Source organism: Gopherus flavomarginatus, chromosome 2, assembly GCF_025201925.1.
Source record: "Gopherus flavomarginatus isolate rGopFla2 chromosome 2, rGopFla2.mat.asm, whole genome shotgun sequence".
Lineage (NCBI taxonomy): Eukaryota > Metazoa > Chordata > Testudines > Testudinidae > Gopherus > Gopherus flavomarginatus.
Window position 1 is genome coordinate 238,320,092 of NC_066618.1, and position 276,043 is coordinate 238,596,134.

The 276,043-nt window shown below is 43.1% G+C and overlaps 5 protein-coding genes, 3 long non-coding RNA genes and 9 other non-coding genes across 41 annotated transcripts; 11 read left to right on the top strand and 6 right to left on the bottom strand.

The window, feature by feature from the left end:
• The first annotated feature begins 13,286 nt into the window (after positions 1 to 13,286).
• On the top strand, positions 13,287 to 99,095 carry SGK3 (serum/glucocorticoid regulated kinase family member 3). 9 transcript variants are annotated; one of them, XM_050941006.1, is made up of 19 exons: positions 13,287 to 13,481; positions 13,700 to 13,857; positions 51,486 to 51,586; positions 57,260 to 57,468; positions 62,029 to 62,112; positions 64,411 to 64,483; positions 65,124 to 65,199; positions 73,102 to 73,189; positions 78,478 to 78,527; positions 80,657 to 80,714; positions 81,600 to 81,683; positions 81,765 to 81,896; positions 90,682 to 90,794; positions 91,087 to 91,123; positions 91,265 to 91,351; positions 92,862 to 92,957; positions 93,917 to 94,072; positions 95,585 to 95,674; positions 96,916 to 99,095. In XM_050941006.1, exons 4-19 carry the CDS (start codon positions 57,391 to 57,393, stop codon positions 97,084 to 97,086), a joined length of 1,473 nt encoding a protein of 490 aa, XP_050796963.1. In that variant the 5' UTR covers positions 13,287 to 13,481; positions 13,700 to 13,857; positions 51,486 to 51,586; positions 57,260 to 57,390; the 3' UTR covers positions 97,087 to 99,095. The 9 variants fall into 9 exon arrangements, with proteins under 9 accessions (XP_050796963.1, XP_050796962.1, XP_050796969.1 ...); XM_050941005.1 differs by lacking the exon at positions 13,700 to 13,857; XM_050941009.1 differs by lacking the exons at positions 13,287 to 13,481; positions 13,700 to 13,857 and adding an exon at positions 45,680 to 45,721.
• A 3,555-nt stretch (positions 99,096 to 102,650) lies between these two features.
• Positions 102,651 to 131,976, bottom strand: LOC127045416 (uncharacterized). Of its 11 annotated transcripts, none has more exons than XR_007772672.1 (8): positions 131,777 to 131,965; positions 127,686 to 127,813; positions 127,023 to 127,133; positions 125,119 to 125,151; positions 124,357 to 124,445; positions 122,690 to 122,772; positions 121,267 to 121,327; positions 102,651 to 104,153 (listed from the first exon to the last, which is right to left on the bottom strand). It is a non-coding gene; the product is annotated as an uncharacterized LOC127045416 (long non-coding RNA). The 11 variants fall into 11 exon arrangements; XR_007772674.1 differs by lacking the exon at positions 102,651 to 104,153 and adding an exon at positions 110,329 to 110,486; XR_007772675.1 differs by lacking the exon at positions 102,651 to 104,153 and adding an exon at positions 110,509 to 110,864.
• MCMDC2 (minichromosome maintenance domain containing 2) lies at positions 104,166 to 122,027 on the top strand. The gene is made up of 14 exons (XM_050941498.1): positions 104,166 to 105,100; positions 105,229 to 105,359; positions 105,453 to 105,512; positions 105,861 to 106,056; positions 107,661 to 107,783; positions 107,923 to 108,030; positions 110,170 to 110,298; positions 111,710 to 111,947; positions 115,348 to 115,553; positions 116,575 to 116,741; positions 117,187 to 117,363; positions 119,114 to 119,256; positions 120,590 to 120,699; positions 121,666 to 122,027. The coding sequence occupies exons 1-14, from the start codon at positions 105,001 to 105,003 to the stop codon at positions 121,830 to 121,832; spliced, it is 2,055 nt and encodes a 684-aa protein (XP_050797455.1). The 5' UTR covers positions 104,166 to 105,000; the 3' UTR covers positions 121,833 to 122,027.
• On the bottom strand, positions 124,520 to 124,599 carry LOC127046078 (small nucleolar RNA SNORD87). The gene has a single exon (XR_007772941.1). It is a non-coding gene; the product is annotated as a small nucleolar RNA SNORD87 (small nucleolar RNA).
• Positions 125,316 to 125,396, bottom strand: LOC127046076 (small nucleolar RNA SNORD87). Its single transcript, XR_007772938.1, has one exon. It is a non-coding gene; the product is annotated as a small nucleolar RNA SNORD87 (small nucleolar RNA).
• Positions 127,222 to 127,306, bottom strand: LOC127046075 (small nucleolar RNA SNORD87). The gene has a single exon (XR_007772937.1). It is a non-coding gene; the product is annotated as a small nucleolar RNA SNORD87 (small nucleolar RNA).
• A 321-nt stretch (positions 131,977 to 132,297) lies between the features above and the next one.
• On the top strand, positions 132,298 to 166,220 carry LOC127045464 (uncharacterized). The gene is made up of 3 exons (XR_007772738.1): positions 132,298 to 132,517; positions 165,473 to 165,531; positions 165,798 to 166,220. It is a non-coding gene; the product is annotated as an uncharacterized LOC127045464 (long non-coding RNA).
• On the bottom strand, positions 148,641 to 157,719 carry TCF24 (transcription factor 24). Its single transcript, XM_050941347.1, has 2 exons — positions 157,115 to 157,719; positions 148,641 to 150,465 (listed from the first exon to the last, which is right to left on the bottom strand). Exons 1-2 carry the CDS (start codon positions 157,691 to 157,693, stop codon positions 150,352 to 150,354), a joined length of 693 nt encoding a protein of 230 aa, XP_050797304.1. The 5' UTR covers positions 157,694 to 157,719; the 3' UTR covers positions 148,641 to 150,351.
• PPP1R42 (protein phosphatase 1 regulatory subunit 42) lies at positions 158,908 to 234,004 on the bottom strand. 7 transcript variants are annotated; one of them, XM_050941166.1, is made up of 9 exons: positions 233,845 to 234,004; positions 231,039 to 231,255; positions 228,211 to 228,377; positions 226,532 to 226,670; positions 223,269 to 223,385; positions 215,097 to 215,214; positions 213,768 to 213,899; positions 209,892 to 210,060; positions 158,908 to 158,985 (listed from the first exon to the last, which is right to left on the bottom strand). In XM_050941166.1, exons 2-9 carry the CDS (start codon positions 231,165 to 231,167, stop codon positions 158,928 to 158,930), a joined length of 1,029 nt encoding a protein of 342 aa, XP_050797123.1. In that variant the 5' UTR covers positions 231,168 to 231,255; positions 233,845 to 234,004; the 3' UTR covers positions 158,908 to 158,927. The 7 variants fall into 7 exon arrangements, 6 of the variants coding, with proteins under 6 accessions (XP_050797123.1, XP_050797119.1, XP_050797122.1 ...); XM_050941162.1 differs by lacking the exon at positions 158,908 to 158,985 and adding an exon at positions 172,953 to 173,317 and having other exon boundaries at positions 233,845 to 234,002; XM_050941165.1 differs by lacking the exons at positions 158,908 to 158,985; positions 233,845 to 234,004 and adding exons at positions 172,953 to 173,317; positions 233,089 to 233,111.
• LOC127045345 (uncharacterized) lies at positions 177,932 to 179,491 on the top strand. The gene is made up of 2 exons (XM_050941381.1): positions 177,932 to 177,949; positions 178,718 to 179,491. The coding sequence occupies exons 1-2, from the start codon at positions 177,934 to 177,936 to the stop codon at positions 179,317 to 179,319; spliced, it is 618 nt and encodes a 205-aa protein (XP_050797338.1). The 5' UTR covers positions 177,932 to 177,933; the 3' UTR covers positions 179,320 to 179,491.
• Positions 234,005 to 236,719: 2,715 nt separating the features above from the next.
• Positions 236,720 to 239,339, top strand: LOC127045439 (uncharacterized). Its single transcript, XR_007772712.1, has 3 exons — positions 236,720 to 237,749; positions 238,223 to 238,400; positions 239,151 to 239,339. It is a non-coding gene; the product is annotated as an uncharacterized LOC127045439 (long non-coding RNA).
• Positions 239,340 to 259,006: 19,667 nt separating this feature from the next.
• On the top strand, positions 259,007 to 259,096 carry TRNAY-GUA (transfer RNA tyrosine (anticodon GUA)). Its single transcript is given in 2 exon segments — positions 259,007 to 259,043; positions 259,061 to 259,096. It is a non-coding gene; the product is annotated as a tRNA-Tyr (tRNA).
• Positions 259,097 to 261,054: 1,958 nt separating this feature from the next.
• Positions 261,055 to 261,144, top strand: TRNAY-GUA (transfer RNA tyrosine (anticodon GUA)). Its single transcript is given in 2 exon segments — positions 261,055 to 261,091; positions 261,109 to 261,144. It is a non-coding gene; the product is annotated as a tRNA-Tyr (tRNA).
• Positions 261,145 to 262,267: 1,123 nt separating this feature from the next.
• TRNAA-CGC (transfer RNA alanine (anticodon CGC)) lies at positions 262,268 to 262,340 on the top strand. The gene has a single exon. It is a non-coding gene; the product is annotated as a tRNA-Ala (tRNA).
• Positions 262,341 to 263,106: 766 nt separating this feature from the next.
• Positions 263,107 to 263,196, top strand: TRNAY-GUA (transfer RNA tyrosine (anticodon GUA)). The gene is given in 2 exon segments: positions 263,107 to 263,143; positions 263,161 to 263,196. It is a non-coding gene; the product is annotated as a tRNA-Tyr (tRNA).
• A 1,961-nt stretch (positions 263,197 to 265,157) lies between these two features.
• On the top strand, positions 265,158 to 265,247 carry TRNAY-GUA (transfer RNA tyrosine (anticodon GUA)). The gene is given in 2 exon segments: positions 265,158 to 265,194; positions 265,212 to 265,247. It is a non-coding gene; the product is annotated as a tRNA-Tyr (tRNA).
• Positions 265,248 to 268,944: 3,697 nt separating this feature from the next.
• On the top strand, positions 268,945 to 269,034 carry TRNAY-GUA (transfer RNA tyrosine (anticodon GUA)). The gene is given in 2 exon segments: positions 268,945 to 268,981; positions 268,999 to 269,034. It is a non-coding gene; the product is annotated as a tRNA-Tyr (tRNA).
• Positions 269,035 to 276,043: the final 7,009 nt, after the last annotated feature.

Genomic DNA, 276,043 nt, shown 5'->3' on the forward strand with positions numbered 1-276,043 from the left:
TTTTCTATTATTTCATTTAGATTAAACTCACTGAGGGCCAGATTGCACTGAGTGGTCTCTTAGTCCATAAGCATTCTTACTGAATAGTATCTCAGACTATGAATAGTCAGTCTTGAGTATGGGTATCATAATCTGAGTGGAAAATCAGTTTTGTTTTTAAATGTAAATACCGAATGGGCTTGTGATGGGACTGGATGAAACATATAGAGCACCTGGCAAGGAAGGAATTAAAGTTAGGGGTGATTAAGCCCTGTTGCCTAACTTTAAACCCATTCTGATATTCCAGATTTAAAAGTTCAACAATAATGTCATAATTGTTAAATTCTATATGAGAAAGAGAATGTGGAAAAGGAGCAATGAGCATACAAAGATGTTTGGCTAGGGATGAAAACAGTATATATACACTGCATAAAGATTACCCAGTCATATCAGCATAGCTTTGGGGTTGCTGTGGCCTATTTCTAATACATGATACAAAACGAAAGCAAGGGGAAGGTCCCTCCAAATCTGAAGTCCTTTAGAAAAAATACAAGTTTAAATCCTGCAGGTAACTATGGATAAGAAAGGGTTGTCAAATCAATAGTTTTGCAACCCTGTATGTATATAGGAGGCTCATCTATCACCAGTTAAAATCCTGCCACTTGTAACTGGAAGGTTTTGCAGCCACAGCTGATGTTAAAGAGAAACAATCACCTGAGGCCACATTGGCTGACAACAATTTAGCAAGTAAGCTAAATGAGAATAGAGGAGGACTTTTAATGCCTAACTGACAGCAGAGAGACAAGATGGGTGAGGTAATATCTTTTATTAGACTAACCTCTGTTGGTGAAAGAGACATGATTTTGTGCTTATATAGAGCTCTTCTTCAGCAGGCACTTGATTCTCCAGCGGTTGGGGGTGTGCAATAGATTGGTAGCAGAAGGTCTAATGTGCATATATCCTATCCTTTAGTCTTTTGAACCATTGTCTAAACTTTTACAGGTTTCTTTTACCTAGGGCAAATAGCCACTACACTAACTACCTCATTATAGGGTTGCTACAGCCTGTAATTTAGTAGCAACAGAGATTGCTCAAATCCATTTGTCTCTACTTATACCAGTGTGGTTAGACACCTGGGCTAGCTCTGCCTGTTTCATGTATTTCAGGCCTGTATGGCATATTCACATTCTGTAAATCCAATCTAGCTGGGTCTCTTTTTGTAAATGAAAGTCTCTGGCCATCATGGTTGTGAAAATACACATCCAAATGTGAAGTGAGTGTAACTCATGTGGAGGTGTTTTCCTGGGTGTGCAGGCAGCCACTGTTTCAGGCTATATGAGGTGTGTGAACTTCCTCTTCTTCCTTAATTGTATTGGGTGGTTAAAGTTAAATTGTAGTGATGAAAATATAGGAAGGAACTGGGCACCTAACTATCCTTTATGTCTTTGAAAATTCCCACCATAAATATCAGCCCCTGAACTATTTCATTGCTATTAATTTAATTGCATGGGAAGAGGAAGAGTGATGTTTTCAAGCAGATGAGAATTGCTGCAGGGAAGGAGATACAAAGGGAAAAAATGTGGAGTCAGAGGGTATGTCTACACTACAGGATTATTCCGATTTTACGTAAACCGGTTTTGTAAAACAGATTGTATAAAGTCGAGTGCACGCGGCCACACAAAGCACAATAATTCGGTGGTGTGCGTCCATGTACCGAGGCTAGCGTCGATTTCTGGAGTGTTGCACTGTGGGTAGCTATCCCGTAGCTATCCCATAGTTCCCGCAGTCGCCCCCGCCCATTGGAGTTCTAGGTTGAGATCCCAATGCATGATGGTGCAAAAACAGTGTCGCAGGTGATTCTGGGTAAATGTCATCAGTCATTCCTTCCTCCGTGAAAGCAACGGCAGACAATCATTTCTTGCCCTTTTTCCCTGGATCGCCTGGCAGACGCCATAGCATGGCGACTATGGAGCCTGTTTTGCCTTTTATCATTGTTACCGTATGTGTACTGGATGCTGCTGACAGAGGCGGTACTGCAGCGCTACACAGCAGCATTCATTTGTCTTTGCAAGGTAGCAGAGATGGTTACCAGTCGTTCTGTACCGTCTGCTGTGCTATTGTAAATTGGTGATGAGATGATGGTTATTAGTCATTCTGTACCGTCTGCTGCTGTCATGGGTGCTCCTGGCTGACCTTCGCTGAGATCGGCCGGGGGCGCAAAGACAAAAGGCCGAGGGGTCATTCCCTCCTTTATGTTGTATCTAAAAATAGAGTCAATCCTGCCTAGAACATGGGGCAAGTGTACTAGAGAACCCGTGTATCAGAGAACCAGAGAGCACAGCCGCTCCGTGTCAGATCCCGCAGAAATGATCAGCTGCATGCCATTCTAGAGGGTGCCCCTGCAACAACACTACCCATTGCTTCCCTCCTCCCCCAACCCTTCTGGGCTACCATTGTAGGGTCCACCCATTTGTATGATGAAGTAATAAAGAATGCAGGAATAAGAAACACTGACTTTTTAGTGAGATAAAATGAGGGGGAGGCAGCCTCCAGCTGCTATGATAGTCCAGGAAGTACAGAATCTTTTCTTTAGACATGAAAGTGGGGGGGGCTGATGGAGTTCAGCCCCCAGTTGCTATGATGAGGAAGGTTACCAGCCGTTCTATACCATCTGCCGGGAATAACTGGGAGTCATTCCTATTTTTACCCAGGCGCCCCCAGTCAACCTCACTTGAGGCCAGCCAGGAGCACTCACGAGCTGATGACAAGGATGGCTACCAGTCCTACTGCACTGTACCGTCTGCCACCAGGGAAGGGAGGGGAGACGATGCTGCTGTTCAGTGCCCCAGCACCGTGTCTACCAGCAGCATGCAGTAGACATACGGTGACATTGAAAAAAGTCAAGAAACAATTTTTTTCCCTTTTCTTTCACGGGGGGAAGGGGGAGTAAATTGACAAGATATACCCTGAACCACCCCAGACAATGTGTTTGACCCTACAGGCATTGGGAGCTCAGCCAAGAATGCAAATGCTTTTCGGAGACTGCGGGGACTGTGGGATAGCTGGAGTCCTCAGTCCCCGCTCCCTTCCTCCATGAGCGTCCATTTGATTCTTTGGCTTTCTGTTACGCTTGTCACACAGCACTGTGCTGTGGACTCTGTATCATAGCCCGGAGATTTTTTTCAAATGCTTTGTCATTTCGTCTTCTGTAACGGAGCTGTGATAGAACAGATTTGTCTCCCCATACAGCGATCAGATCCAGTATCTCCCGTACGGTCCATGCTGGAGCTCTTTTTGGATTTGGGACTGCATCGCCACCCATGCTGATCAGAGCTCCACACTGGGCAAACAGGAAATGAAATACAAAAGTTTGTGGGGCTTTTCCTGCCTACCTGGCTAGTGCATCTGAGTTCGTATTGCTTTCCAGAGCGGTCACAGTGGTGCACTGTGGGATAGGTCCTGGAGGCCAATACTGTCGATTTGCGGCCACACTAACCCTAATCCGATATGGTAATAGCGATTTCAGCGCTACTCCTCTCGTCGGGGAGGAGTAGAGAAACTGGTTTAAAGAGCCCTTTATATCGATATAAAGGCCTCGTTGTGTGGACAGGTGCAGCGTTAAATCGGTTTAACGCTGCTAAAATCGGTATAAACGCGTAGTGTAGACCAAGCCAGAGATACAAAAGGAAGAAGTAGAGAAAGGAGGAGAGAGAGACAGAGCAGAAATAATGGTGATCCTAAATGTGAGCTTATTTTGCTTCTGAGTGATTGTTCATGCAACAATAAGGTAGTGAGTAAATAACTAAAAGTTTAGTTACTACATAAAAGCTTTATCCTCCCCCTCAGTCTTTGTGTAACCTGGGAGTTTGGCTGTGATTTGAGGGTAGTAAGAGGCCCTAGATGTATACCCATCCATATGGACCATAATAAAAATGGAACTTGGCCCTCTCAACAGATTGTTTGACATGCCTGACCTATGCAGTCACATTGCTGGCAGGTGCAGGTGCAGTGTTCAGTCATTGACCTACTTATATTTAAATAGCAATAATGAAATGTGTCTGCAAGTATAAAGGAAGACTGATGAAATCAGGCAGTTTTATTTGCTTTGTTTGTTCAGCCTCAAGATTATAAAAACATTACTGAAGGACTCAAAGTTGTAGAGCTTATTATAGATGAGGTAGACCTAGAAACCTTGCATGTACTTGGGCCCCTCACCAGGGAATTTTAGAATAACAAGAAAACTTGTTCTTTATGTGCTTTCTGGGCAAGAAAAGATAATACTGACTGTACTGGCAATTGATAAATAAATGGCTTTTACCTTGGGTGAAAATCACCCATGCTATAAAGGACTAGCTGAGGTTCTCCATACTACTTAAGCCCTGTACTGGGGCTAAACAGGAGAACTATGGGCAGAGTGGCTATATAAGGGTCTCTATGTAAGTGCATATCGGCTGGTGCAGGCTGGTCCCATGCAACTGGGAACAAACATGGATCCAGTGGCCCCAACACTCTGCAGAAGAGGTACAGAGGTGCTGTGGCAGTTACTTCAGCCCCAGGCTGGAACAGTGGCTGCAGGCAGGGCATTCCTTCTACCAATCTATAGTTTGGCCTATAGATTGTCCATCTCCTTCAAATGGTCTGTTCTTTTTTCACATAAAGCCTGACAAGGTGATTTCATGTCACATGAAGAAGGGATTTGTAACGTCTTGACAAATGGATAAAAGCAGTTTCTTGGTGTCCTCTTATTTCCTCAATCTGTCTTGTCACTCCTTTGGTCTTACTCCTTCGGCCTATATATGTCTTTAAAGTGGGAGGAAAGTTCTGGCAATAACATACCTCTTTACAGGCAGCTGAATCAGTTCAGTTCGCCAACTCTATCCCTAATACTCTGTAAATTTAAGAAATGGAGTGAATTTACGGCTGGTAAATTAAACTGGAGCTTTGTTGTCTGAAATTCTTCATTCATCCACAGAACAGGCACAGAAGAAGCAGTAGCAATGCAAGATACTGCCTTACTGATGTGCTATAGCCCTGACCTGAAAGTACTATGACTATGGACAAGAGAGCACTTTATTCTCTATACCCAGGAATTCTTGGCCTCTCTAAGAATACCAAGAAGGGCGCCAAACATGGTATGACATATGTTCCTTTGGAACTGACTAAAAGAACTGATTCGTTTCACATAGGGTACTAAAGAGTCATAAAACAGTAATGACTTTTAGTCATTATCAGGCTGACTCAGTATAGAACTGGTGAAAGACCAAATCCCTGAAACTCCCATCCCTTCAGAAGGATTCTAATAGTATAAATCAAACATTTCCCCACAAGTTCACAATTCTGTATGTATATAATTTTATAAAAGAGAAATATAGTGTAACTATTAACATTTCCATGGAAAAAACATAGATGGATTCCCTTGAATAGATCAAGCTGTATAAGCTCTTTTGGATTATTGATAACTTGCCCTTTTGAAGGAAATATTTAGACAAAAATAACTACATGTAAGAACCAAAGGTCAATAATTACAGCAAAGATTAAACAAGGACACAGTCATTAGCATTTTAATTAACTGTATGCAGACTTCATCAGAAATGGAAGCTTTTGAAGAGGTATAAAAGTACTACAACTACAACCATCTCTAATAAATGCTCCGCAACACTGTAGTGCAGTGCTTTGGATCATGACAATAGAACATATATAAGAGAAAAGAGGACAGGCTGTCACAGAGTTGTAAGAAAGCTGTCAATTGAGAAGAGAAATGTTCAGTCCAACAACAAATATAAGTTACAGCTCAAGTTGAAAATTCTAGAAATTAGCAGTAGACTAGATAAGGAAAAATGGTGACACAACGCAAGAGTGCTATGACTTTCAATTGTAAGAAATTTGTTAAAGAAATCCTTACATCAAGATAAGACAGTTTACAGGCAGTGCTTAATTTGTAATGAAAGAGATGCCAGAGCTCAAGCAAATTTTTTACATTCATGACTGATGTAACAAACCCATAGGTGCTGGGGCTATGAACTGCTGAGCCGAGAGGTGCCGGGCCTCAGCCCTAGCACAAATTAAGCATTGTTTACAGGAAATAGTAAAGCATCAACTAGTGCCATAGTGTAGATGCTTCCTACATCTATGGAAGGCTTTTCCCCCCCCTTAGATGTAGTTAATCCACCTCATAGAGAGATGGTATCTAGGCAAACAAAATAGTTCTTCTATCAACCTAGCTGCATCCACGTAGGCAGGGGGAGGGGGAGGTTAGGTTGACTGACTACAGCACTCAGGACACAAAACTTCTTTCATCCCTTGACTGAGCTACATCATTCATCTGATTTTTTGAGTGTAGACCAGGCATCAGTCATCTCTAACTGCTCCCTTCACTTTTCTGAGACTCGTCTTGGTGCCTTCTCTTGTGCTGGCCCTCTGCTCAGAGCAACTTCCTACATCTTGTGTGCCAAGTGCCTTCTCCCACCTCTTGAAAACCTAATTATTTTGTGAAGTCTCAAAACGTTTATCTCCTCCCCAATGTATTTTCTTAGCTTGTGTGTGTGTGATTTGTTGTTCTCAGTATGGTTCTTTGAATTAGATAGCATGCTCCTCAAGGTAGGGACTTTGGAGAGAGAGAGTATATGACGTTGTATGCTGAGATAACAAAAGAGGGAAATTGCAGAGTGTGCTGTAGTACAAATGATCAACAGAAAATATGAACAGCAACATTGCTTTGAGACAAATTTATCATTCTGCCATCCTCCTGCCAAAAGAACACAGAAAATGGCTATCAGAGAACAAAAGATAAAGCAATGCCTGGAAAACATAATCTTTCTTGGATTTCCCACTGAAGGAATATGTGGACAGAGTTGGCATCAGGCTTTGTGGCAAGGATGGGTTTCTGGGTTAGTGTTTTTAAGTGACACCATCATAGGACCTAATCACATCAGCCACGCCATCAGGGGCTCATTCACTTGCACATCTACCAATGTGATATATGCCATCATGTTTTGGTGAGTAGTGAGGACCTCATAGAAGAAATGGTTGTAGGGGACAACCTTGGTTTGAGTGATCATGAGCTAATTCAGTTCAAACTAGATGGAAAGATAAACAATAATAGATCTGGGACTAGGGTTTTTGACTTCAAAAGGGCTAACTTTAAAGAATTAAGGAAATTAGTTAGGGAAGTGGATTGGACTGAAGAACTTGTGGATCTAAAGGTGGAGGAGGCCTAGAATTACTTTAAGTCGAAGCTGCAGAAACTATCAGAAGCCTGCATCCCAAGAAAGGGGAAAAAAACCATAGGCAGGAGTTGCAGACCAAGCTGGATGAGCAAGCATCTCAGAGAGGTGATTAAGAAAAAGCAGAAAGCCTACAAGGAGTGGAAGATGGGCGGGATTAGCAAGGAAAGCTACCTTAGTGAGATCAGAACATGTAGGGATAAAGTGAGAAAGGCTAAAAGCCATGTAGAGTTGGACCTTGCAAAGGGAATTAAAACCAATAGTAAAAGGTTCTATAGCCATATAAATAAGAAGAAAACAAAGAAAGAAGAAGTGGGACCGCTAAACACTGAGGACGGAATGGAGGTTAAGGATAACTTAGGCATGGCGCCATATCTAAATAAATACTTTGCCTCAGTCTTTAATGAGGCTAATGAGGAGCTTAGGGATAATGGAAGGATGACAAATGGGAATGAGGATATGGAGGTAGATATTACCACATCTGAGGTAGAAGTCAAACTTGAACAGCTTAATGGGACAAAATCAGAGGGCCCAGATAATCTTCACCCAAGAATATTAAAAGAACTGGCACATGAAATTGCAAGCCCATTAGCAAGAATTTTTAATAAATCAGTAAACTCAGGGGTTGTACCGTACGATTGGAGAATTGTTAACATAGTTCCTGTTTTTAAGAAAGGGGGAAAAAAGTGATCCGAGTAACTATAGGCCTGTTAGTTTGACATCTGTAGTATGCAAGGTCTTGGAAAAAATTTTGAAGGAGAAAGTAGTTAAGGACATTGAGGTCAATGGTAATTGGGACAAATTACAACATGGTTTTACAAAAGGTAGATCATGCCAAACCAACCTGATCTCCTTCTTTGAGAAGGTAACAGATTATTTAGACAAAGGAAATGCAGTAGATCTAATTTACCTTGATTTCAGTAAGGCATTTGACATGGTTCCACATGGGGAATTATTAGTTAAATTGGAAAAGATGGGGATCAATATGAAAATTGAAAGGTGGATAAGCAACTGGTTAAAGGGGAGACTACAACGGGTCGTACTGAAGGGTGACCTGTCAGGCTGGAAGGAGGTTACTAGTGGAGTTCCTCAGGGATCAGTTTTGGGACCAATCTTATTTAACCTGTTTATTACTGACCTTGGCACAAAAAGCAGGAATATGCTAATAAAGCTAATAAAGATGACACATAGCTGGGAGGTATTGCTAACACAAAGAAGGACCGGGATATCCTACAGGAAGATCTGGATGACCTTGTATACTGGAGTAATAGTAAGAAGATGAAATTTAATAGTGAAAAGTGCAAGGTCATGCATTTAGGGATTAATCATAAGAATTTTAGTTATAAATTGGGGACATATCAGATGGAAGTAACAGAGGAGGAGAAGGACCTTAGAGTATTGGTTGATCACAGGATGACTATGAGCCGCCAATGTGATATGGCCATTAAAAAAGTGAATGCAGTTTTAGGAAGCATCAGGCAAGGTATTTCCAGCAAAGATAAGGAAGTGTTAGTACCGTTATATAAGGCACTGGTGAGACCTCATCTGGAATACTGTGTGCTGTTCTGGTCTCCCATGTTTAAGAAGGATGAATTCAAACTGGAACAGGTTCAGAGATGGGCTACTAGGATGATCCGAGGAATGGAAAACCTGTCCTATGAAAGGAGACTCAAAGAGCTTGGCTTGTTTAGCCTAACCAAAAGAAGGCTGAGGGGGGATATGCTTGCTCTTTATAAATATATCAGAGGGATTAATATTAGGGAGGGAGAGGAATTATTTAAGCTTAGTACCAATGTGTACACAAGAACAAATGGGTATAAACTGGACACTAGGAAGTTTAGACTCGAAATTAGACTAAGGTTTCTAATCATTAGAGGAGAGAAGTTCTGGAACAGCCTTCCAAGGGGAGTAGTGGGAGCAAAAGACATATCTGGCTTTAAGACTAAGCTTGATAAGTTTATGGAAGGGATGGTATGATGGGATAGCTTAATTTTGGCAATTAATTTTGGCAATTGATCTTTGATTATCAGCAGGTAAGTATGCCCAGTGGTCTGTGATGGGATGGGATCTGAGTTACTGCAGAGAATTCTTTCCTGGGTGCTGGCTGGTGAGTCTTGCCCACATGCTCAGGGTTTAGCTGATCACCATATTTGGGGTCGGGAGGGAATTTTCCTCTGGGGCAGATTGGCAGAGGCCCTGGAGGTTTTTCACTTTCCTCTGCAGCATGGGGCATGGGTCACTTGCTGGAGGATTCTCTGCAGCTTGAGGTCTTCAAACCACAATTTGAAGACTTCAATAACTCAGACATAGGTTAGGGGTTCGTTATAGAAGTGGATGGGTAGGATTCTGTGGCCTGCTTCGTGCAGGAAGTCAGACTAGTTGATCATAATGGTCCCTTCTGACCTTAAAGTCTATGAATGCCCCTCTGCCATGTACATTGGCCAAACCGGACAGTCTCTACGCAAAAGAATAAATGGACACAAATCTGACATCAGGAATCATAACATTGAAAAACCAGTAGGAGACTACTTCAACCTCTCTGGTTATTGAGTAACAGATTTAAAGGTGGGAATTTTGCAACAGAAAAGCTTCAAAAACAGACTCCAGCGAGAAACTGCTGAACTTGAATTGATTTACAAACTAGATACAATCAATTTAGGCTTAAATAGACTGGGAATGGCTGAGCCATTACATACATTGAATCCATTTCCCCACCTTAAATATCCTCACAGCTTCTTGTCAAACTGTCTTAAATGGGCTATCTTGATTATCACTACAAAAGATTTTTTTCCTCCTGCTGACAACAGTTCATCGTAATTAATTAGCCTCTTAGAGTTGGTTGGGCAACTCCCACCTTTTCATATTCTCTGTATGTGTATATATATAATCTCTATCTCCTCACTATATGTTCCATTCTATGCATCCGATGAAGTGGGCTGTAGCCCACGAAAGCTTATGCTCAGATAAATTTGTTAGTCTCTAAGGTGCCACAAATACTCCTGTTCTTTTTAGGGCTAGATTGATTCACATAGAAACTTAAGCCTGGCAACATTGAACATCATCACCCTTAACTTCAGGTGTCTAGAAAATCACTGGGATTCACGAAGCCTGAGTTAGGCACCCTATACAATGAATGGGGATCTCCAGAATGGGATTTTCCAAAGCCAGAATGCTAGGTGGCTCCTTAATGGAAGATGCCATGGCAAGGGTGTTTGCTAAGTCCTGCCCTTCTCAGGGAGTTTGACACCTGGCTGCAGGGAGGTGCCTTACTCTGCTTGGGATTCTCAGCTGTAAACCCCCTCTTGGGGTTAGGCACATATGCTGTTTTTTAGAGGATGTAGTCTTCCCTCATAACTTGTAGCCTAGTGATTAGGGTACTCAAATGGGAGACCCCTGTTTAAATCCCTCCTGTGCCTGAGGAAGAGAAGGGATTTGAATAGGGATGTGCCACCTCTCAAGTGAGTGCCCTAGCCACTGTGCTTCTTGCTTGCATATATATACCTGCCCCTGGAAATTTCCACAACATGCATCCGATGAAGTGGGTATTCACTCACGAAAGCTCATGCTCCAATACGTCTGTTAGTCTATACGGTGCCACAGGACTCTTTGCTGCTTTTACAGATCCAGACTGACACAGCTACCCCCCTGATACTGTGTTATGGGATAGTCTGATGTGGGGAATCCCTCAGTCTCTCCTGTTGAAACCATTTCTTCCCCCTCCTCCCTCTGTTTTGTGTAAACTTGCCTATAGAGGCCTGATCTGGTAGCTGGGCTCTGAGCATGCTTGCTAGATTGGGCACCACAGGTGAGTTAGGCTGAGAAACACCTGTCTTCCCCTGGTTCATGCATACACTGGGGCATAGGTGTCCAAATGCCTGATGTGAGGCTGCAGTCCACAGACACAAGTGAAACACTATGAGCATTCTGAATTATTTATTTGTATTGTGGTAGTGTCCCAGAAGCTCCAGTTTAGACTGGGGCCCCACTGTACTAGATGTAGTACAAACATACAGAATAGTTCCTGTCCTGAAGAGTTTACAATCCAGCTTTGAAGACAGGAACTAAACAAGTGAGTTTAATAAACAATAGAAAGGAGGAAGAAAAGGGTGATAGTGAACATAAGAGGGCTAGATGGACCTTTGGTCTTCTGTTACTAGTATCCTATCTTCCGACAGTGGCTAATACCAGGTGCCCCAGAGGGAATGAACAGAACAGGTAATCATCAAGTGATCCATCCCTTGTCCCCAATTCCCAGCTTCTGGCAAACAAAGGATAGGGACACCCATCCTGGCTAATAGTCATTGATTGACCTATCCTCAATGAACTTATCTAGTTCTTTTTTGAACCCTGTTATAGTTTTGGCCTTCACAACATCCTCTGACAAAGAGTTCCACAGACTAACTGCACATTGTGTGAAAAAATACTTCCTTTTGTTTGTTTTAAACCTGCTGCCTACTAATTTCATTTGGTGACCACTAGTTCTTGTGTTATGAAGAGTAAATAACACTTCCTTATTTACTTTCTCCACATCAGTCATGATTTTATAGACTCAATCATATCGCCTCTTAGTTTTCTCTTTTCCAAGCTAAAAAGTCCCAGACTTATTAATCTCTCTTCATATGGAAGCCATTCCACATATGGTTGCATAGGCTGGCAAGTGCAAAACTGATGAGTCACATTCAGTTATATTTTACTTATTTTTAAATATATTGAAAAGAGATAGCGTAGGAGGAGTTCAGATATCAGGAGTTGAAGATACATGGTACTCAAAAGGTAATTTCTAATATATTTGCAATTGGGTCTCAGACTTTGCCTGTGTAATCGCTCCATATTGGCCAACATATAAAGGTTTGTCAGAATTGTATTAATTTACAAATAATCTCTCTATAGAAGCTTCTTATTCACACTTCTTGGACTGTCTGCTACACTAGTATCTAGACCATTTACCCAGTACAATTCAGATAGCCTGACTTTTTTTTTTCCTGTTAAAGGATGGTAGTTCTAAAGCTTTGTAGGAAGATACATAAATGTAGTATATCTTAAGTGGCTGCAATTTTCAGAAGATAAAAACCTTAATGTTCTTAAGCATAGAAGTACAACAAGCCATAGAACATACACGAATTTTAATAAGCTTAAAAATGGCACAAAACACGTGGCTTCTCTCATCTTTTCTTTAATAAAAGCCTATTTCTCATCTGTTGCTGGATTGTTTCCCACCCTCAAACTTGTGCAAAGCTGCAAATGTTTCATGTTAAACACATATATTCTAATGACTTAAATTTTCTCTCTCTATGTGTGTATATATAACACCCAGTACCCGAAGATTTAGGTAGAGAACGAGATGTCAATGTGATCCATTCGTACCTGCTGGTTTGGCCCACGTGCTATGGGGTTGGAGCTCTCCCTGCACACACTTTAAGTAGGAAGGACTTTTCATTTCAGTTGCGGTTTGCAGTATTCTTAGAAGACTGTTGGTCTCAGGATATTAGAGAGACGAGGTGGGTGAGGGAATGTCCTTTAATGGACCAGCTTCTAGTGAGAGAGAGAGAAGCTTTCCAGCTGAAAAGAGATCGGTATGGCTGAAAGCTTCTCTCTCTCTCACTAGAAGCTGGCCCAGTAAAAGACATCCCCCCACCCAGCTGCCCTTCCAATTTCAAAGCAGCCAACTGTTAAGAAAGCACCAGCAGGACCGACCCCAAGTGAGTTCATCTGACTTTACCACGGAGGCATAACTCACTGGGGGAGAGGAACGTTCTGCGACCCGCTTTCACTGGCTCTCCTGGGCGCAGCAGCCTGCAGTTGCCTCCAGGCCCGCGAGAGGCCGCGGCGCCCCGCTATCTTGCACGCTCCCTGTGTCACATGAAACTCACATTTATTTCAGCGTCCTCAAATGACCCTCCCCGGCGGTGGGCGAGCGGGCGGTGGGTGAAGCCGCTCCAGGAGCCGGGGTTAGCAGTGGGCGTGGGCTGAGGCAGGGCTCAGTGGTGGCCCAAGTGCCCGCCTTCGGCTCGGGGCGACCAGTTCGGAGCCCGCGGCGGTGGGCGGGTGCCGCCTGGGAGCGCTCCCTGGGGCATGTAAGCGCTCCGCGGCACGAGCCCCGGGCGGGGCCGGGAGGGCAGCCCTGGCCTGCTGCGTGCGTGTCTGGCCGGCGGGGGCCCCGGGAGGAGCTCCGCTGACACGTCAGGGAAGAAGCATTTAACCCCGGCAGCGGGCTCCGGGAAAAAGGAAGAGAAAGTGTAAAGTGGCGGAGGCTCGCTCAGCCCGGCGCCGGGCTCTGGGGTAGGTGCGGCCGCGGAGGAGCCGGGCTGGGGGTGGGGGCAGCCAGGGCACTTGCGATCCAGCCGCACGTGGCCGCAGATCTGAAGCTGCGGGGACTTTAGGCTGCTGGGGCTCTGCTCGGTGCGGCGCTAACCTGGGGGAACGCGGGCCTTGCACCCTGCTCGCTTGTACTTAGAAATAAGTAGGCTTTAAAAAAACCCTGCCTCCCTCTTCCGCAGGAAGCCCGAGCTGCTGGGGTGCATATAACGCTCGCGTCGGGGGGACTAGGGACTTGCTCAGAGTTCCGGAAGGAAAAAACGCTGTCTGGATTATTTAATCCTCGAAAGGGAATATTGCGAGGAAATTACCCGGTAGAAACGCCTTGTACAGGCGCGCGGTAAGTATCACCGGCATTAGAAAGCGTGCGGCGGTACCCTGTGCTCAGCTGCACATTTGTTTCTGGCTTTGAATTCTTTAGAGGAGTTGTAGTGACTGGTCAGATCAGCTTGTTTTCAGGTTCCTCGCGTGTCTGCCCATGTTGATTATAAAAGAAATAACTTGATGGGTGAGGGGAGAGAATAAGGAGGAGAAAATCTCAGGGCAAGATAATTTTCTTCCAGAGTGTAAGCATAAGGCTCTACCTTTCCGTTCTTACTCTTCAGTGTCATGTCTCTTTGGAACAATTTAATCTGTTTGTCTTTTCCTTTAGGAAAGGTAGGCTTTGTTTTGTTACCTGCACTTCTGTTTATTATTTTGCAGTCTGTGCATGCAGTTTTGTAACATTCTCCTGCAAGTCTTTGCAATCTAAAGGCTACAGCACGTTGCATGAGAGAAAGCTGATTAAAAGTGAAAGAGGAATGCAAAAAGTAAACTATACACTGAAAAATAAAAGTGTGCTTCTAAAATTCATTCAATTTTAATAATTTTTTAGTAAACCTGACAGTCTCTTCGGGGCCTGATCCTATTCTTATAGCCAGTGAGTGTTCTGCCATTGTCTTAAATATACTATAAGGGAATTGGTTCCCAGATGAAAATCTGCTATCTGTGATGTGGGGTCTGTTGGATCTTCCTATACTAGGTTGGAATGAAATCTTTCTAAAAGTTTATCAGGCTCAGTTTTACCTAACCCTTGTGTCTTAGAATAGTGAACTGAATTGCAATCTGTAAAATGATTCATATAGTATGCTTAAAAAAGAGACTCATTTTAAAAGGATTGTCAACTTTAACAAAACTCACTAACAGGAAAAAAAATCTGTTTTCTTTTAAACAGTTTGTCCTGAATTGTTAAATCCCTCAACAATCTCTAAATAGTACGACGGTGGACAAGAAACTTAATGGGAGCAAGGGACGCTGTCAGCTTGCAACAGGGGTAGGAAGGGCCTACTCTCTCTGAAATGTACCTGCTATTTTTACAAAAAAACCCTAAAATTACACTAACCAAAAGAAGTTAATGAGCAGAAAAATTCTCTATTTTCCTCTTTTCTTACTGTGTGCATTTGACAGCACTTTGGCCCCAATCTTGTAATCAGATCCGTCTAGGCAGTCTTGCACTCACATGGATTCAATGGCAGGATCAAGGTTTGTGTATGGTAATTTCAGTTCCTCTTTCTTCTCTGTGTAGTCTATTAGCGAGGGAGAAACTGAAAATATCTTTATAAAAGGATCTGATTACAAGATTGGGGCCCAAGTGCTGTCAAATACACAGAGTAAACAAGCAAAAAAAAATGGAGAAATTTTCTGCTCATTAACTTCTTTCAGTTAGTGTAATTTTAGGTGGTTTTTGTAATAATGATAGGTACATTTCAGGGAGAGTAAACTTTCCTTCCCTCCCCCCAACCAAGCTGACAGTTTCCCTTGCTCCCTTTAAGTTGTTTGACCTACTATTTGTGTACTTCACTGGATCTTCTCTCATATGTCCAATGTTTAGGTTGGCTGGTTGGAAGGTTTTTGGGGTATGACTTGCAACTGTAGATAACCCCAGTGTTATGATTCCACTACATGATCCTGAATATATATTAGTGCCTGGTGAAAGCAACAGACATTTGGGAGGTAGGGAGTGACTAAGCTCAGGGCAATTGAGAGAGACTGAGTAAAGCTTTCCTCAAAGCCTTAAGTGAATAGGGGCCCTTACCTTGCTTTCATTACCTTCCCTCTGAAAGACACTAAGCAAGTTAAAACAATATGGGGCTGTATTACCTTTCTAACCCTTCTGCCCCTCTGAGTTTGCAGCAACAAGGGCCGGGTTCAGTATCCAGGGGTTCCATTTCAATAATGCAATGCAAAACCGGCTTGAGCCCCCACCCAGTGACCTGGGACAATTACATATCACCCCCCGGGTGCCTCTAAAAGACAATACTTCCCTGCTCACAAGCACAGAGTCTAAGTGTAGCAAAAGTCTTTCAATAAAGGAGGGAAACAATGCGGCATTATGTTGGGGAAACACCACAAACATGAGCAAAAGACCCACCTCCAAGTAAGTTTTGGCAGTGTCTTTTTCCCCTCAGGGTCTTATGTCCAACAACCCAAAAGTCTCTGTCCCTGGTCAGTGCCGCCCCAGAGGTCAAAAGTTTATTTGTGGAGTTTTACCCCCCCAGCCTGGGTGGAAAGGGGGGGGGCACACAAGGTGTTAAGGGGCACCTTGTGTGGTCCGATCCTGACTGCCCTGCCTTTCCATGGAGTTCTGCTGCAGCCTTCACCACGAACAGCTCCACTCTACCAGCCACTCCGCTCCTCCAGCCATCCCATGAGTTGCTCCACTCCACTCCCTGCAAACTGCTCCACTCCGCTCACTGTTCCATGGGCTGCTCCAACCATCCCACAAACTGTTCCACTCTGCCAGCCCCTCCACTCCACTCCTCCAGCTGTCCCATGAACCGCTCCAGCCATCCCTGCAAACTTCTCAACTCTGCTCCCCTCCCTGTTCCAACTGTCCAGCAAACTGGTCTGCTCTACCAGCTATCTTTAGGCTCCCCTGCTAGTTAACACAGCACTCACTGATCTCAGGTCAGTAATTTTAGCTCTTTTAGTGATTTCAGCTTCTAGTAGGGAGCCTCAGTGCTGGTATACTATTGGCCCAAAGTGAATTCAGCTCAGCAGCCTCTAGCTAGACTCATAATGGAACAAAACTAGCTCTGTTATTTAATAGTGCAGAGGGGAGAAGGTGCAACTGGTTTGTCGGGCCCCATACTATCAGGTACATATACCTTTCCCTAGTCTCTCTCAATTCATTGGGTTTTGGAACCCATGTCCCTTGTCTATCTAGTGCTACTTAGGTGATGGTGAGACCCTCTGTCATAAAACAATTCCATTGTCCTTGATTCACATAATCAGGGTAACAATACTTTATTCCTCCTGCCCCAATAACAGAGAAACTGGGGATCCCACAGCTGCCAAAGTGAGCATTTAGGGTTGCTGTGGGCTCATGCTAGGCAGGGTGGGTGTGCCTATGCAAACAAGATCAGCCTCTGAAGTTCTTTTCCACACTCGCCATAATTCACCACCAGATGTCAGGGTAGAGCTCATCCTGACTCTACTTACACCTTTTTTAGGTAACCGCAGGGTTAGAGGGAGAAGGATTTGTATCCCTCTGACTCTCTACATCTCCTTTTTCTCCCTCATGGAGACCTCTTCTGCACCAGGTTGAGGAGGAGTGGAGACAAGACAGTACTACAGCGGTGGCTAAGCCTGCCTTCCACACAGAAGGGGAAATCCACATGCAGGGGGTTCCTTTCTGTGCAGATGTGGTGGGGAACAATCTAAGCCTCTGAGATGAATATTTTTTAGGAGTCAGATGTGGGGAGTGGTGGTACTCTTCCAAGCTCCACCTACAAAACAAGCCTTACTCACTGCTCCTACCAGATATGGCAGCTATTCAGAATAAGAGGATCCCAGAATGCACATAAGGTTCAGCTACCCCTCAGTGGGGTCCAAATACATTCATGGGCCCTGCTGAGCTTCTCACACTTGGCTTCTCTTTGATGGGCCTTGACTGGACTCTGCAAGACTGCTTGGGTTTGACTCCTTGATTTTGGAGTGTGTGTGGAAAAGTGTGGGGGTACTCCCCCAAGCCCATTAACTTGTGGGACCAACATGACCTGTCACTCAGTAGACTGTGCAGATCCTTGTAGTAAAATTCTCACTCTCCTTTCTTACATGCTTTGATGAGCAGTGGAATAGCTAATCCTTTAAATGTCAACACTGTTATCGTTGGGTATCTGAGTTAGCCCCTAATGAGATGAATGAGGCCATTCACCCATTTTCAAATTTTGCGAACAAAGGCGGACATCACTGCATCGATTACACTTAGTTTGTCTTTGAGGCTGTCTCAGCCACTATAACAGCTGGAGATTAACTTTTTTAAAATGAATCTTAGATTCTAGAGAATAACAGGGCAACATGAAAGAGATGTACCGATGCATACTGGCTGAATCTGAGCCCTGATTTTTTTCCTCAGAATATTGAAGAATCCCATTAGTAATCAAAAGAAGTCTATTTCATACCTTAGGTTTTTCCTAAACCATCTGTCGTTCTGGTATGTAAATGATGTACAAAAATTAAAGGTAGAAACTAATGTTATCTTAATAGTAACAGTCTCACTTCCTAACCCTTGTTCTCAGAAGATGCAGTTTTCAAAGGAGCCTAAAGAAGTTAGGTGCCCAAATACTATTGTACTGCTTTAGGTCCTGTGATAATCCGAGTCTTTGTATGTATTTGGGTAAATCAGTTAGACTATCTGCTGGCAAAATCTGCTGCAAGTTATTTACTAGCCTTATTTTCTGCTACTCGTTTTTAACATAGACTAGGGGTTCTCCAACTGGGGGTTGCAAGGTTATTACGTGGGGGGGTCGTGAGCTGTCACCCTCCACTTTACTACCAGAATTTATAATAGTATTACATATAAAAAAAGTGTATTTAATTTATAAGAGGGGGTCTCACTCATAGGTTTGCAATGTGAGAGGGATCACCAGTACAAAAGTTTGAGAACCACTGACCTAGACCATGATCCTGCAATCAGATTCACATACACCTCTACCTCGATATAATGGGAGCCAAAAAATCTTATTGTGTTACAGATGAAACTACGTTATATCAAACTTGCTTTGATCCACCGGAGTGCGCAGACCCCCTCGTGCTCACCCCCTACCCTGCAAAGCGCTGCTTTACTGTATTATATCTGAATTTGTGTTATATTGGGTCACATTATATCGGGCTAGAGATGTAGTTGGCCCTTTTTAGTGTGTCTTGTCTAAATAAGCAGTTAATGCATGTCAAGCTGGGGTGTAAATCTAGAGCGCTGTAGTGTCCTGTGCATGTACTGTCCATGTAGCTCTTGCTACCACCCAGTGAAAGTTCCCTAATGTACATTGACATGCTAACTGCAGTACGTCAATGCACACTAGAGAACTTTTAGTGTGCAGCAAGCTGGAGCGCTAACTGTCCTTTGCTTCTGTACACTAATTGCTCAATTAGACATGCCAGTGTGTGAGTGCATGAGTCTACCCACATGGATCAAATTGCAGGCCTGGTACTGTAGTTTACATTTCCTAGTGGTGTACTGCACCCTCGATTTCTCCATGAAACTCTGACATCAACAGGAGCTCTGTATGTAAAATGAGAAAAAGCTAAGGCTCAGGGAGGGCAGAGTTCTAGTTATGAGTTACTGGCCAAGATTTTCGAAAGTGAATGATTCTGAGATTTCTTTTTTTTTTTTTTTTTTTTTTTTTTTGGGGGGTACCCAATTGAGATACCATTACAGGAATCTGGCTTTTCAGAGGGTAGAAGCTCAGCACCTTCTGAAAACCCAGGCCCTCTTAAGGTGTCTCAAGATGAACAGCCAAAAACTGAAGCACCCAAAATGATGAATAACTCTGAAAATCTTGACCACTGTGAATTTTGTTTATAGGCTAGTACAGGGGTTCTCAAACTGGCGGTTGGGACCCCCTCAGGGGGTTATGAGGTTATTACATGGGGGGTCATGAGCTGTCAGCCTCCAGCATTTATTATGGTGTTAAATATATAAAAATTTGTTTTTAATTTATAAGGGAGGGTCGCACTCAGAGGCTTGCTATGTGAAATGGGTCACCAGTAAAAAAAGTTTGAGAACCACTAGTAGAACTGGCACAGATGGTCTAAACAAACTGAATGTTTTGTGTATATGTAAGGTTACCTATCCTTAAATATTAAAGTTATAGAGCATAATAATTTTTTCAGTTAAAATAAAATTATGTGTGCCTGCTTATCTTGGTGTGTGAAGTGACCTGCAAGGCAAAAACTCTTGCTTCATCGTAAAGAAGTAGTGAAGGGTTAAATAATATCCTAAAGCTTAATTTATTTTATATTAGCTCCCATCAGCTTCTCACTTTACCTAAAATCTTTCTTTGGAGAGGTCACATGAGATTGTAACCTGCATAGTACCTCTCCCCATCTTAGACTAACTGATCATCTACTTCTTACCACTCCTGGAGAGCATGAAAAGCTGCCACCCAGGTTACAGTCTGATAATATCCATGTCCTCCATGGTGAAAAGATCCTCTAACAATAGGGCACCTGATAGTCCTGATATTTTAAATGTTTTTTTAAAAAGCAGAATTTTTTTTTTCCTTTTGGAGTGGTGACAGGGAAGGTGAGAAAGGAATTGGAGTTTGTGTGCATTTGAATAAAGGAACATTAAAGCATAAAATTGTGTGCAGGGCCGGCTTTAGGCCAATTCCACCAATTCCTCCGAATCGGGCCCCGTGCCTAACAGGGCCCCGCGCCCAGTGAGAATCTCTTCCGTGGCTAGAGGTGCCTTTTTAATTTTTACTCACTTGGCGGTACTCCAGGTCTTCGGCTGCACTTGGCAGTGGGTCCTTAGCTTGTTCTGGGTCTTCGGCGGCACTTCGGCGGTGGGTCCTTCAGTGCCGCCGAAGATCTGGAGCGAGTGAAGGACCCGCCACCGAAGTGCTGCCGAAGACTCGGAGCACCGCCGGGTGAGTACAAGCCCCAGCTGTTTTCTTTACGTATTTTTTGTTTGTTTGTTTTTTTGTCTTCCCTGCCAGGGCCCCGTTGAAACTGTTTGAACTGGGCCCCGCACTTCCTAAAGCCAGCCCTGATTGTGTGCCCCAACCTCCCCACGCGCACACACTTTGGAGTTCCCCTTTTCAGTTTCAAACAATCCAACAGAACTATATGCCTTGCCAAATTGTACTGAAAAACTTTGCTGTTTCAACAGTTGCATAATTTCTTGGAACATTGCATTCCTTTTGGAAAAGTGAAAGAGATATCAGAATCTGGTTCTCTGATGGGCCACCTAGGCTGATCAAGCTAAGAAATAGGATTGACACATCTCACTGTCCATGAAGCATACTGCGTGCCACAGGGTTGCAATCTTCTCTTCCACTGTGTGTAATCAATTTCCATTTTGTTGTGTTTTTCCTCTCTCACCTATTGTTCTGAAACAGTTGAATAATGGTATTTAACTTATCAAATTGTTAGCTGAAGAACGTTGGGTGTAACGAAGATGAGACAGCTTCATGTAGATTGGAATAATCATGACGTTACCAAGAGTGTGAAACCCAATTGTTGGATTTTGGTTTTGCATATCAGATTTTACATCTGTAAATGGCTTCCTATAAATTAAGTTAAAAATTTTCAGAAGTATTCACTAATTTTTGTGTTCTCTTGTGATGCAGTGTACAAATCCAGCATGAGCCAGGAAAGGCTAATGGTATGCTGGAGGGCCCAGTCAGCCCTGTCCTGTGACACCTGAAGCAAGCTTCATGCTTTGAGGGAGGAGCTAACAAGGGAGACCCAGTTCAGGGGCTATTTGGTTGGGAGGGAAAAAAGACCTGGAGCTTGCCTTGTGGGGTAGAAGGCTGGCTGGGGCATGAACCAGGGAAGATCAGTGCCTGTTGAGACTTCCCTGAATGGAGGGAAGAGTATGTTTCTTTATGTTCATTTTTAGTTTGGGTTTTGGGTATCCTGTAGGAGTGGAACTTCTAACCAGAGGGCTGAGTCACCTCAGCCCAGAGGGTGTTGGAGGCTGGGTGGATCAGGTGAAAGGCCCAGAGGGAAACAGAAGAGCTACTGATTCACTGAGTCATACTCTATTTTTGGGTGACCAGCTGGTGCTCTGCCTCATCCCCCTCACCCTGATCTGCTGTCAGTGGATTCTTTGGTCCTTAGTATCTCTGAAAATTAGGCACTGGCGTCAGGTAGGCAAACAAAACTAGTGAATGCTTCTGAAAAACTTGGCAATAAACAACCAAAGAGCCTCATAAGTACTGTTTATACCCCATGCCTTTGTAATAATATTGCACTGAAATGTGCTTCTGGATTCAGAGAGGTGAACATACTAATGAATAACAGGTATTTAGGCTTAAGACCTCATCCTTTTGATCTCTCATGGCTTGTTTTCATTCTCTTCAAGCACAGGCATGTTGGACATACATATCTGTCCTAATTCACTCTTGGTCTGCAATATCCAGACAGAGCTAGAGTTGTATTCAGAGACTGTTGTTACTGTTTCAGATATAGTCTGTTTAGCTTCTTGGTATTACACATGTAGGGATCTGGGATCATAATCAAGCCATTAATTATTTTACTCTCTTTAGTAAATTAGGGACTGAACTTCCAAAAAATGAATGCTTCTGAAGCTTCCATTTCATGGTCTGTTTTGTCTTAGATTTTTTTCCTCTAACATTAGCTGCTTAACAAATCTGTATAACTACTGTACTGTTTGCAGATGGGATTTAAAATTACATTGCTTTCTCAGGGGAAGATTAAAGCATAGAAGTTTGGATCACTACCAAAACTACTTTACAGGACAAAATGAGTGGTTTAGAAGAAAAAGCTAAATGACAAAAAATATACCAGGGCATCTGTCTGCCTGAAGACTGGTAATTCAAACATGTAAGGGGCTTGTTTTTCTGCCACCTTGGTTGCAAACTAGGGAAGGAACTGAAGTTAAACGAAGGGGTAGCTAAAGAAAGAGAGAGGTAGTTGAGATAAATATTTATATATGAGGTGTTCAAATAGAAACAACATGAGTTTGTCTCTAAAGGTGAGTTTTCTATAATAAATAACTGGATGGTTCCATTTTTATGACAGGTGGGGTAAAGGTGCTTTAAGAAATAAGGCACAGTGAGGTTAAGTGACTTATGCAGGGCCGCATGGTGAGATACTGGCAATCTAGAATCAAACTTGGGTCTCTTGACTCCCTTCCTTAATGCTAACTACTAAAATAATGCAGACTCACTAAAATACCATCAATATTTAAAAAAATTGCTTTCACTGGTTAGATTTTTGCATTTTACTCCCATGTGAGCAATTAAATTAGAACCACAAAGTGAAACTCACCAGACTAATTCAATAGTACCATGTGACTTGGGTTCTTAGGACACCAGAGAAATGTTTGAACATTTAATATTAAAAGTTTAAATGTAGAAAAACAATTCATGAAAACACTTCTCAACATATGGGATTTTACAGAACCTAGACTTGGCCCTAAATGACTTCCTCCTGCATTTCTTCTGTGTTCAGAGTTCCCATTGAAAACTGATGGGAGTTCTATGCACAAGGGACTGCAAAATCAGACCATGATGGTGTCCCTTTAAGGTATGTTTTGCTATAATAATACTTGTAATAACAATGAAGAAAATGGTAAATTACATAGACTCGTAGGAATAATTAACATAGCATTGGCTAATTAACTAATCAGTTTGCAAATGTCTTATATAAAAGCTTTATGTGTAGAAAGCAAACTGTATTCTAGCTATAATGTTATCCTACATCTCACAAATGTTTATAGCAGATATATGCAGAAGAAAAATGAAGGTAGATCAAAATGTTCAGAGAAGTTGGTAGAGGTGGTGGTAGTTCTCATGTTAACTGGTGTGCTGGATGAATAGGATTCTTTATAGAATTATCTAAAGCCAGGCATTGATTTATTTGAAAACAAAGAGTTCTTTAGAGCAAAGTTTAGGCTGGCATTGCCATGAATCCTAGAATTATTCTACATTTAAATGAGAGAACAGTGATGTACTTGTACTTACATTTAGTACTGCAGAGAACTGTTCACTAGAGAGAGATTCAAACTTTGAGCAAGTCTTTATAAATTCAGATGCAAAAATTTCTAAGTCTACTCTTCTCACAATATGTAGGTAATGGAAAAACAAGCCTGAAAATTGCTAGAAATTGTACTATCCTATGCTAGAAATTGTGTCAAGCTGTTAGGGACATGTAATTTTGTGATTAAGCAAAGAAGCCAAGTAAACACTTTCTCAGCTAAAAACCATAACTACAATATTCAGAGTATGAGCTTATATTCAGTGTTACTTTGGGGTGTCTAAGGCGCTGTATGGAGGGGGTAAGCAATTTCTTAGATGTGTTTTCTGAATGTTCTGTTTCACATAGTGTGTGAGTATCTATTTTATATCTTTGGTAATTTAAAAGCCCCACAATAACGTTTATTTCTGACTAAAATCTGAGGCTAGATAAAAAAGGGGTGAATTTGAGATCCCCTAAATCAACTAAAACTGACTCTCTGTGCAACCACTATTTGAATGCTAGGTTACATGTGAAACTTTAGACACACAACTACTGGCTGAATATGAACTATAAAAGCCAGATAGAATCCCTACCCTTAAATTCAAAAGCACCCTTTGTTCTTGGCTATAGCCATTTAGATATTTCAGCTCCTATTATGTAATATAGTTTGAGGCCTCCAGACAGGAGACCCCAGGAGCTACACTACATAGGTGGAGCTCAAGTTAGGAACTGCCTTATCTGAATTTTTGGCATGTGTCAGAATAGGGGTAAGGTTTGTAGGGTGAGGGTCTTTTTGTTGTTGTTTTACTATGCACATACAGCTCTGTTAATCTGGAACTTTAAAAAGTCAGAAAGATTAACCAAAATATGTAACAATGTTTTAAAACCACTTTATTTAAAACAAATGTAGCTGTTGTATGATGGTTTTGTTGTGGAAGCATATACTAAGGACCTCTTTAAACTGATCTTCCAGATCAGTTCTAGGCCTAGTACAGTAGTGAGATTCACATGGGGAGGGAGGGAGGACCTAGAGCAGGGTGGGCCAATTCCAGTGTTACTGGGAGAAACACTGCTAGCTTGTCAGTATATCTGTGTTTCTCCCCATAACGTTGTAGGTGACTTCTTTATAAACCTATACATTATCTAATGGACCCAAGTAATGGCAGCCTTTTGTGTAAACTAACTGGAAATATCAAAATGTAGACTAATACGATCAATGTCTAGTACACAATACATTTCAGAGGTTGGTTCTAGTTGCTAGTCCACATACCACTTTCCTTCCATGCCACCACCTCTGTCCTCTCTTGCCTACTTCTTGTCTGCCACCACCATCTTCATTCTAAATGGAAAATAAAATTGCCATCAACTGTAACTCTACCTATAAACATTTAATTTAAAAAAGCCTTCTACGGCTTTCAGGTGTGTGTGAGAGACAGTGTGTCCAAATAAAGCTTCTCCGTGGGTTCCCCTTGTCCTGTCTCTTTAATATACTACTTGTCGTTTTGTCTAATTTTTGGATCATAAGCTCTTCACAGCAGGGCCAACATCTCTGTGAGGCACTGGGCATGTTTCTTGGCACCAGGCAAATTATAATACATCATTCCTCAAAATGCTGTGCTAGGCCTGATATGCCAACTTAGGCAGCTTGTTAGCACTTGCAGTCACTCCCACTGTTGCTAGTACTGGTGGATCTGCCCCAGTAGGAGGGTCATCCAAAAAAATGTGTAAACACTTACTTATTACTGTAGGCATATTCTCAGCAGTAATTGTGAAACATCTTACTACAAGTTGCTGTAATCCTTAACAACTGTAGAGGAACATGAGTTACAACGTTTGGATACAGCCTCCAATTTTTTCCAAAGCCAAGGTGTAGTCAGCCCTGGGGTTTTGGCTCAGACCTCTCTCCAATACTTGTTCATGTATAAAAAGGCAAAAGATTTACAGAAGCACCTTATTAGAATAAACTGTTCTGTGATTTTAGGTGACCTTAACAATTAACTTAAGTACTTCACACTACTCCTGTTCAAAAGAGAACACTCTGCTGCATTCCAATATCAAAAGCAAACTAACCTCTTGTAAGTTCAGCCTGAGTGAAGGTGATGACACTGAAACTGTTGTTGGAATCTAGAATAATACAAGCATACAGTATGAGGATTTTTTTAATTCTCAGACTCTAGGTTGATGGAAGAATTCTTCTATCTGGAGTGTATGTTGACTTAACTACATCTCTTGGGGTGAATTTTTCACAGTCCTGAGTGATGTAGCTAGGTCAATCTTAATTTTAGGTGTAGGCTTAGCTGGGGTCGGGGTGGGGGTGGACAGGACACTTCTGAGAAGGAGAGAAAATTTGTAATGGTTGTAAGTTAACTTGGTCATGCTCATCCCATCCTAATTCTGAACTCCAGCTGTTGGATTATGAATCCTTTGGCTGCATCCAATTTGACACCCACCCCAACTTTCCTATGGGAGTTAGCAAAGATGGGAACATTAGTGCGCAAAGAGACATCCTACATTATAATCTCTATGTTGTGTAGACATGAAATAGTGCGAAATTTTAAGAAAAAGTAGTCTAATGTAGGCCTCGGGGAAACTTACTGGTGAAATTAAACAAGACTAATTTTTTGTTCTGACATGGCTATTTCATAGGGATCTTGTAGTGTGTTGTGGTTTTTGTTTTTGTTTTTTTAAATTTATGCATGAAATGTCTTGGCTTGCCAGTTAGTTGCTTTAGAAATCTGGTGGTAATTAAACCCATTGCTGGAGGAAAAAATAGACACTTTAATAGTGCTACTTTAATAGGCTTTGAACCCTCAGCATTTTAAATGTGAAGCAGATATACTTTCTAGTAGGTTACACAGTCTTTGGTTAATGACCTGTATTTCTCTGGACATTCCACAGGCCACTGGAGAGCTCCTGTATTGTCCAATTAATCCAATAAGGATATATTAGTAAAATACAGACAATGGCTAGTTCAGTTTTTCAGTTCATAAGAACTAAAATACAATATGCAAAATTAATGTAAATCAGACGTACTGTTTTGCTTTTTGAAAAAAGTTTAAACGTTTGTATTATAAATTTTGAAAACTAAGTGATCAATTTTACACTGACTAAGATTGCTTTGAAGTTATGAAGTACTGAAATTCTGTTTTTGGGGGGGTGGGGACCAAAAAAACGCACAAAAACAATTTCTCTATCACATACAAAAATTGCTTTTAATCTTCATTTATTTGTTGAAGAAAATTCTAGCTGAAATATAGAAAAATTCTTGTTCTCACTACTTATTGAAGGAAAACTGACTAGCTTGTCAGACTTACATGCAGCAAGATCTTGAGATAAATCAGGGATTTGACAAATTGACTTGAATACTGACTGTAGGAAGGTATAATAACCTTAAATGATTTTGCTAAAAAAAATCCATTCATCTTAAGTCTCTCTCTTTTTTTAAAATTATTTGTATGCATTTACATCAAAACTAAAAGTAGATGAGAGAGAAGTTTTATGATACAATATTTGGAAACAGGACAAGTGGTGTTGACTGGAGCAACCTGCAATATATTCCTATCCCTCCAACAACAAAAAGTATGTGAGCCCTACTTTGCTTCCTGGAATTGCATGTCAATTATGAAACACAAACTTATCTGTCAAAACAAGGGCTATTAACACACATCCACATATACTGTGTTTCTTTGTGTCCCACTTGCTGAAAATTCCATAATAAAGCATTGAACAACAAAATTTTAGCTATTGAATTCGTAGTGGTTTTTATCTATTGAGTTATCACTTCGTAGACTATGGAATATATACTGTACGAGCAATAATGTCAGTGGAAATATTCTAATTTTTTTATATTAAAAAATAAAAGTATAGCTATGTAACAAAAGGAAAATAGCAATACGTTAAAACCAAGGTCAATTTTCTTGTTTATATGATCACCAAGACCTTTGATAAGGCTGTATTTTAATCTTAGTATATGCTCTTAATACATTGGGGATTACCTGTCATCTCCATATCAGATCACCTCATTTCTTTCACTTATCCCCTCCTGGTCTCAAAGGTTCTGTATCATATCTGTCTCTCTTTTTTTGGTTTAGGAGGACTGTATGGGGATATCTTTATAAGCCTGTCTCTGAAATTCCTTAAAAAGTAATTTATGATGGTCACCATGTCAGCCAGCGCCAGTGATGGACCCAGGACCTTCAAGAGCTAAATGCATGAGACTCTACAACTTGAGTTAAAAAGCCAGGCTCTCATGCCAAGAGGTAGTACACTTACATCCTGCAAGGACTGGACACAGAGGATAATATGCATTGATCATTAGATTATATAATTATGGTCGGTAAGGTGCTTACAGTATAAAACCTAAAAATGGTGCCTTGCTACTCAGAAGATCAGCTCCCCATGTCATCAGACATATAGTTGCTTGTGTTAGTGGTGGATTTTTTTTTTTTTTTAATCATTACTGTTTACTCTCATTAGGTGCATGGACTCTACTGAGCTATGGGAGAATGAGCTAGATTCTCTTCTGGCTTGGATAGTTCAGCTAAATTGCTAATGGAGTTACAATTACACATGTTTTTGGTGCTGGTAATACCAGAACACAGTGTGACTATCTCAGATTCCAGGCTGAATTTGCAGATGTGATAGCTTGGGGCAGGGGTGGAGCTTTTGTAACGGAGCAAATTTCATATTAAGATCATTGATACACTTGGGACTCCACAGTTCCTTTCTTTGCTAGAGCTATGCTTTAGCTGGCAACCACGAAACAATTCCTTCTCTCCAGAGGCTAAGTACGCTGGTGCAACACTTCAAGACCCTAGTAGCCCAGGGAAGAAACCTGGACTGATAAGCACATCCAGATCTTTCACTCTGTAGTGAGTGTACTATAGATACCAATGCACCACAAGTTTGTTGATAGGTACAGTATCTATGCAAATGTTGCACAATAAATCTGTTCATTTACTTCAAAAATATACACAGTGGGTGGTTGTGTTTTTTTGTTTTAAGGGAAGGGAGAACCACACATTCCTCTGCACATAAAACAGCAACAAAAGTGTGTGTGTTTATCCAATCCAGATTTGCAGTTCTGTTAAAATGACAATACAGCTGAGATCTTGGAAGCAAAGTTCATAACATTCTGAACAGAAGTTTGGAGTATTTTAACAGCGAAGTCTAATTGAACAAGCTCTTTCATACATATGTTCAACCTGAGAGACCTGTGTTCAGCCCTGTTCAGATCTTCTTCATACTGAGTTAAAGTGTGTTTATAAACTGAATACCAAGAAGAGAGAATCTCTCAGTTAAGAGAATGAGTTGCAGATCATATTCCAAGGTCAAGATAATACATTGGCATAGCCACACGTTTCTGTTTATAATGGCTTTCAGCTTCAAATTTCATGGTAATAATTACTACAGTATGTATGTGTTTACTGACCTAGTATAAATGAGGGGGCCACAGCTCCACTGAGATATCAGCTCACTTGCATCAGTAGTGGCTTTTTATGCCCAGAGGTCTAGATGTAAATTAGCACTGCCTTGTACCTGTGTAGTGAATCAGGCTCAGTGCGTTGTACAAAACGTTTTGTATAGCTTATTCAAGCATTTTTCTTTATAGCTAAAATAAAATCTGATTTTGTTTTGCTATGTGTGTATATATAACACTTGCCCATCTATGTAGAGCCTATAAAAGGTGTTATAAAATGTACTGGGCCTGATTATCCTCTGCCTGGAACCCTATGTAGTACTTGAGCAAAGAAAGTATAAGATGCTACGAACAATTCTAGGGTGACCCTAATTCCTAAAGCAAAAACGGGACAGTGCCAGGGCTCAGCAGAACCGCCAACCCCCCTGGGGCTGGGGCTGACACACACACACACACACACACACACCTCGAGCCCCATGCCAGCATGGCTGGGGCTGACACCTCTACCCCCGAGCTCCATGCCACCCAGAGCTGGGGCTGACCCTCCCCAACTCCATGACGCCCACAGCTAGAACTGAGCCCTGTGAAGCTGGGGACTGAGGCTGACCCCCCCCAACCTCACTGTCTGGCACCTGGCATTGTCCCCCTCCCCTGATTTTCCTCTGTGCACCCACCAGAGGGGGCAGACCTGACACTTTTGGTAAATTGGGCATTTGTTCATTTGCTCTTGATCAACTGATCAGTTGGCAAGAGCAAACAGGACAAAGGCCCGGTTTTTGTCAAAAAAGTTGGGATGGCTGGGACAGCTTGTCCAGGGGACTGCCCTGGACAAAACAGGATGTATGGTCACCCTAAAAACTTTGACATTCAGATTACTTGGGTGTAAATGAATATGTAACGTGCAAGGCGGGGAAGAACTGGGATCATTGTTTCCAATGCCCAAAGAGAGTGGAGTTGCATCATAGGCACATTTAACTTACGCGATTTTAACTAGACGCGCTCGGCAAAATAAAAAAAAAAGAGAAAAATAGCAATTTAAATACTGTACCTGTAGTGCTGGCGATTCCGCCCGCCATTCCACTCAATGAGTATTTGACTATACGCAATTTTCGCCTTATGCGGTGACTTCAGAACCTAACCCTCGTGTAAGATGCGACTCCCCTGTATAACCAAGTGCCCCTGTATCATTGCAATGATGATGAGAATGAAAGGATGCACTGAAAGACTGGCTATTGACCAGCAATGAGCTTTGTGAAACACTGCTTCTGTTCTCTCGTGTCAATATCCACTGTAAACACCTTGTTTTAACAGGTCACATCAGAACCTAATCTTAACACTTTTTTTTATTCATGGAAAGTAGACTGCTGATCTGTCTCTCTCACACACTATAAACAACTTGTGTGTGTTTTAAAAAAAACCCACTGACAATTATATTTAAACAGTATTATAAAAATGTTTGATTATTGCAGTAAATCAGGTGTTTAAGTGAGAAAATACATTCAGGTACATATGTTTAAATGCAAAATATGACTAACCAATATCTCACTGTTGACAATTTGGGATATTTTTGTCTTGTAGTCACATCATACTTACATGCAATTAGTGCCAAAACCTCATATCCATATCAAACTACTGGAAAGTTCCTCAGTTATAACATGTGCGGTATGAAAAAGCTATAACAGCTTCCCTAAATAAGTGTACAAAAATGTACCAGGGTTATGCATAACGTTGCAAAATCAAGGAACTAGAATAATTACATAATGAGAAATGGAAGCCACATAAGCTATTGTTATTGTTTTAACTTTTTAATGTACGAAAATCAAGATCTAGTTAATGCTTTTGATAGAAAATTTTCTTCTCTGTCTAGTTTATTTTTCAAATGTTAATTTGACTAAAATAGTAAACTGTCTGTTATCCCATTTGTAAGAACTGTAACTTTTTAGGAAACTGTCTTAGCTTTCTCTAGTCCAATATTAAGCAAATAAGATACATCCGCTGTATTTTGTGCATGTAATCACAATCTTACATTTTACTTTTGCAAGGAAGGAATAAGTTTTCAAGGGTTTTCTCATGCCCAGTCCATTGCTTTCAATGAGCCTGTCTCTCTGCATAGTATGACTCTCAGTATGCACCGATATATAAACAGATGGTTGTAGATTTTATAATCTCTTTTTTTCCTGAAAAGATCATTGCCTGTACCCATTATGGGGAAAAGTTACCTCTGTAAAAGTCCAGGTGAAAAGAAGTAGAATATGAAGCACAATCACTTGGCCTTATAAGAGAATGGTTTGGAATATAGTGATCTCTCCTCTCCTTTTCACAATATGGAAGTTCTGTGGGGAGACATAAGGTTTGGTGTGTGGAGGTGGTATTAGTAAGAGAGAGACTGAGATCTCAGCCAGCACCTCTGTTTTCAGGTGGTGAGTGAGGGCTCTGGAGGATGGATTAGGGTGCGATTGGCTGACAAGGCGTAAATTTACCTATTATTGGGGAGGAGAGGATTAAAGATCTCCAAGAGACTGGAGTGAAAGGAGAGAGTGAGCCATGGGGTTATACAGGGTGTATTGGAGTGATCAGAGTGGTGTTGTCTTGGTTTTCATGCAAGGTGACTTGGATCAAGCGTGGATGGGTTGGTGGGCAACTTGTCCCGAACCCTCTTGTTAGGGCAGGGGTTCTCACACTGGGGGTCAGGACCCCTCAGGGGGTTGTGAGGTTCTTACATGGAGGAGTTGTGAGCTGTCAGCCTCCACCCCAAACCCCACTTTGCATCCAGCATTTATAATGATGTTAAATATATAAAAAAGTGTTTTTATATATAAGGGGGGGGTCACACTCAGAGGCTTGTTGTGTGAAAGGGGTCACCAGTACAAAAGTCTGAGAACCACTGTGTTAGGGTATCCATTTGTGACACTTAAATGGACATTTGCAGATAGCCAAGACTGTGGAACATTGCTGCTCTGAGCTGAAGAAAGTGTTGATTCGGGGAAAGGTTTTGGGGGACTGGGCCCCTTGGCCTCGGTGGTGGATATGAGAATGGAGGGGAGGGAAGGAGGATGACTAGAGAGGAGACATAAGCAAAGAGTGCAGCATTTTTATATGCCGCTCAGAGGCCATATCTAGGAACTCATCTCAGGAGTTTGGGATGTTGGCAAATTATGACTCTGCTCTTTGATTCATGTTGTTAAATACAAGGTCAGAAGCTAGTAAAGTATCTACCATCTAGTATTTGGTTTCGAACAAGACCCTTGACTTGCCATGTTTGACATAGACCTTTCTGGATGAAACTGCTAGCCCATTATTGACTCAATGCTCCAGCCAAAAACAGATTTGCTACCATATTGATTTTATAGGTGAGTGTGGGAATGTGAAAAGTGAGTACAGACCATTCTTCTTCGAGTGATTGCTCACATCCATTCCAGTTAGGTGTGCGCGCCGCGCGTGCACGTTTGTCGGAAACTTTTTACCCTAGCAACTCCAGTGGGCCGGCAGGTCGCCCCCTGGAGTGGCGCCGCCATGGCGCTCAATATATATCCCTGCCGGCCCACCCGCTCCTCAGTTCCTTCTTACCGCCGTGTCGGTCGTTGGAACTGTGGAGCGCGGCATAGCTGTCCTCCACGTCCCTAGCTCTCCTTGTTATCTCTCGTTATTGTTATAGTTGTTAGTTCGATTGTTTAGTATAGATAGTAGTAATTAAGTGTAAATAGTGTAGTAAATAGTTTTTCGCCGGGGGCTCTAGCCCTTCCCGGCACCGGGCTCATGCCTGGTTCGCCGGGCTTCAAGCAGTGTGCGGCCTGCAAGAAGCCTATGCCTACCAGCGACCCCCACGACGCGTGCCTGAAGTGCCTGGGGGAATCGCACAGATCGGACAAGTGCCGCATCTGCAAGGCTTTTAAGCCAAGGACAAAAAAGGAGAGAGATCAAAGACTCCGGACTCTCCTTATGGAGGCGGCACTTGACCCGGCGGCTTCGCAGGCCGTGATCTCAGCGCCGGCACCGGATCGTCCCGGCACCGGAAAGACTCCCCGGCACCGACCTTCTCCGGCACCGGGTGCAGAACCAAGACCGTCAGCGTCTGCTGCTCCGACCAGGCAGACCCGACTGGAGCGCCCGGCCTCAACATCGGCCGCGGCGCCGCCGGCACCATCGACTCCGGGCCCGGCGGGTCCGTCGAGTCCGGTGCCGCCAAGCTCCCCCATAAGGTCTGGGGTTGAGATATTGGTCCCATCCACGCCGGAGACCTTCACCTCGGCACGGGACCTCATTGCCTTGACAGAGCCTACTCAGCTGCCACGCCCGGTACCTCCGGTGCGGGTCGCATCCAGAGGCAAGCCCATGATGTCGGCACCGTCTCGGGACTCGCGCTCGCGGTCCAGGTCCCGACGTCACGGCAGGTCGAGATCTCATCGCCGCTCGCAGTCCCGGCACCGCTCTCCTCGGCGGTACCGGTCGCACTCGCGGCACCGGTCGACCTCAAGGCGATCGCGGTCTGACTCCAGCCGCCGATACCGGCACCGTGACTCCAGGAGCCAGTCCCGCCGTCACTCGCCGCACCGGTCGACCTCCCGGCACCGAGCTGGTGGCAGGTCCCGGTCCCGGTCGACCTCCCGGCACCGAGCTGGTGGCAGGTCCCGGTCCCGATCCCGGCACCGAAGCGGCGGCCGGTACCGGTCCAGATCCCGGCACCGAGACAGAACCCGGTCCCGGTCCCGATCCCGGCACCGATATGACTCCCGGTACCGATCCCCGGCACCGAGAAGATCGTCGCTGCCGACCCGCGCAGACCCTTACCAGCCAGGGTTGGCCCCGCCGTGGCCTTCTAGACAGCCGTCGGTCTCCTCACAAACGGACAGTGGGTATGCGCTGGGCACCGACCGGCAGGCGGCGCTCTTTCAGGACCCGCCACAACACGACCAAGGCCCGCAGCAGTGGGGGTTTTGGACCCCATGGGCATACCATCAAGCCCAGGGCCCCCAACAGCTTCCTGCTAGGCCTGCGACGGCGGAGCACAGGGTGCCGGAAGCCTCGTTGTCTCGCCCCCCTCCCTCCCCGGATGGAGAGGAAGGGTCCAAGCAGCAAGACTCCGCTCTGGCTCCTGAGACAGAGGCGAGGGCCGAGGGGGACCCCCCATTAGACACTCTCTTGCCGGGGGTCTCCTCATCCTCCTCCCCTGATGAAGCGGTTGCTGGCACCTCCTCCAGTAGTCCCCCCCCCCCCCCCCGCTGGATCTCAGGGCGCACCAAGACCTCCTCAGGCGAGTAGCTCAGAATCTGAGCCTACAAGCCGAGGAGGTCTCGGAAATCGAGGATCCGATTGTTACCATCCTCTCATCGGATGCTCCCACCAGGGTCGCCCTACCCTTCATAAGGACCATCCAGGCCAACGCCAATACTATCTGGCAGTCACCGGCCTCCATCCCCCCTACGGCGAGGGGCGTCGAGAGGAAGTACATGGCCCCCTCTAAAGGCTATGAGTACCTCCATATACACCCGACACCGTGTTCCCTGGTGGTACAATCGGTAAATGACAGAGAGCGTCATGGGCAGGAAGCTCCAGCCCCCAAATCCAGGGAGGCCAGGCGAATGGACCTCCTTGGACGCAAAGTATACTCGGCTGGGGCGCTGCAGCTCAGGGTTTCGAACCAACAAGCCCTGCTCAGCAGGTACGCTTTCAACTCATGGGTGGCAGCGGACAAATTTAAGGAGCTGCTGCCGCAAGACGCCCGCCAGGAATTTGCAGCCATCTTAGATGAGGGCAAGAAGGTTGCACGTACATCTTTGCAAGCTTCTTTGGACGCTGCAGACTCGGCTGCCCGCACCCTCGCGTTGGGGGTAACGATGCGCCGTATCTCCTGGCTGCAGGTCTCTGGCCTTCCTCCGGAGCTCCAACATACCATCCAGGACCTCCCGTTCGAAGGCCAGGGCCTGTTTTCCGAAAAGACAGACCCCAGACTTAAGAGTCTAAAGGACAATCGGGTCATTATGCGCTCCCTCGGGATGCACACACCGGGAACGCAACGCAGACCCTTCCGGCCACAGCAGCAACAGCAACGCAGGCCATATTCCCAGTTCCGCCAACGGCAGGACCTTAATAGGCGCCGTGGCAGGAATGGAAGGCGCAGGCATTCGGGGAACCACGGGGGGCAGAACCAAGGCTCCTCTAAGCCCCCGCCTGGACCCAAGCCTTCATTTTGAAGGTGCGCCCGAGGGCGCAGTAACAGTTTCCCCCACGGATCCTTCCCCCCCCGTTTTCCAACCGCCTTTCGTTTTTCCTCCCGGCGTGGACCCAAATAACATCGGACCGCTGGGTCTTACGCACGGTGCAGACGGGATACCGCCTGCAGTTTGTATCATTTCCTCCTTCCCGCCCCCCTTCCTCGTCCCTCTTCAGGGACCCCTCTCACGAGCAATTCCTTTGGCAGGAGGTGCAGACGCTCCTCAGCAAAGGAGCTATAGAGGCGGTTCCGGAAAACGAGAAAGGCAAGGGGTTTTATTCCCGTTACTTTCTGATCCCCAAGGCCAAGGGAGGCCTCAGGCCTATCCTCGACTTGCGAGAGCTCAACAAGTACCTGGTGAAGTTGAAGTTCCGCATGGTATCCCTGGGGACCATTATCCCATCCCTGGATCCGGGAGACTGGTACGCCGCCCTCGACATGCAGGACGCTTACTTTCACATTGCCATTTGGCCACACCACAGACGTTTCCTTCGTTTCGTGGTGGGCCCCCTTCACTACCAATTTGCAGTCCTCCCATTTGGCCTTTCTACGGCCCCGAGGGTATTTACAAAATGCATGGCAGTTGTTGTGGCACGCAGTCGTATCCACGTGTTCCCTTACCTAGACGATTGGTTAATTCGGGGCACGTCGGAACGGCAGCCATGTCCACGTGATCACCGGCCTGTTTGCTACTTTGGGCCTCTTGATAAACATGGACAAGTCCACCCTGATCCCCACGCAGAGGGTGGAGTTCATCGGGGCCGTCCTGGACGCCACCGTGGCCAGGGCTCTTCTGCCGTTGCAGAGGTTCCAGGCATTGTCAGCGATCGTTCAACGACTGCGGGCAGCCCCCTTGACATCAGTGCGGACATGTCTAGCCCTGTTAGGCCACATGGCAGCTTGCACCTTTGTGACCGGTTATGCTCGGCTCCGCATGAGGCCCCTCCAGTTGTGGCTCATCAATCATTACCGGCCGGCAAGACAACCGCTAGACATGCTGATCACGATCCCCCAAGGGGTGTTAGATTCTCTCGACTGGTGGCTAGACCAGTCCGTGCTGTGTGCGGGGCTCCCTTTCCACCCACCTCAGCCCTCGGTGTCCCTGACAACGGATGCCTCAGATCTAGGCTGGGGGGCCCACCTGGGAACCCTGAGAACGCAGGGCCTGTGGTCCCCGAAGGAGGTGAGGTTGCACATCAACATGCGGGAGTTGAGAGCGGTCCGCCTTGCTTGTCAAACGTTCTGCCATCAGCTTCAAGGTCGTTGTGTCGCGGTGTTTACCGACAACACGACGACCATGTACTATATCAACAAGCAAGGCGGCACCAGATCCTCTCCCCTGTGTCACGAGGCGATGCGACTCTGGGACTTTTGTGTAGCCCACTCCATTCACCTCACGGCTTCCTTCCTCCCCGGAGTACGGAACACGCTGGCGGATCGCTTGAGCAGATCCTTCCTATCGCACGAGTGGTCCCTTCGCCCGGACGTCGCCCTCTCCATCTTCCAGAGGTGGGGTTATCCCCGTGTGGACCTCTTCGTGTCCGGGGGGAACAAGAAGTGCCAGGCGTTCTGCTCCTTTCAGGGCAGGGAGCCCGGGTCGATAGCGGATGCCTTCCTTATTCCGTGGTCGACCCACTTGTACTACGCGTTTCCCCCGTTTCCTCTGGTTTACAAGGTCCTTCTGAAGGTGCGCAGGGACAGGGCTCGCGTGATCATGGTAGCCCCAGCGTGGCCCAGGCAGCATTGGTACCCCATGCTGCTGGACCTGGCCATAGCCGACCCAGTTCCCCTGCCCCTTCACCCGGACCTGATTTACCCAGGAGCACGGGACCCTCTGTCACCCGGACCTGCAGTCGCTGCACCTAGCGGCGTGGTTCCTGCATGGCTGACCGGCTCTGAGCTGCGCTGCTCCTCACCGGTGAGGGAGGTGCTTTTGGGCAGCAGGAAGCCTTCCACGAGAGCGACATATTCGGCCAAGTGGAAGCGTTTCTCCTGTTGGTGCGGGGAGAGAAATCTCCTCCCTATGGAAGTTTCGGTGGCCAATATCTTAGACTACGTTTGGTCCCTCAAACAGCAGGGTCTGGCGATATCGTCATTGCGAGTCCACCTGGCAGCTATCTCCACCTTTCACCCGGGTGCGGATGGTCGCTCTGTTTTTTCTCACCCGACGGTGTCTAGATTCCTTAAGGGACTGGAACGTTTATACCCTAACGTCCGACTCCCTGCTCCAACCTGGGATCTTAACTTGGTGTTGTCTCGGCTCATGGGACCCCCTTTTGAGCCGTTAGCTACTTGCTCCCTGCTTTACCTCTCTTGGAAGACTGCCTTTTTAGTAGCTATCACCTCAGCTAGGCGGGTGTCGGAACTCCGGGCCCTTGTGGTAGACCCCCCGTATACAGTCTTCCACAAAGATAAGGTGCAGCTGAGGCCACACCCTGCCTTTCTCCCCAAGGTAGTCTTGTCCTTCCACATCAGCCAAGAGATATTCCTTCCGGTTTTTTTCCCGAAACCTCACTCCTCAGGCAGGGAGCAGCAGCTCCACTCGCTTGATGTCCGTAGGGCTCTCGCATTCTATGTGGAGAGGACTAAGCCCTTCCGCAAATCCCCCCAGCTTTTCGTGGCGGTAGCGGACCGCATGAAGGGGCTTCCTAGCTCCTCCCAGAGGTTATCCTCATGGGTAACGTCCTGTATCAGGACCTGCTATGACTTGGCCCACGTCCCTACGGGCCGGGTGACTGCGCATTCTACCAGGGCGCAGGCATCGTCGCTGGCTTTCCTCGCCCGTGTGCCCATCCAGGAAATCTGTCGGGCGGCGACCTGGTCATCGGTCCACACCTTTGCTTCCCACTACGCCCTGGTCCAGCAGTCTAGAGAGGATGCGGCCTTCGGATCTGCAGTGCTCCATGCCGCAACTTCTCACTCCGACCCCACCGCCTAGGTATGGCTTGGGATTCACCTAACTGGAATGGATGTGAGCAATCACTCGAAGAAGAAAAGACGGTTACTCACCTTTGTAACTGTTGTTCTTCGAGATGTGTTGCTCACATCTATTCCACACCCGCCCTCCTTCCCCACTGTCGGAGTAGCCGGCAAGAAGGAACTGAGGAGCGGGTGGGCCGGCAGGGATATATATTGAGCGCCATGGTGGCGCCACTCCAGGGGGCGACCTGCCGGCCCACTGGAGTTGCTAGGGTAAAAAGTTTCCGACGAACGTGCACGCGCGGCGCGCACACCTAACTGGAATGGATGTGAGCAACACATCTCGAAGAACAACAGTTACAAAGGTGAGTAACCGTCTTTTTCATTGCACTTTTAAAGTAGCTGCTTAAGATCATTGAGCAGTGGTATTGGGACAATCTAGCTTAATTTTGGAGGTCTTAATTCCTACATGTATGACCCCTCCTGTGGGCCTGCTCAAGACCTTGTGGCCATCATGACATCCATGGGACTGACAGGTGACTTATCACCTTTTACATAGCTGGTCACATTTTGGACATTGTTTTAGATGAGACTGGAGGTAACAGGAGGGGAAATTGTCTTTGTCATGGACTGACCATTACTTTCTCCACTTGCCCTTTTCCTGTAAGGGCAAACAATCTGTTCTGATTATCTGCTCTTGGAAGATAGGGAAAACAAATGTTTGTTTGCTTGAGTCAGAGCACCAATGAAGTCCCAATCAGTGAGACGATTCCAAGTGACTGATGGAATCTGAATGTTTGTATCTGGTGACAGAACCATTCTTGTATTGATGAATTTTTAAATTATGTGCAGTGATACCATTTTCATTCACATTGAGTTCTATACCGAGTCACTTCTTAGGGGGATGAAAACAGAGCTTCTGTGCTTTGATTGCAGTATGTGTTTCTTACTGAGGTGCTGGGGTGCGGGAGGGAGGATATAAGTCCTCAAGGCTCTTTGGTATCAGTGAACTTAAGCATAGATCTGTTTAGTACAGAAACTGCACTGGTGGTGATGGTGTGCTTCCTGTGGAAAATGGATGGAGAACAGGTTTTTATGTAGATTAGTTTATACCTATCAATAGCTTCTGACATGCAACTCTGTAGGATGATATTGTTGTACTTGCAGACCCTATGTGAGGGCCATGGGTCTTGAACCACGGTCCACGGAGCTCTTCAGAGCTAGTCTCTTCTGACCCACCATCAAGTGACCTGTTAATAGTTGCCAAAACTAGAAGCTCAACTCTGGCAAAGGACTCCAGTCCTGGGATCTGATTGGCAAAACTATGGAAATTCTGATTGATTCCCAGCTTTTATTTAAACCAAGCAGAGGAACAGGAAGTAGTCAGTACAACTGAGTTTTCCCCTGCTTAGGACTCTACTCTCTGTGCTGCCTGTTCCTGCTGCCTGACTCTGACTTCATGGTAAACTGCTTCTGTCTGCCTCTTGTCACTTGACTCTATCTGCCTTCTGACCTCTGGGTATCCAGACCCGGCCTGTTCCCTGGCTCCCAACTCCCACTCCGAGCACTAGGCCAGACACCCACGTCCTGGTCCTAACACCTTAACAATATTATTCTGAGTGCCCTGATCTGTTATTTTTGGGGGGGGTCCCAAAGGGGGTAATATTGGGCAACTGCTTGAGAGAAATCTCAAAGTAGATAATCAGAGTTCTAACTGCTTCACTGTGTACGCAGTTTGGGATACCTTCAGCATGTGAAACACAAAGCTTTTGTTTTTTCCAACTTTTCTGATCCTACTAGTATTTGGAGTGGCTCATGCATAGACTGGGCACAGATTTGGGCTAGCCAGTTGAAGCCCAACCCAGACAAGACTATGGGGACTTATAGGAGGCACTCAGAAGAAATGTTGGTGACCTATTTGGGGCATTCCTTTGTGGGATTTGTTTGTTCCTGTACTATCTGGGGGTTTGTTGGATTCCCCACTTGTTCTTAGATGTCCATGTATCAGTGGTTGCCAAGTGGTGGGATTTTTTTTAATCTGTGATTTGGGAATAGGGTTATGCTCTTTCTCTTCAGATGCAGTCTTCACCTTGCTTACCCATGCCTTTGTCACCAGGAGGATAGATTACGCAACATTTATACTCTACCTGGGAATGTGCTTCAAACAAGTCAGAAATTGCAGCTAGCATGGGATGCACAACCTTGTTTGTTTAGTGGTGTTACCAAGATGATCTATTGCAATGCTGAATAAACTATAATGGCTACTGGCTGCTTTCCAAGTAAAGTTTTTAAGATATCAGCCTTAAATAATATAGCTCTCACTGCTTGATAGTTCATATTCCAGTGTGATACTGCAACAGTTGTGATATTTGGAGGTTCTCAAAGGTAACTGTCTCTGGCTTAATCAGAAAGAAGCTGGTAAGTAAGGTATTCCGAGAGGGCCAGAATATTCACTTCTCATCTTGGTTAATCAGGGCCCCAATTGGTAAGGCAAGACTCCCCTATCTTCCTAGGTTTTTCCGGGGAAGAGCTGGGGTTGGAGACTGAGTCAGTGTGGGAAAGGATAGGATAATATGCTGTTTAAGGGGCTGGAGTGATCTTTGAAAGTCTGTTCTTTTAAGGTGCAACTTGATTTTTTTGAGGGGTGGAGTAAATTAATAATGTGAAACATACTTATAACATACGATAGGTACATCTGCAAAATTCAATAAACTTAGAAGGCTTTTGTATCCCATATGTGATGTATCTATAAAACATACTTACACTGAAGATGAGGGTTAACAGGAAAACTATTGTGCCAAGCATTGAAAGTAACTAACAGTTGGGATAATGATTTTGAGACTTCTGGTCATTCAGCCCAAAAAGCAGTGTGCATCCATATAAACTAAAAATTTCAGTTTACACCTGTGGGTTTTTTTTGGTTATTCTTGTGGTGGTAGTTTTTTGTCAATACCATAAAATATTAGAAAACGTATAGGAAACAATTCTTCATTGAGATAGGGGTGGATTATGTCCTAAATCTTCTGCATCCCTAATTTCTGTTTCTACGATACTTTTAAAAATATATTGCTGCCTTTTAGTTCCTCATTGCTGCTCATTTTGATTTTAGCTCCGCCAATAGCAGCAGCCATGTGGGACATATTTAAGAACATTGTCAATAAAAAATTTCTCCTTCACATTTACTTTTAACAATTACTTCTCACTCTTGCTGGGGTTGGAGATATATCCTGGAATTTTTTTTTTCTTGTGTACTGATTTTCATTAGCAAAGTGTAAAATAAGGCAAAAACTTGAAAATGGGAGGTATCCCATAATAGTGAGTAAGAATATTTTTAATATATTGTAGAGGGTTCATGGGGGGTGGAGAGTGATAGCTCAGTGGTTTGAGCATTGGCCTGCTAAACCCAGGGTTGTGAGCTCAATCCTTGAGGGGGCCATTTAAGGAACTGGAGTAAAAATCTGTCTGGGGATTGGTCTTGCTTTGAGCCAGGGTTTGGACTAGATGACCTCCTGAGGTCCCTTCCAACCCTAATCTTCTATGATAATATACTCCAGTCATTGCTGGTGTATATTATAGTATCTATCTATCTATCCAGCACACACAGACTTTGAGGGAGTCACTGTGGACAAAAGACAAATGTGAATGCTGAAATGTGTAATCCACATTTAAAAGGCAAGTTCAATTTTACATATGTCTTGATCTGTTACACAATCTACAATAAAATATCCTGAATAGACTAAAGTCATAGTACTCCCTCTTAGAGCTTGTTGAATAATGTCCATAATTATTTTGTTTTACACTTAACTGTACAATTCCCAGGAGTGTTGCTACACAGCATCCTACGATAGATAGCTAAATATTCTGTGTAATTCACTTTGGACAAATTTAAATGCATGCAAAATGCCAACACTAAACTGTCTAGCAAATAAGCATAGTTTCAGCATAATGAGAAAGGGTCTACTTAAAATAAGATTGATCCTACCCTATATGAGTAGTGAGTAGTTGTGCTGTAAGCTGCGCTAATTCAGAGTGTGGTTCACCATGCCAGTGTGAGCCTTTGGTCCAAAAGGGCCCCCACTTAGGTAACAAGTGAAGACCAACAATGGACCCAGTGGATGAGGGCCAAGTTCTCCAACAGTAGTGAAGGTGGATGAGCCACAACTGTCCATGTGTGGAATGCATTGGGCAGAAGAACAACTACATCTTCATAATGGTCATCCATGCCTTCAGGAACCAACAGCATCTGGCAGAAGAGCTCCTGGTAAAGGGGATGGTGTCTCCCAAAATAAGACCCCTCTACATCTCTCCCTCCTCTCACAGTTCCAAGGAGGGAGAGTAAAATGAAGTGGCAAGCCACCATAATAGACCATGACAATAGCATCAGGGCTAATGCCCCTGCTATTACCAACTCCAGGAGGAGTGGCATGCTGAGCACTCATAGGACAGGCACAACCCAAACTCCACTTAGGGAAGATTCAGCCTTGGTGACCCCAACTTTCTGGAAGTCCAAAGCAGAACTTAGATGCGTGTTCTGCATCATCGCATGGAATGTGTTAACACTGAATGGCACTGGGTACAGGATCGCTTTTGTCAAAGAACTCACCCAAGATCATCATCACTGGTGTCAGTAGGCCCATCTGCCACAAAACAATCAAGTTACCATGGAAGGAGTAACCTTTCTCCATTCCGGTGGTCCACTGTGATACTGACAGATTGGTCAACTTGGATATACATTCAAAAGTGGTGTTGCATTCTCTTCAGCCATGTTGCCAGGATGGGGGACACACTCCAGCACACTGTTCTCAAATTCTCCATTGACATGTAAAGGGGTGCATGTGCCCTGATTCAGTGTGGCACTTCCTATGGGACTGCCCTGCAGATTTGTGGCTTTTCAGGATTAAGCCAGATGTGGGAACTTCACTTTCCAATGCCTGGTGTTATGCCATCAACCATGGTCACTCAGGCTGGCACAACAATCCTCTGTAGACTATGTATTTTTGATTATATATCTTGAAAGAGATGTTAGAGCCCATTTTTTCATCCCTGCAGTTGGGGGAGCAAGTAGTTTCCAGTCCTGTTCAACCCAGTGTCTTCTCTTCTGCCCCTCCCCAGACCAATTGTGTTGTAGTACCAGCCTTCCCTGAGATGAGGCCCTTGTACTGTAGGTCAGTCCCATGACCCTGTTTTTTGCTACCCAGTAATAATAAACTCCAAAAACAACTGGCTAGCTAGAAGAGCAGTGCTACTGAACTATTTTATGTCACAAACCTCTGTCTAACCCAGCTGAATTAGTTGGCAATCTCAAAGGTATAACAAGTTATTTTAACTGACTTAAATTCAGAAGTCCTTTCTGGCAAAGGTACTTCTGTGCTTTTAGTGCTATCATTCTAATTCTGGAGTATGCATGGCACCTTAGAGACTAACAAATTTGTTAAATAAATACATACATTTGTTAGTCTCTAAGGTGCCACAAGTACTCTGTTCTTTTTGCAGATACAGACTAACACAGCTGCTACTCTGAAACCAGTGATCGCACAGTTTGTGTAAGTATATTCTTTATGAACATGTGACATGGAACAAAAACCTTGCCAGTTCAGAATAAATGAAAAGCAAACTGATTCTAAAGAATAGTGTCAGGATACACAGTAATATCCACTTTAAAATAAACACTGAGAACAGGAAGAAAAAAAGTTGTTACATGACTGTGTACCACGCTATTTCTAACAAAGGGCAGAGAAAGCAGAGAAACTATGATCTAGTGAGTTGATTTGTAGCTTTTGTGTGCATGCATTTTACTTTGGTGTTTTGATTAACATTTTGTATTTCAACAATGCCAGACTGTGTCTATGTTTTGGATGATTTTTGGATGACTGTCAATGAATGACAGCTTAGTGAAATACTCTCAGCAGGCAGATTCAAAAACAGGATCTCACAAATTGATGTATTTGCTATATACTCAATGATAAGGCTTTGTTGACTCCAGTTAAAGAAATATGTCTAGTCAGGTTAAATCAAGTTGGGTTAAACAAGGGATTTAAAAAAGACAAACCCAAAATAGGTCAATAGAAACATTTCTAAGACTTTATAAGTTCTGATGGAAATGGTTTTGACTGGCATTTAAATATTTCCCTGAAGTGTTTCTGGAACTCAGATATTGCATCATTCTGTCACATACATTAAACAGAAAGTGAAACCGACTAGATCATTTTCACATCCAAGCCAGGTTTAATGTAAAGAGTATACTCTTTTTTTTTTTTAATAATGATAACATCTAATTTATTTAACAATCTAGGGTTAGTTTTCTCATCAGAATCCCTTTAGAGGGACAAGATAGGTGAGAGAAATCTTTTATTGGATCAATGTTTTTTGGTGAGACACATTAGAGCTACACAAAGCTCAGTTAGGTCTGGGTCCCCGGTGTCCCTTCAATCATTCATATTAATATTTACTGTTGGAAAGAGTATTTGCTTCTTAAGCTCTGACAATACAACTGTATCTACTTAACTAAATTGGCTTAGAGACTATATTTAGACACAGGTAGACTCTCATTTCAGTTTGTGGCTTAAGTCAATAATGAATGTAGTTAAATTGGTAACAATTCCCTAGAACTTTCTCATGGAGACAAGGCCTTGTTCACTTACAGTTGACTACATACATGGCTCAGTCCCTTCCTAATTCTTATTCCCGTTATAGATTTTTTTTTTTCTGGTTTTAGCCTGCTCTCTAATAATGTCATGTTCACCTGCATGTCTAGATCTAGCAAACAGAATAAATCAGAATAATAGCATTGCTAAAGTAAAGGTCTGCATTGAATCTGATTTCAAAGCAGACCTACCTTTTGGCCCAGATTCTGCATTCTAATATCCTTATTTATGAGTGACACCTTGAGTTCAGTGGGACAGTTTATGAAGTAAAGTGCAACTAAGTTTGAGTAGAATATTGGAACCTGACCCTTAATTTGGGTGGTATAAAAATAGTGTCTTGAGCACATTGTCTACAGTCACACAGCTGTTTGTTTGGCAAGAAAGTTGTAAAGAACCAGAAGGACAGGAAACATCTTGCCCTAAAGTGGTGCCAGATTTCCACAAAACTCTCTGATCTTCCTGTATTAGTTCTTTATTTCTACTGTTACAGAAGACTTTCATTTAAAGTAATTGATAGGATGGATGATGCTGCTGCCTGCTGTCCTAGAGGGCAAGTCACACACTTGTGTAGTTTAAATGTGGGTGCATATACAAAAGCCTGCAAAGGGTTAAACTGAAAAAAGTAGTTTTCCATCCCTATTTTTTACCTAGTTGTTTTGGCATTATAAATCATAATTTTTTTGCCTAACATCTGCTTTATGAGGATTATCACTTAGTAAAATGAGTGTCCGTTTTGTTTGTAGGCTCTTTCCCATCTATTTCCCCATAGCTACAGGACATACGTTTATTGTTTCCTGCTTTTGTGCGTGAATGCAACAGTAGCCTGTACTAGTGTTCCTATTTAGCCAAGCTATCCTAACGAGTACAGCTTCCTAGCAGAGCTCTTCTCCATTTGCTCCACAAAGTTGTGGGAGCGCCCTGCTCGTGCTCCTCCTAAGCCACCTGCTCTGGAGCTCGAACAACTTGCAGCGTAGCGTCCAGAGAGCTGCGCTGCTCCTGGCCTGGCTGGCGCAGGCAGGCCGGGAGCAGTGTGCGCTGCGAGGTAAAAGCAGGAAGATGCCTGCGCGGAGAGCCTTTCGCTACCGCTGGCACTACAAGGGAAAGTATTGCCCGAGGGGAAACGAGTCACGCGGATGGAGTAAGCCCGGGCCCCATGGCTCGAGGCGGCGGCGATGTGCTACGCTGGCGGAGAGGGTGCCTGCTGGGGAAGCAGACGGGAAGGGCTCCAAGGGGCAGGCTGTGGGTGGCTTAGGTCTGCCCCGCACAACAGAGAGCGGGCAGCTCCCAACCGAGCCAGGCCTGCGCTCTGTGCCCTGCAGAGGGCGGCTGGGCGTCCCCTCTCTTCCCCCGAGCTCTGCCGGCGCCCCCCGCCCTCCACCTGGCGGGGCCACCTGGCGCCGCGGGCCCGGATTGGCGGGATCGCGGCATGTGGGCCGGGAAAGCAGCGGGCTGCTGGGTGCTGCGCTGCCTCCCCGAGGGCCGGGCCCCACGAGGGAGCCAGGTGCGTGGCGAAGCGCTGGCCTGGCCCCGCGGCTGTTGTGCCCGCCCGCCTGCCTGGTGGTGGTCCGGGGCTGGGACTGCGCCCGGTCTCCCATCATGCCGCCGCCCAGGAGCGGAGAGGGCGTCAAGTCCATCCCCGCCCAGCGCTGTAGTGGCCCGACAGGCTGGCTGGCAGCTTGCACCTGTCCCAGCAGATGCCGTACAGGATGGGGTTCAGCCGGGAGTGGGGGCAGCGGCGGGCATCTGTGGGGGAGGATTGATGGCTGGCGGGCGCGGGGCCGGTGGGGTTTAGGAGTTGTGCCCAGATCATCTTCCCGTTAAAACACCACTAATGCGCGGCCGTCTCCGCCCGAGGAGCGCCTTCCTCTCCGCTCCCTCCGCGGGCGCACAGGCTGGCGATGCATGGCTCGCCGTCCGAGTCCGTGTGTCTCGCAGGTGTGTTGGGTTCCGTAGTGCCGGCCGGGGCGCTCCTCCCGCGCTGGATTTGCACTGGCTTCACGCTCTCGTTTGCGGGTGCGGTGGTGCGCGTTCAGCGCCACTCAGCTGTCTGGGTGGCTGTGGTCACAGACAGATCTGCTGCTGCGGAGGCTCTTAGCTGTGGTTTCTGATCTGCTGTCCTCAGTGGGCGGTGTCTTGTCTCGTTAGGGTTTGGTCCAGGTCTTGAAAGGTCTGGCTCTGGATGGAGGCTTTTTGCACCTTGAGGTTAGTATTGTTGAGTCTTGGGCCGGATTCTATGTCGGAGTGAGTGGTGCGTTTCATTGGGCTCTCGTTCTGGTCCTCTAGTGTGTGATATAGGGAGTGTGTGAGCTGCTCTGGCTGAAAGAGCACTAACAGCTCGGGACTCTTTGTTTTGTGTGATGGTCAGAAAGGGGACATGCCCTGCAGTCGTTGTTGGAAGAATTTCAGTGTATGTACACAACTTGCTTGCAGAGCTCTCCAGATGGGCATGCCTAGGGAGAGGAAGCTGAGCACTTTGTCTTGCAAGCTGTCAGGTGTCTGTGTCTCTTATATAGCTTTGGGTGTGGGGTGCAAGAAAGGGTTTTGAAGCCATGTACTCTGTTTAGATGCTGCTTTGGGGCTCCCAGGGTTAAGGGGGATGGAGATAGAAGAGGACTCCCTTCTTAAAGTGAAGGAGACATTATTCAGAAAATACTTAACGTTTATCTAGATTTTTTTTTCCTATTAAGGTGAGCAGGTCAATGTCATTTCTTCACCTTGTAACAAGATGCAATGAATTTCCCAATCCCTGCTGCAAGGTGTTGAGGGTGGGAATAGGACCTGTCATTGAATAGGTATGCCTCTCTTCTGTCAGAGTCCCTGGGATGGGCAAAAGGAGTAGTCACCTCCTGTGTAATGATATAAAACTCCATCTTCAGGAGATTTCTTTGTGTCTTGTACAAAATTGCTTATGGCTGTAAACTGCTCATTTTGTGGAGAAGTTACAACTATGGGGGAAAACTAACAGTTGTACTGTAGTTGATGTGTTTGAACTCCATTAAGGCTCCTTCTAAAACAACAAATACTTTGCATCCTCCCCCGCATCCCTTTATTGCATGATATGAATTTGGGTCTCCTGGAGGAATGTAATATATGTCCATTAATACAAAATTGTAAGGTATTAGTATTTGAAGATTTGCTACAGTAACATGTTTTTTTAAATTTATTTTCATACAAATGTTAGGGGAAGCTGGTCAATTCTCTTCCCTACACCATTCAAAAGATACCCTTCTGTTCTGTTCTCTGGCTCTGAACATGCCATAACTCAACATGGAATGTGGTTTGTCACTCATTTCTCTATTTTTCAGATTTGTGTTATCGCTTGCTAAACTTATTACAGCAGACTATTTACCTCTGTCTGCAGTTTCAAGACCTTTGTGCTTTTCCCAACAACCACCACACTCCTAGGAATTTCACAGATAAATCACTAGCTGCATGCAGTCAGGTGCTTCATAGCTTTCAGTGAAGATATACTTAACATGATTATACACTGAGATACCTAAGTTTGGATTTAGAGGGGCTGTTGTGTTATGCTGACTTGATACGTTTCATGTTTAAACTGAAAATGCCATTTATCTGATAGACTAGAATAACTCCAATGAAACTGTTCTGGTCTCATGAGTACCTAAACATAGATTTTATTTTTTTTTGGTGGTGGTTTTGTTTTTTAAATAGTGCTCACCAGAACATTAATCTGATCTTTCAGGTGACTGCTATTTACTACTCCTAAATGAGAGAATTTAATAAAATACATCTTAAAAGCTTGTAACAGGAGTTAATAAAAACAAGAATATTCAAATTTAGAGGAGATCACATAATTCTCTGTAACTATTTTCTTGAAGATCCTTTTGGAATTAAAGAAGGAATGCCATTAACTCTTTAACTGGAACTTTCCTTATAGGCTTATTACAATATTAATATTTTTAGTATTTTTATATTAACTCTTTGTGTCTGCACTGTTTGTAATGATTTTCAAAATTGGCTTTTGTATTAATTTTTAAAAAAAGCAATATGGAAGACTTATTAGATTCAAGTTTTTTTTTCCAAGTTTCATTTGTATGCAGCAGTAAAGGATTGCTATTTTTATTTCTTTGATACTCTGTTTAAAGCTGTATAAATTATCTCAGCTATATCCTGCTTGATGGTAGCCTTAATGTGTGGTGTCTATTTGATGCCTAGCTTCCATAAGCACCTTTCATTTTAAATCACAACCGTGCCACATTAGAAATTGTGACACCAACTTGTATTGTAAGCATAACATAGATGCATTCTGTATCCTTAGATTTTTTTTTTAAGCCATCTATTCTGACCTTATTCTCTGAGGAAAGACTGTTGATTCACCGTTTCCCTATAGACATTTGGATCAGTGCAGAGTGAGTGTAAAACACTATCATTCTGAGTTTGGTAATACTTTGCACTGGTGTAAGTGACTACCCAGAGGGTTGGGTATGGGTGAATTGGGCTCACAGTACTGTGTTGCTATAAGTTTTTTGTTTTTGTTTTTTAATGCTCTTCTTGGTTTGCCTTCAAATCTGTTCTACTTAATTATGTTACATTCTTGGAATTTTGTTATAGCTATATCGGTCCCGGGAGATTAGAGTTACAAGGTGGGTGAGGTAATATCTTTTGGACCTTCTTCTATTGGATAGAGAGACAAGCTTTCTCGAAAATATTACCTCACCCCTTGTCACTGTTGGAATTTGGCAGTATTAACTGTTCCATTGAATTCTGCAGAATTAGGGATACTTAAATTTGAAGAGTATGCTTAGATTTGATGCTTCATATCCCACCAGCTTTTTATTCTGGAGACGTTCCATTTTCTAGATCTCTTATCCTGTTGGTTATGAAATTTTGGTGTATACTTTTATAGAGGTCTTTGCAAATATTGCAACACCCTCCTTAAATATGTCAGTATTCTCAGTGGTCTAGGGGGTATACCTGGTCCAGCCTCAGCACTGAACTAGATGATCTAACTTCTCTTCCAGCCCTACATTTCTATGATTTTACAGATGGGAACTGGAGATAAAGTAGTAAAGTGACTTGTCCAAATACACACACAGCCAGTAACCCAGCCAGAGTTGGAGTTTACGATGATCTGACTCCCAAACCCATAATATTCATAATTTGGAGAGGCAGGATAGTCTAGAATAATGTGACTGAATGTATGTTAATGGAGTCAAAAAGGGGATAACAACCCTCTCTTCTATGTTTACAGAAGCCTGACTGCCTGCTGAAGCAGAACTGGATTCCCTACAAATGGTTGGAGCAAAGGAAATGGGATAGACTTTATTGTAAGATCTGTCAGAAGCAGCTCAAGGCACTGTGGCCAAAACTTTAAATCCATATTTATGAGCTTGCCCTTAGGCACCCAAATTTTGAAAAATGTTGCCTAAATTAATTGGAGCTGCTACATAGGAAGGTTGAGGAAGCAATCCAGAAAACATAAGTGTTGGCATGTGACCAGCGCGAACGGACTTTGCTGCCCGTAGTTCATCACTGAGACTAATTTAATGCATTTGCAGTTGTTGTTGTTGTATCCCTTTGTCCAGATTCTCTGGATATGGCTAGAGATTAATCATTAAGGACTAGATGTGGGTAAATAAGAAGTCTTCACTAACAATTCTGGAGGGCTGCTCTTAAGGCAGATCTAGGAGCTTGCTGAATGCATGCTCAGTTGCTAATAATGATCCACATTACAGTCATTCAACAGTGGTGGAGCCTGCAGTTCTCTGCATTCTGTCTTGCAATAAACAAGAATCCTGGCAGATCCAACCTGAGATACAAATGTTGAAATTTCACATAAGTTAGTGGTTGTCCCAGGACAGATAAAATATGTGGTGTTGTCCTAGGGGAGGCATACTCTTCAGTGGGATTGTAAGTAGAAAATGTCTCCCTTATTCTTTCTCCCCAGTGAGACTGAGGTAGGGGATGCAAAGTAGGCAATTATCCCCTATTCCTGTTCCTCTTCATTCTTCTTTAACCTTTCTCACTCACCTCTATCCTCTTCCTTTCCTGTAGGGAGAATAACAAAAGAGTTACATTTCACCTTGACCAAATGATTGCAGAGTGATGGTTTCCCCTGGGGTGGGGTTGGGGGATGTTTTGTTTTTACAGCACTCTTATAGATTAAGGGGTGGGGGGGAGGAGGAACACAACTCACACTCTTCGTTTTTTCCAGTTTGACAGCAGTTTGTCTTCATTCAGTTTTACCATTTTGCAGAAGGCCAATGTTGCACTTCCTGTCTTATGAACTAGCATTGCTTTCATCATTTCTTACCTGAAGGAGCTCCAAGTGCAAGCTGTTCCCTAGGGTATTTACCACAAATGGAGGCAGAAGTGAAATGGCAACCAGCAGGAATGCGTGAAGAACTGAGGAGGGCTGGGCCTGGGCATGTAGGGAAGTGCTCTGCACTCTCCATTGCTAGACAGATTTTTGTAAACATCAGCAGGAAAGTTGAAAACCCTCTTTAAAACTCACAAAAAGGTCCATCAAACGAAAATGTACATGGTATTAAAGGGTGGTCTATTTGAAACCTGAATTATTTTGAAGTTAGTCATTCAACAAGTCCCCTTTGAAATTTAAGTAGCTTTGTTAGGGTTTAGAATAGTGATGGACAAATTTAATATACTTTTTAAGCCTCATGATCCTCTGACAGTCCCTGGCTCTCTTCTTTCTGTGATTATCTTGTCTTGATGTACCGAAACATACTATGGCCTAATTTAAAGAGAGAATGTGAAACCTATATTTAACTCTTAACCATGACAAATAATTGAAATAGCTCCTACTTATCCAGTGTTATTTCTTGCAGGTCCCTCCTGCACTGGAATCCATCTCAGCTGGAGCTTGCGAGATCTTAATTTCACTTGTGACCCAGCCCTGGATTTGGACCTAGTTTTCCAGAGGTGAAAGGTTAGTGTAGCCACCAAATGTCTTTCTCCTTCTGGTCATTTCTTTATATTAACAATATAGACTCATAGACTCTAGGACTGGAAGGGACCTCGAGAGGTCATCGAGTCCAGTCCCCTGCCCTCATGGCAGGACCAAATATATTTGTTTATATTATCTCTTAAAAGGTACATGCCAGATTCTTTTCCTGCTGACTCTCTTTTCCAAATACATTTGGGAAAGTCCTCTTATTTTCACCTGCCCTCCCACTCCTCTTGCCCACTCCACTTCCCTGTCTGCTTCCTCCTGTTGCTCAAAGTGCTGAAAGGAAGATGGTATCCTTCCTTTACTGTGCGGGAACACTAGCAGCATTGTTGTCAGTGGAGCTTCAGGCATGCTGTGTGGTTATTAATTTCAGTGCTACAGCCAGCATGGGAAGTACACATAAGATGTCTAATCTAGCTTTAGCTTTTGAGGGACAGGGACTTTTTTTCTTGCAGTGTATCTGTACAGCATCCTGCACAATGGGACTGTGATCCTGACTGGGCCCTCTGGGTGCTGTCGTAAGATAACTTGTTAAAATAGTTCGAGTAAAATGTTTCTCTTTTATTAGATACAAAACTTGAGAGGCCTTTTGTAGTACAGTTTGGGCCAAGTTTTCAATCACCATGGAAAACTATTAGAATAAGGGGGCTGGCTTTCACCCACCTTTTGTTTACAGGGCTTTTTGGGGGTGCTTAGAATATCACCCAGCTACTCTTCAAAGAGGTGTTGTCCATGGTGAAGGATTAAAGTCAGCAGGAGGGTCGTTGGGAAGGGGGCATTGGTGAAGCTTTTAATTCCTCTCTCCAAAAGTGCAAGCAGCTAACCATGGTTGACGAGTGGTTAGGACCTTGCTTATGGAACCATATTTGGACATTAGTAACTAGTGAAGTTTTATCCTCTCACAAATCTTCCAATTTTAAGGCAGTTTGTCAAGAAGGTTGAGATGAGCCAACTTCAGTGGAAGGTTGAAAAGATTTCTTGGATTCCTGTCGGTCAGGATTCAGATCCTAATATGGAATTGAGATTGTGTGGATATACTGATAGTGATCCATCTTGCTCAGTTTTTATAATAGGTCACTTGAGCTTTTCAAATATATTGTACGGCAATGTTGTATATGTATGGAGATAGTCAGCTGTGTGTCTGCTTTTTGTAACATCCATGTTCCGTTCTGGCATTCACAGTTCCTGAGAGAGACAGGGATCTGGATAAAATTGAAATGGCTATATAATTCAACCCAGAAAAGAATGAAAGGCATGCTTTTTGGCAAAAGACAATGGTAGTGGACAAATGGGTGTCTCACGATCTAACAAGTGTGTATTCTTGCGTTTTATCAGAATGATTCATGGATCCGTTGCTGCTCTTGTGACAGATACAGGTATTTGCTTTTGATGATTTTTCATTTAAAACTGCCAAGGAGATTGTGCCCCATTCTTTTCTAATGCAAACCTCACAACAAAGAGCTGTGCAAATAACTGATTATTTTAATTTCACTGGCAGTTCCTTATTTTATTTATTTATTTATTTAAAGTTCAGGTTGTTCATTCAAACTTTTTGGGGATTTTCAGCAGGGAAAAAGCAGAGTAATTTTCATTCAGGTCCTTGTTTTGTTTTAACAAAGAAAATTGTGGGGTGTTGCCACCACCTATAACTTTTATCCTGGAGCACTTACCTGAGATATTGAAGGCCTCTGTTTGAATCCTTGTTCTGACCATCAGGCTATAAGCATTTATCCATGAATTGTTCTCAGTCTCTCTTTTTGAAGCTGTTCCTCTATGTATAAATGTATTAAATTGTCACTGGAGCAGGGACTGTAACCTAGATGTTCCCCCTCCCAAAGGGAAGGCCTAAACAGAGGGCTGTAAGTCATATTCTCACTCTCTGGTCCAATGACTATTTCGTTATTTTATACAAAGTGAAACAGCTTCAACAGAAGAAACTCTGAGATTTTCCTCCACATTGGAATACACCATGGCCTGGTAGTTAGGGTAGTCACCTACAAAATGAGAACCTGGTTTCAAGGCCCTGCACCAGAAGGGATTTAAACCTAGGTCTCCCAGTAACCACTGGGCTAAAGTTTTATCAGGGGGAACCGCCATCTCCTCTAAACTGTTTTTCTTTTTTTATTTAAACCAAACCAGTTTGCTGAAATCAACACTAATTCACAAAACGTTAGGTCAACTCAAATCTGTGTTTTTCGGTGAAAAAAGTTCTTTGGAAAAGCTTTGCCCATCTGTGTGCAGATGTCTTCTGCACCTTTCCCCCTTCCAGCCCGTGGGAGCTTCAGTTGATGCTGAATGTCTCTCGACTGCTGTGAGTTGCAAGGTGTGGAGACGTATCTGCAGTGGATTCCTGTGTACACTTGGGTGCAATTCAAGGTGTATGGTCTGGTTGTCAGACTTTCGTCTTTCCCTCTACTTGTCATGGGAGTTGAGACCAGCAGGAAGGCACTTGTTTCTAATAGGGGAGCACTCTATTAGCAGTGGTAGAGCTTTCTCAGCTGATCACTCCTATTTAAAATTCACTCCTCTCTGGTGGTCTGCCAGAGTCTACAAAAGCCTTTGAGGCACACTGCAATGCTTGCTTTGCCTGGTGTGATTGTGTTTGTGTTTCTCTTTTTTTAATGAGTGATACATCTAACCTCTGTTCCTTATTGTATCACCTAGCTGTCCTAGTGCTAGACACTGTTGAAATTAGCAAATAAGCCTGCTAATCTGCAGTGTTGTAGGGGTGGAGGAGTCAAGAAAAATTGGAAAAACCTTTTTTAAGTGAAATTCTTCTGTATGTTACAGTTGAGGAGTTACCATGATAGTTGAGTGCTGCTGGAGAATAGAAGCTGTATGAAGGCTTTCACCTTCTGGAGTTTCATAGGCAAGCTGCAATTGCTCTTTCCAATTTTACCACCTAATTTTAATGTTTTGCAACGCTATCGTAAGTGTAGTTTCCTCAGGGAAACAAATGCAAACTGCATCATGCAAAGCTTCAGTAAACTTGCAGTATGAATATTTTTATTGTTTACTGTTCTTTGAAATCTTCAATAGCTACTCATTCTTTTCCACCAGATCAGGATGAGTAAATTCGTCCTGTATCAAACTTGGTGACTCTTCTTTTGGACTTTCTACATTTGAGAATGAGCTATATATCAAATCTGTGCAGTACTGCTCTCTGGACTATGACTTTTTATAATCCATGCCTTTTTTTCAGTAGTACTGCAACTCTTAGTGTCTGTCATTCTGCTGTGGCTCTGAAATCTAAATAATGTGAGAGGGATGGCCTGTATCTTTACACTACATGCCCTAAGTGGAATTGACATGAGGATGAATCCAAAAATTCCAGGAACACTGTAGGATTAGACACAGTGTCCATTTGTGAGAGGTTGACAGTGCTCAGAGGATGGTGTTAGTGAGGAAAGGAAAGACAGAAAAAGTTTGCTGTTCTAATGTGCGATGTGATGGCCAGGAAAATTAGTAAGTAAACAATATGAGAAAAATGCAGTATATGTGTAACTAATAGCTCCATAAATGTTTTGTAAATCATAGAAGTGGTATAATATTTTCAATTGACTTTATGGGGCCTTCTGTACCAAATAATACATGTTTGGGGTAATGGAGAAGGACTGCGGTGTAATATTTAATGGCAACATTTTTAGTTTATTTTTTAAACTAGTTGTGGGGAATAAGGGAGCACACTTCTTACAGGTTATGCACCCAAATATAATTTTATAAAAGAGTAGTTATGGTTTACTGTATAACACAGCTTTTTAATAGTGGCTCATCAAAGGTACACGTTCCTGGCTCATTTGGTGTGTAGAAGATAATGTAATTTGTATGTAGAAGAATATGTAACTTATTAACATATCTGAATTAAACTTGGAAACTGTCGCTCTGATGCGAGTAACCAGTATGTAGGGGAAAGTCAAACATTAAGGCAAATGGGAGTCAAATTTTTAAAACAAAATTTGGCTGAATATATAGCTGTCCAGTGAATGACCTTGATTTCCCCTGTGATTATAGATGTTTCTGCATTTTTAATAATTTTACCATATTAATATTTATCTTTTATTTAATTGTAAATTATAATTAATGATCAAGTTCCTCAAATCTGAGGAGAAACTAGAGGAGGTTTGGAAGAGATCAAGGTGATTAGATTTTGAGCGGAAGAAGTAAACCAGAACCATCTCAGATTTATTAGTTGGATATTAAAAAAAACCAAATCTCTTCAATTGGATACCAAGGACTTTGTCACTTCTGCAAACACAAACATGGGTGTCTCTGTAACAGCAGAATTGCATCAGCTTAATTGGTGTTTTTGTTTGTTTTTAAATTCTTGCCCTGAAATATGCAGTTCATATTCAACTTCCCTATTTTGAGAAAATCACAGTTAAATATTGAGCTTTTCACTCCTGAAAGCTTTCTCCCTGTAGAGTTAGATTTGAAACAAGCTAGATATTTAATATTTTAGTGTTACCTTTTTTTTGTTTGTGTCTTAGGGTTGAACTGTATTTGATTTAAAAACAAAACAAAAAACCTAAAAACTGAAATATCCATACATTCCTGAACAAGAGTTCTTTTGTTAAATTTGAGCATCAATTTATGGTCCTCTTGTGTGTTACTTAAAAGTTCATATTTGTATTATGGCAACATTTTAGAGGCCCCTGTTGGGGATTAGTTTCCTCTGTGTGTGTCTAGCACAAAGGAAACTAATCCCCAACAACAAAATTGTCCCTGTCCCAGCAATAGTGAGTGAAAGAGGACACTGTTAACTTGAAATCTAAACTTCAGAAAACCAGTTAAATAGTAACCTGGCCCAGGCCTATTTGGTAGGTATATTTTTTCATTTTCTTATCTTTTAAAATGTCCCCCTTACCTATTGCTGTATTGAAAGGTCTGAATGAAGAGAGGTTGACTAACAGTCTGTACAGGGGAAATGATGAAACTCTCTAGACAATGTGCTGTCAACAGCACAAAAGGAAGCAAAACTGGGGAAAGTCTCCCTAATCTGTCAGTTACTGTTGTCATATGCTTCACTTGTAACAACAGCAGGTAAATGTTCAGACAGAAGTGACTTTTTAAAATTAACTGTCCCTTTAAACTTGATTTGGAAGATTTTCCTCATATGATCTTTCCTTAAACATACTCTGTGTTCTGACAGGTGTGCAGTGCCCTGAGGTACAGACTTGCACATCTGAAGATATTTAGAAATAATGTTGAATAAATTATTTCTCCCTTAATACAACTCTTATGGCTGAGTAAAACTAACTTGACTCTGATGTTAAATATCTGTCTCTTGCCTTGTTGTCCCAAATCGTGCATTACATTCTGTGGCCCAGATCCTGCAAGATCGTTTTTGCAGTGGGGCCTTGAACCCTTGCAGAGCCCCCTTTGAAGTCAACGGGGCTCTGTAAGGGGGCAAAAGCCCACCAGCATGGAACATCTTGTAGGATCAGGGGTTGAGTGTATGTTGCAGAGATGAGCAGTGTCTGTTGTCCCCACTGTCCAAAGGCCCCAATCAGGATCAGGCACTTTTGCACTATGTTCTGTATACCTGCATAGGAAGCTATAATCCCTGCCCAGAGAAGGAGCTCACAAACTAATTCTAACCATGCAAATGAGCAATGTTTCTGTATTAATCTTACCTTTTAATTACATTTTAAGGTTGCATGATGGAATTTAAGTTTTCCCAAGAAAAGCTTCACATTTTGGATCAGTATCGCTGAGATTGTCTTCTGTTTGCTATACATTGAGTGGAGTCTCTTGACACAAACTTGCCCAAAGAGTACATAAAAATGGATCTCAAAGAAAGCTGCCCAAGTGTTAGCATTCCCAGCTCTGATGAACATAGAGAGAAGAAAAAGAGGTTTACTGTAAGTATGTTAGCATTTCTCTAGACAGACTACTTAAGTTACTTATGTGCTTTGTTTTGTACATTAGCACACATCTTAAATATTTGACTATTATTGTGCTCTCCACATACTGATGACAGAAATTAGTGTTTGCTTAAATGCAAATGATATGTACTGGACATAATGAACAAAATGCTCTACACAATGAATCTTCAAGCAGAATAGGATTTTTATTCTAGTTTGTCACTTTTTGTAGATATAGTTCTGGTTTACAAATTCTTGATACCCCTTTAAACAAAACGGCAGTGGTTTGTTTTGTTTTTCATACTTGGCATTTAATGTATAAATGTGAGGGGGAATTTTTTTTGCCCTAGCATATCAGATCCAAATGTTGTTGTATCTTTCTTTTCTGTGAAAAACAAAATCCCAAGGAGTGAGTTATGCTTTAAAAAAAAAAAAAAGAGAGAGAGAGAAGAAAAAGGTGAGCTCTTGAGTATACACACTCCATATGTTAGATCTTTACAGTTGTTTCCTTTAATGTCCTTTTTTACGTTTTAAAAGGAAACTCATCACTTATTCTCTCGCGCTCTCCCTCTCTTTCTCTCACTTTCTCTGACTCTTATGGTCTTGGAAGTGTGTCGTGTCTCCCCCCACAATTTTGTTTTCTTTTGGTCTCCTGTTAGACACATTTTGTACATCATGCAGGCTTTTTTTTTAAATCTGGTGGTAGGCAGTACTTATTTGTTTTGTTTAATGGTGCAAAGAATCTTACTTAATATAGGAAGTAAAGTGGTTTTGGGTGGTTTTGTCTTTGCTTCAATGTCTGTTAGGGTATAAAGAATGCATCCTAATTCTTTCTTTCAAAAATGTGATCCGATTCAGTACCCTGTTGTGCAATTTCCTCCTGAAACTGAGAGCTGCTGACTAGCTTGTTCTGTTTTTCTAGATAATTAGTAAATCCAAGGGTATTTCACTGATGAAAACTAGTGCAAGGTTTGTCTGTTTTCAGGTTACAGCGGAGTTATTCTCTTTATCTTCAGAAGGGAAAGAGTATTACTTTATGTAGTCAATGTAAATATTCAAGTATATCATGAAGTAACTATTTTGGGGGGAGTGGGGAAAAGAAAAACGGCGTTTGGTTAACTTGCAGTTTAAGAGCTAAAGTTTGAGAATGCCTGGGGGTCGGTATGTGTTGGAAGCAGGAGCGCGCCAGGGTTTCTGACGCCCTAGGCCGACGGCCATTTTGCCACCCCCTGCAGCCCCGGTGGACCTACCAGGTCCGCCGGAGCCTTGAGACCAGCGTACCGTCCGCCGAAATGACTGTGGCAGCTCCAGCGGAGCGTTTCCAGCAGCGGACCGTCCGCCGGCATGACCGCGGTAAGTCTACCAGACCAGTGTGCAGCCCCTCCCCACCCCGCAAAATAGTGCCCCCCAAAGATTCTGGTGCCCTAGGCCATTGCCTAGGTCGCCTAAATGGTAGCACTGGCCCTGGTTGGAAGTGTATTTCAAACGATTTTGTAGTTTGAAAGAAGTAGCTGTCTCGAAAGTCTGATCTTCCTCCAACAAAATTAGCACATTCTACTGCCTAAATGTTAATGTTAATTCTTTACAGACTTGTCTGTGGTTAGACATTTGTCCTGAAATTTCTTGCTGGAGTAAGCTCACCAGTGACAGCACTAGAGTGCACAAGACAATGATAGTTCCCAGCGTTTTAAGCACCAGGTCACGTAGAACTTTTTAGGCAGAAAATTAGCTGTAGCCTAGAGACCTGTCTCCCCAGGCACTTCTACTTGGGGAGCTGCACCAACATTAGCAACGGTGGGGAAATTTTAGAGAGAAGAGGTGACAGTAGGCACAGTCTAACCAAGTGAATGTTCCCTGTGGAAGCATATTGCTCAATTTTGGCCTCTTCCACTTTATATCAAGGATTAATTAGCAGCCTGACAAATTATACTTTTCACAGCAAAGCTTGTGGATTTGTCATGTATATTTTAGGATTTAATAACACTATCAGCCAAGAAGTGATGGGTGCAGTAAATTTCAATAGTAGACCTGCATCCTCCACAGCATTTTTATGGCTATTATACTGCATTTATTTTCTCTCCTCTTGCAAACCCATATTGCAGTGACTCTCTGGAGCCTCTGGGCATTGCTCCTTGAGCCTGCAGGAGGGGATTACTAAAGGAGAGACAGACACACATGAGGAAAGCATTACTGTAAAAACCATAAGGAAGATGTGGAGGATTCTTGCATTTAGATGTCAATTTTCTTGAACTGCCTGAACATCCAGCAGGTGAGAGGATAATGTCTCAAAGGCCTAAGCTTTAGGGATGCCACTCCATTCTATTCCCAGTCACCCCACAGGATTAGAACAGTGTCGTTGCCAGTAATGTGGATAAAAGTGCATGTCTGCAGAATATGGTGGGGGTGTCCTCCTCAGGTAAAAAGATGGTACCAGTTGGTAATGCTTAACCCTATGCTAAACTACCACATAGTTGTAGTTTGAGTATTTTGGCTTTTGTGGTAAGATACAGGAGTTGTATCCTTAGTAGGGAAGGCAGGAGATGTCTTTTTAGAAGAAAAGAAACAGCCCGCCCTTAAACTGGCTGATCTTGTGACTGCCAGAGGCCTCCACTGCAGGTCTGATGTCAGGGAGTAATCTAAAACAGGGTCCTTTATAGGTGAGGGTGTGTTCCTTCTACTATGATTAATAGTTCTTGCTAAGAGGTTTGACTTTTCATTTTAAAAGGGATGAAGTCAGAAGCTGACTTGAACATTACAATGGGAACAGAGATCTGCATGTGCTCCATTTAAAAAAAAAAAAAAAAAAAAAAAAAAGGATTTATGGGAAGAGACCTGCACAATCCATTTGCCCAGCCATCATTTTTGTGCTTAGCCATAGGACCTGTCTAGTGGCAGACACCAGCAAACAAAGGAAAAAGAATACCGTCCCTTTAAAACACCAGCCTCTTTGCTTTGGCCCTTTTATAGATGTGTAAATTAAGACTTGTCTCATCTTGGTTCCTCAGGTGGCTGAGCCCGATCAGGCTCACTTCAGCTGCAGGTAATCAAAGGAAAAGAGTAGTTCTAGCTGACATGGTTAAATCTGTCTGTTTCCCAGGTTCATGCCACCATGCTAGTTTAATGCAGAAATTGCTGACTCTGCTCTCTCTGTCCCTAATCTGGGGGAGGGAGGGAATAATCATTCACTTAAATTTCATTGGATCTCCTGGTTACATCTTGGTCTGAGAGTCTCCTGACCTTGATTACCTTCCTGGGGATGGCAGGCGCAAAGAGCAGTCATGAATTTCAGTAAAGCAGCCACTTTCTAGAATCTTTCAGGCTACAACAGCACCACCACATCTGGGAGGAGTGAGACTGGGTGTGTCCCCCTCCTCTCTCAGAACTGTCTTGCAATTTTTCCTTCCTGTTTTTTCTGTGCCTTGGTGAGCCTAGATGGGGATCCTCCCTTTTCCAGCTGGCAGGCTAGCCAACTTCTCTGAGCTGGAGAAGGTGCTTTGCCTGGCTCCTTTGGAAAATAACTAACTCCTCCCTGGCCTGACTTCCAGGGGAGTGTTTATAGCCCATTACAGTAACTCATATGCTTTCATTAGTCATGGCAGTGTAAGCGCGAATCCATAGATAATACTTCAGAAGAATAATCACTTAACTATAAATAGTAACTGTGGGTGCATCCTCTCTCTTCTCCTCTTTGGGAGGTGTCTAATTCTGCTGTTGTAGTTTGAGCATAGTTGAAGCAGAATGGATGGTTATGTAAACAGGTTTAGAGTTTATACCTTTCTGGAAACATGAGTGGCAAACACTACTCTTTTTAAATAAATTCTTTGCTAGACTTGATTGTCAACTTTGTCCAATAATGATGCATCCTAAACATTTTTAGGCAGTCTAACTCCACAGATGCTATCTGCATAGGAGTTGCTCTTACAGATAAGTGATTGTTTATATGTTGAATGTACAGCTTTCTCCCTATTTTTGTCAAGACATACTACTCAACAAAAGCTTGGGTCAGGATGATCTTCAGTGATAACCATGTGCTTTTCTGGGGGGAGGAGGCTAACAGTACTATGAAGGCTTGCTTCCTTAGTATTTGCTTTTAAAACAAATTGTATAGATTCAGCTTGCTTATATATTCTTAATTTATAAAGACCTGACTAACATTCTGTAGAATGAGGACACTTTCATTCCTGCATCATTACATTGGACTTGAGGCTTTTCTCATTCCCCACCCTCCCCCACAAAGTGGACCTGTATCAGTGTTTTAGTATCTAGTAGCAAGATGCTTCTACTGAATGTGTATTATTCTTATGGAGTTTATATAGTAGTCTTACTGATGTTTAAGGCTCCAGTTTAAGCTGCAAAATGCTCATTTTGTTTTATAGAAAACAAGATTTGTTAATCTTGTATTGATGCTTATATGAAGATGTAATAAACAAGTAGCTTAATGAGAAATATGTTTTTGTGTGTGTGTACATACATGCACATATAAGCCCCCTGAAAACAAAACAGGTGGCTTTTCTGAAACTGATTTTTGGCATTTACTCTGCCTTTATGTTCCCACAGGTTTACAAAGTATTGGTCTCCGTTGGTAGAAATGAGTGGTTTGTCTTCAGGCGATATGCTGAGTTTGATAAACTGTACAACACAGTGAGTAAGACGCATTATGAAGAGTCACACTAAAATAGCACAGAGGAATGCTTGTTTGCTGTATTGTGGTTTGAATTCATTTCTTCATGATGTGTAGTCATGTTCCACGTTAAACCGTCAGAGACCGTTTTTCACTAGTTTCAACTTTAATAGGATTTAGAGGTGTGGGGCTTTGGGCTTTTTTGGGTATGTGGATATTATTGAATAAGTGTGTGTGGTGGGTATTTGATATCCGTCTTTGTTTAAAGAAAAACAAAGTAATCACTTTAGAATTTATTTTCCAAAGAAATAAAGGAAACTAGTGTATAAATAGTTGTGCTGCTTTGAAAAACTTGTTTCTTAAAATACTTGGAAGTCAGTTAGAAGTTGTCATGATTTCCTGGAGTGAAAGACTTGATCCAGCTAAAATAAGCCTTTGCAGCTGAAGATTTGTGGAAATTCAGTGGATCTCTTGGGTTCGTTGCTGGCAGAGGCTGCTACTACTGTACATGCTTAGAGGAGAGCAGGCAGGGCCAGTCCTAGGCATGTGCCAATTTTGTTGTTATCCAGGGCCATGCACTTCTGGAGACCCTACTGTCTGCACTCTGTCCTAGTATGTAGTCTCCTAAAGTCACTGCCTCCAGATCTTGCAAAGGAACTAACCCCCCACAACCCCTCAGATGCATGTGTTGTGAGCCAAATCTCCTATCAGCTGCTGAAATCACCCTCCTTGGTACCCTCGGTGACGTGCACTGTTCTCTGTTCTGTCCACATACCTTGTTTTACCTAGGTGACTGAAGTCTGCCTGGGATATCACATGTCATACTTGGCACACTTCTTAGACTACCCATGGGGTGAAGGGAGAAAGGAAGTATCCTCTCTTCAGTGGTTGAAGAATGCTAATATAGCCCACCCATCCGGATTGTCAGATAATGTCACTACTGTCGTGAAGCGTAGTCGGCCCCGGCCTTTCTAATGCAAGTGTAGGTTCTTAGAGAAATTAGCCAAGGTGAAAAAGGAACATCTTGCCCCCATTCCTCCTGAGAAGAAGGGAGGGAGCTAGACATTCCAAAGGACTGCATACTGAATAGCATGTCAGGGAGGAACTTGAAATGCCAAATGGAGTTGATATTGAAAATTGCCTATGGGATAACTAGAGAAAGGGACCACCAGTTCTTAAATCAGAGGAGAAGAAATAGTCTCCAAAACAGAGAGAGATGTATCTGCTGATCCTTTCACACTTTTTAGATGGTGGCTTTTAAACACATAGGCTTTGTGGAGATCAAGGAGAATGAATTGGAAGGTATTAGTGTCCTTTATCTCTACTAAAATTTCTACCATATTATAAACTCCTTAGTTTTCTTTCCTATTCCCTCTATTGTTTGGCCTCCTACATAGTATGAATAAATTCTGTACCTGCAATCCCTCTGGATGCACTTTTTTCAAATAAGTTCACGCACTGCCTCTCACAGGCATGTTACCATTATGCATCCTTTATTGGTGGATTAGTTTGCTCCTCAATAGCTAGGGCAGAGTGTCTGAATTTCAGCCATCATGCCTAGGGGCTCCTTGCTCCTAGAGATTGCTTTGCTGTGGTGTAAACCTGGATCCTGACTTTCAGGCTATACATATACGTGGAGGAGTGACTAAGAAAAATCTGAGTGTGAACATGGATTTTTCTTCTACCAGGTTATTCTGCAACACTGAGTGCATGGAATTTTTGTTTTGTTTTTAGGTCATTGTAGTTGGATTTGGATTTGGGCAAAGATTCACTCTCACAAGCCAGTCTCTTCTTTGATTAAGTCTGTCTGCTGCAGTGACAGCATCCAATCCCTGGAAGCTTGTAGGTGTTTGGAAATGCCCCGGGGTCCAAGGGCTTCTATCATCAGAGACTTACCCACTGAGTTTGTCGATACCTGTCTTCCCAGCCAGAAGACAGCTACTTTGTGAGGGAGGAGAGGAGAGAAAAAAAGCAAACTGGACCAGAGGAGGCAGTGTAATGAAGAACATTTCTAATAACAATAGATGCCAAAAGCCCTGCTTACAACAGGGTTGAACTTGTTTCTTAATCAGGTTACAAATAGTAACACACTGGTAAATGGGGCCTGGACAGTTTGTTTCTATGCAGATCAGCCTTCTGTCTTCACACTCCCCTGTGTACTAATCCCAAAAAAGACAATATTGGGGTCAGAAAAAGTGATGCTAGTAGTCTGAAACTTTCTGCAAATTGAGAGTAAAATATGCCTACATCAAGCAATTATTTATAGGATTTGCCTTGGAGTCCAAATATCTAAGTATGCATATGGTGTTTTGTTTTAGCTGAAAGAAACAATTTCCCACCATGACCTGAAGATTCCAGCTAAAAGAATATTTGGTGACAATTTTGATCCAGGTAAACTATGACTTGGTGGTTATTCCTTTTATTTTGTTCTTTATTTGGGATTTAATCTCTCTTGCTTGCTTAAATTGATCTAATAAGGACTGCAGTCCTGTAGTAGGGGGGCCTTTCCTTACTACTGAACCAAAGTAAACATTTGTTTAGTTTCAGATTAGGTTAGCTCTTTCATACAAGACAAACTACATTCAAAAGTGGAGAGAGAAATAAAGATTTTAAATATCTTTTTGGTAATGGTTATATGTTGATAGAGTAGCTCTGTAGCTGTTGGATTTTGTCGCTGACTTCAGTGCTAGCAGGATCAGGGCCAGTGTGCTCTCCAATACAAAATTTAGGCCATTGTGACTGCACAGTCTGAGGTCTTGTCGCATGCAAGATCTGTTGGGCTGAGTACATTTTTGCTTTTTAAAATATATAATAAAATGAACAAGTTATATAGAGACTGGAGCTCCTATTCTTTGCCATTTCATATTTTTTTCTATACAAAATCCTCATATATAAGCCCAATTATATTCAGATTTTTTTTCTGTTGATTAACTTCCATTAAAGTAATATAAGAAATGCAAGATTAAAAACTTGTTTTGCCATGAATTCATTAAATGATTCTTTCTAATTACACTTTTCCTCTCGTTCCCAGATTTTATTAAACAGAGAAGAGCAGGACTGAATGAATTCATTCAAAATTTAGTCAGACAGCCAGAGCTATGCAACCAGTAAGTAGTTTCTCTGTTTTGTTATGGCTATTTAAATGACACAGGCTACATTCCAAAATATGATTGATTTTGACGTTAAATACTCTTTAGTTGGGTACAAATTGTGTTATCTCTGGTAAATGTAAAATGTTGTTATAATAGAGACAAGCGGGTGAAGTAATAGCTTTTAATGAACCACCTTCTGTTGGGGGAAAGACAAGCTTTCGAGCTGCACAGAAGTGTTCTTCAGGTGACCTCTGTGCAGCTCGAAAGCTCTTTTCCCCAACAGAAGTGGTCCATTAAAAGCTATTACATCTCTACCCCAATATAACGAGGTCCTCGGGAGACAAAAAATCTCAGCGTGTTATAGGTGAGACCACATTATATCAAACTTGCTTTGCTCCCCCCATTCCTTGTTCCCTGACCGCCCCCTCCAGAGACTCCCATCCCTAATCACCCCCAAAACCCCACCCAACCTCCCTGTACCCTGACTGTTCCGACCCTTATCCACCCCAGGCACTCGCCGGCAGCGGCAGGAAGCGGAGCAGCCCAGCCCCAGCCCACTCCTAGCCATGGCGCTCCACTTCCTGCCACTGGTGAGTGTGGGGAGGTTGGGGAAAGGATGCCCGCTTGCATTCACCTGTGGCGGGAAGCAGAGTGACACGGCCCCAGCCTACTCTGCTTTCCTTGCCCTGGCCCCAGCTTTGTTGCTGGGGGGCAGCTGGGGAAAGGTCCTGCATTCACCTGCAGCAGGAAGCAGAGCGCCACGGCTGGGAGCTTGCGGAGTGGAGCGGGCTGGGGCTGGGCTGCTCTGCTTCCTGCTGCTGGTGAGTGTGGGGAGGTTGGAGAAAGGACAACTCCCGTACTCACCTGTGGTGGGAAGCGGAGTGCTGCGGCTGGGAGTTGACAGAGTGGAGCAGTCTGGGGCCGGGCTGCTCTGCTTCACTGCTGCTGGTGAGTGCAGGGGGATCCCTTTCCCCAAGCCCCCTCCCCCGAGCGACACAGCCGGGGCTCGGGCAAGGGAAACAGACTGGGCTGCTCCCGGACCCCTCGCTAATCCCCTGGGCTACTTTGGGACTGTGGGGCCCCCAAAAGTGCCCTTCCACAGCTCCTGGCCCCCAGACCTGGGAGGGGGGAGCCCCTGACTGCCCCCGAGACCCTCTGCCCCTTACCGAACCCCTCTGCCCCAGCCTGGCCAGGCACTTTTAACACGCTGCTCAGAGCAGTGTATCAGAGCTTTACCACCTTGTATGCAAACCCATGTTATATAGGGTCGCGTTATATCGGGGTACCGGTGTACTTCACCCACGTTGTTTGTCTCATTTCCTGGGACTAACACAACTACAACAGCACAGCAAACAGCTACTATAATACTAAGTTATCTCTAAGATGACAATTTTGTTTTTTAAGATAAATCCAAAATGATGCAATTGTAATGTAAACACTTGGCTTGTTTTCTTAAGCATTTTCTGCATACAGTTTTGCCCCCTCTTCAATTAAACACTGATTTAGCTAAACCAGTACAAGTCCCATGAGAACACTTACCTGAAATGCTACTCTTAAACCAAAGGTAGTTTAAACATACTCCCTAATCATTTAAGTTAAACCAAAAATAAATGTCCCCCCCAGTCTCCAGCGTTGCTTTAATTGTCTGTGTGAAATTATACCTCTACTTAAAATGAGGCAAATCTGAATATAAACAAACCCTTAGTATTTTGTATATTTAGATTTCTGCTTTCATTCACTTACTCTATTTAATTTGCCAATCTGCAATATCAGTGGAATTGTTCTGCTTTTAGCTAGGAAACAACCATTCTTAAACAGGGAACATTGCCACAATTTGTAGCATGCATCAGATACTCTTTCTGCTTCATGAACTGCTTTGAGGCCTCATAAACCTGAAACATGTACTTCCTTTTATCAAAAGCATTCTGCGTGCTCTTCCTAGTGACAAGTTGAAAAAACTTATAGACATAACAGAAAATCTTCATCATGGAACAATTTTCCAGAAAAGGGAAAAAGTGTTGGATCGTAGTGAATCGTACCACTGTCCTCAGCTGCGAAACAGTGAAGAGCAGTTCTCAAATAACTAATTGTTGAAACATAATCTTTCTTTCTAATGTATTAAACAGGAAAACTTCCCTACTCCTGGTTCTTTAAGCATTCAGCTGTGAAACATTTCAGTTAACAGCTTTTTATATGTACATTTTTCCAAAGCCGAACACTGGACTGATTTAACATGAGGATCATAAACTTTTCTTTGAGCATAGGAACAGACTTTTTTCCTTACATCTGATCTGAAAAGCTCAAGAAGATTTAGCAGTACATAAATTAGATTTTAATCTATTTTAAGTACTTCAGTCTAGCACTGACTATTCCAGTACAGTGAAGACGAGTATAAAATCTTCAATTTCTAATAGTGGTTTAAGGTTTGCTATTCCTCCCCTGCCCCAGCAGCTAGTTGTCTAATTAGAAATGTATTTAATGAACAAAACAAAGAATAAAGGCTTGTTCCTGTGCTCATTAAAGTAAACAACTACTTCTGTGGAAGAAGGATCAAGCTGTTGTCTTTGTAGTGCAGTAAAGAATGGGATTGAAATGCATTTATTCCAGGTATTTTGTTTTGTTCTTGCAGTGCAGGGATTATTAAAATATTAGATTTAAAATATTTCACTATATCACTATTTGCTGTTGTCTTTAAAATACTTAAGCCTTTTTTTTCGTGAATGACCACAATGAATCATACTCATTTATATAAAAATCCACAGCCCTATTTTGTCTACCAGTCAATATTAGTAACAGACAAAAATCAAGCCTTTGGTGAAGTTCTTGTAAAATCCATTCCTATTGGAAGCTAACTATTAAAGGGGGGGAAATGACCACTGTCTCCTTAAAAATGGCCTACTAAACAAACTTATTTACGAGACACTATTTCCTTAACCTGCTACGTGTACACTAAACTAAGTAGATTAGTAACATGAAATGAATTAGTATGGGGGAGGGGGGTAATCTAGTAAAATGTTGAGTACTGTGTGTGCACTCCAGTAAACTTTCTGTAGCTCTTATCTGCTACACCACATAATGCATTAAGACAAGTGCTAGGCAGTTGTACTACCAGTCCTGCTTTGGCAAACCATACTGGTGTTGCTGGGAAATATGGAGAATTTTTTCTGTTTCAGTGAGTCCTTATCTTGGGTCTGCAATTTGTCCTTTGATTCTTGTACCAAAAGCAAATCTTCATGCTACAGCATATGAGCCAACCAATTACTGTAAAGTGGGTTAGAAAGATACTTGCAAGAAATTCTGTAGTGGTCAATTGTGGATCTTCCTGTGAAGTGTCAGGTACTAGCCAAAGATGGGATTCCAAGCTAGATGGACCATTGGTTTGAGCTGTATGGTAGTTCCTATGTGGATTAGCTTTAGACTCCACATTTTTACTGTTTGCTTTATTTTAGAGAGAGTTTTCTCTCATTCACAAACTATAGGCACCTTGCAGAAAAGCTTCAGAAAAGATGGAGAATATGAACTAACATTTCTGTCTTGCTGATTCCTAATCTAGAATAGGAGGCTAGGAATTCTCTTGTTAATACAGTTAAGCTCTAATCCATTGAGCAGCTCTTTAAGTCAGGCTGTCCTCCCCCTCAGCTGTAGGCCTTTACTGAAAAGATAATACGTGCAATTGTCTATCATAACACTCTTTTTTAAGAAGCAGCTTAAAACCATGTGCATAAAATAGAATGCATTAAAAGCTTAGCATAGTTTAAAAATAATTCTAGTAGCTCCTTAACGAAAACTAGAACATAAAAGACACCTAGCAGAGTTATACTATGATGGCAGTGTCCTCTGTATTAAATAAACTGCCAGTTTCTGCAGTGCGACATGAACAATTGTCATTCTAGAAAAGAAATCGAATCATTGGGACCTCATGGTTCCAACATCAAGTGAGAAAAACAAATTTAACACCACTAGATTACAGGATCCCAGTCTTTGGGTTTTTCCTGCTTTCACCTAGTTGTGATCTTTCATTATCTTCTACACCACTAAGTCTTACTGCTTCAGGCCTGTGTTTTCTAAAACACCACAAATTGGCATACCACTTTTTCACTGTGCCTTGTATTCAAATAGATTTTATTTCAAGCTGTGGGGGTATCATCATTGGCAGTAAAAGTAATATTTTTTTCTGCAAAACACTTCTTCGTAGGTATTGGGCTTGACGTGTAAGTAGCAGAAGGCCAGTGTCTAGACATAATGTATTTAGGCAGAGTATTGATGCAAAACAACCATTGGAGAAAGTTAGTGCATGGGACCTCTCCCTCTGAAGATGGCTCCCTTATGCTAATGAGTCTGAAGTTATTTTGCCTTAACCCTCTTTTAAAATCCAGAGGGAAATTATGCTAGTGTATTGTATGTTAAATATATTCAGTGTCCCCTTTTTAAATCAAGTGTTTATTTTTTATTTTGTTAATCAAGGTGTCTGAGCATATGACAGGAGTAGTTTGTGTGTTTATTTTGAACAGTCTATGAATTCATGTATTGTCAAAGTGTTACTGTATATTTGTACAGTAGCTAGCACAATGGGCCCCAATCTTGTTTTGGGATGGGAGGTGCTACTGCAGTACCAGTTCTGGAGTTGTTACAATATCTCATGACTGTATAACATGGGTCCATTAAACTTCTGGTCATCAACACAAAAACTAGTGCTTTGGAGCAATTGTGAAATACCATGGAAGTATAGAAGTGTATAACATGGATTCACTGTGACGTAAGAGAGTGTAGTATTTGCTATGCATTCATACATAGCTAATGTTAATATAAATTACTTACGATGCATTGTAGCAGGCTTTGTTGTCAAAACAGTAAAGGGTAATTGGGGTATTGGCACATTAAGATAAATTCTTTCAAGTGGGGACTTGGTCATTCCATGTCTGGTATGAAGTGCCAAGCACACCTTTGGGTGACATAAAATCAGTAATGAGTGTTCTAAAACTTCATATTAAAACAAGCTCACATCAAATAGATAGTATGTGTAGTAACTTATTGAAACTTCTAAAAATGGAAATGATGCCCCACATAGACATATATATGCACAAATTTCTCCTGAACAGATCACAGGTACATAAAATGCACCCTAAAACAGATGACGTAGAATTTGAGTTCTTTAAAAGAGGGCTGAGGGAACTAAATGGAAGTGCTGATGGGATCTTGCTGCAGATATAATGCATTGAATGCTGTGTATATGTGACTATCTGCATTCAATACAGAAGGTTGAGAGGAGCATGGGATCTTCCTTGATAGTCTATGAAGACAGCATCCCCAGTCTATTACTGAACGCAGGGATTTCCTTACATTGAGACTTGACAGCACAAAACAAGTGCCGTTAAAATACACGATTCTACCAATATGCATGGGGGAAAAAGAAATTACATAATACCACTTATCACCCAAGATGTGCTTTAGAATACAAATAATGTCAGTTCATTCTATATACGGTAATAAGTTCTCATTAATTTTAGAAAACTGAAAATGACACACTGATACTGAAGGTGTTAGAAAGGAAATTGGTTTTCCTGTGGCATTTCACAAGATAACAACCAATTACAAACATTGGTGGAGGAAATGGAAAGCTTAGTTCCGATTAGCATAGTTGAAATAGTCTCACTGAACACCTCTTGCAATTTTTTCATGTTCATCTATATTTTAATATGGCATGTCATTGCAAGTGGAAAAATTGTATATACTGCATATGTTGGTGTGCATGCTCAGTTAAACAGAGGCTACATCTACACTGTGAGCTAGGAGTGTTTCTCCCTGTTTGCATGGAGAAAGTAAATAAGAAAGTGTTGTTTACTCCTCATACCACAAGAACTAGGGGGCCACCAAATGAAATTAATAGGCAGCAGGTTTAAAACAAACAAAAGGAAGTATTTCTTCATACAACACAGAGTCAACCTGTGGAACTCTTTGCCAGAGGATGTTGTGAAGGCCAAGATTATAACAGGGTGTGACGGGCTGGACCCGTGCTCTGGGATGCAACCTGTTGTACTGGAGTTTCACTGAGCCCCTCTTGCTCCACCAGCCTGGATTCCCTCTCCCTGTTTTGCTGAATTAGGCTCTCCAGCGTCTTGTAGCGCGCACACGCTGTATTGGGGACTTGTAAATTGTGGACTTGTAATGTAGGTGGTTCACTCTCTACGTCTACACTACAAGTTACGGGTACAGTTTCCAGCTCATATTTGTGCTAGCTCCCATCTGCGCTAGCACACTAAAAATAGCATAGCTGGGGGTAGCATGGGCAGTGGCAGCATGGGTTAGCTGTGCTGAATACATACCCACAGGATTCAGGTGGGTTTGTTCTCTGCACAGGTAGCCCCATACTACTGCTACCCGTGCCACTATTGCTATGCTACTATGTTTAGTGCACTAGCTCAGATGATAGGCAGCACAGGTATGTCTAAGAACAAAAGAACAGTCTTACTGGGTCAGATCATTGGTCCATCTAGCCCAGTATTTCCTCCTGTTCTGACCGTGACCAATGCCAGATGCTTCAGGGGGAATGAACAGAACAGGTAATCATCAAGTGATCCATCCCATGTCACCCATTCCCAGCTTCTGGCAAACAGAGGCTCGGGACACTTCAGAGCATGGTTTTGCATCCCTGCCTATCCTGGCTAATAGCTATTGATGGACCTATCTTCCATGAAGTTATCTAGTTCTTTTTTGAACCCTGTGTGACGTTACCTGTATTCTTCATAGAAATATGGTTATGATATGAATATGGCATAACTAAGATATACTTTATGCAAGTTGGCTCATGTAAGATTTCATTAGGAAGGTTATGATTTACTGAATGTGATTATCCTATTTGTATGGATGTATTATTTTTGTATCTAAAGTTAGCGATATGGACTGTGTAACAATTATAACTGTATGTATATTTGGGAGACATCTACCAGACACCTGGCCATCACAGCCTTGATGGGCCATTAGGAAGAAACAATGATGCTGGGAAATACTAATCTTTCTCCTTCCTGAGAGGTGTCCTTGGACATAGCTGCGACACTACAAAGTCAGGTGATAATGTCACCTGATGGAAAATACCGCCTTGGACACTGCTGGTACTTTTCCTCTGTAGGGGAATGAGGATCAAACAAAGGTTTCCTGCCTTAGATAAATCCTTTTTAAGGCTGGGGAGGGAGTTGATCTGGACTCTCTTCTGTTGCCTACCCAAGAAGGAATGCCGAAAGAACCTGAAGGCATGGGTGAGTCCAGACTGAGACAGGGTTCCAGTCTGTAAGAAGGAATAACTGGAACTCGGAGCTACAGAAACGCGGCAACTTACCTAAAATAACATTTAGTATGAGAAATTACTTCTTGAAACCAGTCTCTAAGATCTTAAGCTTAGTATGTGTTTTGTTTGCTCAGTAATCTGCTTTGTTCTGTTTGCTATCCCTTATAATCACTTAAAATCTGCCTTTTATAGTTAATAAATTTTTGTTTATTATTAAACCCAGTTTGTGCAATTTCTAACTTGGGGAGCGGGGGAGGGCAAGAAGTTATGCATCTCTTTCTTCACGTTGAGGGAGAGGGTGAACTTTGGTGAGTTTGTACTGTGCAGATCTTTCTATACAGCGCAAGACAGCATTATTTTGGGTATATTCCCCAAAAGGGGTGTGCATGTGAGTGCTGGGAGAATTTTCTCACACACAACTGACTTCAGTCTGTGTCTGCAGCTGGGTGTGGCCCTACCTGTGCGTGTGTGTGCGTGCTACAAGAGGCTGGAGTCAACCAATTTGTTGGAAGGGTTTTTGTTATTTACCAGATGCGTAATATGATGGTGAATCTGAAAAAATTCTACTTCTGTAGTAATTAGTAACCTAAATGATTTTGCAACTCATGTCCTAATAGGTTTAATTATATTTCTAGCCCAGATGTCAGAGCATTTCTTCAGATGGACAATCCAAAGCATCAGTCAGATCCATCTGAAGATGAGGATGAAAGGAGCAATCAGAAGGTAACAAAGTCAGCTAGAATGCAGTAGAAGAACAGTAATCCTGCACTTTTGAACAAACTGTAACTACATGAGGGCAATTTCATATGTATTGTAACTTTCAACAAAATAAGTTGTTCCCCAACAGGTTCCTCCCTGTTTCTTTCCAATAAGGTTACTCAGTTTTTCCCTAAAATATATACTGCAAAGACAAGTGTTAACAAAGGGAGAAAACTGAGATTGCTAGGAGCTGGAAGAGCTGTGGCTCAGGTTACAGTTCATGTGACATCACTGTTTAGGTCCTCCAAAGACCTTGCCAGAGACATCCAGAAAAGAAGGCTAAGAGGATCAGCAGGAGTGCCGCAGCTTTTTGGCACCCTAGGCGGCGGAAGGGTCCTGCCCCCGAAATACCGATGACAACCGGGATGGCCGAAGAGCCGGCTGCCGCGGTTGCTGCCCTTCCAAATGTTGGTGCCCTAGGCACTAATGGGTTGTGCCAGGCCCTGAGGATCAGATATTTAAACGCTTAATAACTAAAAAAGGAAAATAATACCTTGAAAACTATTTGAAGCCATTTTTTTATGGTAGTGCAAAGAAAAATTAACTTTGGTTCACAGCTCACCTTTTACACTGTGAGGTTTCAAATCTCAGTCTCTTACTAAAGCCACTATATTGGATTTAGAATTGTATTAAGTCTCTCAAAGTCCATTTAGGAGCCTGTGTCTTAAGAACTTCTAGTTACAATGTCCTGCTATAAAAATTGGTAGAAAAAAAATTATCTTGCTGGGTGGAATAACAGAATAATTAAATTATTTTTAATCTGTTCTGTGGGTCTCATGTCCCAGTAGTCAAGGATTCTTCGCATACAAAAGTTATTTAACACTGTTGTGGCCTGCTCCAACACCCACAAAGTCATTTTTTTCCAATACACTTCTCGGGGCACTGAATCTACTATTGTGCATTAATTAATAAGCTTCCTGGGTCCTAATTGATAAGATCAATGTCCTGATGTAGTTTTCAGTGCTGCACATTTAAAGTTACTGAGTCCTCCTAAATCTGCAAATCTTGTATAATATTTTCTTTCTACACTGTTCCTTAGTTTTAGACTCTGTACCTTTCACCTCTTTGGAGGTAGAAGAATTAATTAAATTTACAATGGCACTTCATTACATTTTTTTATAGAAATGAGGGCTTCTATTTTTTAATTTCTTAGATTTTAATAGAAATCTTAGGATCAATAAATGTTGTAGTGACAAATGTAACTTTAAAATCCTCAATAATGGATGTATGTTTTCAACTTGTTTTCCATCCATCATAAATACAGTAATGGGAACTAATCGTAAATAGAATATCTTGTAATTTCTCCTTAAATGTTCATCATATTCCTAGTTATCATTCTTCTGCTCTGTCATGGTTCAGATATCTTATACATTTTAAAAAATAAAATAAAATTGGGAAAATTGATCAGAATATATCTGTAGTGAAAATGTGACTTCCTGCAACACTCATTTAATCTTTTAGGGAAGTATCCTCCAGCATTTTCTCATTATATGTATGTATTTAATCATAGAATCATAGGACTAGAAGGGACCTCGAGAGGTCTTCTAGTCCAGTCCCCTATACGCATGGCAGGACTATGTATTATCTACACAGGTGTTTGTCTAAACTGCTCTTAAAAATCTCCAATGATGGAGATTCCACAACCTCCCTAGGCAATTTATTCCAGCATTTTACCAGCTTTACCTAACAAGCTTTTCCTAACGTCTAATCTAAACTGCTCTGGCTTCAGTTTAAGCTTTATTGCTGCTTGTTCTATCCACAGAGGTTAAAGAGAATTATTTTTCTCCCCCATCCTTGTAACAGCCTTTTACGTACTTGTAAACTGTTATCATGTCCCCTCTCAGTCTTCTCATCTCCAGACTAAACAAACCAAATGTTTTCAATCTTTCCTCATAAATTGTTTTCTAGACCTTGAACCATTTCTGTTTCTCTTCTCTGGATTTTGTCCAATTTGTCCACATCATTTTCTGAAACATGGCACCCAGAACTGAACACAATACCTCAGTTGAGGCGTAATCAGTGCTGTGTAGAGCAGAAGAATTACTTCTTGTCTTGTTTACAACATTCCTGCTAATACATCCCAGAATGATATTTGCTTTTTTTGGAACAGTGTTATACTGTTGACTCATGTTTAACTTTGTGATCCACTATGACCACCAAATCCCTTTCTGCAATTCTCCTTCCTAGGCAGTCATTTCCCATTTTGTATGCGTGCAACTGATTGTTCCTTCCTAAGTAGGGTACTTTGCCCCTGTCCTTATTGAATTTCATCCTATTTACTTCAGACTATTTTCCAGTTTGTCCAGATGATTTTGAATTTTAATCCTATTCTCCAAAGCACTTGCAACCCCTCCCAGCTTGGTATCATCCACAAACTTTAAGTGTACTCTCTGTGCCATTATCTAAATCATTGATGAAGATATTGACCAGAACTGTCCCTGTGGGATCCCACGTGATATGCCCTGCGAGCTTGACTGTGAACCCACAAATGATTACTCTCTGGGAACAGGTTTCTAACCCGTTATGCACCCACCTTATAATAGCTAGATCTACGTTATATTTCCCTAGTTTGTTTCTGAGAAGGTCATGCAAGACTGTATCAAAAGCCTTACTAAAGGCAAGATATACCACAGGGGTCGGCAGCCTTTCAGAATTGGTGTGCCAAGTCTTCATTTATTCAGTCTAAGGTTTTGCGTGCCAGTAATACGTTTTAACATTTTTAGAGGGTCTCTTTCTATAAGTCTGTAATATATAACTAAACCATTGTTGTATGTAAAGCAAATAAGGTGTTTTAAAATGTTTAAGAAGCTTCATTTCAAATGCAAAGCCCCCTGGCCCAGTGGCCAGGATTCTGGCAGTGTGCGTGCCACTGAAAATCAGCTCGCGTGCCGCCTTTGGCATGCGTGCCATAGGTTGCCTACCCTGATATACCACATCTACTTCTTCCCCCGCCCCCCATCCACAAGGCTTGTTACCCTGACAAAAAAAGTGATTAGGTTGATATGACATGGTTTGTTCTTGACAAATCAATGCTGACTCTTACTTATCACCTTACTGTCTTCTAGGTGTTTGCAAATTGATTATTTAATTATTTGCTCCATTATCTTTCCAAGTACTGAAGTTAAGCTGACTGGTCTGTAATTCCCTGGGTTGCCCTTATTCCCCTTTGGCACTATATTTACCCTTTCCCATTCCTCTGGGATCTCACCCATCTTTCATAACTTTTTGAGGATAATAGCTAATGACTCAGCTCCTCAGTCAGCTTCTTGAGTATTCTAGGATGTATTTCATCAGCCCCTGGTGACTTGAAGACCTCTGACTTGTCAAAGTAATTCTTAACAGGTTATTTCCCTATTTTAGACTCCTACCTCATTTTCACTGGCATTCATTACGGTAGATATCCAATTGCAACTAAACTTTTGGTGAAAACTGAAACAAAAATGTCAGTTAGCACTTCTGCATTTTCCATGTTTTCTGTTATTGTTTTTCCCTCTTCATTTAGTAATGGTCCTACCCTATCCTTGGTCTTCCTCTTGCTTCTAATGTATTTGTAGAAAGTTTTCTTAATCATGTGACAGGCTGAAAGGATTGGGTTTGTTTAGTTTGGAAAAGAGAAGACTGAGAGGGGACATGATACCCTTTTAGATACCTGAAAACTGCTGTCATAAGGAGGAAGGAGAAAACTTGTTCACCTTAGCCTCTAAGGATAGAACAAGAAGCAATGGGCTTAAACTGCAGCAAGGGGGGTTTAGGTTGGACATTAAGAAAAAGTTCCTAATTGTCAAGGGGTTAAACACTGGAATAAATTGCTAGGGAGGTTGTGGAATCTCCATCTCTGGAAATATTTAAGAGTAGGTTAGATAAATGTCTATCAGGGATGGTCTAGATGGTATTTGGTCCTGCCATGAGGGCAAGGGACTAGACTTGATGACGTCTCGAGGTCCCTTCCAGCCCTAGAATCTGAATTCCTGTGTACTATAATTCAGTGTAGCATTTTCCCTTTGCTTCCTTGAAGTAAGTTTCAAGCATCATAATTTAGTTTAAAGTCATTTGTTGTTGAAAGCCCTGAAATTGCTGTGTGACCATACTAACCAGTCATGCTTGCAACAAAAAACAAATTTTAAAGGTATTTAGTTGAGAGCAATTTTGGCCAGGCCTGTGGTAGAAATAAAAGCTCTCCAGTGAGTAGTCTGCTTACTAGAGGAACCTGACCAATAACTAAGGGGAAAAAAAAAAAAAACTCTCAAAAACAAATTTAAAGTATGTAGCAGCTTTTTGAAAAATGTTAACTCATAAAAATGGCACTAGTTTGCATACAAAAATTGTTCAGTACAATGTATAATTAACTCTCTTATTTGTATTATTCATTGCTGGATTGTAATTATTTCCAGAGTCCTCCTCTGGATTTCTCCATTCCTACAGTATGTCTGATTTTTTTGTGACTCTCCTGTTAGCTTCCTCTCCTCTCCCCTCCCCCCTAAAAAAAAAAAAAAAAAAACAACATTGTCTCAATCTAAGTAGGATTTTCCCCTGGTCAGTACCTAAACTTTTCTTCATCTTTTTTTTTTTTTTAATAAAGATGACGGCAAACAAATTTGAGGGAAGAGATTGGAAATTGGAAGAGCTGTTCCCCTCTCCCTGTAATTTCTATGCTGTGGGGGGCGGGGAGTGTACCAGCATTGGCAACATCCCTTCAGTTACTGGAATTGGAATAATTAACTTTGTGTGTCGGATTATCAAAGGTTGGCAACAGCCTTTTAATACAGTGTCTTTAACTGGTCCTGCATAAGCAGTGTTTATTTTGATAATATATTGGCAAGAGTATAGTGGATTTACAAATTTAAATAAATATCCATAGAATATTCCTGGAATAAAACAATTTCAAAATGGGTTAAATTTTGGACATTAAGATACTTTTTAAAAGGGCTGAGACTTAAAATTCTGTTCATAACCTTGCCATCTGTATTTGAATATAAGATTGTATTACCTTTATACTTTACAACCTTTCCTGTTAACTCTTCTGATATTTTTAACTTAGCAGCTAGATTGAGTGCTTTATAAATATATTTTAAAATACTACATAGAAAATAATGAGAGATATAAATGTAGAAATGGTTTGAGCTAATTGAAGATTTTGCAATGAGTATTAGCTGAAGGATAAGAGATGGGATTTCCTTCTAATGGGTAAACAAATCTAAACTGAACTGAGGCTTGCTTTTTTTTTTTTTTTTTTTTTTCTTCCCTTCCTACAGCTAAACTCTACCTCACAGAATATCAACCTGGGACCATCTGGAAATCCTCAGTAGGTTTTAGTTAAATATAAACCAAAAGTTAGACTGTAATTGCTAATTATATGAAATGTCCTCCAGATACATGCCTTTATTTGCTACTTTGTGCAACTTGAGAGGAAGCAAAAGTTCTAACTCTGCATTAAGTAAATATTATCATCATGCACATTAGTTGTATGCTGTGTGATTTTAGCATAATCAGCAGGTTCTTTACTACTAGTATATCCCAAACAAATCTGAGATGTGTAGTGATGTCTATGTAAATAGTTTCCATTTAAACAATAGAAGGAATATATAAATGTTCTTAGGGTGGGAGAGAGTATCTTTGAAATATGCAAACGGCCTGCCTTCCCTTTTCACCTCAGAGCGCTACTAGCAGGGTTGCTGCAATCCTGCAGAGGCAGAGACCTCCTTAGAGATTTTTCTTCCAATTCCTCTCTGCTCCACCCCCCCTTCTCTTATCTAACAGATTTTGTAATCTTCTAAGTTTCAAACACGAATGGGACAGATGATAATGTTATCCAGGCAAGATAACTGCTCCTCCTTGGAACGCCATGACACCAGTTTTAAAATATACCCCAACAAAGTTCAAACCCCAAAGCTTGTACAGAATTGCAGTTTGTTCTAGCCCCCTGTTATATGACTGAGGGAAGAGTTGTGGGGATAGAATTTGTCCATAGCAACCTTTGCACAGCCCGAGGAGCCCCATTGTCTCCCTTTCCATTTTTTTAGGTCCTGATTTGCAATTGTTACTTTTCCCATTCTTCCTTCACTAGAAGAATTTGGTTTGGAGTCTGTCTATGGCTTGTCTTAATTGCCCAGAAGAATTGGTGCCTTGACTCCTGAGGCTGGAAAAATACCCACTCAGCAGTTTCCAGTCTCTCTTAGCCTAGAGAGCAAAATGTCTGTTTCTTCATTACTCAAGAAGAACAGATTTTGGTCTGAAGATACGTGTAGAACCACTATATAGATCAAAACAAGTCAACTTGTGTTAATGTAAACTTGTGTTAATGTCAAACTTATGCAGTATAGTATAAGGAACTATATTATGTTGATATGAAAAACTGGCTCATGTGATCAGTATGTCTTTCCCCTCCTTCTGACCCATTCTATGTAGCTCCTGTTCTCATCACTGTGTCTCCTAACTCCCTCATCCTTTTTGCCTTTCCTCTAATTTCCTGCTTAGGGCATCTGCTCCCCATGTTTGCTACTCTCCTCATTGATTGTACTGCACCAGTGGGAGAGAGTGCCCCAAATCCTCTTTGGTAGTGCAGTCAATAAAAGGGCAACAAACAGAGGGTGGCTGGTGGTCCTTGTAAGGTAATTGTCAAATTGGAGGGCAAGAGCCATGTGAAGAAGGAAGGTTGGATGGCCAAGAGATAGAATGGCACCTGAATGCCAGATGCATCTGAATACATGTGCCTCCCAGAGAAAAAGGCAGTCATAGGAAGAAAGTAGGGTGGGCAGTGAGGGGAAGAATTGCAGAGGCCAGAGAATAGGAGGACAAATCTAAATCTAACAGCAAGGAAAGCTAGATGGACAGCGAGGCAGACTATAAAACAAGACAAAAGAGGAAGAGATGCCAAAAATGGGATGCAAAGAACAGAATGCTGGAGGGGTCGGAGAAGGGGGAGACAGACTTGAGAATGCGGGGGGAGGACAAGGAACAAACTATTTTAAGAGTCTATATGGCCTTTTTCAAGCAGGGAGTGTCCCAGGAGTAAAGAGGGAGGTATGAGGGGAAAACCTAGACTTAGAGAAAAAGGGACTAGAATGAACATGAGAGAGATGGAGAGGAGGAGATAACAACAAAGAGCAGAGAAGCGTGGAGCTGAGTCTGTTTTGTCAATTTTATTTTTATTTAAATTCTAACACTTTTATATTGTATTTCCCTGGCAGAAAATAGGAAGTGAAAAGAAGGAAGGGTTTGATTGCGGGCCATAAAAGAGGAGCTGGTATGGAGAACCTCCAAGCTACTAATAGGCCTTAAGTGGGACGTGGTATGCAGGGAAACAGTGGCTCAGATTAGCACTTCTTTTGTAGTTCAAGCACTTGTTTAAATATAATTCTGAGCACTGTGTAAAATTGTGAAGTTGATATTTTTCTCCCCAAGTAACCTTCCTCCTTTCTGAATCACTTTCAGCGCTAAGCCAACAGACTTCCACTTCTTGAAAGTTATTGGGAAAGGCAGCTTTGGCAAGGTGAGCTTTCTTACCATTTCTCATCCTGACTGAACTGCACACTGGCACTGGATTTGGTGAACACTGGAAAGTGGTACTCTCAAATTCAGGGCTGGATTAAGGCAATTTGGGGCCCATGGCACACAATGCCCCCTGTGGCTCCACCCTTACAGCCCCACTTTCATACCATGGCACTGTCCCTTCTACCTGGAGTAGCAGTGGCATGGGACCCCCTCAACTCCTGACCAAGAGCAGCAGTAAGGTTTTCCCTATCATTGGAGCAGTAGGGGTCCCCTCTTCCCCACAGAGAGGCAAAGGTGGCAGCAGGGAGGCACCTCAGTACATGCACTCCTGCTGCTGCATTATCTGCTGGGTGGGCATGCTGGGCTTACTCAGCTACTGCCACACACCCAGTTCTCTGTTTGGGTTGGTGTTGGCTAGTTCCCCAAAGCAGTGGGTCTTTGTAGCAACACCCTCTTAAGGTGGATGGAGCAGTTCACCCATCTTGGCGCTAGTGTTTGAGGCTCTTTAGTCATATTTCCGAGCATTTCACCGCAACCATGAAGACTAGAAATGTATATTTTAAAAAGAGCCAAGATTCCACCCTCCTCCACTCTAGGAACTGAGCTTCTGGGCATGGACCTGTAGTGCCTATGCCATAATTTGGCCTTGCATGGGCTCTCCATTGTGACATTACAGTTCAGCAGAAACTGTGCAAGGTCTTGGATCCATATTCTGGTAACATTCTCCTTTTGCTGGTGGCACTGGTAATAACTGTGAACTATTTTAAGGGCCTAGAAATTGTACAGTGAAGTAATTGTATTACTCATGTTTCTCCAGATACTCTTTAATATCAAACTGAGAACTTTGCTGATCATGTCTCCTTGCTCATCTTAAATTTCACAGGTTCTTCTTGCAAAACGAAAACTGGATGGGAAATTTTATGCTGTCAAAGTACTGCAGAAAAAAGTTGTTCTCAACAGGAAAGAGGTGAGGGGAAATACATTTTTCTTTTCCCCTTCAATTACAAAATTGTTCCTGTTTACTTATTGACCTTTCACTTCCTTGCAGCAAAAACATATTATGGCTGAACGTAATGTACTGTTGAAAAATGTGAAACATCCATTTTTGGTTGGATTACATTACTCATTCCAAACAACAGAAAAGCTTTACTTTGTTCTGGATTTTGTTAATGGAGGGGAGGTAAGTAGTTTTTGTTTTTGTCTCTTCTTAGGTTAATTTACAGGAAAAATTAAAATGTGCTCATTTTAATATTACTATAAGTAAATTAAAATCCTATTGATTTTTACCTACTAGTTACAGTTTTCAAGATGTTGTTGTAGACCTGCATTCAAAAACTTATTTGCAGCTACTGAAGAATGTCTTCCTTCTCATGAAGCTCATTTTTATTAAATTCTCAATATAAACCTTAATACACAATTTTGATGCAGAAATTCTCACCAGCCTTATATATACTATTTTACTGGATATGGCTATAAATAAAACATACCTTCAATATGAATTCACTGTATACTGATATTTCCTTCAGCACTTAAAGGAATTCCTCCCTTTTCTGTGACGTAAACATGAGCCTAGATGCCAAGTTCTAGAAGCAGCAGAAAGAGGGTGTTTTTTTGGCGGACTTAAACAATTGAATTGTCTTCTTCGGGGTTACTGTGCTTCTGGTTGTACACCATTGCCTCAAATGCCATAGTTAGTTCTTGCTAAAATAGCCTTGTTATCTGCAGCATTGTTTACACTGAGCACCAACATTGAAGCAGAGGAGACCATATGTAATTTGAAGAAGAACTTGTGAAAGAGATGGATGAAATCTGTAAATTTTAGTAAGACGTGCTGGAGTAAATTGATGATTTAACACGCAGTAAGTCACTAGGCCCAGATAACATACACCCAAGAGTTCTGGAGGAGCTCAAGTATGAATAGGCTGAGCTGATAAGGAAATATTGCTTACTTTTATAAACAGCCACTGCTCCAGAGGATTGGAGGGTAGCAAATAGCACATCTAGTTTAAAACAGCTCTAGGAGTAATATGAGGGAATTATAGACCATTGAGCATTACATCTTTACCTGGAAATTTTGGTTGAAATTACTATTTTAAAACAGAATTACAAAACACCTGGAAAATCATTATAGCATAGCATCTGACCAGTGCAGTTCCTGCAAAGAAAAAATCATGTCTCACTAATCTCTTAGAATACTTTGAACATATCAATAAAGTACTAGATAAAAGAGAACCAAAAAGCCTTGACAAAGTTCTACATAACAGGCTACTAAAGAAGATAAGTAGTCATGGGGTCAGAGGCAAAATATTATGGATCAAGAAATCTGGCTTGGGGTAGGAGGGGAGAGGATTAGGAGAGGAGTATAAATGGTTTGGTTTTCATCATGGCAAAAAGCTAGCAGTGGAGTGCCTCAGGATTCTGTTCTAGGTCCTGTATAGGTCAAGATATTAATTTGGAAAGTGGAGGGGAGTGAGGTTGCAAAACTTGCAGATGAGACAAAGTTATTTAGGTTAGTCATGACCAGAGAGACCCATACAAACTCAGTGAATGGGCAGCATGATGGCAAACTGAATTTCATGTTGACTAATGCCCATTTGAGGAAAAAAAATTAAGCTACTCATGTGCCTTACGTACAGTAGAACCTCAGACTTATGAACAAGAATGGAGGTTGTTCGTAATTCTGAAATGTTCGTAACAGTGAACAAAACATTGATCTTTCAAAAGTTTGACTGATCTGACTTAATACAGCTTTGAAACTTTGCTATGCAGAAGAAAAATGCTGATTTTTAGCCATCTCAGTTTTAAATGAAACAAGCACAGGAACAGTTTCCTTACCTTGTCAATTTTTAAAATTTCCCTTTATTTTAGTAGTTACTGTACTGTATTAAACGTTGTTTGCTTTTTTTGTGTGTGTCTGCTGCTGTCTGATTTGTGTACTCCCCATTCCAAATGAGGTGTATGGTTGACCGGTCAGTTTGCAACTCTGGTGTTCATAACTCTGAGGTTCTGTTGGAGTTCTAAATTGACTGTCAACTCAGGAAAGGGACCTGGGTATTGCTGTAAACAGCTCAGTGAAAACCTCTGCTCAATGTGCAGCTTCAGTCAGTAAAGCAAACAACAAGATGTTACATTTAAAAAAGAATGTGATGGCGAATAAAATGGAAATATAACAATACATTTTATATAGCTCAGAGGTGCAGCCTCATCTGAAATACTATGTACAATACTAAAAGGACACTGCAGAAATAAAGAGGACGACAATGAGAATGACCAAAGGCATGAAATCTCTCATTTGAAGAGAGGCTGAAAGGACTGGGATTGTTTCCTGTAGAAAGGAAATTAATAAGAGGGGACATGATACAAATATATGTAAAATTAAAGAATGGTATAGAGTAGGTAGATGAGGAACTTATGTTCTGCCTGTCCCAACACACAAACAAGGGGACATGTAGTTAAATTAAAAGGTGGGAAATTGACAAAAGGAAATACTGTTTCACAGAACATGTAAACTCTGGAACTCCAGTGCTGTCGGAAGTCATTGAGGCCAAAAACTAAAATCCAAAAAGGGCTGGACATCTTATACATACAGCAGTATCGAGAGTTGTTGTAATTAATGAGAACAAAAAATGAATGGGATGTACATTATGCTTTTGGGCTAAGCCAGTCTCTAACTGTTAGAGATCAGCATGAGACCCAATGTCAGGGGAAGATTATCCTGCATCTGCCTGTTCCTGGGTTCTTACACCGTCCTCTGAAGTACCTGGTGCTGGCCATGGTTGGAGGTGGGATATTTGACTAGATAGATCTCTGTCTGGTCCAGGGTGGTAATTCCCATGTCCTGTGTTCTTCTATTTTTGTTTAGTGTTTGTCTCCTTCCCATACAGTGTGCCCAGCAGAACTTTTGTGTGGGGGGCGGGCGGGGGAGGGGGGGAGGTGAGTTGTGAGTCTGTCTGGCTAGGTGGAAGAAAAAAGATGCTCCTTTTCGTATAAGAAATAGAAGAGGCTAGAGATCTGTAAGGGCTCTGTTATAACAGGTGGGAAGAGTGGAGGAAAGCTGACAAGGATGGACAGGAAAGGCAGGAAGCAGGGCAGGAGAAGGTCACTGCACTGCCCTTCCTGCTTGACTGGAGCAGTGTGGGAGGGATTTTTATACCCTATGCATCCCCAGAGAGGCTCTCTTTTTACCAGGACTGGGCTGGCAGCACCCACCCACCCATGAACTGGGTTCCTCTTGACTTGCAGTGGACATTATACTAGTTGCCTTTTTCCTTACGGAGCTTGGGAGGAATTTTTCCCTCACCACCAGATTGGCCAAAGTAGGGTGAATTTTTTTCACATTTCCCCACAGTGGTCCTGCGACTAGGTGGGGTAGGGGTTGGGGAGGGTTAGGTTATAATGTCATAACTTGTGGCAGGTGTCCAATGCCACTACTCAGTGTGGAGGGGGTGTAGTTATCAGATCAAATGGATTGGAAGAGGATTTAAAGGAAATAATCCTTTAATGGAACTGAGTAAAGGGGGGGCTTTGGATTCCCACATCCTGTACAGTGACCCCTCTCCTTTTCTAGCCTCCTTTGCCCTCCATGTTAGGGGAGGGTGGCAGGGTCCCAGCAGGAGGATAGGTGGGACCTAGTTGAGAATTATTGGGAAATTATTAAGGAAAGAATGGTGACCTGCACTGTACAACTTGTTGCTGGGTATTCCCAGATATTTCAACTGAATAAAGTTGTGGCCTAATTAAACCACATCCCTTGCCTCCTATTCCCCTGATTTTCTGACCTCTGTACACAACTTATACACATTAAGAAGTATGCAAATCTAACACCAACAGTGATGTAAATTAAATAAAATAGAAATGTTTTCCTTCTTGCAGTCAAGTTGGAATGCTTTGAAGCTTGCTTGCTTATTTAAATATTTCCAATAGTGGTGTGACTGGGGTCCTGGTGGGGAGCCAGCTGTAATCACTCAGTTAGGGTGAACTGCAAAGAATGGGGCAGACAATCCCCAAAAAGCTGGTAGATATTCCAATACTTAGATTCACCAAGCCAGCATAGAACAGCTTCTTTATTACCTCCCTGGTTATGCAGAAATCCAAACAACACAGTTCCCTTAAAGTGATCCAGCCATAGGCCTCCATCCAGGTACCCATGTCAAATATGATGAAAATTTCTGTAAATCTTATTTCATCATAAAAGAAAAGATCCTACCAATCCCAAAGGATTGGACATATTCCCTCCCAGGTTAATGACTGTTTCAGATCTTACCCAAATACACACTACAGCCAATTCTTATTAAATAAGCTAAAATTTATTAAAAAAACGAGAGAGAAAGTATGGCTAAAAGATCAATATACATACAGACATGATTTGAATTCATTGAGGTTCAGATTGATCGCAGAGATGATGAGATTTGTAGTTGCGAAGAGCTATTTCAGAAATAATTAATAATTTATAGTCCAATGCCCAAATCTCATATTCAGGGCGTACCAGCGTAACTGGGACCTAAGTCTCGCGACTCAAACTTCCCCTGATGAAGCCTAAGCAGATCTGAGATGGCAGAATCAGGTCTCAAGGATCTTTTATACTATTTCATGTCGTCTTTGACAAGTTGGGAGTTCCTCAGGGAAAAAAACGGTAATTAGGATGACTTTGAAGGAGGTCCATCACCAGTATTTAGCTGTATGAATTAACATAAGGCCATTTGCTTGTTCCTCCATCATTCTCAGTACATTTCAAAGAGAGATGAATACAGAGATCCCGTGTTTACAATTCATTTAAATGATAGGATTTTTTTTTGACCTCTGAATTATCAGAATACAGCATAGATAGAGACTGTTGATTACATTGTGGACCCTACTCATACATATGTAAATACACAAAACCACAAACATTATCTCCCCACTTGTCTTTTGAGGGTTATTTATTTTGCAGGATGTGTAACCCTCTCTAGCTGTGTGTCACAAGATGATTTTAGAAAGAAAATATTCTTCAAATGCTTGCTCATGTCCATTCTATATTAGGTGTGGGTGCTTGCCACATGCACAAGGGCTGGAAGTTTTTACCTCAGCAGTGTCCGTAGGGGACTGGCTCTGGTACCCTCTGGAGTGGTGCCCTCATGGTGCGGTATAAGAGGTGCTGTCAGCTCCCCTCACCCTCACTTCCTTCTTGCCACCAGTGATGGTGCTGGAATGTCTGCTGCTTCAGCTTGAATTGATTCTTTCTCTGTTCCTGCAAACTCTAAAATTCTATAAAATAGTTGTACATAGTTAGTAGGAAGCCCTCGGCTAGACTGACTTACCTGGCCAAGTGGATGAGGTTTTCCTGCTGGGCGTCTGAGCATGGTATCTCTCCCTCATGTTCTTTCATATAGGCTGTCCTGGACTACCTGCTCCATTAAGGAACCAGGGCCTGGCACACTCTTCCATTAGAGTGCATCTAGTAGCCATCTCCACTTTTTTCCTGTGGATCCAAGGACAGATGGTGTTTTCCCATGGCATAATGGTCAGATTCTTGAGAGGGCTCAAGAGACTATTCGCCCAGGTATGGACTCCTGTACTGCAGTGGGATCTTAACTTGGTCTTCTCTAGGCTCACTGGCCTGCCCTTTGAGCCACTGGGTTCCTGCGCCCTTTCCCACCTGTCATGGAAAGTTGCGTTCCTGGTGGCAGTGATGTTGGCAAGATGGATCTCTGAAATTAAAGCCTTGACCTCAGAACCTCCATACACAGTCTTCTACAAAGATAAGGTAAAGTTGGGTCTCCACCTAGCCTTCCTGCCAAAGGTGGTCTCCACCTTCCATATGAACCAGGACTTCCTCCCAGTCTTTTGTTCCCAAATGCACAAAACCAGTGAGGAGAGGTGTCTTCACGCCCTGGACATTTGGAGGCCCTTGGCTTTCTATTTAGACCATGCCAAGCCTTTCCGAAAATTGACTCAACTCTTCATCGCTACAGCGGATAGGATGAAGGGTCACCTGGTGTCCTCACAGAGTATTTCTAATTGAATTACCTTGTGCCTAGGACCTGTTACGGCCTGGTGGGGGTTCCGCCGCTGCCAGTTGTCAGAGCCCACTTGAGAGCGCAGGCATCTTTGGCAACCTTCCTGGCACACATCCCTATCCAGGACATCTGTAGAGCAGCAACGTGCTCCCCTGTTCACGTGTTTACCACTCATTATGCCATCACTCAGCAGTCCACAGATGATGTGGTTCGGCAGAGCTGTGTTGCAAACTACACATCCGTGAACTCCTACCCACCTCCAGGGGTACTGCCTTGGAATCACCTGATATGGAATGGATGTGAGCAAGCACTCAAAGAAGAAAAGACAGTTACCATTTCCATAACTGATGTTCTTCGAGATATGTTGCTCATGTCCATTCCACAACCCGTCGTCCTCCCCCACTGTCTGAGTTTCTGGCAAGAAGGAACTGAGGGTGGGGTGAGCCTGTGGTGCCCCTTATACTGTGCCATGTGGGCGCCACTCCAGAGGGCATCAGAGCTGGTCCCCTATGGATACTGCTGAGAGAAAAACTCCTGGCACCAATGCATGTGGCGAGCGCACACACCTAATATGGAATGGACATGAGAAACACATCTCGAAGAACACCAGTTACAGAAAAGGTAACTGTCTTTTTCTGTAGCAAACTTTTCAGTTCTGTGCATGGCAAGGTAGTCCTCCAACCCTACCAGTAACGCCATGTCAGTAGACTCTTGCACCCATCTGGACATCAACTGAAGCCTGTGAGCCCAGGGGGCCCACCTGTGCCAAGTAACTTGTAGGATTGAAGAATGTATCCTCATAATATAAAACTCCTCCAGGTGCTCTCAGAATAGAGTGTAATATCATTAGACTGTTATGCAAGTACTTATATTGAAGTGCTCCGCACATAGACAGTTGTCAAGTTAGTATTATGCTATTTGGTATCTTCTGAAATAGAAAAGGCTAGAGATCTGACTATAAGATACTCCCCAGCCTGTCTTTGTCATCAGTGTAATAATTTGTACTGCTGGGGGAATGCTGTGCCACTGTGCACGCGCAGCATTTATGTTCCCCGCAGATTTCTTTGCTTCCCTGCAGAAAAATGACTTTTTTGATGGGGAAGCAAAGGGAAGCCACGAGTGATCATGCATCCCTCCCCAGTAGTAAGATTTTTTTGGGGTACCTAGGACAGCCAGCAGAGAGGTAAATCAGTTGTGGAGAAGTGTGGGGACTGGTGAAGACCCAGTTGGTGGCTCCTACCCTGTGCCGGGCTCAGCTGCTAGTCCAGGCTGGGCTGGGGAGGACAGGACTTCCTCTTCCCCTGCACAGCATCTGAGGCTGTGTCAGACCCACCCCAAGATATCTCCTCTGGCTTTAGGAAGTTCTGCAAACTCCTCTCACTCTTATTTCCTGCACCCATCACTTCTCAGCTGCAGGGGGAGGGATCACTATACAAGGAGCTTCTCCTCCATCCACCCAACCCCCGTGCATCCAGACATGCTCATACCCAGATTGGCAGGCCGAGGCTCACTCCCCCTGCACCTAGAACCCTCCTGACAAGCCCTGCTCCCCCAGTGCCTGGACCACCTCAACAAACCACCCGCACTCAGATTCCCACCCTATCGAGCCCCAACCAGCTGCACCTGCATCCCCGCCCCACTCCCCCAGCATCTGGACTCCCCCACTGAGCTCCCCACACCCAGACCCCCTGACAAGCTCTGTACCCCCACATAAACCCTTTTTGAGCCCCAACCACTTTCACCTGGACCCCCCTGCAGAATCCCATTACCATTGCACCCAGAACCCCCCAACAAGCCCCTGTGCATCCAGATGCCCCACCACACCTGGATCCCGCACTGAGCCACCCGCACCCAGATTGTCCCACACAGAACCTTCAACAGGACTCCCCTCCCACTCCCCGCTAAGCCCCTCCACGCTTGTTGAGCCTGCCTGTGGGCACCTGGCCTGGTCCTTACGCTGTGTCAGGGTTGGGTGCAGCCTCACCGCTGAGTCCATGTTCTGGAGGAGGGGGAGGAGGGAGCTGCGGGAGCTGCACAGTGATCTTCCATTTCTGTGCAGCCAGTGGCCTGTGCTCCTAGGATGACCAGACGTCCCGATTTTATCGGGACTGTCCCGATATTTGCTTGTTTGTCCCGCGTCTTGATCGATGTTCGGTCGGAACACTGGACAAACAAGCAATTTTGCCCTCTAATCCGGCACAGGCGGAGCCTGGAGGGGCTCTTCCCCCCCGCAGCCCCACCCTGTCCTTCCACCATTGGATCCCTCCCCAAAACCCTGCCCTGGCCCCGCCTCTTCCCCAAGCATTCCTCCTCCCTCCCAGGCTTGTGCTGATCAGCTGTATTGCGGTGCAAGCCTGGAGGGACGGGGTGGCCCCCAGCACTCACCCTGCAAACTGCTCCAGTCCAGCTTCTGGCGGCAGCAGGGGGGCAGGAGGGGAGCGCTCCAGCGGTGTGTGGGGTTTTTTTTTGTTTGTTTCCACCACTGGCTTTTTTTTTTTTTTCCCCAGCCCCACGTCTCGATATTTCATCTTTGTCATCTGGTCACCCTATGTGCTCCCCAATGCCATGCAGGAGCCTCCACATTTATTTGTCAAATAAATGTGCAGAATTTTGCAGAATTTTAAAATGCTGTCTGCAGAATTTTTAATTTTTTAGTGCAGAATGCCCTCAGGAGTAAATTTGTATTTGCTGGACTTGACTTTCTGGGAAATATCCTGTACTCCCATCTATTAACTCATTGTACTCTTAAGTACCACTGGGGTTACGCAAGTGAGAAAATAAAGACGTGGCTAAAGGAAGGATATAAATGGTTATGTGAAAGGGGAAAAAAATTAATTTTTCATAGTTCTGCTAGCTTATCATAAAAAAAGCTAACTTAAAGTGACTTGCTTGTTATTGCAAAGTCTTACATCATGTAATTTTGATATTTTTATGCCAGTTTGTCTTATTTGCAACTTTGCATATTTACAGCTGTTCTTTCATTTACAAAGAGAGCGCTCCTTTCCTGAACACAGAGCCAGATTTTATGCTGCTGAAATAGCCAGTGCATTGGGCTACTTGCACTCCATAAATATTGTATACAGGTAACCACTTCCTAAAACTTACTTTTGTTCTGCTTTAAGATAAATGTAGCAAATCAAGAAAAGCTGCATTTGCTGTTTTTATTCAACCTATTTACATGTGGACTTATGACTTTAAATTTACCATTTATTTATTTATTTATTTATTTATTTATTTATTTTAAATAGAGGCCTGACTCAATTTTTTTTAAATTTGTGTAAAAATAAGTGACTACTTATTAGTATAAAGCTCTCTCTCTCTTAATTTTTTGATTACACTCATAGGAGGACTAATATAAGACTTTGTTTTTAATAGGGATTTGAAACCAGAGAACATTCTCCTAGACTCACTGGTAAGCATATCCTATCAGATGTCCAAAATTGTCTCTTTACATAAACACTTACCTTTTGTGTAAATGCAAAATATTATGATACAGTCTTAAATTGATTTTATTTTCAGTAAGATCTGTTTTGATTTTTTTTTTTCTCTACAGGGACATGTTGTCTTAACAGATTTTGGACTCTGTAAAGAAGGGATTGCTATCTCGGACACCACAGCAACCTTTTGTGGGACACCAGAAGTAAGCTAACTTCCTTGCGTTTTAACCAGCACAAGCAAATTGCCACAACAAACTGAGGGAGAGAGTTTCATTTTTTGGGTGGGTGGATGGGGAGTGTTGGTAGATAAACTTCTAATTCATGCAAGATTTGTAGTTGAAAAGGATGTACAAATGGTGAAGTGTCTGTCAGCGAAAACTCTCTTCTGGCAGCGATTTATGTGAGTTGTAATCTATCTATGAGTCCATAAAATAAAGCATATAGTAATCAAACCTGAAGAGAAACAATGTGTCTATTGAACTTTGCTGGAAAATTTGAATGCCAAAATATAGAGCACTTGTGGTTAAATATTTGTTATGACCACTTGTGAAATGGATTGCAGAGAAAAACTTCAACTTATACTAAGAGCAAGTTTTTTTTTATTTAACACATTTGGTGTAATTCATATTAGACTTACACAAGAAGATTGAAACACTATGGCCTGAGGCCCCAGTTTCTAAAAACCTTTTACCGAGTTTGAGTGTTGTGGGTCTAGTATGATCTCTGTATGGACCCTATATTTGTCGATATCACGTAACTGACTATAAAGTAGAATCAGCAATCTCTGCTCAAGAGGGAGGAGAGGCAAGGACTGAAGGAGCAAAAGCATTGCAGGTCAGGGCTGTGAGAACAAGAATGATCCAGCCATAGCCTCAAAGTTCTAAATAACTGCGTATCTGTACAGAATATTCTGGTGGGCCTGGAGATTCTGTACCAGATGTATCTACTCAGCTGTTATGGTGCTGGGAATCATAAGTCCTGAATCCTGAATAAACTTGTTTGTGAGGCACCTAGAAACTTGTTAGTGTCTTGTTGCCATCCAGTAATTGATGTAAAAGGATGGCAAACCATGGTACAGAATGTGTCCTTCAGATCTGTGTCCCCTGACTAATTTGTGGCCAAACAAAAATCTCTGGATAATTTCACAATTGATGATTTATTATTTGTTTGAAGCCTCATTGAAACTTAAAGTATGGATCATGTGATTATGCAGTAACAGTAGGGAGGAGTAAGAGACATTTGCTTGGTTTGAAGCAGAATGAGATGCTTCCACTTATTTCCCACTTTTTAAATCCCTCATAAAGTTTTCAAGCCCAAGGGTGCAATAGGATTGGTTAATGAACAACTTGTCCTTGAGAAAGAGAGATGCCATTGGCAGAGGGAAGCTGTTTCTTTGTAGATTCCCTGCTTAGTTGTCTGTGAAGCTACAGTGCAGTGACCTTTCCCTGAAACCTGAAAGACTTCTCAGATTAGAGATGGCACAGTAATTTGGCAAATTGTCAATGGGTATAAAGGATAACTTGAGCTGGGAAACAACAGCTGTCCATTTAAACAATCGGATGGATGTCACAGAGATTTACCAAGTTTGTTAAAGGACAAGAGAAATCTTTAGTAATCTGTACAGTAACTTTCCTAAAGATGTATTGTAAAATAGTTGCTTGGATAAAGGTTTGATTTTAATATAACCAGCCTAACTTTTTTTTTTTCTTTTAGTACCTTGCCCCAGAAGTGATCAGAAAACAGCCCTATGACAACACAGTAGACTGGTGGTGCCTTGGTGCGGTTCTTTATGAAATGCTTTATGGGTTGGTAAGTATTTTCTTTTTTCCTTTCAAACTCTAATTAAATACTATATAGTTAATATATAAATTTTCAAAATGGTTAAAACACACTTTAACTAGTGAATAACTTGTTTTGCAACTTTCTAACTTACTATCTAATTTTGTCTCTTGAATTTTGTTTTGATGTCTAAAATTTCTGCTCTCCAAACTGATGTGACATTAATAATTCTTATCCAGTGGAGTCAAGCAAATATAACCCGGAATAAATGCAAGAGTCTATTGAAGCAGCAGTGGTGCTGCCCTATAAAAGTAAATTACTACCAGCCAAAAGTGGTACCAAAGATGTTAGCAAAGTATTTTTAACCCTAACGTTTCCAATTTCCCCCAGATTACTTCTCAGTACAGCAGTAAAAAAACAAATCTTCCCATGCTTCAGCTAGGGTTTTTTTTTTTTTTTTTTGTAACCTCCTTAAAAACAGCTTGTTTTGTGTTTCACAAGCTACATTTCCTCCTCACATGCAAATGAGTTTCCTTACTTCACCTGGGAAAACATGCAAAAGTTTGTTCAACCACTCACGCTCTTTTGCTCACATTCAGTAAGATTTTTAAATGTGGATAACTTCTGCAGCCACCAATGAATGTGAGAGCACCTGGGCAAAGAACAGGAGATGCAGGAAAGCACTAACAGAGGAATGCAATCCTGGTGTCACTGCATGTGTTATGTGAGGATAAAGGACTTGGCCCATTCATGAAGAAGTGTGGAGTTGGGGTTTGTTTGTTTGTTTTTTGGCGGGGTGGGTGGGGGAATTCTGGTTAAAAAATGAAATTTCTATCTGAAATCAGACTGCCACTGGGTGAAGCTATTTTTTTCACTGCTGGTCATTGGCATTTCTGATAGAACAGTTTACTCTCATATTTGAAAAAAGTTTGTATTGAACAGTACCATTTCAAAGCCACATTTCAATTCTTCATTTTGTTTTTGTTCAGCCTCCATTTTACTGCCGTGATGTTCCTGAGATGTATGAAAATATTCTTCACAAACCTCTATATGTGCGCCCAGGAGTCAGTCTTACAGCCTGGTCTATTCTGGAAGAACTCTTGGAAAAAGACAGGCAAAAGAGACTTGGAGCAAGAGAAGACTTTGTATGTAATTTCCTGGCAATGAATTAATTGGGCACTAATTTATTAAAGGGACATTGTCAAATTTAAGGCCACAATTCAACATTATTTGTAAGAAACAGGTAGAGAATGTCCTTTGAGTGCTAAATATCAACTTTAAAACAAAATACCCTAGTTGTCACCAAAAACCTGAAGGGCAGGGGAAGACACATTTATGATGTAGAACTTACAATGGTTTGAGCTTGACTGCTGCAATACTTGCCAGCAAAGGAAACACATTTCCTAACATCATATTCCCTGAGCTGTGCTGACATAATTGATGATGCTAGTACTCAAACAAGGAAGTTACCAAAACAAAAAGAGCTACACTTTGGTAACTTCAGCTTCAATGGTGAGAAAAATGCTATTTGTCAAATAGTTGTTTCCTTGCCTTTTTCCTATTTTTTCAGGCTTCCAAAATGGCTTTACAAATAATGGCTAGCGTTTTGCAAACTTCTGTCAAATAATTTTGACAGTGTTCCTTAAATTTATGTAAAGATGCATAGAGAAGTTGTCACAGAATTGTGCAGGCTGTATATCAAATGATCTTGCAGTTTTACCCCCGACTGATGTATTTAGACTTAGAGTCTTATTAATGTTCTGTAATGTATGACTAGATCAACACACAAACTTAAGTTCTGTTAAATTGCTGCAGCACACAGTAAATGAAAGGCAGTTATGTTTGGAGGACATAACTGTTTACTATAGACATAAACAGAAAACATACTGTGGATTTCCTGGAGGTGTTCACTGTTCCAGATGGCTCATATTAGTAAGTTTTGTTAGCTTGGAGCAGGAACATGAACATAAATACTACTTGAAAACCTTCTTGAAACCAGATTTTGCTTAAGACATCGATTTTAAGCAGAAAATAAAATGTATTGGCCAGCCTTTTCAGAAATGTTTCCCCATCAAATTTTAGTCACTCCACCTATACCTTCTAATACAAATTGTAAAAGAATGATCTTGAACTTTATTACCACCAGAGTGAAAGTTAAAATTGAACTCTTAACGGTACGGAGGCCGTCTCCAGGACACCCCCCATTCTCCTGGAAGGGGCAGGGCCTTGGGCGGAACTGGCAGGGCTGGAGATCAGTGTCCCCCAGCCAGCCTATCCACGCTGCCTGGCCTGCACTGCCTGGGGCTCCAGCTGCAATTTAAAGGGCCTAGGGTTGCTGCTGTGGCAGCTGCAGCCGGAACCCCAGGCCCTTTTAAATCGCCAGCCCCAGGGCAGTTGCTCCTTTTTCCCCACCATCCCCCACCCCTGGTGGCAGCGACCCGGGGGGGGGGGGGTATGGGCCGGTACCAGCGGTCACTTTTTACTGATATGCTGTACCGGCCCATACCGCCTTACTTTCACCCCTGCTCGTTACTGCACCAAATCCAAGAAATTCTTTTATTCTAGCATGCTGGAAGGATCTCTGAAACAACATTATATTCCAGTGCTGTAGGGTATATCATGGAAATAACCAAGTTTATCTTTGCTCACTGTTGCAGCTTGAAATTCAAAGGCATCCTTTCTTTGAATCTCTCAGCTGGGCTGACCTTCTCCAGAAGAAGATTCCACCACCATTTAATCCTAATGTGGTAGGTGCAATATGTATATTTAGATTATATCTCCCGAATTTCTTCATGTAGTGGGGCAGAATCTATGGGGTGAGAACATCTATCTAAATGTTGCAGAGAATGGCAACCCCAGTACCTCTCAAACAGTGTTGGTGACCATTTCTGAACTGTTTAGAGCAATGGTACTTAAATTAGAAGAGCTAGAGAGCCACTTTTGTTATTGAATGAGGTCAGCAGCATGCCATCCTGACATTGCATTGTGCTTTTGTCATAGTTTTGGATCAGAATGTGATAAAGTTGTGCTTTCGTGACTTGTATGTCATGGCACAGGATCAGAATACTGCACTGTGACTTGTTTTACAGCTTTCTGAGACCTTTCTCCACCTTCTGTTCTCCCATTCTCCTCTCCTGACTACTGAGAAGCGGAGATCTTTCTTTTCCCCCTACATCTCCAACTGTTCGGGTGATGGGCAGCTCCTGTCCAATAGGTCTGATGCATTATGTGTGCTTAAGTAGTGAGAGTAGCACTCCTCTAAGTTGGGTTTTTTTAAATTTGAGGCCCCACTAAGAGGTGCAAGAGGTACCATTTTTTGTCTAGTTATTGTCATACTGCAGTTGCTGCTTCAGTGTAATAGGGTATCCAAGACTACTGGCAGAATTGTCACTACTGGAATCAGTGTTTGTCAGTCACTAAGCTGATTCCAGGAGAGTTGCCATTTGACATACAGATAGTTGAGCTCAAATTCTCTTAGAAAAATACTAATACAGTACAAACTTGTGTAAAGAAAAGGTGCAGAAAGAGAAAATGGAGAGAAAAACAGGAAAATGAAGAGTGATGGGAGGATGGGGAGTGATTTAAAAAAAGGAAGGAGAATGCATGACTAGAAAAGAGGGTAAAGAGATGAGAAAGGACATGTTGGTTTCTTGGTTTTATATCTCTTTTTTTCACCATCTCTTAAGAAGCAGGACTTCTTTGTCTTTTTCGTTCTGCAAATATTGCACAGTATATATGGATTTGGTAAATTTACTGACACTTTGATCTTTTGGCCTGAATTACACCCCGTAACAAACTGCTTCAGTAGCTGTTTTCAGGGACAGAGTGATGGGATTTACTCAACTGCTCTCTTTATGAAAGGGACAACTTCATAACGTAGTCAACTTTGAATTTTACTAAAATGAAAAATATTTAACAGACAAAAGCATTTAAAAATACAAATGCCATATTAATATGATTAATGCTGGTTTGTGTGTGTCATTTTTAGGTCGGCCCAGATGATATAAGGAATTTTGATGCAGCTTTTACAGAAGAAATGGTTCCTTATTCAGTTTGCATTTCCTCTGGTTATAACATTGTAAATGCCAGTGTGCTGGAGGCAGATGATGCATTTGTTGGATTTTCTTATGCACCACCTTCTGAAGACTTGTTTCCCTAGGAGGTTAGGAGCCGACAGATGCTGCACAAGTACAAGTCTGAAGATGGACTGAAACATGAGTGTGAACATAGTCCAGAATATCTGTAACTAGTGCCTCATTTTATATGTAGGGTTGAAACCAATGAACAAACATTTTCTGCTGTATATGAGGAAATTGGGCATTTCAGATGGCTTTCTTTGGGATTTAAACTGTTATACCTGCTGCATAAAAATATTTTTAAAATGAAGATCTCTAAAAGCTGTTCCTTTACATTAATCTGTTTTTAAGCAAACACACTGTTTTTTTTTCTCCAGGTTTACATTAATACCAATCCAGGATTTGGTTGTCTTTCAGCAGCAGCAAACTTAGCACATTTATAAATGCCTTTGTAACTATTTACAGTGACTTTGTGCTTGAATTGTAACTATGCAATTGTCTTTTTGTATATCATTGTTTAAAAAAAGATAAATATTTCCCGTTATATCACTTTTTGAAATATAAGTTCATTACTTTACAGCACTTACTCTAAAATTTAATTCCTCATTGAAGAATAAGTAGATACTTTAAGGATCTGCAAACTGAAAAGTTGCTCGTTTAGGATCAAATTGCCATCCTTACTCCTCTTCATAAATACCTTATTTCTGAAGTATTCCTTTCAATTTCTACTGGATTATTTGAGAAATAAAGCACTACTCAATGCGAATAAGGGTAGGGTAGCACAAACTAGCACCAAATATTTGGTAACACTACTAAATACATTGTCTATAATGTTCTTTTCTGATGAAGAAATATCTGAATCTCAACTGCACTAAAAATATTTTGCATTAAAACTCTATTTTTCCAAAGAGTTGGAGGGCAATAATCATTGCTACTTTTAAAGGCAGTCTTGCTATGACCCTGTAGAGAGGAGATGGTGCCAAAAGTTAGGATTATTTTGTGTGTATCTGGAATACTAATATATACTAAATGAACTGTATCAGAATTCATAGTTCCTTGTCTTTCTATATTCTAATGTATCAGCTCTTAAATATTCACTTGATAGTTAGGAAAAATAACTATTAAACTACCTTTTGATTACTTTTAAGAATGTGAAGAGAGATTGTACACAGTGTGTCTCTTTTGATGTGCACATATAACCAAAATGCTAACATTGATCAACTTGTGTGAGTTTTTTTTTTTAAACACAATACATCCTGAACGTTGGCTCCAGTTTTAATGTGACTGACTTATAGCAGTAATAATACTTGTGATTCACTTTGCTTATAAATAACAGGTTTGTCTGACACTTGGTAAATGTGGGTGCACACTTTTCACAATGCTAACAGACGGTTTGGAGCATGAGCTTTCCTGGGTGAATACCCACTTCGTCAGATGCATGTAACATGCATGTAACATGCATCTGACGAAGTGGGTATTCACCCAGGAAAGCTCATGCTCCAAAGCGTCTGTTAGTCTATAAGGTGCCACAGGATTGTTTGCTGCTTTTACAGATCTAGACTACCCCTCTGATACTTTTCATAATGCATTTCAGTTCCTTTAACTGGATTACCATAAGAACTTCTTGAAAGAAATTATTTTTTTTAAAGTGTTGAAGTTTCTCTGATCACAAAATTGCAACTTGTGTGTTGTAGCTAACAAAACAAAACCCCAGTAAAGATAAACATTAATCTGCAGATCTTGTTGCAGTGGAATAGAATCCCTTGTGAAGATCAGAGACAGTAGCATTTCTAATAGGACACCTGTAAGTAAAACGTAGTAATAATATGCCTAGAATGCTATGTCAGTTGAAAATTCTCAGAAGGTTAAATCAAAGTGAATTTCTCACTTGAAGCAATAATCCTTTGTATGTCACCTGCACAATGATTAACACTGATGAAACACTGAAGAATTGACACAAGGTGTCTCTGCTTATGTACCCCTGCTAGCTAACTGAAGTAGTAATAAAAGGAGAGAGGGAATGAAAGGGATATAATTCTGCTAACTTCAGCCTCCATTGTCCTCTTCTTTTTCAATAAAATGTGTTCCCCGAGGTGTTTGGCTTTGTAAAGATTCTCTCTTTGGCTATTTGTATCCTAAACTTTCTAATTTTTAAATAGGGTGTGATATCACCAAGAAGAGGAATGTACTAGTTTAAGGATTTTTTCCAAGCAGTGAAATGTCAGTTCAGTCTCAAAGACAATTTGTAACTGCAGACCAGGAATCTTCTGAGAATCCATCATGTGTGGCTTAACTTAATAGTAAATCATTTTTTCCTGCTTTTGCACTTCTTCTCTACAAGCAACAGAAAGTTACTCCTCCTACACCAGGATTTCATTACAGCTTTTAAAACTAATTCATAGACTGAATTCGAAGTGTAATGCACTATATAAAGTGCAAAGTCTTATGAAATAGCGAGCTTTAGCAGAACACACAAACAATTGTGCACTCCTTACTGAAGCCAAAGTGCTGCCCTCTAACTCGCAAGAAGTTTTCATTGATTTTTAAAATCTGAATTTCAAATACCTGAGACCAATTTGGAGACTGGCTCTAGAAAAGGGACGTGTATCTTCTTCTATAGTGTTTTGGTTGTTTTTGTAAGAATATAGGTAGGGGGGGATTTGATCCAGTTGTTCGTTGTAGCTTGCTTGCTTAACATTTTCCTAGATAAAAGGACAAATGTATACAGGAAAAATACTTAGAATGACAGTGTTAGCAGTAATACTAGGAGTTATGGTTACTAAAGAAGGCAACTGCTGGCCTGCCTCCCCTTTTTGTAAAGTTTTCATAACAAAATCTCCCTTGGTGTAAATAAGGGACAGAGGGTGGTGATGGTGGTAGTAGTGACATTGCAGCCAACCATGCATTGTCCTGTGTTCCAGTTGGCTCTTTGTTAGAGGTTGGTTCAGGGAAAAAAAATTGTTAAAAGATATAACAAATCAGCATAAAACTTGGAAGGAGGCATACAGGTTCAGTTGGGAAGAGTTTGGAGAAAGTACCAAGTCAGTCTGTGTGCACAGGGCTGGAATGCAGGCTGCAGTGCCAGCATCCCTGTAAATAGTTTTCTTAATAAGGTGCCAGTTCAGTTCTTAGAAACATGGAGTCCTCCAATGTTGTTACACAGCATGTGGCACCTGAAACTGTGTGTAGGACTGGGTGCCTAAGGACGGGGTGGGAATACCTATGTGAGCAGGGCTTAAATTCAGCGGGAGCTGGCCTGAGTGGAGTGCTGAAAAATGTTTTCAAACTCCCCCCGCCCCCCCACCTTTAGTTTTCATAGCAGGTGGGGGAGGAGGAGGCTTAAAAGGGTCAGGAAATGCTCTAGGAGGTAGGTAATGGGGGGGGGCTGGATGCTGGGGGACAGAACAGCCTGGGGGTGGGTCACAGCTGCTGTGGCTCTGCAGGTGCCTCAATCTTGGGCCTGGGTGGGAGTGCCTTGGATTGGCGGGGGGCGCCCTGCACAGGGAGGAATTCGGGTTTTAGGCTGGCGCCCGTTGGGCGGCGTTAGTACGTATTGCGCTGTAGGGGGAGGGAAGGAAGGAGCATCAGTGTGTGGGGGCAATGGCCCATCACGGTATGTCTGGGTCGGGGGGGGCTTATCAGAGCAGGCGCCTTTCTGCGGGGGGCGGGGGAGTGCTCTACGGCAGGCAGGCCCCACGCTGGGGGGGCTCATGGCAGGCATTTTGCCGCCCCAACCAGGCAGGCAGGCAGGCTGCCTTTGGCCGCTTGCCTGCGGAGGGTGCGCTGGTCCCGCGGCTGCGGCGGACGCTCCGCAGGCAAGAGCGCCCCCAGTGCCTTGCCGCCGCAAGCACGCGCTTGGCGTGCTGGGGCCTGCAGCCGCCCCTGCTCGTGGCCGGGACCCAGCCGGTGCCCGGGTGTGGTGAGGGGCGCGAGCAGGGAGGCAGCGCCGCCTCTCCCCCGACACCCGCCGGCCAGGAACTTTTCCTGTGCAACGACTCCCGTCGGGCGCTTGGGGCCGCTCCTCCCAGCCTCGCGGACCCCAGCTCAGCGCGCCTCGGCCCCGGCCTGTCTGTGAGTGAGCGGCCATGGGGAGTGATGCTGGGCTCCGCCCCCGTCCGCCTCAGGCGGCCGCCCAAGTAGCTTCCCCCCAGCCACTCTCCAGCCCCCGCCTCCCCGGTGGGAGCTCTCGCCCCTCCCCCTGACCGGCTTACTGTGCAAGTACCATGGCAGTGCTGTAGCGGGGTGTCCAAGCCCGGCGGAGTGGGAGGGGTGCCGGGGGCGGGGGTGTAGCGGTGCCAGCGGGTAAGGTGCGGCTGCGTGTCAGCGGGGGAGGGGTGTAGAGGTGCCATTAGGCAAGGGAGGGTAGTGGGTTGGGGGGGTGTAGAGGTGCCAGCAGGTAAGGGTGGTAGTGGGTCTGTGAGGGGGGGGAAGGGAGGGTAGTGGGTCAGTGGGAGGGGAGGGGGTAGTGGGGGGAGTGTAGAGATGCCAGTAGGCAAGGGTAGTGGGTCTGTGGGGAGGGGTGTAGTGATGCCAGCAGGTAAGGGGGGTAGTGAGTCAGTGGTGGTGTAGAGGTGCTACCCGGTAAGATGGGGTGGTATGTCAATGTGGGGGGTGTAGTGATGCCAGTGGTGGTGTGTAGATACCAGCAGGTGGGGGGGTAGTGGGGAGGGTGTAAAGGTGCCAGCAGGTAAGGGGGGTAGTGGTGCCAGCAGGGAGGATAATTGAAGGTGGGGGTGTCGCTGGCTGGGCAGTTCAGCATGCCAGGTTATCCAGCTAATGTTCTAACAAAGTGTGTCTAGGAACAACATGAACAGTATTTTAAACTGCAGCAGTCCTATATTTTCTTCTCTCCAGCAGTGTAGTGTCAGTGGGGTGGGGGAAAGAACCTCTGGGTAGCTGGATTGGTCTGTGCATGGTTACTGTCCGGTTGTGCGGGCGTGGTTAAATTAGATGTGCATGGCTTGAATTTAATGGAATGTGATCAATTTTCCTTGAGGTTTTAAGAAACAGAGCAGCATTTATCAAAGCAGCTGCAGGTCATGTGGGCGCAATTCCCAGGAATTAGAGAACACTCTAATGGAATCATTCTTCATGTTGCGGTTACAGTGTTTCATATTAACACTTCAGGCCCTTACTTCATATTCCCCTGCACATGCCCACAAGACACACACAATATATAGTTTTGCCTTATCCCAGCTTACAGACAACTCTCCATAAGCATCCAATTATCTCATTGAGATGTTTACATAAACACGAAGGGAAACTATAGTTATGTCCACAAATACTACAGATCTTCCTTGAGTAAGCTCTGCCCCCCTGCAAAGCCCACCACTTCTGCTTCCTCAATTGCAGTGGTTGGCCAGAGCTATTTTTGAAGCCTTAAGTAGTGTCTTGTGTTGGCCATCTGCTCAGGGTGAATGTGATATACCAGGGTGCTACCCACAGGGGCAGCTCTTATGTTTTTTGCCGCCCCAAGCACGGCAGGCAGGTGGCTTTCGGCAGCGTTTCTGCGGCAGGTCTGCTGGTAACGTGGATTTGGCAGTGTGCCTGCAGGAGGTCCACTGGTGCTGGCCATCGGCATCCCAGCCGCCGAAGCCGCGAGACTGGCGGACCTCCCGCAGGTGCGCCGCCAGACGCCACCTGCCTGCTGCCCTCACAGCGATCGGCAGGCTGCCCTCCACGGCTTACCACCCCAGGCACGCGCTTGCTGCGCTGTTGCCTGGAGCTGCCCCTGGCTACCGAGACTTGTTGAGCAGCTTTGTCATCCCTGCCCTGTAACCTGGAGTGCCTTTTAATGCCTCCTCCAACCTGGACTGCTCAGAAACAGCCACCAGCAGGAAGGTCACTCCCAGATGTATTTGTGTAACTGGTCACACCCTGTCTCTCACTAGTCTTGGTTATGCTGCAGAGTGATCCCAACAAACTCCCAATTACTGAATTTCCCACCAGACTCTCCTGGACAGTCCAAATGTATTCAATCTCATTCCTTTAAGGGAATACAATGGTTAACTACCTTAAAAAGTTACCCAGACATTTTAATATAAACTCACTGGATTAGATAAACCAAGTTTATTAACTACAAAGAGATATATTTTAAGTGAGTACTAGTAATGAGGCATAAAAATCAAATTATTACAAGAAAAATAAAGATAAAACACTTTCTAATGCTTAATTTAATAAACTATATTAGATTCAAGCATAGTTTCTCAACACATACTTCCAGCAGCATTACTGACCAAACTCTTCAGATCAGAACACTGCTGCTAACATCCAACAGTTGTTGCCGTTGCCTTTTAAGGTGCAGAGAATACATTGGGCAGGGGAAGAGAGGGGTGTATTGGAGTGTTTGCCCTGCCTTTTTATAGTGTTTTAGTCCCTCTTTGAAAAGCATTTCCAGCTGAGAACCAGGAGACAGGCAGTCTACTGGTGGAAGGCTGTTCCCTGCTGGGCTTTTTCACTGTGTGAGCTCTCTCTGTTTTCTCCTTTCCCCTTTTCTGGTTGATGACTCTGTTTACTGTGTTAATGCCAATTAAGAGAAGCATACACTTTGTTCAAAACACATCTATTTGACCAGTTTGGTGATATGTGAGTCTGCACGTGTATTTTTAACATCAAGCAGAGAAAATTTATAACTTAATGCATAAAGTTGTTACACACATTTTACCATATCACTGATCATCACATTACGAGTTTTCTAATGAGACTACATGAGGCATTCCTTATACAAAGATTATTACAATAGTGTGTGAGGTTTGAACACAGGGGTGAATTCCATCACAATGAATTTCTGTGGAGATGAGATGGAAGGAAGCAAACTAGACAGACGTACAAACTGGACTAGCAATCTTCAGTCTAAACCACATTTAGCTGGAAGGTGCTACATGTGTAAGGTCTTAGTAAAAATATATTTTTTTAAATTAAAAAATTTGTAAATATTTATGAGTGTTTAGACTAAGTCACTTTTCCTGATTGTGCTGCATCCTGTGAAAATCATACTGTGGGATCTGTGGATCTGGATGCAGAGAATAGGAAATAGGCACTTCTGGTGCAGAGCTTAACTCTAGGTCCATGATGACTGACTGGTCTGGTTCCACCTCCTCAAGTTTGTAGGGGACCTGAAGATCCAGTGAAGAATCTGTGGACCTGGATACTTGGAGAAAGGAGAATTTAAAGTAAAAAACAACATATATGATTTTTGATTACTTATTAATGTGTTTGTATAACATTGATGTGCCTAATGTACAATATAGACCAAACAAATAAGAGTGCAAGCAGCCTTCCCCAAAGAGCTTACAAAATATGATCCCAGTCCTGAAAACACTTATGCATATGAGTAGTTCCATTGTTTTTACTCAAATTAAGAACTAGCATAAGCGTCTGCACAGATCAGGGCCTAAATTAGAAAACAAATGAAATGACAACATTAATCTAAATGTTAATCTATGTAATGCAATTTCACTCTGTGTAAAAACTTGTGACTGACTGGTTGTACTGCCCTTCCCCTTAAGGCATTGTTTAGTTAATGCACAGAAATATTGTGTGATTTTTTTTCCTATGGTGGGTATAACTCTATACTACACAAAAACCTTAGAATTTTTGCTAAAGAATGGCACACTTTTCTGACTCTTCAAGTTCTAAAAGTCACAAAATAGTTCATTGTCTCAAAATACTGGAACATTATTATTAGAAAATTTACAGTAACAACATAATACTGTATTTCTTTCTGAGCAAGGGATTTTCCATTTTAAAGGGGAAGTCAGACAAAAATATTTCCGAAAGTTACATTGTTTGTAATGTTATAGAAGAAGGCAATATTTGTCTTTGCTTAGTTTCTTGGTGCCTGGTTTCACTTTTGACAGGTATGATGTCTTTATTATATATGTTTTATCCTTACTTATTTTATTATTACAGCATTCTTGAGCTCTGACCCTAATTCCTATGATTTATATTAATATAGTCTAACATTCTGATGAAAGAGCATAGAGCTTCATTGGAAGATGAGACCAGATCTTCTGAAAATGAAGGAAGTTGCCCTTATTTACCTTGATAGGAGTGGTGGCCTTCAGAAATTTGTGGATGATTGCAAACGATATAATGGTACTGTTTGTTCAGTAAACCTTCTATTAATATTGACAGACCAAACAAAGTTGGTTTAAAGAAAAATATACCTTATTTCTATATTTTGTGCTCTGAGACACTTGCATATTGAGTCTCTGCTCTTACAGACTCAAAGCAAAGTTATGCTGTCTATCGATTCATTATTTTGATAAATCCTTCTGATATTGCTGAGTTGGATGCAGCTCTTGGCAATCAGATTCTGCACAAACCGATGAAAGCTGCACAGATTTTTCAGTCGGTAAGTGAATTTGTATGTTTACAGACGCAGAAATGTATTCAACATTTTAAACCAAATTTTTCTTTGCAAAATCATTTTATTTTTTAATTACAGGTCTGTTTCATAGCTATTAAAACACTGTCATTAATTGAACAATTACAGACAGAGGCCCAGGTGAGTTTAAACTTTTTACCAGCTTAGATAAAAATAAAGTAATTTTCAAACAATATTAAGTTGTATTTAGAGATCTTTTTGGTGTTAATTTTTCAGCTTTAATTTTCATTTTCATTCAACAGTCCTATCAATCTAAACAAAAAATAGTTGGAATTTCTTAGCCATACATACTCTGGGTATGAGAAGGTGGATATATATGACTATGAGCTATTTTCACCTTATTTGGCACGTCCCTGGAACATGTTTTTGTAACCGTGGACCACACTGGGTTTTGTATATGAGTATTTATACTAAACATTTCAAATAAAAAAGATTTTTGTTTTAATGCAACCCTTTTTCTCTTATGAGATTAATATAGTGTTGAAACCAACACACTTGCCTCCTCTGCCAAGTTATGTTCTCAGCCTTTGTGAGTTTCCACTTGATTACATATCTCAGAGATTTTATATGTCAGAGGGAATAGTGATTGCAATGGGAACTGTAACGAAATACACACAAGGAGCAAGATTCCTTTGTTCTGAGGAAACCTGTCCATTTTCTGAAGGTAAGAAAAAAAATGTAAAATGAGAAAAGTTCTAGATTCAGAAGGTTCTCTGATTAGCCCATTAACTCAAACTCATTATTTACATTAAAATCTAGACAAACTTGGCATTTTCCTGTACAGATTTTTATATAATTTACACAAAGGAACTGCATATCCAGGATGCATTTTGATGTAGTGAGAACATCACAACTTTCTGATTTATTCTGGTCAGTGGCCAGATTTACACTACAAAAGGTTTGCCTGTATACCGGCAAACTCCACCCCCCACACGCACACATCCCCTAAGTAGAGACATCTTATACTGGCAAGTTCTTTTGCCGATATAGCTTATAACAGTTCCCTGAACAAAATAAGCCATACTGATTAAAGAACATTTTTGCCAGCAAACTGTATGTACACTAGGGCTTTTTGCCTGTTTAAAAATGTTGTAAAGACTCATACTCTAACCAATGTTCTTATACCAGCAAAAGTTTCTAGAGAAGACTTGGCCAGTATCAGACTCCTGCCTATACAGCAGGAGTAGACTGGACTAATTCCTTCACAGCAGTCTAGGACTTTTTAACTTTAATAACTTCTTTGATTTCTATGAGACTATTCTCCCCTGCATAAAATTACTCTGGTGCTAAAGCTTTTGCAGGATTAACTCCTAAAATTGTTTTTCACAGTCATAGTGACTGTGAAGGTATAAAAAAGAAGCTAAGTCCCAATGTTAGAATATTTATTTTAGAAAACACATTGTAATTGTTTTTAATCAAGAAGACATATATTTATAATAATAAACACAGAGACCTCATATCGTTTTGAATGGAGCACATAGAGACATACCATCTCTCTGACTGCTTCTCACAAAACCAGGCTAACATGATGAGGTTAAGAATCTGTAATAAGCAATTCTGCCATCCAGTGGTAAAACTACCACCCAGGGGTGGCCAAACTGTGGTTCACGAGCCACATGCGGCTCTTTTACCATTAAATGTGGCTTGCAAATCCCCCTCTTCATTCTTCGCCTACCAGATTGGGAGGGGGCTGCTCAGGACCTCTGCCATGCAGTGGGGTGGTGGGGTAGGGACTTCTGTCCAGCGGGGCGGGGGGGGGTCTCAGGGCATCAGCCCTGCAGGGCACACCTGCCGGGGTTTGGGGCTTCAACAGGAGTGGGGTTGAAGCTCTGAGTCCCAGCTCCCAGCAGGTGTGCCCCAGCTCTCAAATTTCTGATGATTGTTGTATGTGGCTCGGAGGGCCAGTACACCATAATTGTTGGTTTTTATTTGGTGGCAGGGAGAGAGACTCTCAAGTCATGAGAGAAACAGAACATTCAATAAAGCTGTTCATCTTAAGAACAGAAAAATATGACACTTGAGAACTCCTGATTCTCAATTCAATGCTTTACTCACTCTGCCACTCTGGTTGGGGGATTAAAATGAAAGCTGTGGTCAATTTTTTAAGAGCCAGGAAGTTTTGAGAGCTTATACTTGTTACCATATAGTAAACTGGAATAAACTGCATTTAAAGCCAATTATATATTTTAAGTAAAGTCCATTACAAATTATTATGACTAAATATGAAGAAATATTTGACTATATAGTCTATGTAATGCTTTCTATTAGGGTTTAATTATATAAGAGTGCATATCCCTGGAGCTACAGAGTCTGCAACAGTGAGGAATGATTTTGTATGCAATTTATGTGCTTCACCACTGCGAGAAGACATGAAATTTAGAGTACTTGGTGGTAAGAATTATGTAGTTTTAATTTTAGTTCTAAATTATCTTTCTACTTTTGATACATTTTTATTTACTTAGCTTATCCTTTAAAGCATAAAGTACCACTCTTAAGAAATATAACATTCTACACTTGTTTATTTTGTAAGATAAACAGCTAGTTGAAATGGTAGATGCAAAATCTCTGAGTGCTTTCCAAGGATATTCCAACAATAGACCACATTTCAGGATTCAGTCTTTTACAGTTTTCCTAAGAGGTGAGTAGGCTGTGTATTCATCTATCCTAATATAATGATAAAACTGAATGAGATCTATCTATTTAAACAAAAATGTTTTAGAAATGAATGGGATTCTGAAAAACAGCTTTTTAGAACAAATCCTTACAGTTTCCTTATATATTCATTTCTCTGGACAAAATGGTGAAAATAATGATAGTTTATATTTAGTTGATTATGTCATTTTTATTTGAAAAGAAATCCCATGTTGTTAGCCAGGCAATTAAAAACAACACGACAAAACATTGGTTCATCCATATTTATTTTGATGTGTTATTTCTAGGGCCCTACGTAATTTATGGCCATGAAAAACGCATCACAGACCATGAGATCTGGTCTTCCCCCATAAAAGCTGGTCTTTTTTGTGCTTTTATCCTGTACTATTACTGATTTTACAGAGGAGACCAGAGTTTCTCAAATTGGGGGTCCTGACCGGGGGTGGGGGTGGGGGGTCACAAGGTTGTTTTAGGGGAGATTGTGGAATTGCCACCCTTACTTCTGTGCTGCCTTCAGAGCTTGGCGGGCGGAGAGTGGCGGCGGTTGGCTGGGTGCCCAGCTCTGAAGGTAATGCCCCGCCAGTAGCAGCACAGAAGTAAGGGTAGCAAATGCCATACCATGCCATCTTTACTTCTGTGCTGCTGCTGGCGGCAGCTCTTCCTTCAGAGCTGGGCAGATGGAGAGCGGCGGCTGCTGGCTGGGAGCCCAGCTCTGAAGGTTGCACAACTGTCTGCAGCAGCGCAGAAGTAAGGGTAGCAGTATCGCAACCCCCCTCACCACCACTCCCCACACACACACTAACCTTGCGACCCCCCCACAACTCTTTTTTGAGTCAGGACCCCTACAATTACAACACCATGAAATTTCAGATTTAAATAGCTGAAATCATGAAGATTGTTCTCCTAGGACCGTGAAATTGACCAAAATGGCAGGGCCCTAGTTACTCAATTAAAATGTCTTCGCCAGTTCAGCATTATCTCACTTTCTGTGTAACTTGTTTCTTCCTCCTTCCTCTGGTTATATTGTTTTGCAGTGGCTTAACATTTTTTGTAACATCTTTCCTCAGTGTAGCCATTTTCCTTATTTTTTCGTGATCTCTGGCTTCTGAGGTTTCCAACTTCCATTGCAAATAATACAGTATTCGGAATGTGAAAATTCAACCACAGGCTCCAAAAAACTAACCTCGTTTTATGACAAAATATTTTTGTAGTATTGTAACCCCTTTCCATTTTTAAAAAATCGTTAGTTTTGCTTTGGTGCTTGCTATTTAATATGTTTATAAAATTCATCTATTTATTTATATTTATTGAAAATTGTGTATTGATCCATTTACTCCAAAATAACAAGCAGCAAAACTAAATAGTGATGTTGTATGTGTATTATTACAAAGTAAAGCCTTTGGGCTGAATCCTGTGAGGTAATGTGAGCCCTCAATTTCCATCAGCTTCAGTGGGCACTGACAGGACATAGCATCTCACAGCTCAGGCCCGTACTAGGTTGCACATAACTTACATTACAAACTTTACTAAAAACAGTACAGGTTTTGAATGACATGAACAGAAATTTGAAAGTTTCCAAATATGTTTTTGCATTTTCTTTTAATCTATTTATTCTAGGGCCTTGCTTCTGAAGAAGCATTCTGTGTAAGCTTGAAAGCTTGACTCTCTCACCAACATAAGTTGATCCAATAAAAGATATTACCTCACCAACCTTGCCTTTCTAATCTTCCTTTACTAAGGCATTTTGCCATCCCATTTACTTGACAATAAGTGATCACAAGAACGCTGCAAATCTCAGAGCAGAGATCAGAGAGTACAAACATTCTCCTTCGTGTTTCAATTCAAAACTAACTGCATTATCCATTTTCTCAACAGAAAATCATCCAGTGGCTCATCTCACTCACTTTCCTCACCTGCTGCCCTAAAATGTTATAAATTGTCTACATGCATAGTTCTATTCCCATTCTTTAAGGCTGCATTGAATCAAACTGTTTTGTGCTGCTTCCCCTAAATTATATTTTCTAATGTGAACTACTAGTTTAACATATAAAAATACTTTATAATCTTAAAGTTTGGGATTTTCTAATAAATCCCTATATTTCCATGTGTATTAATTTTTTTCTAGATGAATTGTCGAACAAAATGAAAATAGGAAACAGGTATAGATTTATAGGCATTCCAGCCTGTATACAAAACTGCTCACAAGTTACAGTCTGTATAGAAGTCAGCAGTATACAGCTCTGTAGTCCAGAAGGTAAGACAGCTGAACAGTAAATTAAAATGATTAAAAATAGATGTTTTTATTAGATCAAAGGCTTGACAGTTAGTGCAGTCTGCTAGTACATGGAGATCCAGGTTTGGAAGCCACTTTGGTACTTTCACTCCAGTAATCCTAAGTATGGGCTTGTCCCACTTTGTTTTTTGCCCTGATATTGCTGTCACCTAAGAAACACACACAATATTATTGTCCACTTCTTTATTTAGGAAAGTGCAGAACATTATTTATTGATGTGCTTTTCCCCTATCCTCTTATTTCTAAGCTCTGCTTTTCATTAGAGGGTATTGTTTCAGTTCAGACCAATGGCAACTGCAACTGGATTTTGCCTCAGGCTTCCTGTCTCCAGCTGTGGCTTTTCTTGGTTGGAGACCTTTGTCTCACTACCTTCTAATGGGTATTTCAAGGCTGCACAGTCCTCTGCCTTCACTGTATTATTCCCATCAAAGACAGGCTGCCCAGGCACATCTGCTTGCTTTCTCTTCAGAGATGGTTAACAGTGTGACTGCCCACAGTTGTAAGTTACCACACAGTTCTTTCTAAGTCTGTTTTATTAAGATAAAAAGCATTACAGAGAAAACATATAAAAAACAATAAAAGAATCTACATGCATTCCAATAAGCTTACTAGAGATCACTTCATCCCTAATATGCTCTGTGGCAGAGACAGTCCTTCAATACCTCACGAAAGAGGTTTCCTTGTGGTTTCAAGTTCATTATAGCTTTAGCTCAGAACAAACATACAGTCTTACAGGGCATCAGTAGGCTGCATTCTTCCAATCCTCCCATAAGGATTGGGGCCTGTCTGTTTGCTGGATCTGGAAGAAGGCACTGAGCCTGTTTAAAACCAGGCTATTTAACCAAAAATCTTTTCTTTTTCTGTTGGTCCCTGGAGGGGACTAATAACTGAAGGAATTACCTCTCCCTCCTCCTAGAGGAGTTACATACAACTCCACAATAACACATACAGAATTGCATTTTTAATACAATGACCCCCAAAGGTATGAATCCTAACTCAGTAAGATTTAACTAAATTCAATAAAGATTACCTTAATTCCATAAAGTTTGTCCAGGATGATGCAAATATTGTCAGTCTGTCACAGGTATATTTAGATTGTATCTTAGATGGCCATACAATTTCAATTCATGTACTTGCTCTCTTACTCAATATGTACTAGTGGACACAGTGTCCTTTACCTGTTTAATAGTAGTAAAACTAACATTTTAAGCTGTTCACAGTCTGAATTTTTGTTACCCTAAAATAAATTCCAAACATACCTTGTTTTTAATTATTTCTTCTGATAATAGGATCTACCTAATGCTGATTTGTTTTAATAATATGAATAGCTCTGTTTAAAAGTGTTGATTAAGATATCCTCTGTTTATATTAGGTACTTCTTGTATCAGTGAGAATTTTAAGTATCTGCTCTCCTTGACTTCAAGTTCATGTTGGAGGTTTACAGCCATACTTGCCAACATCTTTGCTTCTCAAGTTGTCCCACCAGGCACTTACAATACTCTTAAACTGTCCATACTGTTGAGTCTGGTCCAGACATGTGACAGAGACAGAGAGACAGCAGATTACCTGGATCTTTTGATTGTGACCAGTGACACCCTAATAGCAGATAGGTAAACTGACACCTGTATTTTTTTTACAAGTACATTTGACTTTATATAAAAGATTTGCCAAGTTTTTATATAGAGAGGCTTGGTATGTTCTCAAAAGGAAAACAGAGTTCACACTTTAAAGTGTAGCCTGGGGTTTTACTCAGCAAAATAACCTTTTTTTTTTTTTATAAAGGTTTTACTTTTTTGATTTCTGAACTCTACTCTCCTTTGTTATCTGTGTGCCAGGTATTCATTATTATACTGCTGAGAGAGAAGCAAACTATGTGATGGTCATGTGGGGCATGTGTGATCTAGTGGCATTAACTGACCTGCTGCTTCTGTCTATGGTGAAATTTAAGGCTTTGCTTTTAACGAGTAAAGCATTTAATGATCAATCTTCTAATTAACTTACCGAATTTCTAACAGCAGTCCTGTTTAGCACAGACCTAACTATAGTCCTTCTAAAGTTGCTATTGAAAGGACTACAATCTGTGTTTACAAAAGCAAAGATTTTCCCCTCTCAAGCCTTAAGTCACTCTGATATAGCACTTTAGTTTTTTCTAAACCAGCTATTTTTTTCAAAAATGTCACACTGTTGTGACCTTCAGTTCAGCTCCCATCAATGATTAACAAGGTCCAAATGGCTGCTGGTATTTTTATCACTGTGTTGTTTGGACTAAGGTTGCCAGGTGTCCAGTTCTTGACGCCCAGTCGAAAGCGGCTCCAGTCAGCAGTACTGACCTGGTTGGCGGTGCAGCGGAGCTAAGGCAGGCTCCCTGCCTGCTGTGGCTCCTGGAAGTGACCGGCATATCCCTGCAGCCCCTGGGAGCAGGTGTGATCAGAGAAGCGCCACATGCTGCCTCCGCCCTGAGCTCCGCCTCCACAGCTCCCATTGGCAGGGAACAGTGGCCAATAGGAGCTGCAGGGGCAGCACCTTCCCGTGTGGGCAATGTGCACTGTGCAGAGCCAGCTGGCCATGTCTCCACCTAGGGTCCGGACATGGTGGCTGTTCCCAGGAGCTGTGCAGAGCCACAGCAGGCAGGGAGCCTGCCTTAGCAGCGCTGCGCCACTGGCCAGGAGCTGCCTGAGGTAAACGCTGTCCAGCCAGAGCCCACAATCTAACCCCCCTGCCCCAAGTAAGAACCCCCTCCTGCACCTAACTCCGAGCCTGCACCCCCACACTTTGCCCCAAGTTGGAATCCCCTCCCACACCCAAACTCCCTCCCAAAGTCTGCACCCAACCCTTTGCCCCAGCCCTGAGCCTCCTCCTGCACTCCGCACCCCTCATCCCCAGCCCCACCTCACAGCCCACCCCCTCAGCAGGAGCCCACACCCCAACCCCCAGCTTGCTCCTGCACTCTGAACCCCTTGGCTCCAGCCTGGAGCCCCCTCATGCACCTCAAACTCCTCAGCACCACCCCTTGCCCCCCTCCCACATCCCAAAGCCCTGCCGCAGCCCAATTAAAGTGAGTGAAGTGGGGGAGAGTGAGCGATGGAGGGAGAGAGGCTGGAATGAGGGGGGGGCAGGGCCTCAGAGAAGGGGCAGGGCAAGGGTGTTCAGCTTTGTGCAATTAGAAAGTTGGCAACCTTAGTTTTGACCTGAGTGGGTATAGTTGGCAGTGGTAAAAACACTGATGACTGTGCACCCACACCAGTGCACCCACTCTTGATAAAGATGGTGGAGCTGAACTGATGGTAGCAATTATGGGAAATCTTTGATGGGAAAAAAAAAGTTACTTTAGTATTCATCCATAATATGAATACAACTTTTCTACTGTGCATGTTTGACACAATTTTAAATCTCTATTCCTGCTCCCCCCACCAAAAAAACAAACCCATTACTTCATTATGCTTCCTCAAAAAGGCCTACTAACATGGCAAGTGTGAACTACTCTGTTTTCAGCCATTTGAGTTTTGACTGCAACAAAGATCAGGAACATATTCAGGCAATGGGAGAAATGCTTTCCTCACTATCCCACTTTTTCCACAAATTATTAACTGAACATGTTTAGCTCAAATTTTTAAAAAATTACCTTGGCTGGAAGCAAAGCATGAAAAGACTAAAACAAATTTTTTTTTCAAAAGTTATGAACTGAAAAAGAGGTGAGAATGGAAACACCTGCTTAACAATACGTTGCACCCTATGAATGCTTAGTTATTGTTATCTATAGGGTCTTAGAAGTACACATAGCACTTTACAATTTGCCCCTCAGGCCTTTACTATTTACAGTAACTTACAAAAATATATATAAGATAACAAAGTACCTTACAAATCTCATCTCAGATACTTACATTGTCCCTTTTACTGTAAACTCTTAAGCATTGGCCAATATTTAAATGCCTTTAATCCTCAGAACATTCCTGTGAGGAGGGAAGTACTATTATCCCCATTTTGCTGTTGGAAAATTGAGGCACAGAGAGACTAAGAACTAGATTGCTAAACTTATTTAGGTGCCTGAATACCTTAAAAAATCAGGGTGTTAATTGACTTGTCTAAAGTCACACAGGAAATTTTTGGCTGAGCACGAATTTGAACCTGGGTCCCCAACCAATACTCTAACCACTGGACCATCCTTCTTCTCAGACTCTCCTGTCTCTCATGCTTTAGTATGCTGAGCTTTGCCTGGCTCAGATGCCATTAGACTGTCAAGATGGTGGCACCCTGCATCATATGTATGTTGTCATACCATGTCATTTATTAATACTGGGACAAAGCCCACCTCCACCATTTGCAAGCATGAGCAATAGAATCAATGTGGTTCCACTGCATGTGGGAGGCAACATTTGGGCTGCCCACTCTGCATGCCCTAGAACACAGTTCAGTAGGGGAGGTTCCTGCACCCATGCCTCAGAGTGTTTGGGTCCACTACTGTGTAGATCCACACACCTGTCCTCAGTCACCATACATGAGGCAAAATGGTCACTAGAGGCTTAATCCTGCACTCTTTAATGTCAATGGTAAAACTTCTAGTGCCTTAAATGGGGCACAATCAGGCACTAGTAATGGGGGAAGATAATTCAATTTCGCCTCTGACCCAATTCCAAATTTTGCCTTGTATGCTAGACCAATTTAAGAATATTAAATTAGAATACCGCTGGACGTCATGCTTCTTCATGTAGTTAGTGCTACTAGAGGGAAACTATTAAAGATAAATAGGAGCAACTATTTCAAATAGTGCCCCTTTTTTGGTTGTGTATAAGAAACCCTGGGTTTCACCTTAGTATTCAGAAATATTTTATACTCCTATAAAAGTATTTTAATTGTTTTCTTTTTAAGTGCTCTATCTTAAGTCAAATGAAGTTCCAATGTGTGCGCTTTTAATACCAATTTTAAAAATACAATTAGTTGTTGTAAAAGGAAAATAATTTAACTACATTTTTTGCAGGTGTTACAAATTGCTGACAATTATTTTTATCCTAGGCTTTTGAATTACAGTGTTTGTCTTGTAGCCCGTGGCATACGGCACCCGGCATCTAATGACATTTTTCCTACTGTGTCCAAAGATAAGCATGGAACTGGAACTGCTAGCATTCAGGCGTGCAGTGCTCTGCTGGCCAAAGGTGGTATCTGCTTCATAGGAGATTTGTTATCACATAAAAAGGATAAACTTGAACTTCTGCAGTCAGGTAACCAGTACAAAGCCACTCTGCATCCACTGGGCAATCAGAAGAGAGGAGAAATCAGTGCTAGAGGAGAGACAAGTAGAGCGAGGGCTAGGCACTGGGAGAGATGGGACCACGCGGCTTCGAGGAAGCTAGTTTCTACAATTTGTCCAGGGGCCTTTAAATCCTAACTGCAACCCTACTCTCATGCACTCTTAGGGATGTTATAATTTCTCCCTAACTGCTGAGAAAGTCACCTTCTCTGTCATCAGAAAACCTCGTATATGCCATAAGAGAGAGAGAAAAGCAAGTGGATATTAACAGTACTGGGGAAGAATAGTGAGATTTTTACATGAATGGATCTTAAAGCAAGGCATAATAGGATCGCAGACTTACTAGGGCAGAAGAGGTACCTACTACATTAACTACTTAAATTATAGAAAACTGCTTATGCAGGATACAAGTCCTGGCAATGGAGAGCCCTCAAATTATATTTAGGAGTTCATGCAAACTAAGCACATTTTAGCATGGTGTGACAAGTTTTAGAGAGAGAGCCTATTTTTGAAGATGGAGCACTCCTTTGTCTGTATCACAGCTATAGTAGTTTAAACAAAGCAAAACAACATAATCCGCTCTGTGTTTTGTTTAATTTACATACAGACCAAGGGTGGTTAGCCCTGGTTACTTTACCAATAAACTGCAAGCCTTACACAGTCTTGTATACACCCAGCTAACTGAATTGGTTTGATGTAAGTGAAAGTTTTTGCAAAGAGGACTAGATGGCATATTCTTTCCAGGGGATATGAAAATCTTTAGCTGGAGAGTACAAAGGTTCTTTATGCCTAAGCATTTTCTCCACACCCCCCCTAAATGCATTTTGATTAATTTTATATTTTTGCATCAGTTACTTTGAAGATATCCTGACTTTTCCATAAAAACTAAGTGCAGTATGTAATTGGAATTATCCTCAGACTCTGTCACTAGGATTGGAGATTTAATGTTACATTACAGTATTTTAAGTAACATGTATTGTATGACCTGATAGTGCTGGAGAGCAGAACCACTACAGTATTTATTCCTGGAAAGAAGTATGGAGAAGATGTTGACCAGCAAGTTATTCTTCCAATTCAGACCAGTTTCTGGACTTTTGTAGATGAGGATTTATCGTCCAAAAAATATGTACAAAAGGATAACACTCTAATTGGCAAGTTGGTAAGACATATACTTTGTTATGGCAAAGCTATGTAATAAGTCTGGAGATGTAGACAATTCTACATGTAAAACAATGGAGACCAACACAAAGAAGTGACATCTCCACACAAGCCACAGTGAAGTCACTTTAAAGCCCATATCTTCTAAAAATAGACCAGCTTTTCTAAACATAAAGCCTTTGTTTATTCAAAGGTTTTATGTTGCTCCTACAAGCCTCTGAATAAACAGGATCGTAGAGTGTGCGCATGTGTGACATTGGTCTAGCCTATTTTCCCCTCACAATAGTAATTTAACTCAAAATCCCTTTGCAGTTGCACACCTATCAAACAGGGCAAGAGCCTGCCATTTTCTCTACAGTATACTCAGAAGTAAATTGATTTTTTTTCTATTTGAAAAATAAGCAGTTGAGCTTCACTCACATTGCTTTGGGTTTTATTCTGTTTAGGACTTGAGCTCAATAGCAGCTAACCTTATAGATGCTTTTGGGCTTTTGATACACTGCAATGAGTTATCTTGCCAACCAGCTCTTCCTCTTTTGGATCACATCATGAAAAAAGCCATTGATCCAGAAGAAGCACTTTATACCCTCTTCCAGCAGTTCAGAACACAAGATTTTGAAGAGGTAACTAGCTGTAGTTCAGAACAAAATTGTATTTGATAATTTCATACTATTACTTGGCATGATGTGGTTTTCCTGAGATGACTTGTATACTTCCAGCCATGCAGATATTCACTTACTATTACATGCCCCCCTGTGGTCTCACTGAAGTCAATATGAGTTTTGCCATTATTTTCACTGATAAAATCAGTTTCCCATCTATGTTAGTGGGTGTTTTCTGAACATTTATCTAGTCGGGGTAGCACCCTCTTTGTATCCATTCCACAAAGCACCACCTCAGGACTTAATACTACAAAAGATTTAATCATGTTATTTCCAGAAGAACCACTTTCTGAGGGTACCGGGATGTGTGTACCTCTTCCAGGAAGGAGAATGTAGGTAGTGGAGTACAAGCAAAACACTAGTGACCATTTAATACTTTTTTAAAAATGGACAACAAAAAAGGCTGACTTATTAAAATTCACAGCAGCCTAATTGTGCAGGATGAATATACAACTCCATAGTGACCTGATGCACATTTGATACTAATACGATATTCACGTCCCTGCACCACCCAGGGCACTGCAAAATGTAAAACTTTAATTGCAACTCATCTGATTTCACCCTAAATCACAGTAAGAAATGTCTATTAGCGGGAAAAATAGCATCTTTCAAAAAGTAATGGATATGCTGACAAGCATTTTTTATCTTCTATGTACCTGGTTGCTTTTTGGGGGTTCTATACTAATTTTTAAACACTACTGCCATATCACAGGCTACCACTGGCATCAGGAGTTACACAGCTCCTTTGTTGTTCAGTCAGAGATTCTCATGGTAGCAGTGCAAGTTCCAGCAATAGCAGATGCTCAGTAAATAAGTTCAACTGGGCACTATCTGGCTGACAGCTAGTACTTAAAATTTAAACTAGAGGTAATCTGACTGTCCAGTGCAATGAAATCAGCAACAGGTATCCCAAGATAGTGACCAACAATATGGGTAACTATTTTTAAATCAATTTTTGATTAACTATTATTTGCATTCAAGGGGATAGAAATTGGGTTTTAGAAGTTTAACCCTGAAACATCATCCAAATTCAGATCTGGTACCAGCAAGTTCATTTCCAGTCACCTCATCCCCTGCCACCACAACTGAATTTGGCCCAGAGATTCATAATTATAGGCTAACAAACAGAACATGCACAACTGTAATGTCCTAAATACATGTATAGATTAAAAATAAGGATAGCATGCAAATCTGAGCATTGACAGTAACAAAACTCCTATTATGTTCAGAGTTCTAAACCCTTCTCATACGAAAATTAATGTTTTGTACACATTTGAAGTCATTTATGTACTCCTTTTAAAGAGCCAAATTATTAAACTCCATTTGTTTGCTTGGGTTTTGAAACAGTAGTGTTGGTAAATGTAATTTTTTAAAAAGTAGATCTCCAGTATGCAGTGTGGACAAGATTAGAACCTATTAGTATAGTGCATGTTTATTTCAGTACACTAGAGAATATTTATTTAAAATTATTAAGGGAGTTTCTAGCATATTTGTTTAAATTTACTAGATTAGTGAACAAATTGTTTCTACACCTGAGACATAGCCATGTTGCTGTGTAAATGGTCAATCCTTTCTAAAAATTGTGCTAATATGGAAAATATTGTCTAGATATATTAATACTATGCAACGGATTTTATCAGTAGCAAAATGAGCTTTGGGTGTAAGTTTTCAACAGTATTCCTTAAATATTTAAAATTTATGCTGTTTTTAGCTTATTGTATTTGCTACGAATTTGCATGTAGAACTCAGTTCAGAAGCAGAAAGACTCATTCATGGCTACTACCTAGCAAGTCGCAGAGTCAGAACAGATTCTATTCATGGATCAAAACTATCAACATCTGCACTGAAAATCCTGTACGTTTAAATTTTCCTAATTAAATTGCTTAACTTCGTCATGCCTCAAATTCTTCATCTGTAAAAATGGTACTAGTGCTTGCCTACTTGGGAGTTGAAGCTTTTTTTTAATTATTAAATAAAAAACATGGAGATCTTTGGATACAAGATCCTTCAAGATTTCAGTCTAGAGCAGGGGGCCATATCTGAGTATGGAAATTGCACGACAGGCCATGAATGCTCACAAAATTGGGGGTTGGGATCTGGGAGGGATGAGGGCTCTGGGGTGAGGCCAGCAATGAGAAGTTCAGTGTGTGGGAGGGGGCTCTGGGGTAGGGTCGGGTAATGAGGAGTTGCGGGTGGAGGAGAGTGCTGTGGGCTAGGACCGAGGGTCTTAGAGGGCAGAATGGGAATCAGGGCTAGGGCAGGGATGCAGGCTCCAGGTGGCGCTTACCTCAAGCACATCACAGAAGCAATGACGTGTCCCCCCTCTGGCTCCTACGTAGAGGCATGACCAGGCAGCTCCGCACACTGCCCCATCCGCAAGTGCCGCACCTGCAGCTCCCCTTGGCCAGGAACCCCAGCCAAGGGGAGCTGCACAGGTGGTGCTTGGGGCAGGGGCAGCATGCAGCACCCCCTGGCTGCCCCTAAGTGTAGGAGCCAGAGATGGGACATATCACTGGTTCCAGGAGACACACGTAACTGAGGAAGCCCCAGACCCTGCTCCCTGGCAAAAGCTCAAGGGCCAGTTGTAGGCCCCGGGCCGTAGTTTGCCCACTGTCTAGGTCCTGTACAGTAGTTTACATAGTATTTATATTTGTAGGATGTTAGAGTTCCTGAATTGATCTTGAAATAGCTCCAGAAATCTCTATTTGAATAAACTTATTTGCTCGTTTGCCAGGCATGAAAAATAATGGCTATTTAAAAGCCAAACCTCACCATTAAAGTAACTAGTACTGAAACAAATCTACAAAAATGAAGAAAGTGAGTTGATTGCTGCAGTATCCTTAGTGCTTGAGCAATGCAATAATTATGGTCCCCTACTAACTTCATACAACACGAGGGAGTTGTATAACATGCATTCTCACACTATTGTGGGACAAGTGATACACAAAACAGTTGTGTACATATTTGGCTGTGACGGAAGGAACAGTATGTAACTTCGCTCACTTGAAATCATTTGAGTACCCCGCTACTGTATTTAAACCTGTAAAACTCGGGTAGGATTTGGAAAATAAACTACATTGAAATAATGACTGCCCCTATAGTTAGCTTTTTATGTAGTCAGTGTAGTGCACACCCATGTATTTTGTGTAATATATTTTTCTAAGACGCTGGCATTTTTGTCTTCTAGGGTTTCACTGTCTAAAGCGCACACTAAGCTGAGTTTAAGGAAGAAAGTACTTGAGGAAGATGTGTTGATTGCTGTCTTGTTATTTGAATCATCTCTCACTTTAAAACATGGTAAAAATAATTATGTTTTACCAGACTGTACATTTGTTAGTTGAGTATTAGGTCTAAATGTGTAGATACTTTAATATTAGAAGTGACCAAATATAAACACAATTAAACTAGATCAAAGATGCAATCAAGTTTGAATTTAGGCATCTCAAATTTGGATATAAATACCCATTTTCTTAGCATGGAAATGGTGCTTTAACTATGAGTAAAGTACGGAAAGTTGACTGGATAGGGACAGAATGCTAAAGAACAAAACAACACTCTGAGAAGCAAGAACTATTTTGGCTGTACCTGATTTCTCAGACAACATTTACAACTTTCCTCGTACTCGAGTGGATCTACCAAAAACACTCTAGATACCATTAATATGAGGTGTCAGGAGCTTAATATTGATTCATTCAAATTTATGGCATAGTATTACATTTCAAAGGCAATAAGCACCAACCATTTTAGAATTAAATCAAATTTTTCTTCGCTATCTGTAAGTAAGTTATAACAGTAGAGGGTGATAATCCCAAGATTTCTTTTACAAACAAGATTGATTTAAGATTAGGAAAAATTCCTTCTCACCTGAGAATTTCCTGTCATGAGTCCTGATCCTGCAATGAGCTCCTTGCAGATCCCTCTGGCACTAGAAGTCATTAAAGGATCTGAGTGTCAGAACTTAATGGAATATCTTATCTGCCTCTTGGAATTTCAAGACAGATTGCTATTGAGCTGAACCAAATTCAAACCAGAAGTATAAATCTCATATCTGATACCAAATCCCCAGGAGTATTTTTTTTTTTAAATAGACAGAAAATTTGAGAACGAGGTAGAAATATTTTATAAGATGTGGTTAGTGTTCTTTTCATAAGTCATCCCTTCAAATGTCACTAAGATGAAGCAGAACAGTTAGCCAAGAGGATTTTCCAGGAGTGTATGGAATCTATTAACATAACATTTTCAATCCAATTCTTCTTTGTGTAGGTGCCTCTGTATTTTGTGTGGCTCCAAATGCAGTGTTTCCATTTGACCTCATTGATGAAAACACTCTGCAGCAAAGAGATGTTTATCTGATGCAGTGCCATCAGCAACTGTTACAGTTTATTGCCACATATGGCCCTGGAACACATGTTACTACTAGTGAAGAATAAAGAACCTATTCTGAAAGCAGAGCTTATTCCTATAGCAAAGTTTTGCGTTTTTTTTTGGAAAATGTAAAATTTAAATATTTAAAGTTTTAGAGTATTGCTACTGCAAAATGTATATGAAAGTTACTATTTTATGAAATTGCTACTCCTACAGATAAGTTTGTAGCCAACTCAAAATTAAACAATATTGCACATTAAGTTTCTCAGACTTAGCATATCACTGGACTGGTGGCTTCTCAAAGCCGTGACCTCTACAGATAAGGTGACCCAGAGAAGAAGAGCAAAGCACCATACTCATGCTGCTATAAATACTAAGTAGGTAACAATTCTCACACCCCCACAACTATTAAAATGTACCAAGTGAATGGTAGTGAGAAGCTTACATTGGGAATAAGAGGAAAACAAAAAGTTTAAATAAAAATGGTTTTAAAAAATTAACCATTGCTGTCAAATGGCTTATAAACGAAAAGGTAGTTTGTAGAACAATTTATTCAGAGTCTAGCGATTAAACTTTACCAACTTTGCATTCTGTGGGTTTTTGCGCTGCTGCAATTCAACTACATACGTCAAAAGTACTTCATAAAAACTGTACATGTGTATGTTAAACATTTAGTATGCACAACTATATTTTTATTCAGACACAATTAGAGGTATGATAGCTATTTTATTATTTGTATGCCAGTAGCACCTATAGGCCTTAGAGTGAAGTTCTGCATTGAAGAGCTCATACTCTAGTCTAAACAGACAGAGCCAGCTCCAGCTTTTTTGCCACCCCAAGTGGCGGGGGTGGGGGGAATGATATGATTGAAGGACCCGCCGCTGAAGTCTGAAGAGGAGCGATTGAGCTGCTGCCGAAGTACCTGTCGCCAAATTGCCGCCGCTGACCCGGACATGCTGCCCCAACGGACTGTTGCGGCACCTGCTTCCTTCGCTGGTGCCTGCCCTGTAAACAGAAGAGACACAGAATAGGAGGGGAAACAGAAGTGTGAAGTAACTTGCCTACTGTCATACAGGTCAGGAATAGAACCCAGGTCTCCTGACTCCCTGTCCAGTGCCCTTAGTCACTAGACAGTGCTGCCTCTTATAATTAGAATGACAAATTATTAGTCTACTAGGGAAAGTCATCAAGATGAAAACTGAAACTCACTTCCACATTTGACCACAAGAAGTTAAATAAATTTATGCTTTTTCAGGTCAGGCCATACCTGACCTGAAAAGTACTGTTCATGCTTATACTCCCACAGATTATTTGGTGCAGAATGACAGAACACACTCATCTTTTCCCCTGGTTCACAGGGCTGCCTCCCACAACATGCCTGAGAAGTAGATGTGGTGAAGGGAATCAGTTTCAAACTCAGAAGGAATGAGAACTGAATTGTATAGATATAATGAAACAAAAATTGAAACAAATTATGCACCGGAAGAAAAGTGAAATGTAGGTATGAGGATATTGTGTGAAACAGACTTTTTGCAGAAATGGTACAGCAAGCAGCTGAGATGGGCTTCAGCAATGAAAATCAGAGTGGCCAGAAACTTTGCAAGATTGAAGAAAATGATATAAAGATGGACAAAATGACGTTGAGGAAACTGGAAACAGATGTCATGTTGAGGACTAGCTCAGATTAGTGAGCTTTTGCTTTGATATAAAAAAGGGTTATTCATACAGAAGTGTGGAGCCGTTGCCAGCATGTTAATGCAAGGTTTTTTGTTTGTTTTTTTACCAAGTCTAAGTTGGGTCTTTTGGAGATTGCGTAGCAGGCTATCCTCACTATGAAGGGAGGCAGCTATAACCAAGTAAACATTGTGCCTTTGGAGAGAAATTGTCCTGTGCTTGGAAGATTTTCTTGGTAATCGATTAGTAATAGTACCTTGAATTTGCTTTTGAATTTTCCCTTTGCTTTTATAACAAGGCTAAGTCAGCACAACACAATTTGTTAGTTTCGGGATCATTTGTTGCAGACAGGGCTGCCCTACAACACCACCATCATCTCTTGCATGCTTGTTGTCAGGCAAAGCAAAGGACAAGATCTGAATGGGGGTGAACACAATTATCCTCTTCACCCCTAGTGGTCCTCCGGTCAATTCAGGCTGGGATTAGGAAAGCTGATATTGCTACTGCCCACATTATGCCTGGCCTCTGGATTAAAAAAAAAACAAAAACCTTCAAGCACTAGAGCTGTCAATCTAGCATCTTTTATGAGCAAAACATTTACCTTTAAAAGACTGACTTATTACATTTGGGACAGTAGGTTAAAAGTAACTGCTTTTAAAATCAGAAATCGACTGTTACCATGTATTTTAGAGTTAAGTTGAAGGCTAATATTAAGAATTCTCTCTCTCTCAAAAAAAAGAGTACTCAGCAATGTTGTTTAACTACAATGAAGAACCTGCTCTACAGCAGGTTCTGATCAGTTTTCATTATATCAATTCAGACTGATAATCACTTTCAGATCCAGTTAAAATATGAAAATATCAAAAAACAAAACAGATATGACAGAAAAATTAGCTCCTGAAACATTCAAAATACCTTGAAAACTGTATGACTTCTTGGCAGCTGCAAGTTAACTGCACATTAGACAACATATATTTAACACCATGGTTGAGTAAATTCTTGTTCTGAAAAGAAAAGGCATAAGAAATACACTGTGAATCCAATTTAAGAGTATGTAATCTAGCTAACTCAAAATTAAGATGGCACATCAGACTCAGATTTTTTCTCCAGAAAGAATCAGCTGGGTAAACGGCAAAAGATAATCATCATTAGGCCATCAAAGCAACAGTCTGCCACCCAAAACTAAAATTAAGCTTATTAGTCATCTCATGGACAATTATACGTATGGGGAAGAGGCTATCATAATACAAATTTAAGAGGTTCAGTTCCACAAAATTAGATCCTTTGAAAAAAGAAAGGTTTAAAATAAGGACAAAGAAATATTAACATGATCACATGTAACCCAAACATTTGGAACTCAAGATGCTCTGGATAACTTTGAAATCAACTATATTTTCCTTTTATATTCACATGAAAGTTTCTGAAATTAGTTTTAAATTGGGCTGAATTATCTGAAAGATTGTTAAGCTTTTGAAAATGTTGAGTCCTCACCCAGAATGGTCAGAGGCCTATTGCCTCACAACTTTTAAAGGACTGCTCTCCATGACTCATTTGTTGTGTTGGTTCACATATTTTAACCTAGACTTTTACCTACCTTAGCTGTGCTAAGTTTCATTCTTTTCAGCACAGAGATATATACAAAGGCATCACAAAAACAAATACCCCCCTCCAACTTACCTTAAGAGAAGAAGTGAAACAACATCTTACTGGCTGCAAAGAGCAGGACAAAAGTCAAGAACATGGCATTTCTGAATGTATCCAAGCTCAACAAATCACATAACAAAAGGTATTTTTCACTGAAAAAATTGCAGAAAGAAAAATTTATAAAACTGATCACGCTGACAAACTAAGTTACCAAGTTTATCCAAACCTTTACTGGCATCTCAGATTTGAACATGTACATCAACATACATTCAGATGGGTAAACGGCAAAAGGAAATCATCATCATGCCAGTAACATCACGTTGTCTAAGGTGCCGATTTAATGAAAAGTAGTTAATTTCAATATGAGAATGTGTCTTCCTGCAGTATGTGTGGCATAATCTGGACAAGAACTATATTTCTGAAGTATGTCATTTTGCCCCTATGTAATGCATATATTTTAAAGGACTTGAATTTCAATTATTTCCTGCAAGATACAAGCACAAAACTAGTACAATTTTTTGCCCCCATTCCAGTTTCCAACTTATCTTTTAGATTGCTGTAACAGAAATAAAAAAAGATCACTACAATGACAGGGGTTGGATAAAAATAGGAACAGCTTCTCAGCTGCTGGCCTAATGAAGCCCCTGACCACCAAGCCAGATCCTCAGCTAGTGTAAGCCAACGTAGTGTTAGGGTCATCATGGAAAAGCATCATAGATCGGTTCTGTGCAGATTTTCATCAGATGAAGATTTGACTCTCTTATTGGATTTTGATTTCTGGTATTGATATCAAAGAAAAGCAACAGACTTATTTTTACTAACTACTTTACCAGTTGATAGGACATTTTGCTGGCTGTACACAAAGTACATGGGGCTTGTAAAAACGTTTGAAATAAACATCACAACTGACTCAATTCTCACTATTTTAAAGAAAATTTTCTTATCAGAAACATTAATGAATTTGATCCACAGGCACTTTTTGATTTATTCTGTGTTTGGCTGGCATTTTCAGATACATTATCAAAAAGAGAAATCATTATGCCAAAAAGCAACTTTCTGTCTATGATGAGCATTTAATGCTATGAGACTAAAACTAAGTATTTGATCACAAAGAAAATATTAATATAGCGACATCTCTTTAAAAAGTATAAAAAATGCTTCCCAGTACTATAATGGTACATCCACACTACGCACCTGATCAGCAGGTAGCAATGTATCTATCAGGGATCAATTTATCGCATCTCATCTAGACATGATAAATTGATCCCTGAATGCGCTCCCCATCGACTCCGGAATTCCACCAAGGCGAGAAGCGGAAGCCATCCATCCTGCGCTGTGAGCACAGGAGATAAGTCGATCTAAGATATGCAACTTCAGCTATGAAAATACCGTAGCTGAAGTCAACTCATCTTAGATTGATTCTCCCCCACCACCACCCCAGTGTAGACCAGGCCTAAGTTAAACCCAGCCTTCAAACAGGGGTTTAATTTTGCATCCACAAAATCAATCATGCTTTTTTCCAGCAATTCATTCTAAGTGCAAAAGCAAGTCAGTCTGAAGATCAGACCCCATGTTATTACATAAATCTCTTTACTAGAATTAAAGGTTCAGACTGCTTGGTAGCTTCAGAACCATTTAAGAAATGAGTTCTCCACATTTTTAGTCACAAGCGTGGTAATTATACTTACTTGTCACTATGTGGAATCTACCAATGTAGGATGGGGATGAATGGTCAGGTGAAGTGTAGCTATCTTTGCTCTCTGGTTTCTAAAGAGAACAGCTTGTATCTGAGTATTCTGGGATTTATTCTGTTTGTTCAGGAGAACCAGAGTGAACTCTGCTATCTGATTAATGTATTACTCATCTATGCAATAAGCTTCTCAACAAATCCTCTAGTACCTTAATACTGAGATGGAAAAAATAAGCATTTAAATTACCTCAGCAGTTCAGGTGAGAGCTGTCAGGCTTCAGGTAAGCAGCATTTGAAAGCCCATCTCAGGATACAGGGATTTCTGGACAGAGCAACAAAATCCGAGGCCAATGCTCATCTGTAGTGTTTACGGGAAAAAATAAATTAGAAATCTACATGGACCACTGGATTCTACAAACTACTCATTTGATTTACTTAACAGATGTGCTGGCATCTCAGATTCAGAAATATACATCAACGAAATACATTCAGTTGGGTAAACGGCAAAAAGGAAATCATCATTATGCCAGTGAAAACTCTTCCTATCTTTGATAACAATTATTACTACATGGAAGAAGGCTAACTTCAAGCTATGAAAACATATGCACCTGGGCACTTTGCCCAGCATCTCAGCCACTCAGGACAGTTTGCCAACATGGAGGTGCATATTTTAAAGTAATTTGCATTTGTTAATACAGAACACTCAGTGACATGAACAACAGAACTAACAAGTTAAGAATTTTCCTCACTGCCATCTTGCTTCTTTTGCCCCCCTCTAAAATCAAAATGTTCAAAAACACAGTGACTTGGGTCTGGATTTAACAGAAAACAGCTTCCTGGTTGCTAGCTTGCAGAAGCTCTCCAAGCACTGTGTATTTACAATATGAAAAAATCCCAACAATATACTCACAGCCTTATTTATTTAACAGTTCACGTGACAGCTTGCTGGTTACAAAGGAATAGCATAGCAGACTCCAGACAGGAAACTTGCAATACCCATCAGAAACAAATTGTAACTGCTGACTCTATCCTCATTACCTAAAAGAAAAAAGTTCCAGACATTCTGAACAGTTGACAGGAACAGAATTCTCATCATTCACTTGGAAAATGGGCCAAAGGGATTATTATATCAATGAAGCAACACTGATCCCAGTAACAATTTAATATTAAATCATTTTCATGGAGTGAGTTCTGGGATATGTTCAGTAAAATGTCACAATTGTTTTAAGAGACAAGAAGTGGTTAAACAGAAGGCATTAATATTTTGCCCATTAAAAGAATGTGTTGTGGGTAAGTCTACGTATTTAAGCATGTTCCACTATGCAGAGTTATTGATTTTACAAGAGTATGATATTCCTAATGAGTAGCCATTGCTTTTTGTCCAGTTGGGTTTGACAAGTATGAAAGATGAATTAAGGTTAAAGGTTATATTTACCTCGCTTTGGGAGCACAGGTCTCCATGTAAGCACAATGGCACATTCCCTGAAGGTTCAATTCAAGGTCAGAACTCTTATGCTGCCTATGAGACTACCAAACCAAGATCCCACTACAATGGAGTCCCCAGACAACTACTGCTCTTAAGTATGTCACTATACTATGGAAAGGGCACGGTCAGGACCACCGGACAACTCTCTAATCAAACTCCCCAGTGACAAAGGGGCAATTTATCATTAGAATTTGGACACCCAGCTGCTGATGAAAATGATTTATGAAGACACATCAACAGCAGTAAGGTTATTTAGCTGTCCAATTTATCATTATCTGGAAGACTTGAAAGACTAAAAATAACTCAAAATAATCAATAAAGATGACTTGCCAATAGTAAATGTCTTCTATTGCCTAATGAAATCCAGCTCAATTTCACAGAACATATGCAAACTGTAGTAAAATAAACTAGGTGTCGTAAAGCAAGTCTCAAATAAGAAATTAGCTATTTAATTTGCAAACAAAGCAGTTTGTTGAAAATAAAGTGTTAGTGCAACTATAATCACATTTGATTAGTCTCAGAAATGGTGGGAGATGTAGTTATGAGGAGGACATAATAGGAAATGACTTCTGTTCATTTCCACTAGAAACTCTATCCTTTCAAATCAGAGTGTATATAAAACATGTTAGCAGGTCATCTGCTCATTTTTTATTTTTAAAGTGCAAATTACTTTCATTCCATTTTTAAAATTGTGTCAAGATTAGAATTTAAGTTCAGTTAAAATTACATACTTCCTGGCTTCTCTGCCAGAGATATTGTACAAGGTCCCAAAAGTCTGAAAGAACTAGCTGATTTCTAAAGTCTCATTTTCACTGTAATTGTCAATACTTGAGTAATTAGACATTCAAAGAGAAACCAAGAAACCTGCAGCTCATCTCTCAGGACTTTTAACACTGTATTTTAAAAAGTACTTTTCCAATTTATAAAACAACCACATCAACTTTCTTCTTGTTTAGAACCCCACAAGTAGCAGAATTTCTGAAACTGTATTTGCATACTATAAAATGAAAACTGAAGTTGGTTATCTGTATAACATTTGTTAGAACTGAGGGTTCCTTTCTCTCTCAGTGCTAGCAAGCTCCCCAGCAAACAAGGCAAACATGGCTATTTGGGGTGTGTGCCCCCAGGTCTTATTCAGAATTGTACTGCTGTCAACTTTTTGTGCCTAGCATAATGTGATCCAACCTCACTGTGGTCTTTAGGTGCTACTGCAATTTAAATATTTATTAATAATAAACTTAAATGTGATGAGGGAGTAGGGCAGGCGTAGGCAACCTTTGGCACGTGTGCCAAAAGTGGCAAGTGAGCTGATTGTCAGTGGCACTCACACTGCCCAGGTCCTGGCCACCGGTCTGGGGGGCTCTGCATTTTAATTTAATTTTAAATGAAGCTTCTTAAACATTTTAAAAACCTTACTTACTTTACATACAACAATAGTTTAGTTATATATTATAGACTTCTAGAAAGAGACCTTCTAAAAACATTAAAATGTATTACTGGCATGCAAAACCTTAGAGTGCATAAATGAAGACTCAGCACACCACTACTGAAAGGCTGCCAACCCCTTGAGAAGGGTATCTCTATAATCATTTTGTTTAAGAACTTGAAGATCTTCTCACCCAATATTTGTTCTATCATTATAGAAAAGTATACTGGGTGCTTATGTGAAATATTGTTGGCAGTTTACTAGTTAATTTCAAAGAATTTCCAACAAGTTAGGTTGAAATTAATTCTTTTCCCCACGGCTTGTAGATATTTTTGCTATACAATTTATCCTTAAAGCAATAGTACTGTACCCTATTTAATCTCCTTTGTAGTCAGGGGATTTAACAAGTTGGTTTTGATTTTTTGCCCAAATCAGATTTCTAATTCAAAGTAATAGAACAAAGGATTGTTCTTGAAATACTCTAATTGCTTGGTACTCCTGACCTCAGACAACAGATGTTGGCAAACATTTAACTTTGTTTCCTATTCTACTTTTCCCTATTCATATTTTAAATACCACTAAGTGGTAGCATTACAAAAATGATGTGGGTCACTAAAAAATACTGCCCAGCTACACCAAAACTGCTTTGCTAAACAGTAATCTATCCTACCCAAGTTAAACTTGCTTAGCTGATACTATAACCATCAGGGCCTGGAGTTTGTGATTTTTATTTTAACTTCAAAATAACCTCTGAGGGGAAAACCCTCATTTTAAGTGATCAAAAGATTATTGTATGCCAAACAAACACACTCATAAAACCACCATCCAAATTAATACAACTTGCACCAGTTAACTAAAATATGCCCACACTAGAAATGCTACAGCTGCATTGCTGTAGTGTAGACATGTACTACAGTTTTAGAAAGGGTTTGTCTGTCACGGTACTAAATCCACCGCTCAAGGGATCCTAGCTCAATGGAAGAATTCATCTATCAACCTACTGGTGTTTACAACGGGGCTTAGGTCAGCTTAATCACATCACACAGGGTGTCAAATTTTTCACAGCCACCTGAGCAATATAGTTAAACCAACCTAACTCTGTAGTGTTGACCAGCTCTGGCACATTATAGTGATATAACTGGAAATGTCTTCTCCGTAGAGAGTCTCATGAAACTTCTTGCTGCCAGCAACCGGGTATGAAAGAAAAACCATCAAATAGTGTCAGACTTGCAATGGAATTGCCAGAGTGACAATTAACAATGAGTCCAGTTAAGTTTTTGTTTGGAATCCAGTAGGAGGCTCTCAGAGCTAACAGTGCTTTCCACGTCCAAGACCTTAGAGGCATATCCAGGGTAGCTATGCTTCACCCCGGGCTGGAAACTACTCCCCGGGCTCTGCAACACTCAGGTTCTAGGGAGATGGTCTCAGTGGCCTCACACTACATTAGTAGTCCACCAGAGACATGCAGGTGCTGGCAAGTTGGCCACAGGGGCCATTGCTGTGACACACACCAACTGCCTCACCGAGGCACTCGAGCCAACTCTTCCACCCAACCACCTTAATGGGCTCTTACACAGCGAGCACAGACAGATCCCCCAATCCCTCCTCCCATACTAGGGTGACCAGATGTCCCGATTTCATAGGGACACTCCCAATTTTGGGAGCTTTTTCTTATATAGGCTCCTATTATCCCCCATCCCCGTCCCAATTTTTCACATTTGCTATCTGGTCAGACTATTCCACACACACACCACCCATCTCTGCTTTCATCCCCCAGCCTCCCCCATACACACATCCCCCCACAGACCGCCCATCCCTTTCACCCCTACCTTCCCTTAATCCCTCCCCCCCACAGACCACCCATCCCTGCTTTCACCGCCCAGCCTCCCCTTATCCCCTCCTCCCCCCACACAGAGCGCCCGTCCCTGCTTTCACTCCCTGCCTCCCCTTAACCCCTCCTTCCAACATATCCACCCCACACGCACACCCCCGCAACCCACCAGAGAACTCCCACCCCCCGCACAGACCTCTCCCCTCCAACCCGCCCCGCACAGACCGCTGGCCCATCCCTGCTTCCCTAGTCCCGCACCTCGTGGTCCGCTGACCGCTCCCCAGCTCCCTCGCGCACACCCACAAAAGGAACGGAAGGAGGAACTGAATTCCTCCCAATTAAAACGAGCCCAGATAGGGCCACGTGACAAACGCCGATTCCGTTCGCCTCACGTGATCGGAAGTATGACAGCGCGCCAACCTCGCTCAGGCTCTGTGTTGCTCCGCAGTATCCTGAAGCGGTCCCACTAAAGTAATGGGAACTGGATGTCAGAGATGCGCCTGCGCGGTGCCGGGCTCCGCCCCTCCCCCGTCTGCAGACGTTGCGCGTGCGCAGTCGCCACGGTTCTCTACCACTGACACACATACATTGAGTAGGAATACGCAAGGCGGGCCAGCTGGGCGGGGTCAGCCTGTGACCGTTAAACGTGCGGCGGGACCTGAATCCCCGCTTGGTTCCTGAAGCTTGCGGCCCTGGCTCCCGCCTCGCGTGGGGATTTGGGGAGCTCTGTGTTGCCCTGGGCCGGGTGCGCGGGCGCCTCGCCGAGCAGCGCAGGCCGCGAGAGTCCCGCCAAGGAGCGGCTCGGACAGGCTGCCCCAAGCCAGCTGCCAGCGCGGGGAACGGTCCCGCCAGCCCTCAGGCGCCCCAGGCCGGCGTGGGCGTGTGAACAGAATCCTGGCCTTTGAAACGGAGCCACCAGGAGCGAGCGCACAGCGGCTGCCTAGGCTGCGGGGAGGACCAGGCCCCGGGGAAGCTGTAGGCAAGTCACGTGCAAATACAGTGAGTTGGGGATTAAAAATTGCCCCGGACACCTGTACTGCAGCCACTGCCTCATCCTTCAAATTACTGGGGCGGTTGTGGTTGTAGGCCTCTCTGTTACCCCAGTGCCTTGTGCCATGCCTTCGGCTGAACTACTGAAGGAATCACTCCTCTGCAAAGGTGTACTACTGATTCTGTCTTCATGTTAGCTCTGATTAGCCACAGTCTAGAGAAGAAACTGTAGTAAGATGAGGCACTGAAACATAAACGTTTTGCAAAGAATCCTGTGGCACCTTATAGACTAACACGTTTTGGAGCATAAACTTTCGTGTGTGAATACCCACTTCGTCAGATATTAGTCTATAAGGTGCCACAGGATTCTTTGCTGCTTTTACAGGTCCAGACTAACACAGCTACCCCTCTGATGATAAACTTTTGTGTTACTGGCCCAGTCTGAAGCCTGAACCAAAGTACTTCCAGGCATTGCTAAGTAGAAGCTGGGCTGTGAGCCAGAGGCAGGCCCCATTCACAGAAGTTGGTGAGAAGAGGGTTGTTAGAAGCAGGTGCATCCACATACAAGTGCTAAAAAGAGGAACTTGTGCCAAGATGACATCAGGACATGCTGCAGACATAACAAGGAACAGGCAGGGGCATCTTAAAGACAGGTCAAAAAGACGGCATGATGGATAGATCTATCTATTTGAAACAACATGATCAAAGGGGAGACAACACCCTAATGAGCCAACGGGCTGTACTTCCCTACGTTAGTAGGGATGAGTAATTTGTCCTGTAACTGTATAAAAGTAGGTCCTGGAGTGTGCATCTTTGTCCAGCCTAGGGGGCAGTGGAGTGTCCTGCCACTGACAGAGCTGTGTCCATTGCCAGGGGGCACATATTTGTAGTATGCAGGGGTGAAAGTAACTTACAGGACTTAACGGTACTGCTGGAGTCCTGAGGGGGGCGTGGCCTCACCAAGAAGAGGTGTGGCTTCTCAAGATTGAAAGGCCCTGGGGAACCAGCTGTGGCTGGGAGATCCAGAGCCTTTAAATCAACCAGGGGCTCCTAGCTGCAGATGTGGCTGGGAGCCCCCTGGGGCTCAGGGGCAAATTAAAGGGCCCGGGGCTCTGGCTGCCAGTGGGAACCCCAAGCTTTGCAGGGCTGGGGCAGGGATTTAAAGGGCCCACAGCTCCTGCCACTGAGGGAAGCCTGGAGCCCTTTAAATCCTGGTCCCAGCCTGGCCACCAGAGCTGTGGCCAAGATTCAAAGGGGTCTGGGCTGCCTGCAGTGGCAGGAGCTCTGAGCCCTTTAAATCTCAGCTGCGGCCAGGATTTAACGGGCTGTGGGTTGCCCACAGTGGCAGGGAGCTCTGAGCCCTATAAATCCTGGCCCCAGCCCAGCTGTGGACAGGATTTAAAGGACTCTGGGCTGCCCACAGCGGCGGGGAGCTCTGAGCCCTTTAAATCTTAGCCGCGGCTGGGAGTTAAAGGGCTCAGGGCTGCCTGCAGCCCTTTCAATCCCCACCATGGAAATCAATGCAGTCCAGCATGGCGTACTGGCTCTTGCTGGTATGCCGGCCCGGCTTACGTTCACCTCTGACTGTATGTATGTTTATGAATGTGTCACAAACAATGCAGCTGCAGCTTGCCACCAACCAGCAGCGACCCCAGCAACCAGCCCCCGTGGGCTGCTGTCTGCAGAGAGCCAGCAGGTGCTGCTGGGCTGGGTCTGCCAAGGAGTAAGTAACCAAGGCAAAAATCACAGCCAGGGAGCCGAGGGGGGGGGGGAGAAGTCAGGGGTGAATGAAGAACAACTGGAATAGCCTTCATGAAGTATACAAGATATTTAGAGAAAGTTTTATCAATTTCAGCCTCTGCACTCTGCAGGCAGGACAAAACAAAAAGAGATCTGAGATTGCACCCAATGTCCTAAGGACATTTCAGGTGTTTAAATCAATATATAAAGAGGGTGGATTAGAATGAAAACTACTATTTCTTTCAAAGGATACACAATAATTTCCCTGAATATTCAGTTTTTCTGTCCAATCCCTTTGTGGTTTTGTCTATGGAGGCTATTTGCTTTCCCTGTGAATCTTTAGTTGCTTTAGCAAAATTGCTTTGCCCAAAATAAGCCCTAATCATCATGACACATCTTTCCACCATGTTCTCCATGATTTTTGTGTTCTTTTTTTTAAACAGTAACATTTCAAAGAGTTTGGAAATCACAACCATGATCCTCTGCTGGGGAGGGAATGGGATAGATTTGAACTTGGAAATAGTTCCTGATTTTGAGTTGTGTTTAGGAGATTCCCTCATCCCGGGGGCAGAAAAGAACTGCCCCTGCCATAGTCACACACACCCAACAACAACTGAGAGTGAAATTAACAAGAATGCCAGAAACGGCTCCTAACTCTGGGCACTGAACTGCACAGGGAACAGCTGAGTTTAAACTGTTCTTTTGCAGGCAGCAGCAGCAGGCATCTCAGCCAGTCTCCCTACTGCAAGCTAGAGTCTAGAGGAAAACCTCTGCTGGGGTGGGGGAGAATGGAGAGGAATGCAGAGCCTTGTCTGCAGCCTGGCTGGAGGAGGGGGAGGGAGGAGATGAGAAACCAATGTGACAGTGAGTTTTCCCCTTCCACCTGCTTTTATTAGCTCTGGATTTAAGCTGTGTAGCCAAATGCTTGTATTTGTTGTGTATATTAGTACTGGAGAGATCTCCCATCCCCCGGGGCAGAAAAGGACTGCCCCTGCCATGGTCAAACACACCTTCTCCTCGACCCCCTCCCCCGAGCTACTGTGAGTGAAATTAATAAGGATGCCAGAAACCCAGCCCTGGGGACTGGACCATCACGGAACAGCTGAGTTTAAACTATTCTTATGCAGGGAGCAGGCTTCTCTCTCCCTCCCTCAGTCAGTCTCCTTTTCTTACCGGTCCTCCGTACTGGCCCGTACCTGCTTACTTTCACCTCTGGTAGTATGTTCTGTAGAGTCTACAGGAAACTATTACTGTGCTTCATTTGACAATAAACCTGGCTTTGGTTCCTTCGTACCTTACTAGAGTCTGTGGTCTTTGGGGGTTCTCTTGGGTTTGCTGTGTCAGCTATCTGCGCAGAGCTGGGGCAGCACACAGAGGGAACACGTATGCAGCTGAGTGTTATCATCATCAAACAAGAGCAGAGCACCACATTGGTAGCTACTGACCGTGCTACATTGCTGTATGTTTAGTTATTATGAACTACATGCACTAACTTTCAAGATTTTTCCATCCACATTACTAAAGAAAAAGCATGCAGAATGAAACACTTTTTGTTAGAAAGTGCTTCAATTTGATTTAAATCACTATTTAAATCCACTAGTCAGGAAGACTCAATTCAGTCATGGATTGCTACATAATAATGCATTCTTGTTGATTGTTACAACCTTAAAACATATTTTTCAAACTCATAGATGTAGGTTTCATTTTTAGAAGGTAGACACTATATATTTTAAAAGTGATTTATTTTGAAAACTTTTCAGATTAGTTTTACAGCTGTATCAGAAAATGAATGATTGGTTATTTCATTTACTATATGTAATTGAAGCAGATATTTATGAAGTCATTGGGAGGTGAACTATCTCCAGTTCAACAGGTTAATCATTAATATTTGGAGGATTTTCTTGCCATACTGTGTTAGGAGGAGAACATCACCAGACAGACATTTAAATTGTTTTATTTAACTAAAACAACAATGTTATGTCTTCTGGATTTTTTTTCCTCAACAGCAAACCTATAATATTTTAACAAAACAATCATATGAATTTTTGAATTTAAACATTCAAGTATTTTTTAAATCAGGTGTGTTTTTGCTTCCATTGTTTTTAACTAAAAGAGCTAAATTAAATATTAAAAAAAATTAAATCGACTATGTCAGCCAGGTCAACATGAGAAACTTAAAATATTGGCTTCTGCAGCTAACTCAGTTGTCTTCACCTTCATTTTCCTGTTTGTTTTTCTTTTCTAGATTAACAACAATCTTTCCTGCTTTTTTAGGTCCCAAACAATTTCTCAATTTGGAATGAATTAGTACAAAGGAAGAAAATATTCTGTCTACACTGGCAGAAGAAGCTACTGCTGTTAAAAGTGAGATTCACTTCAATAGTCTCTGAATCCAAGTGCTTAAGTGACTTCCATGAGTTCACTGGTGAAACTTTATTTAAAACATCATCAGCAAACATATACTTCTTGAATGGTTCACCCTTAGCTCTGAAGATTATTATAGGTGGCATTATGGAGAGATGAATTGCTAGATGTGCATGTCATAGCCAACTCCTCTTCTTCAGCAGTTAAGGTTTGACCCTGGTACCGAGTATTGAGAATATTTGCAAGAAAAAGAACTGGAGATAGTGCTTGTCCCATTCGTTTTTTTAATGCTTGTAATTTAACTCTATCATTGCATATTTCTCTTTTTAAGATCTCACTCAGTTCCTTCAAAATTTCAACGGCGTCAGCAATAAAACAGCTATTTCCCTGCATTTTGTTCAAGGCTACAGAAATAGTCTTCTGGGTACTCAGCATGTGTTCAAGTTTTCTCTTAAGCCCAATGTTACAAACTTTGTCTGTGACAGTGCCATCTATTTTTTTTCATGATTTTGTTCACAAACTGTCATTAGATTAGGCCAGTTCTTGATATAGTGCTCAAAGCAGTCAACAATTGTGTCCCATCGCACATTTTGTGGGAGAGTTAGCTTGGTTCCTCCCACTTTTTTCAGAGCAGCTGCTGCAAAGTGGTTGTTACGGAAGTATTTTGCAATTTCAACAACATTGGCCTTTATTTCTGGAACACTGAAGTCTTTGGCTAGAAGGTGCATCACAGGAGCACTGCAACCATATGTTATTAGCTTGGGGCTCTCTTCTAAATAATTTCTTCTCATCTTGGATACATTTGCAGCATTGTCTGTGACCAAGCTGCGTTCTAGACAGTTGAACTTTTTTTCACAGGTTGTTGTAGCTTTTACTGCTACGTCTTGTAAGTATTCTGCTGTGTGTGCATTTCCTGATGTCTCAATTGTTTCTGTAAGCAAGACATTCCCTTCTTCTGTTGTCACACGAGCACATACAACAGGATCATTGTGGACATTGCTCCACCTATCAAGACTCAGGTTAACAATTTCACTCTCTAGACCTTTTGCACACTACTCAATTTCTCTTTCATATGCTTTATCCAGCAATTTGCCTGCGACATCTGCTCTGTTGGGTGGACTCTATCCTGGTCTTAATGACTGAACCATGTTAATGAAGTGTGGGTTCTCAATCATACAGAAAGGAAAGTTTGTTGCATAAACAAACCAGGCAATTTTTTCATAAATTACCTCTTTTTGTAATCTGCTGGTTCTTATCACAAATTTACTTATGATTGTTTCTGGGTGATGGAGATTTTTTTTTCTTTTTGCTACAGGTGATACACTGTGGCTATGTGACATACATGATGTGACTGAAACACTGTCATTAGCAGATAACTCTGAAACTATAGAAGATTATGGTGATCTTGAAGGTGGGTGGTCTTCAGAATCCTGTATGTTGAGGATGGATTCTTCTAAACAAAATAAGTCAGTGCAGTTATTTAATTATTACCATACTGCTCATTTAGTATTACTCATTGCATTCACTGACACTCAGTACTACTTTAAAGGTGAAATTGTAAAAGGAAGATCTGCCTATTTCAGCTATTTATTTTTTATCACAACTGCATCTAAAATGATAGCTCCATAGAGTATCAACTCTATTTTTTGCTCAGACATGGAGATTCAAGAACAGTGCAAAAGGAAGAGAGGCAGTTGTCATAAACAGAGTGTTAAGGGTTAATGTCTCTTATACCTGTAAAGGGTTACAAGCAGGAAACTGGACGCCTGACCAGAAGACCAATCAGAAGACAAGATACTTTTAAATTCGGGTGGAGGGAAGTTTGGGTGTGAGTTCTTTGTTCTTCTCTCGGAGGGTCTGAGAGAGACCAGACGTTACTACAGGCTCTCTAAGTTTCTTTTCATATAGTAAGTAAAAACAAGCGGTTTAGGCTTTTTGATTGTTTTTACTCTATTTGCAATTGTGGATCTGGCTGGTTAACTTTTATATGTGTAGTTGCTGGGAATATTCTGATTTGTATTGGTACTGGGGGGAAAGTCTCTTTCTGGTGTCTGTAAGCTATAGGACCCTGTAAGATTTACATCTTGAAGTTACAGAGATAATTCTTTACTTTTTCCTTCCTTTTATTAAAAGATTTCTTAATAAAAGGAAGGAAAAAGTAAAGAATTATCTCTGTAACTTCAAGATGTAAATCTTACAGGGTCCTATAGCTTACAGACACCAGAAAGAGACTTTCCCCCCAGTACCAATACAAATCAGAATATTCCCAGCAACTACACATATAAAAGTTAACCAGCCAGATCCACAATTGCAAATAGAGTAAAAACAATCAAAAAGCCTAAACCGCTTGTTTTTACTTACTATATGAAAAGAAACTTAGAGAGCCTGTAGTAACGTCTGGTCTCTCTCAGACCCTCCGAGAGAAGAACAAAGAACTCACACCCAAACTTCCCTCCACCCGAATTTAAAAGTATCTTGTCTTCTGATTGGTCTTCTGGTCAGGCGTCCAGTTTCCTGCTTGTAACCCTTTACAGGTATAAGAGACATTAACCCTTAACACTCTGTTTGTGACAGCAGTCCTTGAGAAAGAAGTATGAAATATAAAAGTTTACAAACCTGAAAATCCTGCATGTTCAGACATGTTCCTTTCATCATCGTCAATGCAGCTTCCTCCTGAGAAGGAACACTTCTCATGATGTTGCTTCATTCGGGCAACTAAATCTTGCATTTCTTTGTGGCACTGTTTGCATTTTGCACACATGCCTGGCTTACCCACAGCAGATAGAGGAACTTTATTAAAATATTCCCAAACTGGGTCTTTTTTAGGCCTGCTGCCATTATAAGCTTTCCCTTCTAGTGAGAGAATGGCATGGTAAATCTCAAATCAATGAAGGCTACACTCAGAAAGACCTCAAGACTTCTGTAATATGCGGCTCAAACAGTTTCACTTTTGTTTCTACTGCCTGTCCTTCCCTTCTCACATTTATTTCCAGACTTCTTCTCCTTGTCCAGATCTATTCTGCCCCCAACAATTTTTTTTAAACTTTGCACTTTTAGAGAGAGGTGAGGGATTGACTCTGTGTACACAAATTTGCAGAGGGACAATAGGGCTGAGGTCTGTTATTTCTCACCTCTATATATTATTTATTTAAAAACTTTTGCTATTATCTCTGGAGACACAAATCCACAGTTTGAGAACTGCAAAACTAAGCATCTCTGATGGTATCTTCTAGACTGAGCACTGAGTCCCATTGTATAGATAGAAAGATTAACCTAATTAATCTATACAGAAGTCCCTGGCACCCCATAAGATCGGGTCCCTAATCCATGAACTATTGGAACTCATTTACAAAACTTTTCTTAAACATTACATGAATATATTGTCTCTTGCTATAGAATTAGACTCTATAAACCCTATTCCACGATGAGATATATTTGAGCTATAGTGTATCTTAATTAAAACTATATCATAAAAAAATCCGATTTAAAATCAAAGAAATCTGATTTTTTTTAAATCATTGATTTTTATCCACCCTGCTTTCTAAATGATTCTTCCAGATGGCCTTAATCCTGTAGACCACAGCCAGTTAAGAAGTACATTTAATAGTCTAATAGTCACCAATTAGGTTTTTTTAAAAATAGTATTATAAAAATGACAGTTACCTGCAATGGGGTTTCTCAATATTTGTGCATTATGCACTTGGGCAATGCACATGATAACAGGTTTTAAAGTCCTCACATAAAACTGGCAATGCTTATGTTTTGAGTGTACAGTACACTGTAAATGGGGTTTCAATTAATTTGCTGAATCAGCATCATGTGACAGAAAAAGTGAAACCTGTAATAATGATCTTCATGTTAGCAAGTTAAAGCAGAAATGCTGAACTTAGTATCTAGTTGTCATTTTTTACAAGGATTTTAGAAAGTCTCCCTCAACATCTCACATGAGGGAATACATTGCTCAAGGTTACATACACAATACTTCAGGAAAATTTTAGGCAACTATTCTCTGCAAGTTGCATGTTTTGTTCTATTTACTTTCATTTTAATGAACAATCCCATTGCATACTACCACCATTCCTTAAAACATGGAGGCAAAGAGACAGAGAATCCACTTAGCCTCCATATTCAAAATGGAGTTTTCAGACTGATAAAGATACAAAGAACATAAGAACGGCCATACTGGGTCAGACCAAAGGTCCATCAAGCCCAGTATCCTGTCCTCTGACAGTGGCCAATGGCAGGTGCTTCAAAGGGAATGAACAGACAGGTTATCATCCATGCCCTGTCACCCAATCCCAGCTTCTGGCAAACAGAGGCTAGGGACACCATTTCTGCCCATCCTGGCTAATAACCATTGATGGACCTATCTTCCGTGAATCTAGCTAGCTCCCTTTTGAATGCCGTTATAGTATTGGCATTCACAACACCCTCAGGCAAGGAGTTCCAGAGGTTGACAGTGTGTTGCATGAAAAAATAGTTTCTTGTGTTTTTTTTAAACCTGCTGCCTATTAATTTCATTTGGTGGCCCCTTGTTCTTGTATTATGAGGAGTAAATAACACTTCCTTATTTACTTTCTCTGTACCACTCATGATTTTATAGACCTCTATCATATCCTCCCTAAGTTGCCTCTTTTCCAAGCTGAAAACTCCCAGTCTTATTAATCTCTACTCATACAGAAGCCGTTCTGTACCACTAATCATTTTTGTTGCCCTTTTCTGAATCTTTTCCAATTCCAATATATCTTTTTTGAGATAGGGCGACCACATCTGCATGCACTATTCAAGGTATGGGCATATCATGGGTTTGTATAGAGGCAATATGATATTTTCTGTCTTATCTGTCCCTTTCTTGATGATTCCCAACATTCTGTTCGCTTTTTTGATTGCCGCTGTGCACTGAGTGGATGATTTCAGAGAACTATCCACAATGACTCCAAGATCTCTTTCTTGAGTAGTAATTGCTAATTTAGACCCCATCATTGTATAGGTATAGTTAGGATTATGTTTTTCAATGTCCATTCCTTTGCATTTATCAACATTAAATTTCATCTGTCATTTTGTTGCCCAGTCACCCAGTTTTGTGAGATCCTTTTGTAGCTCTTCACAGTCTGCCTGGGACTTAACTATCTTTTGTAGTTTTGTATCATCTGCAAATTTTGCCATCTCACTGTTTACCCCTTTTTCCAGATTGTTTATGAATATGTTATATAGGACCAGGCCCAGTTCAGATCCCTGGGGGGCGCCACTATTTACCTCTCTCCATTCTGAAAACTGACCATTTATTCCTACTCTTTGTTTCCTATCTTTTAACCAGTTACCAATCCCATGAGAGAACCTTCCCTCTTATCCCATGACTGCTTATTTTGCTTAAGAGCCTTTGGTGAGGGAACTTGTCAAATGCTTTCTGAAAATCTAAGAACACTATATCCACTGGATCTCCTTTGCCGTCATGCTTGTTGACCCCCTCAAAGAATTCTAGTAGATTGGTGAGGCAAGACTTCATAATCTCAAACATAATAAATACATTGTACAGACAGATCCCTCAGATTATCATATATGTTGTCATGGTATAATTCCCCACTCTGAACCTTAGCATCCAAAAGATGGGGTACCAGCATGAATTCCTCTAAGCTCAATTACCAGCTTAGTACTTGTAGCGCTGCCACCAGCCAGGAATTCCAGTGCCTGGTACATTCTGGTCCCCCCAAAACCTTGCCCGGGGTGACCCAAGACCCAGACCCTCTGGATCTTAGCACAAGGAAAGTAAACCCTTTCCCTCATGTTGCCTCTCCCAGGCTTCCCCTCCCTCGGTTACCCTGGAAGATCACTGTGATTCAAACTCCTTGAATCTTAAACCAGAGAGGAAAATTCACCTTCCCCCCTCCTTCTCTCTCCCCCTCCCAGACTCTCCCTGAGAGAGAAATTAATCCTATCACAGAGAGAAATTTACCTTTTTCTCCCCCTTCCCTCCTTTCTCCCCACCAATTCCCTGGTGAATCCAGACCCTGTCCCCTGGCATCTCACACCAGAATAAAAAACAAACAATCAGGTTCTTAAACAAGAAAAGCTTTTAATTAAAGAAAGAAAAAAACAGTAAAAATTATCTTTGTAAATTTAAGATGGAATATGTTACAGGGTCTTTCAGCTATAGACACTGGGAATACCCTCCCAGCCTAAGTATACAAGTACAAATTAAAATCCTTCCAGCCAAATACACATTTGAACTCCTTCCAGCCAAATACACATTTGCAAATAAAGAAAACAAACATCAGCCTAACTCGCCTTATATACCTAGTACTTACTATTCTGGACATATGAGAGACTGTATCAGAGAGATTGGAGAGAAACCTGGTTGCACGTCTGGTCACTCTCAGAACCCAGAGAGAACAACCACCAAAAACTAACAGCACACACAAAAACTTCCCTCCCTCAAGATTTGAAAGTATCCTGTCCCCTGATTGGTCCTCTGGTCAGGTGACAGCCAGGCTCACTGATCTTGTTAATTCTTTACAGGCAAAAGAGATATGAAGTACTTTTGTTCTATTAACTCTTACTCATCTGTTTATGACATATATATTATAGGGAGAGCTGGTAGTGATAGCTATGATCAAGATTGCCTAATACTTTCCACTGTAAGCCCTTGTTTTCATTTACTTATAAATTTGCCAAACTAACCTTTCAGACTGAAATTTTCAGCCCCCCACAAGTTTCTCTAACTTATAGCAGCCTTACATAGCTAGCTACCTGTGAGATTCTCTCCAGTCTAGAATTACTGCAAAGATGTGTGCTTCACCTCACTCTCTGCATGCCCTTATGCCTATGAAGCATAAGTTGCAAATATGGCCCCACACTGCACCTGTGCTGAGGAATTCTCTCCAGATTGTTCTGCCTTCTTTATAGCCCCTGTTCACTGCTAGAGGTAGAATCTGCCCCCAGGTATGGCAGACCCATGCCTTACCCACTTAGCATAGTGCCTTTCAGAAAGAATGTCAAATCTCTATGCATGTCTTTACCATCTACAACTGCTGAGGGTTGCCACCCTTCAGGGTTGTCCTGAAGTTACTAGGAATTAAAGATTAATCTGTAATTAAATATAATGACATGTAATGTAGCTTTCAGGAATGCATCCAACCAGAGTTGGCACCTTACACAGCTTCTCAGAGCCAGGAATAAAACACAAGTTTCTTAAGTTCCTGATTCAATACATAGGCTACACAGTGAATGAGGCAGAGGGCTACGAGAAGAGAAAGGACAGTCTCTTGTTTTTAAAACAGTGGGGTAGTGTTGGGTTCTATTCTTGGCTATGCCACAGACTTCTTATGGGATGTTGGACAAGACTGTGATAACACATATATGCAAGTGGACTTGTAATGGGGTGGCACCCTCCTCTTGTGAGCCCCCTCTGGTCAGATGTGCCTATAGTCTTAAAACAGTTCTGACCCTGGTATTGAGTGTACCCTCAGGGCTTTCTCCCTGGAGGCAATGGTTTCACCCTCTTGGTCTGTTCTGGTCCCAGCTCAGCCTTTATAAGTTCAGTCCCCTTCCTGGGGTTTATAGCTGTCTGATTGTAGGCCACTTTCCCAGTAGCCTTTAGGGGGAGAAGGGGGAGAACCCAGGATAGCAGCCCTCCACCAACACATGTCCCTTTAACAACACTGCTTTCAGTTCCCTTGGCTACTTCCTCTTGGCCCCAGTCTTCATCAGTGCTTCACCCTTGGCTCAGGGCTCTTCTGTATTCTGGTCTTTCTCATTCCCCCAGTCCCTGCAAGCACTGAGTTGTCCACAGTGTTGCAGTTCCCTTTGGCTATTCAGGAGCACTACTTGTATACCTCTGGTTCCAGCAAATAACTGACTCTCAGCAGCTCCTTTCATACTAGTCTGCAACCCTCATGTTGCCTAGCCCCTTGAAGCCTCTCCCTGATGGGCGCTTTCCTGCACAGTCTCTCTGTGCCACTTTATTCCTGGGGAATTCTTTGCCAAAAAATTAAAAATTCTGCACCAGAAAATTAAAAATTGTGCATATTTTATTTGTCCAAATAACACAATATAATCACACTAGTTTCAATTATTTTGGTAATTTATTTCAAAATACCTGTCAGCAAGTATGTCTGTAACAATACAGAGAACAAAAAACATTCAGAAAATGATTTTGACAAATAGCTTCCTTAGTAGGCATATTAATACAAAACTCTGAGTAATAATTCATTTAAACTACATTACATAACTGTATTTCCCACATCCCTCAAAAGCAGTACAAATGCTTGGGGGAGTCAGGGTAACGGAGGAGCTGAGGGAGAGGGAAGTAATTGCTGGGAAGGAGCCTGGGTATAAACTTGAAGGGTTGTTGGGTGTGGGTGGGAAAGTATGAAACAGATTTTTGGGGGGCGGGAAGAAGTTGTTAGGAAGCGTCCCCCATGCAGACCCTGGCTGACCCCTAGTCTCTCCCATTCAGTCAGGCACCTCAGTCCTTGCACTCCCATGTGTCCCTCCAGCCCCAGTCAGACACCCCCCTCCTCATGTGTCCCTGCACCCACTCCCCTGTCCCCATATGTGCCTGCATGCCCTATCCCCACGTGTCTGTGCCCTCACTCAGCTGCCCTCTGTCCCCCTGTAGCTCTGCATCCCCTCCGCCCATATCACTGCATTCCCTGAGACATGTCTCCCCTCCCCTCATCTCCATGTGTCTCTACCCCCACTCAGCCATCCCCCTTCCTCCTGTAGGTCTGCACTGCCTCCCCCTCTGCCCACGTGTCACTGCACCCCTTCATCCAGCCAGCCAGACCCCCTCCCCTCATCTCTATGTGTCCCTGCACCCGCCGTCCCCATGTGTCTCTGTGGCCCCACTCAGCCATACCCCTTTATCCTCTGTAGTTCTGCACCCTCTCCCCCTCTGTTCATGGGGCTCTGCACCTCCCCTGCCTGTGGTCCTCCACTCCCATCCAGTCCTTGCCCCACTCTGTCCTCCCTTTATGAGTCCCTGTCTGACCCCACAGAAGCCCCATGCTGTCTATCTCCCCATATCCCCTGTTTTCTGACCTGGCCTGAAGAAGGCATTACAGGCTCTTTCTCTTCCCTGTTGTAGCTGGGGCTGACCAGGAGCAGCTGTTCTCTTTTAGTGCCACAGAGCCCTCTGGTGGGCAAAAGTTGGAATTGCAACATCTTTTCAGTAGAAGCTGTTTTCTACGCACAAAAAAATATGCACAGCCCTTGAAATATGTGCATGCACAGTTGCACAGAATTCCCCCAGGAGTGGCCATTTGGAGGACTTTGCTCCACTGTTCCTTTCCTGAGATGGGTGTGTCAGGACTTTGAGGCCTTCAACATTCCATCAGAGGGCTGCATTAATGTTGCATGTGCAGTCTTAATTGTGGCATTTCATAGCTTTCAAGTGTTTGACTTTGCAACGTGATGTTTCAGCATATAGGTGTAAGAGGAATAGGCACTGCCCCCCCCCCTCCGCCCCAGCTCCCATTGGCCGGGAGTGCGAAGCTGGTGCTTGTGGTGGGGGCAGCCCGTAGAGTCCAGTGGCCCCCCTGCCTAAAAGCCGGACCTTCTGCTGGCCGCTTCCAGGGTGCATCACGGTGTCGGAGCAGGTAGGCGCTAGCCTGCCTTAGCTGGGCAGTACCACCAACGAGACTTTTAAAATCCGGTCAGCTCTGCTGACCAGAGCCACTGGGTTGCTGAGCAAGGCTTTACATGCTTACAGACCGTACAAGTTCCTTACATGCTGCAACCCAGTACTGGGTTGTGACCCGAACTTTGAAAAACACTGTTCTAACTAATTTTGTGTCATCTGAAAATTTTATCATTTTAATTCTCAACCCCTCTTCCAGACCATTAATATATTAAAAACCACAGTCCTGGTACAGAATCTGTGGCACTTCACTTTTTTAGCCTTTTGCCATGATGAAAATTGATAAAAATATAATAAACTTTTACTGTATGAATATACATGTGTGTAAAATTACCATTTTGCATGTGTTTTATCACAAAGCATGTTGGAAATGAACTTTCTATAAAAACAGTAACATACTCTGGAAGGGCAATTTACTAAAGAGGAGTGAATATAGGACTAGGAGCCAAGAGCTCCTCCAATTCTCAACTCTCACTGATTTGTTATGTTGCCCTGGAGTCACTTCATTCTTTTTGTGTCTGTTCACATCCAGGCTGTATCTAAATCTTGCTGAGTCTTTCTGCGTAACAACTCCAATACACACTGTTTCCTAGCCATCACAGCTAAAACTCTAGTCCAGGCTCTCATTGCCTCATGTTGCAATTACTGCAGCATCTTTTTCTTTAGCCTTGACAAATTCAAACATGTCCCACTCATTTCCCTTCAGAATGCTGCTGCAAACATCATTTCCCTAGCCCTTTGCTTTTACCACTGGGGCCCATGGCTACACTGGCACTTTACAGTGCTGCAACTTTCTCGCTCAGGGGAGTGAAAAAACACCCCCCTGAGCGCTGCAAGATACAGTGCTGTAAAGCATCAGTGTAAACAGTGCCCCAGTGCTGGGAGCGCGGCTCCCAGTGCTGCAAACTAAACCCCATGAGGATGTGGAGTACATGCAGCACTGGGAGAGAGCTCTGCGCCGACACACACTTCAAAGTGCTGCTGCAGCAGCGCTCCCGTGGCAGCGCTTTGAAGTTTCGAGTATAGCCATACCCTAACTCCTCTCTTGCTTCCTTCCGCTGGCTTCCCCTTCTCTACTGCATCAAACATGAGCTATTTCCCTCACTTTCAATACTCTTGATGACCTAGCCCCACCCTACCTCTCATCTCATTCACTATCCAAAGGTCAACTTCTGCCTCTGATTGGCTCACAATCAGGGCCGGCGCTACCATTTAGGCAGCCTAGGCAATCGCCTAGGGCGCCAGAATAATTGGTGGGTGCCGTTTTGCCGGAGGGGGTGGCAGGCGGCTCCAGTGGAGCTGCCGCAGTGGTGCCTGCGGAGGGTCCGCTGGTCCGCGGCTCCGGTGGAGCTGCCGCAGTCGTGCCTGCGGACGGTCGGCTGCTCATGCGGCTCCGGTGGACCGCCCGCAGGCACGAGTGTGGCAGCTCCACCGAAGCCGTGGGACCAGCGCGCGGGGTGGCGAAATTGCCATGTACCTAGGGCACTCAAACCCCTAGCGCCGGTCCTGCCCACAATGCCAGCCTCTGTTGCCCACTTGTTAAAGTTTCAAACAAGAACCTTCATGCTTTCTCCCACGCTCCTCTTCATGCTTGGGAGGCGCTCCCCAAAAACAAAGCTCCCTCATTATCCTCCTTCAAATCCCTCCTCAAAACTCTTCTTTTCCCTAGGGCCTGTAAAAAATTTGACAGCAGTTAAGCCACTGGTATGCTGAAACCATTGCCTTTCATGCTGGCCTTTATTGTCTCATTGTTTCCTTGCACTCCCCCATTGGCCTTTCTGCATCCATTTGTAATTGCTTGTGCTTTACTTAGACTTTGTCTACACTACAGATTACTTCGGTATAACTTATATCACTGTGGGGTGTGGATGAGCCATACTCCTGCACAAGTCACATAAGTTATAGTGACTGGTATAGACAGCGCTATGTTGGTGAAAGAGCTTCTCCCACCGACATAGCTACTAGCTCTCTCGGTAGCAGGAATCATGAAGCAGATGTGAGAGCTCTTTCCCATCGGCTTAGAGTGGCTCCACCACAAGCACTATAGCCATGAAGCTGCAGCCATGAAGCTGTGCCACTATAAGTGCTGTGGTGTAAATGTAGCCTTAGACTGCAAGCTTTCTGGTGGGGACCATCTTTTCTGTTTGTTCAGTGCCTAGCACAGTGTGGTCTCCCTTCATGTCTAGGGTTCCTAGGCACTCTGGTAATATAAATAAATAATAATAATACTTTCCTATCTGATGGGAGTGTTGTGAGGGTTAATGCTTGTAAAGGGCTCTATCGTTAGTAAGTATTGCAATGCATCTTGGGGAGAAATTTTATTATTTTTTCTTATCAGTGTGAGAAGAATTATAGGTCTCAGAGAGATCTTGAATCAGAGAGAGAGGCCATTTTTCAGGAGTTGTGTTGATAGAAGAATGTTCCATCTGTCAGAGAAATTCTCACCTTTGTTATATTATCAATGAAGTTCAGTAGTTATTAATTTCTTAATACGCCATCTTTAAATTATACACAGTTGAAAAAGTTTTGTAACAAAATATTTTAAAGGAAAAGAAGGATCTTGTAGTTAAAGCACAGAACCGGGAGTCAAAAGACCTGTGTTCTGTTCATGGTTTGCTGCATGCTTCCTATATGACGTTGGGCAACTCACTTAGGACCCTGTTACAGATTTATCTACTGATTTTGGATGTCCACTCTGATTTTGGATGACACCGAGGGCCTAAATTGCTGAGGGGCTGATCATTCTTAGCTCCCACTGAAATGCTTAGCACCTCTGAAAGTGAGACCATAAGTGTCCTAAGTGGGCCACACAGAAATCGAAGCACCAAAATTAGTGGGCACTTTTACAAAACTTGATCCTTCAGTGCTTAATTTTATTAATCTGTGAAATGGAATTGTGAGGCCTAAATCATTAAGACAGCCTCAAATGGAAGTTACTATAAAAGGTGCAAAGTATGATTATTGTAAAAGTTTATTGTTTCCTGTGCAATTGGCAATGAAGCTGATGCAGATTTAAAAAATTTAATTCGCAGCCCAGCTGAATTTATGTAGAAGTTTCTAATTAAGAGTATTTAATAAAATGTTAGTTTTTAGCATCAACAGCAAGTTATGTAAACCATGTACAAAGTTTTACATAATGGAAACTATTGAATGATATCTCACTATGTATTTAATTTCATATACTGTTGCCTATTTACAGCAAATGTTTGAACTGAACAAGGTGTCATGAATTAGCCTAACATACAGGCTCAGTTTTCTTGAATACATCACATTCCTTAAAGACAAAGTAAATAATTCCTGCTATGTAAGCAAACAAGTTATACCTTTGAATTAATCCCCAAACACATTTTGTACATTTCAAACCATTTAACGTGTGACACCATAATACAGACCAGTACAAGCAATGTTTAATTTATATTGTAAACATATATTACTGCTACACTTAATCTATATTCAGTTTGCATGTGTTGATGTTGGGGTGAGGAGTGGATTACAGGACACCTTTCATGTGACAATGAACATACATTCACATTTTCAGAGAAAATTCAGAAATTTAAGATCTTAGATTATTAGGGTGAAATCCTGACCCTATGGAAGTCAGTGGGAGTTCTGCCATTGACTTCAGTGGAGTCAGGATTTCATCCACAGCATAGAAAGTGTATCTCTCTTTGAACTTGTTTGTATTTCTTTAGACATCCTTGTGTTTCCTTTTTAGTTGAAACTTGCATTGCACTGTATATAATTTATATTGCATTTGCTCCTACATAACATATTCTGTGAATCCTTCATTCTGGGTATGGTACAGTACCTAGTCTGTATTAATTCATTAAGAGTATCACCGCATTGCCCGCTGCTTTAATTTAGCTCCGAGTGCAATTGTCTTTCAGTTTTGCACACACATTTTGGATATCACCAATCTCCACCACTGCTAGGGACAAATTAAATTTCACATTTACTTGATGTAGTTTTACATACATTTAAGAAACCATTCTCTCTCATCCATTAACAATATATCAGAAATTATAGTTTGTCTGAAAATGTGTTTTAACTTAAAAATATCTGGTGTAATAAATATCACAATTTTCAAAAAGGACAAGGTAGATTAGCTTTGTGAATTTGTTGATGTTTCTCCTTGGTTTGCATTTTCTGCTTGCACTGAGTGATTCAAAAACTGTCCTGTAGCTCCAGTATATAACCTGGATCGCATTGGCCATTTCTGAAAGACAGGATACAAACAAGGTGTCCAAAAAGTGAGTCTCTCTAAAACATGTGATATGATTTCTGAAATATAAAGGAATGCAGAACTTCAAATAGTAATGAAGTCTATGGTTATCTCCAAAAATGTTTGGTTGTCGTGTCAGTGCTCAAATAATAATGAACAAAATTATTGAAAACTGTATAATGAAATCTCACTGTATCATGCAGAGTTGCTGAAAATCCCCATGAACCAACAGAAAAAACATGGTAAATTGTATTCATGTGCAGAACGTAAACAAATGTTGTAGCTGTATGTTAGGTAAAAACAGAACATTCCTGTATATGGCAACAGGAATTCTATTTTGAGCTTGTGGTGACAAATCACTTAGGCAGTCACCCTAGTGTTTAGGCGGATTGCTGCATCTATGAAGAACCCAGCTGACTTCAGTTTTTCCACATGCTATCAATTGCTGTATCGGAGCCTGAAAATTGACTACATAACAATAGCACTTAACTCAATATATCTGCTCCCTATCAAAATCATATCTGATCACTCACAATTTTTTATTCCTGTTGGCTCTTGCAGATCCAACACAGTTCCAAGAGAGAAAGCTGGAATATATTTCTTCTTGTTCATTATCAGAACAGTTTACTTATTTCCAATTACAAGGCAAATAATTTACACTGTACAAATCTACTGACAGCACTGTGGTTGTATAGTTGGCACTGAGGGCATAACTTCAAGTATTGGAATTACATAGACACAAATGAGGACAATATTTAAGATGCATGAGAAGGAAAGAACTCAGATTCTGGGTTGATTCTGTAGGGCTGGGCATTAAAAAAGCCAGTCTTTTCTAGACATTTGATATAGAAATAGCTGAGACACAATAAATACGGCACCACACAACGCTATTAGTACAATGACACTTCTCAGAGTAGATCTGCATCTTCAGTGCCATTCTCATGAGGTTGACTTCAGTAGGGCCCAGGATAACACCCATGGTTTAGAATGGCATCAGAACCCATCAAGAAAACTCAGATTTAATGTCACTAAAATAAGAGTGACAAACAAACAAACATGGATATACAGGCATAATTTCATTGCGGAGTACTGGTGTAAGAGTAGCACTCTCATGTCTTAAATCTAACACTGAATTTCTATTGTCACATATACGGTACCACTATGTCCTGGTTTTGTAATATTAGACTTACTGATTGAGATTTCAAAGTAGTGCCGGGCATTTAACCATTAATCTTCCAATTTAAAAATTATTGTGTATTTTCATCTTCAAAATTTAGTTTCCATTCTCACATATATGAAACCTATTTTTCTATTTCATATTTTTTAATAAAAGTTAGTGGTTGAGATTTCAAAGCAATTCAGGGGGATTTAGATATACATTGTTGGGGGTATTTATTTATAGCCACTCTATGGCTTAATGTTTTTAACATTGCTACTTTTGTGGCAACCCCATTCCCCTTCTCCCCGCTGTTATTGTAGAGGTGCATTACTTTTTTAATTTATATTGCTGCAGCGTTTGTAGTTTTTGCTCTAAAAATAAAAAACATATGTAAAAAGATGTTGAATTTTATAAAAACATTGAGGTAATAAAGCCAGATGAAACTGGCTACTTGTGTTTGGCTTGAGAGGGGAAAAAATAATAATTCAGCAAAGACTGCTGGGAAATATTGGCAGCTGCTTAAAAAGTGTGTTGGTTAGTTTTTGCAACTTTGAATGAAAGATTTAAATGGATCTTTGGTGGAATTTTTAAAAAGCTAATTAATTTTAAGCATACCAAATGGTGTTTTACAATCCAGGAGTGTTTGTTTCGGTTTCTAAAATCTTGCATAATTACAAAAATGTATTTTAAATATTTTGCTTAATACCTCTGGTGTTGCTCAAATTATTTTTAGATAACTATACCCAGATTACAATTTTTTTTTACTTGTACATTTGGAGGCAGTTAAGTTTAAATGGAACTTCCCCCTTTTTTCTTAGTGATTTTGACTAAATTGTTTATAATTATATTATTAGAAGTATTGGAGGGGTTTTTTGGGCGGGGGGCTACAGCAATTATTTACAATTGATTATTTACAGACCACGGGGTGGGGGAATGGTCTTTTTTCGAATGGCTGTACAGGTTTTTGGAGACAAAAGCATAGTGGTGGTAGTTGTTACCATCTGACCTTTAGTTGCATACTTTGTTTGACTAAGAGGGTTTAACCGGGTGAGAATGCACTGAGCTGTACAGTGGTAATCATGTTTTATTATTAAAATTAAATAATTTTAAAATTTACTGTTATGTTTAATACTTCTATTGTACTAACTTGCTTGATATTTTTAGCACATTGTAAAGTTTTTAATTTTTGCAATAATGCTTTAATGTTTTACTTAAAATTGTAAAGTGACATTTTTAGCCAATGTTTTTGGTGGCTTTGAGCTTATTCTTGTGCTTTTTTGCACATATTTTTAGCTGTAATTACTTTTCTTTTTTTTATGATTACCCTGGGTTTTATTTTTTAAATGTTAGTGGCATTTAATGGACCTTTGCCATGCTCTACCAAGCACTCTTTTCCATAAGTACATTGAATTTTTTTATGTTACTGAATTTTTTAGGAGAGAATTTTGTACTATATTTTAGTAACATGGATTTTTTCTTGCATTTCTTGTCTAATACTATTTTCGGGAGTTCATTTTCCACCCAGTTCCAGTCTCCCTCTATCACTTTCCTGTGGAGTCCATAGGAACATCCTTTAAATCTAACCCACTCCTCCAGTGCCCTGGAAACCTCCTTAAATTGAAATCCTTTCAGTGCCATTGCTAAACTGCTGAGTTGCAATCCTTGAGAATAAAGCTACATGTATAATAAATTAAGTTATCTGCTCCACATGAATGGAATTTGAGTCACAGAACCAGTATGTTAGGATTTTTGTTAAGACCATTTTTTACTTGACTTTTAAGAATGTACTTTGACTTTCGATTTTGTTACTTAGGTATTTTTTATTTGGCATACAGCAAAACTATGCTAAGTTGATTAGAGTGTACCACACATCCAAAGTTATACAAAAAAACGTTATATATTACACATATATACACACACACACACCCCATTGCATTTACTATACATTGCATTACATGTTTTGGGATTGGCTTTATTTATTTCATAGGAACCAATTTTTTTTTTTTTTTTTTTACAGCAAGCTTTGTTCATATATGACTTACTCTTTACCTTATTTTGTGTTTTAGGCTTATTTTGTTTATTGTAAATTTTTAGGGCGTTTCCCCTTATTGTAGTTAGTTCAAACATTTTGTTTTTTAGCGTATTGACCCATTTACCTGTTTTAGTTACCACAGACATTTTGTTTTTAACCTGATAAATTATTTCCCTTCCTAATCCTAACTTCCAAGAAATGAGGATTTACCCATAAGAATGGCCCTACTGGGTCAGGCCAAAGGTCCATCTAGCCCAGTATCCTGTCTTCCCACAGTGGTCAGTGCCAGGTGCCCAGAGGGAATGAACAGAACAGGTGATCCATCCCCTGTCACTCATTTCCAGCTTCTGGTAAGCAGTAGAGGCTAGGGACACCATTCCTGCTCATCCTGGCTAATAGCCATTGATGGGCTTATCCTCCATAAATTTATCTAGTCCTTTTTTAAACCCTGTTATAGTCTTGGCCTTCACAACATCCTCTGGCAAAGAGTTCCACAGGTTGACTGTGCGTTCTGTGAAGAAATACTTCCTTTTATTTGGTTTAAACCTGCTGCCTATTAATTTCGTGTGGTGACCCCTAGTTCTTGTGTTAGAAGTAGTAAACAACACTTCCTTATCTACTTTCTCTACACCACTCATGATTTTATAGACCTCAATCATATCTCCCCTTAGCCGTCTCTTTTCCAAGCTGAAAAGTCCCAGACTTATTAATCTCTCCTCATACGGAAGCCATTCCATACCTCTACTAATTTTTGTTGCCCTTTTCTGAACCTTTTCCAATATATATTTTTTCAGATGGGGCGACCACATCTGCATACAGTATTCAAGATGTGGGCATACCATGGATTTATAGAGGCAACATGGTATTTTCTGACCTATTATCTATCCCTTTCTTAATTATTCCCAGCATTCTGTTCACTTTGACTGCCTCTGCACACTGAGTGGATGTTTTCAGAGAACTATTCACAATGACTCCAAGATCTCTTACCTGAGCGATAACAGCTAATTTAGACCCCATCATTTTATATGTATAGTTGGGATTATGCTTTCCAATGTGCATTACTTTGCATTTATCAACATTAAATTTAATCTGCCGTGTTGTTGCCCAGTCACCCAATTTTGTGAGATCCTTTTTTAGCTCTTTGCAATTTGCCTGGATCTTAACTATCTTTTGTAATTTTGTATCATCTGCAAATTTTGCCACCTCACTGTTTACTCCTTTTGCCAGATCGTTTATGAATATGTTGAATAAGACTGGTCCCAGAACAGACCCTGGGGGACACCACTGTTTACCTCTCTCCATTCTGAAAACTGACCGTTTATACCTATCCTTTGTTTCTTATCTTTTAACCAGTTACCAGTCCATGAGAGCACATTCCCTCTTATCCCCGGCAGCTTACTTTGCTTAAGAGCCTTTGGTGAGGGACCTTGTCAAATGCTTTCTGAAAATCTAAGTACACTATATCCACTGGATCCCCTTGGTCCACATGCTTGTTGACCCCATCAAAGAATTCTAGTTTAGTTACTTATGTTAAGCCAGGCCTACAACTGTCTATTAATTTTTAAATTATAAAATAAAAACAAGTATATTTGGCTCACTTTGAAAGGCAATAAAATATCTGTCAACATTTTTATTACAACAAATCTGATATTATGAGATTTTAAATGGATCACTATTAAGGTATCTGAAAATTATCTGTGTTAGTATCTTTAAATGTAATCATGTTTCTTGTTCAGCATATATAAATTGTACTTGCATTTTTATTTTAACTTTCATACATTTGTGTATGGCAAATATTTGTTATGCCTGTGTATTGTGAACATTTGAGATTATAAAATCTACAGTTACATCTAGAGCTTTATTAAAAGTGAATACTGTGATTTGACCACAGTATTGGGGGGAGGGATAGCTCAGGGGTTTGAGCATTGGCCTACTAAACCCAGGGTTGTGAGTTCAATCCCTGAGGGGGCCATTAAGGGAACTGGGTTAAAAATCTGGGGATTGGTCCTGCTTGGAGCAGGGGGTTGGACTAGATGACCTCCTGAGGTCCCTTCCAACCCTAATAGTCTATGATTCTATGACCACAACATACCTTTTTGTATTACCAACACCAATTTAAAAAACAAAATTACTATTAAGAGGATTAGAAAATGAGCCAACTATTCAGTTTATTATAGTAGCATGAGAATTGTGCATCTGCATAGTTTGACTGCCCATATTAATTAAATGCTTCCCCGGCTTCTGTCTTTTTTTAATGGTTTCCAAATATTACAACGGCCAATCCTGCTCACTGCACTCAGTCAGCTAGTTCCATTGAAGTCAGTGGGGTGAGTCATGTCAGTAAGGGGCAGAATCTGTCCCGAAATACATAACAAATATTGACTATTCCATGAAATATAGCCAACTTCAAGTTAAAACTTGATTTAATAGATTAAATATTAGATGTTTTGTTTTCTTAAGAAGTCTCTACTTTTTCCTAGCTGATTTAAGTGAATCTCTTGTGCTTATAATGCCATGTGAACCAGTAACCTACATCTCTGAAAATGTACATTTACCTTTAAATTATGAACAATTACAGTTTCAGTAATTAACAATGAACTCTCCTTGATTGTCTTGGAAACTAATATTCAAGGAACTTGTGGGAAATCAGAGAACATTTCAAGATTAGTCCTAATTGAATCATCCTGAATTAACCGGAATGTTACATGTAAAATCCCCCAAAGTATTCTTTAAAAAAAAAAAAAAAGCCATGACATTAGAATTGAAGGAAAATAATTGAAGATACATAAATTCATCTGTCCAATGCATTTTTTATCCCAACTACTCCTTCATGATAATGCTTTTCCCCTCTCTGCATCCTCACAAGTTTTTCTGAAGGAGAGCTAACGCTACGATTAAAAACTAGAGTGAATGCATAACAAAGAGACCTTAAAGTGCCCTTATATATTTAATGCATATGCAGCCAAGAAGAATTAGTGCCCCACCTAACATCTTGACCTAAACCTGCGACTGGATCAGTGAGAGAAAGAGAACAACCCAAGCACTGTACTGTTTGGAATCATCTTATACCCAGGTATAGTCACTAGAATTGGTACTAAAGGATTTTGTGACCCATACTCTGGGCTTCACCTTAACAGTGAGCCTTTGCACTAGGCCCCAGTGTTCTACTGCTGCCCACTTCATTCAGTTGTGCCAGCTTTAACTATGCTAGAGAGCTTGGGCTTTTGTATTTTAAACTGTGATCCAAAGCCCATTGAAGTTAGTGAAAGGACTCTGATTAACGCCAATGTGTTTTGGATCAGGATCATTTAAATCAGTGGGAGTTTGGTGTCTAAATACCTTGGTGCCTAAAGATTGTGGTGATTGGAACTACTGTAACTACTCATATTAGACACTATTTTTGATTTAGCAAGGTAAATACGAAGATTCTGGCTATCCCTCAGCTGCCTTACCTTGACTGGGTGCAGGTAGCCATCCCCTCTCAGCGTGCCCAATCCCTCCCCAGGCAACTCTTCCTCATCCTGTAGGCTACGGGTAAGGTGTGCAATATAGGTGGTGGCCAGGAGCAGCACATCCAACTTGGAGAGCTTGGTGTCAGGTGGGACAGAAGGCAGGGTCCTCTGCAGCTCCAGAAAGGCATGGCGCAGGGTCTGCACTCGGCTACGCTCCCGGGCAGCATTTGCAGCTGCTGGTCTCCCAGCAGTTGTCCCAACTCGTTGTCCAGCTGAGGAGGAGGAGCAAGAATCACTGCCAGATGCTGGGAGCAGCAGTGAGTCAGGCTCCAAACAAGAGCTGGAGATCTCCTTGCTGTTCTCAGATACATTTCTACAGTCCATTTGTGACTTCTCGGGTGGACAGAGACCTGTAATCAACAAGAGCAGCTCTGAAACCATCCAACCCCTGCAGCAGTAGCAGTGCTGCAAACTCATGGTGAAGCTCAAAAACTTCAGCGAGAGAACAAATAGACCTTGCGGTGCAAAACCTTTCTGTCTCAAACCCACATGCATGTACTCAAGTGTAACGTAATCCATCTAATATGCTGGGGCAGGAACTGTGGATGACAACTTCATTCCTCTGGCACAATGGAACTGTCTACAGCAAGAATGCTTTCTTAGGAATCAGTCCAAGACTGTGGAAACAACTTCCACAGGATCTAGGAATTACCAAAAACCTCAACATCTTCCATTCAACTGGAAGGTTCACTTCTTCAGCCTTGTCTTTGCTAATATAAACCCATCATATATTATATAAATTCTCACACAATTTCCTCCCTGAGAAAGGGAAGACATGAAGGAAAGACCACATTTGACTGATGCCAGTAATATCACTTGCACTATTGGAAGGTGTTCACTTGGTGGTTGTACAAGGAATAGAATAGAAACCCCAAAAGTTGTCAGCTAGAGCAAACAGCAGGATTCCTACCTGCAGAACTGTGGATCACTGCTCTACTATGCAGTGTTATTTTATCCGTGTTGGTCCCAGGATATTAGAGAGACAAGGAGGGTGAAGTAGTATCTTTTACTGGACCAACTTCTGTTGGTGAAAGAGACAAGTTGGTCCAATAAAAGATATTACCTCACCCGTCTCACCTCTAATATCCTGACTTTGCTACAACAACACTGCATACTAGCTTTTGTTTACAATTTCTGTTTTGTTATTTGATATTTAAAAAAAAAAACATGTCTCATGAAAGATCCCATTTCTAACCTATTTTCTAATCTCCTACGGCCATACTTCAGTGAAGTGGTGGAGAGCCGACAGAAAGCAATGAATTAATGAGGGCAGAATTTGACCCATTATTATGTAAGACCAGAAGCAGGCTATGAATGCTTTCCATGTCTGAAGTTGTTTGAGAATCATCTAGCTAGCTCTGTCCTCTACATTTAAGTTTTTTTTTTAATTTAAACTTTATTCCAGTTTGGGTTCTTTGGTCTTTGTGCCAGAGGACCTAAAACTGTCCCTTGAAAACTACAACAAAAATGATTCAGAGAAAAGCTCAGAACAATCAGTGAAAAATTCCTTCCTGACTTTCAGAAAGGACTGTCAGAGAATCCCAATCACAAAACTGACTAATGTTCCTTTAATTTATTCAGTCCCATATAGTAACCCAAGTTTTGCTTCAACTACATTACTACTACACTTGACTCCCATCTCAGCTGGCAGTCCTTTTCACCAATTCACCACTCTTTGTAAAATAATACCTCCTGAAGGACCTGATTCTGAAGCCTTTGCTCAGGCAGAACTACTGAATGTATGCCAGATATTTCATATATGACAGGGGCTGGTTCTCCCAAGTTGGAGATCGGCTGTCATTAGTGCTCTCCTGTGTAAACAAAAACAAACAAAAAGTTAATAAACCTTCTATTAATTAAATCCAAAGACATTTTAATCTGATTCTGCAAAGCATTTAAGCATATGCTTAAATCCCATTGAAGTCATCATATTATAGGATGGAGATGAGAGTAGTGAACAAAGTCAAAAGGGCTATGGGGAGGAAGAGACAGAGAGGAACAGGAAGAAAAGAAAAAAAAGAAGTGGAAATAGAAGAATGAGGCTTATAGGTCAGCTTTTTTACATTGTCCTCTCTAATTTGATGATGGTGTATGTGGGTGCACGAATGAATGTTATTTTATTTTGCTGTGATTGATTTGGAATTAGTTTGGCTCAGATAATATGTTTGAATACACTTGTTCACTTAATATCACATTCTAAACAAAAAATGTGATATTATTTACAAAAATACTTTTACGGGGATTGTAAGTGCTTGTAATTCAGAGGAAAATCCCCCATAGGTGTTAATATTTTATTAATTTCACAATGAAAGATTAATTATGTAAGTAAGAATTCTCACTGGAGTCCCTGTGAACTTTTTGTAAGTAAAGACTTAAGGATTGATACAGAGTTCTACTGGTACAGTGGAGCTTAGTTATACCCTGGTAACTTATATCAAAAAACCTAGTTTCCTCATCTTTCTCATTCTCTCTCTGAGGTGGAGAGCACTCCACAAAGTACACTGGCTGAAATCCTGACTCCACTGGAGTTAATGGCAGAACTTCCATTGACTTCAATAGGGCCAAGATTTTACCTGTGCACTGATTCTAGGTTTTAGATCAAGTATGTAACACGGTACCCTGTAGACCCAAAAAAGTGTAAATGAGAATATAAAAAAATACAAAGTATTTATTTATGGCAGCAGCCGTAATCAATGAGTTAGCGGCTTTCTGAACCCAGAGGAAGGCTGTATTTGTTATGAAGTGTTGCTCAATAGAGTCATTGTTTTCAATGAAACAAAATTTCATACTTAGGACTGATCCTGCATCTTCTGCACACCCAACATTTTCTATATGGACTTCCTTAATAGGCCTCATAAAGAGACATGTTCCAAAATACAGTCTATTTGAAAACAAAAATGTATTAAGCCAATGGCTAGCAAAAATTTCCCATTTAATTTGTTTTTAAAATTCCACTGGATACAGCTTTTTTTGTTTTTGTTTTTTTCATTTTAAACAAATAAAACATTCCCTTGCCATACAGGTATTTGCAAACCCAAATATTACAGCATTGTGTACAGACTAATCTGAAAATGAAATAATGAAAGTAAATTAGAAAAACATCTTTCTGTTTTAATAGTCTAAGGTGTTACTTGTATATGCTTTAAATGTATGATGTTACATGGACATCATCAATTTGAAATCTAGTCAATTTAAAACAACAACAAAAATAGTTAAAAGTAGTTTCAGGTACTACATCATCCCTAAGCCCTTCCGCCCATTTTTTGTGGTTTTACAATCACATTTTCTTATTTATAAAAAATATTTTTCTCTCCCTTGTTCCTGTGTGAGAGAAATATTCAGACAACAAGGGAATCTGATTATCTAGTTAACTGTGCAAGAAAAAACAGTGAAAATGAGTGTACAAAGTAAACAAACTGGAAAAATATGGAGAGAACATTTTGGGAATTGATTTATAGCACTCTTCAGGTGTTATTTGCAACAATAATAGGTACAAAAATTTCAGACTGTGATTTTTTTTAAACCGATGATGTCCATTTTATCTGTCTGTGACCATTTAAATGGAAATATTTTGATCTTACGCAATGAAACATTAAGTACTTGTATGTCTGAATGAGAGGTTATATATATAAAATTTAAATTTAAATATATATATATATATATATATATATATATGCGCACACATGCATATATATAAACACATCTTGCACTGTGTGTGAGTATGTATATATAACAACATCTTGCACAGTGTGTTTATGTATTAGTCAATTTAAATATATATACACACACACGTCTTGCACAACATGTAAGTGCACACAAAGTAATACATACTATTAAATGGAATTATCTGTAGAATGTACAGCAATGGCCTTTATTATATATGCAGAAAAATGTTAAATATTACCTTTTAAATATTTTTCTTTATCACGAGTCTTCAAAAAATAAAAAGTCCAGTTGTGGCTAATGTATTATCATTATGCCTCAAGTCTTTCTTTTCAAAATCTGTTTCTCTCTCTGCAAATAGATTTGTCCCAGTTCTGCATACCATTTTCTATTTAAATCCACATTTTAGACAAGGTTACCTTTGACAACTTCCCTTCCTGTGGGATTTTTTTTCAGATGCTAATGATTTCAGTTATTTCTAGTACATCAACAAACAAAATTACATACATACATTCAAAAGTGGTACACACAACAAGTCCTTGAATGGACAGCTGTGGCAATTTGTTTCTAGCTTTGGACATTGACTTGAACTTTTAGGGGATTTTTTAAAATTGAAAAATGGTAAAAAAATGAGGAGTAATTCTATTCAATGTTAAATACTTGGGATCTTTATCTGCATTATCTACCTCCACCCCAAACTTCTGCCTAGCAGCCTTACCCCTTCTCCGGTGTGTCTGTTAGTCAACAAAGGTTCAGATATATATTAAAGAAGGGATATTTAAATGGACTAAAAATTGTGCGATTTTGTACAGTTTTATCTGTTCTGTTACAATAAATACTATGGAACTTACATTGATTAAAGTTAGACTTCAATACGGTGTATGAATTAGGAAGAGTTTTACTAAAGGAATAATTTGATTTTAAATCGTGAAGCTAGCAATTGAAACGCTCTGCCACAAAGTCTATTTAATTTAATATAAAATGTTATATAAAAACAAAATGGAGAGTGATATTTTTATGGGACTGATCGCATTCCTCTAAAGAGATCAGCTTTCCTGAATGCCACTTTCTCTTTTGAAAAGCTTGGCTTTTATTTTTAGTTCGTTCAAATAAGAGAGACCAGCAAAGACTTTTATAAATGTCCTTTTTTATCTGTTGGACCCACGTGATCATTTATCTGACCCTTGCACTAATCAGAAACAGTTGACAGCAATTGTGGTACTTTTGTAACTTACTCTCCTTCTTACTGCACAGGATTTTCAGCAGTAAAACTTTAAAGAAAATGAAACAGAGGCGAGCCCAAGGATGGAAGCCTCAAGGCATTGAGTCTGAACGGGACTTACTGGTAAATCAGGTGTAACTCTTCTGTATTATTAATTGAAGCAGGATGTTCTGTGTTGTATAAAATATTATAGTCGGAACTCATAAAGCAAACCCCCTCGTGGAGCTTGATCCCAGAGCCAATGCTAGGAAGATCTCAGCACGCGGCTGAAGGGTGACTTACTTTTTCCTCTTGGCGCTGCCCGGAGCAGGAGGGCTGGCGGGCGCTGATTCAATCAGCCCTGGGACCGGAGCTCTGGCTAGTCTGCGCGGAGCTTGCAACCTCCCTGCTTCTGCAGTCACATTATCCCTAGTCTCCCACAGGCAGATGCCGGCAGAGCCTTTTATAAGGCACGGGGCGGGCTGTCTGCTCTGCAGTGCGGAACCCGAGCTCACCTGCCCGCCAGCCCCTTGGCTCCGCAGCCCGCTGCTTAGGGGAGCGGCCGCCCACTTCCCCACGAGTTATTAATCAAGCTGCAGCCCAGCGGCAAGGGAGTGGGGCGAGGCCACCCCCTTCTCCCGGGAGACACCCCAGGCGTCTCCCCGGGGCAAAGAGAGAGGACAAGGGGCGGCTGCTCGCCAACGTCAGTGACCTGAGAGGAGGGGCCGCTTGGCTCCAAGCCTGGGAACTCTGGCGCCGCTTTACTTCTTCCAGCGCTGCAATGGCGGGGGGGGGGGGGGGTGGACACCCTGGAGCCCCAGCACCGCGGCTAAGAAAGGCTGCCGCAAGCAAGCGGGGTCCTTTCCCCCGGGGAGACCGCGGCTCTGAGCTGGGGAATTTGAGAGCAGCCAGCCACGGCCCGATCGCTGGGCAGCTTCTCCCCCATTCTCCCCCATTACTTGGATTCTGGGCTCCCGTGACATCGGAACAGCGCGGGGCTCCAGCCACAGCTGACACGAGAAACAGGACGGTCAATTAGCATAAATGAACAGTGAGCTCGCGGCGCCCAACGCCGTCCTATTAACAAACGCTATAACACAAGCGAAATCATTAATAATAGTCGCCTCCGCTGCTTTAGTGCATCGCACGCAACATATTAAAGAGCAAAGTTTAAGACCTCTAGGCACAAGCGTTTTACTGGGAATCTATCAATCAAAATACAGCTTCAAAGGAATGCAATTAACAGGAAATATTATTACAAAACATGGCTCTGAGGGGCTTCATTCAAATAATTTCGAAATCCATCTTAATGAAATTCTGGTTTAGGGGACGAGGGAAACAGACTTCCTTATTCTTAGAGCTGCGATTTGTTCAGGTCTTAGTACCCATGAATCCTACTAAAACATTAGGTTATTTTGGTTTTAGCTGTATGATTTCACAGCTTGTCATTAGCGCACCCTGACTGATCATTTCCTGTGCGTATTTAACTTCTATTGTCATTACTGCTTCCTTCTCCAAACCTGGCAGTTATTAACCAGGACTGAGAAAATGATGCCCCTGCCAGATTGTACTTGAACTAAAAGTTTGTCGGGAGCTTTCCGTAGAATGAACCAGAGCTGGTACATACGGTTAAACACTATTGATGGCTAAATCTGAGCAGGAGACACGGAGCACAGTGCGAATGGATGCTCTCAACAAAACATTAACAAAAACTTAGTCTCATGCAAGAAAAAGGAAATAGTTCAGAGACCAATGAATTAATCATCTTTCTATTGAAAGTCTGGCCTTGGGAGTCTGTGCGAATGAAAGGAATGACTATAGTCTCTAGGTACAAATGCTGAAATTGTTCTTTATAAATATTGTTTTTGTTAGGATAAAGTAACAGTTTTGCTGGAGGGGAGTAATTTAAACGTTGGGCTTGGAGGTTAAACAATCTTTTAATAAGCAAGTTCTTTCTTTTCACTCCCTTGCTGTTTCTTTTTATAATTTGGTAGATGTGACCCTTGCATTTCCAAGCAGTGGAAAAGTCACAGCTCTCTATCTTTCTTAATAAGCTTTCTTTCTCTTTCATATTAATATTATAAACCCAAAGGAAACAGGGTCGTGACTCTTCCAAAATACCCAGTATACGAGGGAAAAAATCATCCATAGTTGAAAGAAAGAAAAAGAAAGAAAGAAGGAAAGAGAGAAAGTGACAGGACAGTGAGACCGAATATTTGATTTCAAAATTAATGGCTAGTAATTAAACATTAGTAACGTTAATGAGAAGAGACATTCAAAATAAATATGCAGTGTATAGAATAATCCCAGAACAACATTTTGAATGACGTTTGATTGTGTGATAACATAGACACAATAAATCAAATCTTGGACCTATTAGAAAAATAAAGTCTGAACGATTTGTTACTGCTTTTGAAGCCAAGAAAATTAAGAGCTTAATCTTTGCCTATATTTTGAAATATTAGGAAGGAAGTGGGGAGAGAGGGATGATTTAGAGGACAGGGATCACGGGGTGTATTGGGAAAATAGCTAAGCCAAATATTTCCTTCGGGGGCTTTGACTCCTGCAGTATTTATGAGAACCCAAAATTTCAAACCAACAAAAAAGGTGGAGATAGCCGTTTTAAACTATATATATAATGTTTATGAGATGCTCTTTAGTTAGAAATGAAAATATATTGTCATAGAACTCATTCAGAATGAGCTAGGCATTACATTAACAGGATGAGGGCCGGAGGCGTGGAGGGTGCAGAACGCAAGGAATTCTATCATCCTGTATTCCAGAGCCACTTTTCAAAAACAAAGGCAAGACATAGGAAGACAGCTGTCGGTTTGAAAATGATGCTGCCATCCGCTGTACAACTGGATTGGTTTACAGCGATATGAAAATAGTTGTATTCCTACAACTAAGATTTGATTCCCACCATGTTCTCGCCACTGGAATCATTGTCTAACACAACCACTTTAATTTTATTTAAAGCTTTCTTTTCCCGTTTACCCGAAGATACTCTGTCAATAGGTTTAAAACAGACCTATTTCGCTGAGTAGCAAGATTATATTACTCCCATATAAAAAGAATAAAATATATGACATTGTGTGCTTGTTACACAATGTAATTAGAGCCAGCAAATTAATCACCAGACAATAGTATTTACTGGTCAAAGTTATGAAGAGAAAACTCAGACTGATCAAAACGAGAAGTGGGTTTTAGATCTGTTTCAAAGCGCAGGTCATTATTTTTCTTCTTCACCAATGTCCATTAGTTCAAATGGCTGGTCTATTTTAATATGACTAACTTGTCCATTTTAAATAAGTTATTTAAGACAGAATGTTCAAAAATAGTCCTAATAGTTTAGGACAAATATGTTTGACACTCAAAGATACATTTTTACATTCCTTTTTGCCCTTGATGCTCTAGGTTGAGAGATGCTCTAGGTTGAGAGCCATGCCTGCCTGCTAAAGGACCTTGTGAAGGGAACTCCCAATATTGAGAGGTGAGTAGTAATTACTTCATTATGATTCTTTTTAAATTAAGCAAATCACATCTGCATATTTGAAGTGATTCACTAGGCAGAGAGCTGGGAACATCGTTTAAAGCATGTGTGATATTTTCCTTGTGTGTGCTGGGCTAGAGCCTCAGGCGGTGTATTGTCATGGCGCCATTTACTTCAGAGCTGTGGCGATTTACACTAGGTGAGGAGCTGGACCTAGATCTTACATACTCTGTTCAACCACGGGTAAATATACTACTTCTCTGCAGGTTCTCCTGGCTCGTCAGCGATCACCACTAGTCCCTCTTCGTGCAAGGCTGAAATAATATTAAGTTGTAACCTTTTCCAGGCTGTTGCAAGGAAAACGAGACTGTTTTGAGATTAAATACTAAGAATACTACAGAACCGATATTATTTATTATATTATTATGTATTATTAATATTCATCTTTTGTATGTAAGTGCATCTCCATGGTAGCATTTTCGTTCTTGCAGAGGGAGTTTATTCAGTCGAAAATTGTCTTGTAGCCGTCTGCAGTGACATTACGGAAAGTTACAGAGCCCACAGTTCACCGACCCCCTCACCCCTCAATTGCATTAAAACAACCCAACCCAGCCGCCCAAACCTCCCCCCTGTAATGAGAAACTCATCCCTTCCACAGAGGCTGCAGCCTGCGGCCATCCGACCTTCCCGCCTACACTGAAGCGCCCAGCCCGGGGGCTTAACGTGGGCGCTCGCAGGGATGCTCATCACGCACATGCCCGCGCTCCCTGCCTGCTCCCTCCTTGTGAGCTGAGATGGCAGGAAACAAAGGTTATTCGCCAATATAATATTTGATTTGTATAAAACGTTGCAAATTTCGCAGAGGCTGCCAACGTCTCCGCAGACCCAGAGGGGTAGAGGCGCTTTGCTCACGCGGAGGGTCGAACTGGCTGATCGCCCACAAGAGATGGTTACAGGGGTCCCGTAAGCTGCTGGTGCTGCCCACAGAGGAACCGAATGAAACCAAACCGACGCGTTGCCCCTCGCCTCCCACATGTCCCCTGTGGGGCCAGTGGCTGATTTGCAGCTGGGTGTGCAGGTTTTTAAATCTACTCCTGCCTTCCTGTTCCTGGGCTAAGCTCCGCTGACTCCCCGATTGCTGCCTGGCAGGGCCGGCTCCAGGGGTTTTGCTGCCCAAGCAGCAAAAAAAAAAAAAAAGCCGCGATCTGCAGCAATTCAGCGGGAGGTCTTTCGCTCCCAGCCTGAGTGAGCGACCCTCCGCCGAATTGCCGGGAATACCTGACAGTGCCGCCCCGCTCCAGAGTTGCCGCTCCAAGCACCTGCTTGATAAGCTGGTGCCTGGAGCCGGCCCTGCAGCCTGGCAATCAGCTGCCACAACAGCTGGGGAAGAAGCCGTGTCAGTCACAGCAAGGCCACATGCACTCTAGTGTTCACTGCAGAATAGCCCACATGCTAGTGGGGGGCGCATCGACCCCTGCTTGGCCAGCCCACCCTGGCTGCTGCAGGGATTACTCAGGAAACCAGCACTGGCTTGTTTCTGTACCAGGTGAAGAATACAGCGGCTTCTTATCCTGCTTAGGTTTTCTTCCGCCTAATTTGTAATGACAGACCTGGCTCAATGCATGTTCCTCTGGTCAGCTCAGGGTTTAGATTTAATGGCAACTGCAACCTTCTTTTTGAAGGGCTGGTAAATCATGTCTCCCCTTCCCACAACTCCCCAGGGCCCATTTTAAAATGAGAACATGCTGTTTAAACGGAAGCCTCACTTATAGTGTGATTTTTGGTAAGAAAAGGGACTAACAGAAACAGTTCTTCCAGCCGTGGCTACCACATAACAAAATCTGCTCAGTTTAAATGAAAGGACAATCTTCTGGTTTTGTAATTACCCTGCTGGTCTGTGAAATACAAACTGCATTTTCTGCTTTATTTATCCTCACCAACAGCCAATTCTGGGAACAGGATTTAGCTAATAAGTTTGTTCATTTATGAGGCAATACAGTAGCAATACTAGTTCCACTCCCTCGACTCCAGCAAAAGCTAATTTATTTTATTAAAATAAGTGGATTTGTCTCAAAGGAGACTTACAGCCATATACTGGCTTTGATCCATGTACAAAACTCCTGCTGATGGTAACTAAAGTTCCAGAGCAAATCAAAGTCAGCGCAAGGCCCACAGGGAACAGGTAAGCATGTGAAGAGCAGAGCCACTCAAAACCCAGTATTTCCATTTGTTTTGTTCCATTTGTTGTTTTGTTATATTATCTTTTACTTTATTTCATGATGTAGCAGTATTAACGAATATATTTCATATCATGTCGTGTCATAATATAATAGTTGAAAAATTGTATTGTACTTTTAGTTTAAAAACCATTAAGGGGAACTGCTACTTACTACAGATTAAAACATTTTATCTTATTTTGTAAACATTTTATCTTATTTTGTTTTGTTCAATGTGCCTATTTGTTTTGTAATGAAATAGTTTGACACTGACAATTCCAACAAGAAAACCAGGTAGGCACTCAGTGTATTAATTGGCAAAGCATCTGTTTTCAATATCCTAGAAAAATATCAGTCTAACCCAGGGATAGTGAAAACACCTGCTCCTCTAATTAGCAGATGATTGCCATGTCATCAAATGAAAAATACAGAAGTGGGAAAAATATTTAAAAATTAAAATTTTGCATTGAAATGAAATTTCAATTTTTCAAAATTTTTTTGTACATGAACTTTTTTAATGTAATATTTTTAATAGAAACTTTCTGCTAACAATATGATTTTGCAAAAACATTGGTCTGTAAAATGGCTTTTCTAACAGAAAATTGCTGATTTTTTTCTGATCAGCTCTAGTGAGGCTATTTAGTCTTTTTTTTTAACACCATAACCGTATGTCTCTCTCTTAAAAAAGAGAGCTTGACATTTAGCTTTTTTCCAATTGAAGGGAGTGCTATCGGCAACATGGATTTTTCTACCCTCAATCCTAAAAACATAGATCTTGAAATAAGTATGAATTTATTAACTTTAGAAAACCACACAACAGTTTAGTTATTATAAGGCGATTCACAAAAAAGGGTAGGCAAATTCACTGTTCGTTTTTCCCAATTTTTTATCACCATATGTAAGATAACTGCCAAAAAAGCAGGCAAAACCCAAAACTTAACATTTTGTTTGTTTTTAATTTTTACAGAATTGCAAATTTCAAAAAGCATCTAAGATGTTTATGAGGAAAATTTATTCCATCAAAAGCTATATTTTGTGTCTGTGTTGTAGAAGCAGAATATTAAAGTTTCTTGAAAGATCTAGAGAGTGGTAGAGAGCACACAGTATTTTCATTTTGTATCATCCACACACACTGTTATTCTGCATGACAAGTCACTTAGGTCAACATTTTAAAAGCTGTTCACTAATTCACGAGTGTCTTTCTAAATGATATGCTCTAGTTCAATCACAAGTTGCTTGGCGAGCTGCAGGAATCCCTGGGTGAAATTCTATGGCCTGTGTTGTGCAAGAGGTCAGACTAGATGATCATAATGGTTCTTTCTGGCCTTAAAATCAATGACATCTGTAACTAGTGCCTCCATCTATAGGTGCTGGCTGAGTGCCCACAATTCAAGTTGTCTTTAATGAGAGCTGCAGGTGAGCAGTACCTCTGAAAAAAATCAAATGCTAGCCAGCTCATATTGGATGCCCAAATGCAAAAAACACTCAAACCCTTAAAACTGTCACTTTTTTGGCGGGAGGGAGGGCAGGGTGAGTACAAGGGTGAAAAAGACTTCCTCCAAATAACATCCTGCTACAGAGGTCAGGGCATGACTTGCTAACGTGTTGCACTGAGTCAGTAATCCAGCTGTTGTCAATTAGGCCCACTCCCCAACAGTATTGACATTTTTCTTTGGGATGCTCTTTATACAAGAAGCAACTTTCTTCTTTTATACAGTTTTGTCTCCCTTGACCTGAGTATCATGGCGAAAGACAGTTAAAAATAGAAGTGTCATACTCCAGTAAATGTTGGCTTCAGTGACCCAAAACTAATAGCATTTACAAATGTGTGATTTCAGACATATACATATACCTTCAAATTTTTGTATCATCCTCACATATTACCCATTGATTTTAACAGGAGCACTAGCAGGTTCATAATGAGAACACGACTCTGCATTAATGCCTTACTTTTGGGTCCATTCTCCCCTCAATGTAGGCATTTAACTCCATTCTTAAATGATATAGAAATAAGCTAAGTTGGTTGTTCAGAAACATGTAAATTTCTTTTGATGAAAGGCAAATGGCAAGAGATAAAACAAACCACACACGTCTGTGCAATCTGTGATCAGATACTGAACTCCTTACTTAGACAGAACTTCCACTTGATTTCAGTGAGAATTTTGCTTGAGTAAGGGGGCAAGATTTGGTCTTAATGTGATATAATGGCTAGAGCAGGAGACTGAATCAGGAAATCTGTTTTATTTCAGTGGCCATTACTACCTGTGCCTCAGTTTCCCCAACCTTGAAATTTTTTTGAGATTCTTGGATGAAAGGTGCTTTAATTTATTTATTCAGACTACTAAAAGGCACCTAATGAGAAGCTCTAGGTGCTTGACCAGATAAAGTACCCAAACTAAAATTAGTATATAATGATGATTACCACACTAATCCCAACAATATAAATTAACCAATAGGATGGATCAGAAATCTAATAGTTCCACCCTTTCCAGCTACTCCATTCCTCTCACCAAAAGTACCCCCCAAATAGTTAGGCCTTGGCATACGTCCTCAGCATCAACAACTTAGGGCTCTGTAAATACCCAAGAGGAAGCAATTATTAGAGTTGAAGACTCCTCTCAACAAAACCCTGCTACTAGCTCCCTTCCCTTTTGAGAGACAGGGCTGTTAGCATGAGCACCTCTACTGATAATAACTGCACAAGTATCATACACGGAGAGAGCAGGCTTTCGAGCAGCCAGATTCCAGACCATTTAGGACTTTATCAGACAAAAGCAACTCTCTAAATTGCATCCAGAAAACTAGCAGGCCACCAGTGCATATTACAGAGCACTGGTGTTATTACATTCTCTTGATGTGAAGCTCTGCTCTTTAATAAACAGCCACATTCTTACAGGTTCGATTGGTCTTAAAATTTGGGCTGTCAAGAGTTTAAAAAAATTAATTGTAATTAATTGCACAGTTAAACAATAGTAGGATACCATTTAAATATTTTTGTCTGTTTTCTACATTTTAAAATATATTTATTTCAGTTACAACACAGAACACAAAGTGTACAGCGCTTGCTTTATATTTATTTTTATTACAAATATTTGTGCTGTAAAAAACAAAAGAAATAGTATTTTTCAATTCACCTCATACAAGTACTGTAAGGCATTTTTATTATTAAAGTTGAACTTACAAATGTAGAATTATATACAAAAAAATCTGCAATCAAAAATAAAACAATATAAAACTTTAGAGCCTACAAGTCCATTCAGTCCTACTTCTTGTTCAGCCAGTCACTCAAACAAGTTTGTTTATATTTTCAGGAGATAATGTTGCCTGCTTCTTGTTTACAATGTCACTGGAAAGTGAGAACAGACGTTCGCATGGCACTGTTGTAGCTGGTGTTGCAAGATATTTACATGCCAGATGCACTGAAGAGTTGTATGTCTCTTCATCTGCAACCACCATTCCATAGGACATGCTTCTATGCTGATGACGGGTTCTGCTTGATAACGATCCAAAACAGTGCAGACCGACGCCTGTTCTCACTTTCAGGTGACACTGTAAATAAGAAGCGGGCAGCATTATCTCCTGAAAATATAAACAAACTTGTCTGTCTTAGCAATTGGCTGAATAAGAAGTAGGACTGAGTGGACTTGTAGGCTCTAAATTTGTACATTGTTTTATTTTTGAGTGCAGTTATGTAACAAAAAAAATCTACATTTGTAAGTTGCACTTTCACGATAAAGAGATTGCACTACAGTACTTCTATGAGGTGAACTGAAAAAAACTATTTCTTTTATCATTTTTACAGTGCAAATATTTGTATAAAATAATAATGCAAAGTGAGCACTGTACACTTTGTATTCTGTGGTGTAATTGAAATCAATATATTTGAAAATGTGGCTAAACATCCAAAAATATTTAATACATTTCTATTGGTATTCTATTGTTTAACAGTGATTAATCACAATTAATTTTTTAAAATCACAATTAACTTTTTTCAGTTAATTGTGTGAGTTAACTGCGATTAATCAACAGCTTTACTTAATGTATTAATGTAGCACATACTGTAGCTGTCTAATCTTGAGATGACAAAGGCACTAATATCTGAAGAGAGGTCAGCATCCAAAAGAGAACATAATGCTCTCCTTTGTGAGCATGGGTGAAAAAAACCAGTCTTGGCCTCAGCTGTAACTTGGGTGTCCTGGAGATGCTAATATTTAATAGAACCCTCATACTGCAAACCTGAATAACAAACTTGCTCAATCAGAGGGCTGATATAATCTCTGCCATTTCTTCTGATTGCTTCCCTAGTGAGTAAAAACCTCAACTACATAAGTCAGGTCAGACCAAATGAAATGTAGACCTAAATGTCAATGGCATATCAAAGTCACAATAGCCCATAGCTCTTCACTCACACTCTCAGGGTAAGTCTCCCCTGCAATCAGACAACCACAGCTGGCCCGTGTCAGCTGTCTTGGGCTCATGGGGCTTGAGCTAAGAGTCTGTTTAATGGCAGTGTAAACTTTTGGACTTGGGCTAGAGCCCAAGCTCTAGGATGCACCTCCAGCTTGAGCCCAAATGTCTCACTGCCATTAAATAGCCCCTGAACCCCTGCCCCATGAGCCTGAGTCAGCTGACACAGAGCCGTGGGTTTTTAATTGCAGTGTAGACATACTCTTAGTGGCCTCACATTGAGCAAGAGGGGTGATAAGATGGAATCCTGTGGTACTTCACACGAGAGGAAGTCCTAAGGCAAGATGAACAATTGCCCAGCTCTGACTCTTTTTTTTTTTCCTTAGAAGAGGGAGCCCCTCCGAGCAGTCTTAACCAGGTTGTTTAGGACCACAATCATTTACACAAAACGTTAGGATCAGCGTTCTCAGAGGCTGCTGATAGATCTAAGAAAAATCAGCATGGACACTTGGTCTTCATTTATTGCCAGGAGGTCAATCAATGCAACTACTTCAGTTTCTGTACTGTGCCCAGGCTTGAAAGCAGATTGACTGGAATCACCATAATTGAGTTGCCTCAGCACAAACATCTTGGCAAATATTTCCCAAAAATATAAGTTCAAAAACAGACTGATATTTGTCAAGATTATCCATGTAAATTTGTATTTAAAAACCCATTAATAATTTTCAGATTTTAATGGAAGCAAAAGCTGTATAATTGGCAGTTATAACATTTCTCTCATATAAATGAAACTATCACCAAACTGAAAGCCTTTTATTTCAGAAGATGTTACCATAAAATAAGCATAAATTAATGCATCCACACATATTATGCAAAATAGTGGTCACACTCTCCTATGTGAGCAAAAAAGGAAAATCTTTTTGTACAAAATATTCTTTAGTGTTTTTTGAATTAAAATATTAGGCTCTTGCTTGGATCATTTCATCATTGGCTCTGATATACTGTAATTATGATGTTGCAATAAATTCGGTTGAGAATTAAGTGAACAGAAAGATGTAGTTGTCTCTGCAGTCTCTGGTTACAGGGGTATCTACCTGAGAAGATGAGGTTCCAATAGATCTTTTATTGGCAGTGAAGTCTGAGAGTCTTTCAAGGTCAGGTGACTGTTACCAAAATAAAAACATACTGTTAAGCACAGTCAAATTTTTTCTAAGCCAAATGTGTTGGTCACAATCACGTTTAACATTTACCATTCATTGTCCCTGAATGTCTCTCTCTCTCTCTCTCTCTCTCTCACACACGCCTGCCCGCCCACCCACACCCATGTGCTGATGTGCACTTATATATCAATCCCCTACAAAAAATTTCTTTAACTCTGAGTTAAGCTTGATAAACCAGTGGGCTCCAGAGTGGGGTGCACGCACCTCCGGGGGTGCGCACGAGGATCCTTCGGGGTGCGTGGCAAGAGGAGCACCGCTGGAGCAGCGCCACTTTTTTTTTCCCCCTCCCTCGGCAGTTCAGCAAGGAGTCCGAGTGGCTTTTTTTTGGTGGGGATGTGTGATCAAAAAAGTTTTGAGACCACTGTGCTGAACTGCAGAACTTACCAAGGCAAAACAAAAAAGCAAGGAAATAAACGTCATTCAAAACCTTTTCTGAAACGTATTTGATCAGTTCCCCTTCTGAATCACAGACTACCTCCCTTCTAATACTGATAGCTCACATATATGTACCATCAGCCTGACCAACCAATAAGCAACCCTAAACTCTGACTACATTTATTGGTTATTTTATCATGTGTTACAGGATTGGTGTAGCTTTCATAATTGGATTATACAAAGTTCTGTGCATAGTTTTGTATCCATGTATCTAAGTGAGATTATACTATCAGATTAAAAATAGCTGCAAGACCTATTTTTCAGTAATGTTTAGGAAAACTCATGTCAATGAATTTTGTTAGTGACTGATATAAATTTGGTACTAAGTTTTATGTAGAGATTGCAGAACTGAATTTTGTGCATGTACATGCATGCTGGTGTATTGTAGGGATGGTTAAAGCAGTATTATGGAGAGTTCAAGTGTTGATGCCTCAGTGCAGACAAGTAATTTGCCTGATGCTGTTGCCTGGTCGCCCTTCAAGAACCAATGCCTTGGCACAGAGCCACTCAGCTACCCATGGCACTGGTACCTCAACTCCTGGGTGCACCAGGGCACAAGCACTGAAGAGCTGTCTCAGTGCAGACGCTTATCTCCCTTGCTAATGCAGCCTGCTGCATCAGAAAATTGAAGCAGCAATGTCACCAAAGATCAGAGCTTGAAGGACAACACATGGTGTGCTCAGAAGCTGACAGTATTTTAAACTTACTTTTATAAAAAACATTTTACTGCATCTGAACTCAGAGCACTTTACAGCTATACAATTCTTACTCATTGTTAAAATAAATTTATATTACATTCTAGAAACAAGCCATGGGGTTCATTGAAATATGCACTCAGCTGGATCAAATTCCAATACACACACACACACACACACAATTTGTTAATGGACATGTCCAATCACATACTCTAGAAACATTTTACAGAAAAGCTGTTACTTATCATACAGTAACTATGGTTCTTCAAGATGTTTTGTCCATGTGGATCCTATTTTAGATATCTATGCACAAGATCAGAATCTCTGAATAGCAGTGTCTGGTTGAGACACACCTGCATCCTCCACGTCCTCACCTCCCCACAACCAATGGCATAAACAATAGAGCACCCGCAGCGAGAGCTCAGTTCCCTCACTAGTTTAGAATCTCAGTTTAAGGAAAACTCAAAAAAAGCAGGAACGGAAGGCAGTGCGTGGGATCCACAGTGATAAAACATTTAGCATAAGGGCTGTTATTGCCAGTCAAGTATCGTTTTTTTGAGTATTTGTACATGTGGATCCCACTCATAGCCCTGGTCTACACTACGAGTTTAGGTCGAATTTAGCAGCATTAGATCGATTTAACCCTGCACCAATCCACACAACAAAGCCATTTTTGTTGACTTGAAGGGCTCTTAAAATCGATTTCTGTACTCCTCCCCAATGAAGGGATTAGCACTGAAATTGACATCGTCGGGTTGAATTTGGGGTAGCGTGGACGCAATTCGACGGTATTGGCTTCCGGGAGCTATCCCAGAGTGCTCCATTGTGACCGCTCTGGACAGCACTTTCAACTCAGATGCACTAGCCAGGTACACAGCAAAAGCCCCGGGAACTTTTGAATTTCGTTTCCTGTTTGGCCAGCACGGCAAGCTGATCAGCACAGGTGCCCATGCAGTCCCAGAATCGCAAAAGAGCTCCAGCATGGACCGAACAGGAGGTACTGGATCTGATCACTGTTTGAGGAGATTAATCCGTGCTACCAGAACTCTGTTCCAAAAGATGAAATGCCAAAATATTTGGAAAAAAATCTCCAAGGGCATGATAGATAGAAGCTGCAACAGCAACCAGTGCCATGTGAAAATTAAGATTCTTAGGCAAGCCTACCAAAAAACCAAAGAGGCAAACGGCTGCTCCGGGTCAGAGCCCCAGACATGCTGCTTCTATGATGAGCTGCATGCCATTCTGGGGGGGGACCCTACCACTGCCCCACACCCAGCCCTGCACTCTCCCACACACACACTGCTTCAAGCTTTTCCCCACCCACATCCAGCCTCTTGGTCTCCCTGCCCCACATCCAGCCCCAAGTTCTTATCCAGAGAGGCAATCAAGCTGAAAAGAACCATCCCCACCAGGGGCTAGATGGTTCTGGGAGCATCAAACCACATCATCCTTCCACATTTCTGCTTCCCCAGGAACCATCAAAAGCCCAGATCCAATCCTCACATCTTTCTGGGGACTGAGGATTCCTGGTGCCCCTCTACTCTGCTTCTCCATGGGGTCTGCGAGTGCCCAGTGTCCTGGGTGCCACAAGGACTTCAAAGGTTGGGGGTAACTAGGCATATGAAATTGCAACACCATTCAAATTTGGAGGGGCAGCTGGACCAAATTTCCAGCTCTGGTGAGGGGCTAAGGGGGGCCTGAACCCCCCCAATTGTGCCTCTGCCTTTGAAGAAGCTAGAGAAGGGGCTTCTAATCTGGTGCTGGCTCAAGAGGCTTGGGTCTGTAAGCAAAGAAACAATTTCCTTTTGGTTTCGGTTACTCCTGCGTTTGGAGAAACAGGGTTTTATATATTCCTTGCTCTAATGGGGTCAACACTCACCTCTCATGAGCATCCCCTTTTCTCTGGCCAATACACTTGCAATCACAGGCTTTTCAGGATGGCACCTGCCTCTTATGGGCAGCCCACTTTGGTTGGTTGGGTGTGAGCCTGCGTTTGGTTTTAGTTCTTATATTGGCGTGGTACCCCCCTCTTGCAAGCACTGCCTCAGCTGATAGTTCTCTTAGCAGGTCTTCAATGACTCAGCCCTCTGGCGAAGCCACATGCACTGTCTCCAGTTCTGGGGTATACAGTCCAAGTTCTTATCTTGGCTCTGGTATAGGACCATACCTCTTAGACTTCTACCCAGAGGCACTGCCTTCTTCAACCATCCCGGCAGGGCCCATCTCAATACCCTCAGCTGGTGTCCTTGTCAGCAGTCCTCTCTGAGCTCAGTCAGCAACCAGATGAGCAGGGCCCATCTCAGTACCCTCCTCAGGTCTGTCCAGGTTCTGTGCTGAGTTCCCCGGGCTCAGCCTGCCTGTACTGACCTTTTCATGGTCCTGCTGCTATTTTATCCAGCAAGCCAGGCACCCGGTCTTTAGCAGCCTTCCCTGAGCTGGGCTCTGTCTGGTGATCTCTGCAGTGAGCTGTCCACGGTCCTGCTGGTGTTCATCTAGGCACCCAGGCCTGGTCTACACTACGCGTTTAAACCGATTTTAGCAGCGTTAAACCAATTTAACGCTGTATCCATCACACAACTGGGCCCTTTATATCGATATAAAGGGCTCTTTAAATCGGTTTCTGTACTCCTCCCCAATGACAGGAGTAGCACTAAAATCGGTATTACCATATCCGATTAGGGTTAGTGTGGCCGCAAATCGACGGTATTGGCCTCTGGGTGGTATCCCACAGTGCACCACTGTGACCGCTCTGTACAGCAATCTCAACTCTGATTCACTGGCCAGGTATACAGGAAAAGCCCCGCGAACTTTTGAATTTCATTTCCTGTTTGGCCAGCGTGGAGCTCTGATCAGCACAGGTGACCACGCAGAGCTCATCAGCACAGGTAACAATGCAGTCTCTTGAGAATCAAAAAAGAGCTCCAGCATGGACCGCACGGGAGGAACTGGATCTGATCGCTATATGGGGAGAGGATTCTGTGCTAACAGAACTACGTTCCAAAAGACGAAATGAAAAAATATTTGAAAAAATTTCCAAGGCTATGATGGAGAAAGGCCACACCAGGGACTCAGTGCAGTGCAGAGTGAAAGTTAAGGAGCTCAGACAAGCCTACCAGAAAACCAAAGAAGCAAATGGAAGGTCCGGGGCAGGGCCGAAAACATGCCGCTTCTACGCTGAGCTGCATGCAATTCTAGAGGGTGGGGAGTCCGCCACCACTACCCCACCCATCTGTGGATTCCGAGGTGGGGGTGGTAATCTCAGCCATGGCTGAGGATTCTGTGGATGGGGAAGATGACGAGGAGGAAGAGGAGGACGAGCTTGCAGAGAGCACGCAGCACTCCATTAGCCCCAACAGCCAGGAGCTTTTTCTCACCGAGACGGAATTACCCTCCCAGCCCTCCCAAGCCACTAGCTCAGACAGTGAAGCCATGGAAGCGACCTCTGGTGAGTGTACCTTTGTAAATATAAAACAAGGTTTAAAAGCAAGCGTTTTTTAATGATTGATTTGCCCTGAGGACTTGGGATGCATTCGTGGCCAGTACAGTTATTGGAAAAGTTTGTTAACGTGTCTGGGGATGGAGCGGAAATCCTCCAGGGTCATCTCCATGAAGCGCTCCTGGAGGTACTCCAAAAGCCTTTGCAGAAGGTTTCTGGGCAAGGCAGCCTTATTCCGTCCACCGTGGTAGGACACTTTACCACGCCATGCATGTAGCAAGTAATCGGGTATCATTGCATGACAAAGCATAGCTGCATACGGTCCCGGTGATTGCTGGCATTCAAGAAACATCTGTTCTTTATCTCGCTGTGTTATCCTCAGGGGAGTGATATCGTTCATGGTAACCTGGATGAAATTCAGGAATTTAAGTAAGGGGACAGAGATGGCTATTCCTACTGGGCTGTTTGCCTGTTGCTTAAAAGAAATCCTTCCTTGCACGTACCCAAGCGGGGGAAGGGGAATAGCGCTGAGCTTTTTCGTGTTTGGCTATCAGGGATCTTCCCTGCTACCAGCCACCTGGTGGTGGGGTGGGAAGGGGGATGATTAGCAGCGATCTTCCATGATACCAGCCATGATACCAGCCATGCAACTTTGTAGTGAAATCACATGTGCTATGTAAGGTGAATAGTGTTGTTCACCGTGAAAGAGTATAACCATTGTTCTGTAAAATGTATCTTTTTAAATACTTCTCTCCCTTTTTTCCCTCCTTCATGCAGCTGCACATTTTTCAAGTCTCCTTACTCCATCCCGAAGGCTGTCTCAGATAAGGCGGAGGAAAAAGAAGACACGAGATGAAATGTTCTTGGAAATCATGGAAGTGACCTGCAATGAAAGAGCTCATCTGAATGAGTGGAAGGACATGGCATCAAATTACAGAAAAGATGCCAGTGAACATGAGGACAGGAGGGACCAACGTGAGGATAGGAGAGATGCTCGAGATGAGAGGTGGCGGCAGGAAGATCAGAGGTGTAGGCAGGAAGATCAGCGGTGGTGGGATGCAATGCTGGGGCTGCTGCGTGATCAAACTGACATCCTCCAATGTCTGGTGGAGCTTCAGGAAGAGCAGCGGGGTCACAGAGTGCCACTGCAGCCCCTGTGTAACCACCCTCACCACTCACCATGTTCCATATCTTCCTCACCCAGACGTGTAAGGACGCGTGGGGGAAGGCTTCGAGCACCTGCCCACTCCACCCCGTGGATAGCCCAACCAAAAGGCTGTCATTACATTGAAATGTTTTTAGTAGCCTTTTCCTTCCCTCCTATCCTCCTCCCAAACCACACCCAGGATACCTTGTCATTTCTCTTCCTCTTTTTATAATGACTTTTTAATAAAGAATACATGATTTTTAAACGATAGTGACTTTATTTCCTTAAGCAAGCTGTAATCAAAGGGGGAGGGTGGGTTGCTTACAGGGAATGAGTCAATCAAGGGGGGAGTCATCAAGGGGAAACAAACACAACAGTTACACCATACCCTAGCCCATGATGAAACTCGTTCTCAAAGTTCTCTGATGCGCACCACTTCCTGGTGTGCTCTTTTAATCGCCCTGGTGTCTGGCTGCGCGTAATCAGCGGCCAGGTGATTTGCCTCAGCCTCCCACCCCGCCATAAAGGTCTCCCCCTTACTCTCACAGAGATTGTGGAGCACACAGCAAGCAGCAATAACAAAGGGGACATTGGTTTGACTGAGGTCTGAACGAGTCAGTAATGTGCGCCAGCGCGCCTTTAAACGGCCAAATGCACATTCTACCACCATTCTGCACTTGCTCGGCCTGTAGTTGAACAGCTCCTGACTACTGTCCAGGCTGCCGGTGTATGGCTGCATGAGCCATGGCATCAAGGGGTAGGCTGGGTCCCCCAGGATAACTACAGGCATTTCAACATCCCCAACTGTTATTTTCTGGTTTGGGAAGTAATTCCCTTGCTGCAGCCGTTTAAACAGAGTAGTGTTCCTGAAGACGTGAGCGTCATGAACCCTTCCTGGCCATCCCACGTGGATGTTGCTGAAACGTCCCTTGTGATCCACCAGTGCTTGCAGCACCATTGAAAAGTACCCCTTGCAGTTTATGTACTGGGTGCCCTGGTGCTCCAGTGCCAAGATAGGGATATGGGTTCCATCTATTGCCCCCCTCCCCAGTTAGGGAATCCCATTGCAGCAAAGCCATCCACTATGACCTGCACGTTTCCCAGAGTCACAACCTTTCGTAGCAGCAGCTTAATGATTGCTTTGGCTACTTGCATCACAGCAGCCCCCACAGTAGATTTGCCCACTCCAGATTGATTCCCGACTGACTGGTAGCTGTCTGGCGTTGCAAGCTTCCAGAAGGCTATTGCCACTCGCATCTCAACTGTGAGGGCTGCTCTCATCTTGGTATTATGGTGTTTCAGGGCAGGGGAAAGCAAGTCACAAGGTTCCATGAAAGTGCCTTTATGCATGCGAAAGTTTTGCAGCCACTGTGAATCGTCCCACACCTGCAAAACTATGCGGTCCCACCAGTCTGTGCTTGTTTCCCAGGCCCAAAATCAGCATTCAGTAGCTAGAACCTGCCCCATTACCAGCAGGATCTCCAAAGCGCAGGAGCCCGCGGTTTGAGAGAATTCTGTGTCCATGTCCTCATCACTTTCGTCGCCGCACTGCGGTAGCCGCCTCCTCTTCCTCGCCTGGCTTTGCAGGTCCCAGTTCAGCATAGACTGCACGAGAATGCGCAAGGTGTTTACAATGTCCATGATTGCAGTATTGATCTGAGCAGGGTCCATGCTTGCCGTGCTATGGTGTCTGCACAGTTCACCCAGGAAAAAAGGTGCAAAACGGTTGTTTGCTGCTTTCAGGGAGGGAGGGGTGAGGCTGTACCCAGAACCACCCGCGACAATGATTTTTGCCCCATCAGGCACTGGGATCTCAACCCAGAATTCCAAGGGGCAGGGGAGACTGCGGGAACTATGGGATAGCTACCCACAGTGCAACGCTCCAGAAATCGACGCTAGCCTCGGACCATGGATGCACACCGCTGAATTAATGTGCCTAGTGTGGCCGCGTGCACTCGACTTTATACAATCTGTTTTACAAAACCGGTTTATGTAAAATTGGAATAATCCTGTAGTGTAGACATACCCCCAGTTTTCCTTCATTGAGCTCCACACAGCAACTGAACTTCTTTGCTCTGCTGCTCTCCTTATATAGGGCCCTTCTGGCCCCTGATTGGCTACTCCATCAGTCCCTCTGCTGGGCCGCTCCTCTGCAGCCATTCTAGGCTGTCTGGAAGACTTCTCTCTTCTATGTTCTGGGGCAGGGTGTTATAGGGAAACAAGGCCTCCAGCAAGGGGCCTCTGGATCTAGTCTACCCTGCCACGGTTGCAAGTAAACAAGACTGCATCAAAGAAAATACCAGACTCCATTGTCGATTTCTACTCCCAAGCGGAACATCCACAGGGATCCAAACTTTGACTAGCTGCTCAGGTCAAAAAGGGCAATGGTATACAACTAAGAAGTGTCTGTGCTTTGTTGCATATATTCTTACTGATAGGGCTCAACATCTAAAATAAAAGTCTTCTCTTGATTTGAAATCTAAAATCTCAAACTTTTTTGTAAAGTAAAGATGCACAGGTCACCGTTCACAGTCATGAACAATTCAGTTCCCTCAATAAACACTTAAGTACAGTATTAGTTTTTATGGTCCATTTACTAGTTTAGCTGAGGGTGGTTGGTAAGAGCAGTACAGAGAATTATGCAGCCTATCAGCATCACATTTTACCTTCCTGTGTATGTGCTGGAATCTGGGGACCCTGCCACTCCAAGGAGGCCAGAATCTCCCTCTGTGTGTGTGTGCTTGAAACTGGGTCTCCTGCCCTGCTAGAGGAGTCTGAGTCTCTCTCACTTCCCCCCATGTGAGTTGGGGGCCCTATCCCATCTGAGCCCCTCTACGTTTTCTCAAGGGGGCTTGGATCTGGGGAATCTGAGCCCTTCTGCCTGCTCTCCCATTTGAAAACCAGGAAATACGAAGTTAAAGTACATGCCACCCCATGTTGTGTGTGGGAAATGAAGTTGGGGGAGGGGAACTGAGTGGATCAAGGGCATGGCTATGGAGGCCTGGCCAAAGCATGGATGAGGGTACCTGATGGGAGGCCTAGTGGAGGCACGGGACCTAGCTGGGCATACTGCTTGTGCTACATAACCAAGGGAATGTGCAACCTCCAGTAAGTTGCTGCCTGTGGTATGTTATGCAGCAGCAGAGGCCACCAGATAGCAAGGAACAACTTTTTACATGCTAATGGCTTTTAAAGTGTTACTGACTTAATGACATGGGAAGGGAAGGGATTAGTTGGAAATGTTGGTGGGGAAATATATTTTGCAGGGGATAGTGGGGAGAGGAGGAGAGACATAGACCAGTCTTCTCTCAATTGATTAAAGTTACTGTAACCAACATGGAATAAAACTGCCAAGATTTTGGACGACAGATCTGCCCTGTCAGCAATTCACCCTCCAAACATTTCAAAGCATGAACACTATCACCATTCCAATCTGACAAAGTGTGCAGGAGAGGGGAAGACCACTTAAGAATCACATAACATCCTTTACCTTTAGCTAGCCATAGTAGCACCTCAACTGCAAACCTAAGTGATAACTACAACTGCTTAAATGAACTCTACTCCTACCAAAAATATTTCTCATTCTGTTAAAAAAAACAAACAAACAAAAAAAAAACAAACAAACTAGGAAACCTACAGACAAAACCTCCTTATTTAATGAAGAATTAAGGTTATCTGGTGATATCTTGTGCCCTTCCAGAACATCAAATTCAGCAAAACTCAAATCTCTGAAAACCGGGAGATAAAGAGGTAAGGTACATGCCAATGCAACTTTAGCTCTATCCTCTGAGTGATGCCCCAATACAGCAATAACACACATACTCGTCCTCTGCCTTTGCAGAGGGTGCAGAACATTCAGGGAATAGCAAATGGGACAGTGTCTTAGCACCTTCTCTTTCCTAAGGCAAAACTTGTGCTTAGGTGAACAGTACAGAACAGGAACTACTTATACCTGCCCTGCACTCAAACACTCAGCGTACAGAAACACCACCACACTTGATAAATTTTACAATCCTTTTACCAACCCCTTCACCCTTCACTCAGGATTCCACTTCACAGTTTACTTTCACTTAGCCATCTTTAAATCTACAGATCACTCTTACAGCCTACCCAGCTGCTGACAATCCCTCTGCCCTGTGGACTGCTACTGACACATCCTAAGAACTCCTGACTGAAATGAGGCATATTGTATCTGTCACAGTACACATGCATCTCTCTCCTCCAGGGGGTGGCAGGAAGACATGGGATTGAGAGACGGGCACAGACCCACCCCTCCTGAGAGGGGCAGGACTGCTCATATTTACTTGTATCACAATCACAGCTTTGTCAAGCTGATCCAACTATTTTTTCCACCATTCAATACAACTGCACCTAACACAATGAATCCAGCTGGAGTGCATGTAGATACAGTGGCTACTGTCAGCTCCAGGGGGCCTGAGTTAAGGTTGCTTTGCTGCGTACTTCAACTGTGTATTTCCTGGTTTTCAGCAGTTTGAGTCTTTCTGAACTCAACATTCTGGAAAGGTATGAGATACCACCAGACACTGTAAATCTACATTAACCAAGTTAATTCTAATCGTTAACATTAAATGAAAGTGTGACTGCAAAGGTCATACTTTGGATGCATAATTAATATAACCTCATTATCAATTAAAATGTTCTAGGATATGCATTGTGTGTATTATACTATATGAGCCATCTGGAGAAAATAAACTGAAAATATGTTTATACATGTTAAACATGTTATATAATTGTATGTGATCATACATATGTTCAGTTTATTTCATACTGGGGATTACAAAGAACCACAATACACAGAACAGACAATACAATTCAAAGGCATTTGCAGGTATGCAATTGAGTCTGACAAAGAGCATGTGACTACTAGCTGAGGGGATGTGGACGTAAAACAGATCACCCTAAATACTTCCAACTCTTGAACTAGGCATCCAGGAAATGGCTGGTTGCTAGGAGAGCTGATTTTGCATAGGTGCAAGGGCAGACACTAGGGTTTTCACCACGCATTTCCTGATAGTTACATCACTTAAAGATATTGCCATTATTCCCAGTTATATAAACACATATTACATAGGCAAAACAGGACTTTCTGCACACCTTCTGAATAGCAAACCTATAAAGTATTGATTCTACTAGCAAGAAAATGTGGGCTGAAACTGATATTTACAGTTTAATTTTACAACATCAGAATTTCAACAACTTCTTTACTCAGGGAAAATTAATAGTGCTGTATCCCATTGGGAGGTAATAGGAATCTTTAAAATATTAAATGATTTATTTTCTTTGAATTACATCCCCCAATACCCACATTTCTTTATGTGTACTTAAAACTAACCTTTTAACCAATGCAAAATTACTAGTATTTTTACATTAACAAAAAAGATAGATTATTCATTTAATATTCATTGCTCTTTCAGTGACATATTTAAGTAATCAAGCAATAATTAGCTTTTTCATTGTTCAAGCTATGCAGAATCCTCAGTGGATCTTATATGTAGTTTAACAAAGATATTTAATATCTATTTTTAAGATATGAAGGGTCAAACATGACCTAGAATGTATGAAAAGAGAGGAAACATCTGTCAGAATAATTTACACTGACAAACACATAAAACAGCATTAATGTTCACTGATTGAGTTTGATCTGATACTGAATTTCAATTAAACCATAAATATATTTGTTCAGCATGCTCACTTTCTGCATGGGGATGACTTGCCCGTGACCCAAGCCCTTGGGTCTAATAATGGAATACATGTGGACTTCTCACTATATCATTCCTCAGCATAGTTCTGAGTAGGTACATTCTTCTGGTTTATCTTTTACTTGTTTATATTCTTTTATTAAATATTTTATTTTTAAAATGTGGACAAATCCTCATCTTATTCACATGACTCATTGGCTTCAGTTGAATGTAAGGTGATCAGGATTTGCCTCAAGTCAGTGATTAAGTATTAAATTCAATCTGCCTATGCATAGCACCCAAAATGGAATGGTCTATGTATTTACAAGGTTAGCAGGAATCTTGGCACAAAACTATTGTCTGGATGAGATACTGTAGTTTTCTTAAAAGAGTGAGAGGGCAGATACATGAGTGAGGTGCTGCAATAGGAGAATCTGTGGTTGCTACTTGGAGCTCCCAAATTCCAGAAACCCTCTCAGTTTTGAGATGTTTCCAAATCTAGCCCTTCTGGGCTGTGAGACAAAAAATGAACCTCTTGTCCTGCATCAGCACCTTGCAAAAATAATACTCAACATCAGAAGATCATGAACAAGAAACATTTAACTACTGCTGAGAATTTTAAGCATAAGTTAAACAGATCTCACTTTTTTAGAGAGGGCTGCATCTGTGGACCTATGCCTTTGAAGAAAGGAACATTTTCAGGTAAGCAACCACAAATTCTGCCACTCTCTCTCAGACGTAGGTCCACAGATTCTCAGTGTGGGATTTTCTCAGCAGTGACAAAATTCCAAGGGAGAGCATAGGTGCTGGAGTACCCATGGGGAAAAAATGGTGGGTGCGGGGCACATACCGGGACCTTCCACATCAGCTCTCACCCGCCCCCCCCAGTGCCTCCTGCCTACCGGCGGGCCCCACAGATCAGTGCCTCCTCTTCCCTCCTTGCACCTCCACCACAGCTGTTTTGTGGCATTCAGGGAGACTGGCAGAGGGAGGAGCGGGGATGTGGCATGCTCAGGGGAGGGGGCAGAACTGGGCAGGAAGAAGTGGGGAGGGGATGGAGCAGGGGTGGGAAGAGGTGGGGTGGGGTGGGGTGCCTTGAGAGTAGAAGTGGAGTTGGAGGCAGGGACTGGGGCAAAGTCGGGGGTCGAGCATCCTCCGGTAGTTTGAAAAGTGGGTGCCTATGAGGGAGGGTACACAATAATGTCACAGAGAAAAAGGTTTCCCCTTACTCTAAGGCAGGGGTCAGCAACCTTCCAGCAGTGGTGTGCCGAGTCCTCATGTATACACTCTAATTTAAGGCTCTGCGTTCTGGTAATACATTTTGACGTTTTTTTAGAAGGTCTCTATAAGTCTATAATATATAACCAAACTACTGTTATATGTAAAGTAAGCAAGGTTTTCAAAATGTTTCAGAAGCTTTATTTAAAATTAAATTAAAATGCAGATCTTACTAGTTTAGTGTGATCTTTGCCCTTGCTTTTCCTTGCTGAGTTTTCCAGTGTCTGGTGGCACATATTTAGATAGAAGCTTCTGAGTTAGAAGTTGATAACTGGCTGGCAGGAGGTCAACGGCTGGAACCCCCAACTGGCAGCTGAGGTGAGTGGAGCTGAAGGCTGGTAGGGTTGAGCAGTGCTGGAAGCCTGGACCCTGTCTGGCAGGGGGCCTGCGCTGGAAGCAAGGTGAGTGGGGCTGCAGTGGGGAGCCTGGCTGGTAAGGGGCCAGCAGCCGGAACCCCAAAGCGGCAGCGGGCTGAGCGAGTCAGCCCACCCAGCTCTGGGGTTTCAGGGATGGGCTGGGCGTCTCCACCAGCCCCCTTCTGGGGTTTCAGCCGCTGGCTCCTGCCAGCCGGTGTCTCAGCCCACTGCCAATCTGGGGTTTCTTCACCCAGGCCAGCAGCGGATGCTGAGTGGGACCAGCGGCGGGACCCCGGCTGGTAAGGGGCCAGCAGCAGGAACCACAGAGTGGCGGCAGGCTGAGCAGCTAAGCCCGCCCTGCATGCCATCAAAAATGGGCTTGCGTGCTACCTTTGGCACATGTGCCGTAGGTTGCTGACCTCTGCTCTAAGGAATCACTAAAGCATGCAGGACCTGTCTGTCAAAGGCTGCACTGGCTGAAGGCTGAGTATCTATCTTGTAAAACTTGGTAAGTGTATCTATGCCCAAGTTGCAGCTTTACAGATTTCATTGCTTTCTCAGTCCATGAGACTGCCATCACTCATACTGAGTAAAATTTGGTGCCCCACTAGAATAAAGATGGGACCCATTCTTCAAACCGCTTGATCTCTGTGAAAGATGCAGCAGGATGGATCAGCTGACAGAATTACCAGTTCTGACACTCTTCTTGCCAAAGTGATAGTGATCAAAAAGGTCATTTTTGATAGTCAAATACTGTTTGTCCCTTTGGTGGAAAATGGAAGATTTTCTGGATATATTCAAAATTGCAGACAATGCAAAACCACATACTTTTAAGGTATGAGCCTGCAACCTGATACCAAAACCATCTTGTAAAAACTCCAGAACATGAAACACTTTGGCTACTTAATGCTAAATATGTCTCTGTCTATGCCAAACTTAAAATTTAGACCAGATACTTGAGTAAGCTTTGTTGTTGATTTTCTCCTATATGCTAGTAACATTTCAATGAGCCCAGCAGTCATCCTTTCATTCTAGAAACCTTATTTCAAATACCAAGTTTCTAGATTTAACTTTATTAAATCCTTGTGAAGAACTGGACCACTGGATAATAAATCTGGCCCTGGATTGAAGAACAATGATGGCTCCACTGACATATTCACAAGCAGTGGTGTAGTCTTAAACTGCAGCATCTCCCTGCTAGTCTCACCTTCTAACCTTGTCCCCATGCTGCTTTCTAACCCTACCCCTACACTGCAGAGGGAAGGGCACAGTGCTATAGTGGAGCTGGATTGTCCTTCTGGTGCATTCTGGCTCTACTACACGACTATAGAAGGGTTGGGAAACTAAGGCCTCCAGGGACAATAGGAGGTCACAAAGATAATTTCTGCTTCTTCCTTTCTGATTTCCTCTATTACCTGATGATGATGGTATGACACTCTGTAGTTTGGGGCAGGGGCAGAGGCAGGGGCAGGGGAGTTGTTGTCAGTGATTAAGAAAACTGTCCCAGTTGTTAGCTGGTAGCGTTTTGCAGGTGAACAAGGGACAGAACCCTTCCTAGGGAGCACAGAGAAATGTGTCTTAGGAAGGGGCCCAGAGGAGGAATCTGGGGAAGGAATAGTGGGGGTACAGGAATGTCTCCTCTCTAGTCACATGGGAGAGGATGCCCAGGACAGAATGGTTGAGTCAGCATCGGTGCATCCAGGCACTCAGCCTGTGACCCAGGTTTTGAGACAAAACTGTGTAATTGACCTCCTGGAGGGGAGCACTCACAGAGCTGACTTCTCAGGGACTGATAAAGGGATGGTGGAGGGTACCCCAATTCAGCTCCCAGTTTGTCAGGATGACATTTCTGATAAATTTTTGGAACGTAACTGTGTCTCTTTAAATCAAGATGCAGCTACAATGCCTGTGATAACAGAGGAGTTGGGACCAGGAAATTGCCAGGTGGTAGTTTGCCAGAATACAGATGACCCAACTGACAGAGACCGGGGTGTTTTCCCCCAGGCTGGTGAGAGAGAGGGAGTAATTATGGAAACGCTGCTGGCAAAAGGTGCATCTGATCAAAGGATAAATACATCTAGCCCAGAGAGCACAAATCACAGCCCTTTAGGGGGCAGGGAAGGACCCAGTGCTGGGAGAGGGAAACACAGGGCAACCTCAAAAGGGAAGCTGGATTTTCTGCATATGTACAGCCCTGGGGTTGGGAGACTGCTCCCCAAAGGGCCAGCCAATGTGCAGGATCCCCCTCGATCCTTATCTTGCCAGACTCTGAGATATCAAAATTCCAGAAACATGATTACATTTAAGAGCCCACACAGAGGGGAACACTGGAGGGAAAGAAAAGCCAGTGACTGGTTACAGGAGAGAGTCAAAGGACACCATAGGTAATGAACAAACTAACTTCAAACTACACTATCTGAACAGAGGGCATGGTATCATAAAGATACTTGTAAACACCTATCTGTGATAATTTTTTTTGGTAATAATGCTAAGTTTTGGGATAAGAATTTTGTTACTGATATTAAACCTTATGGTAACGCTAGTTTTCAGTTAATACCTGTAAACAGATTTAAAGCTGATCACAGCAGAGAAACCATAACAAACCTGGCTTGCTGTATGTGAATGGGGAAACTGAGGCATGCGGCCTCATGGCCTTGATAGCTGGGTGCCAAGAGAACTATAACACAAACAGCCTTTGAGCTAGTCAGTGACTAACCCTCTTGCAGTAAACTAAGGGGAGAGGTGTGACGCTCTGTACCTCAGGGGAACACCCTGCACCTCCATGTTCATCTTTATAATATGATTGTGTGGTATCCAAGGCAAAGTTTGTCATGTTGTGTGTTTTTGGAAGGTCCGTGATGCATTGAGCATTGTTGTTATAGTAATGTTATAGGTTGTAATTTCATGTATATAGTTATGAGGCTGAAAATGTGTCCTCATAGCTTAAAACAAGCCCAAGCAAAACTCTCCAAGACCAGGGGGGCAGTTCACACCTCATTAGGGCATGTATGGGACAAACTCAGCCCAGCCCCACAGAAACAAAGGACACTGGCCTAGGCAGCAACAAAGGATCTGTTGGACTGTCGAGTGAGTCACCCCCTTTCCCTTGAGCAGTTTGGGACTATGATGAAGTAATACTCACCTGACTCTGAAGGTGAGGGGGCAAAGCCAAAAGGGAAGAAAGGACGTGATAAAAGGGAGAGAGACATTTGCCATGCACTCTCTCTCTTCCACCTCCATCTACAGACACCACACCAAGTGACTGAAGCACTGATCAAAGGGGAGAGCCTGGCTGAAGGGCAACCAGCCAGCGAGAAGCATCTAAGTTTGTAAAGGCACTGGAGGTGTTAAGATCAGCTTAGAATGCATTATGCTTTTATTTCATTTGACCAAATTTGACTTCTTGTGCTTTGACTTATAATCACTTAAAATCTATCTTTTGTAGTTAATAAATGTGTTTGTTTATTCTGGCTGAAGCAGTGTGTTTGGTTTGAAGCATGTCAGAGACTCCCCTTGGGATAACAAGCCTGGTATATGTCAATTTCTTTGTTAAACTGACCAACTCACATAAGCTTGCAGAGTCCAGCGGGCATAACTGCACCCTGCAAGACAGAGGTTCCTAGGGTTGTGTCTGGGACTGGAGTTATTGGCTAGTGTCATTCGGTTGAACAATCCAAGAAGCGGATGGCCAAAAGTGCTCACTCACGTAGCTGAGAGCAGCTTACATGCTAGAGTCTGTGAGTGAACAGCCCAGGAGTGGGGGTTCTCACAGCAGGGTAAGGCTGGCTCCCAGAGTCGAGGATTGGAGTGACATAGCAGATCACCGGTCCAGATAACACCAGGGGAATGTCACAGATGGGTACTGGGGAAAGCATAAAGTAAATTCATTTGGCCACTTGAGTGACAGAGCATCTATGCCTAAGGCTCCTGGCTTCCTTTTGCTTGCAAAGTATTGGTGACCCTTCTGGTTTGCCTTGAATGCAAAATGATCCAGGATCGGAACTTCAACATTTTTGATGACCAACTGGAAGCATTTGTTGTGAAGACTCCATTTCACCTGATCGATTTTCCTTCTGCTCAGCCAGTCAGCCTTCACACTGCTGGTGTCATTGACACACAAGACCCTGACAGACCGTAGATAGGCCTCCACTCACTGCATCAATGATGCTGCTTCCTTTTGTAGATCCCTGAACACATACTGCTGATAGCTTACGTATGCCATCATACATGTACTGCCCGTAATCACCAGAATATAACCATTCTGCAATGCTAAGGTCAGTTGTGTAAGAGCATAGAAAATTTATGCTTTTCTTTTGTTTTGAGGACCATGTCTCTGGACCCACAAACTTCTTGGAAAATGCTTCCTATCCTTCCATACTGGCATCTGTTGTTATGACAGACCTCTCTGGCTCCACCATGGTCATCCCTTCAGGGAATCTCTCTAGACTCATCCACCAATCCAGGAATTTCAACACAAATGATGGAACATTCACTTTTCAAGATGGAAATATCAGAAAATGGCAGGGAAGGAACAGAAGGGAACTGGAGAGTCCTCATATGTTTTCTTGCCCAAGGCACTCTCCCTATGCAGGACACGATCATCCCTAGAACACCCATGTCTATCGACATCACTGGGCACCTCCTCAGGAGAGTAATTGCTGATCTCATCTTATTCCATCTTTTGGCTGGCAGATATATTGTGTGGGCCTATGTGTCTATCAACACTCCAAGATGAAATAGATGCTGAGGTGGTCGAAGATGACGCTTTCCAAAATTTACTATAAATCCCTGTTGTTGCAATGTTTAGTTGCTTGAGTGGACCGCTTCTTTGATAAGGCTCTCACTAGAAAGTCATCCAGGAAAAAACAGACTTGTAACCCTTTTTGTCTGAGAAAATCCATCAAAACAACAAGACTTTAGTAAATTCTCAAGGTGTGGATGACAGTCCAAAAGGCAGGACTTTGTACTGAAAATGATTGGTCCCTTGAGTGAATTGCAGAAATTTCCTGCGCACCTGGTGAACTGGCACACAAAGATAGGTTTCCTTCAAACTGATTGACGTAAGGTAATCCACCAGGCAGATTGTTGCCACCATGGACTTCGAAATCTCCATCCTGAATCTGCTCCCTCTTCCCCCATGAACTTGTTCAGGTGTTTTAAGTCCAGCACCACACTGTCCTCCTTGGAACTCGTGGGTACCAAAAACAAGACTGAGCAGTAGCCAGAGAGCACCTCTGCCTCATGATCTCTCTCTATTATGATAATTTGAAAAATCTGATCTATGGTCTTTAGCATTTTTCAAATCTTTTGGGGATTTGAGGGTATTCAAGAAGGGCAAAAACGATGATTTGGTATCTTTGAAAATTCTATGATGCATATCCAGGACCGTCTATCTAATATGGAGAGAGGCCATTGGTTTTTTAATTTTAATAATCTCCCACTAGGTCAGAGGTTTACTGCCCATAGTCAGGCACTGTTTCTAGTACTGGAATTTGCATTGTGGGAAGACTGGTCTCTCCCCTTTTCAGTCTTAGACTTTTTCCAGTTGCTTTTGCTGTAATCTTGCAGTCCAAACTGTGAGGAGGAGACACAAAAAGATGGCAGGATCTGAGGTAAAGTCACTTTTCATGCCAAATCCAAGAGCTGCTCCCTAGTGCAAAAAGGAAATTCTTCCTGAGAGGGGGATTCTGTTCTTTACTCCTCTGTGCAAAATTCTGGGCTTCTCCTGGGGCTATGGAAAGGAGACAACATTGCCCACTGAGGGAAGGGAGGCAGAGGGATGATGAAATCTGCACTGCGGGAGGATGAGTGCCCAGAATGGTTTCACTAGCTGCTCCTTGCTCTGTGGCAGATTCAGCCGGTTCTGCTTATGGCTTTCCCACACTGCACGGTTGCCCTTTGATGTAACCACTTGTGGCAGCCAAAAGGTTATCTTCATTTTTCTGTCATCCTTCAAGATATTTGCAGCCCCGCTGTCAGACTCCCCAAGGCTGCCCTAGACCAAAGGGCACCTCAGGCAAGGAGCATCTTCTGCGCTTCCCTCCCTCCATTTATTAAACCTTTGAATATCCCATTTTTAATGTATTTGTAGCCAATTTCATGACTTTGATGCACGATTTTCACGCATGATTTATCTTTGTCATATAAGATGATACATTTGCATGCTAGGATCTGAAAATCTGTATTTATTCATGCCATATATAAGCAGATTAAAAATCTGTTTCCTCTAAGCTTATAGAAACATTTTAATTTTAAGAATAACTGAAATATATTAACATCAAGAAACTGAACTGTGCATCCACATTGGATGGACCCGTATCAAATAGTGTTACAGTAGGTGACAGCCTTAAAAATGTTAACTCTAGTCCTTTAGTTCAAATAGTCATTTTTCTCACCTTTGTCCTCACAGCATCAGAGAGATCCAAGACTTTCCAAAGGCATTTTCAAATGATAAAATAGCAAGCAATGTCAGTCTGTTGTCGGCCATCATCGATCAAAGATATGTTTTAATGAGGCTGAGCTTCAAAAAACTGCACTCACCACTCGCGACTATGACTGGAAGCATGAGCAGAATCCTCAAAGCTATCCATACATTAGGAAAAGTGTCCTTTAGTTCTGCATCATGAATGAATTGGAGAACTTGGCGTGGAGAGTGCTTCCCGTGTTGCAAAATGTGAAGGGTGTTGTCCAATTCCACATAAAGGTCTTTATCATTGATGCCCAGACATTCTCCATGTGTCAGCATCTGTTGAAGGTCCATACAATTGTTCAAGATTGTTTTCTTGTCCACTGAGAGCTTACTAGGGTCATACAACCCCTCCACCCCCAAGTTTCGTAGTGCTTCATTTATCCAAACTCTTTTTTGATGAACATTCAAGCAGTATCAACAAGCAAGCAAAAAACCTCACTCTTGAATTTTTCTTCCAAGCCTTCCATCATCTCATCTATGGCCTCATAACCAAAGTGTCTTTTCTTCCAGTGAATACGAGTTTCCTTAAAGAGAGGCTCAACTCCTAAGTTTTCTCCCATTTCTCTGGCAGCAATGATGGCATCTTCTAATCTGTTGTCTCCGTAGGCCACAACAAAATCAAGGCAGCTTCTCATCAAATTCTCATTCCGGTCTCAGCTTTACTCGACTACACCAATTCCATCAGGGTGTTGTAAATCTCAGTCACTTGGTACTTCACTGGCCCTATGCTGCCAATGGGGCTCTCCCAGTGAGTGTCGCTTAGTGGCTTTGCAGTCAGATTTGTAACACTGTCTGTGAGGATTTTCCACTTAATAGTTGATGCTGAAAACTTATATTCTTTGTAGTACTCCAAAGAGAGATACTGAATCTAAAGATGACATTGCATCTGACACAACCAGGTTGAGGGAATGGAAACCACAAGGCACAAAGAAAGCTCTTGGATTCAGCACAAGGATCCTTGCTTGGATGCCACTGTTTCTTCCCTTCATGTTTGCACTGTTGTTGTAGCCTTGGCCATGGCAGACCCGAAGCTTTATTTTATTCTCATTCAAAACATTCATAAACAGCTTTGTTAGGCCCTTTCCAGTAGTCATTCATGTACTGGAAACACATAAGGTATTCCTTTACATGGATACATCCATCCTCGTCATCAACAAATCTTAGTGTAAATTACATCTTTTCACTGTGCCTAATGTCGGGAGTGCAGTCCATTATTATGGCATAATACTTCACTTTGCTGAGCTGCGTCAATATGTTATCAAGCACCTTCCTTGACATAAGGTCAATCAATTCAATTTGAATTGTTTTGCTGCAGTAATGGCTCATAGCTTCTTTGCAAACTACTCCATGTAAATATGCACACACAACATCATTGTATTTCCCAAAGACCTCTAACAAACTGAGAAAGTTATCGTTATGTTCAGTGAACAACTTATCCAACGAGCCCTGGAAAGCCAAATTATTCTTTGCAAGGAAGAAGGTAACTGAGATCAGATGATCAAGCACATTCCTTCAATGCAGGGTTTCTACATTAATAATGTGCTGGTTTTCTGTATTTATTCAGCTTGAGCCTGGACTCGACCTCCATCCATTTGGAGGCCGTAAAATGGCCGGGTGACTTTTCATGTTGCTTTAGAGCTTCAGCTAACTTATGCCAGTAATTGTATGCAGAAAGCACACACAATGATTTGACATTCTTGTTAAATATTTTGCAACAAAAGCAGAACACTCTGTAAGTTGATTTTGAGTAAACCGGCCAACACTGATATAGTTTCTCACCATTCTTGAGCACTCTTTCGCAAAGTGACTTTGAGAAGTGTCATTTCTGCTAATTTACTGGAAACATCATATCCTGGCTTTTGCCTGGCCCGTTCAAAATTGTACAATCAATACAGGCAGACTTTAGGATCGCTGGCCATAAAAAGCAGGATCTGATGTATTGATTTGTGGTGTGCAATCTTTTTCACTGCTGTTTCTGCCATCGTGCAACGCTGATTCTTCTTTTATCGTTTCTCTCCTTTTCATATAAACCAGATTTTTCTTGGTCATTACTCTCCTTTTTGTGTGAAACACATTTTTCTTTATCTTCACTCTCCTCCATTCCTTATCCTTAGGTAACTCTACTAATTCCTTAGTAATAGGACTGCCATCATTCATGCTTCACTCATTTTCTTCTGCACTGGGACTATTGCTACTGCCTAAAGCCTGTGCTATGTTGTTCTGTTTGAGATATTTTCTCATCAGATTTGCCCCTTGCTGCAAACTAGATTGCAATTGAGCTTTTTACTTCCTATACTAAGCTCCTAAGGGCTTCTTCAGGGGCATCTTTTATTTTCTATGGGGGAAAGCAGACAGTATGAGGGACAGCAAAAGTTTATGTTCCACAGTCTTAGAAAGTCATCAAACATTACATGTTAAACATGGCAAAAGAAATAACAGTATTTCTTTTATATTGTTGAGTAGATACGGGTTTGATAGATATCTCTGGTGTCTCATTAAATATGCACTTTATTAGTCACTACTTATACTCTTCATGTCTTAAAATCAGGGCTTTGGAGCGGAGCCTGGAGCTGGAGCGCGGAGCAGCTCTGCAGCAGTGGAGCTGCAGGTTTTTGCCTGGAGCTGGAGCAGAGCCGTAGCACAGTGCCAAAGCCCTGCTTAAAATACAAGTACACTTTCACAATTACACAATAAAACAAGGTTCACAGTATTGCAGCTGGACTCTCACTTCACTTCACTTTGTTCTTATATCTCACTGACTGACTGGTGATGCCCCGCCCTTTATATACCCGCAAGGGCATGGCTGACAACATTCTAGGAGGTTGGAGGAAAATGTAGTTCTCAGAAAGTTTGGAAGGTTCCATGAGAGTCTACAAATGTCTAGAACATTTTACGAGGTTAGTGAAAAATAAATCCACAGATGGAATACCTGAAATGTTTTACTTCAAACATTCTATATTCCTTTCTGACACTAACAACAACAGCATCCTAAGCTTGATACCTCCCAAGTCCAGCATTCCAGCCTGGGTTGCTTGCCCCTAAATCTGGCCCTGAGACTCCTTGCTGGTGGGAACCAGGCTCCTGAGTTTGAGTAAGGCAACCAAAGCAAAACCTTTCTAACCTGATGAATGAGGCAGCTGCAGTGAATGAAACACAAACCTCTCCTTCTGCACACTGTGGCATGGAGACAGAGCAGGATGAATATAACCTTGGTCTTCTGTTTTTGAACCTTTCTCTGTCATCCTCTTAGCCTGTTACTTGAGTGGTGGGGTGGGTAGTGTTGCTATGGTAATTCCAGGCAGGAGACAAACCACCTCTTCAGGTTTTTCTTTTCTTATTTATTTTTGAATTCTTTCTTTTGCATTGGATTCTTCCATTCAGCCAATAGCAACAGAAGGCAGAACAAAACTGAGGAGGTATCTAGAAGGTGGGGGCTAGTCCCTCATCAGCCATCCAATCAGCTTTGATTCTGCTTCCTACAGCTACAAATAGACAATGATGCCACACTGAGGATATACAGACCTAGCTTTCAGAGAGAAGTCTTACTTCAATAATATTTGTAAAGTGCTCTGAGATACTCATTTGGAAGGAACTATGTAAGACCAAATTATTATTATAGTAGTGCATATAGTAAGGCAGTGATGACATCTTTTTTGAGCATGTCTGCCAGAGCTCCACCATCACTTGGATTAATAAAAGTCTTGTTTACAGTACTAACTGTTGAAAATACCAGCTATAGATGGTCTGACTGAAGTTCATTACAACCCTCTTTATATGAATCACAAAGACCTATAGACTGCTCCAAAGATATCACTTAAATAAATGGTTTTAATTTCCATTTACCAATAAAGCAGATATTGATATTTCATTCCAGTAGAGTACTGAAGATGAAGTTCTGCCCCCACTGAAGTCTATCGGAGTCTTTGTATTGACTTCAATAGGGCCAGGATTTCACTGCAATTTGCTAAATTATTGGGAATTTTCATAAACTGAAGTTGTTTCACAGCTGCACATTCTAACATATAAAACATTCTAACATATAAATGCCTATTCATTATCTTTAGCAAACCAGTCTAACTAAATATAATTTCACTATCAACCCTTACATTCAAGGAGTATTTCCACTTGACAGCTCGTTTTCATTTTTAACATATGTTCTTATAATAACCAACATAATTTCTACTTAAAAGTACTGATGACATTTTAAGTGTATAAGAGTCACAAAATCACTGACATGAGTGGGGGGGCGGGATTACTGATATGCTGGATTTTTTTCCCTACTAATATAGTTACATTTACTATAGATGATTCACTTAATTTTTGTGTGCCAAATACAAATGAAAACATAAAATAAACTTATAATGCCATAGTCTAAAAAAAATGCTATGAGTTAATATGAAACTCTTTCAAAAGTACAGCTGAGTAGATATGCCGTACCACATCTGTCAGTACACTACAAATAGTCTTTAAATAATACCTACAAGAGGAATAGATAATATAGCTGCAATTCTAATCTCGTCTTTACAGATTATTGCTAAGCATTTATTGTTGAACTTTATATTTATTCCGGAACTGCACTTACAACAGGGCTCACTACAAGTAAGGTAGTCAGCATTCCCAATAGAAACTTTTGCTTCTAATTAATAATTCATCTGCACATTGTTTTAAAATAATTTTTTTCCATAAAGAGTTTAGTCTTTAGACATATTCTGCCTTTAGCTACTCTAGTACAAACCCTGCGAAATCAATGGGTTTACACTTAGGTAAATGAGAGCAGAATCTGACTTCTTCTACCTTATCCCCATAAAATACTGTGAAAGTATTTGAAGAAGCTCATTTGATCTTCTGCAACTCAAGACCAATCTGTTCTTTAAAACAGAATTGTATTTCATGATGTAAACTAGTGGTATTTTGGAAAATAAGCAATTTTGTTTAAGAAATTCAGATTACAATTTGCATAACTAAACCCTTTTATCCCCAATGAAAAAAATCTGAGGCATTTTGTAGTCATATGTAGTTTTATGAACAGGAGCAAAAAATAAATGTATTAATTTGTATTTGTTTCCACTCTTCATTCCACATGATTAAAAAATATAAACATCTCCTAGTAAGAAGGAAAATTTCTGAAGTTTTCCCATGTTTCACTTGGTTTTAATTAGCTCAGCAGAGCATGACAGACTGCTGTATCAAGTGAAAAAAAAAAGACTGTTTTCTGCACTTTTCAATGATCTAGTAGTTACTGGCAAATAATAATAAAAAAATATTAAGCCAGTTCACGAGTGCCTTTACTGATGAAGGCAAGTACTGGTACTTACGTGGAACTTAATTATTTTAGGATCACACTGCTTAAAGGTGTTTTCTAAGCAGATGACTGGAACTTGTCCAGGTAATCTATAAACAAGAATGAAAATAATCCTAAACAGTTTATTAGTGTTTAAATGAGAATGTTGAACTGTTTAATTCCATTTTCTTTGTTTGAAAAGATTACTGTGTTCTGCAATCACCAGTTAGACTTTGGTTGATATTAACCAGGGCTGGCCAGAAAACATTTGCAAGGTTTTGAAATCTGTTTTTGTTCTACATTGGAACAAACTTGAGATCTTTTGAAAGTTTTCATGAAAAATGAAAGACATCATTGCCCTACAATGGCCAGTAGTTTGGACACTTGCTCTGCCTGAGTCAGAGCAGGGACTTGAACCTAAGTCTCCCAAATCCCAGATGAATGCCTTAATCTACTAGACTATAGATAGAGTCAGTCTCTCTTGCTCACCCAATTAATATTTATCATAATTATTTATACATAGTGGAACAGCTCCAACCAGAGACAGAGAGATTTCAGAATCAGAAGGAGCGGAGACTTGAACCTGTGTCTACTACATCACAGATGAGTACCCTAAAGACTGGCCTGTTGGCTACTCTGGGGAGGAGGAATTGCTCTCATTTTGAAATTCCATCCTGTATCTAAGGAACTTTCCTGACAAAGGTTTCAATAAAACAGACTCTCCTCTGAAAAGTTTTGGAGTTGTTGAATCAATATTTTCCTACAAAAAAAGTTGAGTCACAAAATTCCTGATGAGCCCTAGTATTAACACAACAGAAAACAAGCCTAATCCAGTCCAAGGTTTAATCTTGTTTTCAGATATACAGGCACCTATAGCTGCATAATTTATAAAGTCAGCTAATGGTGTTCATACAAAGATAGTTGTATATATACTAATATGTCTGTGCTATAGCAAGAATTCAGAATAAATGATGATAGTATCATTGAGGCTATGTTTCAGTCACAGGTAATTTTAGTAAAAGTCATGGACAGGTCACAGGCAGTAAACAAAAATTCACAGCCCCGATGTGTCCATGACTTGTACTATATACCCCAGACTATATACCTTGGGGGCTCTGGGACAAGGGTGGCCTGGGGGTCTGTGGGTGCTCTGCTGGGGGGGGTGGAGCCCAGGGGCACCACAGGTGCTCGGGGAAGGGCAGCGGCATGCTGCCTGGGCCCCTGCTGCTGCGGGGGGTGGGGCACAGCAGCCTGAGACCCCTGCTGCTGTTGGAGGGGGGAGGCACAGTGGCCCGAGACTGCCCCAGCAATGGCTGGTTTGGCTGGCCCAGGGGCTGCCCAAGCTGCTCAGGAAGCCCCCCAGACCAGACATACCTACCTCTGCAAAAGTGACGGAGGTCCTGAAAAGTCAAGGAATTTGTGAATTTCATGACAGACTCACAGCCTTAAGTATCATAACCATGTCACTATGTAACTGGAGCCATGAGAATGTGGTGGACCAGCCTAACTTAGAATTGTTTTCTTTGCAACATCAACTGACTAAAGAAACTCAAGAATAAACATCTATTCTGTGAACAAGAAAAGTCATTAGGCCCTACATTCTATACAATATTTTAGGGCTACTAATTTGGAATGAGTTAAAATAGCACTTTTTGTCTCTTGTATCATTCACGTCTCATGTCAGAGGCTAAGTTATCAGCATCATGCTTGACATATAGTGTAAAAGTTGAACATAAGCAAATTATGCTATTGGACAAAACCCTTGGCTGATTAACTTTACTACCTTGTTTTAGGACAACACTAATCTTTGTTTTTAAACAACGTATTGCCCTTTCAATGAGCTTTATACTCAAGTGAACATATGTGCTGGTTCATTGACAGATGTGAAAACAAAGCCATTAAGTGAACTGTGAGAGCAGAGAGCCAAGAGGCAGGAGCCTGCAGCTGCAGGATTCCCATCGCAGCACATTGTTTACCATCAGCCATTCTAACAGAGAAAGAGCAATCTTCTCACACTTCCGAGAAATATCACCAAGACTTTATATTTTAGAAGTTAATTAATTAAGGAAAGAGCCTGCTGTTTAGAGAGAAGCCTGACTATGGATCTGATGGAAAATTTTCAATTGCTAACTGCTGCTGAGAAACTATAAAGGAGCCTCATTCATCTTTTTAAAAAGTGTGTTCCACCATCTGAACATGTAAAGGATAGTCTTTATAAGGAACAATTGTTTTCAGATTGTAAATTAGCAACATTGCCACTTTGTTCTCCTCTCCTTATCCTCACACCCTAAACTGTCTAAGGCAGTGGTCCCCAACGCGGTGCCTGTGGGTGCCAAGGCGCCCGCCAGGGCATTTATGTGCGCCTGCCTAGTGCCTAGCAGGGGAGAGAAGCTGTGGCCCCGTGCCTGCCAGGAACAGAGAACTCAGGCTGTGGGCGCAGAGTTTTCCATTCCCAGCAGTTGTGGGGCCTGCCTAGTGCCCAGCAGGGGAGAGAAGCTGCGGCCACATGCCTGACAGGGACAGAGAACTCTGGGGCTGCAGGCACCGGTGTTCTCAGTCCCTGGCAGGTATGGGGCTGCAGCTTAAGCTGGAGAGAAGTTGCGGCCCCGCGCCTGCCGGGGACAGAGAACTCTGGGGCTCCAGGTGCCGGTGTTCTCAGTCCCTGGCAGGTATGGGGCTGCAGCTTAAGCTGGAGAGAAGTTGCGGCCCCGCGCCTGCCGGGGACAGAGAACTCTGGGGCTCCAGGTGCCGGTGTTCTCAGTCCCTGGCAGGTGCGGGGCCGCAGCTTAAACTGGAGAGAAGCTGCAGTCCTGCACCTGCCGGGGACAGAGAACTCCAGGGCTGTAGGCTGCAGGCACTGGTGTTTTCAGTCCCAGGCAGGCACGGGGCCACGGTTTAAGCTGGAGAGATGCTGCGGCCCCAGGCCTGCCTGGGACAGAGAACTCCGGGGCTGCAGGCTAGTGTTCTCAGTCCCAGGCAGGTGCAGGACCCGCCTAGTGCCCAGCAGGGGAGAGAAGCCATGGCCCCTGCCTGCTGGGGACAGAGTACTCCGGGGCTGCGGGCACCGGTGTGCTCTGTCTTTGCGGCTTCTCTCCGGCTTCTCTCTCCTCTCTGGTTTCATATATTATGTAATATTAAATATGATGATGTTTGTATTACTTAATGTACAAATACAAAATAAGCCTTGAAAAACTGTTGGCGCCTGCCACACTCTTCTGAAAACATGAATGTGTTACTGGCCACAAAAAGGTTGAGGACCACTGGTCTAAGGCTTCAAAAGACAGGTCTGTCATAAACAGATAGCTAAGGGTTAATGTTCTTTTACCTGTAAAGGGGTAACACCAGTAACCTGAAACACCTGACCAGAGGACCAATCAGGAAACAAGACTTTTTCAAATCTGGGTGGAGGGAAGTTTGTGTGTGAGTTCTTTGTTCTTTGTCTTGTGTTTGACCCTCTCGGCTCAGAGAGTGATTTTTCTATCTTCTGGCTTTCTAATCTTCTGTTTCCAAGTTGTAAGTACAAAGATAGTAAGACAATAAGGTTTATATTGTTTTCTTTTGTATTTACATGTGTGTAGTTGCTGGAATGTGTTAAATTGTATTCATTTTGGATAAGGCTGTTTATTCATTTTTTTCTTTTAAGCAAATGACCCTGTATTTGTCACCTTAATACAGAGAGACCATTTTTATGTATTTTTCTTTCTTTTATAAAGCTTTCTTTTTAAGACCTGTTGGAGTTTTTCTTTAGTGGAGACTTCAGGGAATTGAGTCTGCAGCTCACCAGGGAATTGGTGGGAGGAAGAAGTCAGGGGGAAAATCTCTTTGTGTTAGATTTACTAAGCCTGACTTTGCATACCCTCTGGGTAAGGGGGAAGGGAGATTAGCTCTCTCAGTACTTGTGTTTTCCAGGACTGGAAACAGGGAGGGTGGAGTCCCTCTGTTTAGATTCACGGAGCTTGCTTCTGTATATCTCTCCAGGAACCCAGGGAGGGAACACCTGGAGGGGAGGAGGGGGAAGGGAAATGGTTTACTCCCCTTTGTTGTGAGACTCAAGGAATCTGAGTCTCGGGGTCCCCCAGGGAAGGTTTTGGGGAGACCACAGTGCACCAGGCACTGTATAGATTCCTGGCTGGTGGTAGCTTTATCAGGTCCCAGCTGGTAACTAAGCTTGGAGGTTTTCATGCTAACACCCATATTTTGGACACTAAGGTCCAGATCTGGGAAAAATGTTATGACAAAGTCACTTGATGAAAAAATCTTAAGAGACGATATTTTGACTTACTTGATATTATGTTTGGAAACTCTTCTAAGCAGTATAGCATCATACAATAATTTATAAGCCAAACTGTACAAAAATTGAAATATTCATTTGGAAAAGTATCTGATAAACTAGATGGGTCAAACAATGACTGTTTTACAATGAAAAATGTCATCATTCTGTTAATATTCAACTCACCTAATGTAAAGTTTCCCCATTTTTAGAGTCCTCTATTATTAAATAACAAGGCTAAAAGGAATGAATTACTGGATTCAGAAACCAATTTAGTCACAGGAAAAAATCCTAGATGGTCTCAAAAATGCTGGGTCACTTTGAGATGCCTGTGCCTTCTGCAGCAGTGGAGTTCTATACAGGTTGCTATGTAACTGTGCTCAGCTTTGGCTTAAGGTCTACAAGAAGAGGGGTGCCTTACCACTCTTCAAGAGCTGCCTCTGTGCATTCATATTTATGGGATTAAACAGCCACCAGACCATTTACAAGTTGCAAAGAGGGAAGAGGCTTTACAGGCCATTAAGGAAATCTGTAAGGAAGGAATGATTGAGCTTTCAACTAGTCCTTGGGCCTCACTCACAATTCCAGTTAAGAAAAAAGATGGCAGCACCAGTTTCTAGGTGGACTATAGAATACTATTTTATCACTTTACTATAAATAGATGATAGTCTGGATGCTGCAGCAGGTTCAGTCTGGTTTTCCATATTGGCTCTTAAAAGTGGGTACTGACAAGTGGAAATGGATCCAAACAACAGGGAAAAAAGTGCTTTCACAGAAAGAAAAAGATCTCTGGCAATTTAAAGTGACGTTTTTTGGCCTGTGTAATGCACCAGCCATATTTAAGAAGGTAATGGAGAGCATATTGCATGGCATGCACCTCTCTGGTGCATACTAAAATCTTTGAGCAGGAATTGATACATTTACAAATAGTCTGTGATAAGCTTAAGGCTGTCAGAATGAATCCAAATAAAGGAGTTGTTTAAAAAAAAAAAAAAGGTAATTTTCCTTGGGAACACAATCTCTGAGCAGGGAATTTCCACTGAAGAAAAGAAAATTGAGACAGTACAAAGTTGGTCAAATGTCCAGACACTCATAGTTGTGCAAAGTTTTATAGGGTTCCTATTATAAAAGGTTTATTTGTGGATTTGCCAATATTTCAAAACCATAGCATAAGTTGGGTGAAAAAGGAAAACAATTTCAGTGGGTAGCAGAGTGTGATTTCACATTTTCAGAGTAGACTGTATCTGTTTCAGCCTATCCATGTTTCAACCCCCCCATTCATATTGGATACAGATGCTAGTGCTTACCGTTTGAGGGACAGTAATGACATGAGAACATAAAGGACTTGAGAGGGTGGTGGCTTATTACAGCAAAAGTTTAAGTTCTTTGGAGAGAATGTATAGCACCACCCAAAAGGAACTACTGACTGTGCTTAAATCTAAAGAACATTTTCATCACTATTTGTATGGAAGAAAATCTGTGGTCAAGACAGACCATGTATCCCTGTAATTACTCTTTAGATTCAGGAATCCTAAGGGACAACTTGCCATGTGGTTGGAAAAATGTTAGTTATGATCTCAGAATTACACACAAACCTGGGAACAAGCATGGTAATACTCACCCTTGTCTGGGTGGCCTTGTTGAGAGGCTAACTGCAAACTCTGCTCAAAGCAGGATAACAAGGAATTTGTTGCTCAAGGGAACGAGTGTGCTCAGGAAGAGATGTCTGTCTCCTCTCCTCTTATAATTTGCAGTACAAATGTTCCTGGTTCATCCATTGGAACAGTGGATGCAGAATTGCAGGAATGGACTTCTAAGCAGTTAAATGATTCTGATATGTCATGATTTTAAAACTGCTGGACATTTTGAGGTTGTAAAAACCAGTCAAGCTAAGAGAAAATTTCTATTGGATGAAATGCAGACAGGATGTAGAAAACTGATGCAAGAAATATGATGTTTGTGTGGCAAAGAAGAGTCCCCCTATGTCAGGGACAACTCCTGTGCAGCAGTATCTTGTCACCTTTGTCCGGCTTGTCCTCGTTCATTCCTCCATTGAACGCAAGTCGACGCCACACCATACTGTTTTGTTGCAAACACATTCTTTCTATTTCTGGCCAAAGATTTTTGTCATGGGATTGGTCCAGTATCTTGTGGGGGCACAAAAGAGCATACTGCTGTCAATGTGCTTGGGCCCCTGCCTGAAACAGAGTCTGGCAATCAATATAACTATGTACTACTTCACAAAATGGTCTGAAGTTTATGCAATAAAGAATCAAGATGCTGTGACAGCAGCAGAGGTTCTTGTGAATGAATTCTTCACCAGATTTTGGGTCCTGGACACAACTCAAGGGAGAAAGTTTGAATTCAAAGTGTTCCAATAGGGTTTCTGAGATTCTCTGGCTCCACAAAACTCATACAACCCCAGCATACTCATGTCTGATGGGGTAGTGGAAAGACTCAATCAGACTCTGGAGGTTCAGCTGGCTACCTCTGCAGACCAGACTCAAAGGGTCTGGGACAGGGTGGATAAAAATCAATGATTTAAAAAAATAAAATAAAAAAAATTGGATTTTTTTTTGATAAAATGCTTTTTGAGGAAAAATTATCTAAAAGTAGTTTTAATTAAGATACATTATATCTCAAAGATATCTTGTAATGGAATAGGGATTATAAATTCTAATTCTATAGTATGAGACAATATATTAATGAAATGTTCAAGAAAAGTTTTGTAAATGAGTTCCAATAGTTCATGGATTAGGGAGCCAATCTTATGGGGTTCCAGGGGCGTCTTATAGATTATTTAAGTTAATTTTTTAGCCTTGGCTAATAACAATATTTATTAGAACTGTAAATACTGAAGTTTGCAAAACTGTCAGTGCAAGCACAAAATCTAATCTTCTGTATTTAACATTAATGACAACAAAAAATTATTTAGGTTAATCTTTCTATCTACACAGTGGGACTCAGTGCGCAGTCTAAAACAGTGATTCTCAAAATTTGTACTGGTGACCCCTTTCATATAGCAAGCCTCTGAGTGCGACCCCCTTTATAAATTAAAAAAAACTTTTTTATATATTTAACACCATTATAAATGCTGAAGCCATTTTTATTGGCTTAAGGGGCTCTTAAAATCGATTTCTGTACTCCTCCCCGATGAGGGGATTAGTGCTGAAACTGACATGGCTGGGTTGAATTTGGGGTAGTGTGGATGCAATTCGATGGTATTAGCCTCCAGGAGCTATCCCACAGTGCTCCATTGTGACCGCTCTGGACAGTACTCTCAACTCAGATGCACTGGCAAGGTAAACAGGAAACGCTCCATGAACTTCTGAATTTCATTTCCTGTTTGGCCAGCAATGCAAGCTGATCAGTGCAGTTGACCGTGCAGAGCTCATCAGCAGAGGTTACCATGAAGTCCCAGAATTGCAAAAGAGCTCCAGCATGGACTGAACGGGAGGTACTGGATCTGATCACTGTATGGGGAGATGAATCCATGCTATCAGAACTCCGTTCCAAAAGACGAAATGCCAAAATATTTGAAAAAATCTCCAAGGGTATGAAGGACGGAGGCTATAACAGGGACCCACAGCAGTGCCGAGTGAAACTTAAGGAGCTCAGGCAAGCCTACCAAAAACCAAAGAGGCAAACGGCCGCTCTAGGTCAGATCTCCAAACATGCCGCTTCTATGATGAGCTGCATGCAATTCTAGTGGGTGCCCACAGCACTACCCTACCCCTGTTCCGTGGACTCCTGCAAGAGGAGAGTCTCACGCAACAGGGATGAGGATTTTGGGGATGAGGACGATGATGATGAGGAGGAGGAGGGTAACGCACAGCTAGCAAGCAGAGAAACCGAACTGTTTATCATCCTGGAGACAATACCCTCCCAACCCTCGCAAGGCGGGCTCCTGGACCTTGAAGGCAGAGAAGGCACTTCTGGTGAGTGTACCTTTGTAAATATAATACATGGTTTAAAAGCAAGCGTGTTTAACGATTAATTTGCCCTGAAGACTTGGGATGCATTCTCGGCCAGTACAGCTACTGGAATGCAGTCAAGCAACATCCGTTCTTTATCTCTCTGTATTATCCTCAGGAAAGTGGTATCATTCATGATCACCTGGTTGAAACAGAGGAATTTTATTAAGGGGACCTTCAGAGGTGGCCGTTCCTGCTGGGCTGTGTGCCTTGGCTGAAAAGAAATCATCCCCACTATTAGCCACATGGTGGGGGGAGGGGTGAAGCAATTATCCCAGAGAATTGGGTGTGAGGGGGGCTTTAGTTGGGTTTGTGCTGCACATTAACCCAAAAACCACAGCCCCTCCTTTTAAATGGCCAACCCAATGAGTGCTTGGTATGGGAAATGAGGGTGCTGCTCTTTGAAACCATTCAAATATGTTATGAAGGTTAAAGAAGCCAAAAGACTGTGGCTTACCATGGCTGCCTGCAAGCCAAATTCTGTTGCCCGGCCCTGTGTGTATGATCTCTCACACCAAACTGGTAGGCCCTCAATATAAGAGGCAAAATTCGACCTTGTACCGAAAGCATATGTGCTATGTAATGTTAACAGCTTGGTTCACCGTGAAAGAGTCTACCCATTGTTCTCTAAAAAATGTGTCTTTTTAAATACTACTCTCCCTTTTTTTCCTCCTGCAGCTGCAAATGTTTCAACACTCCCCCTATTATCTCCGTCCCAGAGGTTAACACAGATAAGACGACGAAAAAACAACATTCACAATGAAATGTTCTCTGAGCTCATGCAGTCCTCCCGCACTGAAAGAGCTCAGCAAAATGTGTGGAGGCAGACAATGTCAGAGTCCAGGAAAGCACAAAATGAATGTGAGGACAGAAGGGAAGCACGAGAGGACAGGTGGCAGGAGCAAGAGGAGAGGTGGCAGGAACAAGAGGAGAGGAGTCAGGATGCAATGCTGAGGCTACTGGAGGATCAAACTGATATGCTCCAGCACATGGTTGAGCTGCAGGAAAGGCAGCAGGAGCACAGACCACTGCTGCAGCCCCTGTGTAACCAACCGCCCTCCACCCCAAGTTCCATAGCCTCTTCACCCAGACGCCCAAGAAAGCAGGGGTGGGGGGGCTCCAGGCACCCAACTGCTCCAACCCAGAGGACTGCCCAAACAACAGAAGGCTGGCATTCAATAAGTTTTGAAGTGCAGTGTGGCCTTGTCCTTCCCTCGTCCCCCACCCCAACCACGCTACCTTGGCAGTTATGCCCCTATTTATGTGATGAATTAATAAAAAATGCATGAATTTGAAACAATGACTTTTTGCCTCTGCAAGTGGTGATCGAAGGGGGAAGGGTGGTTGACTACAGGGAAATAGAATGAACCAAGGGGGTGGGTTTTCATCAAGGAGAAACAAACAGAACTGTCACACCATAGCCTGGCCAGTCATGAACCTTGTTTTCAAAGCTTCTCTGATGCGCAGCACGCCCTGCTGTGTTCTTCTAACCATCCTGGTGTTTGGATGTGTGTAATCAGCGGCCAGGTGGTTTGCCTCAACCTCCCACCCTGCCATACATGTCTCCCCCTTACTCTCACAGATATTGTGGAGCACACAGCAAGCAGCAATAACAATGGAAATATTGGTTTCGCTGAGGTCTAAGCAAGTCAGTAAACTGCGCCAGTGCGCTTTTAAACGTCCAAATGCAAGTTCTACCACCATTCTGCACTTGCTAAGCCTATAGTTGAACAGCTCCTGACTACTGTCCAGGGTGCCTGTGTATGGCTTCATGAGCCATGGCATTAAGGGGTAGGCTGGTATAGGATAACCACAGGCATTTCAGCATCCCGAACAGTTATTTTCTAGTCTGGAAAGTAAGTTCCTCATTGCAGCTGTTCAGACAGACCAGAGTTCCTGAAGATGCGAGCGTCATGTACCTCTCCCAGCCATCCCACACTGATGTTGGTGAAACTTCCCTTGTGATCCACCAGTGCTTGCAGCACCATTGAAAAGTACCCCTTTTGGTTTATGTACTGGCTTCCAAGGTGGTCCGGTCCCAAGATAGGGATATGCATTCCGTCTATCGTCCCACCACAGTTAGGGAATCCCATTGCAGCAAAGCCATCCACTATGACCAGCACATTTCCCAGAGTCACTACCCTTGATAGCAGCAGCTCAGTGATTGCGTTGGCTACTTGGATCACCACAGCCCCCACCATAGATTTGCCCACTCCAAATTGATTCCCAACTGACCAGTAGCTGTCTGACATTGCAAACTCCCAGACGGCTATCACCACTCACTTGTGAACTGTGAGGGCTGCTCTCATCTTGGTATTATGGCGTTTCAGGGCAGGGGAAAGCAAGTCCCAAAGTTCCATGAAAGTGCCCTTACGCATGCGAAAGTTTTACAGCCACTGGGAATCATCCCAGACCTGCAACACTATGCAGTCCCACCAGTCTGTGCTTGTCTTCCGGGCCCAGAATCGGTGTTCCATGGCATTAGCCTGCCCAATTGCCACCAGGATGTCCAAACTGCCAGGGCCCGTACTGAGAGAAGTCTGTGTCCATGCTGTCGACTCCTCGCCTGCTTTTGCAGGTTCTGGTTCTGCACATACTGCAAGATAATATGCGAGGTGTTTACAATGCTCATAACTGCTGCAGTGATTTGAGTGGGCTCCATGTTTGCCATGGTATGGTATCTGCAGGAGAGCAGAGTGGCAGTGGAAGTGGTGGTTAGAAGACCAGTTTTGCAGACTACTACATTGTCTGCTGCTAGGACACAAGAGCAGTGGTGTCTGTTAGCTGAGCTGAGTGGGCTGCACTCTTGCCATGGTATGGAAAGACAAGAGCAGAAGAGCAGAGTTGCAGTGGAAGCAGTGGATGACGACGGTCATATAGAGGACCTGCGAGACCACCAGGAGAGCAGAGTGGCAGCAGAAGCAGTAGTTGGAAGACCAGTTTTTCTGACCAATTGCACCATCTGCGGCCAGAGCAGGAAAGCAGAGAGGCAGCGGAAGTGGTTGTTCGATGATGACAGTTAGCAGTCGTACTCCTGCACCGTCTGCTGAAAGCAGTATGGTGCCCGCACAGAAAAAAGATGCGAAACGATTGTCTGCCATTGCCTTCACGGAGGGAGGGGCGACTGATGACATGTACCCAAAACCACCCGCAACAATGTTTTTGCCTCATCAGGCATTGGAAGCTCAACCCAGAATTCCAATGGGCAGCAAAGGCTGCAGGAACTGTGGGATAGCTACCCACAGTGCAACACTCTGAAAGCCGACACTATCCATGGTACTGTGGATGCACTCTGCTGACTTAATGCGCTTAGTGGGGACACACACAATTAACTGTATGAAATCGCTTTCTAAAAATCAACTTCTATAAATTCGACCTAATTTCATAGTGTAGTCATACCCTTAGTTCCAACTACTTCAGTGAGAGCCATACAAGCGTACATAGCAGAATTGGACCCAGGATCTTTTAGGAACATACCTGATTCTTTTGCTAACATTAACATTACTTCCTTCCTGGGGTCTTTGCAGAGGTTCTTCTCTGTTACGTGGAGACCTATGTAGCTCAGATAAAACAACCAATTTTGGTTTTCCTTTTCCAGAAGGATTGTAATAAACAGGAACAATGGAATGGCCTGTTCCAAAGTCATCTGAAGGATATAAAGAATGAAGCATTAATGTCATATTTCAAGTCAAAGTATGACTTCATTTTGCTAGCTATTATATGGCTTGCAAGTTGCAATTTTTTTTATGTACAAATAATAAAGTAAAGCTTTAAAGATAAGTAAGGTACCACAAACTTTATAACTACTGAAAATGGAAAACAGCATATGGAAAGCATTCTCTATGGAAAATACCACAAACACATTCAGGTTATGTAACAAAATAATTAAGAGCAACATTAAAGCAATATTTTTTGGAAAAGTCAGGAGACTACCTCTTTTGGCATGGTGTTTTAGCCTTGGCTAATAACAATATTTATTAGAACTGTAAATACTGAAGTTTGCAAAAATGTCAGTGCAAGCACAAAATCTAATCTTCTGTATTTAACATTAATGACAATGAAAAACACTAATAATATTTTGCTTGCCTGTCAAAACAGTTACTTTGCCCGCCACTGAAATGTGGCCACCACCACCAGGATGGAAAACAGCATCTGCTTAACAGCATATTGCAACTTTGCATAGCAGTTTAGGACACGACATGAAGCAGAATAGTTTTATCCAAACGTCTCGCAGATATCGCAGGGAACTTGGAAGTGTGCTGAAGAATGTCCAAGTGATATTCTCTGAGATCATTCCTGTTCCACAAGCAAAGGAAGGCACAAGGCAGAAGATTCTGAAAGTGAAACACTGGCTAGAAAAGTGGTGTAGATGGGATTTGGCTTTGTGGAACGTTGGTCCACCTTCTACAGGGAGAGGGAGCTGTATAGTTTGGATTGCTTCCAATGGAGCCATCCACTTCACTAGAACCAAGACCGATCTTCTCTGGGACAGGTTGGCTACAGTCACCAAGAGGGTGTTAAACTAATAAAAAAAAGGGGAGGATAAAAAGAGGGAGAATATGAGCACTCAGCACAAAATTGAGATGTTGAGAACAAAATTAAATCAAGGAACCAAAAGACATGAAGAGAAGAAATCATTTAATTGCCCTACGCTAATGATAGGAGCCTTGGTAAAAAACAAGTAGAAGTGGATTCCACATTTATGAGCATAAATTTGATCTAGTTGGTATTACTGAAATCTGGTGCGATGATTCCCATGACTGGAATCTTAAAAATCAATGGTCATAACCTATTTAGGAAGGATTGAGTGGACAAAAGGGGAGGTAGAATGGCACTCTGTCAAAAATGGCATTACCCATTTCCTGGTCACTGATAATGCAGAAGAAAATGATCTTGAAAACTAATGTATCAATGTCCTAATAGATAAGCAAAAGATCGGATGTTAGTTGATGTCTGCTGTACTCCACGACTCCTAATACGTGCCAGTACTAAAACATCCTTGGAATGTCTAAATATTATAGATGACAATTTCCTAACTCAAAATGTGTTGCAGCCAACACATGGGAATTCTAGATTACAGCTCATCTTGATAGATAAAGAAAAAACTAGTCACAGAACTAAAAATTAATGGTAGCTTGATGATGCCTATAATGTGCAAACAGAGTTAAGTCCAGACCAGTTATATATCCTTAGTGCTTTAAAAGGGCCAATTTCACAAAAGTAAAACCAATTAGGAGCCAAATCAGCTGGGAGGAAGAATTTAATCAGAAAAATGTGAATGATAATTGGTAATTGCTTTAAGAACATTTTACTACATACTCAAAAAGCCACAATCCTGCAATTGAAGAAAAAGGCCATATTAGTTGAAAATACCAATCTGATTTAGAGAGGGATTAAAGCCAGCTATAAAAATAATATATAAAAATGGAAAACAGCGGAAGTTGATAATAATGAATATATATCAGGAGTTAGGAATTGTAGGAAACTGATAAGGAAGCAAAGGGACACAATGAGAAAGCTATGGCCAGCAGAGTTAAGGACTGTAAGAAAGAGTTTTTTAAGTATATTAGCAACAAAAAGAATCCTGACAATGGTATTGGTCCATTACTAGATGGAAATAATATGGATATAACACAGAAAAGACTGAAGTGTTCAGTAAAGATATCTGTTCCGTAGTTGGGGAAAAAACAGATAATGTAATAGTACTCTTTCCATTCCACTATTATTTCAAAGGGACGTTAAAGTGCAGCTACTAAAGCTGAACATTTTGAAGTCAGCAAATTTGGATAACTTGCATCCAAGAGTTTTAAAATAGCTGGCTGAGAGGCTCAATGGACCATTAATGTTGATTTTCAATAAGACTTGAAACACTGGGGAAGTTCCAGAAGACTGGAAGAAAGATAATGTTGATTCAAGAAACTATAGGCCTGTCAATCTGACATCGATCCTGGCAAGATAATGGAGCAGTTGATACAGGACTTGATCAATAAAGAATTAAAGGAGAGTAATAATTAATGACAATCAACATGGGTTTATGGAAAACAGTTCCTTTCAAACTAACTTGAAATCTTTTTTTGATGAGAGATTACAAATTTGGTTGATACTGCATGAACTTTTTATTAAAAAACTAGAATAATATAAAATTGACATGGTACTCATTACATAGATTAAAAGCTGGTTAAGTGATGGGTCTCAAAATGTAATTGTAAGCAGGAAATCACCACCAAATGGATGTGTTTCTGTTGGGGTCCCACAGGGATCAGTTCTTCGTCCTATGCTATTTAACATTTTTATTAATGACCTGGAAGAAAATATAAAATAATCACTGCTAAAGTTTGAAGATGACACAAAAATTGGGGAAGTAGTAGATAATGAAGAGGACAGGTCACTGATACAGAGCCATCTGGATTGCTTGGTAAACTCTGCCCAAGCAAACAATATGTGTTTTAATATAGTTAAATATAGAAGTATATGTCTAGGAACAAAGAATGTAGGCCATACTCACACAATGAGGGAGTTCTATCCTGGGAAGCACAGACTCTGAAAAAAATTCTGGAGCCATGGCAGACAATCAATTGAATATGATCTTTGAGTACGATGCTGTGGCAAAAAGGTCTAATGCAATCCTTACATATATAAACAGGGGACTCTCAAGTAGGAAGAGAGAGGAAATTTGATCTCTATACTTGGCACTGGTGTGACCACTGCTGGAATACTGTGTCCAGTTCTGGTGTCCACAGTTCAAAAGGAAGCTGATAAATTGGAGAGAGTTCAGAGAAAAGCCACAAGAATGATTAAAGGGTTAAAAAACATGCCTCACAGCAATAAATTCAAGGAGCTCAATCTAGTTACTTTAACAAAGAGAATGTTAAGGTGTGACTTGATTGCAGTCCATAAGTACCTACATGAGGAATAAATATTTACTATTGTTCTCTTCAATCTAGCACAGAAAGATATAACACAATCCAATAGCTGGATGTTGAAGCTAGACAAACTCAGACTGGAAATAAGCATAGATTTTAAACAGTGAGAGTAATTAACTATTGGAACAATCATGAAAGATTCTCCATTATCAATACTGTTTTCATGATTGGATGTTTTTTAAAAAAATATGCTGTATTAATTATTTTGGGGAAGTTCTATGGCCTGCGTTATACAGGACGTCAGACGGAAGGATCACAATGGTCCCTTTTGGCCTTGGAATCTATGAATTTAGATCTGAACCTTCCATCTTGGCCCAATCTTCAGCCTGAAGTTTGTTTCCAACATCTTTGCTGTGAGATAAGATTTTTGCATTGTTATAATGTTGTAAATGATCATATTGTAAATGGAGTACTTGATTAGTTTGCTTACAGAAATGTGGATAAGCTGCATACTCATTTGTCATGCTCTCTTCCTTGCTTTTTTTCCTAGAGGTTTTGGATGCTTTCCAATTCATTAGGAATTGTCTTTCCATTTCTTTTATTTCTTTCCCATCAAGGGATTCTGAAGAAAAAGGAAAACAAACACACACTTTTCATAATAAAGTTAGTCAACTAAAAGGTTAAACCATTAAATATCTTATATACACTGATATGTTTTCTTTTGCCAAAACTTGCTTACATTTTAGTTAACTTTGTCAGAAAAGAGATCAAGTGATAGATTATATCTTGAAAATTATTCATAAAGAAATGAATTGCATGTGTAACATTGCAGTTTTCAAATGCATGGGAAAGAGACTATAAACTATTTGTATGGTTTGCAAGGAGAATGTTTGATATCCAAATTAAGATGTGATACTGGGAGTGCAGGGGTCTAAAAAGAAAGCATACATTTATGCAGGACATATACATTTATATGGGCATAAGGAAGTACACACTTGCAACCAAAACCTGCCTGTGTTACTCATCAAGTAGTCCCACTGACCTTTTGGGGCCATCTGTATGTTGTAAGAAAGCACGATTTGATCCTTTATCATAACTTCACTCACTCTTAGTAGAGTAGGACCCACAGTTCTAGTATGATTTGACTCCATCCACATTTCCAAATTAAGAATCTTGTTTGACTACAACTTAGGCCTGGTCTACACTTAAAAAATAGATCAACTTAGCTACATTGCTCAGGGCTGTGAAAAATATCGTGCCTTGGGTGCCGTAGTTAGGTCAACCTAACTCTTGATGTAGACATGCCTAGGTTGATGGAAGAATTCTTCAATTGACCTAACTACCATTCTTGGAGAGGTGAATTAACTACATCAACAGAAAAACCTCTTCCATCAATGTAAGAAGCATCAACATAAAATGCACAGTTAAGACACCCAAACTACCTTAACTCTACCCTGCAGTAACGTTACAAGGGGAAAAAAATGAAAGATACCTTTAAAAATCAGTATTGCCTAATCTGGGACCACAAACACAGAAAAGCCTGAATTATATGGATATGCCATAGTATCACTCCTTTTTAGTAAACTGATTTTTGTTAATAATAATAAGTTGAGTCATAATAAGCAACACGGTTTTTTTTAGCTTATTAATCAATTTAAACTACATAACTTGTACAATAGCTTTTAAAAATTATATTTACCACCTGACATTAATGTGGAGAACATTACTTGGTTTCATAGGAATTTCACTGTAATTTAAAAATAGATAATGTGCCAGCTATTTTTTTTAAGTGGAAAGTGTTCTAACCATACTCTTTTACCTAGAGTTTTTGACTGTATAATAAGCCTGTCCCTGTATTTTGGTTTGCGGCAAACAGGATTCCCTTTAAGATCCATTCTGCACAGCTTGGTCCATTTGTTCAATACAAACTCCAAATCCTGCAGTTAACAGAAGAAAAGAGAAAAAACAGACTGTTGCTTTATCTTGAGACTGTAGATGATAGAATTCAGTAATCATGTTGGTTGTTCACTGAAAAGTCTGCTTTTGGACTTCTGGGGGTAAAATTAGGTTTGTGTGTGTTTGTAGGACTGGGGCTTTGTATGACACTTTTTGAATGCTGCACAGTATTTTACGTAATAGAAATAGGAAGGCAGTGACAGAAACATTTACAATCGAATACAAAGTGAGTGATGGCAAGCTAACATGCCAATCATCATCTGTTGGTTTTGATTCTTTATTTCTGACACTCCCCTCTAGAGTCAGGTTTTCACATCCCAAGACAATTGTCTAGCACTAGTTCCTATGATAAAAATCCTCAGCTAGCTGAGGCGCTTCCACATGGGAGGAATATGGTTATGGAACGAAGCCAGAAAGCAACAGTACTAAGTGGGACTGGTTCAGACACATTGTAACAGAAGGGGACTCTGGGTCAAGAAGAAGAATGCAACAAGCTGTAGGTCAAATCTTTCCATAAATGTATTAGGTTACCAGTCCCATGGTTTTGCTTTGCTTGTACCGGACTTGGTGCTAACACAACATTCATTATCCTAGAACAGTAAGATGTTGTTTAACATTTTAAACTGTAAATGCTCAGTCCATGCTCTGATGTTGTCTAATCAGATTTCCATACATTCTGAGCCTATTTTTGCAAACGCTCTGGCTGATGGCAGAAGTTTCTTTTGTCTGATTTTGCAGTGTCTCTGGAAAGCCAAATAGAGCAGAGACTTTATCTGAATTTACCTCCACCTAATGCTTACCCTATTTTCATGCGGGAAAAATTGATTGCTGAAGAAGCATTTTTGGAGGTGTTAAAGATTTTCTAACTCAGAGCACCAGTGATCAGTAATGACATGAAAGCTCAGGTCCGACAACGGCTCTAGCTGAGAATTCTAGCCTGAAAACCAGTATTTTATGGACATGCATATAATCTGGTCTATCTTTATCATACTTCTCTTGTGTGAGAGCATGGAAACTTCTATTGGGTTAGTTGGGAAGACCATAGAATAGGGTCCTGATGTCAGGCAACAAAAATGTTAGCACTTGGTAGCTGAACACAAGAAAGATCCTGTTTTTAGGATATAATAATGCTACTTGCAGGCAACTGTCTTTGCCATCATACTTTTAAATGCCAGACACTGGAGAAAAGCCAGTCAAGAAGACAATAAGACATAGGAGGAGAAGATATATAGCCTTTTGCATCATAAAAGGCCCTTAAAATATAATTCTACCTGCCAAGACTTCAGAAATTCATAGGACAGTGGACATTTCATGCAAAAATTGATTAAAAAAAATAAAACTAAAATCTGGCAAATCATGCTGGAAAAATATAATTTACACAAGACATAGTAACTCCCCTACATATCTGTGGGTGGCCAGTTACATTCTTGGCCCAAATAGTGAAACGTTTAAAATACACCTTTCTGCAGTCTGGGTTTCTGTCTGGTAAATCAAGGGCAATATGACCTAGATCAAACTTTTTCTGTCTTTTAACTTCAATATATTAAAGTTAACTAGATTTGAAGGCTATTCATAAGTGTTTAGTAAGTTGCTCCATTCTATTCAAAGAGTCTACCTTCTGAAATACACATGGTCCAAAATTTCCTTCCAATGTTACTCTGAATATGAATCCATACTGTATGTGGCTGTATAGACCATTTGAGAGGAGATCCTAAAGGCTATGTATGAGAGTGAAAGAAGGGGTGGATAATACTAGAACTGATGTACCATAGTTGTAGAAATCTCTGTTGAATGAGGATCAGCATTTCATAAACTAGAAAATTTGGACAGTTTTCATGGCTTGATAGCAAAAGTCAAATATCTGCTGATCTGAGTTCAAATTCAGACTGCAAAATTAATAATGTGCCCCATTATCTACTCTGTCTCTGAGAGTAGAGGGGACTTAAATCCATGGGGAATGCAGAAGATGATACTCTACTGCATCATTCCACTTTCTTCTCAATCTGATGAAAGCCCCTCTGTAGGTGTACCATGTGGTTTAGGATTCATGGGTAGAGAACAAGGGGACAAAGGAAAAGGCAGCACGAACCTCCTCCTTCCTAACAAAAACCCATGGGACTTTTGTAGGTAAGTTAATGCTTACACCCACTTCTCCACTCCATAGTTTGGAACTGTTTAAGGGTAGATCTGGAGTAGCAGCCTGTGGGAAGCCCAGGGGAGAACAGTTCCCAGAGAAGCCATGCTGATAGATTGAGTGCTGAAGGAAGTCCAAGAGGGGACAGCTGCAGTATGGAGACACAGAACTACCTTCTTGTGGAACGTCCCATGTGGGAACAGTCCACCTAGGGAAACACTGTTAGTTCCATAACATTAATTACAATGGAAGACTCTATCCGTATCTGTCTGCATGATACTGTGATAACATAACTGTTTAGTAGATTCAGTGTATACCCCCTCTCCCTCAAAAAAGTGTTAAATAACTTTAGGAAAAAGACATTTTTGCCTGGGCTTATTTAGAAAGAAAATATTTAGCCAGCAGAATTTATTATTTTGTTCTTATCTGGGAAATCAGCCATTGTCTTGACAAATGTTTAAAAAGTATTAGATTTCCCTTTAAAAGAATTAATTCAATTAATATAAGTTTTTAGAACACAGAACTGCATATTACTTAAAACCATAACATGTAACTGCTACACTCTGATGAATGCACAGAGTGCTGTAGATTTTCATGAGCAGTTACTCACTAAATAAATGACCCGGAACATACTCAGTCTAGTGTATGTTTATCCAAGAACACACTAATCCTGTGCTAAAATATGATTAGCCTTTTGATATGCTCTAGTTGTTCATTGCCTTCCTGTCTCTAATACAGTGCTTTCACTTTCCAGCTTTCAATAAACTGTACTAAAGGGACCAGACACTTTTCTGGGCAGTCTCTTGTTTGATAAATGATCATGTCATGCTATCACTTTGAGGTCTGCTACAAAATATTGAAGAGCAAATTATATTCCACATACAGGAGGTGTGAGTGCCTCAGTAGGCTGCTGTAGTACTGGCAATAACCTTCTTCACAATTAATGATGACCATTTAAGGACTAGTATTTGACCAGTGTGTTCCAATTTTTATTGGAAATGTCTAGCTCAGCTGCCCTAACTACATCTACAGACAGCAATTTGTCACCATTCTGACTACCTGTCATAATCTATTTGAGAAAAAATCCATAATTTTTCTCTTGTTCATGACTGAATTGTGAAGTGAATGAATTTATCTTTTTTGATATCTTCTTGTCATAATCAATAATGGCCAGAGGTTGAATAAATTAAAGACTCTGAACATACAGATGGTTTTATATAGGTCTTTTCAGCATTTTCTATATCAAACATAACATTTACATAGACATTAGGTCATATTCTTCTCAAAATAAAGGTTTGTAGATTTAAGTTTTTATAAAAACAACAGACTATTTGCAGCACCTAGTAAAGTTCTAATTGAAACAGTTGGTTTTTTTTTAAGTAAATAAACATCCCTTTCAATATTTGCACTGAAACTTAACAAAACAGAATCCTGGTAGTGTGCGTGAACCTGACTAGAAACAAAAGTGAAATTGCTAGTTTACTTTAATTGTCCAGACATACAGAAATGAAAAATCAAACAAGCAGAACTAGGAAAAAGTAAATGAGATTTTTTAAAAAAATATTGAATTTGGAAGAACCCCAGGTGTTATTGATAAAAAGAGCTTTTTTAAAATTGTAGTTATCTAAAGTATCTCTGGACAGTGCTGCTAATGTTAGTAAAAGGCATGCTGAGCATACATCAACTTAGAAATGAGGCAATTTAAAAAAAAAAAACAGCTGTAAGTAGTTTCATATACTGTACATGAACCTGGCTCCCTTCTGCTAGTTTTTGAAGTTTTATAATGACATTTTCTTTTTCTTAAAAATGATTTTCTTTTCCCTGTTGCTGTGTCAGAATACTCACAAAAACAAAAATGAAAACTGACTAATTAGCTAAATACACTTAGGACAGGGAAAAACTGTCAAATAATCCAAATAAACTAATATAGAAAATATATTTTCTTTAATTGCCTTGAGTTATTTGAATATTAGGTATTACTTTTATAATAGTATGTAGAAAATGTTCAGGCAGAAATGTGATTTTTAAATCAAAGTTGTTTGTTAGGTTTTAGCTTGTCTGTTGTTTTTATTTTCAGCTTCCTGGCATCAGTGTACAGCAATTTACAACAGTAAAGTTGGTTAGTTGGTAAGAATTAAAGAAAATTATCTGAAGTCTTTCTGTTAAATTGCCGTCAGTGCAGTTCAGATCACATTGATTATCCAAACCTCACTTATCTGAAACAGGGGCATGTTCCCTCATGTCTATTAATGAAACTGAAAATTCCCTTAATTGTCCAAAACTTCAAGTATATGAATTTATTAGTCTTAATCCTCAATGATGCTGAGCTCATGCACAGCACAGGTGCGGGGGTGGGTTTATTATGCTGCCATAACAAAACTGAACTACGTTATGTTCAGAGAAAAAGATAATTGATATAGTTACATTGGACAAACCTCATACAACAGTGAAAAGGGTGCAAAGGAGATGGTTCATGTCACCTAGTTCTGTTATGCCTTTCACTTTCTTCTCCTGCACAGACTACTATTCCATTCCCACTGCCATTTCCCTCTCCTGCACAGACTACTTAATGTTCTCACTGTTGCTATTAAACTCTGCAAAATCCTTGATGGCTTTATAGCCCTGGCTCCTCTTCTCTCTGTCTGTCATTTCTCACCCCTGCACAGACTCTGAGGCCTTCTGCCCTCTCTCCTCTGCCCGCACTATTGTTTCCAACTTTTGCCCACAACATCTAACAATACCTGATTTCCTTACCTGCTCTTTTTGCTGTCCCCACCTCCTGCAAAGTGGGAAAGTACAACTTTAATTTTCCATCTAAATCTTTGCACCTTGTTGTTACTTGATTTAAATTATAAATATACAGTAAAGACTTGAAATATACTTTCCTTTTCCTTTTTCTCATGTTGAAGAAACAGTGAAAAGACACCAGTGAAAAGAGAAGTGTGACTGAGACTTTCCATAACAAAATATAAATAATGACATGTTGATTTAGCGGGAATACTGTTAATAAGTAGTAATTATTATTAGCCTCATTATACAGAGGTAACTGAGACAGAGAAGTTAAGCGGCTTGCTTAATGCCAAATAAGGAGTCATTTCAAAGGCAGTATTTGAACCTAGCAGCTGATTGTTTTCACTCCAGTTCTGGATCACTAACATGATATTTCTACTGTTTCCTATCTTCACCTTTTTCTAACCCAGAGAGTCATAGTTCTAAAGTCTCTCTCTCTCTCTAACAATTTAACACATCCAGACAAGCTACACAAAAATATTTTCCCGTGAAGTCATAGAGAGAAAAAAAAGGGTGATAACATAAATGTAAAAGAACTGTCCCAAACTATGTGTCTTCCCATATAAAGGTTCTGATGTGGCTGAGAGGCCATTTCCTGTTACAGTATAGAAAAAATTGTCAAGCTTCACATCTTTATACAGGTAGATATATTTTAAATTGCAGCCTTTTAGAAGTAATTTGTCCATAATGCGATGGTATGTTTTTGAAAAAGGTAAACAATCAAGGATCTGAACTTAAAATAGCTACTGTACATGTTTAGGTGTCTGATTATTTGGCTATCTTCCTACAGATGTATTTGGAAGAACTTTCATTTTCACGCTGACCATGACAGAGCAGTTCTGTACAACTGGAGAGTTCCTTGATTATTTTAGAAGCAGGAAATCTATGGACTTTAAACTGCAGCAAATCTCTAGTGACATAGTGAATACCCTGATGTTACATATACACTCTGTTCCTCTTTGGATAAGAAAGCTGACTTTACATCTGACAGTTGTTTTAGAATTGATTAAAATCATTTTGAAAACAGCAATTTGCCATGGAAAGGAAAATTTGTGATTCAGTTTTTGAATATCACAATCTGGTGGTCAGTGTCTCAACCATAACTGGCCAGGCAAAGTGAGGCTCTAGACTCAACTTCATGGCTTTGTCTGGAATGCAGTAATTTTTTAATGCTGCATCCAATCAATTCCAAAATTTTAATAAACGGTTTAGGCATCATCACTGAGACTGGTGAAAATCGGAAACTGGACATGGGAAAATGGGGGTGAGGAGAGAAGGTAGGAGGAGAGGGGGTTGGACGCAGAGCACGTGAAATCTAGTTAGCAGACCAATCAGCTTCACCAGGTCTGTAATTATCTGTTTGATGGCAGCCAATAACACTTCTCATCTCATCTCTGCCCTTCTTCCCAATAAAGTTTAAATTGTTCTCCCAGGCAGAAAGAAAAGAAATAATAATGGTGGGGGTAAATGGGAGAAACCCCTGGCATGAGAGATGAAGTTGGAGGTTGCAGGGAGTCCTGAAAAAGAGGGGAATGGGAGGGTAGCACATATGGAGTTGTAGGAATGGAGGGATTCAAGGAGTCACTGGTCTGGTGAAAGAGTTCAACCTACAGAAGGAATAAAATGTGCAACCCTCTACTATTCATTTTACTATTACATCAGTTGCCATCCTTTTAAGTATAGTTTCCAGAATAACATGAGTCACATCAGCCATGAAATTCATTGCTGTAGAAAATAAGTAAAGATATATTCCAAACTTCAATTTCTGACTGACAAATTAAATGTACCACTTCCTCCCACTTATTTTTATTTTCTTCTCCTTCCCAGGTAAGTTTTAGTTGTTTTGTATAAATAATATTATTACGCAATATGTACAGGATTGAATAATATAGATGTGGCTTGCTGTTCCTCTTTTTCTCTTTTCTCAGTTGGTGAATCAGAAAGAAGACTAACAGTGGATTATTTATTTAGATGGGAACATATTCCTTTAAGAGAATTGGAATTGTTGGTATTTAGTTCAGTTTAAAAAAACCTAACCCTCAATTTCAGAAGAAAACTAGCCTTTGCTATAAATGTCTATGGCCTAAGTAAAATATATTAAACCTATTCATGCAATTTGCTTCTATAGTCATTTATTTAAAATGTACCCTCCTGTGATGCCCCCAGCCTGAGCAGGTTTGGACATAAAACATTCGTCACATCTTTCAACTTCAGTCTCATGTATTAATATTATTCATTAGTGATATCTATATGAGGCAAGATACTGTTTAAATTTCTTTTTTTTTTTTTTTTATTTTGCAGGGAGGATATATCACATCTTTCAGAAGTATAGGACAGTTGACAAGGCAAATCCCTTCTGAGAAGATAAACTGTATTATTGAAAATATAGATCCAGAAAACTTGTTTAATGCATTTTATTTAAACGACATTCACAGCAGCAAAAAAAAAAAAAAAAAAAGATTGTAAATGCACTCAAGACCTCACTTTCTGTCTCACTATGTAGATTTCTTTATAACTGCTACTATGCAAGATAACGGCTCTTGCTTAGAAGACACTAAGGTCCTTTTCCAAAAAGGGCATGGGTTCTACAGATTTCATGTCTTCCAAATGAAAGAAATCCAGTAGCCACCTTCATGACCACTGCTTCTTATGATATTCTGGCAGAAATAAAACATTTAGTGTAATTTGAAGATGGGAAGAAGGGCTGAGACACTGGCCAGCCGATCAAATATCTAAAAACTGCCTTAACTCATTTACACTCAAAATGCTGACTAACATGTGGAGATTCATGGCAGTTATCCCAAGACAGAGAACTAAAAATTGTAATGTGGTAAAATTTACTTGCAAGTTAGTTAAAAACAAGCCAAATCCAAAATTCTGATGCCATGGGGCCTTTGCACTGTGGGCCTGATTCAAAGTCCACTGAGGTCTGTGGAAAGATTCCCATTTACTTCAATCTGATTTGGATCAGGCTCCATAACTGGGGGCACAATAAATTATTACAATAAAACAAATGTTGAACTGGCTATTAAAATACCTTAATAATAATGATCAGTCTGATTATTTTGATTTCACTGACACGAAATATTAAAAAAACATTCTATTTAATACCTTCACATGGTGAAGTTGGTTGTCAACTGCTATAAGATGAGAAATATTTTCCAGAAGTGCTAATTCTCCCAATTCATCTATATTGTTATTGCTGATATTCAACACTGACAAAGATTTCTGAAAGAAAACAGAAAAAAATACAATTATTTTCTCACATTGCAAAAGTGTAATAGTAATTCCTTTGAGTAAATTCTGTCAGCAGGGGCACATTGTGAATTTTGTAAGGTTTGGCTGAAACGTGTAAATGAGACTACACAGGATCGTTTAATATTCCACATAACCTTTGATGCTGGATGTGCATGTCCTCTGTATAGGGGCTTGAGGGTCCCCACAAGGATATGTATTTTGGGTCATGAAGTCAACCTGCAACAATGTTGTATCTCTACTGTTTTAATAATATAATGCTTAGCATTTATATAGCATTTTTAATTTAAATGTTTCAAAGTGCTGTATAAAGGTGGGTAAGTATGACCCAAAGAACTCTTGATGCCAACTGGTAGACAGCATGGGGTGCAGAATGTTTTACAGGGATCCAGTGGGTCAGATACCGCATAACAGTTCACCGAAGGGTGGCATGAGAAGTCTCTACCGTAAGCCAGTTGCCCCCTGGACATTATAATTGTTGCAAAATGTTTGTGTAGATAATATTAAGGAGCTCTGTATCTATACTGAAAATGATGTTCTTGAGGTCTTGGAGTTAAGGTAGGTCACCAGGGGGTGACATATCTTGCAGATGTTCCTTTCAGGCAGAAGGTAACTGACAGTTATTTCCCTGTCTCATCTTTTGTGTATTGTATGCTGTGACACCTGCTGGGGGTACCCAGGATTGTAAGGCAACTTGCTGCTACCTGCCCTTAGAGTGAGGAAGCCTCATCTATGCCTGATGGGGGTCAGTTCTCCAACTCCACCAGCCACGAGCAACACCAACACTCCACTCCAGGCCTTGCAGGCCCTGCTGTTACTTTGCAGGTTAGTGAAAGGGACACTGCAACCCTCAAGCCCACTGAGCATCTCCCTGGAGTGTCCAACTCCTGGGACACCTGGACACTCACAGTATTCACCAATCCACTACTTCCAAAGAACAGCTTACCAGTTTCACTTTATATCACCACTCAGCTTAATTCAAAGCTCGTAGTTTTATTTATAGTGAAATAAAGCATACATTTATTTAACAAAGAATAGAGATTCAAGTACTAGTATTGGAAGCAAAAGGTTACATATAAAATAAAATTATAACACATTCTAGAGCCTAAACTTAATTAACAAGATACTCATGTGTAATAAAGTATTGCTCACCCCAAATTCCTGCAATGCACTGCTAAGCAGGCTGTGACCCTTTTTTCATGACATGTGCAAGCTGTCAGTTTGCCTCCCAGGTGAAGGATTCCCTGTGTTTCTTTGCACTCCAAGATATACCAGACTAATTCTTCAACTTTATTCATAAATAGGGCAACCCCTTGCTGTTTGTTTCTTCCTGCTGTTTTCCTCTCTTGTAGATTTCACAATCTCTCAATTTGTACCTGAGGGACAGTGGGGCCCGCAAGGCCTAGAGGAGAGTGCTTGTGTTGTCTGTGGGCTTCCTTGTGCTAAGGGCTAGTGGTAGAGTGGTGCCTCACAAGCCAGAGGACCATGAAAGCATCACAATAAGTATTAATAGCCCTAATTTCCAGAAGCAGAGCTGAGACACAGAAGTTAATTGACACCCATGGTCACGCACCAAGTCTACAGAAGAGCTGGTATTAAAATCCATATTTTCTGACTCCCACATTCCATGCTCTAACCACTAGATTATGCTGCCTTCCTTTCAGACCTGATCTCACAAAGCTTGTTCATATGCACACTCCTTTCTCATATGCACAGTCCTATTGACTCAGCCTTTCTTTTGGAACTTACCTTCTTGATGAGTCCAACAATGAATAAACATGACCTGGGCCTTTTAGTAACATGCAACTTTTTTGAAAACAAAGTAAGGAGGTAATCCATCATGGAACACTCTTTTGGAGTACCTATAGTGAGCCCGCTGTTCTATCCCCAAAATAAATGTAGTTCAGGTAACCTTTATCCAAATTAGCAAAATACTGTATACTTTTATGTCAAAGGAAAAAAAGGCACTTATGCATTTAGGAACTGGAAAGAGGCATGTTGAACTTGCATGTTTAAATATAGGCCAGAAAAGGGACTAATTATTGCTTGACCGCTGATAGTTTCTTTCAGCAGTGCAAATCTAGAAACCTAAATCCCTTCTAGAAGCTGATCTGAAGAGTGAGCTCTGCATTTCAGAAAAGGGCAGAAGTTTTAGCTCTACCATCCTTCCCGTGCACACAATTAATAACCCCAAACTTCCCAAACAGTGGTCCAGGGACCACTGCTGGTTGGCAAAACAATAGCTGGTAATCCATAGAGAGATCACTGGGCTCATGTTTCTGGCCTTTTCCTTGTTTCCAGCCATGAAAAACAAGAACAGATGGGAGAGGAAACAAATGTGAAGAGCAAAAATAGACACTGTACAAAAAAGACAAAAGACACCTCTCTAAAAATGGGTGAAGAAAAACCCGAATATATTTCACAGACTGAAAAAACTGTTTATCTTTTCATAAGGATTTTCCCCAGAATGCTGCCAAATTCATTGGCTGCTGGGTTATTAACTCTAAGTGCCACCTCTGAAAAAGTTGCAACCTTGGATTCAAGAATTGAGTAATTGACTTCTCTATGATAAATCCCTTCTCTCTTTTCAACTCATTCACTGTTTATTTCTTCTGCATAAAGAAAAAGTATCCTTCAGCTTCAGGCAAATAAATAAATAAATTCCACAAATAAACAAGCAAACAGATGGCTGGACTCTGCTGTAATGTGACACTCCAATTTTTTCCTAGCTATTTTCTAAGTTACATGGAGAGAAAAAAAAATCTGTTCTTTACAGATCCCACTTGAATGGAGCCCTTATAACTAAGGAAAAGGGGGCACTATACAAAATATTGAGCCATCCACACTACCTTCCAGTTTCATAGATCTATTGCAGGGGTCAGCAATCTCTGGCACCCGGCTCTTCAGGGTAATCTGCCCACCCTGTTCCTGCAGCTTGTGCTGGCCGGGAACAGTGAACCGCAGCTACTGGGAGCTACAGGGGCCAGGCCTGTGGATGGGCAACGTAAACTAAATGTCTCGCAGCCCGCCAGCAGATTACCCTGATGGGCTACGTGCTGAAGGTTGCCAACATCTGGTCTATTATCACTGCTTGCCATAAAATTCATATATATGCTTACCGCCAGAGAATGAAGAGTTCTTGGATCAAACAAGAGCTTTTCTCCAAGAGGTAGCCGCTGGCTTTCAACATGTAGCTCTCTCAGTTCTTCTAATGTTTCCAAGCCCTCTACTACCGTGATGTAATTGCTCCCCAGATACCTGCAGAAAATAACATAAATGGGACTTAACGCAGTTTGAGGGTAAAAAACAAAACAAAGCAGATCCACACTCAAGTCTCAAAATAGAAATGAATTCCTTAAAGGCATTATTAAACTGTAGCAATGAATGTGTTAAGGAACTGAAACTGGATACAATAGACTTGTATCCAACTGTACTATTTATAGATTAACAGATGCAAGTCTACTCTATCCATTCTATTAGTCTATAAATAATAATACTGTTGTTAAATCTTCTGGAAAAGAAGACAATATTTCAAACAGAGTAAGTCTAATGATAAATTTCAAATAATATCCATTGCTACACAGTGTATGTGGTCACAGATCACTTGAATGGAAATATCATATAGCCAATGAAGGGTATTTATGATTTCTGGCAAGGTTCCTCCTTTGCCTCATCAGCCCAAGTTTCTGCTTTGGCAGTAGGGGCCTAAAATAAATCAGTCCTACTCTGGAGGTTTTGAATGATTTGAGCTTTTTTCCCCAATGCTTACAAGGTGAGCCTCAAGGTAGGCACAAGTAGTTCTCTTAAGCACAAAAAACAAACCCACAACACAAAAGAAATATATTTCCTTGTCCTTCTCCAAGGCGTACTTATTATTATGCTGGCATCTGGCTGCCAGCCCTTCCCCAAACAGAAGTAAACTTGGTTGCTTCCCCTATAGCAGGGGTAGTCACAGGTGGACCATGGTTCAAATCTGGACCTGCAGATGCTTCTGAATGGATGCTGAAATCTTTTTATTTACTTATTATCATTATTGTTGTTATTTTCGCTGGAGTATTGATCTTGACTGTACCTTGACCAAGAAATTTGGACCTTGATAAAAAATGAGTGACTACCCCTGCTCTATAGGGAGAAGGGCAGTCTTCTACCTAGAAGAAGCTTTTTCTCACTGATACCCCTAACCCTGCTGTAGCTTGTTTGGCATCCCTCTCTCTCACCAGAAGAGGATTTTTTTAAGGTCACTAGCATCATTTAATTGGACTCAGGTGTCTCTAATTAACCTGAGGTAACCTTGTTTCAGTATATAGGGAAAAGAGCCTTCACCATTCTAGGATTGATATACCTGCCTTCCACCACATTCTCGGTGGTACTAAATAACAATCAGTTGGTATTAACAAATGGATCACAAGCTTCAGCTTGTCTGAGCGACCCAGTTCAGTATTCATTTAGCATCCTGAGAGGTTAAATGCTCTACTTAACACTTCCAGGTGGCGGTACATCTTCAAGCATGTAGGCCTTGCTTGGTTTTACCTCCTAGAGCTGATTCTCATCAAACACTCTCCCCTGCACTCTAGTTTTTATCATGCCTTTCCCTGCAACCACTGTAAAAAAACAAAAAAAAACGAAAAACAAACCACCTTCTTATAGCTGTCAGATCTGACTTTGTCACAGATTTGAAAGACAACATTTAGCTTACTTACAGGGAAAGAACTTCAACGCTTAATTTCTTCTTAAATTTCTTATCCATACATATTATACAATATTTTTTTTATTTTTTAAAAAAAGAATTTTTACTTACAGTTTCTCAAGTTTTTTCAGTGATGTGAGGTTCTCTATATATGAAATGCAATTGTTTTGCAGGTACAGGTGTGTTAGATTTGAAGCGAAGCACAAGTTATGGATTTGTCTAATTTGGTTATCATACAAATACAGGACATTAAGATTTCTGCACAAAGAGAGGTCATCCTGGAAGAAAAAATAAAATGATCATATTCAGCTCCCTTATAATCAACTTCTGGAGCTTGTTATTTTTTGCTTTAGATTCAGTTCCGCTGTATGATCTATCTGTAGATTTTCAACACTGACAAACCCTAATTTTAATTCACCATTTGTAGTAAACGTAATTAAGCTATTGTCTCCTGGGGCAAAGACTGATTTTTCTTTTTAATGCTTTGCTGTATTGAAACTGAGAATCACGGCTCTCCCCAGCCTGTGAACAGGACTTAGTTTATGATCTCATTGTCTTCCTTGCCTTCTTCCAGTACATTTCAGGAAAACATCTGTTCAGTGGATTGCTTCCTCAAACAAACTGAAAGCTACCTTAATATGTCATTGGTGTAATGGAAAACAGTTTCTCAGTATAAAAACATTGAATGTATTTTACTATATTTCCTTTTTTAAGATTTCACCAGAATCTGACGCTTCCTTGAAAGACATTCTTATAAATAACCTGAAAAATATATAAAATTCTGCTAGAATATTTATATCAAAGTATTCCTAAGGCATCTTGGTATCTAAAGGCCTGTTCTCCTGCAACTGGATATTCATGGCAGACCCCTGCTCCTGGGCTTAGCTCTTTTAACTCCAATGGGGCACCATGAGGGTGCAGGTGGTTGCCTACATAGACTCCAGCCACAGGATCAGGGTGAAATACCTTTACAGTTCAAAACAGGGTTTAATATTTTGTTTTTAAGAAATTCATCCCTGGTTTGAGTTTAGTCGTGCAGGGTCTAGCAATTTCAAAATACAGTCAGTATCTTGACGGAAATCAGAACTAATCCAGGCCACACTGAAATCTATGTCAAAACTCCCATTATTAAGTTGAAAAGGAGCAGGATAGAGCTCACAGTTTGCAGGTTTACTCTTTTAAAATTTAAGTACCATTATTTTTAAAATGGTTAGACCAAAGAGAGCAAATTCATTCACTAATGAAAGGTATAACTTGCGCAATTTTGGACAACCACCATAATGGACCAAATGTATTAGCCTCATTAGCCTCACTTGACCTATATCCAATCCTGTTTCTCTCCTTCCCCTTCCCAACCTTCCTCCAAAATGCAGGGAATAAATCATAGGCAAGTGCAAAGAATTTGCTACAAGTTAACAACTCTTCCGTAAGATTCCCAAGAGAAGAAAAAATAGCTGTTTAAAAACGAAAGTAGTCCTGTATTTTAGCACCAATTGAGACTATTACTACCTCTTTAAAATAATGAAAAATCTGAGCTGCAGAGTTTCTGTTCCCCCCTTCCTCTCTTGGTCATTAATTAGTTACAGTACTTTTATTAGGTATTATTTGCATTGCAGCAGTGCCCAAAGATCCTTAATTAGCATCAGTGCATGGATAAAACTTTACAACTCACATTTTTCATGAACTTAATAAGGTGGCCAATGTCTCAAATTCAATTAAAAGATAAACTAATTTCATTTTTAAAACAATAATTACATATTAGCCTCTTCTATGGAATGTTACGAAAGAGATTGTAAAATTTAACCTTTCTTAAACTACAAAACATTGTTTAGCATATGAAAGGCAGAAAGCTACTGAATGCATCTCTCTTCTTCAAAGTGCAATTGCTTTTATATACTTCTTTCTTTTAATTAAAAAAATTAGGTAAAATAGCTGACGTGCCCAATACATCCTTCAACTGTGCTGGATACATAGGTTACGCCAGTGATGAGCTGCCAAAATCTTAACCGGTTCCCTATAAAAAGTTCTGATTTAACGTGAGGGGGCAAGCGGGGGAGGGCTGGGGCGGGGGAGGGAGGGAGACATACTCGTGGAACCGGGGGCCCCTGCAGGGCCTGGGGAAAATTGCCCCCTGCCAGCAGCCCTGGAGCTTGCAGCCCCCCCCCGCCCCACTTACCTTGCCTGCAGCTCAAAGCAGCAGGATGACTCAGGAGCTCAGCTGAGCTGCTCAGCTGGTGGCGGCTGGCCATACTACAGCTGGGGGGGAAATGGGGCAGGGGCCAGGGGAACCTCAGCCTCCCCAGCTGGGAATCCTGGGAGCAACAGGATGGTCCAGCCCGCGGACCGAAGTTCTTTGTCCACCCCTTAGCCCTTTCACAATCGGTTCTCCATGGTGGTCTAATTTTAGCAACCGGTTCTTGGGAACTGGTGGGAACCCGCTCCAGCTCACCACTGGGTTACACCCCCACACTTTCATGCAGTTAAAAATCCCAACTGACTTCAATGAGAGTTTTGCCTGCTTTAAGATAACAGAACAAGGCCAATGGTCAAGAACAATTTTGTTGGTCAGTGGGAATTATAAAACACTGAAGTGTATGAATATATGAAAGAACTACAGGTACTATCATAGCTTTAAGGTGTTTATGTTCCAAATATCTGTACATTCCAAATTAATCTTATGTGCTGCCAAGTACACCCACGCTCTCCCAGAGTATCTATTTTTTAAAATTCAGCAATGCATGCTAAAATGTGTGTTTCCAAATAGACCTTTTAAAAAATCTGGTCAATTATAATGTTTTAAAATATAATATAGGGATCAGCATTGTCCTCCCAAAAATTAACAAATAATCAAAAACAGCACTAAAACATCCTAAATCCCAGCTATAAAACTAAGTTAAAATTAAAAGTAGTATTTTCATGATTTATGAAAAAGTCCTTACAATTGTATCAATATTTTTATCTGATAAGTTCAGGTGAGTTATCTTTCTCAGGTACTGTGCCAGGGATTCTTCTTTGCGGTTTTTGTGATTGATGCTTTTAGCAACTAGATCCATTGTTAGTCGAACCATAATTCTGTAATTAGCCAAATTTTCACAGAAACTGTTTCGATATCACTATGAATTCTATATATTCTTGTAAGTGGCTTTTCTAAAGTGCCTTCAAAATAAAATGAACAAATAAGATTACAGTGTTTTTAGACAGAAACTCCGGCAAAGTTAAAAAAATATATTTTACCAAAAATCTCATTAAAGTTTAATGTAATTTTCCCCATGCAATTTCTTTCACATTTACTGCAAGGCATTCATGAATAAACAGAAGCCTCCTCTTTTATAATTAACTGCTCCCTCCTGGTTTTCATCTGCTTGTTTTTGAAATTTTCCAAAAAATAAATGATTATATCACAATATTTTGTTTGTTGTTTCAGTGTGTTTTAGAGGCTTGCAACACCCATTTCTAGTCAATTTCATACTGAAGCAGTAGAAATAATTCCTGGCCACTTTTACATAAATAACTAATTACTGACAGTCCCTGACCTTAATTCAAAAGCACTTTTATCAGCAGTTAATCAATTTACACCAAACATAAGAAGCTTTAAGTATATCTGATCTCCTCAAGGATTCAAAAACTTAACTCTAAATTTACATTTGTTTATTACTGGGGTTGGTGGCACGTCTTATCCTAATGATCAGGGGTTCTCAAACTTCATTGCATCACAACCCCCTTCTGACAACAAAGTTATTATGTGACTGGGGAGCGGAACCCAAGCCCTGCCACCCTGGGTGGGAGGAGAGGGAGCTGGAGCCTGAGCCTGAGCCTCACTGCCTCAGGTGGGGGTTGAGCACTCGGGCTCTAGCGTCAACCCTGGGTCCCAGCAAGTCTAATGCTAACCCTAGTGAATCCATTTTAGAGTCCTGACCACAGTTTGAGAACCACTGCTATAGATGCACCAATATGGAGTTACACAATAGTTAACACAACTCTATAGTGCTGTTGGTGAGCACACAACTTTAAAGTGAGTAAAAATTTAATATCGAAAATGTGCCAAACCTGGTTTTATCTCTTAAAACACTGATAAGTATGAAAATAAAATATTAAAAGACAGTTGCAGCCTAAATTCTTAGGAAGGATTGACCACATGCAAAGTCTAAAGTTCAACAGCTTTCAGCTGTACATGTACAAAACAACTTTATTTAGTTTTATTTAATGGGGAAAGTATACTTTTTTCCTGCTCACAATTCAAAATGGACTGAGCAGATTCTCCTTAAACTTTCCCCCACAATTTCACCAGTGACCTGAGGCAAATCATGGAGAGCACAGTGTTACCAACTCCCATGAAATCTGTGGCTCTTCTTAAATCCCAGCTCCTGGATTCATGTGACTACTTGAGAACTAAAGCTTTTTCTAAAAAAAAAACAAACAACAAAATAAAAAAATTTCTAGCTCTCATGGTTGTGGATCAAAGCTTGAAAATTTTTGGTGCCACATCCAAGACATATAGTACCAACTCCACATTTATTGTTTTAAAAATCTTGTTATTTTTAAGCCAATATCATGATCAGCTCAGGTCAGCAATACTAAGAGTGTCACCAAAGAAATGAAGTCTGAGAAACTAAGCAGCAGGTGAAATGCAAGGAGAGCATCTGATGCGACTTCAGTGCTTCCTGCTGATACAAGCTTCTCCCCATGCTCCATATGCATCAGGCCCTAATATGCCACGGAGCCATGCAGAGGTGCTGGAACAATTTTTATGGTGGAGATACTAAGAGACATTGACCCAAACAGTAAACCGTGTATATAATGGAAACCACTTCAAGCTAGGGGGTAATGCAGCACCCCACACCCTAGTTCCAGCACCTAGGCTATGGAGCCACCCTGCAGCCTTCCTCACCCCATCATCCACAGTCCCCTTCCGCCTTCCCCACACCCATCACTTCCCTGCTCCTTCCCGGCCCATCTAAGCCAGTGTGACGGCAGCACCTCTCTGCCCACCCCCACTCATCTGTCCCATCGACGGCTGCACCTCCCCTGCCACCCTCTCGATCCCCACCATCCCATGGCAGTGCCTCTCTCCAGGGCCGCCCAGAGGATTCCGGGGGCCTGGGGCCATCGGCGGCAGACGGCTCCGGTGGACCTCCCGCAGGTCCGGCGGCGGGGGGCGTTCTGGGACCCGCCGCTGAAGTGCCCCGAAGACCCGCGGCGGGATCCGCCGCCGAAGTGCAGCCCGCTCTTCGGCGGTAATTCGGTGGCGGGGGACCCCTGCTGCGGGTCTTCAGGGCACTTCGGCGGCGGGTCCCTGAACGAAAGCCCCCCCCCCCGCCGCCGAATTACCGCCGAAGACCGGGTTGTACTTCGGCGGCAGGTCCCGCTTCGGCGGTAATGCGATGGCGGGGGGGTCCTTCCGCCCCGGAGCGGAAGGTTCCCCCGCCAGCGAAGACAGGGAGCGGAAGAATCTCCGGGGCCCGGCCCCGCAAGAGTTTTCTGGGGCCCCCGAGTGAAGGACCCCGCTCCAGGGGCCCCGAAAAACTCTCGTGGGGACCCGTGCGGATCCCGGGGCAAATTGCCCCTCTTGCCCCCCACCCCCTCTGGGCGGCCCTGCCTCTCTCTCCACCCCCGCCCGATCTCCCCCACTCCGCTCCAGCGCCGCCGCCCCGCCCTTCACCCTTATCTCCCCAGAGACGGCAGCACCTTCCCACCCATCCGCTCCTGCGCTAGTGGCCGGCCGGTCGCTCGCACCCCCGCGCCTACCACACGCACTGCCCCCACCAGCCGACCAGCGCCAGTCTTGGTGCGGGATGTGACGGAACCGTGCGCGGCTTCCCGAGCCGTCTAGTTCACGGCCGGTTGCTAGGGTGACAGAACGCCAGCCGCAGAGGCTGCCGGGTGAACGCCTGAACGGTTCCTCCGCCCGCAGGAGTGGGCGGGGCTACAATCCTGCCTCTCGCCGCCTCGCCTGTCACGGAGCATAACTCGCGGGCATGCGCACTGGAGGCGAGAGCGCCTGGGATTCTGCGCGAAGCTGGGGCCTGACCCTGCAAACAGGGAGAGACACGTGTCCTATTTCTGTCCTCCCAGTGCTGCTGGTTGGGCCGCTTGCTCCCAGCCCCGGCAAGGAAAGGCGCGGAACAGCAGCTCCTGTGCGAGCTTCCACCGGCAGCCTGCGGGCAGCTGCTCCCCCGGCGCTGGTTATTCAGAGCCTGCGGCTGGGCCGCGTGCTCTCAGCCCGCCCTGGCGGTGGCTGTCAGGTCAGGGCTGCCCAGAGGATTCGGGGGGGCATGGGGTCTTTGGCGGCGGGGGCCCGCTTTGGCGGGAGTTTGGCAGCGGGGGGACCTTCCACTTCAGGACCGGCCGCCAAAGTGCATCGAAGACCCGTGGCGGCCCCCCCACCCCCGCGGTCGAATTACCGCCAAAGCGGGACCTGCCACCGAAGTGCCCCAGAAGGACCTCTCGCTGCTGAAGACCTGGGGTGGAAGAAGATCTGGGAGCCTGGTCTCCACGAGAGTTTTTCGGGGCCCCTGGAGAGAGTGGAGGACCTCGCTCCAGGAGCCCCAAAAAACTCGTGGGGGCCCCTGCGGGGCCTGGGGCAAATTGCCCCACTTGCTCTCCCCTCTGGGTGGCCCTGGAGCAGGCCCAGGACTAGGGCCACATGCTTACGCCAGATGCATGTAGAGTGCGTAACTAGGGGCAGGCTGGGAAAGCTGACACAGTTACAAAGTAAAATTAAGAAAAACCAAACCACAAGCCTGTTCTGGCAGCCACACTGTGGTAGAAGTTCAGGATCCTTGGGCAGTGTCCTCAAATTGAGTGAAAAGGCCTCCCTCCCCCATTCCAGGCAGTCAGGCACCATTGCCAGGCAGCAAAATAGTATCTGCTGTAGGGTGACCTGGTGTCTCGTTTTCGACTGGAACAATGGACCCTGGTGGCTCTGGTCAGCACTACGAGCCGGGCCATTAAAACTCCAGTTTGTGGTGCTGCAGAGCTAAGGCAGGCGACTCCCTGCCTCTCCTGGCTCTGTGCCACACCCTGGAAGCAGCCAGTAGGTCTGGCTCCTAGGCAGGCGGGTGGGGGTGACAAGACTCAATGCACTGCCCCCGCCCCAGGCACCTGCTCCACACTCCCATTGGCTAGAAACCATGGCCAATGGGAGCTGCGGGGGCAGTGCCTGCAGGTGAGAGCAGCACACAGAGCTGCCTGCAGCACCTCCACCTAGGTGCTGGATCTGCTGGCCACTTCTGGGGCGCAGTGAGGAGTAAGGACAGGCAGGAAGCCTGCCTTAGTGCCCACACTGTGCCACTGACTGGGAGCTGCTGGAGGTAAGCCCATGTCCCAACTCCCCACCCCAGAGCCTCCACCCCCAGATGGAGCCCTCAGCCCCCTGCACTCCAGCCCAGAGCCCTTTCCCGCACCCTGAACCCCTCTGCCCCATCCCCCCCAGCCTGGAGCCCCCTCCTGTATCCCAGAGCCTGCACCCCAGCTGAAGCCTGCACCCCAACTCCCTGCCCCAGCCCAGTGAAAGTGAGTGAGGGTGGGGGAATGTAGTGAGTTGGGGGTAGGGCCTTGTGGAAGGGGTGGGGAAGAGGGCATGGCCTCAGGGAAGGGATGGGGCTAAAGCAGTGGTTCCCAAACTTTAACAACCTGTGAACCCCTTTCACTAAAATGTCAAGTCTCGCGAACCCCCTCCTAAAAATGAATATTTCCAGCGTTTTTCTCCTTCACCAGAGTATAAACAATAAAAGTAGTGATCTTGGAAATATAAAATTTGTTTTTATGACATGCTTATTACACACTATTTATTATTATTATTTATCATTACAGTGTTTGTATTACATTATGAAATGGCAACACTCTTCCAAGATCTCACTTTTGTAGCTTGTATCAATTTGAATAAGTCTATTATAAGACAAAGCTTCTATGTTTCATCAAGGAGTATCAGATGTGAAACAGCAGGAAGGTATTTAAGAAGCCAACTCAATTCCTCCTACACAAGCATTCAGATCTTGAGCAGTCCAGGCAAACACCGCATGTTACAACAAAGTTTAAACTTGTTCTTGATAATAATTTAAAAAACAGTACTAGCTGCCTATTTAATTTTAAAAACAGCAGAAAATATCCACCTCCCTTTCCATTTCTTATAAGGAGTCTTGAAGTTTAAATCTCAGTGTGATAGATACACTTGCTTTGATCTGGTTAGCTCTTGGAAGTCCTGGGGCTCCACTGGGCTGCTCGCCCAGTGCTGCCTAGAGTCCCTAGGGAGAGCTGTGTCCGCCATTAGGGAATTTTTTCCTGAGAACCCCCTGTAACATTTCACGAAACCTCAGGGGTTCATGAACCCCAGTTTGGGAACCACTGGGCTAGAGTGTTCGGTTTTTTGCCATTAGAAAGTTGGCAAACCTAGTCTGCTGTAGCAAATGCTATTAAACATATTCTGGCTGTGATAAAATTATAAAATTGGCAGACAAAAGTGCACTTAAAAGATCTGACGGTGTCACAGCTGCCAGCTTCAGGGATGTGCATGTTTGGTAGCTGAAGGATTTTGTTTAATATCTTAGTTTTCTCAGTTTGACATGTCCTCCCATAGCTGGCAACTGTAACTAGTCATAAAAAAGATAAAAGTGCACTTAGAAGTATCCCAAGGCAGTGGTTTTCAACCTTTTTTTCATTTGCAGACCCTTAAATATTTTCAGATGGAGATGTATACCCCTTTGGAAATCTTAGACATAGTCTGTGCGGACCCCACAGGGGTCCACAGATCACAAATGGAAAACCACTGCCTTAAGATGTTTAAGCAGCACCAATATGGTAGACGTTAAGGATCCTATGGCATTTTACATAAAATGGGTGACAAGCTCAGGGTCCCAACCACCATTGCCTCTGTCAGCAAATCTGGTTTTGCTCTATCAACAGCACTTAGGCATATTCTATTGGTATTTAACACTAAGAAAGAGCAAACACCAACTATAAACTCAAGGAATAGAATTTATACTCACAAATAACCTGCTGATGCAGAGACATGAGCGCTAAGCCATATTTACATTATAGAGATATTTCACTGTAATTTCTCAAAAATATGCATAATATATATTAGAAGCATAACTGCTGCTGTTATGTACACAACATGCATTCAACAACCACTTATAGTGTCTTGCTTTCCGATTGACTCTCCACAGATTTATCTGAAGTGGTACACTTAAGTTATGAAAGAAAGAGAAGCAAAGTAGAAAGGAGCATAATTGTGGTTTCTGAAAGTCAGGGATTCCTCTAGCCCCCTCCTCTACCACAAACATTAAATATTAAGAATAGTTGTTTCTAATAATAATAAAGCAAATTTTCTAAGGTCTTGAAGACCCAGCAATTTTTTTTGAACCCCCAATTGTTGGTCAGCTGACAACACAAACTAACAAAAGACAATGTTTAAAAGAAGTCTTACACTATTTTTATTCCTTTGCAGATCTCTCTAAAGGTTCTGGGGCTGAGTTTTTCCATGGGTAAAAATCCACTGGCATGAAGCTTAATACTTTGTTTAGCCACCAACTTTTAGCGCTGATTGTCTGCCCCATTCTTTGCAGTTCACCCTAGTTGAGTGACCACAGCTGGCTCCCCACAGGGACCCCGGACACAAAAGCACTTTGGGATCCTCAAGGAGAAGACACTATGTAACTTTAAACTACAAACAATGTTGTTTGCTTTTTAGAAAATGCCTTGAACAGGTGTAAATTGAGTACATTCTCCTTTTTTGGGGGGGATGGGGAAGAAGTGTCCCTTCAATAAGAGATTACTCATTTTGTGCAGTAACTGAAGTCCTTCAAGATATTTGTCTCTATGGATGCCCCACTTCAGGTGCACATGTGCCTGTCGAGCCCTTGAGCAGAGATTATCAGTTAGCAGTATCCGTTTGGCCTACTAATGTGCCCTATGCCTCATTGTGCTGGATACTGAGACTATATAGGGGTGTGCGGGCAACCCGCCCTCAGTTCCTTGTCCAACCAAACATTCCCTAAGGAACAGGCCAAAGCAGAGGGGAAGGAGGCCAGGTAGTAGGGCACCCAATAGGTATGCACATCTCAAAGAACCACAGTTAATGCATAAAGTGAGCAACCTAAACTTTCCTATTTATTCTCCATTTCAGGTGACTTCTGAGCAGTATCCCCAGATGCAAGAGAGAGCTTCAGAATAGAGTCCAGAAGTAAAGACAGCATTGCAGAACCAAAGTGCTGCATTGGATCTGACAGTATGGCTCAAGGCCTAATGTTTCTCAAACATATGTATTGAAGCCCATGTAGCAGCCCTACGTATTTCAGATACTGGTACATTCTTCAGTAGTGCAGTAGATGTTGCCTGCAATCTGGTTGAATGTGCTATCTCACTTTGGGGGTCAGGGGGAGGGTATGAATGTCCACAGCATCATAGCAAGTGATAATGCACCCAGATATCCATCTCAATAGTCTCTGAGTAGAGATCGAAGATCCTGTGGATCTATCCACAAAGGAAACAAAGAGGCTAAGTGACTTCCTAAATTGCTTGATCCTATCTAAGTAGAACGCCACTGCCTTTCTAACATCCAAGGTATGTAAACAGGATTCCTGTAAAGAACTATGTGGCTTTGTGAAAAACCCTTGTAGATGAATAGATTGATTAAGGTAGAACTCTAATAGAACCTTAGGTAAGAATTTAAGGAGTGGACCTAAAGAAACCTTGTCCCTAAAGAACACTGTAAATGGGGAGAATCTGCCATCAAAGCTCTAATCTCCCTGACCCTGTGGGCTGACATGATGACTAGTAAAAAGGCCATCTTCATAGATAAATGCAACAGAGAACAGGTTGCCATTGGTTCAAATGGAGGACTCATAAAGTAATTGAATACCAGGTTGAGGTCCCAGGTCAGGGTAGGGTTTGTAATCTGCAGACAGAGGTTCCCCAAAACCCTTAATAAACCTAGACTATAACAGATAAGCAACTAAGGAGAATCTTTCTACAGGATGATGAAAGACTGATATTGCGGTCAAATGTACCTTAACTGAACTGACTGATAATCCCAATTTCTTTTGATCCAACAGATAATTCAGGATGTCTGAAAGTGGCACCAAATCAAGCAGGAGGCAGCGATGACACCACCAATGTAAGAATTTCTTCCATTTCTGCACGCTATGAGGCAGAGGACTGCTAGGTTTGGATGAAATGCATAACTTGTGTCTTGGACAAGAGATAATGGTCAGGAGCTTGGATGACAGTTGGACACATAGATGAAGCAGGTAAGGGTAGTCCGGAGATTAGGGTCTCGGTACCAAGAGATGCTGAGTACCCTTGAGGAATGGGGATTCTGGTTAATCTGTTATTAAGAGTTGCTTAGTATATCTGAACTGCTGTGGTACCAAATAGGGGATTGATGCAGAAGCCAAGGCCACTGCATATGGAGGTGGGGCATACTGAAGTAGATGCTGATGGTGTCTGGCACCATTGCTTGCTTGGTGCCAAGACTGCTGCATGCCTGGGTACCAACAGGTAGGCTGAACTTGATGATGCCAGTCTCGAGTGTCTGTGCTTCCCTTCCTTGCTGGTAGAAAGTACTGAGGCCCTATCAGACCCATGTCTCTCTTTTGTGCTCTGGGACTTTATGGACTCACTGGTACTGCAGGAGGAGTCCTTCAAATCATGAGTACCGAATTGAGAGGTGGATGCTTCGTAGACCATAGATCTCACCGGGGACCTGGACTTTTTTGAAACTGGCTTCTTAAGGTGGGAGTCCATGCCACTCTTTTTGGAAACCTTCACTGAAGCCTCCAAAGTCTTAGGTTTCTTAGGGGAAGCCTGCACTGAGATGCTGGATCTGTCCAGTGACAGATGTGCAGGTGTCTCCTGGCCAGACTCAGAAGCTGGCCGAAGGGAGCATTCCATCATAAACAGAGAGATTAAACTCAGACTGCTATTCTTTGCCCTGGATTTGAGGTGTTACCCTGGGAAGTGGATTTTGGGGTGTGCTTCAAATAACCTACCTATCACCCCCTCAGTCGGTCCTGCTGAGGTTTCTGAGATTGTTAAGGAAACACTAAAAAGACACAGATATAACCTTCCAATGAAATTATTGACACAGGTAGTCAATTTTTTGTTATTTTCCTTAATAAAGTATCTTTTTATTAATGTAATTAATAATCTCTACTACAATATAATCTAAAAGTAAAAATCAGAGACAAATCCTTTATTTCAGAATAGCAGCCATGTTAGTCTGTGTCCGCAAAAAGAACAGGAGTACTTGTGGCACCTTAGGCCTGGTCTACACTACGCGTTTAAACTGAATTTAGCAGCGTTAAACCGATTTAACCCTGCACCCGTCCACACAACGAGGCCCTTTATATCAATATAAAGGGCTCTTTAAACTGGTTTCTGTACTCCTCCCCAACGAGAGGAGTAGCGCTGAAATCGGTATTGCCATGTCAGATTAGGGTTAGTGTGACCGCAAATCGACGGTATTGCCCTCTGGGCGGAATCCCACAGTGCACCATTGTGACCGCTCTGGAAAGCAATCTGAACTCGGATGCACTGGCCAGGTAGACAGGAAAAGCCCCGCGAACTTTTGAATTGCATTTCCTGTTTGCCCATCGTGGAGCTCTGATCAGCACGGGTGGCGATGCAGTCCCAAATCCAAAAAGACCTCCAGCATGGACCGTACGGGAGATACTGGATCTGATCGCAGTATGGGGAGACAAATCTGTTCTATCTGAGCTCCGTTACAGAAGACGAAATGCCAAAGCATTTGAAAAAAATCTTCAGGCTGTGATACAGAGTGCACAGCACAGTGCTGTGTGACAAGCATAACGGAAAGCCAAAGAATCAAATGGACGCTCATGGAGGTGGGGAGGGGGGTACTGAGGACTCCAGCTATCCCACAGTCCCCACAGTCTCCGAAAAGCATTTGCATTCTTGGCTGAGCTCCCAATGCCTGTAGGGCCAAACACATTGTCCGGAGTGGTTCAGTGTCAATTTACCCCCCCCCCACCCCCCGTGAAAGAAAAGGGAAAAAATCGTTTCTTGACTTTTTTCAATGTCACCGTATGTCTACTGCATGCTGCTGGTAGACGTGGTGCTGCGGCACTAAACAGCAGCATCCTCTCCTCTCCTCTCCCCTCCCTGGTGGCAGACGGTTCAGTACAAAAGGACTGATAGCCGTCCTCGTCATCATCCCGTGAGTGCTCCTGGCTGGCCTCAGGTGAGGTCGGTTGGGGGTGCCTAGGTAAAAATAGGAATGACTCCCAGTCATTCCCGGCAGATGGCACGGAACGGCTGGTAACCGTCCTCATCATAGCGACTGGGGGCTGAGCTCCATCAGCCCCCCACACCTTTTCATGTCTAAAGAAAAGATTCTGTACTGCCTGGACTATCACAGCAGCGGGATGCTGGGCTCCTGTCCCCCTCCACCATTTAATGTCCTGCCTGTACTATCATAGCAGCTGGAGGCTGCCTCCCCCTCATTTTATCTCACTAAAAACTCAGTGTTTCTTATTCCAGCATTCTTTATTACTTCATCACACAACTGGGGGGGACACTGCCACAGTAGCCCAGGAGGGTTGGGGGAGGAGAGAAGCAACGGATGGAGTTGTTTCAGGGGCACCCCCTAGAATGGCATGCAGCTCATCATTTCTGCGGGATCTGACACGGAGCGGCTGTGCTCTCTGGTACACTGGTTCTCTAGTACACTTGCCCCATATTCTGGGCAGGACTGACTCTATTTTTAGATAAAACATAAAGAAGGGAATGACCCGGAGAGTCATTCTCATTTTTGTCTTTGCGCCCCCGTCCGACCTCAGCTAAGGCCAGCTAAGAGCACCCATGATAGCAGCAGACGGTACAGAATGACTGATAACCGTCTCTGCTACCTTGCAAATGCAAATGAATGCTGCTGTGCAGCACTGCAGTACCGCCTCTGTCAGCGGCATCCAGTAGACATACGGTGACAGTGACAAAAGGCAAAACGGGCTCCATGGTTGCCATGCTATGGCATCTGCCAGGGCGATCCAGGGAAAAAGGGCGCGAAATGATTGTCTGCCGTTGCTTTCACGGAGGAATGAATGAGTGACGACATTGACCCAGAATCACCCGTGACACTGTTTTTGCACCATCATGCATTGGGATCTTAACCCAGAATTCCAATGGGCGAGGGAGACTGCAGGAACTATGGGATAGCTATGGGATAGCTACCCACAGTGCAACGCTCCAGAAATCGACGCTAGCCTCGGTACATGGATGCACACCGCCGAATTATTGTGCTTTGTGTGGCCGCGTGCACTCGACTTTTTACAATCTGTTTTACAAAACCGGTTTATGCAAAATCGGAATAATCCCATAGTGTAGACATACTCTTAGAGACTAACAAATTTATTTCAGCATGCAATAGCATACAGTTTAAATGATTCTAAGCAGTGTGCTTTGCTACAGGTAGCCAGTCTGTGCTGACAGCAGTTCTTAGCTTATTCTTTGGAGTTTTACATAGATAAATTACAATGAAGACATACATACACACTTCAAGCATATGCAGGGCCTAATACTATACTAAAACTATGCTATACTATATGTTATAAAATAACTTGCTTCCTCTGTTGGTTATTTGTAAATGTTGTGGAAGTTGCTGGTGCTTGCAGCTGTTGCTGCTCCTGGATCCCTCTCTCTCCTCAGCAATATTCTTTTCAGAATTAAACTGGTGTTTTTTCTTCTAGAGCGATAAACAATGGTTGGGAGTTATTCTGTCCAGCAAGTCTTCTGTCCTCTTGGGCAGCTTTCTGATATCTCTCTCAGCTGTCTCATGCAATTGCTTTGTATATACTCGTGGGGGAATTCTGCACCAAAAACATTAAAAATTTTGCAAAATTCTGCATATTTTATTTGTCAAAATAACACCATATAATTACATTAGCTTCAATTATTTTGGTAATTTATTTCAAAATATCTGTCACCAATACACACAACAAAAAAGATTCAGAAAATGTTTTTTAACAAATAGATTCCTTACTAGGCATATTAATACAGAACTCTGAGTAATAATTCATTTAAACTACAATGCAGAACCTTATTTTCTGCACCCCTCAGAAGCAGTGCAAAGGCTTGGGGGAGTCAGGGATAATGGAGGAGCTGAGGGAGAGGGAAGTAATTGCTGGGAAAGAGCCTGGATGTGAACTTGGAGGGTTGCTGGGTCTGAGTGGGAAAAGTATAGAACAGGGTTTTTTTTGGATGCAGTGGGGATTGTTAAGGAGTCCAGTGCTGGATTATGACATTCTGAGGCTCTAAACTATGTCAAATGTAAGAGGCCCCATACCATAAAATAAATGAATTAATTATTTTCATAGAAAGGATATTGAATATATAAACACGAAAGCTTTATACACCTCTACCCCGATATAACGCTGTCCTCAGGAGCCAAAAAATCTTACCGCGTCATAGGTGAAACCGCGTTATATCAAACTTGTTTGGATCCGCCAGAGTGCTCAGCCCTGCCTCCCTGGAGCGCTACTTTACCACATTATATCCGAATTCATGTTATATCGGGTCGCGTTATATCGGGATAGAGGTGTATTTGCATATATACAAAGGTGAAGTTGTAAAAATAGAATAATAATCTAAAACACGTCTTGCAATATGCCTATTTGCGTTATAAAATAGGTTCAAATTAACATATTTTCATCTATGATTTCTTAATTAGTAGATATGAAAATTTTATATCTACAGCAATACAAAAAGAGCTACAGTTACACAGACCAGCTTAGTTCATGGAAGCAGTACATCCTGCAGTATGTCTGTTTGCACATCACATTAATTTTAACACTGAAATTTAAAATACTTTCTTTTATGAGTTTTGGAGAGCAAAGTCATTGATGATGTCTTCACATGATAAGCTATGGAGTTTATCACTTTCGATGCACAGAATGCTTAGGGCAAATAGCTTTTATTGCAGCATTGTTGTCTGCAGTTCATTCTTGATATATTTCAGTTGCAAAAATGACCTTTCTCCTGAGCAGTTTGTTACCATTAGATTAAAAAAAAGCTGCAAAATCACTTTAAAAAACCAGTAAAAAAAATTATGTCATAAATATTGAGATTTTATATAGCTATTCAACTATAAATATATATATGCCGAAAACCTGTGTTATTTTACCAGGATATTTCTGTGAAAGTTAGTGCTATTTTGTCTATGTTTTCATAGGAAAACGAGAGGATATATAATTTTGTTTACACCCTGAATGAGGAAAATTATCTTTCTTTTCATATGAATAGATGAAAAAAACTTTTGATTAATTTTGTTAGGGAAATACAAAGTTTATCCAGACTATATATTTACAAAAGCTTAGTCTGATTTTATTTTCACTATGAAACAATGAATTGTTCGGACTTTTCTTTAGTCATACTATAAAAATACAATATATTATGCATATGATATGTGATTTATAAGTCTATATAAGAATTTTTACATAGCATACTACCTATAATAAAATATTATCTTGTGTGCTCCAAACCCACGAAGCAGAAAATCCCAGTCTTTTTTCTAGGCAGACATCTCTGCTGGTGTTTGCTTCTCTATCCTTTGTCTTCCCCCAGGACTACTCGAGTAAACACCTGGGATGCACAGCGTGACAACAAGCTATACGCTCAAAGAATTTACTAGAAAGAAGACTGGTAATCTCTAGACAGGCATTGAGAAAGTGAGAAAAACTAGCCTATATTCAAGCAAATATAATGAATATTTAATAGCCTATAAATCATATATGCACATAGTTTGAAATAACTTGCTCACCAAGTACTCAGAATATTTTGATATATATATCTTTCCTTCACTTCTCTCAGAACCCTCTGTTTATCCTTTTGTCAGCACTCTCTGATATTTACTGTGAAGGTTCCCAAAACTGATGGAGGGAAACCAACACAAATTTATCCTCCTCAAGATCCACTTGACACAAGTACCTAAAATAATCACCTTCAGACTCAGTCATGTGAAGCATGGATAGACATGAAGCAGAAAGTGGCATGCATACTAAAATACACAATTGTACATATGTACAGATCAAAAGAAGAAAGAACACTCTAACACTTAAGAAAACAATACGTGATGTCACTCCTAGGATGAGTCCCACAGGAGTATGAGTTTGGCAAGATTGCTTAATGACACTGCCATCTCCAACCTCACATTTTTCCCGATTTTATCAGCAGTGAGATTATGTATTTATTTAAATAAGTTATGAAGGCATGGTCAGAATTTTACCAGTAGCAGTGGCCAACAAAACGCTGCTTTAGGAAACTGATAGCAGACTCACTCATAGAAATACTAATTTTAGAAGTGCAATTATCATTTTTTTTCTCAGCCCCGGCCTCCCACCTGTCAATAATGAACAATTATTGAAGGGTAAGGATATTTGTGTAGCCAGATGTGTATATTTTTGTCATAGTAGAACAAAAATGTCTATTATTTAGAGAGAATCTTCTTTTTCCCATATCTCCTTTATCAACCAATTTTGATAAAATCTGAAAGGGAGTCAGTTTTTTTTTTAGAGGCCCCTCATAATAGACTCTTACAGATTCATAGACTCTAGGACTGGAAGATACCTCGAGAGGTCATCGAGTCCAGTCCCCTGCCCTCATGGCAGGACCAAATACTGTCTAGACCATCCCTGATAGACATTTATCTAACCTATTCTTAAATATCTCAAGAGATGGAGATTCCACAACCTCCCTAGGCAATTTATTCCAGTGTTTAACCACCCTGACAGTTAGGAACTTTTTCCTAATGTCTAACCTAAACCTCCCTTGCTGCAGTTTAAGCCCATTGCTTCTTGTTCTATCCTTAGAGGCTAAGGTGAACAAGTTTTCTCCCTCCTCCTGATGACACCCTTTTAGATACCTGAAAACTGCTATCATGTCCTCTCTCAGTCTTCTCTTTTCCAAACTAAACAAACCAATTCTTTCAGCCTTCCTTCATAGGTCATGTTCTCAAGACCTTTAATCATTCTTGTTGCTCTTCTCTGGATCCTCTCCAATTTCTCCACGTTTCTTGAAATGCATTTCCCAGAACTGGACACAGTATTCCAGTTGAGGCCTAACCAACGCAGAGTAGAATAGAAGAATGACTTCTCGTGTCTTGCTCACAACACACCTGTTAATGCATCCCAGAATCACGTTTGCTTTTTTTGCAACAACATCACACTGTTGACTCATATTTAGCTTGTGGTCCATTATAACCCCTAGGTCTCTTTCTGCCGTACTCCTTCCTAGACAGTCTCTTCCCATTCTGTATGTGTGAAACTGATTGTTCCTTCCTAAGTGGAGCACTTTGCATTTGTCTTTATTAAACTTCATCTGGTTTACCTCAGACCATTTCTCCAATTTGTCCAGATCATTTTGAATTATGACTCTGTCCTCCAAAGCAGTTGCAATCCCTTCCAGTTTGTTATCATCTGCAAACTTAATAAGCGTACTTTTTATGCCAACATCTAAGTCATCAATGAAGATATTGAACAGAGCCGGTCCCAACACAGACCCCTGCAGAACCCCACTTGTTATACCTTTCCAGCAGGATTGGGAACCATTAATAACTACTCTCTGAGTACGGTTATCCAGCCAGTTATGCACCTACCTTATATAGCCCTATCTAAATTGTATTTGCCTAGTTTATCAATAAGAATATCATGCGAGACTGTATCAAATGCCTTACTAAAGTCTAGGTATACCACATCCACCGCTTCTCCCTTATCCACAAGACTCGTTATCCTATCAAAGAAAGCTATCAGATTGGTTTGACACGATTTGTTCTTTACAAATCCATGCTGGCTATTCCCTATCACCTTACCACCTTCCAACTGTTTGCAGATGATTTCCTTAATTACTTGCTCCATTATCTTTCCTGGCACAGAAGTTAAATTAACTGGTCTGTAGTTTCCGGGGTTGTTTTGATTTCCCTTTTTATAGATGGGCACTATATTTGCCTTTTTCCAGTCTTCTGGAATCTGTCCCATCTCCCATGATTTTCCAAAGATAATAGCTAGAGGTTCAGATACCTCCTCTATTAGCTCCTTGAGTATTCTAGGATGCATTTCATCAGGCCTTGGTGACTTGCAGGCATCCAACTTTTCTAAGTGATTTTTTACTTGTTCTTTTTTTATTTTATCTTCTAAACCTACCGCCTTCCCATTAACATTCACTATGTTAGGCATTCCTTCAGACTTCTCAGTGAAAACCGAAACAAAGAAGTCATTAAGCTTCTCTGCCATTTCCTAGTTTCTTGTTACTGTTTCTCCCTCCTCACTGAGCAGTGAGCCTACCGTGTCCTTGGTCTTCCTAATGTATTCAGCCTTGCTTCTAATGTATTGATAAAAAGTCTTCTTGTTTCCCTTTATCCCTGTAGCTAGTTTGACCTCATTTTGTGCCTTTGCCTTTCTAATCTTGCCCCTGCATTCTTGTGTTGTTTGCCTATATTCATCTTTTGTAATCTGTCCTAGTTCCCATTTTTAATATGACTCTTTTTTTATTTTTTAGATCATGCAAGATCTCGTGGTTAAGCCAAGGTGGTCTTTTGCCACATTTTCTATCTTTCCTACCCAGTGGAATAGCTTGCTTTTGGGCCCTTAATAGTGTCCCTTTGAAAAACTGCCAACTCTCCTCAGTTGTTTTTCCCCTCAGTCTTGATTCCCATGGGACCTTACCTATCAGCTCTCTGAGCTTACCAAAATCCACCATCCTGAAATCTATTGTCTCTATTTTGCTGTACTCCCTTCTACCCTTCCTTAGAATTGCAAACTCTTAGGATTTCATGATCACTTTCACCCAAGCTTCCTTCTACTTTCAAATTCTCAATGAGTTCCTCCCTATGTGTTAAAATCAAGTCTAGAACAGCTTCCCCCCAGTAGCTTTTTCAACCTTCTGAAATAAAAAGTTGTCTGCAATGCAGTCCAAGAACTTATTGGATAGTCTGTGCCCCGCGGTGTTATTTTCCCAACATATATCTGGATAGTTGAAGTCCCCCATCACCCCCAAATCTTGGGCTTTGGATGGTTTTGTTAGTTGTTTAAAAAAAGCCTCATCCACCTCTTCCACCTGGTTAGGTGGCCTGTAGTAGACTCCTAGCATGACATCACCCTTGTTTTTTACCCCTTTTAGCCTAACCCAGAGACTCTCAACACTTCCGTCTCCTATGTCCATCTCCACCTCAGTCCAAGTGTGTACATTTTTAATATACAAGGCAACACCTCCTCCCTTTTTCCCCTGTCTATCCTTCCTGAGCAAGCTGTACCCATCCACACCAACATTCCAATCGTGTATTATCCCACCAAGTTTCAGTGATGCCAACGTCATAGTTGTATTTAATTATTAGCACTTCCAGTTCTTCCTGCTTATTACCCATACTTCTCGCATCTGTATATAGGCATCTAATATACTGGTTTGATCTTGCCTCCCAGTTTTGCCGTGACCCTTCTTTCTCTCTGCCATTATAGCCCATGCTCCCTCTTGTTTCCGACCCATCTCCCAGGTCTCCATGTTCCCCACTTACCTGTGGGCTTTGCTCACCTGTCCCCATCGAACATAGTTTAAAGCCCTCCTCACTAGGTTAGCCAGTCTGTGTGCAAATAGGGTCTTTCCCCTCCTCAAAAGGTGTATGCCATCTCTGCCTAGCAGTCCTTCCTCGAATAGCATCCCATGGTCGAGGAAGCCAAAGCCTTCCTGGCTACACCATCTTCGCAGACAGGCATTCACCTACCTCCGTGATGCACCTGTCTCTGCCCGGGCCCCTACCTTTGACAGGAAGAATTGAAGAGAATACCACCTGCACTCCAAACTCCTTCACCCGTACTCCCAGAGCCCTGTAGTCACTCTTGATCCGCTCAGTGTCACACCTCGCAGTATCATTTGTGCCCACATGGATGAGTAGCATGGGGTAGTAGTCAGAGGGCTGGATAATCCCCGACAATGCCTCTGTAACATTTCAGATATGTGTCCCCAGCAGGCAGCATACCTCTCGAGATAAAATGTCAGGGCGACAAATGGGCGTCTCCATCCCCCTCAGCAGAGAGTCTCCGACCACCACTACCCTACGTTTCCTATTCGCAGTGGTGGCAGCAGACCTCCCAGCCTTAGGGGTACGAGGCTTCTCCTCCTTTACTGTAGGGGGTGATTCCTTCTCTCCTGTATCAAGAAGAGCATAACGGTTACCTATTACCATGGCGGGAGGGTTCGGAGCAGGGGTAGAGCACTGCCTGCTGCCAGAAGTAACCAGCTGCCAGTGTCCACCCTGAGCCATCTCCTCCTCCACCAGTTGTGTGTCAGCAGTCCTGTGTACTGGGACAGCTACCTCAGCTGTCTCTACATGGACACTGTCCAGAAATTGCTCGTGGATTCGGATGCGCCTCAACCTAGCCACCTCCTCCTGTAGCTCTCCCATCTGCTGCCTGAGAGATTCCACCAGCAGGCACCTTTCACATTGGATGCCCCCTGCCTGGATATCAGTAAGTGGAAATTGCAAATTACAGTCCCTGCAAAACCACACCAGGATCTGGGTGGAAGCATCCATGCCCAGGTGCTCTGTCTGGCTACAGGCGCAGATGGACGAGACAGAAGCAGTGCTGGCATAGGTGTTGCGGGTCTTCCTAACCATCATAAGCCTCCCTCTGTCAAACTCCCTCTCAGATTCCCCTGTCTGCAGCTCCCTATCTGCTCTGCTCCCTTGGTCGCTCTGCCTCTGAGTGGGGAAATTGTATGCAGGGCAATAAATGTAAGGCTGGGGCAGCAGGTTGGGGTACAGGAGGGAGTGCGGGGTGTGAGAGGCAGTGCAGTGTGTAGGAAGGGGCTATGGGCAAGGGATTGGAGTGCAGGAGGGGTGCAGGGGGCTCGGCCGGGGGTTGGGGTGCAGGAGGGGTGCAGAGTGCAGGAGGGGGCTCAATGCAGGAGGTTAGGGGGCTCAGGGCAGGGGGTTGGAGTGTGGGGTGCAGGAGGGGTTCGGAGTGCTGGCTCCGGCCTTGAGCAGCTCTGGGGTGGCAGCGGTGTGCAACGTATGGTTACGTTGTAAATGTCCTGGAGCAGGAGAAGTAAGGTAAAATGAGGTAATCTTGGTTCTAAAGCAAAAACAGTTCAAAAAAGTATGTGCAGAATGAGATAATGAGACAATGAGCATATGCAGTACTCAAAGTAAAAGGGTGACAGAAAAGTTCAAACAGCCTCTACCTGAACTGGCTTCAGCCAGCTGGTTATTAAAAATGAGGAAATGTTTGGTAGGAAGCATTATCAGTATGAAAGGTGAAAGGACAGCTAAGTAGGTGAATCAAGCATGCTCAGTAGAGGTCCGATGGCCAGTGGAACAGTATACAAATTATTAGTGTATGCTCCTGGGCGAATTCTGCACCAGTGTGCACATGCCTAATTCATGTGCAGCACATTTGTTATATTTTTCCACAGAAAATAACTTCTGCTGGAAAGTGCTGCAGTTCTCCCTCTTGCCCACTGTGGAGGGCGCTGTGGTGCTAGAACAGAGCGGCCACTCTCAGTCGGACCCAGCTACCATAGGGAAGAGAAAGAGCTTGCAGTGCCCTCTTCACAGTGCCTGTTGGGCCAGGTCATGAGACAGACGGCATGAGGCACATTTGGCTGCTTGGGGTCACAGGCAGGGGTTCATAAGGGCTAGTGGGGGAGGACAGACTGGGGCAGGGGTCGAATAGGAGTGGACACGCAGGGCCATAGGCAGGGAGAGGGGTACAGGGCCATATGGGGGAAGAGGCTGAGAAGGGGGCACAGAGACACATGGGGACGGAGAGGGAGTGTCTGAGTGGAGGTGGAGGAACACGTGGATGGGGTGTGAAAAGACACATGAGAACGGGAGCAGATGTACATGACTGAATTGGAGAGGCCAGGGGTCAGCCAGAGTCTGCATGTGGGAGGCTCCCTAATAGCAGTGCCAGATGAATGCATAAGCTAACTACGCTACAGCTTAGGGCAGAGGAGGGTAAAGTACGGCCCATGGGCCAAATCTGGCCCATCAGGGCTTTCAATCTGGCTCACAGGATTGCTAGCCTCGTGGCAATAGTAATATTTACTATTGGGCATGCTAAGCCAAGAGGTACTTCATCGACAGACTTCTTGATACATCTATCTCCATCTTACTTCAGCATCATCGAGCTCAGTTTATACAGTAGTGTGCGGGAGCGGTTCCTCAACAGGGAAGGAGAATGGACTGAGAAAATATTCTAGTTTAAAAGGCTTCCTTTTTCTTCGCCCTCACACACTCACAGCAGAGACATCTAGCTACGGATATCAGGCTTCGGAAGTGCCATTTCTAACCGTGGTAGCGGGGCACCTTTGTTCTTAAAAGAGACCGGCCGTAGCTATGTCCCCAAGCCGTCTCCGTGTTTTTTTGCATGCAGCAGAGGTGCCAGGGAGTAGGGGAAATTAGGGGAATACCAAAGGCTCTTTAGTGGCTGAGAGTCCCTTGTCCTTCAGGCTCAACCAGTTGTATGCGTTGCTGATGGAGGGCTATTATGCTCCCCGTTGTAGCAATGTGTACATTTCAGTGGTTTGCTCTCTCTTTGTCCATCTTTCCCCGGCGTCACAGAGCTGAGTTTATGGAGTAGTGTGAGGGAGCGGTTCCATTTCTTTCCGTTTTGGGCTTTTGTCCATCCCATTGGTAGAGCTGGGATTGCTTTGGGCAACCGTGACTGCACATAGTGTGTAAAAGGCTTCTGGCGGAGAATTGCTACAAGCCGGATCTGGCGGACTTTCTGGCAAGGAGCTGCCGGGCTATGCGTAGATAATCCGAAGCTTTGCTGTCCTTGGCCTAGGCGGGCAGGGAGGCAACTCGTCCCCTTTCCTTTGCAGTTTTTGCTCTTCTTGTTGTCATGAGCAGAGGCGTTAGGTGTGTGTGGGAGTGCAAAGCCTAGGCGTGTGTGAGTTTCTGTGATGGTCTCTGGCAAGGTGTATTTGCTTGAAAGGCAAGAAAGGGGAGCAGCGTTCTTTGCTATGCCAGGTGTCCTTGTTGAGCGGAGGTCCTTTCCGAGGGGGTGTGCAAGCATAAAGGTAGTTTGTTTTGCGGTGTGAAGCGATCGCTGAATGGGGTTTGCGCTGAGTTGACAGGGCGTGGCGGAGGGGGCGGGTCTCCTGGTGGGGGCATGGGGAATTAGCTCAAATGGTAGAGCGCTTGCTTAGCATGCTAGAGGTAGCGGGATCGATGCCCGCATTGTCCAGGCTGTTGGTCTTTCTCCTTTTTTCATCCCCACCCGCCTGCACCATTTATGTCTGCGCAGAAAGGAGCGTTGCGGTCCGCTCTTGGCTTTGCGGTAAGCCTTTTGTCCTGAGGGTGCAAAAGGGGCAACTTCTCTTTCTGGAGTGTGTGTGTGTGTGTGTGTGTGTGTGTGTGAGTTCTTTTCTGTTGCCAGTTGCTTTGTGTTTGTTTTTCCTGAGGTAGGCGTGGGAGGCCGAGTCGGGTGTGAAAGGGTACGAGTGGGAATGTGTCCATTATTGAGGAAGAGGAAGGGGAATGGACTGTGAAAATGTTGTGGTTTAAAAGACCCCGTTGAAGCCAGGCAGGAGGCCCTGAACATGTTTTCCATTGCACCACTGTCCCTATTCTGAGTGGGAATCAGGGCTGGGGTCCCAACATTGTGCTGCGCGTGCTTGAGACAATCCCGGGTCCCTTGCGGGTCAGCGGGAGGATGCGGCTGTGATGCAGTAAGGACTGTCTTTGTGGGGAGTGGGAGACCAGGGGAGGACTTTAGGGGATGGACGATGCCAGGGCCTGTAACCTGAGCTAGGTAAGGGAGGGGAAAGGTCAACACCTTTGCCCGGGAAGGGGACAAAGGAAGGGAGTGGCAGGAGGGAAGCAGTTTGAGTTTGGGCTTGGGGCTGGATGGGTGGAATTCAGGGTATCCTAGCTAGGATCCAAGCACCCTGAAAGCCCAGAAGGACTCGGTGGAGGGGTCCTGACTGTGCCTGCAATCTCTGCTGTAACCTGTGTTCCTGTTGTCCAATAAACCTTCTGTTTTACTGGCTGGCTAAGAGTCACTGTGGGTCCCAGGAAGAGGGGTGCAGGACCAGACTCCCCCACATTCTGTGACAACTGGTGGCAGCGGCGGGAGATACTGCACCCCATGGATGGCGCTTCCTGCAGTAAGTGACTGGGAAGCAGTAAAACGAAGGGGTGGTTAACCCCTGGGAGTGTGTGCCCAGTGAGAAGGACTTTGCAGTAACAGGGTCCCCCGGGGGATTGCAGCGAGCGGTCCCAGGGGCGGAGGAGTCTGCAGCTCGACCCTGGCAGAGAGGTGGTGACCTCACGAAGGGCTGGTGCACTAGGGGTCCCCCTGGAAACCGTGGGGAGCGGCGAGCACCCCGGCCTGTGAGCGGCCAGCAGGAAGATGTATGCCAAGCGGCGCAAGTGCGACCTGCTGGAGCTATGCAAGCAGAGGGGGCTGCGCCCGGGGAGACTCACCAAGGACCAGCTGATTGCCCAGCTGGAGCAGGGAGACCGCATGAACGAACGGAGCCCTGTCTCTGAGGGAAGCAGCCGGGCAGATGCAGCGCAGGCACCAGTGTCTGTCCCCGCTGGGAGTGGTCAGCTGGCGGACGAGGGCTTCCCGAGACCCCCCCTTCCTAGGCCTGGGGGAAGGGCGGGGAGGAGCCCAGTGTATACCGAGGGCACCGTGACACCCCCGGCCAGCAGGGGATCCTCCCGGCGAAGCTCACCCCCCAGCAAGGGATCCTCCCGGCAACGCTCGGCATCCGTGGATCGGATGCAGCTGGAATATGAAAGGGAGCTGAAATGGGAGGAGCTCGAATTAAAGAGGCAAGAGCTGGAGGAGAAGGCGAACCAGCGTAAACATGAGGAGAACCAGCGCCAGCGTGAGTGGGAGGAGAAGGAGAACCAGCGCCAGCGTGAGCGGGAGGAGAAGGAGAACCAGTGTAAACATGAGCGGGAGGAGAAGGAGAACCAGCGTAAACATGAGCGGGAGGAGAAGGAGAAACAGCGTAAACATGAGCTGGACCTGGCCCAGCTGAGGAGAAGTGAGGTCCCGGCTGCGGTGAGAGAGGGAGGACCCAAGCCTACAAAGAGCTTTGATAAGCACTTGCTGCCCCGGCATAAGGAGGAGGAGGACATAGATACCTTCCTGACAGCCTTTGAGAATGCCTGCGAGCTGCACAGGGTTGACCCTGCAGACTGGACTCCACAGCCGTGGAGGTGTACAGCCGACTGAAAGGGGCGGAGGCAGGGGACTACGAACTGTTCAAACAGGCCCTGCTTCGCGAGTTTGGGCTGACTCCTGAGATGTACCGGAAAAAGTTCTGGAGCCAGCGTAAAACCCGTGAGGTCACATACCTACAACTGGTCAACCGGGCGCAGAGGTATGCCCGCAAGTGGACAGCTGGGGCCCAAACTAAAGAGGACCTGCTTGACCTATTCATACTGGAGCACCTGTACGAGCACTGCCCGTCCGACCTGAGGCTGTGGTTGATGGACCAGAAGCCGGAGAACCCGCAGCATGCAGGCCAACTGGCCGATCAATTTGTGGACAGTCGGGCAGGGGATGGCAGGGAGGAGTCTCAAAGGAGCAGGCCTGCCTCAACGCAGAGAGAGAGTCATCATGGGACCTCCCAAAGGGGGCCTATGGAGAACCCCCCAAAAGGGGAACATCCAGCGTCAGGTCCCTCCGACCCACTCAAGGGGACCCACGAGACATGGGCTGCTATCACTGTGGCCAACGAGGTCACATACGGGCCCAGTGCCCCAAGCTCAGGGACAGACCAAGCAGACCCAACCCGCAGAGGGTTGACTGGGTAAAAACCCAATCGGAGGAGGGGCTACATTCCCAGGAAAGGGGGGCTGGCAACATACCACCTGTGGATGCTCCAGGCTCCGGGTTTTTGGTTTACCGGGTGGGCGCAGGGCTGCCCCTCCGGAAAGAGTGCATTGTTTCCCTGGAAGTAGATGGGAGGAAGGTCACTGGGTACTGGGACATGGGCGCAGAGGTGATGCTGGCCCGGCCCAAGGTGGTGGCCTCAGATCGGATGGTGCCCGACACCTACCTGACCCTGATGGGCGTGGGCGGGACCCCATTCAAGGTACCTGTGGCAAGGGTACACCTGAAATGGGGGGCCAAGGAGGGCCCCAAGGATGTGGGGGTACACCAATATTTGCCCACTGACGTGTTAATGGGAGGGGACCTCGAGGACTGGCCTAGTAACACCCAGAGTGCCCTGGTCATGACTTGTAGTCAGAGTCGGCAAAGGGCACTGCACCCCAACAACGGGGAAGGTACTCGACCCGAGGTGCAGGAACCTAACCCAGGGAGCGGGGAACGCCCAGGGGCACGGTTCAGAGAGGCTGCAGCCTCAGACCCAGCCAGCAAGAGAGAGTTGGTCCCCATCCCTGTCCCAGCTGCTGAGTTCCAGGCCGAGTTGCAGAAAGATCCCTCCTTGTGGAAGCACAGGGACCGGGCTGACCTTAGTGCGGTACAGACCATGAGGAGAGGTTGCAAGGAGAGGTTCCTGTGGGAGAAGGGGTTCCTGTACCGAGAATGGGCTTCCCCAGGGGAAGTAGAGTCATGGGGGATCAGGAGGCAGCTGGTGGTTCCCCAGAAGTTCCGTCACAAGCTGTTGTACCTGGCCCATGACATCCCTCTCACAGGGCACCAGGGAATCTGGCGCACCAGGCAGAGGCTGCTACAGAACTTTTACTGGCCTGGGGTCTTTACCCATGTCCGACAGTACTGCCAATCCTGTGACCCCTGCCAGAGGGTGGGGAAGGCCCGGGACAAGGGGAAAGCGGCTTTGAGGCCTTTACCCATCATAGAAGAACCTTTCCAGAAGGTGGCCACGGACATAGTGGCACCCCTCAGCAAGACGACCCGGTCAAGGAAGAAATACATCCTGGTGGTGGCGGATTTTGCCACTCGCTACCCCGAGGCGGTGGCCTTGTCCTCTATTGAAGCAGACACAGTGGCAGATGCGCTGTTGACAATTTTCAGCCGGGTGGGGTTCCCCAAGGAGGTCTTAACGGACCGCGGTCCAACTTCATGTCGGCCCTGCTCCGGTCCTTATGGCAGAAATGTGGGGTCCAGCACAACTGGGCCTCAGCGTATCACCCCTAGTCCAACGGGCTGGTAGAAAGGTTCAACGGGATGCTGAAGATGATGCTAAAAACATTTATGAACCAGCACCCGCAGGATTGGGACAAGTGCTTACCTCACCTGCTGTTCGCGTACAGGGAGGTACCCCAGGAATCTACCGGGTTTTCACCTTTCGAACTGTTGTATGGAAGGCGGGTAAGGGGGCCCCTAGACCTGATGAGGGACGAATGGGAGGGGAAGGCCGCTCCTGAGGGAGAGTCAGTGGTGGAGTATGTCCTGACCTTCCGGGAAAGACTGGCCGAGCTCATGGGCCTGGCCAGGGAGAATCTGGCCCGAGCCCAGAGGAGGCAGAAGGTCTGGTATGACCGCACGGCACGAGCCCGTGCCTTCACCACCGGGGATCAGGTGATGGTTCTCATCCCCGTGAGGAGAAACAAACTCCAGGCTGCCTGGGAAGGGCCCTTCAAGGTTATCAAGCAACTGAATGAGGTAAACTATGTGGTGGAGCTGTCAAACCGGGCACATCACCGTCCGGTGTACCATGTGAACATGATGAAACCATACTATGACAGGGTAAATGTGGTGTTGGTCGTGTGTGGACATTGGGAGGGGCAGGGAGATGACCCCTTAGTAGATCTATTCCCTGGGACAAAAGCTGGTTCCCCCCTAGAGGCGATTCTCCTCTCTGATCAACTGACCCCGGGCCAGCACGCTGAGATCAGGGGGGTGCTGCATCTATACCGACAGCTGTTTTCCAACCAGCCTGGACTCACTAATTTGACTGTCCACCGGGTGGAGACCGGGTCACATCCCCCTATAAGATGCTCCCCTTTTCGGGTCACTGGTAAAACTGCCCAGGATCTTGAAAGAGAGGTCAGGGACATGCTGGCTTTGGGGGTGATCCAGCCGTCTTCCAGCCCTTGGGCCTCGCCAGTGGTGCTGGTCCCCAAGAAGGATGGGTCAATCTGGTTCTGTGTGGACTATCGAAAGCTCAGTGCCATCACCGTATCTGATGCCTACCCTATGCCCAGGCCTGACGAGCTCCTAGACAAGCTGGGAGGTGCTCGGTACCTCACCACTATGGATCTTACCAAAGGCTACTGGCAAGTGCCGCTGGACGCAGATGCCAGGCTGAAATCGGCCTTTATCACCCCTCTGGGGCTCTATGAGTTTCTGACCCTGCCCTTCGGCCTCAAGGGAGCGCCAGCCACCTTCCAGCGCCTGGTGGATCAGCTACTGCGGGGGATGGAGAGTTTTGCCGTGGCGTATATTGACGACATCTGCGTCTTCAGCCAGACCTGGGAGGACCACATGTCCCAGGTTAAACAAGTCCTGGACCGACTCCGAAAGGCTGGGTTAACAGTAAAGGCTGAGAAGTGCAAGGTGGGGATGGCTGAAGTATCTTACCTGGGCCATCGGGTGGGGAGCGGCTGCCTGAAGCTGGAACCAGCCAAGGTGGAGATGATCAGAGACTGGCCTGCTCCCCAAACCAAAAAGCAGGTCCAGGCCTTTATTGGGATGGCGGGGTACTATCAAAGGTTCGTATCCCACTTTAGTGCCATAGCCGGCCCCATCACTGAACTGTGCAAAAAGGGGAAGCCAGACAAGGTGATCTGGACTGAGCAGTGCCAGGAGGCTTTCCGGGCGCTGAAGGAGGCTCTGGCTAGTGGCCCAGTTCTGGCAAACCCAGATTTTGACAAACCCTTTATGGTGTTCACCGATGCCTCAGACACGGGACTGGGGGCAGTGTTAATGCAGGAGGATGAAAAGGGGGAGAGACACCCCATCGTGTACCTGAGTAAGAAGCTGCTACCCCGGGAACAAAGCTACACGGCCATCGAGAAGGAATGCCTGGCCATGGTGTGGGCCCTTAAGAAGCTAGAGCCATATCTCTTTGGGCGACACTTCACTGTGTACACCGACCACTCTCCCCTGACCTGGCTGCACCAGATGAAAAGAGCCAACGCCAAGCTCCTGAGGTGGAGCCTGCTCCTACAGGACTATGACATGGACGTGGTTCATGTGAAGGGAAGTGCCAACCTGACAGCGGATGCGTTGTCCCGGAGAGGGGGCCCTGAACTTCCCCAGGTCACTGGGCAGAGTGACCCTCCTCAGTTCAGTCTCGAAGGGGGGAGAGATGTGATGCAGTAGGGACTGTCTGTGTGGGGAGTGGGAGACCAGGGGAGGACTTTAGGGGATGGACGATGCCAGGGCCTGTAACCTGAGCTAGGTAAGGGAGGGGAAAGGTCAACACCTTTGCCCGGGAAGGGGACAAAGGAAGGGAGTGGCAGGAGGGAAGCAGTTTGAGTTTGGGCTTGGGGCTGGATGGGCGGAATTCAGGGTATCCTAGCTAGGATCCAAGCACCCTGAAAGCCCAGAAGGACTCGGTGGAGGGGTCCTGACTGTGCCTGCAAGCTCTACTGTAACCTGTGTTCCTGTTGTCCAATAAACCTTCTGTTTTACTGGCTGGCTAAGAGTCACTGTGGGTCCCAGGAAGAGGGGTGCAGGACCGGACTCCCCCACACTCCGTGACAGCAGGGCTAGCAGGCAGGGCTAGCGACGCCCTCCCGGTGTTCTGTTCTTACCTTGCAGCCTTGTCTTCGTGCCATGCCTGTCAGGGAGCCTTTGAGCGGTAGCTGTGTGCGGGCTTCCCGGTGGGTGAATTGAGGGTAAACTAGGCGGCTACCCAGCCCCCGGGGCAGCCGTGAGGATGAAGGGCTAGGTGTGTGTCGCTTATTCCTTTCAAGGGCTGGGCAGAGGCAAGCCTATAATTATGCGTTAGTGCCAGTGGCAGTTCTGCCTGACACCTTGAGTGACTCGTGTCCCTTTGCTCCTGTCTTCCTTCGGTAGCTCAGCTGGTAGAGCGGAGGACTGTAGGCTTCGTTCCCCTGGAAATCCTTAGGTCGCTGGTTCAACTCCGGCTCGAAGGAGTGGGCTTTTGTTTCCTCGGTTACACGCTCTTCTTTAGAGCGCCCGCTCTGGCCACCGCCATGTTTCCCTCCATTCGTGCGAGACTGGCCGCTGGAAGTCTGCTGCATTTAAAGCACCGCTTGCCACTACTTTCATCTACCACACCTGTTTCCAAGTACCTAGGCCGCAGTTTTCGCCTGTATAGGCAGAGTTCCTTTCTCTTCACCCTGCCGCACTCACAGCGTAGACATCTAGCTATGGATCTCAGGCTTCGGAAGTGGCATTTCTCACCCTGATAGCGGGGCGCCTTTGTTCTTAACAGAGACCGGCCGTAGCTATGTCCCCAAGCCGTCTCCGTTTTTGTTTTGCATGGGGCAGAGGTGCCGCGGGGACGTAGTTTCTGGTGGCAGGGAGTGGGCTAACGTGGGGGGGGATAGGAAAGGCCCTTTAGTGGCTGAGTCCCTTGTCCTTCAGGCTCAACCGATTGTGTGCGCAGCTGACGGCGGGCTATTATGCTCCCTGTTGTAGCAATGTATGCGTTTCAGTGGTTTGCTCTCTCTTTGTCCATCTTTCCCCGGCGTCACAGAGCTGAGTTTATGGAGTAGTGTGAGGGAGCGGTTCATTTCTTTCCGTTTTGGGCTTTTGTCCATCCCATTGGTAGAGCTGGGATTGCTTTGGGCAACCGTGACTGCACATAGTGTGTAAAAGGCTTCTAGCGGAGAATTGCTACAAGCCGGATCTGGCGGACTTTCTGGCAAGGAGCTGCCGGGCTATGCGTAGATAATCCGAAGCTTTGCTGTCCTTGGCCTAGGCGGGCAGGGAGGCAACTCGTCCCCTTTCCTTTGCAGTTTTTGCTCTTCTTGTTGTCATGAGCAGAGGCGTTAGGTGTGTGTGGGAGTGCAAAGCCTGGGCGTGTGTGAGTTTCTGTGATGGTCTCTGGCAAGGTGTATTTGCTTGAAAGGCAAGAAAGGGGAGCAGCGTTCTTTGCTATGCCAGGTGTCCTTGTTGAGCGGAGGTCCTTTCCGAGGGGGTGTGCAAGCATAAAGGTAGTTGTTTTGCGGTGTGAAGCGATCGCTGGATGGGGTTTGCGCTGAGTTGACAGGACGTGGCGGAGAAGGGGGGTCTCGTGGTGTGGGCATGGGGAATTAGCTCAAATGGTAGAGCGCTCGCTTCGCATGCGAGAGGTAGCGGGATCGATGCCCACATTCTCCAGGCTGTTGGTCTTTCTCATTTTTTTATCCCCATCCGCCTGCACCATTTATGTCTGCGCAGAAAGGAGCGTTGCGGTCCGCTCTTGGCTTTGCGGTAAGCCTTTTGTCCTGAGGGAGCAAAAGGGGCAACTTCTCTTTCTGGAGTGTGTGTGTGTGAGAGTTCTTTTCTGTTGCCAGTCGCTTTGTGTTTGTTTTTCCTGAGGTAGGCGTGGGAGGCCGAGTCGGGTGTGAAAGGGTACGAGCGGGAATGTGTCCATTATTGAGGAAGGGGAAGGGGAATGGATTGTGAAAATGTTGTGGTTTAAAAGGCCCCGTTGAAGACAGGCAGGAGGCCCTGAACATGTTTTCCATTGCACCACCGTCCCTATTCTGAGTGGGAATCAGGGCTGGGGTCCCAACATTGTGCTGCGCGTGCTTGAGACAATCCCGGGACTCTTGCGGGTCAGCGGGAGGATGCGGCGTCCCGGCTAGCAGGCAGGGCTAGCGTCGCGCCCCCTGCGTTCCGTTCTTACCTTGCGGCCTTGTCTTCGTGCCATGCCTGTCAGGGAGCCTTTGAGCGGTAGCTGTGTGCGGGCTTCCCGGTAGGTGAATTGAGGGTAAACTAGGCGGCTACCCAGCCCCCGGGGCAGCCGTGAGGATGAAGGGCTAGGTGTGTGTCGCTTATTCCTTTCAAGGGCTGGGCAGAGGCAAGCCTATAATTATGCGTTAGTGCCAGTGGCAGTTCTGCCTGACACCTTGAGTGACTCGTGTCCCTTTACTCCTGTCTTCCTTTGGTAGCTCAGCTGGTAGAGCGGAGGACTGTAGGCTTCGTTCCCCTGGGAATCCTTAGGTCGCTGGTTCAACTCCGGCTCGAAGGAGTGGGCTTTTGTTTCCTCGGTTACACGCTCTTCTTTAGAGCGCCCACTCTGGCCACCGCCATGTTTCCCTCCATTCCTGCGAGACTGGCCGCTGGAAGTCTGCTGCATTTAAAGCACCGCTTGCCACTACTTTCATCTACCACACCTGTTTCCAAGTACCTAGGCCGCAGTTTTCACCTGTATAGGCAGAGTTCCTTTCTCTTCACCCTCCCGCACTCAGAGCATAGACATCTAGCTATGGATCTCAGGCTTCGGAAGTGGCATTTCTCACCCTGGTAGCGGGGCGCCTTTGTTCTTAACAGAGACCGGCCATAGCTATGTCCCCAAGCCGTCTCCATTTTTGTTTTGCATGGGGCAGAGGTGCCGCGGGGACGTAGTTTCTGGTGGCAGGGAGTGGGCTAACGTGGGGGGGGATAGGAAAGGCCCTTTAGTGGCTGAGAGTCCCTTGTCCTTCAGGCTCAACCGATTGTGTGCGCAGCTGACAGCGGGCTATTATGCTCCCCGTTGTAGCAATGTGTGCGTTTCAGTGGTTTGCTCTCTCTTTGTCCATCTTTCCCCGGCGTCACAGAGCTGAGTTTATGGAGTAATGTGAGGGAGCGGTTCCATTTCTTTCAGTTTTGGGCTTTTGTCCATCCCATTGGTAGAGCTGGGATTGCTTTGGGCAACCGTGACTGCACATAGTGTGTAAAAGGCTGCTAGCGGAGAATTGCTACAAGCCGGATCTGGCGGACTTTCTGGCAAGGAGCTGCCGGGCTATGCGTAGATAATCCGAAGCTTTGCTGTCCTTGGCCTAGGCGGGCAGGGAGGCAACTCGTCCCCTTTCCTTTGCAGTTTTTGCTCTTCTTGTTGTCATGAGCAGAGGCGTTAGGTGTGTGTGGGAGTGCAAAGCCTGGGCGTGTGTTAGTTTCTGTGATGGTCTCTGGCAAGGTGTATTTGCTTGAAAGGCAGGAAAGGGGAGCAGTGTTCTTTGCTATGCCAAGTGTCCTTGTTGAGCGGAGGTCCTTTCCGAGGGGGTGTGCAAGCATAAAGGTAGTTTGTTTTGCGGTGTGAAGCGATCGCTGGATAAGGTTTGCGCTGAGTTGACAGGGCGTGGCGGAGAAGGGGGGTCTCCTGGTGTGGGCATGGGGAATTAGCTCAAATGGTAGAGCGCTCGCTTCGCATGCGAGAGGTAGCGGGATCGATGCCCGCATTCTCCAGGCTGTTGGTTTTTCTCCTTTTTTCATCCCCATCCGCCTGCACCATTTATGTCTGCGCAGAAAGGAGCGTTGCGGTCCGCTCTTGGCTTTGCGGTAAGCCTTTTGTCCTGAGGGAGCAAAAGGGGCAACTTCTCTTTCTGGAGTGTGTGTGTGTGTGAGTTCTTTTCTGTTGCCAGTCGCTTTGTGTTTGTTTTTCCTGAGGTAGGCGTGGGAGGCCGAGTCGGGTGTGAAAGGGTACGAGCGGGAATGTGTCCATTACTGAGGAAGGGGAAGGGGAATGGATTGTGAAAATGTTGTGGTTTAAAAGGCCCCGTTGAAGACAGGCAGGAGGCCCTGAACATGTTTTCCATTGCACCACCGTCCCTATTCTGAGTGGGAATCAGGGCTGGGGTCCCAAAATTGTGCTGCGCGTGCTTGAGACAATCCCGGGACTCTTGCGGGTCAGCGGGAGGATGCGGCGTCCTGGCTAGCAGGCAGGGCTAGCGTCACGCCCCCGGCGTTCCGTTCTTACCTTGCGGCCTTGTCTTCGTGCCATGCCTGTCAGGGAGCCTTTGAGCGGTAGCTGTGTGCGGGCTTCCTGGTGGGTGAATTGCGGGTAAACTAGGCGGCTACCCAGCCCCCGGGGCAGCCGTGAGGATGAAGGGCTAGGTGTGTGTCGCTTATTCCTTTCAAGGGCTGGGCAGAGGCAAGCCTATAATTATGCGTAAGTGCCTGTGGCAGTTCTGCCTGACACCTTGAGTGACTCATGTCCCTTTGCTCCTGTCTTCCTTCGGTAGCTCAGCTGGTAGAGCAGAGGACTGTAGGCTTCGTTCCCCTCGGAATCCTTAGGTCGCTGGTTCAACTCCGGCTCGAAGGAGTGAGCTTTTGTTTTCTCGGTTACACGCTCTTCTTTAGAGCGCCCACTCTGGCCACCGCCATGTTTCCCTCCATTCGTGCGAGACTGGCCGCTGGAATTCTGCTGCATTTAAAGCACCGCTTGCCACTACTTTCATCTACCGCACCTGTTTCCAAGTACATAGGCCGCAGTTTTCACCTGTATAGGCAGAGTTCCTTTCTCTTCACCCTCCCGCACTCACAGCGTAGACATCTAGCTATGGATCTCAGGCTTCGGAAGTGGCATTTCTCACCCTGATAGCGGGGCGCCTTTGTTCTTAACAGAGACCGGCCGTAGCTATGTCCCCAAGCCGTCTCCGTTTTTGTTTTGCATGGGGCAGAGGTGCCGCGGGGACGTAGTTTCTGGTGGCAGGGAGTGGGCTAACGTGGGGGGGGATAGGAAAGGCCCTTTAGTGGCTGAGAGTCCCTTGTCCTTCAGGCTCAACCGATTGTGTGCGTAGCTGACGGCGGGCTATTATGCTCTCCGTTTTAGCAATGTATGCGTTTCAGTGGTTTGCTCTCTCTTTGTCCATCTTTCCCCGGCGTCACAGAGCTGAGTTTATGGAGTAGTGTGAGGGAGCGGTTCATTTCTTTCCCTTTTGGGCTTTTGTCCATCCCATTGGTAGAGCTGGGATTGCTTTGGGCAACCGTGACTGCACATAGTGTGTAAAAGGCTTCTGGCGGAGAATTGCTACAAGCCGGATCTGGCGGACTTTCTGGCAAGGAGCTGCCGGGCTGTGCGTAGATAATCCGAAGCTTTGCTGTCCTTGGCCTAGGCGGGCAGGGAGGCAACTCGTCCCCTTTCCTTTGCAATTTTTGCTCTTCTTGTTGTCATGAGCAGAGGCGTTAGGTGTGTGTGGGAGTGCAAAGCCTGGGCGTGTGTGAGTTTCTGTGATGGTCTCTGGCAAGGTGTATTTGCTTGAAAGGCAAGAAAGGGGAGCAGCGTTCTTTGCTATGCCAGGTGTCCTTGTTGAGCGGAGGTCCTTTCCGAGGGGGTGTGCAAGCATAAAGGTAGTTTGTTTTGCGGTGTGAAGCGATCGCTGGATGAGGTTTGCGCTGAGTTGACAGGGCGTGGCGGAGAAGGGGGGTCTCCTGGTGTGGGAATGGGGAATTAGCTCAAATGGTAGAGCGCTCGCTTCGCATGCAAGAGGTAGCGGGATCGAAGCCCGCATTCTCCAGGCTGTTGGTCTTTCTCCTTTTTTCATCCCCATCCGCCTGCACCATTTACGTCTGCGCAGAAAGGAGCGTTGCGGTCCGCTCTTGGCTTTGCGGTAAGCCTTTTGTCCTGAGGGAGCAAAAGGGGCAACTTCTCTTTCTGGAGTGTGTGTGTGTGTGAGTTCTTTTCTGTTGCCAGTCGCTTTGTGTTTGTTTTTCCTGAGGTAGGCGTGGGAGGCCGAGTCGGGTGTGAAAGGGTACGAGCGGGAATGTGTCCATTATTGAGGAAGGGGAAGGGGAATGGACTGTGAAAATGTTGTGGTTTAAAAGGCCCCGTTGAAGACAGGCAGGAGGCCCTGAACATGTTTTCCATTGCACCACCGTCCCTATTCTGAGTGGGAATCAGGGCTGGGGTCCCAACATTGTGCTGCGCGTGCTTGAGACAATCCCGGGACTCTTGCGGGTCAGCGGGAGGATGCGGCGTCCCGGCTAGCAGGCAGGGCTAGCGTCGCACCCCCGGCGTTCCGTTCTTACCTTGCGGCCTTGTCTTCGTGCCATGCCTGTCAGCGAGCCTTTGAGCGGTAGCTGTGTGCAGGCTTCCCGGTGGGTGAATTGAGGGTAAACTAGGCGGCTACCCAGCCCCCGGGGCAGCCGTGAGGATGAAGGGCTAGGTGTGTGTCGCTTATTCCTTTCAAGGGCTGGGCAGAGGCAAGCCTATAATTATGCGTAAGTGCCTGTGGCAGTTCTGCCTGACACCTTGAGTGACTCGTGTCCCTTTGCTCCTGTCTTCCTTCGGTAGCTCAGCTGGTAGAGCAGAGGACTGTAGGCTTCGTTCCCCTCGGAATCCTTAGGTCGCTGGTTCAACTCCGGCTCGAAGGAGTGAGCTTTTGTTTTCTCGGTTACACGCTCTTCTTTAGAGCGCCCACTCTGGCCACCGCCATGTTTCCCTCCATTCGTGCGAGACTGGCCGCTGGAATTCTGCTGCATTTAAAGCACCGCTTGCCACTACTTTCATCTACCGCACCTGTTTCCAAGTACATAGGCCGCAGTTTTCACCTGTATAGGCAGAGTTCCTTTCTCTTCACCCTCCCGCACTCAGAGGGTAGACATCTAGCTACGGATCTCAGGCTTCGGAAGTGGCATTTCTCACCCTGGTAGCGGGGCGCCTTTGTTCTTAACAGAGACCGGCCGTAGCTATGTCCCCAAGCCGTCTCCGTTTTTGTTTTGCATGGGGCAGAGGTGTTGCGGGGACGTAGTTTCTGGTGGCAGGGAGTGGGCTAACGTGGGGGGGGATAGGAAAGGCCCTTTAGTGGCTGAGAGTCCCTTGTCCTTCAGGCTCAACCGATTGTGTGCGCAGCTGATGGCTGGCTATTATGCTCTCCGTTGTAGCAATGTGTGCGTTTCAGTGGTTTGCTCTCTCTTTGTCCATCTTTCCCCGGCGTCACAGAGCTGAGTTTATGGAGTAGTGTGAGGGAGCGGTTCATTTCTTTCCGTTTTGGGCTTTTGTCCATCCCATTGGTAGAGCTGGGATTGCTTTGGGCAACCGTGACTGCACATAGTGTGTAAAAGGCTTCTGGCGGAGAATTGCTACAAGCCGGATCTGGCGGACTTTCTGGCAAGGAGCTGCCGGGCTATGCGTAGATAATCCGAAGCTTTGCTGTCCTTGGCCTAGGCGGGCAGGGAGGCAACTCGTCCCCTTTCCTTTGCAGTTTTTGCTCTTCTTGTTGTCATGAGCCGAGGCGTTAGGTGTGTGTGGGAATGCAAAGCCTGGGCGTGTGTGAGTTTCTGTGATGGTCTCTGGCAAGGTGTATTTGCTTGAAAGGCAAGAAAGGGGAGCAGCGTTCTTTGCTATGCCAGGTGTCCTTGTTGAGCGGAGGTCCTTTCCGAGGGGGTGTGCAAGCATAAAGGTAGTTTGTTTTGCGGTGTGAAGCGATCGCTGGATGGGGTTTGCGCTGAGTTGACAGGGCGTGGCGGAGAAGGGGGGACTCTTGGTGTGGGCATGGGGAATTAGCTCAAATGGTAGAGCGCTCGCTTAGCATGTTAGAGGTAGCGGGATCAATGCCTGCATTCTCCAGACTGTTGGCCTTTCTCCTTTTTTCATCCCCATCCGCCTGCACCATTTATGTCTGCGCAGAAAGGAGCGTTGCGGTCCGCTCTTGGCTTTGCGGTAAGCCTTTTGTCCTGAGGGAGCAAAAGGGGCAACTTCTCTTTCTGGAGTGTGTGTGTGTGTGAGTTCTTTTCTGTTGCCAGTCGCTTTGTGTTTGTTTTTCCTGAGGTAGGCGTGGGAGGCCGAGTCGGGTGTGAAAGGGTACGAGCGGGAATGTGTCCATTATTGAGGAAGAGGAAGGGGAATGGACTGTGAAAATGTTGTGGTTTAATAGGCCCCGTTGAAGACAGGCAGGAGGCCCGGAACATGTTTTCCATTGCACCACCGTCCCTATTCTGAGTGGGAATCAGGGCTGGGGTCCCAACATTGTGCTGCGCGTGCTTGAGACAATCCCGGGACTCTTGCGGGTCTATCATAACCTTAGTCCCAGATTTGGACCTTAGCGTCCAAAATATGGGGGTTAGCATGAAAAACCTCCAAGCTTAGTTACCAGCTTGGACCTGGTACCTGCTGCCACCACCCAAAAAATTAGAGTGTTTTTGGGCACTCTGGTCCCCCTGAAAAACCTTCCCTGGGACCCCAAGACCCAAATCCCTTGAGTCTCACAACAAAGGGAAATAATCCTTTTTCCCTTCCCCCCTCCAGGTGCTCCTGAAGAGATACACAGACACAAGCTCTGTGAAACTACACAGAGGGACTCCTCCTCTCTGTTTCCAGTCCTGGAAACAAAAAGTACTTTCCTATTCCCCCAGAGGGAATGCAAAATCAGGCTAGCAATCCAACACACAGATCTCCCCTTGATTTCTTCCTCCCACCAATTCCCTGGTGAGTACAGACTCAATTTCCCTGAAGTAAAGAAAAACTTCAACAGGTCTTAAAAGAAAGCTTTATATAAAAAGAAAGAAAAATACATACAAATGGGCTCTCTGTATTAAGATGATATAATACAGGGTCAATTGCTTAAAAGAATATTGAATAAACAGCCTTATTCAAAAAGAAGACAAATCAAAGCACTCCAGCACTTATATTCATGCAAATACCAAAGAAAAGAAACCATATAACTTACTATCTGATCTCTTTGTCCTTACACTTAGAAACAGAAGATTAGAAAGTAGATCTACTTCTCCAAAGCTCAGAGAAAGCAGGCAGGCAGACAAAAGACTCAGACACTCAATTCCCTCCACCCAAAGTTGAAAAAATCCGGTTTCCTGATTGGTCCTCTGGTCAGGTGCTTCAGGTGAAAGAGACATTAACCCTTAGCTATCTGTTTATGACAGGGTCAGCGGGAGGATGCGGCCTAGGCGGACAGGGAGGCAACTCGTCCCCTTTCCTTTGCAGTTTTTGCTCTTCTTGTTGTCATGAGCAGAGGCGTTAGGTGTGTGTGGGAGTGCAAAGCCTGGGCGTGTGTGAGTTTCTGTGATGGTCTCTGGCAAGGTGTATTTGCTTGAAAGGCAAGAAAGGGGAGCAGCGTTCTTTGCTATGCCAGGTGTCCTTGTTGAGCGGAGGTCCTTTCCGAGGGGGTGTGCAAGCATAAAGGTAGTTTGTTTTGCAGTGTGAAGTGATCGCTGGATGGGGTTTGCGCTGTGTTGACAGGGCGTGGCGGAGAAGGGATGTTTCCTGGTGTGGGCATGGGGAATTAGCTCAAATGGTAGAGCGCTTGCTTAGCATGCTAGAGGTAACGGGATCGATGCCTGCATTCTGCAGACTGTTGGTCTTTCTCCTTTTTTCATCCCCATCCGCCTGCACCATTTATGTCTGCGCAGAAAGGAGCGTTGCGGTCCGCTCTTGGCTTTGCGGTAAGCCTTTTGTCCTGAGGGAGCAAAAGGGGCAACTTCTCTTTCTGGAGTGTGTGTGTGTGTGAGTTCTTTTCTGTTGCCAGTCGCTTTGTGTTTGTTTTTCCTGAGGTAGGCGTGGGAGGCCGAGTCGGGTGTGAAAGGGTACGAGCGGGAATGTGTCCATTATTGAGGAAGGAGAAGGGGAATGGATTGTGAAAATGTTGTGGTTTAAAAGGCCCTGTTGAAGACAGGCAGGAGGCCCGGAACATGTTTTCCATTGCACCACCGTCCCTATTCTGAGTGGGAATCAGGGCTGGGGTCCCAACTTTGTGCTGCGCGTGCTTGAGACAATCCCGGGACTCTTGCGGGTCAGCGGGAGGATGCGGCGTCCCGGCTAGCAGGCAGGGCTAGCGTCGCGCCCCCGGCGTTCCTTTCTTACCTTGCGGCCTTGTCTTCGTGCCATGCCTGTCAGGGAGCCTTTGAGCATTAGCTGTGTGCGGGCTTCCCGGTGGGTGAATTGAGGATAAACTAGTCGGCTACTCAGCCCCCGGGGCAGCCGTGAGGATGAAGGGCTAGGTGTGTGTCGCTTATTCCTTTCAAGGGCTGGGCAGAGGCAAGCCTATAATTATGCGTTAGTGCCAGTGGCAGTTCTGCCTGACACCTTGAGTGACTCGTGTCCCTTTGCTCCTGTCTTCCTTCGGTAGCTCAGCTGGTAGAGCGGAGGACTGTAGGCTTCGTTCCCCTGGGAATCCTTAGGTCGCTGGTTCAACTCCGGCTCGAAGGAGTGGGCTTTTGTTTCCTCGGTTACACGCTCTTCTTTAGAGCGCCCACTCTGGCCACCGCCATGTTTCCCTCCATTCGTGCGAGACTGGCCGCTGGAAGTCTGCTGCATTTAAAGCACCGCTTGCCACTACTTTCATCTACCGCACCTGTTTTCAAGTACCTAGGCCGCAGTTTTCGCCTGTATAGGCAGAGTTCCTTTCTCTTCACCCTCCCGCACTCACAGCGTAGACATCTAGCTATGGATCTCAGGCTTCGGAAGTGGCATTTCTCACCCTGATAGCGGGGCGCCTTTGTTCTTAACAGAGACCGGCCGTAGCTATGTCCCCAAGCCCTCTCCGTTTTTGTTTTGCATGGGGCAGAGGTGCCGCGGGGACGTAGTTTCTGGTGGCAGGGAGTGGGCTAACGTGGGGGGGGATAGGAAAGGCCCTTTAGTGGCTGAGAGTCCCTTGTCCTTCAGGCTCAACCGATTGTGTGTGCAGCTGACAGCGGGCTATTATGCTCCCCGTTGTAGCAATGTGTGCGTTTCAGTGGTTTGCTCTCTTTGTCCATCTTTCCCCGGCGTCACAGAGCTGAGTTTATGGAGTAGTGTGAGGGAGCGGATCCATTTCTTTCAGTTTTGGTCTTTTGTCCATCCCATTGGTAGAGCTGGGATTGCTTTGGGCAACCGTGACTGCACATAGTGTGTAAAAGGCTTCTGGCGGAGAATTGCTACAAGCCGGATCTGGCGGACTTTCTGGCAAGGAGCTGCCGGGCTATGCGTAGATAATCCGAAGCTTTGCTGTCCTTGGCCTAGGCGGGCAGGGAGGCAACTCGTCCCCTTTCCTTTGCAGTTTTTGCTCTTCTTGTTGTCATGAGCAGAGGCGTTAGGTGTGTGTGGGAGTGCAAAGCCTGGGCGTGTGTGAGTTTCTGTGATGGTCTCTGGCAAGGTGTATTTGCTTGAAAGGCAAGAAAGGGGAGCAGCGTTCTTTGCTTTGCCAGATGTCTTTGTTGAGCGGAGGTCCTTTCCGAGGGGGTGTGCAAGCATAAAGGTAGTTTGTTTTGCGGTGTGAAGCGATCGCTGGATGGGGTTTGCGCTGAGTTGACAGGGCGTGGTGGAGAAGGGAGGTCTGCTGGCATGGGCATGGGGAATTAGCTCAAATGGTAGAGCGCTCGCTTCGCATGCGACAGGTAGTGGGATCGATGCCCGCATTCTCCAGGCTGTTGGCCTTTCTCCTTTTTTCATCCGCCTGCACCATTTATGTCTGCGCAGAAAGGAGCGTTGTGGTCCGCTCTTGGCTTTGCGGTAAGCCTTTTGTCCTGAGGGAGCAAAAGGGGCAACTTCTCTTTCTGGAGTGTGTGTATGTGTGAGTTCTTTTCTGTTGCCAGTCGCTTTGTGTTTGTTTTTCCTGAGGTAGGCGTGGGAGGCCGAGTCGGGTGTGAAAGGGTACGAGCGGGAATGTGTCCATTATTGAGGAACGGAAGGGGAATGGACTGTGAAAATGTTGTGGTTTAAAAGGCCCCGTTGAAGACAGGCAGGAGGCCCTGAACATGTTTTCCATTGCACCACCGTCCCTATTCTGAGTGGGAATCAGGGCTGGGGTCCCAACATTGTGCTGCGCGTGCTTGAGACAATCCCGGGACTCTTGCGGGTCAGCGGGAGGATGCGGCGTCCCGGCTAGCAGGCAGGGCTAGCGTCGTGCCCCCGGCGTTCCGTTCTTACCTTGCGGCCTTGTCTTCGTGCCATGCCTGTCAGGGAGCCTTTGAGCGGTAGCTGTGTGCGGGCTACCCGGTGGGTGAATTGAGAGTAAACTAGGCGGCTACCCAGCTCCCGGGGCAGCCGTGAGGATGAAGGGCTAGGTGTGTGTCGCTTATTCCTTTCAAGGGCTGGGCAGAGGCAAGCCTATAATTATGCGTTAGTGCCAGTGGCAGTTCTGCCTGACACCTTGAGTGACTCATGTCCCTTTGCTCCAGTCTTCCTTCGGTAGGTCCGCTGGTAGAGCGGAGGACTGTAGGTTTAGTTCCCCTGGGAATCCTTAGGTTGCTGGTTCAACTCCGGCTCGAAGGAGTGGGCTTTTGTTTCCTTGGTTACACGCTCTACTTTAGAGCGCCCACTCTGGCCACCGCCATGTTTCCCTCCATTCGTGCGAGACTGGCCGCTGGAAGTCTGCTGCATTTAAAGCACCGCTTGCCACTACTTTCATCTACCACACCTGTTTCCAAGTACCTAGGCCGCAGTTTTCGATTGTATAGGCAGAGTTCCTTTCTCTTCACCCTCCCGCACTCACAGCGTAGACATCTAGCTATGGATCTCAGGCTTCGGAAGTGGCATTTCTCACCCTGATAGCGGGGCGCCTTTGTTCTTAACAGAGACCGGCCGTAGCTATGTCCCCAAGCCGTCTCCGTTTTTGTTTTGCATGGGGCAGAGGTGCCGCGGGGATGTAGTTTCTGGTGGCAGGGAGTGGGCTAACGTGGAGGGGGGATAGGAAAGGCCCTTTAGTGGCTGAGAGTCCCTTGTCCTTCAGGCTCAACCGATTGTGTGCGCAGCTGACGGCAGGCTATTATGCTCCCCGTTGTAGCAATGTGTGCGTTTCAGTGGTTTGCTCTCTCTTTGTCCATCTTTCCCCGGCGTCACAGAGCTGAGTTTATGGAGTAGTGTGAGGGAGCGGTTCCATTTCTTTCCGTTTTGGGCTTTTGTCCATCCCATTGGTAGAGCTGGGATTGCTTTGGGCAACCGTGACTGCACATAGTGTGTAAAAGGCTTCTGGCGGAGAATTGCTACAAGCCAGATCTGGCGGACTTTCTGGCAAGGAGCTGCCGGGCTATGTGTAGATAATCCGAAGCTTTGCTGTCCTTGGCCTAGGCGGGCAGGGAGGCAACTCGTCCCCTTTCCTTTGCAGTTTTTGCTCTTCTTGTTGTCATGAGCAGAGGCGTTACGTGTGTGTGGGAGTGCAAAGCCTGGGCGTGTGTGAGTTTCTGTGATGGTCTCTGGCAAGGTGTATTTGCTTGAAAGGCAAGAAAGGGGAGCAGCGTTCTTTGCTATGCCAGGTGTCCTTGTTGAGCGGAGGTCCTTTCCGAGGGGGTGTGCAAGCATAAAGGTAGTTTGTTTTGCAGTGTGAAGTGATCGCTGGATGGGGTTTGCGCTGTGTTGACAGGGCGTGGTGGAGAAGGGAAGTCTCCTGGTGTGGGCATGGGGAATTAGCTCAAATGGTAGAGCGCTTGTTTAGCATGCTAGAGGTAGCGGGATCGATTCCTGCATTCTCCAGACTGTTGGCCTTTCTCCTTTTTTCATCCCCATCCGCCTGCACCATTTATGTCTGCGCAGAAAGGAGCGTTGCGGTCCGCTCTTGGCTTTGCGGTAAGCCTTTTGTCCTGAGGGAGCAAAAGGGGCAACTTCTCTTTCTGGAGTGTGTGTGTGTGTGAGTTCTTTTCTGTTGCCAGTCGCTTTGTGTTTGTTTTTCCTGAGGTAGGCGTGGGAGGCCGAGTCGGGTGTGAAAGGGTACGAACGGGAATGTGTCCATTATTGAGGAAGGAGAAGGGGAATGGATTGTGAAAATGTTGTGGTTTAAAAGGCCCCGTTGAAGACAGGCAGGAGGCCCTGAACATGTTTTCCATTGCACCACCGTCCCTATTCTGAGTGGGAATCAGGGCTGGGGTCCCAACATTGTGCTGCGCGTGCTTGAGACAATCCCGGGTCCCTTGCGGGTCAGCGGGAGGATGCGGCGTCCCGGCTAGCAGGCAGGGCTAGCGTCGCGCCCCCGGCGTTCCGTTCTTACCTTGCAGCCTTGTGTTCGTGCCATGCCTGTTAGGGAGTCTTTGTGCGGTAGCTGTGTGCGGGTTTCCCGGTGGGTGAATTGAGGGTAAACTAGGCGGCTACTCAGGCCCCGGGGCAGCTTTGAGGACGAAGGGCTAGGTGTGTGTCGCTTATTCCTTTCAAGGGCTGGGCCGTGGCTATCCCATAATTATGCGTTAGTGGCAGTTCTGCCTGACACCTTGAGTGACTCATGTCCCTTTTCTCCTGTCTTCCTTCGATAGCTCAGCTGGTGGAGCGGAGGACTGTAGTCTTTGTTCCCCTGGCAATGTTTAGGTTACTGGTTTAACTCTGGCTCAAAGAAGCGGACTTTTGTTTCCTCAGTTATTTGCTCTTCTTTATAGCGCCCACTCTGGCCACTGCCATGTAACTCCAGTACCTGAGATCCCATCCCATCAGAGAGCGCTGGGCATACTTTCCTGCTGATAATCAAAGATCAATTGCCAAAATTAAATGTCATAATTAGGCTATCCCATTATACCATCCCTTCCATAAACTTATCAAGCTTAGTCTTAAAGCCAGATATGTCTTTTACCCCTACTACTCCCCTTGGAAGGCTGTTCCAGAACTTCACTCCTCTCATCGTTAGAAACCTTCGTCTAATTTCAAGTCTTAACTTCCTAGTGTCCAGTTTATACTCATTTGTTCTTGTGTCCTTGTAAGTAGAGTCAGGATGAGCTCTACCCTCACATCTCGTGGTGAATTATTGGGAGTGTAGAAAGAATTTCAGGGAGTTTGGAAAGGAATTTCAGGTATTTGTATTGGCACACCTACCGCACCTAGCATAGCCCACAGCAGCGTGGCATGATTATTTTGACAGCTCTGGGATCCCCAATTTCTTTGTTATTGGGGCAGGAGGAATAAAGTGTTGTCACCCTGATTATGTGAATGAGGAACTATGAGACTTCGTTACGACAAAGATGTGTCAATCTCAATTAAGTAGCACTTGCTAGACAAGGGACATGGGCGCCAAAACCCATTGAAAGGAGAGAGGTTGGGGACTGGTGTGTGTACCTGATGGTATGGGTCCTTTTTGAGGGCCTAGAACACCAATTGCACATTCTCCTCTGTCCACTGTTGAAGAGTAGAGCCAATTTTGATTCCATCAGAAGTGCATCTAGAGGCCGCTGAGCTGAATTCATGTTGGGCCAATGGTGCACCAGCACCGGGGCTCCCCTACTGCAAACTGAAATCACTAAAAGAGCTAAACTTATTGAGCTGAGATCACCAAGTGCTGTGCTAACTAGTGTGGGAGCCTGAAGATCTATCGCTAAGCGGCTGGCAGAGTGAAGCAGTTTACAGCACGTTGGAGCAGCCCATGGAACAGTGAGCGGAGTGGAGCGGTTTGTGGGGACAACTGGAGAGGCTCACGGGTCGGATGGAGGAGTGGCACAGCTGGTGTAGTGGAGCTGGTGGTGGTGAAGGCTGCAGCAGAACTCCACGGAGAGGCAGAGCAGTTGGCTTTGGCCCACGTAAGGTGCCCCTTAACACCCTGTGTGTGCCCCCCCACTGTTTCCACCCAGGCTGGGGGGATAAAATTCTGCAGATAAACTTTTGAACTCTGGAGTGGCACTGACCAGAGACTTTCAAGTTGTTGGACTTTGGGGTGATTGGACTTAAGACCCCAAGAGGGAAAGGACATTGCCAAATATGCTTGGAGGTGGGTTTTGCTTATGGTTTGTGTTATAATCCTGTTTGTGGTGTTTCTCCAACATGATGCCGCATTGTTTCCCTCCTTTATTAAAAGGATTTTGCTGCACTCAGACTCCGTGCTTGCGAGTGGGGAAGTATTGCCTCCTAGAGGCTCCCGGGGAGTGGTGTGGTATGTAATTGTCCCAGGTCACTGGGTGGGGGCTCGAGCTGGTTTTGCATTGTGTTATTGAAACGGAACTCCTGGATACTGAACCTGGCCCTTGTTGCTGCCAACTCAGAAGGGCAGAAGGGTTACATTCACATTGGTACTAAGCTTAAATAATTCCTCTCCCTCCCTAATATTAATCCCTCTGATATATTTATAAAGAGCAATCATATCCCCTCTCAACCTTATTTTGGTTAGGCTAAACAAGCCTGTTATAACCTTAGTCCCAGATTTGGACCTTAGCGTCCAAAATATGGGGGTTAGCATGAAAACCTCCAAGCTTAGTTACCAGCTTGGACCTGGTACCTGCTGCCACCACCCAAAAAATTAGAGTGTTTTGGGGCACTCTGGTCCCCCTGAAAAACCTTCCCTGGGGACCCCAAGACCCAAATCCCTTGAGTCTCACAACAAAGGGAAATAATCCTTTTTCCCTTCCCCCCTCCAGGTGCTCCTGGAGAGATACACAGACACAAGCTCTGTGAATCCAAACAGAGTGAATCTCCCTCTCTGTTCCCAATCCTGGAAACAAAAAGTACTTTCCTCTTCACCCAGAGGGAATGCAAAATCAGGCTAGCCACTTCAACACACACAGATCTCCCCTGATTTCTTCCTCCCACCAATTCCCTGGTGAGTACAGACTCAATTTCCCTGCAGTAAAGAAAAACTCCAACAGGTCTTAAAAGAAAGCTTTATATAAAAAAGAAAGAAAAAATACAAATAGTCTCTCTGTATTAAGATGACACAATACAGGGCAATTTCTTAAAAGAATATTGAATAAACAGCCTTATTCAAAAAGAATACAAATCAAAGCACTCCAGCACTTATATTCATGCAAATACCAAAGAAAAGAAACCATAGAACTTACTATCTGATCTCTTTGTCCTTACACTTAGAAACAGAAGACTAGAAAGTAGAACTACTTCTCCAAAGCTCAGAGAAAGCAGGCAGCCAGAAAACAAAGACCTTAGACACTCAATTCCCTCCACCCAAAGTTGAAAAAATCCGGTTTCCTGATTGGTCCTCTGGTCAGGTGCTTCAGGTGAAAGAGACATTAACCCTTAGCTATCTGTTTATGACACGCCCCCCAAATTGCAGACAGTGGGGAAGCTCACTGGCGGCGATTTCCTTCTAGAACTTGAAAATAAACAGATTAATACAACACATACACCTTTACATATACTCCTAAGTATATAACTAACAGACTTCTACATTTTAAGAACACTTTTTAACTACTGAATTCTGGGAAACTCTCACGGGAGAGTGCATCAGCAACTTTATTAGAAGCTCCTGTGATGTGTTGAATTTCAAAATCAAAATCTTGGAGAGCTAAACTCCAACGAAGAAGTTTCTTGTTGTTCCCCTTGG

Excerpts from the sequence above, each read along its gene's own strand:
- PPP1R42 (XM_050941162.1), bottom strand. The coding sequence starts at position 231,167 with ATGGTTCGACTAACAATGGATCTAGTTGCTAAAAGCATCAATCACAAA. Across the intron at positions 228,378-231,038 it reads ATAAAAATATTGATACAATT|GATGACCTCTCTTTGTGCAG; the intron begins GTAAGGACTTTT and ends TTTTTCTTCCAG. Across the intron at positions 213,900-215,096 it reads TATACAGTCAAAAACTCTAG|AATCCCTTGATGGGAAAGAA; the intron begins GTAAAAGAGTAT and ends CTTTTTCTTCAG.
- MCMDC2 (XM_050941498.1), top strand. The coding sequence starts at position 105,001 with ATGAGACCAGATCTTCTGAAAATGAAGGAAGTTGCCCTTATTTACCTT. Across the intron at positions 116,742-117,186 it reads ACACTCTAATTGGCAAGTTG|GACTTGAGCTCAATAGCAGC; the intron begins GTAAGACATATA and ends TATTCTGTTTAG. Across the intron at positions 117,364-119,113 it reads GAACACAAGATTTTGAAGAG|CTTATTGTATTTGCTACGAA; the intron begins GTAACTAGCTGT and ends TGCTGTTTTTAG.
- SGK3 (XM_050941006.1), top strand. The coding sequence starts at position 57,391 with ATGGATCTCAAAGAAAGCTGCCCAAGTGTTAGCATTCCCAGCTCTGAT. Across the intron at positions 78,528-80,656 it reads GGACCATCTGGAAATCCTCA|CGCTAAGCCAACAGACTTCC; the intron begins GTAGGTTTTAGT and ends AATCACTTTCAG. Across the intron at positions 80,715-81,599 it reads GGAAAGGCAGCTTTGGCAAG|GTTCTTCTTGCAAAACGAAA; the intron begins GTGAGCTTTCTT and ends TAAATTTCACAG.
- TCF24 (XM_050941347.1), bottom strand. The coding sequence starts at position 157,693 with ATGGATTACGTTACACTTGAGTACATGCATGTGGGTTTGAGACAGAAA. Across the intron at positions 150,466-157,114 it reads GCTACCTGCACCCAGTCAAG|AAATGGCCAATGCGATCCAG; the intron begins GTAAGGCAGCTG and ends CCTGTCTTTCAG.